The 271820-nt window shown below is 45.4% G+C and overlaps 30 protein-coding genes and 1 pseudogene across 55 annotated transcripts in view; 11 read left to right on the forward strand and 20 right to left on the reverse strand.

The window, feature by feature from the left end:
* Positions 1-1032: 1032 nt before the first annotated feature.
* LOC130518675 (coagulation factor XI-like) lies at positions 1033-3622 on the reverse strand. Its single transcript, XM_057021478.1, has 9 exons — positions 3271-3622; positions 3031-3187; positions 2856-2968; positions 2618-2771; positions 2183-2304; positions 1962-2094; positions 1736-1842; positions 1364-1523; positions 1033-1273 (listed from the first exon to the last, which is right to left on the reverse strand). Exons 1-9 carry the CDS (start codon positions 3329-3331, stop codon positions 1171-1173), a joined length of 1110 nt encoding a protein of 369 aa, XP_056877458.1. The 5' UTR covers positions 3332-3622; the 3' UTR covers positions 1033-1170.
* Positions 3623-13738: 10116 nt separating this feature from the next.
* On the reverse strand, positions 13739-17280 carry LOC130518083 (coagulation factor XI-like). The gene is made up of 9 exons (XM_057020410.1): positions 16542-17280; positions 16302-16458; positions 16127-16239; positions 15890-16043; positions 14890-15011; positions 14666-14801; positions 14440-14546; positions 14070-14229; positions 13739-13979 (listed from the first exon to the last, which is right to left on the reverse strand). Exons 1-9 carry the CDS (start codon positions 16600-16602, stop codon positions 13877-13879), a joined length of 1113 nt encoding a protein of 370 aa, XP_056876390.1. The 5' UTR covers positions 16603-17280; the 3' UTR covers positions 13739-13876.
* A 1813-nt stretch (positions 17281-19093) lies between these two features.
* Positions 19094-22984, reverse strand: LOC130518077 (coagulation factor XI-like; annotated as a pseudogene).
* Positions 22985-28141: 5157 nt separating this feature from the next.
* Positions 28142-31092, reverse strand: LOC130518078 (plasma kallikrein-like). Its single transcript, XM_057020407.1, is given in 10 exon segments — positions 28142-28382; positions 28473-28632; positions 28845-28951; positions 29070-29202; positions 29291-29412; positions 29969-29992; positions 29994-30120; positions 30205-30317; positions 30380-30536; positions 30620-31092. Coding segments are annotated over 10 exon segments (1107 nt in total). The 5' UTR covers positions 30681-31092; the 3' UTR covers positions 28142-28279.
* A 2528-nt stretch (positions 31093-33620) lies between these two features.
* On the reverse strand, positions 33621-36534 carry LOC130518084 (coagulation factor XI-like). Its single transcript, XM_057020411.1, has 9 exons — positions 36376-36534; positions 36136-36292; positions 35961-36073; positions 35736-35877; positions 34766-34899; positions 34545-34677; positions 34319-34425; positions 33951-34110; positions 33621-33861 (listed from the first exon to the last, which is right to left on the reverse strand). The coding sequence occupies exons 1-9, from the start codon at positions 36434-36436 to the stop codon at positions 33759-33761; spliced, it is 1110 nt and encodes a 369-aa protein (XP_056876391.1). The 5' UTR covers positions 36437-36534; the 3' UTR covers positions 33621-33758.
* An 832-nt stretch (positions 36535-37366) lies between these two features.
* Positions 37367-39452, reverse strand: LOC130518082 (glutathione S-transferase A-like). The gene is made up of 6 exons (XM_057020409.1): positions 39196-39452; positions 39048-39113; positions 38786-38891; positions 38030-38148; positions 37767-37852; positions 37367-37668 (listed from the first exon to the last, which is right to left on the reverse strand). Exons 1-6 carry the CDS (start codon positions 39361-39363, stop codon positions 37536-37538), a joined length of 678 nt encoding a protein of 225 aa, XP_056876389.1. The 5' UTR covers positions 39364-39452; the 3' UTR covers positions 37367-37535.
* A 1509-nt stretch (positions 39453-40961) lies between these two features.
* Positions 40962-42746, reverse strand: LOC130518079 (glutathione S-transferase A-like). The gene is made up of 6 exons (XM_057020408.1): positions 42483-42746; positions 42018-42083; positions 41830-41935; positions 41639-41757; positions 41477-41565; positions 40962-41392 (listed from the first exon to the last, which is right to left on the reverse strand). Exons 1-6 carry the CDS (start codon positions 42648-42650, stop codon positions 41260-41262), a joined length of 681 nt encoding a protein of 226 aa, XP_056876388.1. The 5' UTR covers positions 42651-42746; the 3' UTR covers positions 40962-41259.
* Positions 42747-42958: 212 nt separating this feature from the next.
* LOC130518162 (glutathione S-transferase A-like) lies at positions 42959-44305 on the reverse strand. Its single transcript, XM_057020557.1, has 6 exons — positions 44091-44305; positions 43822-43887; positions 43636-43741; positions 43448-43566; positions 43255-43340; positions 42959-43170 (listed from the first exon to the last, which is right to left on the reverse strand). Exons 1-6 carry the CDS (start codon positions 44256-44258, stop codon positions 43038-43040), a joined length of 678 nt encoding a protein of 225 aa, XP_056876537.1. The 5' UTR covers positions 44259-44305; the 3' UTR covers positions 42959-43037.
* Positions 44306-44421: 116 nt separating this feature from the next.
* Positions 44422-74986, reverse strand: fhod3a (formin homology 2 domain containing 3a). Its single transcript, XM_057020676.1, is given in 32 exon segments — positions 44422-45467; positions 45654-45818; positions 46197-46401; positions 46848-46871; positions 47007-47211; positions 47290-47480; positions 47580-47741; positions 48198-48317; positions 49001-49183; positions 49264-49422; positions 50758-50898; positions 51048-51105; positions 51107-51395; positions 51398-51733; positions 52123-52470; positions 53574-53791; positions 55271-55321; positions 55526-55660; positions 55840-55884; positions 56634-57068; positions 57538-57660; positions 58002-58028; positions 58201-58430; positions 58644-58787; positions 58864-58958; positions 59035-59146; positions 59520-59614; positions 59984-60089; positions 60305-60372; positions 69605-69672; positions 70483-70592; positions 74481-74986. Coding segments are annotated over 32 exon segments (4890 nt in total). The 5' UTR covers positions 74646-74986; the 3' UTR covers positions 44422-45390.
* Positions 74987-79057: 4071 nt separating this feature from the next.
* LOC130518129 (sodium-dependent neutral amino acid transporter B(0)AT1-like) lies at positions 79058-84546 on the forward strand. Its single transcript, XM_057020493.1, has 12 exons — positions 79058-79589; positions 80267-80407; positions 81053-81190; positions 81289-81470; positions 81549-81659; positions 81769-81881; positions 81968-82096; positions 82173-82329; positions 82404-82608; positions 82700-82859; positions 83359-83521; positions 83609-84546. Exons 1-12 carry the CDS (start codon positions 79382-79384, stop codon positions 83816-83818), a joined length of 1917 nt encoding a protein of 638 aa, XP_056876473.1. The 5' UTR covers positions 79058-79381; the 3' UTR covers positions 83819-84546.
* Positions 84547-84620: 74 nt separating this feature from the next.
* Positions 84621-89765, forward strand: LOC130518131 (sodium-dependent neutral amino acid transporter B(0)AT1-like). Its single transcript, XM_057020496.1, has 12 exons — positions 84621-85011; positions 86318-86458; positions 86767-86904; positions 86981-87162; positions 87328-87438; positions 87533-87645; positions 87759-87887; positions 88001-88157; positions 88224-88428; positions 88527-88686; positions 88792-88954; positions 89047-89765. The coding sequence occupies exons 1-12, from the start codon at positions 84813-84815 to the stop codon at positions 89209-89211; spliced, it is 1863 nt and encodes a 620-aa protein (XP_056876476.1). The 5' UTR covers positions 84621-84812; the 3' UTR covers positions 89212-89765.
* A 1017-nt stretch (positions 89766-90782) lies between these two features.
* On the forward strand, positions 90783-95770 carry LOC130518130 (sodium-dependent neutral amino acid transporter B(0)AT1-like). 2 transcript variants are annotated; one of them, XM_057020494.1, is made up of 12 exons: positions 90783-91513; positions 92512-92652; positions 92722-92859; positions 92941-93122; positions 93197-93307; positions 93386-93498; positions 93583-93711; positions 93843-93999; positions 94066-94270; positions 94350-94509; positions 94692-94854; positions 95402-95770. In XM_057020494.1, the coding sequence occupies exons 1-12, from the start codon at positions 91315-91317 to the stop codon at positions 95579-95581; spliced, it is 1878 nt and encodes a 625-aa protein (XP_056876474.1). In that variant the 5' UTR covers positions 90783-91314; the 3' UTR covers positions 95582-95770. The 2 variants fall into 2 exon arrangements, with proteins under 2 accessions (XP_056876474.1, XP_056876475.1); XM_057020495.1 differs by lacking the exon at positions 90783-91513 and adding an exon at positions 91993-92131.
* Positions 95771-96059: 289 nt separating this feature from the next.
* tert (telomerase reverse transcriptase) lies at positions 96060-109582 on the reverse strand. Of its 3 annotated transcripts, none has more exons than XM_057020491.1 (17): positions 109298-109580; positions 107855-109067; positions 107468-107657; positions 107233-107386; positions 106977-107144; positions 106701-106862; positions 106528-106629; positions 106360-106445; positions 106113-106229; positions 105928-105999; positions 105468-105656; positions 105104-105230; positions 104775-104836; positions 104502-104626; positions 104273-104410; positions 103357-103493; positions 96060-96424 (listed from the first exon to the last, which is right to left on the reverse strand). In XM_057020491.1, exons 1-16 carry the CDS (start codon positions 109511-109513, stop codon positions 103390-103392), a joined length of 3225 nt encoding a protein of 1074 aa, XP_056876471.1. In that variant the 5' UTR covers positions 109514-109580; the 3' UTR covers positions 96060-96424; positions 103357-103389. The 3 variants fall into 3 exon arrangements, 2 of the variants coding, with proteins under 2 accessions (XP_056876471.1, XP_056876470.1); XM_057020490.1 differs by lacking the exon at positions 96060-96424 and adding an exon at positions 103090-103237; XR_008947943.1 differs by lacking the exons at positions 96060-96424; positions 103357-103493 and having other exon boundaries at positions 104318-104410; positions 104502-104673; positions 109298-109582.
* Positions 98725-103630, forward strand: slc6a18 (solute carrier family 6 member 18). The gene is made up of 12 exons (XM_057020497.1): positions 98725-99042; positions 99617-99757; positions 99846-99983; positions 100218-100399; positions 100463-100573; positions 100884-100996; positions 101084-101212; positions 101299-101449; positions 101530-101734; positions 101821-101980; positions 102070-102232; positions 102467-103630. Exons 1-12 carry the CDS (start codon positions 98898-98900, stop codon positions 102683-102685), a joined length of 1857 nt encoding a protein of 618 aa, XP_056876477.1. The 5' UTR covers positions 98725-98897; the 3' UTR covers positions 102686-103630.
* Positions 109583-110256: 674 nt separating the features above from the next.
* LOC130518128 (myosin-10-like) lies at positions 110257-113951 on the reverse strand. The gene is made up of 6 exons (XM_057020492.1): positions 113797-113951; positions 111395-112866; positions 111075-111289; positions 110788-110995; positions 110588-110712; positions 110257-110517 (listed from the first exon to the last, which is right to left on the reverse strand). Exons 2-6 carry the CDS (start codon positions 112814-112816, stop codon positions 110484-110486), a joined length of 2004 nt encoding a protein of 667 aa, XP_056876472.1. The 5' UTR covers positions 112817-112866; positions 113797-113951; the 3' UTR covers positions 110257-110483.
* A 7710-nt stretch (positions 113952-121661) lies between these two features.
* Positions 121662-143767, forward strand: kiaa1522 (KIAA1522 ortholog). Of its 7 annotated transcripts, none has more exons than XM_057020080.1 (10): positions 121663-121807; positions 122179-122513; positions 137403-137561; positions 137639-137682; positions 137795-137924; positions 138322-138429; positions 138517-138665; positions 138765-138962; positions 139058-142469; positions 142843-143767. In XM_057020080.1, the coding sequence occupies exons 2-10, from the start codon at positions 122282-122284 to the stop codon at positions 142881-142883; spliced, it is 4473 nt and encodes a 1490-aa protein (XP_056876060.1). In that variant the 5' UTR covers positions 121663-121807; positions 122179-122281; the 3' UTR covers positions 142884-143767. The 7 variants fall into 7 exon arrangements, with proteins under 7 accessions (XP_056876066.1, XP_056876060.1, XP_056876061.1 ...); XM_057020081.1 differs by having other exon boundaries at positions 138768-138962; XM_057020086.1 differs by lacking the exon at positions 142843-143767 and having other exon boundaries at positions 121662-121807; positions 138765-138900; positions 139058-139398.
* A 298-nt stretch (positions 143768-144065) lies between these two features.
* LOC130517891 (coagulation factor XI-like) lies at positions 144066-147445 on the forward strand. The gene is made up of 9 exons (XM_057020088.1): positions 144066-144968; positions 145052-145208; positions 145271-145383; positions 145468-145621; positions 146175-146296; positions 146385-146517; positions 146636-146742; positions 146955-147114; positions 147205-147445. The coding sequence occupies exons 1-9, from the start codon at positions 144908-144910 to the stop codon at positions 147305-147307; spliced, it is 1110 nt and encodes a 369-aa protein (XP_056876068.1). The 5' UTR covers positions 144066-144907; the 3' UTR covers positions 147308-147445.
* A 2841-nt stretch (positions 147446-150286) lies between these two features.
* Positions 150287-154002, reverse strand: LOC130517889 (tyrosine--tRNA ligase, cytoplasmic). Its single transcript, XM_057020087.1, has 14 exons — positions 153856-154002; positions 153421-153485; positions 153200-153346; positions 152946-153121; positions 152726-152855; positions 152552-152632; positions 152292-152384; positions 152060-152195; positions 151897-151982; positions 151690-151819; positions 151509-151612; positions 151226-151419; positions 150851-150992; positions 150287-150777 (listed from the first exon to the last, which is right to left on the reverse strand). The coding sequence occupies exons 2-14, from the start codon at positions 153475-153477 to the stop codon at positions 150667-150669; spliced, it is 1587 nt and encodes a 528-aa protein (XP_056876067.1). The 5' UTR covers positions 153478-153485; positions 153856-154002; the 3' UTR covers positions 150287-150666.
* A 462-nt stretch (positions 154003-154464) lies between these two features.
* Positions 154465-157016, reverse strand: LOC130518706 (tyrosine--tRNA ligase, cytoplasmic-like). Its single transcript, XM_057021525.1, is given in 13 exon segments — positions 154465-154532; positions 154535-154591; positions 154669-154798; positions 154876-154961; positions 155039-155174; positions 155273-155365; positions 155533-155613; positions 155707-155801; positions 155804-155835; positions 155926-156101; positions 156180-156326; positions 156409-156473; positions 156844-157016. Coding segments are annotated over 12 exon segments (1158 nt in total). The 5' UTR covers positions 156466-156473; positions 156844-157016.
* A 351-nt stretch (positions 157017-157367) lies between these two features.
* On the reverse strand, positions 157368-158209 carry LOC130517893 (SOSS complex subunit C-like). The gene has a single exon (XM_057020090.1). The coding sequence runs from the start codon at positions 157974-157976 to the stop codon at positions 157665-157667; it is 312 nt and encodes a 103-aa protein (XP_056876070.1). The 5' UTR covers positions 157977-158209; the 3' UTR covers positions 157368-157664.
* A 625-nt stretch (positions 158210-158834) lies between these two features.
* On the reverse strand, positions 158835-170139 carry mfsd2ab (MFSD2 lysolipid transporter A, lysophospholipid b). Its single transcript, XM_057020089.1, has 14 exons — positions 169916-170139; positions 167845-167970; positions 166964-167088; positions 164836-164959; positions 164389-164467; positions 164122-164297; positions 163939-164029; positions 163709-163827; positions 163410-163493; positions 162080-162163; positions 161877-161989; positions 161652-161795; positions 160748-160924; positions 158835-160664 (listed from the first exon to the last, which is right to left on the reverse strand). The coding sequence occupies exons 1-14, from the start codon at positions 170003-170005 to the stop codon at positions 160613-160615; spliced, it is 1584 nt and encodes a 527-aa protein (XP_056876069.1). The 5' UTR covers positions 170006-170139; the 3' UTR covers positions 158835-160612.
* Positions 170140-183020: 12881 nt separating this feature from the next.
* Positions 183021-188760, forward strand: myclb (MYCL proto-oncogene, bHLH transcription factor b). Its single transcript, XM_057020760.1, has 3 exons — positions 183021-183312; positions 184053-184755; positions 185956-188760. The coding sequence occupies exons 2-3, from the start codon at positions 184098-184100 to the stop codon at positions 186711-186713; spliced, it is 1416 nt and encodes a 471-aa protein (XP_056876740.1). The 5' UTR covers positions 183021-183312; positions 184053-184097; the 3' UTR covers positions 186714-188760.
* A 498-nt stretch (positions 188761-189258) lies between these two features.
* trit1 (tRNA isopentenyltransferase 1) lies at positions 189259-209920 on the forward strand. Of its 5 annotated transcripts, none has more exons than XR_008947857.1 (11): positions 189259-189449; positions 196636-196776; positions 198414-198512; positions 198592-198749; positions 199368-199510; positions 199657-199768; positions 202357-202469; positions 202562-202639; positions 205301-205372; positions 208276-208385; positions 208678-208706. XR_008947857.1 is itself a non-coding variant. In XM_057020148.1 (11 exons), exons 1-11 carry the CDS (start codon positions 189291-189293, stop codon positions 209115-209117), a joined length of 1437 nt encoding a protein of 478 aa, XP_056876128.1. In that variant the 5' UTR covers positions 189261-189290; the 3' UTR covers positions 209118-209920. The 5 variants fall into 5 exon arrangements, 4 of the variants coding, with proteins under 4 accessions (XP_056876130.1, XP_056876128.1, XP_056876127.1 ...); XM_057020148.1 differs by lacking the exon at positions 205301-205372 and adding an exon at positions 208909-209920 and having other exon boundaries at positions 189261-189449; positions 198595-198749; positions 208678-208795; XM_057020147.1 differs by lacking the exon at positions 205301-205372 and adding an exon at positions 208909-209920 and having other exon boundaries at positions 189262-189449; positions 208678-208795.
* Positions 209921-214913: 4993 nt separating this feature from the next.
* On the reverse strand, positions 214914-232115 carry fam49al (family with sequence similarity 49 member A, like). 5 transcript variants are annotated; one of them, XM_057020151.1, is made up of 12 exons: positions 231789-232115; positions 226018-226106; positions 222667-222746; positions 220121-220242; positions 219454-219559; positions 217734-217870; positions 217570-217647; positions 217380-217496; positions 216866-216945; positions 216540-216666; positions 216352-216422; positions 214914-216279 (listed from the first exon to the last, which is right to left on the reverse strand). In XM_057020151.1, exons 3-12 carry the CDS (start codon positions 222737-222739, stop codon positions 216216-216218), a joined length of 975 nt encoding a protein of 324 aa, XP_056876131.1. In that variant the 5' UTR covers positions 222740-222746; positions 226018-226106; positions 231789-232115; the 3' UTR covers positions 214914-216215. The 5 variants fall into 5 exon arrangements, with proteins under 5 accessions (XP_056876131.1, XP_056876134.1, XP_056876135.1 ...); XM_057020154.1 differs by lacking the exon at positions 222667-222746 and adding an exon at positions 223247-223326; XM_057020155.1 differs by lacking the exons at positions 222667-222746; positions 226018-226106; positions 231789-232115 and adding exons at positions 223247-223326; positions 224887-225973.
* A 6698-nt stretch (positions 232116-238813) lies between these two features.
* On the reverse strand, positions 238814-240725 carry txnl4a (thioredoxin-like 4A). The gene is made up of 4 exons (XM_057020308.1): positions 240570-240725; positions 240046-240215; positions 239371-239474; positions 238814-239281 (listed from the first exon to the last, which is right to left on the reverse strand). The coding sequence occupies exons 2-4, from the start codon at positions 240196-240198 to the stop codon at positions 239110-239112; spliced, it is 429 nt and encodes a 142-aa protein (XP_056876288.1). The 5' UTR covers positions 240199-240215; positions 240570-240725; the 3' UTR covers positions 238814-239109.
* A 407-nt stretch (positions 240726-241132) lies between these two features.
* LOC130518017 (E3 ubiquitin-protein ligase ZNRF2-like) lies at positions 241133-245278 on the reverse strand. Of its 2 annotated transcripts, none has more exons than XR_008947895.1 (4): positions 244519-245278; positions 243389-243484; positions 242019-242280; positions 241133-241914 (listed from the first exon to the last, which is right to left on the reverse strand). XR_008947895.1 is itself a non-coding variant. In XM_057020307.1 (4 exons), the coding sequence occupies exons 1-4, from the start codon at positions 244838-244840 to the stop codon at positions 241857-241859; spliced, it is 582 nt and encodes a 193-aa protein (XP_056876287.1). In that variant the 5' UTR covers positions 244841-245275; the 3' UTR covers positions 241133-241856. The 2 variants fall into 2 exon arrangements, 1 of the variants encoding a protein (XP_056876287.1); XM_057020307.1 differs by having other exon boundaries at positions 242175-242280; positions 244519-245275.
* A 504-nt stretch (positions 245279-245782) lies between these two features.
* Positions 245783-250464, reverse strand: mturn (maturin, neural progenitor differentiation regulator homolog (Xenopus)). Of its 2 annotated transcripts, XM_057020310.1 has the most exons (4): positions 250194-250464; positions 249819-250045; positions 247728-247850; positions 245783-247330 (listed from the first exon to the last, which is right to left on the reverse strand). In XM_057020310.1, exons 2-4 carry the CDS (start codon positions 249975-249977, stop codon positions 247223-247225), a joined length of 390 nt encoding a protein of 129 aa, XP_056876290.1. In that variant the 5' UTR covers positions 249978-250045; positions 250194-250464; the 3' UTR covers positions 245783-247222. The 2 variants fall into 2 exon arrangements, with proteins under 2 accessions (XP_056876290.1, XP_056876289.1); XM_057020309.1 differs by lacking the exon at positions 250194-250464 and having other exon boundaries at positions 249819-250187.
* Positions 250465-251168: 704 nt separating this feature from the next.
* On the forward strand, positions 251169-258279 carry sh3bp5a (SH3-domain binding protein 5a (BTK-associated)). The gene is made up of 9 exons (XM_057020306.1): positions 251169-251529; positions 251727-251789; positions 253167-253295; positions 255506-255670; positions 255773-255903; positions 256154-256196; positions 256280-256496; positions 256620-256967; positions 257489-258279. Exons 1-9 carry the CDS (start codon positions 251458-251460, stop codon positions 257653-257655), a joined length of 1335 nt encoding a protein of 444 aa, XP_056876286.1. The 5' UTR covers positions 251169-251457; the 3' UTR covers positions 257656-258279.
* An 805-nt stretch (positions 258280-259084) lies between these two features.
* zgc:110239 (uncharacterized protein LOC550326 homolog) lies at positions 259085-262709 on the forward strand. The gene is made up of 10 exons (XM_057020957.1): positions 259085-259244; positions 259576-259635; positions 259715-259807; positions 260152-260324; positions 260467-260728; positions 260804-260999; positions 261095-261380; positions 261661-261822; positions 262020-262209; positions 262285-262709. The coding sequence occupies exons 1-10, from the start codon at positions 259205-259207 to the stop codon at positions 262470-262472; spliced, it is 1650 nt and encodes a 549-aa protein (XP_056876937.1). The 5' UTR covers positions 259085-259204; the 3' UTR covers positions 262473-262709.
* Positions 262710-263499: 790 nt separating this feature from the next.
* si:dkey-166k12.1 (organic cation transporter protein) lies at positions 263500-266981 on the reverse strand. Its single transcript, XM_057020958.1, has 10 exons — positions 266546-266981; positions 265894-265997; positions 265650-265804; positions 265376-265544; positions 265179-265293; positions 264941-265041; positions 264640-264851; positions 264257-264365; positions 263953-264165; positions 263500-263820 (listed from the first exon to the last, which is right to left on the reverse strand). The coding sequence occupies exons 1-10, from the start codon at positions 266864-266866 to the stop codon at positions 263721-263723; spliced, it is 1599 nt and encodes a 532-aa protein (XP_056876938.1). The 5' UTR covers positions 266867-266981; the 3' UTR covers positions 263500-263720.
* A 1725-nt stretch (positions 266982-268706) lies between these two features.
* The window catches only part of LOC130518313 (trafficking kinesin-binding protein 1-like), a 10471-nt gene continuing 7357 nt past the window's right edge, over positions 268707-271820 (forward strand). For 2 of the 7 annotated variants that reach the window (XM_057020799.1, XM_057020800.1), the window contains exons 1-2: positions 270242-270394; positions 270497-270691. Coding sequence is in view for 4 of the 7 variants with exons in the window: in XM_057020793.1 (XP_056876773.1) it covers positions 271513-271561 (49 nt within the window). In the remaining 3 variants the exon portion in view is untranslated. Of the gene's footprint in view, positions 268982-270168; positions 270395-270496; positions 270692-270986; positions 271562-271820 lie in introns of those variants that run through there. The other 5 variants (XM_057020795.1, XM_057020796.1, XM_057020797.1 and 2 more) reach the window with 4 other exon arrangements.

Here is a 271820-nt window from a genome sequence, read left to right on the forward strand (position 1 = left end):
CACTCACATGCACACACTCACACACAGGCTGGCTGGCACCGTTCTAGCCTGTGAGTGAAGGAGACAGTGTCACCACCGCAGCTTCCAGGAAGAACAACCAGTCACACTGTTCTGGGATTCCCACGAAGGAGGACAGAGACAGAGAAGAGAGGAAGGAGGAGAGTGTGTGTGTGTGTGTGGGGGGGGGGGGGGATAAGACCCACTCTGCGGCTCAAAAACAAAGAGGAAGTCAAAGTGAGAGAAATCAGCAGGTGGAATACGCTTCTTCTATCTTTTATCTCTTTCATTTCTTTTTTGCTTGATTTAAATTTTTGGATTTAGACAACTTTCCATCTCAGTCTGTGGCGTAATCTCGTAAATTTTACTTTGGCTTCGCCACAACAATGGGACAGATTTGTTTGTTTCCTAATGTTTGCGTGTTAATCATCAGGACCGAGGACATTTTTTTCTGGCAAATGGGAGGCAAAAAAAAATATTATGCAGCTTAAGCATGCAACAACAATGGGTCGCGCTTCCAAAACATCCACTTTTCTCTTCAGAGTAACATCTGGATCCATTCATGTTAAATCGGGATCTATCCCAAAAGCATGTGCTTGATAGTTCCATCCATACAATCCAGCGCAGGTTTGCGTTTTTCTCTCTTTGTCAGATATTTAATTCATTTTTAATATTTCTCGCAACGCATCACAACAGCCCAATTACCGGTCAATACTGGGTCACACTGGTGTCCAGGGAGCTTGAAAAGTACAACCCGAGTGATCATAAGAGGTGAAAAATGGCAACGTGAACATTTAAAATGCTCTGAAACACCACAGAATATTACCGCAACCAGAAGAGGGGGGCAAGCGCCGTGCAGCTTTTGTGGATTAAAATTAATGCTTAATACACTCAAGATGGCCTGTTAAGAGTTTCCCCGCCTACCATGCGTTAGTGGTTTAATAACAGAAAATGGTTGGAATAGGTGACATATTATCACAGTAAATCAATCCACCTTCTATTCAAATTAAATAAATAAATAAATAAAACCAGTCGTCTTTGCATAGTGTCATTTTAATTTCATTTGTAACATCATTTTCATCGTTCTCGTCAGGCAGTAGACTGATCCGCTGCTGCCCTCTGGTGGTTCAAATGTCATGTTACAGTATGGAATGAGTTCGAAACCGCCTTGCCTCATGGGACAGCCGAGAGGGAGAACCCCGACACGACATTTTGGAGTTTAACTATTTTAGGAGGAGCAGGGATGGTAATGGTGCGCTTCAGGAAGCAGCGGCGCCTGCAGCACACATTCAAAAAGAGTTTCAGAATTTTAATAGAATTTTTTGGTTTGTTTGTTGTTGACGGTGCTGCACAACGGAAGCATTACCTGTTATCGCGATTGATGAATTGTTCTGTGAGGTATGTGTAGAACTGGCATTTATCATCTTCATCACAGGCTTTCTGACACGCTTCTGCACTGTCAACCATCTTGAATTGAATGTCCTCACCCGTGAAATCCACTCCTTCCACAGGGGTCCTAACCCAGGCTGTTAGCAGAGAGAACTACATCAGTAATAATACCACTGACTTCAGTAACATGCGGTTAGGTGGTAACCACTCGTAAAACCATCAGGTAGATCATGGTGTGACGTAAAAGTGGTGAAAACCGAGAAGTGTCACCACTTGTGTTCATTTTACATGACAAAATCTCATTGATTTATGAACCCAGTTGGATTCATTTCCCTTCAGTGATACATACTGTCATCGAGCTGACAGCCGCGCGCTGGAATCCCAGATGTTACTCCATTTTGAGCCTTCAGCACCATTTCAAGTGGATTCTCCTTCAGATGACAGCGGAAGCTTTCACTATTAAAAAAAATGATATATTATAAAATTATATATATCAGGATGAATAGATAGACTAGAATTGGTGAGTGATGGTGGAAAAGAAGAGCAAATATTTGCTAGAATCTGGCTCACATTACCTGGTAAAAGAGAAGTAAGTACACCGTGGGTGAGCAGAGCAGAGCACCTGACAGTGCTTGTCAGACACGGCCGCCACCTCCTCAAAGTTTTTTCCTGCAATGTCAACTTGAGGAAACAAGCTTCTTTCGCACTCTATCCAAAACAGAGAGGACACAATGATGGAAACAAAGCCGATGCAGCAACTAGTACAGTTATTTTTTCAGATGCTGCGACTGTGCACCTTCGGCAAATTTGGGCTGAAGCATTTGAATACTCCTAGAGAATCCAGACACGACATTTGCCAGAGCTGCAATGACGGGGGGCCTTGGCACAGTCCAACTGTATTTAAGGTGGCACTTAAACCTGAGAGAGGAAATAATTTCATTAAAGGTCTCTAGCCCCTGTTGAGCCATCGCATCTGAATCCTTTCAGTCCGCTTTGGCTGCACTTCCACTGATAACCAACAGGGGCAGACTGGAAATGATCTGCTGCCCCCTACAGGGCCATCCCAGCCAAACAGCAAATCAACCAAAATATGGTCTGTAGATAAGTTCTATTTGTGAATAAATAAATAAAAATGTATATTTGTTTATAAAAGTATGGCCATTATTAGGAGAACATCTAAGCAATGGCTGGAATGTAAATTATCCAAAAGCACAAAAATCTATAGTTTTACCTGATATTTTCTTGGGTATATTCCCTATTCACAAAAGTAAAGAACTGACAGAAAGGATCGTCTGTGCAGACTCTCTGACAGTCCCCATAGTTTGCGGTGAACAGTGTTTTGTAGTCTGCTCCCAAAAAGTTCACATTCTGATAAACCAGAAATTCTGAAAAAGAAATGACAGCCAAAGTTACACTTAGGAGAGGGTGACTGCTGACACAGTTAATTTAAAAAAAGACTTTTTTCTTACCTGTCAGCTTTGGCGTGCAGGATCTGAGAGAATATCCTGAGGTTGCACCAAATATCGGAGTCTGGATTTTGGGCTCTCCGGATGCCGTAACCTTAAAGTAGCAGTAGAAATGCCTGCAGATAAAAGCCTCAAGTTTAAGAACTTCCCCCGTTTCAGTCTTTTGCTTGTTTTCTACCTATTGTCTTCGGTCCAGTCGGGCCGAACAAAGGTGAAGAACGTGCAGGAAGGATGATCAGTGCAAAGTTGCTGACAGTGTTTAGCATCTGACGCGTAGACCTGTGCTACGTCTGAGCCGGGGAAGTCCATATTGTTCTGAAGATCCATTCTACACCCTAAAAACACACATTTATATGATTAAAATGATCCACGCGTTCGTAAACGTGCTCACACAAAATATGTGTTTAGACGTCAGTACCTTGAGTGAAGCCGAAGCTGCACATTGAAAGCAACACCACCGAGATCAGAAATCCTTCCATCCTTCAGCGATGTTCAGTCTGTCGAGGCCAGGCAAAGTTCTGGGAGACGGGCTCCACTGTGGTTCCCTTTATGCACGATCCTCCCATTATTGACTTTTCTACTGATTGGTTGAGCATAAAAACCCCTACAGGATAACCCTTTCAACTACCAATGTTTTAAAAGCACAACCAACAATTAAAGTCCACATTAATCAGTCTGCAGCTAAAATGGGTTTTAATTTTTTTTTAAACAGCCATGGATTAACTCCAGATTAGCACACAAACGTGGAGGCTGCAGTCTGAATGATTTTTTAATGCTAAACTGCATTAATTTGTTTTATTCATTTGCTAGAACTGTGGACCAAAGTAAACAAGAGTGACCCTGCCGAGTTTGGAAACAGGGAATTACGTAAAGAGGTCAAAGATCCCAGTCTGAAATGGAAAATAGATCCCAGTCTAAAATATTTGGATTCAAAATGACAGCTGATCTTAGAAAGTGCAGACCAGTTTGAATTATTTACCCTGACCTGAAAAGTCTAACACTTACCCATCTGTGCTCACCACCCGTGTGTGCGTGTCTTGCTGGCTGTTTTGCTTTTGTGGCTGTTGCCGGCACACACTTGTGTGGTGTGTGTGTGCGAGTGTTCTGGGATGGCGTCAGGACCGAACCACGGTGGTGGTGAGGCTCTCGTGCAAGGCTGGCTGGTGGTTGGATGGATGTGGATGGTGGTGGGATGTTTGGATGGAGCGCACTCACACACACACACTCACACACAGGCTGGCTGGCACCGTTCTAGCCTGTGAGTGAAGGAGACAGTGTCACCACCGCAGCTTCCAGGAAGAACAACCACAGTCACACTGTTCTGGGATTCCCACGAAGGAGGACAGAGACAGAGAAGAGAGGAAGGAGGAGAGTGTGTGTGTGTGTGGGGGGGGGGGGGGATAATGTGGCCGAGAGGTGCAAAACACTTTAACAATCGGATGAAACAAATTTACGGATGAAACAAATTTACAAGTAACAAAATACTTTAACCAGCGGCTGAAACAAATTTACAAGTAACGAAACACTTTTACAAGCGGCTGAAACAAATTTACAAGTAACGAAACACTTTAACAAGCGGCAGAAACAAATTTACAAGTAACGAAACACTTTTACAAGTGGCTGAAACAAATTTACAAGTAACGAAACACTTTAACAAGCGACTGAAACAAATTTACAAGTAACGAAACACTTTTACAAGCGGCTGAAACAAATTTACAAGTAGGATTTTCTACCGGAAAGGGAATTACCGACCCTTGGTACGTTTGGGCCAATGGATGCGTTCCGTCGGTACAGTTGGTAATACCTTTTCCGTAGCCGTCAAAAGACGTCCGAAGTGAAAGACCTTTCATCACGAGTTGACGGAAGGCCGGTCTTCGTCCCTCCCAGGGCGACCATCTCCAGTGACGGGAAAAAGGCACCAAAACAACTCAGAAACAACAAGAGAAACCATAGAGACAACGGAGTGAGTATAAGACACGAAAAGTGCTACACGGAATATACCGCGGTATTACCTGCCTCCTCGGAGGTAGAAACTTGGTGTATACTCGCCTGATTAAAAAAGAGGGGTTATAAGGCCACGGCGGAGGGACTGAACTAGATATCCTGTAGGGATTGAGGGTTGTTCAGTTGGGAGATTAGGCGTCTCCACCCAAATACATAAAAACTGATAAATAAAGTGCAAACATGGGCAATCAACATTCCACAAAAGGTGCTGAATTCGAAATTCCAGCATCATGTAAACACATGGAAGACAAATGTCCAGGTTCATGCTCATATGTTCAGCTGTGGATGACTAAGTTTGATCGGGATGGTAACTTAGACAAGCCAGGCAATATTATAAAATTAAAAGAAGATTTAATAGAATATGGAAAGAAACATCCAAAAGTAAATGTGGGGTTGACACAATGTCATCTCTGGCTCACTGAATCAAAACATAGAAGAGAAAAACAAAATCAAGAAAAAGAGAAACGAAAAAGAGAGAAAGAAGAGAAAAATAAGAACTCCTTATACCCATCGCTGAGTGCGTACGTGAGGGCGGAGAACAACGAAACAGGATGCAGGAGTCAATTGATAAATGTGCCTCCTCCATATGTTCCTCCACCTCCTGTTCCACTAGCTCCTCCTCAGGCGGTCCTATTGGACCCGCCCGGAGCTATAGCCCCCCTTGCTTCAAACACTAATCCTTTTTTGGGCCCCTCTCCATCGGGAGCCCAGTACAGAAATTACCACATGCAGGACAACACTGTGCAGCTGTACCCATTGATCCAGGTTGCAAACCCACAAGCCGGTGTGCAGGGTCAAGATCCTACTATCTTGGTGTATAGAACCTGGACTCCAGAAGACTGTAAAAAAGCTTGTGATGACATAACCTCGCCCCAAATGGACGTAGAGTCGTGCATCCAAGACATAAGACAGTTACTGAGAAGTTACCATACTACTGAAACCCAGCAAGTCCTCATGTGCGTTAATGGTAAAAAATGGGGCACTGTTAGAGGAGTTTGGGTCCCAGTGGATCCAGCCACTCAACAACCATGGCAGCCTGGCAGCCAAGAACTAAATGACAGACTTGACAGACTGTACGAGCGCATGCAAACTACTTTTACCAGACGAGCTGACTACAGCGCCATTACGGCCACAAGACAAAAGACTGACGAAAGTTTTGAAGACTATAGTATGAGAATGAAAGATGTGTTCCGGAAAAATAGTGGAATTCCGTATGCGGAAGAACCAGAAGGTCCCTACCAACAGCAGTTAAAGCAAGCTATACATGGGGGATCAAAATCAGAGATAAAATCATGGGTAGAGAGACAGTTAGTTGATTTCGGAACTTGTAACCTAGGCCGCTGTGAACAACATGCTATGCATGCTGAAAGACAATGCCAAAAGAGTAAGAACCAATTAACAGGCATGTTTTTCAATGCCAATCCTTTCCCAAGCCGAGGGCGTGGGCGAGGCCGAGGCGGAAGGGGAGGAGGAGGCAACTCCCGTGAAAATGATCGGTGTCATTATTGTAAAAATTATGGACACTGGGAACGTGATTGCAGAAAGAAACGACGTGACCAGAGATATAATAGAGGACAGCAGCAAGGTTCTAATCCACCTCAACAATGACTAGAACTGGAAAAAGATGTCACAAAAATTAAAACAAATCAGGGCACAAAATTTGGTCAATTTGAAAAAGATGACTTAGAAGATGTTTTAGATTTAGAAACCATCTTAGTAGATACGGGTGCAGGTAAATCAGTAATTAGAGATTCAATAGCTCTAAAGCCAACTTCTACACAGATTTTTGTGAGATCAGCAAATGGTCTCGTAACTAAAGAAAGAATGTCAGTTCCTGTAGATGTTTGTGACCCTGTAAGTGGAATCACACTTAAAGCTCCTTTCGTGATCTCCACCACATGTCCCGTAAATCTGTTAGGAAGAGATCTTATCTCTCAGCTTCAGTTGATGATTCGTACCACAGCCGAAGGGATGTGGTCTGTAGATAGAATGGTTAATCTGTGGGTAAGAGAAGGAGAGATGTGCAGTAAATACTGGTCACTCGACATTCCTGAAAAGCAGCCCCCTCCATTCTCTGACCCAATCGCTATGATATATGGTAATGCTCTGTCATACTAACAGCCTGAAGCCCAGCTCCACAATCAAGCTGACTTGCATGTAACCATGCACGTGGAGCGCATTGGTGAGATCTGTAAATCAGACTCACACGGCACATCAAGCTATGCAGAGCAGTTTGCTAAACTTAAAGATCCACAAATGATTGTAATTATGCACCTATATGTGTGTGTGGTCAGACAGCTATCTGCACGGCAGGAAGCCTTTCCACGGAAGCAGCAGCGCTATTCAAAGTGTCAGGTTCTGTACCACATGTTTCTATTGCTAAACCGCTTAAGAAAAGATGGGAAGACTTGGGATGTGACGTAAAACACTGGAGCAGCCTGCCCTATAGGCCTCAGGGTGAGGTTGATTTTAATGATCAGTTCCAGGTGTGGCGCATTCCCCTTAAAACATGGTTGCTGACACATCCAGCAACGCACCTCACAGACCAGAGTTCATGAGAAGAAAACATCTTCCTCACGCAGGAGGAAGAGGAGAAGCTGAAAGAGCTTCCCCCTGAATTATGGTGGGAAGGACCTGCGGATGTAGGTCTTATAAAAGGAGCAGAACCTGTAAAAATAATCCCTAAATCAGATTATAGACCATTTCAGAGGCAATATCCCCTTAAGACTGGTGCACATGAGGGTATTGTTCCGATATTTAACTCACTGCTTAAAGCAGGAGTCATCAGAGAGTGTCCTGAGTCTCCTGTAAATACACCCCTATTTCCAGTAAGGAAGTCACCACCATCTAGCGGCTGGCGGATGGTGCAAGACCTGCAAGCTGTAAATGCTGCAGTGGTCCCTAGGTCTCCTTAGTCGCAGATCCATACACCCTGCTGAATGACTTAAACCCTGAACATCAGTGGTACACGGTGATAGATGTATCCAATGCATTTTTCTCTGTACCAGTACATCCAGACAGCCAGTTTTGGTTTGCGTTTACGTTTCAAGGACGGAGGTACACCTGGACAAGGTTACCTCAGGGCTACTGTGAGTCCCACAATCTTCTCTCAGGTAATGACGTCATCATTAGCTAAGTTTAAACCTCCGTGTGGAAGTCAAATCCTCATCTACGTGGATGACATCCTCATGGCGTCAAAAACAGAGGGAGATTGTTGGTCAGACACGCTAGCATTGCTACACTGGCTAGCCTCACAAGGCCATAAATTAAGCAGAAGCAAACTGCAACTGGTGAAGCAGGAAGTGGTTTATCTGGGCCATGGTCTGACACACAATGGAAGAGCTATTCCTGAGTCGAGGAAAACAGCAGTGCTTGATGCTCCGAAACCAAAAACAAAGAAGCAGATGATGTCATTCTTAGGACTAGTGAATTTTTGCAGATCATGGATCTTAGATTATGTGAAAATAACTGCCCCTTTACAAGCATTGATGTATGATAATCCCTTAGCAATGACTGATGTGTTAACATGGACCCCTGAAGCTGAAGAAGCATTTACACACACAAAGCAGGCCCTTGTAGGTGCTGGAGTGTTAAAGCTGCCAGACTATCAGAAGCCTTTTGAGCAGGTTGTTGACTGCAAGGGTGACTTTATGACTTCAGTTCTATTGCAGAAGCACGGAGATAAGAGGCAGCCAGTGGCCTACTACTCCCACAAGCTAGATCCCGTAGCTTGTGCACTCCCGCCATGCGTTAAAGCAGTGGTGGCAGCGTCTGAGGCAGTAAAAGCCTCCGCAGGAGTGGTGCTATATCATGAGCTAACTTTCCTAGTTCCACATGCAGTGTCAATACTGCTGCTACAAAGTAAGATAGCGTTCCTGTCACCCGCACGTCATCTTTCCTGCATGGCAGTGTTGCTGTCTCAGCCCAATCTGACGATTCGTCACTGCACGACCTTAAACCCAGCAACGCTGCTACCCACCGCAGAAGAGGGACACCAGCACAACTGCCTGGATGAAGTCTCCATTACGGTCCTGCCGCAACCAGATCTTAGTGATGTCGCGTTGACTACAGGACGGATACTCTTTGTGGATGGATCATCGAGAAAGGATGACTGTGGACGCACTAGAACTGCCTATGCAGTAGTCACAGCAACTGAGGTGGTGGAGGCGAAACCACTTCCCTCCTCCTATTCTGCTCAAGCAGCAGAACTCGTCGCACTCACACGTGCTTGTGAATTAAGCAAAGGACAAGATGTTACCATTTACACAGATAGTCAATATGCATTTTCCACGCTGTTTGTGTTTGCTCAACAATGGAATTTGAGAGGGATGAAAACGTCGACCGGCAAACCGGTCATGCATACAGAACTGTTAAAAAAGTTATTAGCTGCAATACAGCAGCCACGTAAAATAGCTGTATGTAAATGCACTGCACACACTAACAACACAGACGCAGTCTCACAAGGCAATGCCTTTGCTGACAGAGCCGCAAAGGCTGCAGCAAATAACAACACACTTCTTGATAATGGTGAGGAAGAATCATTTGCCTTAGAACCTGCAGATAATGATATTCTAAAAGAAATGCAACAAAGTGCTCCAGAAAAGGAAAAGGCCACGTGGAAGAAGCGAGGAGCCAAACTGGATGATAAAGGACTATTAACCATAGGAAACAAACCAATCCTTCCCCGGAATATGCATGAATGGGCAGCATTAGTGAGCCATGGGCCATGCCATGTCTCAACAGGAGGGATGGTACAGATGGTTAATGAACATTATTATACTATAGGATTTCATACATACTCAAAAAAATTTTGTTCACAATGTGCTATTTGTGTAAAACACAGCCCACAGGGAGCCCTTAAGGCCCCTGCAGGCACTACATCATTGCCAAATCATCCATTTCACACAGTTTTTCTAGATTTTATTCAGCTAACACCATGTGAAGGTAAACAATATTGTCTAGTAGTGTTAGATGGATTTACTAGGTGGTGGAAATCTTCCCCACAGCAAAAGCAGATGTACTGACAGTGGCAAAAGTCCTATGTAGAGAGATCATTCCCAGGTTTGGCATTCCGAAGGTCATCTGGAGCGACAATGGAAGCCATTTTGTAAATGAGATAGTGAAAACTGTAGGAATAACTTTGGACATTGATTTGAAGAATCACTGCGCATACCACCCTCAGAGTGCAGGATTGGTTGAAAGAGTCAACGGTACTATTAAGAACAGACTGAAGAAGTGTATGGACGAGACAGGAAAGAACTGGATGTTTTGTCTCGACCTGGTGAAATTATGGGTGCACATAACACCACACAAGAAAACAGGCATCACACCCTTTGAAGCATTATATGGGCGGCCTTATTGCCTACCATACTTTGCAACAACAAATGAGCTAAAACATGTTGAGGAAACAAGAGGAAACAATAGCAGATTATCTGAAAAAAATGTTACTCAACCGATGTGTGAATGCTGTAAATGTTCTGCCTAGTCCTGTGTCTTCCACAGATTCCACCCCCCAGGAACCCATTCAACCGGGCGACTACGTGTGGGTGAAGAAGTTTGTGCGGAAGAGGTGGAACACGCCTAGATGGGAAGGTCCTTATCAAGTACAGCTGACCACAAAGACTGCAGTTCGAGTGGACGGGAAACTGTCGTGGATACACCTTTCCCATTGTAAGAAACAGAAAATCCTTCCAGGTGAAGGCGAGGGAGCAGTGGCGGACTCTCCGTAAACGGCTGACGGCCTGTATAGGTCCAGCAACGGCTGAACCCCGTCGGAACCTGTGAAGAGGATCTAAAAGGAAATGAAGTTGTTCTTCCTAATTGTGGTGAGTGCTGTGACGGCGGGACTCGTGAGTTTCGGCCTTTGGAACTTCCGACAGGAGGGAGGTAATCGGGGACAGAAAGAGGCTAGTACCTCTTGTCCGGGGTTGCATTGGCCGGCTCGTGGGATCAGTTGTTACTAGTACTTTGCTACAGGTGGAAGAATTCTGCAGGTGGAAGAAAATCCTACTTGTAAATTTGTTTCAGCCGCTTGTTAAAGTGTTTTGTTACTTATAAATTTGTTTCAGCCGCTTGTTAAAGTGTTTCGTCATTTGTAAATTTGTTTCATCCGTAAATTTGTTTCATCCGATTGTTAAAGTGTTTTGCACCTTTGTTGGATGGAGTTTTGTAGTTGCGCAATTATGGATCGTTCTAAGAAGTTTTCCCCAGTGTGGAATCATTTTGATCTTGTGACTCCAAACAAGGGAAATCTTTTTCTCCTTTGAGCATTGTTTACTGTTGGATACAATTTTTAACGGTGGCGCATTGCACTCACTTTATCAGTTTATCAAGTGAATGACCTGTGATACATATGATAGTCAGTTAAAGAGCCTTACAGTTGCTTTATTCATTTTATAGGGTGTCTATTTTTTTAACAAGTGAATGCAATGCGCCACCTTAGTTTTTACTCTGTTCTAGTAAGAGGTTTGAATTGTTTGTAACTTTTTATGTTATTGTAGGTGAAGTGTCGGCTCTGCTCCACAGAGCTCTCTTACATCAATAAGAGCACTTCATCAATGCTGAGGCATTATAGAGCTCGGCATGGCAATGGAGAATTGGCAGATACTCGTGAGAGCACCAGAAAACATATCCACATCTGCATCAACTTGCACTTAAAACTCTCTGCTCACCATCGTCATCTGCACCGTGTGAAAGAGGATTTTCTAAGGCTGGGGAGCTGGTGTTTAAGAGGAGAAATCGCCTTGGAGCAAAGACACTCCAAAAGCTTTTGTTTCTCAATAAAAATTCATAAACGAATCACTTTTTTGTATTATTCATATGATTTAACAGTTAACAAAAAATGTGTGTACATAAGTAAAAAAAAATTGTAACTCTGAATTGTAACTCAAATTTGCTATATTTTACACACCAACTGAGTTTAGCAAACAAGGAATTCCTTTACCTGCAATCATTTTATAACTACTGCAGGGGTCACTAGTGGGTGACCAACACCGTATCAATACAGTGCCGACACAGTTTGTGTAGTGTGTCAATACACTCCTTGAGGTATCATCGTCCCATCACTAATGTTCAGTCTGTCGAGGCCAGGCAAAGTTCTGGGAGACGGGCTCCACTGTGGTTCCCTTTATGCACGATCCTCCCATTATTGACTTTTCTACTGGTTGGTTGAGCATAAAAACCCCTACAGGATAACCCTTTCAACTACCAATGTTTTAAAAGCACAACCAACAATTAAAGTCCACATTAATCAGTCTGCAGCTAAAATGGGTTTAATTTTTTTTTTAAACAGCCATGGATTAACTCCAGATTAGCACACAAACGTGGAGGCTGCAGTCTGAATGATTTCCTAATGCTAAACTGCATTAATTTGTTTTATTCATTTGCTAGAACTGTGGACCAAAGTAAACAAGAGTGACCCTGCCGAGTTTGGAAACAGGGAATTACGTAAAGAGGTCAAAGATCCCAGTCTGAAATGGAAAATAGATCCCAGTCTTAAATATTTGGATTCAAAATGACAGCTGATCTTAGAAAGTGCAGACCAGTGCAGAATTATTTACCCTGACCTGAAAAGAAAACACTTACCCATCTGTGCTCACCACCCGTGTGTGCGTGTCTTGCTGACTGTTTTGCTTTTGTGGCTGTTGCCGGCACACACTTGTGTGGGTGGGTGTGTGGTGTGTGTGTGCGAGTGTTCTGGGCTGGCGTCAGGACCGAACCACGGTGGTGGTGAGGCTCTCGTGCAAGGCTGGCTGGTGGTTGGATGGATGTGGATGGTGGTGGGATGTTTGGATGGAGCGCACTCACATACACACACTCACACACAGGCTGGCTGGCACCGTTCTAGCCTGTGAGTGAAGGAGACAGTGTCACCACCGCAGCTTCCAGGAAGAACAACCAGTCACACTGTTCTGGGATTCCCACGAAGGAGGACAGAGACAGAGAAGAGAGGAAGGAGAGAGTGTGTGTGTGTGTGGGGGGGGGGGATAAGACCCACTCTGCGGCTCAAAAACAAAGAGGAAGTCAAAGTGAGAGAAATCAGCAGGTGGAATACGCTTCTTCTATCTTTTATCTCTTTCATTTCTTTTTTGCTTGACTTAAATTTTTGGATTTAGACAACTTTCCATCTCAGTCTGTGGCGTAATCTCGTAAATTTTACTTTGGCTTCGCCACAACAATGGGACAGATTTGTTTGTTTCCTAATGTTTGCGTGTTAATCATCAGGACCGAGGACATTTTTTTCTGGCAAATGGGAGGCGAAAAAAAATATTATGCAGCTTAAGCATGCAACAACAATGGGTCGCGCTTCCAAAACATCCACTTTTCTCTTCAGAGTAACATCTGGATCCATTCATGTTAAATCGGGATCTATCCCAAAAGCATGTGCTTGATAGTTCCATCCATACAATCTAGCGCACATTTGCGTTTTTCTCTCTTTGTCATATATTTAATTCATTTTTAATATTTCTCGCAACGCATCACAACAGCCCACTTACCGGTCAATAATGGGTCACACTGGTGTCCAGGGAGCTTGAAAAGTACAACCCGAGTGATCATAAGAGGTGAAAAATGGCAACGAGAACATTTAAAATGCTCTGAAACACCACAGAATATTACCGCAACCAGCAGATGTTACTGGTGTAGTCCTGGTCTGAGTTATGGTGCTGTTTTCTCTGACTGCCAGAAGAGGGAGACAAGCGCCCTGCAGCTTTTGTGGATTAAAATTAATGCTTAATACACTCAAGATGGCCTGTTAAGAGTTTCCCCGCCTACCATGAGTTAGTGGTTTAATAACAGAAAATGGTTGGAATAGGTGGCATATTATCATAGTAAATCAATCCACCTTCTATTCAAATAAATAAATAAATAAATAAAACCAGTCGTCTTTGTATAGTGTCGTTTTAATTTCATTTGTAACATCATTTTCATCGTTCTCGTCAGGCAGTAGACTGATCCGCTGCTACCCTCTGGTGGTTCAAATGTCATGTTACAGTATGGAATGAGTTCGAAACCGCCTTGCCTCATGGGACAGCCATGAGGGAGAACCCCGACACGACATTTTGGAGTTTAACTATTTTAGGAGGAGCAGGGATGGTAATGGTGCGCTTCAGGAAGCAGCGGTGCCTGCAGCACACATTCAAAAAGAGTTTCAGAATTTTAATAGAATTTTTTGGTTTGTTTGTTGTTGACGGTGCTGCACAACGGATGCATTACCTGTAATCGCGATCGATGAATTGTTCTGTGAGGTATGTGTAGAACTGGCATTTATCATCTTCATCACAGGCTTTCTGACACGCTTCTGCACTGTCAACCATCCTGTTTTGAATGTCCTCACCCCAGAAATCCACTCCTTCCACAGGGGTCCTAACCCAGGCTGTTAGCAGAGAGAACTACATCAGTAATAATACCACTGACTTCACTAACATGGTTAGGTGGTAACCACTTGTAAAACCATCAGGTAGATCATGGTGTGACGTAAAAGTGGTGAAAACCGAGAAGTGTCACCACTTGTGTTCATTTTACATGACAAAATCTCATTGATTTATGAACCCAGTTGGATTCATTTCCCTTCAGTGATACATACTGTCATCGAGCTGACAGCCGCGCGCTGGAATCCCAGATGTTACTCCATTTTGAGTCTTCAGCACCATTTCAAGTGGATTCTCCTTCAGATGACAGCGGAAGCTTTCACTGTTAAAAAAAATTATATATTATAAAATTATATATATCAGGATGAATAGATAGACTAGAATTGGTGAGTGATGGTGGAAAAGAAGAGCAAATATTTGCTAGAATCTGGCTCACATTACCTGGTAAAAGAAGAGAAGTAAGTACACCGTGGGTGAGCAGAGCAGAGCACCTGACAGTGCTTGTCAGACACGGCCGCCACCTCCTCAAAGTTTTTTCCTGCAATGTCAACTTGAGGAAACAAGCTTCTTTCGCACTCTATCCAAAACAGAGAGGACGCAATGATGGAAACAAAGCCGATGCAGCAACTAGTACAGTTATTTTTTCAGATGCTGCGACTGTGCACCTTCGGCAAATTTGGGCTGAAGCATTTGAATACTCCTAGAGAATCCAGACACGGCATTTGCCAGAGCTGCAATGACGGGGGGCCTTGGCACAGTCCAACTGTATTTAAGGTGGCACTTAAACCTGAGAGAGGAAATAATTTCATTAAAGGTCTCTAGCCCCTGTTGAGCCATCGCATCTGAATCCTTGCAGTCCGCTTTGGCTGCACTTCCACTGTTAACCAACAGGGGCAGACTGGAAATGATCTGCTGCCCCCTACAGGGCCATCCCAGCCAAACAGCAAATCAACCAAAATATGGTCTGTAGATAAGTTCTATTTGTGAATAAAAAAAAAAAAATGTATATTTGTTTATCCACGGTAGTTTTCTATGTCAACTGGACTGGGTTTCTTCTCTTGAAGATGTTTTGCCTTCTTTCCAGAAGGCTTCTTCAGTTCTGAAATCGCTGGGGAGAGAGCTTGAAATATATAGCCCCTGTGGACCATCTGCATGCTAATGATCTGGGTGGTCACCTGAGAGTCGTTAGCAGGGTCGTTGGTCGGGTTGTTCACCTAGTTTCTGTTGAGGTGGCTCCCCTTTGTCTGCTGGATCACATGGTGGTGAGTCACTGGGTGTCCTGTAATGGTGTGAATGTGTGTGTTTTGCTGTTGGAAGGAAAACAGCAAAACGCCAAAACAAACATTCACACCTCGAATGATGTGGAAGTTTGTTTAGCATGCAGATGGTCCACAGAGGCTATATATTTCAAGCTCTCTCCCCAGCAATTTCAGAACTGAAGAAGCCTTCTGGATAGAAGGCAAAACGTCTTCAAGAGAAGGAACCCAGTCCAGTTGACAGAGAAAACTACCTTGGATACAATGACCTGGATGATTGAGAATCTACACAGACATATATTTGTTTATAAAAGTATGGCCGTTATTAGGAGAACATCTAAGCAATGGCTACTTTATTCCCAAAAGAAGAATGTAAATTATCCAAAAGCACAAAAATCTGCAGTTTTACCTGATATTTTCTTGTCTATATTCCCCATTTACAAAAGTAAAGAACTGACAGAAAGGATCGTCTGTGCAGACTCTCTGACAGTCCCCATAGTTTGCGGTGAACAGTGTTTTGTAGTCTGCTCCCAAAAAGTCCACATTCTGATAAACCGGAAATTCTGAAAAAGAAATGACGGCCAAAGTTACACTTAGGAGAGGGTGACTGCTGACACAGTTAATTTAAAATAAGACTTTTTCTTACCTGTCAGCTCTGGCGTGCAGGATCTGAGAGAATATCCTGAGGTTGCACCAAATATCAGAGTCTGGATTTTGGGCTCTCCGGATGCCGTAACCTTAAAGTAGCAGTAGAAATGCCTGCAGATAAAAGCCTCAAGTTTAAGAACTTCCCCCGTTTCAGTCTTTTGCTTGTTTTCTACCTATTGTCTCGGGTCCAGTCGGGCCGAACAAAGGTGAAGAACATGCAGGAAGGATGAGCGGTGCAAAGTTGCTGACAGTGTTTAGCATCTGACGCGTAGACCTGTGCTACGTCTGAGCCGGGGAAGTCCATATTGTTCTGAAGAGCCATTCTACACCCTAAAAACACACATTTATATGATTAAAATGATCCACGCGTGCGTAAACATGCTCACACAAAATATGTGTTTAGGCGTCAGTACTTTGAGTGAAGCCGAAGCTGCACATTGAAAGCAACACCACCGAGATCAGAAATCCTTCCATCCTTCAGCGATGTTCAGTCTGTCGAGGCCAGGCAAAGTTCTGGGAGACGGGCTCCACTGTGGTTCCCTTTATGCACGATCCTCCCATTATTGACTTTTCTACTGATTGGTTGAGCATAAAAACCCCGACAAGATAACCCTTTCAACTACCATTGTTTTAAAAGCACAACCAACAATCAAAGTCCACATTAATCAGTCTGCAGCTAAAATGGGTTTAATTTTTTTTTTAAACAGCCATGGATTAACTCCAGATTAGCACACAAACGTGGAGGCTGCAGTCTGAATGATTTCCTAATGCTAAACTGCATTAATTTGTTTTATTCATTTGCTAGAACTGTGGACCAAAGTAAACAAGAGTGACCCTGCCGAGTTTGGAAACAGGGAATTACGTAAAGAGGTCAAAGATCCCAGTCTGAAATGGAAAATAGATCCCAGTCTTAAATATTTGGATTCAAAATGACAGCTGATCTTAGAAAGTGCAGACCAGTTTGAATTATTTACCCTGACCTGAAAAGAAAACACTTACCCATCTGTGCTCACCACCCGTGTGTGCGTGTCTTGCTGACTGTTTTGCTTTTGTGGCTGTTGCCGGCACACACTTGTGTGGGTGGGTGTGTGGTGTGTGTGTGCGAGTGTTCTGGGCTGGCGTCAGGACCGAACCACGGTGGTGGTGAGGCTCTCGTGCAAGGCTGGCTGGTGGTTGGATGGATGTGGACGGTGGTGGGATGTTTGGATGGAGCGCACTCACATGCACACACTCACACACAGGCTGGCTGGCACCGTTCTAGCCTGTGAGTGAAGGAGACAGTGTCACCACCGCAGCTTCCAGGAAGAACAACCAGTCACACTGTTCTGGGATTCCCACGAAGGAGGACAGAGACAGAGAAGAGAGGAAGGAGGAGAGTGTGTGTGTGTGGGGGGGGGGGGGGGGATAAGACCCACTCTGCGGCTCAAAAACAAAGAGGAAGTCAAAGTGAGAGAAATCAGCAGGTGGAATACGCTTCTTCTATCTTTTATCTCTTTCATTTCTTTTTTGCTTGACTTAAATTTTGGATTTAGACAACTTTCCATCTCAGTCTGTGGCGTAATCTCGTAAATTTTACTTTGGCTTCGCCACAAAATGGGACAGATTTGTTTGTTTCCTAATGTTTGCGTGTTAATCATCAGGACCGAGGACATTTTTTTCTGGCAAATGGGAGGCGAAAAAAAATATTATGCAGCTTAAGCATGCAACAACAATGGGTCGCGTGTTGGGATTTCTGGTTTGTGTCTGTCTTTGGCCTGCAGGGTGCGGTGTTGAGCACAATTGGGTGCAGCTGGCACTGCAGGTGGGCGCACCTGTAGGCAATTTACATCTTGCTGCCTATTTAAGCAGGTTGTGCCTGCCTGTCAGTGCCGGGGTGTCTGGTCGTGTAGGGCGTGTGTCTGTTGGTGTAGTGTGGGTGCTTGGTTGGGTTCCTTGGTGTTGGCTCCTGTTCCTGTTGCCCTGGAGGGGCGCTCCTATTCCCGTGCTCCTGGTTTTCCTGGAGGGCCGTTCCTGTTCTGTGTCTCCTGGAGGACGCTCCTGCCCCTTGCAGTCTAGGAGGACTGCCTCTGCCCTCAGTGTCTCGGGGCACATTCGTGTTGCGCCGGACTCCCAAGTCCTCGCCGGTCCAGGAGGACTGCAGCGTGTTGAGGACTCACCGGTGTTCCGAGTTCCCGGCAGTCCAGGGGGACTGCGTCTGGTTTGGGGACTCGCACATGGACCTGGGACGGGCGGACGCTGCCTCCCGATCCCCATGTGGTCCAGGAGGACTGTTTCTGTTAATGTGTGCTCCCGTTCCCTGTAAATAAAGCCTTTGACCTCCCCACCACTGTGTCCTGGCCTGCGTTCGGGTCCGCTACCACCATGTATCGTAACATCGCGCTTCCAAAACATCCACTTTTCTCTTCAGAGTAACATCTGGATCCATTCATGTTAAATCGGGATCTATCCCAAAAGCATGTGCTTGATAGTTCCATCCATACAATCCAGCGCACATTTGCGTTTTTCTCTTTGTCATATATTTAATTCATTTTTAATATTTCTCGCAACGCATCACAACAGCCCACTTACCGGTCAATAATGGGTCACACTGGTGTCCAGGAGCTTGGGAGCTTGAAAAGTACAACCCGAGTGATCATAAGAGGTGAAAAATGGCAACGAGAACATTTAAAATGCTCTGAAACACCACAGAATATTACCGCAACCAGCAGATGTTACTGGTGTAGTCCTGGTCTGAGTTATGGTGCTGTTTTCTCTGACTGCCAGAAGAGGGAGACAAGCGCCCTGCAGCTTTTGTGGATTAAAATTAATGCTTAATACACTCAAGATGGCCTGTTAAGAGTTTCCCCGCCTACCATGCGTTAGTGGTTTAATAACAGAAAATGGTTGGAATAGGTGGCATATTATCATAGTAAATCAATCCACCTTCTATTCAAATTAAATAAATAAATAAATAAAACCAGTCGTCTTTGCATAGTGTCATTTTAATTTCATTTGTAACATCATTTTCATCGTTCTCGTCAGGCAGTAGACTGATCCGCTGCTGCCCTCTGGTGGTTCAAATGTCATGTTACAGTATGGAATGAGTTCGAAACCGCCTTGCCTCATGGGACAGCCGAGAGAGAGGGAGAACCCCGACACGACATTTTGGAGTTTAACTATTTTAGGAGGAGCAGGGATGGTAATGGTGCGCTTCAGGAAGCAGCGGTGCCTGCAGCACACATTCAAAAAGAGTTTCAGAATTTTAATAGAATTTTTTGGTTTGTTTGTTGTTGACGGTGCTGCACAACGGATGCATTACCTGTAATCGCGATTGATGAATTGTTCTGTGAGGTATGTGTAGAACTGGCATTTATCATCTTCATCACAGGCTTTCTGACACGCTTCTGCACTGTCAACCATCTTGAATTGAATGTCCTCACCCGTGAAATCCACTCCTTCCACAGGGGTCCTAACCCAGGCTGTTAGCAGAGAGAACTACATCAGTAATAATACCACTGACTTCACTAACATGCGGTTAGGTGGTAACCACTCGTAAAACCATCAGGTAGATCATGGTGTGATGTAAAAGTGTGTGAAAACCGAGAAGTGTCACCACTTGTGTTCATTTTACATGACAAAATCTCATTGATTTATGAACCCAGTTGGATTCATTCCCTTCAGTGATACATACTGTCATCGAGCTGACAGCGCGCGCTGGAATCCCAGATGTTACTCCATTTTGAGCCTTCAGCACCATTTCAAGTGGATTCTCCTTCAGATGACAGCGGAAGCTTTCACTATAAAAAAAAATTATATATTATAAAATATATATATCAGGATGAATACATAGACTAGAATTGGTGAGTGATGGTGGAAAAGAAGAGCAAAATTTGCTTGAATCTGGCTCACATTACCTGGTAAAAGAGAAGTAAGTACACCGTGGGTGAGCAGAGCAGAGCACCTGACAGTGCTTGTCAGACACGGCCGCCACCTCCTCAAAGTTTTTTCCTGCAATGTCAACTTGAGGAAACAAGCTTCTTTCGCACTCTATCCAAAACAGAGAGGACGCAATGATGGAAACAAAGCCGATGCAGCAACTAGTACAGTTATTTTTTCAGATGCTGCGACTGTGCACCTTCGGCAAATTTGGGCTGAAGCATTTGAATACTCCTAGAGAATCCAGACACGACATTTGCCAGAGCTGCAATGACGGGGGGCCTTGGCACAGTCCAACTGTATTTAAGGTGGCACTTAAACCTGAGAGAGGAAATAATTTCATTAAAGGTCTCTAGCCCCTGTTGAGCCATCGCATCTGAATCCTTTCAGTCCGCTTTGGCTGCACTTCCACTGATAACCAACAGGGGCAGACTGGAAATGATCTGCTGCCCCCTACAGGGCCATCCCAGCCAAACAGCAAATGAACCAAAATATGGTCTGTAGATAAGTTCTATTTGTGAATAAATAAATAAAAAAGTATATTTGTTTATCCAAGGTAGTTTTCTATGTCAACTGGACTGGGTTTCTTTTGAAGACGTTTTGCCTTCTATCCAGAAGGCTTCTTCAGTTCTGAAATCGCTGGGGAGAGAGCTTGAAAATATATAGCCCCTGTGGACCATCTGCATGCTAATGATCTGGGTGGTCACCTGAGAGTCGTTAGCAGGGTCGTTGGTCGGGTCGTTCACCTAGTTTCTGTTGAGGTGGCTCCCCTTTGTCTGCTGGATCACATGGTGGTGAGTCACTGGGTCTCCTGGAATGGTGTGAATGTTTGTTTTGAGACTCTCAGGTGACCACCAGATCATTAGCATGCAGATGGTCCACAGGGGCTATATATTTTCAAGCTCTCTTCCCAGCAATTTCAGAACTGAAGAAGCCTTCTGGATAGAAGGCAAAACGTCTTCAAGAGAAGGAACCCAGTCCAGTTGACAGAGAAAACTACCTTGGATACAATGACCTGGATGATTGAGAATCTACACAGACATATATTGTTTATAAAAGTATGGCCGTTATTAGGAGAACATCTAAGCAATGGCTACTTTATTCCCAAAAGAAGAATGTAAATTATCCAAAAGCACAAAAATCTGCAGTTTTACCTGATATTTTCTTGTCTATATTCCCCATTTACAAAAGTAAAGAACTGACAGAAAGGATCGTCTGTGCAGACTCTCTGACAGTCCCCATAGTTTGCGGTGAACAGTGTTTTGTAGTCTGCTCCCAAAAAGTGCACATTCTGATAAACCGGAAATTCTGAAAAAGAAATGACGGCCAAAGTTACACTTAGGAGAGGGTGACTGCTGACACAGTTAATTTAAAAAAAGACTTTTTTCTTACCTGTCAGCTTTGGCGTGCAGGATCTGAGAGAATATCCTGAGGTTGCACCAAATATCGGAGTCTGGATTTTGGGCTCTCCGGATGCCGTAACCTTAAAGTAGCAGTAGAAATGCCTGCAGATAAAAGCCTCAAGTTTAAGAACTTCCCCCGTTTCAGTCTTTTGCTTGTTTCCTACCTATTGTCTCGGGTCCAGTCGGGCCGAACAAAGGTGAAGAACATGCAGGAAGGATGAGCGGTGCAAAGTTGCTGACAGTGTTTAGCATCTGACGCGTAGACCTGTGCTACGTCTGAGCCGGGGAAGTCCATATTGTTCTGAAGAGCCATTCTACACCCTAAAAACACACATTTATATGATTAAAATGATCCACGCGTGCGTAAACGTGCTCACACAAAATATGTGTTTAGACGTCAGTACTTTGAGTGAAGCCGAAGCTGCACATTGAAAGCAACACCACCGAGATCAGAAATCCTTCCATCCTTCAGCGATGTTCAGTAGTGATGGGACGAGCGACACTGGTGCGTCAACACTGCCGAGAGCTCAGGAGTGAAACCCCGTATCGGTGCGTGTATCGCTTTAACAAAGAATCACGTGACCGATACAGGACTTGTATCGTTTGAGTGTGTCGCGTCAAAGTGTGTTTATAAGGAAACAAACTGGATCGACATGTCGCGGGTTTGTTGGATGGAGTTTTGCAGTTGCGCAATTATGGATCGTTCTAAGAAGTTTTCCCCAGTGTGGAATCATTTTGATCTTGTGACTCCAAACAAGGGAAATCTTTTTCTCCTTTGAGCATTGTTTACTGTTGGATACAATTTTTAACGGTGGCGCATTGCACTCACTTTATCAGTTTATCAAGTGAATGACCTGTGATACATATGATAGTCAGTTAAAGAGCCTTACAGTTGCTTTATTCATTTTATAGGGTGTCTATTTTTTAACAAGTGAATGCAATGCGCCACCTTAGTTTTTACTCTGTTCTAGTAAGAGGTTTGAATTGTTTGTAACTTTTTATGTTATTGTAGGTGAAGTGTCGGCTCTGCTCCACAGAGCTCTCTTACATCAATAAGAGCACTTCATCAATGCTGAGGCATTATAGAGCTCGGCATGGCAATGGAGAATTGGCAGATACTCGTGAGAGCACCAGAAAACATATCCACATCTGCATCAACTTGCACTTAAAACTCTCTGCTCACCATCGTCATCTGCACCGTGTGAAAGAGGATTTTCTAAGGCTGGGGAGCTGGTGTTTAAGAGGAGAAATCGCCTTGGAGCAAAGACACTCCAAAAACTTTTGTTTCTCAATAAAAATTCATAAACAAATCACTTTTTTGTATTATTTCATATGATTTAACAGTTAACAAAAAATGTGTGTACATAAGTAAAAAAAATTGTGACTCTGAATTGTAACTCAAATTTGCTATATTTTACACACCAACTGAGTTTAGCAAACAAGGAATTCCTTTACCTGCAATCATTTTATAACTACTGCAGGGGTCACTAGTGGGTGACCAACACCGTATCAATACAGTGCCGACACAGTTTGTGTAGTGTGTCAATACACTCCTTGAGGTATCATCGTCCCATCACGAATGTTCAGTCTGTCGAGGCCAGGCAAAGTTCTGGGAGACGGGCTCCACTGTGGTTCCCTTTATGCACGATCCTCCCATTATTGACTTTTCTACTGGTTGGTTGAGCATAAAAACCCCTACAGGATAACCCTTTCAACTACCAATGTTTTAAAAGCACAACCAACAATCAAAGTCCACATTAATCAGTCTGCAGCTAAAATGGGTTTTAATTTTTTTTAAACAGCCATGGATTAACTCCAGATTAGCACACAAACGTGGAGGCTGCAGTCTGAATGATTTCCTAATGCTAAACTGCATTAATTTGTTTTATTCATTTGCTAGAACTGTGGACCAAAGTAAACAAGAGTGACCCTGCCGAGTTTGGAAACAGGGAATTACGTAAAGAGGTCAAAGATCCCAGTCTGAAATGGAAAATAGATCCCAGTCTTAAATATTTGGATTCAAAATGACAGCTGATCTTAGAAAGTGCAGACCAGTTTGAATTATTTACCCTGACCTGAAAAGTCTAACACTTACCCATCTGTGCTCACCACCCGTGTGTGCGTGTCTTGCTGCTGTGTTTTGCTTTTGTGGCTGTTGCCGGCACACACTTGTGTGGGTGGGTGTGTGTGTGGTGTGTGTGTGCGAGTGTTCTGGGCTGGCGTCAGGACCGAATCACGGTGGTGGTGAGGCTCTCGTGCAAGGCTGGCTGGTGGTTGGATGGATGTGGATGGTGGTGGGATGTTTGGATGGAGCGCACTCACACTCACACACTCACACACAGGCTGGCTGGCACCGTTCTAGCCTGTGAGTGAAGGAGACAGTGTCACCACCGCAGCTTCCAGGAAGAACAACCAGTCACACTGTTCTGGGATTCCCACGAAGGAGGACAGAGACAGAGAAGAGAGGAAGGAGGAGAGTGTGTGTGTGTGTGTGTGGGGGGGGGGATAAGACCCACTCTGCGGCTCAAAAACAAAGAGGAAGTCAAAGTGAGAGAAATCAGCAGGTGGAATACGCTTCTTCTATCTTTTATCTCTTTCATTTATTTTTTGCTTGACTTAAATTTTTGGATTTAGACAACTTTCCATCTCAGTCTGTGGCGTAATCTCGTAAATTTTACTTTGGCTTCGCCACAACAATGGGACAGATTTGTTTGTTTCCTAATGTTTGCGTGTTAATCATCAGGACCGAGGACATTTTTTTCTGGCAAATGGGAGGCGAAAAAAAAAAATTATGCAGCTTAAGCATGCTACAACAATGGGTCGCGCTTCCAAAACATCCACTTTTCTCTTCAGAGTAACATCTGGATCCATTCATGTTAAATCGGGATCTATCCCAAAAGCATGTGCTTGATAGTTCCATCCATACAATCCAGCGCACATTTGCGTTTTTCTCTCTTTGTCATATATTTACTTCATTTTTAATATTTCTCGCAACGCATCACAACAGCCCACTTACGGTCAATACTGGGTCACACTGGTGTCCAGGGAGCTTGAAAAGTACAACCCGAGTGATCATAAGAGGTGAAAAATGGCAACGTGAACATTTAAAATGCTCTGAAACCAATCAATCAATCAATCAATCTTTATTTATATAGCGTCTTATACAATCAAAATTGTTTCAAGGCGCTTTCCAGAATCCCAGGGCCTGACCCCAGACAAGCAACAGTGGCAAGGAAAAACTCCCCTTTAACAGGAAGAAACCTTGAGCAGGACCAGGCTCATGTAGGGGGACCCTCCTGCTGATGGCCGGCTGGGTAAAGAGAGAGGAGAAGGGGGGGACAGGTAGATAGAGGATAGGATAGGGAGGAGAGGAGAGGGGTAGAGGAGAGGAGAAGTAGAGTGGAGGGGAGGTAGAGAGAGGAGAAGGAGGAGGAGGGGAAAGAGGAGAGGAAAGAAGAGGAGAGGGAGAGGAAAAGGAGAAGGAGGGGGAGAGGAAAGGAGAGGAAAGGAGAGGAAACCATGACCCAGTGGAGTGACAGAGGCCTGTCAGGTGATCATGTTCCGGACCCCGGCAGCCTTGGCCTATAACAGCATAGCTAGAATGTGACCTAATGATTAGACGACCCCCTAGGTATGATAATTTGTCTGTCTATGATAGTAACTGGAACTACTGAATTAGTAACAATAAGCTTTTTCAAAGAGGTAGGTTTTGAGTCTGATCTTAAAAGTAGCGATGGAGTCAGCCTCCCGTACCTGGACAGGGAGATGGTTCCATAGCAGGGGGGCCTGGTAGCTAAATGCTCGGCCCCCCATTCTACTCCTGGAAACTCTGGGAACCACAAGTAGACCAGCATTCTGAGAGCGGAGCGGTCTATTGGGCTGGTAAGGTATCACTAGCTCCTCCAGGTAGGATGGAGCTAGGCCTCTGAGGACCTTGTAGGTCAAAAGAAGGGTTTTAAAAATTATTCTAAATTTAACGGGCAGCCAATGAAGCGACGCCAGTACAGGAGTAATGTGATCTCTTTTGTCAATACCTGTCAGAACTCTGGCTGCAGCATTTTGGATCAACTGGAGGCTTCTTAAAGAGTTGTTTGGACACCCTGATAATAAGGAGTTACAGTAGTCCAGCCTGGAAGTAACAAATGCATGGACTAACTTTTCAGCATCATGCCGCGTCAGCAGTTTCCTGATCTTTGTGATGTTCCTCAAGTGAAAAAAGGCACTTCTAGAGACTAATTTAATGTGTGAGTTGAAGGAGAGATTTTGATCAAAAGTTACTCCTAGATTCCTCACAGAGAGACTAGATGTTAATGAGATACCATCTAGAGTGATCATGTGATCTAATCTATCCCTGAGAGGTTCAGGACCAAACACCATGACCTCAGTTTTTCCTGGGTTAAGGAGGAGGAAATTTGAAGACATCCAGGACTTTATGTCTTTAAGACAGGTCTGGAGCTTCACTAACTTCTCTGTCTCCTCGGGTTTCATGGATAAATAGAGCTGAGTGTCATCAGCATAACAATGAAAATTTATCCCATGCTGCCGAATAATGTTCCCTAAGGGAAGCATGTACAATGTGAAGAGGATTGGTCCAAGTACAGAACCTTGAGGAACTCCATGGCTAACCCTACTGTATGAGGAGGGAACACCATGGACATGGGCAAACTGGTATCTATCTGATAAGTATGATCTAAACCAGTCTAGTGCTGTCCCTTTAATCCCAATCACATGTTCCAGTCTCTGTAACAGGATGCTGTGATCAACTGTATCAAAAGCAGCGCTGAGGTCCAGCAGAACCAACATAGAGACCAGTCCATGATCGGAAGCTATGAGAAGATCATTAGTGACTTTAAGAAGTGCTGTTTCTGTGCTGTGGTGAGCTCTAAAGCCTGACTGAAACATCTCAAACAGGCTGTTCCTCTGCAGGTGCTCCAGTAACTGAGTCACCACCACCTTCTCTAGAACTTTAGAGATAAAAGGAAGGTTGGATATTGGCCTATAATTTGCTAAGACATCGGGATCCAGTGATGTTTTTTTAAGCAACGGCTTAATCACTGCTACCTTGTAGGACCGGGGTACATAACCTGACACTAAAGAACCATTGATCTGGTCCAGGATAGAACTGCCTATCAATGGTAAAACATCCTTCAACAGGTGTGTTGGGATGGGATCTAAAAGACATGTGGTGGTCTTGGATTTCTGAATTAGCGATGACGCCTCAGAAAAATATATAGGGGTGAAGGAGCTTAAGGGCTCGTTGGAGACCCTGTATGTTCCCACAGTCGGCACATCTGGTGATGGTCCAGTTGTTGGGATGGCCTGGTTAGCTTTCTCTCTGATAGCTAGAACTTTATCAGCGAAGAAGCTCATGAAGTCTTCACCACTAAGGGAAGAAGGGATACGTGGATCTAAAACACTATGACTCTTGGTTAATTTGGCCACAGTGCTGAAAAGAAACCTGGGGTTGCTCTTATTTTCCTCAATCAAAGAAGAAAAATAAGCTGTTCTAGCCTTGCGAAGGGCCTTTTTGTAACCTAATAGACAGTCTTTCCAGGCTACATGACAGCTGTCTATTTTACAAGAATGCCACTTCCTTTCCAGTCTTCGCACTTTCTGCTTGAGGGTCCTGATATGTGAATTATACCAGGGGGCACACCTCCTCTGATTTACTATTTTCTTTTTCAGGGGGGCAACAGAATCAAGCGTGATTCTCAGTGAGGTTGCTGCACCTTCAGCAATGGAGTCAACCTCAGCAGGGCTAAGATTATAATGATTGATCCCTGGGGAAACACACGGTGGTCCTGGGATCAGCACAGGGATCACTTCCTTAAACTTAGCTACAGCATTATCTGAAAGACATCTGCTATAGTAAGACTGAGCTCTGAGCATAGAAGAATCCTTAATCATAAATGTAAAAGTGATCAAAGAATGGTCTGACAGGAGTGGGTTCTGAGGGAACACTGACACATGTTCTACCTCAACACCATAAGTCAGAACTAGATCTAGGGTGTGGTTAAAGCTGTGAGTTGGTTGGTTTATCTGCTGGAGGAAACCAACTGACTCAAGTAATGAAATGAAGCCATTTCTAAAGCTGTCATTTATAACGTCCATATGGATATTAAAGTCTCCAATGATAATGACTTTTTCCGTTCTAAGGACCAAGTCAGATAAGAAATCAGAGAACTCAGACAGGAACTCTGAATGTGGCCCAGCAGGGGGCCGATATACAACTACAAACAGAAGTGGCTTTTCTGTCCTCCAGTTCAGATGAGTGATGCCAAGAGTCAGGCTTTCAAATGAACTGAAGCTATGTTTTGGTCTGGGATTAATTAATAACTTGGAGTGATAGATTGCTGCCACTCCCCCTCCTCGACCAGTAACACGTGGAACCAATACTCACGCAACAGCTCACGAAACACCACAGAATATTACCGCAACCAGCAGATGTTACTGGTGTAGTCCTGGTCTGAGTTATGGTGCTGTTTTCTCTGACTGCCAGAAGAGGGAGACAAGCGCCCTGCAGCTTTTGTGGATTAAAATTAATGCTTAATACACTCAAGATGGCCTGTTAAGAGTTTCCCCGCCTACCATGCGTTAGTGGTTTAATAACAGAAAATGGTTGGAATAGGTGGCATATTATCATAGTAAATCAATCCACCTTCTATTCAAATTAAATAAATAAATAAAACCAGTCGTCTTTGTATAGTGTCGTTTTAATTTCATTTGTAACATCATTTTCATCGTTCTCGTCAGGCAGTAGACTGATCCGCTGCTGCCCTCTGGTGGTTCAAATGTCATGTTACAGTATGGAATGAGTTCGAAACCGCCTTGCCTCATGGGACAGCCGAGAGGGAGAACCCCGACACGACATTTTGGAGTTTAACTATTTTAGGAGGAGCAGGGATGGTAATGGTGCGCTTCAGGAAGCAGCGGCGCCTGCAGCACACATTCAAAAAGAGTTTCAGAATTTTAATAGAATTTTTTGGTTTGTTTGTTGTTGACGGTGCTGCACAACGGATGCATTACCTGTAATCGCGATCGATGAATTGTTCTGTGAGGTATGTGTAGAACTGGCATTTATCATCTTCATCACAGGCTTTCTGACACGCTTCTGCACTGTCAACCATCCTGTTTTGAATGTCCTCACCCCTGAAATCCACTCCTTCCACAGGGGTCCTAACCCAGGCTGTTAGCAGAGAGAACTACATCAGTAATAATACCACTGACTTCACTAACATGCGGTTAGGTGGTAACCACTCGTAAAACCATCAGGTAGATCATGGTGTGATGTAAAAGTGGTGAAAACCGAGAAGTGTCACCACTTGTGTTCATTTTACATGACAAAATCTCATTGATTTATGAACCCAGTTGGATTCATTTCCCTTCAGTGATACATACTGTCATCGAGCTGACAGCCGCGCGCTGGAATCCCAGATGTTACTCCATTTTGAGCCTTCAGCACCATTTCAAGTGGATTCTCCTTCAGATGACAGCGGAAGCTTTCACTATAAAAAAAATTATATATTATAAAATTATATATATCAGGATGAATACATAGACTAGAATTGGTGAGTGATGGTGGAAAAGAAGAGCAAATATTTGCTTGAATCTGGCTCACATTACCTGGTAAAAGAGAAGTAAGTACACCGTGGGTGAGCAGAGCAGAGCACCTGACAGTGCTTGTCAGACACGGCCGCCACCTCCTCAAAGTTTTTTCCTGCAATGTCAACTTGAGGAAACAAGCTTCTTTCGCACTCTATCCAAAACAGAGAGGACGCAATGATGGAAACAAAGCCGATGCAGCAACTAGTACAGTTATTTTTTCAGATGCTGCGACTGTGCACCTTCGGCAAATTTGGGCTGAAGCATTTGAATACTCCTAGAGAATCCAGACACGACATTTGCCAGAGCTGCAATGACGGGGGGCCTTGGCACAGTCCAACTGTATTTAAGGTGGCACTTAAACCTGAGAGAGGAAATAATTTCATTAAAGGTCTCTAGCCCCTGTTGAGCCATTGAAAATATATAGCCCCTGTGGACCATCTGCATGCTAATGATCTGGGTGGTCACCTGAGAGTCGTTAGCAGGGTCGTTGATCAGGTTTTCACCTAGTTTCTTGTTGAGGTGGCTCCCCTTTGTCTGCTGGATCACATGGTGGTGAGTCACTGGGTCTCCTGGAATGTGTGTGTGAATGTTTGTTTTGAGACTCTCAGGTGACCACCCAGATCATTAGCATGCAGATGGTCCACAGGGGCTATATATTTTCAAGCTCTCTTCCCAGCAATTTCAGAACTGAAGAAGCCTTCTGGATAGAAGGCAAAACGTCTTCAAGAGAAGGAACCCAGTCCAGTTGACATAGAAAACTACCTTGGATACAATGACCTGGATGATTGAGAATCTACACAGACATATATTTGTTTATAAAAGTATGGCCGTTATTAGGAGAACATCTAAGCAATGGCTACTTTATTCCCAAAAGAAGAATGTAAATTATCCAAAAGCACAAAAATCTGCAGTTTTACCTGATATTTTCTTGTCTATTCCCCATTCACAAAAGTAAAGAACTGACAGAAAGGATCATCTGTGCAGACTCTCTGACAGTCCCCATAGTTTGCGGTGAACAGTGTTTTGTAGTCTGCTCCCAAAAAGTGCACATTCTGATAAACCGGAAATTCTGAAAAAGAAATGACGGCCAAAGTTACACTTAGGAGAGGGTGACTGCTGACACAGTTAATTTAAAAAAAGACTTTTTTCTTACCTGTCAGCTTTGGCGTGCAGGATCTGAGAGAATATCCTGAGGTTGCACCAAATATCGGAGTCTGGATTTTGGGCTCTCCGGATGCCGTAACCTTAAAGTAGCAGTAGAAATGCCTGCAGATAAAAGCCTCAAGTTTAAGAACTTCCCCCGTTTCAGTCTTTTGCTTGTTTCCTACCTATTGTCTCGGGTCCAGTCGGGCCGAACAAAGGTGAAGAACATGCAGGAAGGATGATCGGTGCAAAGTTGCTGACAGTGTTTAGCATCTGACGCGTAGACCTGTGCTACGTCTGAGCCGGGGAAGTCCATATTGTTCTGAAGAGCCATTCTACACCCTAAAAACACACATTTATATGATTAAAATGATCCACGCGTGCGTAAACGTGCTCACACAAAATATGTGTTTAGACGTCAGTACTTTGAGTGAAGCCGAAGCTGCACATTGAAAGCAACACCACCGAGATCAGAAATCCTTCCATTCTTCAGCGATGTTCAGTAGTGATGGGACGAGCGACACTGGTGCGTCAACACTGCCGAGAGCTCAGGAGTGAAACCCCGTATCGGTGCGTGTATCGCTTTAACAAAGAATCACGTGACCGATACAGGACTTGTATCGTTTGAGTGTGTCGCGTCAAAGTGTGTTTATAAGGAAACAAACTGGATCGACATGTCGCGGGTTTGTTGGATGGAGTTTTGCAGTTGCGCAATTATGGATCGTTCTAAGAAGTTTTCCCCAGTGTGGAATCATTTTGATCTTGTGACTCCAAACAAGGGAAATCTTTTTCTCCTTTGAGCATTGTTTACTGTTGGATACAATTTTTAACGGTGGCGCATTGCACTCACTTTATCAGTTTATCAAGTGAATGACCTGTGATACATATGATAGTCAGTTAAAGAGCCTTACAGTTGCTTTATTCATTTTATAGGGTGTCTATTTTTTAACAAGTGAATGCAATGCGCCACCTTAGTTTTTACTCTGTTCTAGTAAGAGGTTTGAATTGTTTGTAACTTTTTATGTTATTGTAGGTGAAGTGTCGGCTCTGCTCCACAGAGCTCTCTTACATCAATAAGAGCACTTCATCAATGCTGAGGCATTATAGAGCTCGGCATGGCAATGGAGAATTGGCAGATACTCGTGAGAGCACCAGAAAACATATCCACATCTGCATCAACTTGCACTTAAAACTCTCTGCTCACCATCGTCATCTGCACCGTGTGAAAGAGGATTTTCTAAGGCTGGGGAGCTGGTGTTTAAGAGGAGAAATCGCCTTGGAGCAAAGACACTCCAAAAACTTTTGTTTCTCAATAAAAATTCATAAACGAATCACTTTTTTGTATTATTTCATATGATTTAACAGTTAACAAAAAATGTGTGTACATAAGTAAAAAAAAATTGTAACTCTGAATTGTAACTCAAATTTGCTATATTTTACACACCAACTCAGTTTAGCAATCAAGGAATTCCTTTACCTGCAATCATTTTATAACTACTGCAGGGGTCACTAGTGGGTGACCAACACCGTATCAATACAGTGCCGACACAGTTTGTGTAGTGTGTCAATACACTCCTTGAGGTATCATCGTCCCATCACTAATGTTCAGTCTGTCGAGGCCAGGCAAAGTTCTGGGAGACGGGCTCCACTGTGGTTCCCTTTATGCACGATCCTCCCATTATTGACTTTTCTACTGGTTGGTTGAGCATAAAAACCCCTACAGGATAACCCTTTCAACTACCAATGTTTTAAAAGCACAACCAACAATCAAAGTCCACATTAATCAGTCTGCAGCTAAAATGGGTTTTAATTTTTTTTAAACAGCCATGGATTAACTCCAGATTAGCACACAAACGTGGAGGCTGCAGTCTGAATGATTTCCTAATGCTAAACTGCATTAATTTGTTTTATTCATTTGCTAGAACTGTGGACCAAAGTAAACAAGAGTGACCCTGCCGAGTTTGGAAACAGGGAATTACGTAAAGAGGTCAAAGATCCCAGTCTGAAATGGAAAATAGATCCCAGTCTTAAATATTTGGATTCAAAATGACAGCTGATCTTAGAAAGTGCAGACCAGTGCAGAATTATTTACCCTGACCTGAAAAGTCTAACACTTACCCATCTGTGCTCACCACCCGTGTGTGCGTGTCTTGCTGACTGTTTTGCTTTTGTGGCTGTTGCCGGCACACACTTGTGTGGGTGGGTGTGTGGTGTGTGTGTGCGAGTGTTCTGGGCTGGCGTCAGGACCGAACCACGGTGGTGGTGAGGCTCTCGTGCAAGGCTGGCTGGTGGTTGGATGGATGTGGACGGTGGTGGGATGTTTGGATGGAGCGCACTCACACACACACACTCACACACAGGCTGGCTGGCACCGTTCTAGCCTGTGAGTGAAGGAGACAGTGTCACCACCGCAGCTTCCAGGAAGAACAACCAGTCACACTGTTCTGGGATTCCCACGAAGGAGGACAGAGACAGAGAAGAGAGGAAGGAGGAGAGTGTGTGTGTGTGGGGGGGGGGGGGGGGGGGGGGGGGGATAAGACCCACTCTGCGGCTCAAAAACAAAGAGGAAGTCAAAGTGAGAGAAATCAGCAGGTGGAATACGCTTCTTCTATCTTTTATCTCTTTCATTTCTTTTTTGCTTGACTTAAATTTTTGGATTTAGACAACTTTCCATCTCAGTCTGTGGCGTAATCTCGTAAATTTTACTTTGGCTTCGCCACAACAATGGGACAGATTTGTTTGTTTCCTAATGTTTGCGTGTTAATCATCAGGACCGAGGACATTTTTTTCTGGCAAATGGGAGGCGAAAAAAAAATTATGCAGCTTAAGCATGCTACAACAATGGGTCGCGCTTCCAAAACATCCACTTTTCTCTTCAGAGTAACATCTGGATCCATTCATGTTAAATCGGGATCTATCCCAAAAGCATGTGCTTGATAGTTCCATCCATACAATCCAGCGCAGGTTTGCGTTTTTCTCTCTTTGTCATATATTTAATTCATTTTTAATATTTCTCGCAACGCATCACAACAGCCCAATTACCGGTCAATAATGGGTCACACTGGTGTCCAGGGAGCTTGAAAAGTACAACCCGAGTGATCATAAGAGGTGAAAAATGGCAACATGAACATTTAAAATGCTCTGAAACACCACAGAATATTACCGCAACCAGCAGATGTTACTGGTGTAGTCCTGGTCTGAGTTATGGTGCTGTTTTCTCTGACTGCCAGAAGAGGGAGACAAGCGCCCTGCAGCTTTTGTGGATTAAAATTAATGCTTAATACACTCAAGATGGCCTGTTAAGAGTTTCCCCGCCTACCATGAGTTAGTGGTTTAATAACAGAAAATGGTTGGAATAGGTGGCATATTATCATAGTAAATCAATCCACCTTCTATTCAAATTAAATAAATAAATAAAACCAGTCGTCTTTGTATAGTGTCATTTTAATTTCATTTGTAACATCATTTTCATCGTTCTCGTCAGGCAGTAGACTGATCCGCTGCTGCCCTCTGGTGGTTCAAATGTCATGTTACAGTATGGAATGAGTTCGAAACCGCCTTGCCTCATGGGACAGCCGAGAGGGAGAACCCCGACACGACATTTTGGAGTTTAACTATTTTAGGAGGAGCAGGGATGGTAATGGTGCGCTTCAGGTAGCAGCGGCGCCTGCAGCACACATTCAAAAAGAGTTTCAGAATTTAATAGAATTTTTTGGTTTGTTTGTTGTTGACGGTGCTGCACAACGGATGCATTACCTGTAATCGCGATCGATGAATTGTTCTGTGAGGTATGTGTAGAACTGGCATTTATCATCTTCATCACAGGCTTTCTGACACGCTTCTGCACTGTCAACCATCTTGAATTGAATGTCCTCACCCGTGAAATCCACTCCTTCCACAGGGGTCCTAACCCAGGCTGTTAGCAGAGAGAACTACATCAGTAATAATACCACTGACTTCAGTAACATGCGGTTAGGTGGTAACCACTCGTAAAACCATCAGGTAGATCATGGTGTGATGTAAAAGTGGTGAAAACCGAGAAGTGTCACCACTTGTGTTCATTTTACATGACAAAATCTCATTGATTTATGAACCCAGATTCATTTCCCTTCAGTGATACATACTGTCATCGAGCTGACAGCCGCGCGCTGGAATCCCAGATGTTACTCCATTTTGAGCCTTCAGCACCATTTCAAGTGGATTCTCCTTCAGATGACAGCGGAAGCTTTCACTATAAAAAAAAATTATATATTATAAAATTATATATATCAGGATGAATACATAGACTAGAATTGGTGAGTGATGGTGGAAAAGAAGAGCAAATATTTGCTTGAATCTGGCTCACATTACCTGGTAAAAGAGAAGTAAGTACACCGTGGGTGAGCAGAGCAGAGCACCTGACAGTGCTTGTCAGACACGGCCGCCACCTCCTCAAAGTTTTTTCCTGCAATGTCAACTTGAGGAAACAAGCTTCTTTCGCACTCTATCCAAAACAGAGAGGACGCAATGATGGAAACAAAGCCGATGCAGCAACTAGTACAGTTATTTTTTCAGATGCTGCGACTGTGCACCTTCGGCAAATTTGGGATGAAGCATTTGAATACTCCTAGAGAATCCAGACACGGCATTTGCCAGAGCTGCAATGACGGGGGGCCTTGGCACAGTCCAACTGTATTTAAGGTGGCACTTAAACCTGAGAGAGGAAATAATTTCATTAAAGGTCTCTAGCCCCTGTTGAGCCATCGCATCTGAATCCTTTCAGTCCGCTTTGGCTGCACTTCCACTGATAACCAACAGGGGCAGACTGGAAATGATCTGCTGCCCCCTACAGGGCCATCCCAGCCAAACAGCAAATCAACCAAAATATGGTCTGTAGATAAGTTCTATTTGTGAATAAATAAATAAAAAAGTATATTTGTTTATCCAAGGTAGTTTTCTATGTCAACTGGACTGGGTTTCTTTTGAAGACGTTTTGCCTTCTATCCAGAAGGCTTCTTCAGTTCTGAAATCGCTGGGGAGAGAGCTTGAAAATATATAGCCCCTGTGGACCATCTGCATGCTAATGATCTGGGTGGTCACCTGAGAGTCGTTAGCAGGGTCGTTGGTCGGGTCGTTCACCTAGTTTCTGTTGAGGTGGCTCCCCTTTGTCTGCTGGATCACATGGTGGTGAGTCACTGGGTCTCCTGGAATGGTGTGAATGTTTGTTTTGAGACTCTCAGGTGACCACCCAGATCATTAGCATGCAGATGGTCCACAGGGGCTATATATTTTCAAGCTCTCTTCCCAGCAATTTCAGAACTGAAGAAGCCTTCTGGATAGAAGGCAAAACGTCTTCAAGAGAAGGAACCCAGTCCAGTTGACATAGAAAACTACCGTGGATACAATGACCTGGATGATTGAGAATCTACACAGACATATATTTGTTTATAAAAGTATGGCCGTTATTAGGAGAACATCTAAGCAATGGCTACTTTATTCCCAAAAGAAGAATGTAAATTATCCAAAAGCACAAAAATCTGCAGTTTTACCTGATGATATTTTCTGGTATATTCCCTATTCACAAAAGTAAAGAACTGACAGAAAGGATCATCTGTGCAGACTCTCTGACAGTCCCCATAGTTTGCGGTGAACAGTGTTTTGTAGTCTGCTCCCAAAAAGTCCACATTCTGATAAACCGGAAATTCTGAAAAAGAAATGACGGCCAAAGTTACACTTAGGAGAGGGTGACTGCTGACACAGTTAATTTAAAATAAGACTTTTTTTTACCTGTCAGCTCTGGCGTGCAGGATCTGAGAGAATATCCTGAGGTTGCACCAAATATCGGAGTCTGGATTTTGGGCTCTCCGGATGCCGTAACCTTAAAGTAGCAGTAGAAATGCCTGCAGATAAAAGCCTCAAGTTTAAGAACTTCCCCCGTTTCAGTCTTTTGCTTGTTTTCTACCTATTGTCTTGGGTCCAGTCGGGCCGAACAAAGGTGAAGAACATGCAGGAAGGATGATCGGTGCAAAGTTGCTGACAGTGTTTAGCATCTGACGCGTAGACCTGTGCTACGTCTGAGCCGGGGAAGTCCATATTGTTCTGAAGATCCATTCTACACCCTAAAAACACACATTTATATGATTAAAATGATCCACGCGTACGTAAACGTGCTCACACAAAATATGTGTTTAGACGTCAGTACCTTGAGTGAAGCCGAAGCTGCACATTGAAAGCAACACCACCGAGATCAGAAATCCTTCCATTCTTCAGCGATGTTCAGTCTGTCGAGGCCAGGCAAAGTTCTGGGAGACGGGCTCCACTGTGGTTCCCTTTATGCACGATCCTCCCATTATTGACTTTTCTACTGGTTGGTTGAGCATAAAAACACCTACAAGATAACCTTTTCAACTATCAATGTTTTAAAAGCACAACCAACAATTAAAGTCCACATTAATCAGTCTGCAGCTAAAATGGGTTTTAATTTTTTTTAAACAGCCATGGATTAACTCCAGATTAGCACACAAACGTGGAGGCTGCAGTCTGAATGATTTTTTAATGCTAAACTGCATTAATTTGTTTTATTCATTTGCTAGAACTGTGGACCAAAGTAAACAAGAGTGACCCTGCCGAGTTTGGAAACGGAATTACGTAAAGAGGTCAAAGATCCCAGTCTGAAATGGAAAATAGATCCCAGTCTTAAATATTTGGATTCAAAATGACAGCTGATCTTAGAAAGTGCAGACCAGTGCAGAATTATTTACCCTGACCTGAAAAGAAAACACTTACCCATCTGTCACGTGCAACAGGCTTAAGAATGCAATTTAATTGAATTATCCGTTAATTATCCCTTTGTTTTTTAACCCTGCAATACAAATTGGATCCTCGACGGGACGTGTCGTCCCATTTAAATATATTTATTTTAAGATGTCATGGTACGATATCTCGTCTCGCCTCAAGGAAACAGCCTTTACCGCTGTGGAGACATGGCAACATGACAGCAAAGAGACTAATGGGGTGAAGGAGGTTTTAGATTTACCGGTACTTCATCAGATCATGTTTGGATGCGTTTTGTAGGATTCCTCCACTTCTTTGTCGACAAAGTGGCAAGCGAGTGAGTAAATGTTCACGTCTGGACGACCTATTCATTTCAAAATAGACTAAGTGGGACCGAACAGCCAAATAAAGACAAAATCCACATTTGAAGTGAGATTTTATTGGGTTTGTTTACAGTCAAGCAAATGACCTTCAGTTTGCATCACGATCTGTGACATACAGTTATGCCAACATAAAAAACTAGAAACTAGAGTAGTGCAATGGATGGAGGGGTTGTGGATGATCAAACAGATGTAATGTTTAAGCTGCTCAGATGTCCTTCAGCAGATCAGAACTTTGCGGGTTCTCCAGCCAGGATTGAGGCCAGGTGGCCTTGATGCTGGGTCTGCTCTTCAGACGGTTGTAGTAAGCTGCCAGTTTAGGGTAACGCTCCATGCTCAGTCTGCCAGATTCATTCAAAAAATAAATAAATAAATAAATTTAAAAGTTATAAATGGGAAAATGCAGGGAAGGCTGCACTCATTTCAAGAACCCACATACCCAAAATGGAAGAGGTAGCTGATGGAGGGGAAAATGCAGACATCAGCCATCGTGAAAGAGCTTCCTGCCAGGTAATCTCCTTTTACCTGCGAGCCAGATTCAAAACAAGACCTTCATGAGACACTGGCTGCTACAGTTAGGCTATCAGGTTCCCCTTATAGTCTGTCAGTGCATCATGACTCCTAACCCAGATCATGTGTCACTTATTGACCCATTTCTTTTGTATTGTCTGTTCAAAGGTTGAGCTTTTGTGAGGCCTTTACCTTCTCCAGATACCCCTCCCACAGCTTAACTTCAGCGCTCAGGGCCTCTCTGTTTCTCTTCACTGCCGAGTCGTGTCTCTCCCCCTCCGGGACCAGGTAGTTGTAGTAGATGACGATCCCTGAAAAAGCCCCAAAGAGACAGTTTCATGGCGAAATAAAAGCTGTACATGCTGTGCAGAATGGGCCCCAGTTGATTTCACTTCCTTTGCGGGGAGGAAGTTATGCAACACCAGAGAAAACATTGAAGGTGGCTCATTTACAGACCCCGTGGTGTTCCATCCTGACATGCTGCAGTCATAATGGAGATCTGTTTGTTTCAGACTAAACCAGGAAAAGGCAACCCAGCCCTCCAAGTGCCACAGCCAGGCCGGGTTTTCTTTCCTGCCAGGTAAACAAGGAAACTGGGATCCTGTGTGAAAAGTAAGACAGAACACCCGGCCCCGTCCGTAGCTGTCATAGGACTGGGTTGCCTTCCCCTTGGACTTAAAGGTTTTTATTCTTTCCACCCCCTCTCCAGTATCCTGCCCCGTCTTGTGACTTTCACCCCACATGAAAGCATGTGATCCTCAGCGAGAGGTGCACCACATATACTTGACACATGTTGCCATGGCTTGACTGCGCGAACCAGTGCATCCCCCAGTCTCCAGAGAGGAGGACGGGCATCCCATAGTGGTGCAGGATGTTGCCAAGAGTGAAACTCAACATGTCAACAAGTGGCTAGAGCGTTTTTTTATGACATAGGTTTGGTTGACATACCGGATTTCTGGGTGAGGGCGAAGCCCTCGAACATGCGCTGGTACATCAGTGCCAGCTCGTTGGGGCAGTCGGGGGTCAGCTTGGTTCCATTTGACTTGAACTGGCTCTGGTTTTTGGATGCACAAAGGAAAAAAAAAACCCACAGATATTATGAATGCAACTACTGTGCTCGGGTTTCTTTTCTTCTGTGAGGTCTGCGGGACCCTCCCGAATGTTAACTCTTTCATGACAACATGAATTTTTTAGCAAGGGAAGCTCTCACCTCCAGAAACAAACAGGCAGCGTAGGACTCATTCAGGACTTTGTCCCCCCATTTGAATGCAGGCAGCTTAAGACAAACGTTTCACATTACTGTAATGACTGGAATTGTGTGCACAAAATAAAGTTGACATGAGAGAGTGTGTGTGTACCTGCCCTCTGGGATTCATCTCCATGACTTCCTTTGACTTGTGCTCCATTTTCTCAAAGGAGAGCAGTTTCTGCTTGTAGCCTTTTATCTCCTTCTCCTCCAGGGCGATCATCACACGCCAGCAGGGGGGCGAGCCGGAGCCCCACAGCAGAGTCATGTTCTGGGCCATGTTTCTAGATGGGTGGTCTCTGACGGCGACTGGTGCTGCGAGTGAGGGGAGTGATCCGAAGAGTGGAGCCGGAATGTCACTACTTCCTGCTTATATAAGGAGTTCCAGCCCTTTGGCTACACGATTGGTGGAAGTTAGTCCCATCCCACTTGGGTGATGTCACCCAAGGATCTATGACCCTCAACACAGTTGAAGTAATTCACACCCAAGCCAAATATGTAAACCCTTGACTCCCATTTAGGAGTGACATCACTTTCTCTGCATTAATAATCTGCAATTACTATAAATTAAATATAGCCATAATAGGCAAAAGTATTCAAATGCCATCCGCAGTTCTGGGGTGGAACAGATGTTTGCTCATGAGTCTAACAATTTTTGCAATTTCTTTGGCCAAGTGCAACACCGACATTCCACTTTAAATGTGTGGGAACCATGATGACAACGGGGGCTGACTTGAGCTTAAATTGTCTCCCACTAATCCGGCGGTGAAAGTCAGAGTGACTCAGCAGATTTCGCCCTCACCTCTGCACACGCTCAGGTCTGCTCACCGCAAATGAAGCCAGAAGATTCAAATATCTGTTGATGGTATCAGAGATGACCTGCCCTGCATGTGGTTTGGGGGCGGGGGCGGGGGGGGGGGGGGGTGGGTCATTTCAGGTGAATTCCCAAATAGATTGAAGCAAAGTCGTAAAGGAGAGACCCCCCCCTCCCCGCAGCCTCACAAATGCTGCATTCTGAAGAGCTGCAAAACTCACAAGACTCACATGTGGTATTTTGCTGAAGTTTGATTGCCCCCTCAGGAAAACATTCATTTTGTTAAAATATAATCACCGCACAGAGGCTCGTCTCTGAGGGAGGTGATGATTTTGCTCAACAAGCATGGAATCCGCATTTTCTGTTGACAAAGCAACAGCGACTACAATCCAACAGGTTTTTCTGCTCCTTTGTCTGCTCTGCTATGCCTGCACGTCCATGTTCAGTGTGCACAGGCCATGGCAATGAACACAGCTGTCACTGGACCATTCTGGTTCTATAAAGGTTGAATGAATAGGGAGAATATTGTTGAAGATAATATGAACTGATCAGATTGGCACACCTAAAGATGTTATCAGAGGTCTTCTGTTTGGAGGTGAATCATGTCACCCAGCATGTCCACCATCTTCTGTGCAATGCCAGCCCCATTTGTGGGTTGAGAAATTTGTTGGTTTTCATGGTAGAGAGGAAGATAAGAATGCAGCTGGTAAAGCATTCACTTCCAAATTAATGATAAACTCCTGAGCCTGAGCCAATTGAACAAACAGGCAAATTCCATGTTTAATCCCAATAAGTCAATGCCAGCTCAAACATCTGCAACACTCCACAAAGACCTGACCTGGACATAATCCAAAACAAATGATTTACTTTTATAAGAGCCCAACTTTGATTAGCAGATAGAGGCTATATCAGTTAGCAGAGTAGAAAATGCCCTTGGGAAATATGTCAAATCATGCTTACTCAGGCCCTTGCACGTACCTTTGTGCTACTACACCAAACCACAAAACTATTGTGTCATGATGTTGACAACAACACCCACTCTGAAATACAGGTCTGATACAGGATCAGCAGGTACATCCGGGTTTTATTGTTTTTAGGAATTGTGTTATTATTGTGAAGCAAATGCACAAGGTAAAGATGTCAGTCTAGCGCCATCTAATATGTTGCAAAAACTAAACAGGACCATGTCCTCCACATCTCAGCCTACGCAGAGTCTGAACAAGCTGATCACGTAAGAGTGGCCATTTTGATCCAGTGTTGGAAAAATTAATACCGAGTCATATTCAGCAACAGCTGGAGTTGGAGCAAACAGAACAATCGGTGCCAAACAAACACGTGGGATTGAGGCGTCTCCACAAGCTGTCAGATGTCCTTCAGATCATCTTGTCCCTTCAGGTTCTCCAGCCAGTGAGGTGGCCAGCTGGCTTTGATGCTTGGCCGGTCTTTCAGCAGAGCGTAATACTCCCCAAGTTTCGGGTAGCGATCAGCAGACAGCCTACAGAACCAGAAGAGACGATCGACACGCGCTGACAAACCGCACGTCACATCTGAACCTAACATGGTTTCCCCCCTTGCTCACCCAAATCTGAAAAGAGTGGCGACGGTTGGAAATACGGTCACATCCGCCAGCGTGAAGGATGGTCCTGCAAGATGAGATTTGGGGCCCAGCTTAAAAGGAAAAACAATGGAACCAGTGAAGTACATCAAGATTTGACACGTATCCTTGACAAGCATGTGCTACCTTCTCAAGGTAACCCTCCCACAGGTTGAGCTCAGCAATCAGGGCTTCTTTATTTCTCTTCAGAGCAGAGTCATGGCGCTCTTCTTCAGGCACATACCAGTTATAGAAGATCACGGCAGCTAAAGGATATTCAGAGCAAACTGGCTAATTGTAGCAACATTTTTAAGGTCACGAAATTTTAGCCATCTTACTTAATTTGTCGTAGAAGGTGAGCCCTTCAAACATGCGCTGGTACATCAGCGCTTGTTCTTCCACGCCATCTGGGACCAGTTTGTTTCCTTGTGACTTGAACTGGGTCTGGTTTAAAGAAAAACAGGGGAAAATGTGCACAGTGCCATTTTGTCATGAGTGTTTTATGATCCTACTACTGCTCGCTCACCTCCAGGTAAAAACAGGCAGCGTAGGATTCATTCACTATAGTAGCTCCATGTTTGAAAGTAGGAAGCTGGAAGAAAACAGGAGTTTAACAGGTGAGAGATGTGAGCTCCAGGGACCGATGCTAAACGTAAATCAGAAACACCATAAAGCCCCTGGGAGCCAATTATGGACACCTGCTGACTTGACACACTTGAGTAACATTAACTGGCAGCTTTACAGCTAAGAATGCATGGTTTACCATTATTATCCTATAAAAACCAAAGGTATAATTAATATTCTTTCATAAAGTACCTTCATTTGGTAAATGATCCTTGAACGCAACACTTTAAACACTAACGTTCTCTTACTGCGCTTGCAGTGACTATAAAACCTTTAAAAAACAAACTGGCAGATTAAGTAGCTCATTAGAATATGTGATTAACTAGTGAGGGGATTTGTTATTCCTTTATCGGGTACATTCATCTACCTGTCCTCTGGGATTGAGGTGAAGCACTTCTTGAGATTTGTGCTCCATTTTATCAAACGACAGAAGTTTCTGGTTGTAGCCTGCGAAGCCCTTCTCCTCCAGGGCTATCATCACCCTCCAGCAGGGAGGAGAGCCAGAGCCCCACAGCAGAGTCATGTCCTGGGCCATGGTTCCAATTCGGACGGGCACAAAATGTCACACTTCGAGGCTTCTTGAAAGTGTGACAAGCGCAGATAAGAAATATATCTTGCTCTTTGAATTGTTAACAGTGAGCTCGTGCGGCAATAAAAGTATTTACTGGCACCTACCGGCCACATGAAGTATTACAAGTCTTTCTTTTATTATTACCATTCCTGTTGTTGTTGTTGTTGTTGTTGTTGTTGTTGTTGTTGTTGTTGATATTATTGCTGTTGTGATCAAATGATTGAAAACATTTGTGCAATGCAAGGTGATAAAACAATACAAGAACGCAGTTGTTTTTTTTTACAAGATATTTATTAACTAAATAATTAACCTAATTTACATACACTACAAAGTTAACGTGATGGATGTGCTTCAAAGATCCTTTAAGATGTCGTAACCCTGTGAGCTGGCCATCCACTGTGGGGGCCTGCTGGCTTTTATGCTCGGTCTGTCCTTCAACAGGCTGTAATATTTGGCCAGTTTGGGGTATCGGCCAACAGAAAGCCTGCAGACAGAAAACAGGCTTGTGATGGAAGGAGGTCATTCCTTTATTCTGGGATAAATCTTCCATCTCTTCCATTTCACTTACCCAAAGCGAAAAGCATAAGCAACATTTGGAAAGATGACCACATCAGCCATCGAGAAGCTTCCTGCCAAGTACGAGCCTGCAGCCACCTGCCAGCAGACATCCAGGAGATGACACTGTGTGTACAGTACGTGTGTGTGTGTGTGTGTGTGTGTGTGTGTGTGTGTGTGTGTGTGTAGGCGCACGCTGCTCGCACCTTCTGCAGGTAACCTTCCCAGAGTCTGAGTTCAGTGGTCAGAGCTTCTCTGTTCCTCTTCACAGCAGATTCATGTCTCTCCTCCTCAGGGACCGACCAGTCGTAGTAAATGACTGAATCTAAGATGCATCATCAGCTTTAACATTTGTGCTCAGTGCTTTTGTCCAGTTATAGTGTGTTTAACTTACTAAGTTTCTCGGTGAGGGTGAGGCCTTCCATCATGCGCTGGTAGACCAGAGCTTGCTGTGTGGGGTTGTCAGGGATCAGTTTGATACCCTGGGTTTTAAACTGGCTCTGACAGAGAATAATACCTTTTTAAGCATTTCGTAATAGAAACACGAGTCAGTAACTTATTGCACGGTTCGATACTCCACCTCCAGATATAAACACGCTGCGACGGACTCGTTCAGGATGTTGCTGCCGTGTTTGAAGGCAGGGAGCTGGAGGACAGAGATGGTAACTGAACCCAGCAAAAAGCGAAATGAAAGTGGCATTGGTCGATTTAATCAACATATGAATATTTTATATACTTTGCAGGTCACAACTATAGCAGATTTATGATTGTAATATACTAATGATTCATTTGAATAATACATACTCAAGTCTACACCCCATTCATGTGAATGTATTTTTTTTACCTTACCTGTCCCCTTGGGTTGACTTCCAACACTTCCTTTGATTTGTGCTCTCCTTTCTCGAAAGACAGCAGCTTGTGTTTGTACCCCTGCAGCTTTTTCTCCTCCAGTACAATCATGACTCTCCAGCAGGGGGGCGACCCAGCCCCCCACAGCAGAGTCATAGTCTTGGACATGGATTTAGCCCAAAATGGTACAACACAAAATAAGAAATGGTGCCAGTGGTGAGTGAACCGCAGGTCATTTTATGACACCTTTTCAATCCAAAGGTTGCGCGGTCAGGACACACCCTCCGGTTCAGGGCCTTGAAACGTAAAGCAAAGAAGAACGACACCTCCGTCTCTTTTAAATCAATGTTTGTTTATTGCAGAATATGAATACACAGCATTTCAAGTGAAAGTATATTCAACCACAGAGATATTTCTCAGGTTTTGCTGAATTGTGAAGAGAGTTCTACAAACCAGTTCAATACATCTGTCGCGTTCTTTTTGTTTTGTTTTTTTAGATTTTATTACAACTCAAACACCCTCTTTGCGCAAACTATTTTACACATTTCTACAGAAATTACAAAAATAAAACATCAGGTGAGCCGCACAACTCATGCACGCTGTAGCACAACGGTAGTTCGTACCGGACGGGTGAAAAGGGCTTCTGCACATTTGATGCAGTATTAACCTGCATGTCCTGCAAAACAATTCTCCTTTTGTTTAAAAAAAGTCATCATCCTTTTGTTCTTTTTACACTTTAAAAACAGTTCCTCTGAGTTAACAATTTTTTTTAAATTCTGACCTTGTTCGTTTCAGAAACTAGTGACATTGAGTAAGGTGCAAGATGTTCAAGCTTTGCATATAAATACTTAGGACGATTCAGGCACTGACACCTTTTCCAATTGCTAATCAACACAACCACAGTCATTGTGCCGTCAGAAGTTCCTATTTTAGCGATGGTCACTTTAAAATCCTCCAAAGACGATCAGCTGCCTACAGCTGAAATTCACAGTTTTATCGAATGACAATAACTCACCAGCAAAAAAAAATCCCTTTGGACTCAAACATATGTTAAGATAAATAAAATATGGTTTCAACTTAGTGCAGCATCAGCAAATACAGGTTACAATACATTAGTCCTTCGATGTATCGTCTTTCCTCATGTTCACTGTTGGGTTTCGTTGCCTTAAAAAACTATCAAGGTTGCAGCTTCATCACTCAGACACAGCAGGCAAAAGCAGCTAAAAAAACATGGTTGAAGGCAGACAGCTGGAAGCTGGAGCTGGGTATCCACGGCAACACGGTTTGTTCATGATCACTCTTAGGTGTCGGGACAATCGGTGAGTCCCAAAGCAAGAGCTTCCTCTGGGGTCAGGCCGCTCTTCAGGGTCCTCCTCACTGTCAAGAGAGATGGGGCAAAGAGAGGCAAACAAGCGCTCAGTCATCACATCACCTGATGTCATTCAATAATCCAAATATTTATTTCTCGTTCTACAATAAATCCAAATTAATCAGAGCTATAAAGAATCATATCAGTCTTGAGTATACGTTAAAATAGGATTTAAGTATTCATTCAAGCCGTACATGACTTGCGGTTGGCCCTTGACCTCCTTCTCTCTCGGGGCTGGGCTCTGGTTCCGGGACCCTGAGTGGCCGACCTCACTATCCGCTCCATGATCTCATCGGCAGCGTCGTCTCCACAGATCTGTGCATCCTCCACGGCCGGCGTCCGTGGCTGCAGAGTGCGCCCTGGACAACACAAAAAAGTATTGTTCAAAAAAGAAAAATAAACAAACAAACAAACACAAAATCACACAAAACTACTAATCACAGTAAAAGGCAACACCTAAAGATAAAAGCAACAATTGTTTTTATGTTAAACTAGATTTTATGGATATAATTACATTTTTAAATGCACATTTAATGCATGCATTCTCAAACAATCATCAATTTATTAATTATATTATCTCATATTTAACTATTTACATATATTTGATTAGTACCAATTACATTGTTTTGTAATATTTATCTTAAATAACAATAAAAATCATTGAAAAAAGCTATACTTTTGAAGCTGAGAGAAAAATTAAAGTAGTTTGTAATCCTTCATTATGTCATTGTTTTCACCTCCTCGTCCCGGCCGTGATCTCGTCCGTGTCCGAAGCCCCGGTACTCCGCTGACCTCCTTGTCGCTGCCGCCGAGGCTAGTCCTCAGCACGGCCTTCATGTTCTCATGTTCTGCTGCATCTTCTGAGTGACCCAGACCCTGAGGCTGTCCTACATCCTGCCCACCACCAGGGGCGCTGCTGCTCCTGCAGCCATTTCGACCGTACTGTAAAGACAAAGACAAACGAGTGAAAAAGAACAGTGTGTGCAAAAGAATTAAAAAATACCAGCTTGAAATATCAACATTTATTGTGGTACAATATCCTTAAAAGAGCGGTGACATTATTGGACAATTGGACAATGATTTTATTCAAATCCTTTGAAAGTAACATGACATTTTTGTATATTAAATGTTGAAACAACTTTCAATGATTCTCTTCATTAAGAAACGATTATTATTTATAATACAGAAATTATGTGCTTGGCTTAAAAATTGTCATCATTATCTTATAAATTAACATCTTATTTTGTCCCCACCATATTCAAATTGCACGTGCCCATAAACCACAACACATACACATGTGCACTGATGCTCAGATGTTAAAAAGAAAAATGTGTATTCCAGAAACCTAATGGGTCATGCACACACACATGCAACACACATGTTGATACCTCACTGTCCTCTTCATTATCAGACTACGAAGGAAAGAAAGTTGAAGTCAGAGACGAGCTCAGAGGAAACAGAGGTGGAAACAGCAGCAGTTGATAGAGAGAGTAGATTAAAGTGTGTGTGTGTGTGTGTCTCTGTGCTGATGAGTGTGTGAGGCTCACAGGAGCGTTGACGTCCACGATCATCTTTCCCCGGGTCTTGTTGCGTTCTCGGTGGTCGGCTCGTTTCTGTTTCTGCTGCAGCACACGGTCGCGCGTGGTCCGGTACTCCAGCGCAAACTCGCTGAGGATTTTACTGAACCTGTGGACGCTGATGTCCCTCACGCTGTAGGCCGGATGACCGAGGTACAGCAGGAACGAGTGGAACCTGGAAGAACACAGAGAACATGGAAAGTGTTGGAAAAGTGTTTAGAAGGGTGGGACAACTGTCGAATCAGCCACCCACCTGTTGATAATCCTGCGGTGAACGATTTTGAGGATGATGATCCTCTCGGCGCAGTCTTTCAGGAAGTCAGACATCTTCTGCTTCAGCTGGGGCTTCATCTCGTGCTTGGCGATGACCTTCAGGTGGTCCCATGAGGCTTTGCAGCGCCGCTCCATCTGACACAGATTCTCCTGCAGCTGGTCGAAATCCACCTGATGGCGAAGGAAGAGAGCAAAGGAAGGCATCTTACTGCTCTCTTATCTTTGTTCCACCGTTTGATAGATTTGAAGACGCGTTTCAGGATATCGCACCTTTGCGGACCGCGTAATGGCCCCAATCTCAGAGTAGAGGTCTGAGCTCTGAGGGAAGTTCTCAACCACCACAGAGCAGACGTGATGCAGCAAGGACTGCTTGTGAACCGTGTCCTTCACCTCCGGAACCTTCTCCAAATATGTCAGCTCGAAGCCTTTAGCCTAAACACACAGCAGCATAAAGTATTTACAAATGAAGTCACATTCTTCCTCTTTAATTTCCTCACCCTTAATTCACGTCAAAGTGAATCTAAAATAAAATATATGAATAGAAGGTGAGTTTAGTTTTTTTTTTTTTTAAAAAAGGTTAAAACATGAGTTCTGTCATCTATCAAATACAATTTTGAAGTGAACTCTTTTTAGGTTCGTAACATTTCAAGGCAACCCAAACATTATCTTCCTTTTTTTAAAAAAAAAAAAAAACTCAAACAACTGGTTTGTTTTTACAGTGTGTAATCAGCGTACTTCGGCTTCATCGCATTACCGAAACTGATATAAAATGTCAGCTTTTAATTGAAAAATTACAGGACACAATGGTCCGGATTTATTCGCATCATTATAATTACTCCTGAAGAAACCAGTTTGTCATTATATCCCATTATAGTTGTGCGGTCTTACGTTGCTGCTGTTGAGGAAGTTTCCAAAAGACAGCAGTGTGGAGAGGATGTGGCGCAGAGTTTTGTTCTTCTCCAGCTGCTCCATACCCTCCTTCAGATCCTGCAGAGGTTCTGCCACTTCCTGCCAACAGCAAGACGCTGATTATTATCAACCGGTGTCCATAAACACAAGTTTAGTGGGGCTGGATTATCCCAGGTGGCGGGCAGGTGCACGCCGCCTCCCAGAACACATCATCTGCACCGGTCTGAGGTCATAAGAGGATGTTTAAAGGTCGCCGCCTCGGTCATCCATCAAATGTGCTCGCAATTACACAAAGCTGTTGTTTGCGCACGGCAGGTGACTCATGTGTGCCTGTGTGTGTGTGTGTGTGTGTGCCTGTACGGTATGCTGCCCTCCATTAAGTCTCCAATAACCAGACCATCCCGCAGAGTCCAGTTGGGAACGCCATTCTGCCAAGTGGAAATGGAGAGACGAAAAGTGCTTCCTGCGGAAAGCCGTAAAATTTACGGGACGGCGACTTTGAACTCTGGGATGCATCCTTTGCCTGAGCGAGACGCAGCACTGCTAAGAGTGTGTATTTTGTCGTGATGTTATGACATAACTATGTTGATGTTCTGCAGATGTTGTTGCTACCAAAACACAGGGAACGGAAAGGCGCACAGATGCTTTGCACATTGACCCAAACCTGGAAAACACGTGTTCTTTCGGTTTTTACGCCAAAGCTGCTCTTGCTTTAACCAAAATTCAGTCCTGATCCTCACGATTTCACATCGTTCCACATGCTTAATTGAGTTTGTATAAACCTTCTCAGTCGCCTCGTAGTCCATCTTGAAGGCCCAGAGCTGGAGTCTGGCAGACAGCTCGCTGATGGAAGACAAAGTGAGGAGAAACTGCTCGGCTGAGCCCAGAGGCACGTCAGGGTTGGCCAGCTGGGCCTCTTGGATCTTCTGCTTCTCCTCCTCAGTGGGGATCATGGTCAGGATTTTCTGAGGGACAAAGCAGGTTTAGAAAGGATGCATGCACTTATTCACACCCCCGACACTTGCTTCCTCCTGATAGCTCTCACCTCGATGCCTTCCTTGTTCAGCGCGTACTCGTCGAAGTTGACGATGGCAGTCTTGATGGTGCGGGGAGGGGGGAGCACGGTCAGACCAATGTTGATGGCGTTGCTCCTCTTGGAATCCAAAACGATGATCTCTTGACGCTTCCCATCAGCTGCTGTTTTCTACAACACAAAGATACACAGTAGGGTGGGTCCTCCTTTCTGTCTGCGTCTGTTTTGTGTTTGTGGATCTGTGCGATTATGAGGGACCAACACTCCAGCTGGACTCACGGCAAATGTGAGAGCTAGGTTGTTTACAAGGCCATTAGCGTGTCTGCAGCCAAGTAGTAACTGTCATGAAACACATGACCTCATCAACACTGAAGGCCATTACAAGCTATTTCTAAAAACAGGAAGCTGTAATGGTGTGTAACCGAGTAGGTGCTATGACCTGGTTACTACCACTTGGATGTTACCTAATCACCATGTGGCGTTCGTTGCACTTGGAATTCTGATGCTCCTGTCAAGGCACAACTTGTTATAACTGTATCCATAAAAAGAAAACTGGTTTGTGTGTATATGTAGTTATACCCAGACATGCATGTCAGAGATATTCATTTTTGTTTGTGCATATATTCTGAAAACCTACAGATTAAGACCAAGAGTTGCAGTACCAAGATAAACCGTAGGGGGCAGTGTTGCACTGAGGAAAATAATGGGGGGAAAACTTTTTGTGAAATTATGAACATATTTACAATGTTACATTAGCTTTAATACTGCTACACATGGGAAGAAGTTGTTCTTTAAATAAGGAAAAATAAAGCTGCAAAATAAAGATGAGAATGTACGATTTTAAAAAACGCATACTTTTCCAATAACAACGTTATGAAAACATCAATGTGTGAAGCTTGGAACAAAAGAAGGACCTTGCAAAAGAAACAACATGGTATCAATCAAGTCTGAGGTGACTTCTGACAGCATCACTGTCCTGGTGGTCCTGTAAATTTCAGATTATCTGTCTTGGCTGTGGATTTTGACTACAGCTTTTTAAATTGGATACAGACCACCGTCACCATGCCACATTATAGCTCAGGTAAATTCCAAACTAAGGCTTAAATCTAACCAACATTGTCCTTTTGAAGCGGTGGCTCAATCTGTGTGAGGCCCCATCGTAGCTAAACATACTTTTCTCATTTAGAGGCTTTGTGGGAATTATGGGAGATTCAAATCTCCCCCGTTTGATCACAGTCTGAGCACACATGATCCTTAACTCTTAAAACACAAAAGTATAGAACACCATTACCACTGAGCAGTCATGATGCGTGTGATAATGCGCCTAAGAACACAAAAATCTGAAGAAACTGGAACTGTGATGCTCTCTGCTGCATTTATCCCCATAAACTCAGCATATTAGCCTGATTCGTTTAATCTCAACGGTGGTAACATCAATGCTAAACTAAACCAGCTGTTGCTGAAGTTCCAGGGATAACTCAGTCAAACCGGGAGCTGGTTTCATACCTTTGTAACTGGTATTTCTTTTGATTTTGACTCAAACAGATGTTCCAGTTTGGCTGTGTCCAGCTTCACTGGTTCCAGTTTGGACCAAAATAAGTCACCACTCCGCTTGTAGTCCCTGTAAAGAGACTCCGTCGGATGTACCTGATGGGAAGTAAGAGAAAATTAGGGAGCAACAAGTTAGATGTAAATAAGACGATCTGAGCACGATGAACCTTTTTTAATAATTATCGACCCACATTTTATCCCAAGAATTTTGTAACATTTTCGGTTATTTTTTTTGCCCAACTCACCTCGCTCCAAAACAGCCTGATCGTCTTCTTTTTTTTGTTAAACAGAGGCGGTTCCGGGGGGGGGCACTGGGATTGGGGCGTTGAGCATCGGCGGTGGAGGAGGCCTCATGATCCCAATCAGGGGAGGGGGTGGGGGGCAGCTGCCTAGCATCGGAGGAGGTGGCGGGAAACGAGGAATGCAGATCGGAGGCGGAGGCGGGGGCGGGAGGTCGCCGCATCCTCCCATCAACACGGCATCCAGAGTGTCCTTGTCGTCCTCGTCGGTCAGGTCGGTGAAGTTGATGTCCCCGATGCGGAGCTCTCGGGGGCTGGCCAGCAGCTGGTCCCAGATTGTGTCTGACTCTTTTTTGGCGGGGGAGGAGGGGGCTCAATGGTGGGGCATTCCAGGTGAGGGTGGGGCGAAACAAGGTCCTTAATCAAGTCTCCGAACCGCTCCGCTAACGGTCGGATGGTCCCGCGCTGCTCTGATTTGTCGGCCCTGTTGTCTCTCTCCTGGCCGTCGTCCAGCTGCTCGTCAGCCTCTTCCTGAGTGTCTTTGTCCTCTCCCTCTTCTTTCTCTTTCTCCTTCTCTGCATTCTCCTCCTCCTCCTCTTCATCCACGGGCTTCTTGTTCTGAGAGTACAGCATGTCCAGCATGAAGAGCTTACTGTTGAGGAGTTTGCTGCACGGCTCTTCTTCTTTTAAGCCTGAGAAAAGTTAAGAGAGAAGCAGATAAATAGACACATGACAAACAAAAATAATCTAAAATAATCAAAAGGATTGCTTTTGTTTGCACATACTGTACCGTGCTTAACTGTACTTTACTAGGCTCTAAATTTGTTTGAAGAAATAACATTGATGTTATCAAGGTCGCCTCAGCTTTGGCTTAAACCTGAACAAACAGCCTTCATCAAAAACTGGAGCATTGAAGTTTGAACAAAGAGCCTCTTAGTGGCTCATGAAAGATGCTCTTGACTTAATAAGAAATATGGGCTGCATTTATATAGAAGTATTTCCTGTTAAAGTGTTTGTTATCGATGTCTCCAGTGGGAAAAAAAAAAATCCAACTCTAAGAGTGGCATAGTTAATCACCCACCATTCTCGTTGCTGGCCCTCTCCTCCCTCTCCAGAGTGCTGCTGGCAGAGGAGATGCTGGAGGCCGAGCAGTTGTCCTTCTCATTCACTTCCTCATTCTGTCGTTCCTTGTCGCTCAGGATGCCACTGTCTTCCTCTGCATCTTCTTTTTCTCTCTCTGGTTCCTGCTCACGCTTCTCAGCCTCCTCCTCCTCCTCCACCTCCCTGACGTCCTCCTCCTGCTCCTCTTCCTCCTCCTTATCAGCTGCCGCGTCCTCCTGTGGAGTCTCCTCTTTTTGCTCTTCCTCCTCTCCGCCGGTTGCCTCTTTTTCCTCTGTCTCTACACTGGCGCTGGAGTCATCGGCCTCACCTGTCACCGGGGAAAAACCCTCATTTGAACGCCTCAACGACAGAAACGTACTGTAAAGGTTTGCGATTAGCTCCCGAACACGCTTGGCGAAACGTGACATCCACGTCTTCTAAACGTTAAAGACGTCTCTGTCCGCGCTGCCAGCCGGATGCTACTGTATCAACACGCAGTAAGAAAAACAAAAACACGCGCCCACGTGCTAATGTCAACAATACGGCTGGCACAGAAAGACGCGTTGTTGCAGGACCGGGATATGATCAGGAAATGAGGAATTAAGTTCCTGTTGACGTCCAAACACCCATGTACATAACTCAAGAGAGCGGTTCATACGGTGAGGCAGGCAGGGTTAAAATAACACGAGGCTGAGAGGCCTCGGGTACTAGCTGGAGGACGGGGGCTCACTGCAGCGTGTGGAGTAAACTCCAAAACAAGGCTGTTTTCTCTTATGAGATGTTTTGGCACCACACTCTCAAAAAAGCCTTTCAAAAACAAATGTGACCTTTCACCCATGTCCTCCTGTGCAGTTTTTTTTTCTTAAAGCGTTTTGCACGATCTGTCTCGCCTTTGCTTCCTCCGCACATGCTTGAATGCTAATTCAAGACAGCCTGCGAGCTGAAACAATTTAAGGTTTAACTTTGGGGAACCCAACTGGTTCCAATCAAAAGTGTCAAAGTGTGTCAGAACTTAAAGAACAGTTTCCAAATCTCCACTTTTCACGACGCCATGTAGGCGTTCCCGAAAAAGTGATTTGATGTTTTTTGCGTCGACTGGATTTTTCTCCGCTATGATTTAGTGGCGGACGAGGATCACAGGAACTGTTTAGAATTTTCACGTTTTTCAGCAACGATCTGAAACACCATCCATCAGAACATGCACCGCTCGATGCAACATGTGCTAATTTCCAGTAATTATGACTCTGACATTGATTAAACTGCAACAAAGGCCCATACATGAAAGTCTCGATGAGCTATTTTTGCCTAATAAAGTCAGCTCCCGCTGCTGGTTAAAGTAATCCCTAACATAACATAACCACAGACAAATAATTACCACTGGGTAAAAGAGGTAAATATGCATTTTTGATCCAATGTTCACATTTCTCCTACCTGTCTCAGATGGCGTGTAGGAGGCGGCAGGGGTCTCGCATTCGAGGTCAGCTTCTGTGTCGTCCTGGGATGCGAAGGATGATGGGGTGCTGCTGCGCGATGACGACGGCCAGGCCTCTGTTTGTTCAAAGTTTAGGTTGAGGTCATGGTGAGTCCTCGGCACCCGCGCGCGCTCCTTCTCGTACTCCTCCGCTGCCAGACGCTCCACATTCTTATACCTGCGACAGAGAGGCAGAGGATACGCTCAGCGTCACCGCTCCTACTGCTGCGCCTCATCATTACGCTGCTCGAAACCATCCGCACGGAACCGGAGAGGAGATGGAGGGGAAGGCTGATAAGAGCAGGACAGATGAGGGGAGCTGGATAAACAGCAGAACTGAGTCAGAGCAAACCTGTTCAAGAGGGCTCGTTCAGCACGCCTCCTTCTGTCCTTCCCTGCTCTTCTCTACCTCTCCTTTCTCTTTCCCTGCCTTACCAAACCTAAACACTCAACTGGAACCAGCCAGAACAGAGATTTGTGGCACTGAATCAACCTTCTCTCTCTTTCTCTTCCTCTGTGACCCCTCCTCTTTCCCACCGTGCCGTGAATGTGTGGCGCTTCTGTTCAGGGTTCATTAGCATCGGGCCACTTCAGAGCGCCGAGGAACGCTGCGTAATAATATGGGTGCTGTGGTGTGTGGGAGATTAAGAGTGAAAAAAAAAAATTTGCATGTTTTTTTTTGTTTGGCCTTCAGAATTTATTGCAAGCAATGCGAACCTCCATGGCAGCATTGTGTTCAGTGCAAACATTAGCGTGGAAGTATGTGAGAGATGTGAACAAGGCCCGTATTATATTAACCTGGGAAAGGATGCGCCACAAGGAGGGTCTAATTAAACAGGAACTAAATTATTATTATTATTATTATTATTGAATTATTATCCTAATTCAGGAAAAAGGGTATCAACACTTGATGGAAGTGTTATATTTTAAGATTGTTATATAGTCGATATCACAGGCAAGAAAAAGATGGGTTTTTAAATGGACATTCAATAGACAAATAATCCTCATTCTGCCAGGATGGGTGGGCACTCGAAAGCACCATGGGAAATGTTACAAGAAAACTTTGGCTCCACATTAAGGCAAGATAGAGGATTGAACCTGAACTCAAGCATGGAACTTTCCTTGGATTAAGTGTCAAGAATCGAGGAAACGTCCAAAAATAATGCTATTGCTAACTCCCCTGTGGCCGAATTTGTCACAGCATCTCTCCTTCGTATGCGCTTATTGTGGTATTTCTTTATGTATATACAGATGTCAAAGGGGGAAAAAAAGCAGGCAGATCCATTAACTGCCAAAAAATAGCATGAGGAAGGAGTTTCTACACTGGCTTTTGCTTTCACACACCAGTGCTACCATAGCTGGCTGGAGCATGTCCTCAGCACGTCCAGACATACATTTTTTACCCCCATGTGGTTATTTAAACACAGATGAATAGTAATTCCATGTGTGCACATCGGTTTTGAAATCACTGAGTCTGAATCTCTCAAACCGCAGCCAAAACAGCCTTTGGAAGGTTATGGCAGCAGAATGATCTCCTTGAGAGAGAAGGAGAAAATAGGCATCCCGCTGCTTTTGGCACCTCTTTGAACCTGATAACAACGACCTTGCAACCAATTTTCCCCAAGGACTCAGCTTAAGGGTGAGCGTGCACACTTACCTCTCCTCCCGCGCGAGTCTGACCTCCTCCATTTTGTCCGCAAAGTCCCGACTGCGGGTGACACACAAATAGAGACTTAAAAACACAATCATGTGGACATGAAGCTACTTTTTCCTTCTTTATATAGTTTTCCTCTCCTGTTTCAATTTGTGGAAATTCTATTTTTCTACCACAACAAACTGCTGAAATGGCATTTTTTTCATTTCATGCAGCTCTTCCACCTCAAACGGCCTCCCCAAAAAACTAAGTCCACACCTGTGCTTGTTCCTCTCCTCTCTCTCTATCCTCTGCAGCCGCTCCTCTCTTTCCACACGGCGGCGCTGTCGCTCGGCCGCCAGGGATTCCTGATGTTGGCGGTACGAGGACGACAGGAGGCCTCCCAGAGCGGGCCTGAAAGGACAGGACCGAGATGTCGGTTTGATCGAGACGCGATCGGCATCCTTCAGAATCAGGACCGAGAACTGTGTTGGCGCCGAATGCTGCTCACGCGTCACATCCGTGCGCGTGTTTATTGATGCGGCTGCACAGAACAGGTGCTCGCCGTGCAGTGCAAACAGGTGTTGGCTCACCTGGAGCTGGTGGAGGGACTGGTGGAGGAGATGGCGCTTCCATTCCTGGGTGAGAGAGAGGGTGAAAAAAGAAAACAGGTGAGAGAGTGACACGACGCCTACGGCGCACGGCTGCCATGACACCGGGGGCCAAAATGAAAGTGACACCTGGTTGCATAAGAGGAAGACCTGCTGGTGCAACACCGGACCCTGGTTAGCAACTGCCAGAGTTCTCTTATTCCATAAAACATTAATGTTATTCTGAAAGTGAAAATAACATTATAACTTCAGTAACATCCAGAAAAAAAGAGAAGATGAGAAATCAGGATGGAGGCAATCTCACAAGAACTGACCAGAGGTGGAATGACACACAAAAAAACACTTTATATTTCACAATCCACAGCTGAAAGAAGATATCTTTCATGATATAACGTGATGAGGGTTTGCTTTTGATGTGCAAATAATTCATGCAATGGATGTGGAATAAGTAGCTGCCTGTGTAATTTATTAACACATTAACAATATTTAATAATATAACATTGCTGCAGTTTTAATTCGATGCGTTTAGTTTGAAGGGTGTGACATCACAAACATCTGTGTTGTTACACCTCTGGAGCAGGAAAAGAGTGAAGAAGACATCCGTGACGACGGCCACCGTACAGGCAGGAGGAAAGAAAGTGAGTGAGTAAGAGATGTGAAGGAACAAGGGATTGTAGGCGGATTCAAAGGATGTGGAGGGGGTGCAGAAGGAGATCCAAGTCGGAAGAGTGGAAAGCGAAAAGGTCGGAAGCGTCTTGAACGGTGTCCTGTCTGACCTGGGAGATGTCGTTCTTGGAGACTCCTCTGTGGGTCGAGCTGAAGCTGGGGGTGATGGTTCATCATCAAGATCATAGGAGAAGAGGTGGAACGGAGAGTGGGGCAGGTAGGGCAGGCGGTCGGGGGAGGGAAGGGTGCTGCCCCGCGTCGGCGGGCTGGTCTCTTTGGAAGCCGGGACGGTGACGACAGACCGCTTCCTGGCAAGCAAAGAGGCCAGGAGGGAAGGCTGGGAGGGGGGACTGAGCGGGGACAGGGCGGGTTCAGAGGAGGTAGGTGGAGAGGGAGGGGAGGGAGGGGGAGCGGGAGCGGGAGCGGGCGCTGGCGCGGGGTCGGTCCAGCTCCTCCGTTCCTCTACTGTGTTCTCTTTTCTGGAGGTGATGGTGATGGACGGGAAGGTTGTTTGGTGAACTACGGATGGAGGATGTCTGGCTGGGCTGGAAACACAGGAATGAGTCCAGAATGAATGAAGCAATGTTGGGGGGGGGGGGGCAACATCAGTGGACCCACAGAACCCCCGCAGTAATGTTTTTAAGGGGCTGGAGCTCCCTCTAAATAAAAGAACTCTCACTGGTTTTCCAACCAGAGTTTGGAGTTCACCTAAGAGATGACTTCTAACTTCAGATTTCCTCATGGCAACTCTGAGAACCTAAAATTCCAACTTTATATTGCTGACAGAAAAGTCACATATATTGTTTATAAGCGGCTTTTTGTTAATCAGTTCTCGGCGGGTGTTCCTAATTGTCTGATCAATTTTTTTTATTCCCAGAAAATTAAAAAAAAACACTTTAAATGTAGCTTTTTAAACATAACAGTACAGCTGGTGTGCAGACATAAAAGGTATAAAACGTCTTACACTACAGGATAGCATTTGATATGTCACCTGACCAACATGTCCTAAAATACCTGGGGGTGGTTCTCTGAGACACTGCCCCCTCCTGCTCGTCCGAGTCAGACTCTGTCACTGGAGTCTCCTCGTCCTTCGCCTCCTTCTCCTCCTCCTTTAACCCACTCTCACACTCCTCTTCTCTGTAGAGGTGGTGGGTGGAGGGGGGGGATGGATGGATGTGTGGAAGAATTAATGACAGAGCGATAAATGACGCAACATCCACAGAAGACAACAAGAACGGCGTGAAAATCGAGGGGAAAAAAAGAACAGGTTGTTTTTTTTAGTCGTGCTAGACGCAGACGGGATCAAGCCACGAAGGATTGACGCGCGTGAAGGGAGCGAGCACAGACGTAAGCCCCTTGCATTTGTATTAGCCTGGTTTTGGGAGCCTGCCAAGGTTGTTTTTATTTATTTTAGTGACGGTCACAGGTGAGGAGCGGTGCGGGCAGGTGACCTTTTGCTCAGAGACCATTGGACTTACATGGGTGGGAGGAGACCTGACAGAGCTCTGCAGCAGAAAGTGGTGGGACAAGACAGTCAGAAGGTCGATTACTGAGCTCACTTCCCAAAATTGATGAAGGTTTCACGGCACTTTCAGTTTTTACACCTGTAGAAACACCCCCAGCCCACCCCTCGATCGGAAATGGCACGTTTTCCCGACGCCCTCCTCTTCCTCTCACCTCTCACTCGCATCCTCGGCTTTTCCGCTGAAAGGCCTGAAGCCAGCTCTGGGCGATGCCGGGCTGCAGGGAGAGGCGTGACCCGATCGCCCCAGGGAGGCCCGGCGGCTCCGCCTCCTCTCTAAACCCCGCTTTTTGTTGCCGCCCTCCAGACTGACCCTCCGGCGATCCCTGCGTCCGGTCGGTGGAGGCTGGGTGTCGTCATCTCCGTCTTCATGCTGGAGCGTCAACTGGGGAAGAGGGCGATTGTTCACAACTCTGAATTTCCCACAACTTCCAGAAATGGCTCGATTATGCCAGCATTCAGAAGCTGACATGCTAATGCAAGAAGCTAATGAATGCAGTTTTTTATGGGCCAAAATAGGTTGTCATTTTTTAAATTTGTTGCATATTTCTGCCCTTGCACCCCAAATGACAGCACAAATCTTCATTCACGATCACACCTCATAAATGTTGAGCTGCTCGACCAAATCCAGATCAGTGCCCTTTCGCCCCAGATGCCTCTGGGACACCGTCTCCATGCCCTGTTCCTCCAGGCCGTCCACCATATCATAGAAAGAATCCTGGTCCGGCAGTGCTGCAAGAGTCTGAAAAAGAGAAAAAGGGAAATTAAACAGATAAAATAAAACCTGGATCAATGTCTAGCACAGGTGATTAGCATACCTTATTAATAAGGGTCATGGCGTAGACCAGCAGCTCTGTGTCCACACCATCCTTCTCATGCAGGATCTCCATGGCGTTGGACCACGACTTACAGCCTGGACAATACACAAACAAAGCAATCATTCAGTCTGTCTGTGCATAAAATACCATAGCTGCTGTGTGTTTAAGTACCTCTTTTGGTGTCCACGGAGGTGATGGCCTCGATCAGCAGCGGGGCGTTAGACTCGGAGTACTCCACAAACACCAGCAGGAGCTTCAGAGCTGTTTTCACCACCAGGCGAAACTGACAGGAGGGGAAATCTGTTACAAAACTCCAACAATAATAACAAAGAATACGCATACACACACATGCTGTCACATTCCTGCACAGCAGTCGGAGTTAGGTAACCCTTCGTTATATGAGGAGCGTATTTAAAGCGGGGACATATTAAAACTGGGAAACAAGAAATAGAATTTAAGAAAACAAACAAACGCAGGGAGCCTTAAAAAGAAACCACAAAACCATTGAAAGTCACCACTCGCTGGTCAGCACACAGACGACAGTCACCAGCACAAGTGTTTGTTTATGTTTCTGGGCATAAAATCTAAAAATAAGGCTTACTAAACAATGGCTGGCGAGCTTTGGCCAGAGCTTTTTTTAAAATTTTGAACCCTACCTTCGATCCGACAAGCGTGTATAGCCACTGTATTGTCTCATCGTGCCTGATGACGCCGTTCATGCCATCGACGTACAGCATGATCTGCCCCAGCGCTGAGGGACAGGGATGGAAAACAACAAAAAAATACAGTCAGACAGCTGAAATAAATAAAACGGTCGTACAACATTCGCAGCTGCTGCTGCATAATATTGGCCTTATGCTTCGGGTCGGTGCGACAGAACACTGATAAATGACCCAAAATGTGTGTTTCCTTCTCAGCAGGATCTGTCACAGAGCTCATTATTTACACCATCACCTTTTTGAGTTATTTAAAGCAAAGTCACATCAGCAACAACGTGAGTCCGGCTGTCGCCTGTTGCTACATGTCAGAGTTTTCACTGCGAAACCAGCTCATATTTCACCATTTTCTGTGCACAATGCACCATGGGCAACGGGGGAAACCAGTGTCTGCGAGACTGTACCTCTCAAGATGTAGTTCTGGTAGTTCTGGTCGGCTTCTGCCCCCACCTTGATGAGGCACGTCAAACCCTCGGCGATCACAAACTCGTGAACCAGGTCTTTGTCGTCCTGAGGCGAAAGCAGGGATCTGATTAACCCAACGCCCGCTGGAGAGGACGTCAGAAAACTACAGAAACTGCATTTTCTTTTCACATCACATGGTGTCAGTAATGTGCAGGATTAACGGAGAGCCGACGCACACGCCACGATAATGGACAAAAATAATAGAAATAACATTTTTTAAAAAGGTTTAGAACTGGCACTCGTGTGGTGACGTATGCTACCTGAAAGATTTGCTTCAGAGAGAACAGCGCCCTCCTCAAATCCCGTCCGTTGCAGTTATACAGCCTCTCTGGAGGGAAAGAATATTTCATTTTGTCAGCTTTCATTCACAGAAAACTTTTCCAACTAAACGGCTTTAACCGTTTATCCTCCCAATAATCACCTGATCCATGGCAGAACCACCAAAAACACCAATCACCCCTGTCCTCCAGTCACCTGGGGCGCTTCGCCGCGCCGCAACACGTGCGTCGTCAACGCAGCGCAGCGGCACACGTTGTAGCAGTGATTAGAGCTGTTTTGGAATGTTAATGAGCCGCTGGCACGGACGCCAGTGGTGAGGTATTCAGGTCACGACACCGAAAGTACCCACGAGTTCCTGTGCCACCACTATGATATTCAACATCATCATTTCTGTCCACAGGCAGAGGGAGTTCATCACCACGCTGGTATGATATTACACGGTTTAAACATAGAGTGCTCACCGTCGCCAGGCAAACTAATCCCAGAACCTTGATATCTAAGAGTAATAATGTGCTAAATGTCATAGCATTTGATTTCTGCATAATATTCACAGCAATGGTTGCACCAGACAACTGTATTAACGACATCCTGGATTCTGTAACTTTCCATAAGACCTTTATTGGGCTCCTCTTTGAGATTATGAAGCACTTTTAGGCTCTCGGTGGCCACGATGGGAGCAGTTGCGTATCAGCAGGGGGTTTGGGAAACCAGCGTGTGTAAATCCAGATTTTGGGTTATAATCCCGGGGGGGGGTTATGCGCTAGGAGGTCGAAGGCTTGCTGTCTGGAGCACCACTAACCTAGACAAGGCTAACCCAAGGGTCAAAGTCATTATCGTTCCACACACAGGTGAAAAAAATCACAGACCTGCTGTGATGGAAAGACGTATGTCAGTCATGAGAAGAATGGAAACTGAGCAGAAAAGCCCTGGTGATTCATGGATATACTGACAGATTAGTAAAACAGTAATTCTGCATCGGCATACATGGAATAATGACTTAAAGAGGTAATTTCAAGGTTTCCCTGGAAGTCAAGTGGCTACTGAGAGCAGAACGCTACGCCTTCCTCGGTCATGTGTTCGTATCCGTGTCCTTCATCAGCTCGTGAGTGAAGCTGTCAGAGTAACCTTTAGCAAAGCGTCTGCTCTCCATCAGAATCATGTCAGCGGTGGTGATAAGCCTGAAATATGAATTACTTCATTCTGGTGTGAAGTGTGAAAAAAGTAGGGCTTAGACCTAATTTCAACTGGTTCCAACAAGTTAACAGCGTGATATTTCAGTCTTGGATTCATTTTGCTTTGGTTTTCTTTTTTAATCTTCTGCTTTATTGTTTAAAATCTACTTGAAAAGCTTTAGAACCACAATAATGACCTGACAAATAAAAGGAAACAAGATTCAGTGCTCAGAAAACACTGATTCTTTTATAACATGAGGAAGGAAATGCTAGAAACATTCATTTATGTTTTCATGCTTGAAATATTCACTTGTAGATGTAATTGATGATGCCACTAAACCAACATTTGGATATAGTTCGGGCTGGCGGTGTGCTGTGATCGCCCAGTTGGCCCTGTCAACATCATTAGCCGTTCTCTGCAGAGTAAACCCAGTTTGACATGCTAATAATCAAATGGGTCATTTTCCCATTGGCGCCGGGGCTCCGGGTTCATGTCCGGAGTGACTCTGAAACCAGGCTGGAAACCATTCGGACAAATATCCTTCACCCTTTGACCTCGGGGAAAACCGCTGTTTCTGTGCAGCGTTTAAAACTGACAAAAATAAGGCGCGGAGATGCGTCACCGCGGCACGCGCGTGCTCTCAGGCCCCCGTTACAGGGATGAGACGGCGTCATTTATAGGTTTGCCCGGAGTTTTACTGGTTTCTTTTGACGAACGGGGCAGTTCTCGTCCACACTGCTTCACCGTGACCTCGTGTGCACTCTGCTCTGCTCTGACCCTCAGCCCTCTGGGCTCCGATTTACTGAAGGTGGAGGAAATCGTGCCTGCGTACATTAGCGCACGTGTGGACCAAAGCGTGGGAGTGGAACAGGGATTCCCTTAGTGCCGCGGCTGTCTGCTGAGTCGCTCGGGAGTGGTCAGATACCGGCTTCCCCCTCCCGCCATAATGAGATTAGTGCTGTGACCCTTCAGCTTTTACTAATCCCCCAACATTTACTGCACCATCTACATCTACACCTCCCAACAGAAAAGCACGCAGGCCAGCTCGGGCTTAATCCACAGCAGTTACACTCAAAATCACATTTTTGCACTCCTGCACCGCATCAAACCCAAAATGACCGAGGCTGGGGTCTAATTTGGCTTTGTTGGCCTTGGCAAAGACACAGTGACAATATATTCCTTCTATACTTGATCCTGAGGCTTTACAGTCGGCGGCCAGCTCAGCAGATGTTTCTCAGAGGAGAGCCGCTTAGAGGAACTGCGGTGTGATGTTCTGCAGGCGAGGGAGAAAAAATTAAATAAAAAAAAGAATCAAAAGAATCATAAAAATCTGTGAGGCAATAAAACTGTTCTGCCCTTGTGGAGATTTACTGCTAAATAAATTGCAATATAGTTTGCTCTACCCATCGGGGAAATAAAAAAAAGAGGCATTTTTATTTCAGGCATCTTCAACCACGGCTGTTAGGAATTAATCTAAATAAACAGAGAAAAGGCCGCTGCTTTAACTGGCAGGAATCATTTCGGTGTGACGCATCCATGGCGGGCCAGGAAATATTTACAGAAAATCCTGCCCCAAGGTCAGCGCGGGGTAATATTTTTCAGGATGCTACGGCTGCGCGTGGATCAGGACAACCGGAGAGGGGCGGGTCGCAGCTGGTGGTCCCGCATTTAAGCCCGGTTAAAACCGCTGACTCGTGTTTCGGGAGGATTTCATTGCGCCCACTCTAAAAAAGCCTCCCCGCGGCTGTCCCGACCAATCAGTCAGTTGGCTTTCAAACTAGGTCTTCAGCGGGATCTAAAATAAAGAAATGAGAGACGCATGAGGTTTGATGTCACGCTGGAGAGCTTGATTTAATCCCAGGAAGTCTTTCTGTATGTGTGCTGGTAGCGTGCTAAATATAGCAGAGCTGGTATCTGCACACTGATGCGAGCTGGGATACTGGTTTAAAGCTTTGTGCAGGCCTCTGCAGCGCACCAGCGTTTCCACTGCAATTGAACACGTATTTGTTTTTGCTTCTCCATCATGCAGACATTCACATCCCGTCCTGACCACCCTCATCCTGTATTTTGGATTGGACGGATCTCCGTAAGCCCTTCGACTAGGAATCATGTAAACACCGAGCGCGCACCGATGGGACCGCAGAGGAGCGCCGTCGCAGCCGATGACGCAAAAGAAGCAACGCAGCAACAAAACAGGGTTGGGGTTGATTTAGAGACGCTCAAAACAACAAGTTTGGAGGGGAAAATGTGCCGCCGCTCTTTTTCCACCCCCGAACCAAAAGCTGAGCTATAAGAGGGGAAAAACTTAGCTGTGTTTGCTTAAAAAAGCTGCGCAGAAGTAGGTTTTAGGAAAGTAAAGGCTTCCTTGTAAAGCGCACCGGAAAAATCAAGCGGGACACTCGTGAGGTCTGACTGGGTCAAAACTAAAAATCACATTTATACCTATTGCTCAGTTTGCGTGGAAATCAAGGTGTTTTATCCCTGCGGTGGTGTGACTGGTGGGATGGATCCAACCGTTAAGTTGGTTGCCATGACAGATGTGAAGCTGATTTATTTTCCTTCCAGATCCGATTCTCATGTCAAGCGAAGGAAAAAAAGGGAAAAATCAGACAGCGGAGGACAAGTCTTTTTTTCTGTAACAGTCTATTTTTCGCCTGTTAGTCTTGGCCTTCAGCGCGCCTGAAGATGAGGACGGCGGCGGCGGCCCAGCAGGCCAAGTCTGCGCCTGACAGCCGGAGGGAGTCGGGCGGACGGAGGTCCAACATATGGTCCCACAGGCAGACGCAATTATGACACAAATATCCTCACACACGTGTCACACGGAGACTGACAACAGAGGTCTGAGTGCACGGCTAATGTGGATGGAAACACTCGTGGGGGGGCAACAAATGAAAACAAACTTTTTATGTGCGCCATAAATCCACAGTTAAACCTCCGCGCTGTAACCTTGAAAGAGGCTGGCTGTGAAACAAGCTCAGAAACAGATGTCCTCTAAAAGGAAAGTTGCAGTCACTCGCACATAAAACACACACACACACACAGACAGGAGTGTGATTTCTCCACAGGCCCATGCGTTTGTGCGACCCGCTTTCACGCGCGGGCGCAGCCAGAAGAGGAGGGCGCTTGTGGAGACCCTTTCTCAGTTATTACCTAATGTTGCTCCGCTTCTCATCAAACGTGCGCCAGGTGGGCCGAAAGGGAAACATAAATGCTCACAAACGTGGCCCGAGTAAAAAAGGCCGAGTGTGCAGGACAGTGGAGGACGTGCGCAGCTCTCTGAGTGGATTATCGGAGAGAAACCTCGCTGTGACTCATACCACGCTTGCCTGTTATTACACTCCTCCCTCGCCTTCGTGTGTGCGGGAGCTTGTTTCCGTGGGTGACCCTGATACAGCGGACAGGATGACACATGAAGGCGGCTGGATGGGACGGCAGGGTCGATTCCACGTCCCCGAGACCACGCAGCGCTCCTTTAAAGTGTTTATAACGTAACACCGGCATCCTGCATGGATGGAATTCTAGAGAAAATAATATATTCCTGCTGTTGCTCCTTATTCAAGGTCTGACCCCCCCCCAACCCATCACTGTATTCCTGAAAATCCCACCTCGAGCACAAATCTGCAGAAATCAACGCTTTACGCTGGACCTATAGATTACTGGACACGTAGAAGAGGATGGGATGAAAAACAAAATCCAGGCGTGAGAGTCAGAGACAGTTTTTGAAGTGGAGCATTTCAAAATAAAAGCTGGTTGTGGTAAAAATAGCCGGTGTGTGTAAAACCTGACCACAACGCTGTGATTCAGCCTGACAAGCTGCTCGCCAGTCGCCTGACAGGTGCCTTTTCATCCTCCTATTGTTCTTCTCCTCCTATTGTTCTTCCTGAAGTCATTTCCAATTTTCCGCGCAAACACCCTTCGCCTCGTCCTTCAACACACATCCCCTTAAAAAAAGCGCTAAGGCAGCAGATTCCACCATCAAGTGTGTGTTCGTGTTCTATTGCGTTACGTAATAGGTTTAAAAAAAATGATTAAAACAGGCCCTTCGGAGGTCTGAGGAGACACTTACTGAAGGGGCTCAGACGCAGGCATCGATAATGGTGGATTCTTTTTTTCGACTTTAGTTCCACAAGCGCTTGCAGAAAAACCCCAAACAGCAGCTGCTTCACCGCAGCGCAGTAGTTGGGCTACTCATTCGTCGGTGTAAACAGAGCCCAGGGAAAACCCTGCCACATCCACGGAAAACACAAACCCCTCACACACCGAGAGGGCCGATCCGGGCCGAGGAGAAGCTGCACGGCAGCGACCAAGAGCCTGACCCGGACCTTCCCCCACACAGGGAAGTAGAAAAGACCTTAAAACCGTTGCATAATGTGACATAAAACAGAGGCGATGCTTAGGAAGCGCGGTTATTTCGGCTTGATTGGGCTTCCCTTCATCAACACGTGTATCATGAAATCTAGAAGGAGGCAGCAGCTGCAGAACAGATGTTCCGCCCACAGCACCGTTCTGCACCTTCATCCCCGGCGCTTCATCAATCCACAGCAGCAACTGAGCCGTGACTCATGAGGGTGCGATGCTCCCGATGCAGGAGGGGTTGGGGGTCGGGGGGGTGTTTGGGCGACTCTTTAATCGTTCCTCCGTTGAGTGAAAGGATCCTGAAAGCGTGACAGCTGATTTTAGGTAAACACGGGCGCGTGTGCGCACATGTGAGCTGTGTGAAGGCAGAGGAGGTTCGGTGCCAACGATCCTCTGCAAATATTCAGGAGGGTGTGTGTGTGTGTGTGTGTGTGTGCATGAAAATATTCGTGTGGACTCATGCACGTGTAAACGTACGGGACAACTTATTGAGTAAAAGCCACAGGTGTGTGTGAGAACACTGAGTCACTGCGTATATTTAGGTTTAAAGGGCGAGGCCGGCGGGTCAGGGAGAGGAGTACGTGCAGGGGCTAAAAGAGACGTGGATGGGCGCTCCACTGCGGCGTGGAAAAGAAAAACGGGGACAGCGCGGAGCGAAGTCGACAGATGGGGAACGAAGGGGAAACTACGCCAGATTGGAAAGCAGTTAGAGCGCGCTGGCCTCAGCTAGCGCGGCTTTTAGAGGGCAGCATGTCAGCAGAAAACCGTAAAATAAGTCTGCATTTTTACAACTGCAGCCACAGATGTCCTTGTACTACCACAACCCCCCCACACACACACACACACACACACACACACACACACACACACTCACACACTCCCGATGATGACCATTATCTCCCTGTCACACCAAGCGCCACTACCAGACTTGATCTCCCACAGTGAGGGGACGCCGCTGCTGTTAAAACCAGCTGTAGTCGCCCCTTCCTGCGACGTCTCAGGGCCGGATTGCTCTCACCGTCACACACACTCACACACACACACACACATTACCAAAGTGGGGCTCATTTATGGCTGGGACCACCTATTCTGACCCCCGCTGACTGCATTAATCCTCCAGAACGAGCTCTTGGTACTGTTACTGTGAAACCTCATTTGTGTTTTCTGGACTGTTGTGGGTTTATTTGACTCAATCAGAGCCTGTAATTTGTTGCATTGTTCCATATTATGTAACAGCACAAGTCCACAGTACCGTGGGGGGGGGGGGCTTAGAGGCCGATAATTGGGGTGCAGAAGCCTCGAAACAGAAAAGTCCAGAGCTAAATTCCAAAGTTACAGCATGCTTTTGTTCTCTTTCACCTGCTGCACCGCTCATTCCAGGCAGCTTCACCTGTCAGCTAGCATACCCCGTCCCACATTTGATCACTGCCACTGCCCCTAATCGCTCCAACATCCTGTCACATCAGGAGGGTTCGATGTGAGAGCTCATGGGAAGCAAAAGTTTGGGGATTCTGAAAACGCTGAAGCAAACGCTCAGATGAGAAAACTAAGCAGGAGTAGCATGCACCGCTATACGTAGCAGGGTTCATTTGGTGTAATGGGCCTCAAAACGGGAATCAGTTCATATATTTTGTACTAAACTGAATATTTTCATTCGTAACACCACTTGCATTGAATTAAACATTTTCACAAGCACACGGCGAGCTAGCAGGTAGCAAGCTAACAACTTCTATGACCATGGGGAGGGACAAAAATAGTTAATTATGATGTGCCTGATGCACAGCTTTAATCAGCGAACCTCTTGAATTTTAACTGAACAAGCTTTAAGGTTTTTTTGGCACACAATCGGCCACTAGGTGGCGTTTTTACGACTGAAATTGGCCTTTTCCCACCTGTAACAGCTTCCTGTAAGGCCAGTTTTGTCAATAAGAGTGTTTCTGTGCTGACAACACCACTGCCCCCCCCCCCCCCACACACACACACACACATCGCCCGCATCTCTGACGTTAACACACAAATGTGGGACTCCGCTCGGCATTGCTGACACAACCGTGCGGCTCTGCTGCCTTTCCCAACCAGGAGAAAACCTCATTAGCTTGCTTATTATTGCACCCTCACTCACACACTGATGCAACACTCAGCCTCTAATCCCACGTTGGCAAGTTTGGATAAAATCTGATCTTTCCGCTCTGCATGAGGGCCAAGAAAGGCACGAGGGAGCTCTTTTTTTTTTGTCTGACTTGTGTTTCTGATATTCAGCTACTGAAATAAGAAGCTCTGGTACCTTAAGATCAAATCCTGATCCGTGTCATTAGAAACCGGGAGCTGATGATCTCTCGCGAAGAATTCCGTTCCCTCTGTTTCATCAACAGCAATCAAGCAATTACTTTGATTCCCTTGGATGCAACTTGTTTTGGCTTTCGCAACACTTTGCTTCGTTTCTGACCGAATTTTCATTTAACATCCTGATCAGCACTCAGGCGATTTGTAGGTCGCGACCCCTGAGGGATTACGCAGCGTTAAACGGGCAGATGAGCGGAAATCTGAAGAGAACCACTGAAGCCGCCCCTAGAGGGGGGGGGAATGGTCAGTAGATGTCTAAAGTGAGCGGATCGCTCTACTTAGTCACGCTATCTGATTATACGGCGGTTTAATGCAGCAGAATTGCAACGCGCCACTCCGGTCGGGGGTCCGCTCGCTGCCCAGCATCTGTGCAGAATAAAATCCGCATCTGCAGTCAAAACTGTCAGCGAGGCCGTGTTTTTTTCCCCCCGCGCCATCGCTGCTGCGGGGACTCAATCCTTCCAGAGCTGTTTAAGCACCAGAGGCGGGTGGAAGGAAAATTGTCGTGTTTCGATAAGCTGGTTTTACCAAAGCGCTTATTAAGACTTCAGCAGTAACTCAGAATAGCCCAGTTCGATCAGATGTATCTGCAGAAGTATTTAGCTTGTAAGGCGACGCTAACATTACGGGGATTTCCGTGAACAGGTTGACGGATATGGCGCGGCGACAGAGACCATCCGAGCTGATGTGCTCAACACAGATGACATGTTTGATCAATCTTGGAGTGGATTTTTCTTTTTTTTTAACGCTCTGTAAAAGAGTCAACCGCTCAAAGCACCCTTAGCTAGATTAGCAGCTAAATGTAGCGCCTTCCGTTGAAGCGCTGATAATTCCCAACACTTTAAGTATCTGTTGCCACCTGCGATATGTATGTACAAAGCATGGGCACGTTTTCCCTCCTAAACAACATTCCCCCTGCTTCCTGGTGACCTTTCACCTCATCAACTCCACGGCCAATCCGAGGCCCCGGTCCTTGGGTCCAGAATTAGCAATGCTATCACAGACATGGACAGAGGTGACCATGCAGGCACGCTCTGTGGGGGAGGGGGGCTAAATATATCTAAAACATAACTTTTAATTGATATGAATCATCTGTATCCATTCCAGATTAGTTTCAGCGGTTTAAAAACTGGGACCTTCGTGGAACCTTGAGCCCTGTCAAAGAGGGGGATCACTTGCGTTCATTGTAATTCCTTCCACAAGAAATATAACGATGGATATTTGAAACAGATACAAGGGGATAATGGACCTCAGATGTCTGGTGTCTCAACTAAACCTGCCTTCAGGATGAGACACACCTTCCCCAGGTTTTCATAAACAAACAAACATCCAAACCCACCCCAGAAAAACACAACCGGAATGAAAGCCCATCGGCACACCAGTTCAGATCCAGCTTCTGCAACACTCACCGATGCAGGCGTGCACGCGAACAGTCAGCTGCGTGCGTAGAATAACGCTGTGCCTCTTCCCCCGGGACCTGCGAGGAGAAAGGGAGCCAAGATGAAGTTACAGTTGGACGAAACGGCGGTCAGCGTCACAAAGGTAATCAGGGGAACAAAGCGTGACCTGCACGGGACCCTTCCTACCGATACCCATCAGAGAGCAGACAAAACACGCACGCATGGCGCTAACCATTATGCTATCTCGCGCATATTTGCAGTAGCGAGCTGATGTAAACACGGGGGGTATGATGGTATTTTGAGAGCAGCCCAAAAGTCGTTATCTCGGCTCTGACGACTAAATGCATGCGTGTTATAACTAAAAGGTTCAATATGTTCTAACCACAACCTGTAGATTAAAAGCGTCCAACAGACAAATGTGCAGGGATCGCCGCGGTTTTGACACCTCGGAGTAAAATCCTGAGCTGCAGTAGCTATTTTCCATTTTCCATTTCTCCCTCTGACCCTGAAGCAACAGCAGCACGACTGCTGAGCGCTTCAGGGGGCTGAAAACACAGGATGACAAACCAATCGCGCCATTTCTTTCACAGATGGCAGGTTTGGAAGGGAACGTCAGAATATCAATTATTGCTGCAGAGCCCGGTCAGAGCGGCTGCAGAGCAAACGGAGGGCGCATCTGTCCTGCTTTTTCAGGCTGTTTCATACTTTCCGTGAACTTGCCGCTTCCAAGAAATCCACATCCAGCAGCTTGAGACAACGTGAATGGAGACACCGTGCGTGCAAGTCGTTTTTTTTGTTTTTTTCCTGAAATGATTGGCGATGCTTTGGCAGAGAACAGTGGGGGTGTTTAGTCTGCACCGAAGCATCTAAATCCGAATCAGCCTCACCCCGTTTCGTCCTGCTGAAAACCCTCCAGCTCATCCCTCTGCTCGGCCAGGGACGACTCCAAGTCCAGATAGGTGCCGTTGTGAGAGAGCTGCAGCGCGCAGTCATCGAGCTGTGGGAAAGAATCCAAAGAAACAAAAGACTTAATGGGTGAAGTCAACAAAAAGTGACACCGAAGCAAAGTTAGAACTTCAAATTCAAATCACTTATCCCCCAGTGGGTGGAAAAAGTGATGAGCAACACGAACTGTCTGTAGCTCACTAGACACCGGTGTCTGGTCTAATAAAGTCATTACGCCTCTGCATCTGTTTCACGTCCTTTTGGAGAAACCAGTCCCTAAATTAAAACCAGTTTACAGTGAAAGTTAAAGGTTTGCACGGGAATTTGCAGCTTTGCTTTCAGCGCCATAAAGGGAAGAATTGTGCAGAATTAAAAACGGCCCGTTGACTACAGGATACGAGTGCTGCAAAGCTGTAGAGGGAGCATCGTTTGAAGCTAATGTTAGCACAGGAGCTACCAGGAAGTAGCCAATTTCACCTTTTGGAGACCCTCTAAACTCATCTGTCTTCACATATGTACGGCTAATTCATGTAAAATCACAGAGAAATCATCATCAAACAGTTTTTTTAATCCATAAAACAAACCAAGCCTGACCCCGAGGGTGCGCCCACATTGGCCTGTCTCATATTAACCAGCGACGTGGTGAAATGAGAAACCCTGCTGAGACCAGGTGCACAACTCTGACCACTCCTGCTAGCATTGATGTTTATGAACATTGCAGTCACGGGCCAACAGCAGGTGTGAGTAACAGCTCCAAAAAATGGGGAGAGTCATGATCCGAATTAACATTTAGCACCTCAGATGCATTGTAAGGTCTAATCTGGTTCTGTTGCCTGGTGTGGCAAGAACACGGATCACAAGACCCTCCACCGCCCTCTGCCTGTCCCTCCTCCTCGCTCAGAAAGAGAGACAGACCGTCGGATGGACTCACAGCATAAATATAACTTGTGGTTATATTTACTCAAAGGCAGCCTGCACACAGCTTCTCAGACGTGGGTTCAAGGGGTTGGGAGTTAAAAAGGAGCTGGGGGGGTGGAAAATAAACTAACGTTGCCATGACCTTCAGCATGCTAAGCTAATTTCTGACACATTTTTGAAATTTATTATGCAATCCTTAATTCTGAGCAGGGATTAATGCGGCCTATGAAAATGGGATAATGTCTGGTGTCTGCGCTACTTCCCCCACCCTCACATTAATAATCCCTGCCAAATAAATAATCTTACTGAAAAAAATACCCCATTGGACATCGTGTTGAGATTTGGGTTAATTAAAATGCCATTTCTAATGCTCTTAACACAGTGTTTTCATGCCTGACTAGCATGATACAGTAGACTGAAAGAGAAGAGAATGGAGCTAAATGCTAACTATAATGGTCCAAATATTACAATTTATACATATGCTGCTAACTTAAAAACACCAAATCTAAAAAAAGACATCTCTCTGATGTCAATTTCGATTGTTTTGACTGAATGAATGGAGGAGCAAAAAGATGCTAATTTGAGCAGCAAACTGTCACTATAAAGCATGAGAAAGCGCCTACAAACTGGACTAACACGCAGCGGCCATGGTTTCAATGACGTGAGTCTTCGTGGAAATGAGAGACGGGTGTTTGAGTTTCCTCTTCGGACTGTTAGCAGCCATATTCTGCATGCTCGGGAGAGTGCAGTGCTCATTACACGAGAGCTAATTCGGACCCCTCGCTCAGAAATCACCTCGGTTCAAGGATTCAGGATTTCATCCATGGCAAACAAACCAAAAGGTTCAATGATACAGCTGCTGTGGATACAGCTGCTGTGGCTACAGCCCAACAGCTAGCACAGCAGGAGTTGCTGTAGTTGTCCTACGCCACCGACGACAGCACGGGAGATTTGGTAAATCGCACTGGGGGTCGAGATGGCGGTAATCACCCCTCGTCCCACTGCACTAGAGCATTTCAATGAGGCAGGTGTCTTTGTGTTTAGCATGACTCAGCAGTTGTCTTCACAGCTAGCATGTGTCGTCCTTACAGTGCTCACTAACACCTTCTTTTGTCGAGTCGCTCCATCTACATACAATCGCACTAATGCCGGTTGAAACAGGAAGTGGCATTTTGCGAGACAGTAAAGGGGTCGCGTGAAGAGAAAAGGGGAAAGGAAGGAGGGCGGCGTGCTTGTTTGATCAAATTCTCCCAGAAAAGTGAAGAAGTGGGGGAGAAGGCCAGGAGCGAAGGAGTAATTACTTCCACGTTAAAACAACAGCGAGCCTGCTGGCCGACTGTTAACAAAGCCCTTATGTAAGTCAATAAATGGCTTTTTAAGATCCTTTTCTGCGTGTGTCCAAATCTGAGCCGCAGACCTCGGCGGCTCTTTGAAGAGCGCGGAGGTGGGCGTGGCCTACACGGCCATTAAAGCTCCCAGGGCCGCCTGATTGGAGCCCTTTGATGGTGAAATAAAATCTAAGCTGTGAAGTCTTTGTTGCTTTGATTTAGGGGGTCCAACGTCTTCTCTGCTCACTTTCAGCCAGCAGCGGGTTTTTGACTCAATCTCCTGGTTCTTTTACGGCGTTTTCATTGGCGCTTTTATGCGCCGCCTGTTCTCGACTGCGTGGTCAGAAAGGTGGAAGAGGAGGTAAAGGAAAAGGTCAGGAAAGCCACAGGCAGCCAACATGAGGTAAATAAAGTGTCGCAGAGATCCAGGGCCGTGCCGCAGGAATTCTGGGACAAGCGACCTATACTTTACGTGCAGTCGGGCCAGAACTACACAGAGTTCTGGCCTCCCGGCATAATAACACGGTAGGCTTTTCTTAGAGGGGAACAGAAGGTTACACAAACGAGGGGCTGCAGCTCAGCAAAGTGTCAAACTCTGTCCTGTTTGGACCATCCGGGTGGTTTCAAACGCTGCCGTTTCAGCTCCGAGTCCGACGGTACGGTCCCTATAATCTCCAGCAGTCGCCCTCTTCCCCCCCCAAGTGATGCGAGGACGCGAGCTGCGCCATCTGTCTGCGTGGAGGTTGTAATCACGAGCTCCTCGGCGCTGCGGGCCATTTTTCATTTGTTTTGTGGCTTTTAAAGACGGGGCGGCAAAAGATCCACTCGGTCTGGAAAACCGCTCCGCTGTTAAGCACCGCGGTTCCGTGCCAGCAGTGGAACTCTCTTTCTTTTTGTGTCTAGCCTCCGTCTCTCTTTATTTTCCTCTTTAAAGTTTGACCTACCTTCAAATTTGAAAGACACAGCCTGAGAGACCTACGGTCGCTCGACCTTTGTGACCTCTGTGGGGGGAGGGCTTGTCGGCGCGGGATTAGTTTTACTTTATTTTGGTTTGTTTTCGGCACCGACGGTTACTGAGAATGGGCAGTTTTGTTCACACGCCCACGGTAATCCGATCCTTGACATCTGATCGGCTGTGATTCGGGCCCTTCGCCGGGCGCCAGAGCTTCCTGACTGTCACTTGCAGACGAACGATTCAACCCTCTCGTATCCCGTTGCGCCAACGCCTTTGCACACCTGTCACCGGGGCCTGCTCGCCACTGTAAAACTGTTATTCTTCCCGACATCGGTTCTCTTTAACGGCTTTTACGACAACACAGATTTGAAAATGCGCCTGGGGGGGTTTTCCTGGCGAAACAGCAACTTTGGCACTTTAATCTCCAGCCAACATGAGATTAAATTAGGATACAGCCAGAAGAAACAAGTCCATATTTAATGTGGCTGTGGCCTCTGAGGCAAACATTTGCAACCTTGTGTCTGTCCTCGTCTGCAGAGCCAATCACTTATGTCCTCCATGCCTGCTCAAAATAGCCTGTGAATGGTGGGTATGTTGTGTTTATCTCAGCGGGCTTAAAAGTGGGGGGGAGAAACGTCAGATTGGATGTTGGCACGCAGCAAAAACAGTCTGGGAAATATCAGTAACACGTGGAGTTTCTAATTAATTCACAATAGTAGTTAACAAGAGGTCGTCCTACCTTGTGGGGGGCCTTTAGGAGCCTGTGGACCCCTGCTATCTGGTTGATAAGCGGGATGTCCTCCCTGAAGGTGTACACCGGCGGCCGGGTCGGTTCCGGGAAATTGGTGCTGTTAAATGGATCGGTGTCGTCTAAAAACTGAACCCTGCAGACAAACGTGGCCATAGTGCATCCATGCAAGTGGCTCCTCCGAGGGGGGGGCAGCCCGGCGGAGCGTCAACTTGCTGGCTGAGCGCTCCGAGCGCTGGTAACGACAACAAACGCCGCGTCGCCAAGTGCGCGCAAGCCGGTGCTCCCTCGGGACGAGGGGGGCTCGCTGGGAGTCCTATAGGTGACAAACAAGAAAGTTCCCTCAGCTCAGCTCACCTTCACCTTCCCTGAAGCTGGATTATTCTCGGAGAAGCAGGTGGCCGGTGAGAGAGTGAGGAGGAGAGGAGGCGGCGGCGGGCGGGCTCCAGCTCGGTGCTGGAGAGTGAAGGATCAGCGCAGCTTTGGGCAGCCTGTCTGCTGTCTGTCTGTCTGAGTCCCTGTAAATCCACCCCCTCCCACATCACCCCCCCCCCCCCCCCCCCCCCCCTTTTCCCCCCGCCTCATCTCTCCCTCCTTCCTGATCACATCCCCGGCTTAGCTCTCATCTAAGATGGGAAAAAAAGCGTTAATCCTCCTATTGTGGATCGCTATTTAAGTTCGAAATGATATATAAAAAAAGTCAGAGTTGTGTCTTTTCATTTGTGACTAATGGCTCCTTTTTAAAAAAAAAATCCAGTTGGGACGTTTTGATCTAAAAGCTAAAAGTTTTGCCTTAAACACAGTGAAGTTTAAAAACCGAACCGATAAATAAATGGAATTGCTGGACACTCTTGAGTAATGACGACATCTAGTGGCTAAGTGTGGTTTTACGCCCGTCAAAAGGACGAGCAACACAAATATTTACTGCCATGCATTATTTATTTATTTTTTGCAGGAAACATAATTTTGACCTTTCTAAAATCCATTTTTTCTTACAAGTTTTTGAAGGATATTCGGCAGAAAGCCTGTTATTCAGGGTGAAGGGGCCATTATTCAAACACTCCACACCGACCAAAGCTGCTCAGGATTGTGGGTAAATGAGAGGGATGCGTGCGTTTCGTATATTCACCACTAGAGGGGAGGAATGACCATTTATTGATGTGAAAAATTAAAGAGAGAAATTTGAATATTTGCACAAATGTGCCAATCAGGAAGAAGGTTCTTCAGATAGTGCACTATAAACATTGCTATATGATCATTAATGTCCCTATCTGAGCAAAAGGACTGTTTCTTGTTCTATAACATGATTTGACCTATTAATAATATTTAATTTGTATTATTTCCTGTATAGTTCAGCTCTCTCTTCTCTCTGTGAGTGTGAACACCTGTTGGAGGGTTGGAAGTTCTCAAATGTGTTGAGACTGAGAGCGCAGGTCAAAGCTTTGGGCTCTTTGTTCCTCCAGCCATTCTTGAAAGGATTTTATAGTCTGGCAGGACACATTATCCGGCTGCGGGGGGCTGGGAACAGCGTTGCCATGGCAGGATATAATTGTTCTGCAATAATGTTTAGATACATGTCATGAATAGTAAAACCATGAAGTTTCCCAGTGAATGTTGTGCTTGTTAACGGTGCTTTTCCTCAGTCGACCAAGGCCCGAATCATGACGATCCTTCTCAATGTCTTGAATTGCAACAAATTGTAACAATTTTCAGTGCACGTTCAGTTCAGTAAAATATGGACCAAAGAGTTAAGCAAAAAAAAAAAAAAAAAGTTGAACTATCAAATCGTGACTTTGTATTTGATGCATTTGGTGGCACAGAAAATGTTTTTGAAGGCGTTTCAAGTGTTGTGTTGCATTCTGGTTGATCTTCTATGGCCTCTTATGTGTGAATAGTCCAATCTGGAGAGTTCCGTCTGTGCGATCACCTCAGCACGAGTGGTAATCTTTTCCCCTGAACCTTGCAGACTCAGGCTTTTATCGCATATGTAAACTTTCGAATCATCAACACATATATAATGATAAAATCTTTGGATATCTCATCTTTCCCGTCAGGCAGGTTCACTTCCAGTCTTCTGCTGAATGAAGGAAGTCAGGTTGCACCTTGGACAGGTTGCTTGTTTATGACAACGCTGTCATAAGAGGTAAGCGTGCATGTTCCCACCAAACATGCACCTCCTGCATGCTAAAAGGACTTTGCCCAGACTTTACCTCACAACGTTGCTGCTGTCCGGTTTTGCTTATAAAATTAGCTTTTATAAGCTTAAAATACTGTTTTTATTGAGAGGCGGCGAGCTGCTGCACTGGGCTCAGCGCAGGAAGTGACTATTGTTACCTTGAACTTTGCCGTCAAGCTGCAGGATATTATTAAGATAAGATGAAAATGTGCCAGAGTTGGGTGGAAATATCAATCCTGACAGTAATATTAATGACTTTATTTTGTTGACGGGTGGAGCTCACGCAAACACAAGCCCCCAGTGTGCTTCGTCCTGGACACAGCAAAGGTGCACATCTCTGACAATAGCTTAAGCAATACACATATATTTAGCTCAAGATGAGTCATTTCTTTTTCATATCAGCTTTCAATCTTTACTATTACAAAAAAACTTCTGATAACGGCGTGAACTTTACGCCCTGACTCGACACTTCGGTATCTTCTTTCCATCTGCGTCAAGGCTTTGGCAAAACATAGGATATAAATTGTGATAGATTAGGTATATAAAATGCAAAGTGAGAGTTGCCCCCACTGCACAGATAAAAGCATTCAGAATGTTGTTTTTCTTTTAGTTTCAACAGTCTTTTTATTTAATTACTGGGCCCTTATCGCGTCCACGTTGACGCCGTTCCCACACTGCTGTACCTGGAGGGCAGTGGGAGCTGGAGCCTGTGGAATTTGTCAACATAGAGCGAACTAGAGTGTATGTTCAGGGCTTCTCACCTCGAAAGAGATGTTTGGTTCATATGGATCGTGTGTCGAAGGCCTCAATTTGCTCACAATTTGCTCAGAAGAAGGTTCTGGGTTTGATGTTCAGGCCCTTCCACGTCCGGCTGCACGTTGTCCTGAGAAAAGCTGAATGCATCTCATCAAAAGCTTGGATTACATGCGTAAACATTTGTGGAATGACGAATTATAACGCAGTTCATATGCTGCAGATGATCGAGTTGATGCATTAATACTGCAAAACATGGCTCAATCCCATTAACTTCCACCTACAAAGTTTGACATTTGAGGTATAAATTCCTTCTGAATGGGTGGGTTTGGCCTGCGGGCATAAATTAAAACATAGGCCCCATTATAATGGGTGCCAAAATATTATGAGCAACCTTATCAACTGAGATAAACAGAACACCAGCAAAACAGAGCATATATATATTATTACTAATGACTGTAGTGACAGATATACAACTCTTATCTATTCTTTAATAGGCTTCCGTGCAACGATATACATCATATACAAAGTATATAACATCCGAACTGACTTGTGAGGTGAAAGAATTTCAATAAATTAATTACTGGTAATTCCTTTGAGAGGAAATAATCCTGTTGAGAAATGCCTCTTCACCTCCCGTCCATGTTGGCTGTGGTGAGGTGGTGAGACGTCCCAGTGGACAGGAACGTCCCATCCTCAGAGACAATTATTGGCCCAAGCAGGTTTGTATTCTCTCAATTTGTGCAATCGATTGATCCCTTTTTGAAAATGCTCAATAATTGTGTTTCCAACCTTTCAGAAGAGGTCATTTAATTTATTGTATCTGTCAGATAAAACGAATGCACTGCATAATAAAACCCATCATAACCCTTTATGGCTGAACCCATAAACAGGGATTACACCTCTGATACATTATCATACGTAAATGCTCGTTTAATTGTCGTATTTGATCATCATAGAACAGTGTGCCCTTAAAAACGGCGCATAAAACACTTCTTGAATTTGGCTATTTTTCAATTGTTCTTCCTCTTGTACCACCATGTTTTTAGACGGTGGAGCATAAAAATACTGTATTAACTATAGATGTGTAAATAAATTCAGGACAAAAACACTATAAAACAGCTTGGAAACTCTGGGTTTCATATTTTTTCATGCCATTTGCATAAAACACCGCTTGATAACTTCAACATTCTCCTCACAACTGAGAAAACACCTTAAAATTGAATATTATTAGAAACTTTTTCAATAAATCTCATGTATTAAAAAAGTTTTTTCAGACTTGAACCTCCCGTTTAAGCATTTTGGACACAAAAGCCAACGACCCTAAATTAAGTTACTGCTATGCAGCATATTTACAGCTACCTCTCCAGGGATGAAATGTTCTCAGGATGGAGCTGATCATCGTCGCGCAGTAAAACAAAGAGCTCTCAAGGCCTGGAAAAGGTGTGGCCTGACAGCTGAGATAAGCAATGATTAACCCTCATTAGGGAGCATCTGTAATTTCTTCGTTAGAAGAGGAGCAATGCTGGCTTATAACAGCTGATACCAATTTGGGATTTTTGTCTTTGTTTATTGTTTTTCACTGTAAATATGATCCATTTCTTATACCTGAATATCAGCAACCGGGGCAAAATTGTTGTAAACAAGATGTGAAAGTGGGGGGGGCAAATGATGGCAACATATGTAACGTATTAACCGTTTCCGAATGGACACACCTCCCTAAAATAGCTGACATTACATAATAAACAACAGACTGTAATGAGCAGCTGATAACTGCGGTGCCATAGGTCAGCGTAAATATCTCAGCCCCTCTCCAAGGTCGTATAGCTGGGGTAAAACTCACAGCGAGAGGAGGCTGCCAGAGAGACGACCCATCTTCTTTGCGTGCGCACAGCAAACCCAGCCAACCCAAACCAGCTCAGCGGCCACGCATTCCAGTTTCTGAAGCCCACCAGACGCCAGCATGGGGAGATTTTCATTCAAGATCCCAAACCCGGGTCTGGATGAGCGGATCCCCTCTCACTCCGACCTGGAGAGGATGGAGAAGGAGGAGGCGGGCGACAGGCCCAAATGGGACAACAAAGCCCAGTATATGCTCACCTGCGTGGGCTTCTGCGTGGGACTAGGCAATGTGTGGAGGTTCCCGTACCTGTGTCAAAGCCATGGAGGAGGTAGGATGGCTACGTTTGTTCACACAGAGGAGGACGCATGAGAATTTATCTTTTATCATGATTGAAAAACAAAAGGATGCACTGCTGACTTAAAATGATACATTTTAAATACCATTTCATCTAATTGTGTGTTTCTTTTTGTCAATATAAACTCCATAAGAATAACTTAACAGTGCCTTTCCCTAATAGAAAGATTCAAATCGTAACTTTTTAAATGAATTTCAAATTCCTTTATTTAATGTCTAAGACATATTTGTGGTTGGATGTTTTTGCCAGGACAAATAATGTAAATTCTTCTCAAATACGTCTCATGTGTACAGTTTAATGTATAACAACATAATCAATATGTCAAATATAATATGTTGGTTTGTGATAAATCATTGTTATTTAGGTTAATTATTTAAGGGATCTGTGTTTGGCGATGGAAAAATAGCCTTCAGCATCTCAGTGACCCTGTCATTTTTAATATTTGCTGCATAAATGGCATTAATGTAGGTCGTAAAACACATTTTACAATCTTTTTACAGTTTATGATCACTTTGTTGCCTTTCAGCATTGTAACCATTTCATGAATAAAGTCCATCGTTGAACATTTGCTCCACGTCAAAGTGGTGATTAAAGTGAATCATTCGCCACACAGTTGACACATTACCATAATGTCTCTGTCGCCTCTGTAGGTGCGTTTATGATCCCTTTCCTAATCCTGCTGGTCTTGGAGGGAATCCCGCTGCTGCACCTGGAGTTCGCCATCGGTCAGCGTCTGAGGAAAGGCAGCACGGGCGTGTGGAGGTCCATCAGTCCATACCTGACAGGAATTGGTGGGTGGATTTAACAGAAAATAAAATAAAACACAGTCCATCCAAATCGTTCATTTTGCTCCAGCATTCGAATACGTCTTGAAATGTCCTCACGTTCATCCCAATTTTTGCATATCTGACCTGCTGTTTTGCACTTAGCCTGAATCTATAACCAAAGAAAAGCTGTTAGCTACGATGGAGCCATTCCACATAATAGTGCATAACTGAGCTAAAAATACATTATACATTTATGTTATAGAGAAGAAATTAATCATATGAAAAGTTACCAAATCAGCTCAATCCTGCCCCCTGGTGTCTGGCTGTATCATAGACGTGTCCCTTTATACCTTTGAATGGGACAGTAAGTAATTAAAGAGCACATCTACTTAACGCCGCTCATTTCAATCCAGTGTTCAGTTAGTGATTGGTTAGATGTGAATCAGGTAATTTAATCGGGTGTTTGACGTTACAAAAATCTACTAAAACACATTATGTCACCTATCCCAGGTCATTAATGTATCCAAATTGATAACAAACCCTAATGGGCATCATCCGTGCTGTATTGGGGTCGTTTTTGGGGGGAGGTTTGTAAGGTCCAGGTGTGGAGATGGAGACAGATTAATCAGTTCTACTTGGGAATGACCCTTTTGTGTGATTTTGTTGCAGGCATTGCATCCCTGTTCGTCTCATTTCTGGTGGGCATGTACTACAACACCATCATGGCCTGGATCATGTGGTATCTCTTCAATTCCTTCCAAGACCCCCTACCTTGGAGCCAGTGTCCCCTCAATCAGAACAGGACAGGTACCCCCAGTAGCTCTATATCAGCGGCACGTGAACGATAGCGTTCTCCGGGTGGCGTTTTCTTATCGAGTGGTCCCGGTCATCCGTGTCCTTGACAGGCCTGGTGGAAGAATGTGCTCGGAGCAGCACTGTCGACTACTTCTGGTACAGAGAGACCCTCAACACGTCCACTGCCATCGACGAGTCGGGGGGTCTACAGTGGTGGATCGTGCTGGCGCTCGTGGCTGCGTGGACTCTGCTTTATGTTTGCTGCATCCGCGGGATCGAGACATCTGGAAAGGTGTGAACCTTAAATTCAACGTGTGTGTGTGTTTGTGTGTGCTGTACACACAGGGCTCATGCTGCCTTTCTCATGCAGGCTGTGTACATTACCTCCACCCTGCCCTACCTGGTCCTCACCATTTTCCTTGTCAGAGGACTGACTCTGAAAGGATCACTTGAAGGCCTTAAGTTCCTCTTCACGCCAAAAGTAAGCACTTGCGTAACACATTAACCGATAAATGTGGCCGATGCTTTTTCCACCAAGTTACTTGGTGTGAATTTAACAGAGCCATTTTCTTCCTTCCCTACTCTTTTAGGTAGAAGAGTTAATAAATCCCTCAACCTGGTTGGATGCAGGAGCGCAGGTGTTCTATTCCTTCTCTTTGGCTTTCGGAGGCCTGATCTCGTTCTCCAGTTACAACTCTATCCAGTGAGTCCCTGCTGGAGCCAAGCAGCAGAACAACAGTTCCTTCCTTTTGTTAGCTTGTTCTCATTCAATCCAAACTCCCCCTGCAGCAACAACTGCGAGCAGGATGCCGTCCTCATATCCATCATCAACGGCTGCACCTCAGTGTACTCGGCGACAGTTATCTACTCTATCATCGGCTTCAGGGCCACGCAGAACTTTGACGACTGCATGGCAGAGTGGGTCCTAAAGTGCAAAGAGTCGTGTCAGAGGCAGGAGTCCATTCACTCATCTGGCTGTGCTTCTTTTCTACAGCAACATCCTAAAGGTGATAAATACCTTCAACTATCCAGAAGGCAGCATCACAGAAAGCAACTACGATGAGGTTCTCGGCAAACTGAACGCAACAAACCCAGTTGCTTTTCAACAGCTGGGCCTAGGTGAATGCGACATGGAGAAATTCCTCAGCGAAGTAAGTATCGAACATGTTGCAGATCCTGTTGTTTCTGAAGAAAAGCACAACATTTGCAATTTGTCCTTCTTCAGGGTGTGGAGGGGACGGGCCTGGCCTTCATCGTGTTCACAGAAGCCATCATCAAGATGCCCGTCTCTCCTCTCTGGGCCGTCCTGTTCTTCGTCATGCTCTTCTGCCTCGGACTCTCCACTATGTTCGGCAACATTGAGGGAGTAGTGGTTCCCTTACAGGACCTCAATTTGTTGCCCCGATCATGGCCCAAAGAAGTTTTCTGTGGTAATTTCCTGAAAATGACGAGTCATCCAGTCAGTTCGCCTGAAACTTTGATTGAGGGGGAAGAATTAATCTCTTTTTGTTTCATCTCTAGGTATCACCTGTTTGGTGTCCTTTTTATTTGGGCTCATATTCGCCATGCGCTCAGGAAACTACTGGCTAGCGCTTTTTGACAACTTTGCCGGTTCTATTCCTCTTCTGATTATCGGCTTCTCTGAAATGGTTTCTGTCGTTTACATCTACGGTATAGACAGGTGAGTGCCTGTGATCATCTTTCAGGACAGTTTGTCCCTTTGAATCATGGTAATCACGCCTGCTAGCTGTACGCACGTGTCGATATCAGCATATGAAAGCTCAGCACCGGACCAGGAGCTTTTACTCCACCTATATAAACGTAAAACTTTTAATCAATGACGATAAAAACATGCCTTTTCATTTTGAAAAGCATTGCTCTTCAGAACGTGTGTATTTTCATCACATGCACAAGCAATCAATGGTTTCTGCTGACAAGTAATCTTTAGCGCACAGATCAAAGGCACCGCTTCACAGCCCAACTTCGTCATAATCTAATCTTGTTGAAGTTGTTTTGCTGCTGTTCATAAATGAGGCAGGAGAAAAACCTTGACGCAAACAACCTTGGTAGTCAGATAATGTCAGCTGAGGTGTTAAACACATGCCTGAAAGTTCCCAAAAAGGTGATACTGACATTCACATTGAGCTTCCGTTGGTTTCTCTTTTGTTGCATCTCTGCAGGTTTAACGAAGATATTGAGTTTATGATTGGCCACAAGCCCAATATTTTCTGGCAGGTGACTTGGAGGGTGATTAGTCCACTTATCATGATCTTCATCCTGGTTTTCTACTTTGTAACCCAAGTCACCAAGAGTCTGACTTATTTGGTGTGGGACCAAGAGGCGGTAAGTCTTTTGTGACATCTCAGAAAGCCACAGCAGAATAGTTCCTAGCCAATTTTGATTAACTCCCACGATGATTCTTCCAAATAGGAGAATTTCCCTGCCCTCGATACACGTCCGTATCCCACCTGGATTAATGCCATCATCTTCATTCTGGCTGGGATCCCCAGTTTAGCCATCCCAGGATTTGCACTCTACAAATTTATTCAGAGGAGATGCTGCAAACGGAACAGCACCAAAAAGAATAAACTGGATACTGTCTCTGCCAAAGTACAAATGGATGAAAAAATTAAGTTTTAGTGGCATTCATTCAGGAGCTAAGATGGTAAAAGGAAGTTGGCATGGATGCTAATTCACTACCCTTAAAATAGAGTATTTGTATATTTTGTATTGTGTTTTGTTTTACATGTAATATTGTACATAAAAAAAAGATTACTTTTGGGAAATTGTTTAATGCCAAGCTAAACTAAAAACTTTATTTAAAAGACATAAGGCACTATGTAATTGAACTTTCTTTAATATTGTAAGTTTGCCAGTATTGTCAAGTATGAACTGATACCATTTGTTCCATATATGAATATATCTATAATTATTTAAAGAAAAAACAGTGTTCACATCTATTGTACATATTGCTCTCAAGTTTGTAACGACTACGTTTAAGCCCCGCCCCCAGGTCTGGCTTTCCAGATGCCGTCATTTTGGTTTTGTGGAGTTTTTTGTACTAATAAGTGAAGCTGAGGTGGGAAGCACTTTGTTCGAGAAACTGTGATCAAGTAAAACAAACGCAAATCCCTTTTTTTAACTAAAGACTCGACAACTGCGTCATTTTAAAATCGGAGAAGTCGCCCCCTGTTGGCCACTACACGGATTGCAGGTGTAAGGATACAAGTCATTAAAGTAATGACGAACTGAATTGACTTGAGGATCAGATTTATGAATTTAAAGTCATGTGGAACGTCATTAGCTGTTTGCAAATCTCTTTATCCTTGAAAGAAAGCATCTTTAATAAAAAAAAAGGTATCCCTTCAGTGTGTATGATTGATTGTCTCCTGTGTGACAAATGAGACATTTCAATAACTATTCCTGTTATCAATGCCAATTTTATAGAAATTGTTACATAAGAGAACTTGTTCTACATGCAAATGCAAAAGTACAGAGTTTGCCGTGGTTAATCTATGGACTGCAACCTATTAGCCAATAGGTCATAAAATATGTTTCAACCTCCAGTGGGCACTAAATGCAGACCTAAGCTACAGAACAGCCCACTTGTGTGCTTCAGTGCACATCAGCCACCATGAGACTGGTACTTCCTAACCCAGGGCTGGACCTGCGAATCCCAAATCACGATGATTTGGACAGGATGGAGAAAGAAGATGCGGGCAACAGACCGAAGTGGGACAACAAAATTCAGTACATCTTAACCTGCATTGGCTTCTGCATCGGGCTCGGAAACGTGTGGCGATTCCCATACTTGTGCCAAACTCATGGCGGAGGTAAGGTCGGTTGACTTTTAAAGGCATCCCTGTAGCAACTTTTAACATTCATTTTGGTAACAATTTCATTTTCATTACGATAGGTTCTGAATGGGTATAACGTCCAGCAAAAACCGTTATCTAATCCTTCATCTGTACATTACAACTCTGGGATAATCTATCACTCATTTACAAACCACAAAGTGAGAAGAACTAGTAAAGTTGCCTGAATGATTCTCAAGACTATGTAGTCTTTTCAGATAATAGCTAACCTTTGGAAAATAACTGTAACTGACAGAAACCCTGGAATCCGCTGAGTTAGATGCAGTTTATATTATATTTTGTAGGTAGCCATTTCTGCTTGGCTGATCTTGCTGTTGTTGTAACTCTACCGTCTTTATTTGTTTATTTGTGATCTGAGATTGACATGCCTTTAGCAACGATGGAAGACCTCTTGCTCTCATTCGAAATAATGCTGCTAAATTTAAAACAGCAATTTATAGATAAGGAAATCAGCATAAGAGACACTATAATGTGAGAGAACATAAAAAGGTTCCAAGAACTGGTTCACACAACAGAAAACACTGACTGTCTGCTCCAGTCTTCTGTACAATTTACCAGACTGGTTTGATCACTGGTTTTCAATTAAGTCTTCCACTAGGAAATCCATTTGGGTCAGGAGACGAAACGCCAGTATGAGGGCTCCAATCCAAGAGTTTTTTTCACCTGGGAGCCCAGGAACCTGGGATATTTGCACTAACTAATCATCCTACCTCTGGAATGTCTTATTTGCACATCTTATTTGCACCTTCATTTTTCTTCACACTGTCCGACACTCCTTCTGTACATAATTTTAATTTCTGTATATACTGTACAATGTACATAGCAATGCACATAATATATAAGTGTCTTTTTATTTTTATTTTTTTCTTCTAGTACTTTTCTGTGTTGTACACCACGGGCTACCGCTGTAACGTGCCATTTCCCCGATGTGGGATCAATAAAGTTTTTTATCCTTATCCTTAACCCTTCTAGGTAGGAGATGCTTAACTGACCTAGGTCTACATCCTCCTTCCGTCCATAGTTTGTAAGGGGCAGGAATCACCAGTAAGGATATGGTACAGTGATTTGTCATTGATGGATCTCCACCTAATGAACCCATGAAGTCCAGTTGAGGGTGGAGCATGTGTGGAGTTGAATGACAGAGCGCAGTTGGACCTTTGGTTTCTGATCTAAAGGCAGTATGGCGATATGCCATGTCATTAAACCATTAGTCCAGTGTGTCCCTACATAAATGGGAAATTGTTTTATCTAATCATTTTCCCAGGTGCCTTCTTGATTCCCTACCTGATCCTGCTGGTGCTGGAAGGAATGCCTCTCCTGCTGCTGGAGTTTGCCATTGGCCAACGTCTCAGGAAAGGCAGCGTGGGGGTGTGGAGGACCATCAGCCCTTACCTGACCGGCATCGGTATGTAAATATGTCAGGAAATATTCTCACATATCCTGCAGGTTTTGCAGAATGGAATTTTTTTTAAAGCAAACATGGCTTTTTACAAAATAATAATATAAAGCCCTGAAGGAAATGATCAGTCTCTTTTAGAATGTTGGTGCTTTTGAAGTTGAAAAGCAAAGGAGTCTTTAGTCACCATACCGCCGCCTATTGGCCAAGCTTGTGTACGGCAACAATTCAAAAATATTGCCACGTAAATTCAATCAGAAAAAACTAGAGCAATGAATTGGATTTAAAAATGATCAGTTTGTTTCTCTCTGACTCAGGTATCGCCTCCATGTTGGTGTCACTTTTGGTCGGACTGTACTACAACACATTAATAGCCTGGATCCTGTGGTATCTCTTTAATTCCTTTCAAGACCCACTACCATGGAATCACTGTCCTCTAAATGACAATAGGACAGGTATTTATTTTCCCAAAAGTCACACAATTCTCTTAAACCAATGCACTGAAACTGTCATATTTTACTGTCTCATCAGGGTTTGTGTCAGAGTGTCAACAGAGCACCACGGTGGATTACTTCTTTTATAGAGTGACACTAAAGAGTACGACCTCCATAGAGGACTCTGGAGGGATCAACTGGCCGATAGTTGCCTGCTTGTTTGCCGCCTGGTCACTCGTTGCTATCTGCTGCATGAGAGGCATCAGCACCTCAGGCAAGGTTAGCTGAACCGCCGTTTGTTAGTTCCTCAAGTCAACTTTGCTGTCTCGGAGGTTTATGCCTGTACTATAGGCTACCACCAGGGGGCAGCTGAGGTACCATCAGTGTTACTTTTGGCTGCTGATTTCATTGATGGATAAATTCTCCAATCTGACCCCCTCTCAGGCTGTGTACGTCACCGCTATCCTGCCTTACATAGTGCTCGGCATCTTTCTGATCCGTGGGCTGACACTGAAAGGTGCAATGAGTGGGATCGAATTCCTCTTCGTGCCAGATGTATGTTGTTGTTTTGTTTTTTTTAAAAACAACCACATAAAACAGGGTAGGGTGTACAAATAGACATGGTGACATTTTGCTCTGCCTGTAACAGGTGACTGAGTTAAGCAACCCAACTACATGGCTGGATGCCGGCGCTCAGGTGTTCTATGCTTTTGGGTTGGCGTGGGGAGGCCTGATCTCCTTCTCAAGCTACAATTCTGTTCAGTAAGAGGCACTCAGCCAATCTGTGACATAATGATTGGAATTACCGGTACTGTTTTATGCACTATTATTTTAAATCAGGAGCTATTTGTTAAATTTTTGATTATTTCTTGTAGCAACAACTGTGTCAAAGATGCAATAATCCTGTCTGTGGTCACCGGCTTCACCTCAGTCTACGCTGCCATGGTCACGTACTCCATCATTGGTTTCAGAGCCACTGAGAAATATGACAACTGCATCGACAAGTGAGTCAAGTGTAGCTGATTTAAAGAATCAATTTGATGCAGATATTTATAAGTATTAATAACAAAAGTCTCATAAACTTGCATAAGTTGCAACGCTCATGTTTTCCCTCCAGTAACATCGTGAGATTATTAAACGCCTTCAGCCTCCCTGAAGGCAGCATCACTGCAGACAACTATGAAACAGCCTTCAAGCATCTGAACAGCTCCTCTCATGACATCGTGCTTGGACTGGACATAGAAAAGTGCAACATGCAGAGGCTTCTCAGTGAGGTGATGCTGTGAGCCTCCTCTGGATCCACCCACATCTGCAGCCTCACTCATATTCCGTTTGTGCAGGGAGTGGAGGGAACGGGTCTGGCCTTCATCGTCTTTACAGAAGCCATTACCAAGATGCCCGGATCCCCGATCTGGTCTGTCCTCTTCTTCGTTATGCTGCTCTGTTTAGGACTCTCAACCCTGTTCGGCAACATTGAAGGAGTGGTGGTCCCGCTCAAAGACCTGAACGTCTTTCCTAAAAAATGGCCACACGAAGTGCTGACTGGTAAGTAGACTACTGTGGATCCTTACCTCTCCTAGTTGTTATCATTTAAAAAATTAAAAAAATAAAAAAAAACCTCATGTTGCCTTTGTGTGTTTCAGGAATAACATGTTTGGCTGCTTTCATCATCACCCTCCTGTTTGCACAGAACTCAGGTCTTTATTGGGTGACTCTGTTCGACACCTTTGCTGGATCCATCCCCCTTCTGACCATTGGGCTGTTTGAGATGATAGCTGTTGTTTACATCTATGGCATAGATAGGTGACTGCTTATTCAAACTCTTATACAAACACTGATTTGCAATATAGCTCCATATTTGGTGGGGAAAAAACCTAAAAAAAATCCTAAATCTTTCTCGTCTGACAGGTTCAATGAGGACATAAAGTTCATGGTCGGAAAGAAACCCTCCATTTTCTGGCAGATTACATGGAGATTTATCAGTCCTCTAATTGTTTTGGTTATTTTAGTTTTCTACCTGGTGACACAAGCTCAGAAAAAACTCACGTATTTGGTCTGGGACCCCGAGTCTGTAAGGAACAAATCCCCCAATTCTCACATGATGCTGAGCAGATTTGGTGTGCCCTAGCAAATGAAATTAAATGGCTGTTTTCTGTTTTACAGGAGAATTTCCCATCTCTGGCATCAGTGCCCTACCCCACATGGACATATATCATCGTCTTTATTTTAGCAGGGGTCCCCAGTTTGATGACGCCTCTGTATGCATCATGTCGGCTGATATTGGTTCGATGCCGGAGGAAATCTAGTCAGCATCCAGCAAAGAATTGAGCCAAGTACCTTAAAAACTTACATTTCAGATTGAAACAAACAATTTACAGAGTGTGCACATTAAAAGGAGCAATAACAATGTTGTGCTCATGTTTTGTATAAATTCATTGATACTGTGATGCTTCTGTCAATGTTCCTGAACACTCTGCATAGCAGTAACACAGTGGTAAATGTACATGACTGGATTTATAATGACACTTTATATTATCATAACGGAGCATGAAAATGTAACTATAGGGATCAGCTGAGATGTTTATTTGTAGCTATCTACACTTAAAATAGGTCAGACTGATATGTTTTCGGTGCGACTTTTACAAAAATATTCACATGACCACATATAAAAATTTCAATGTGCTAAACTTGCAAATAAGAAGCTAAAATGTCTCCAAAACTGTGACAAGACCAAAGGTCTGAGTTTGAGAATGCTGGTTTACTACTGAGAAATCACATTTTCTCTATTATGTCATGTGAATGAAGGCAACAAATGAGTTTATTCTGTAATGCAAAGAGTTTTATATTGTATCTTACAACAAATTATTAAAACTTGAAAAGTGTTGCCATAGCAGACTCGATTGTACAACACTGACACCCCGTGGTCAACGGGAGTATTGCAGGTCACGCCAATGGCGCGCAGTTACAGCATCAGCGACATCATTCACAGAAAAAAATATCTTGAATTAACACCTTTAAGTAGTACTGCTACTAATATACCAGCAATATCAGACAATGACAGACAGACGTCATGTTGATGTCTGAATGGCATTACTTATGATGCTCCGCGTTTAGTTTCTGATGAACCCACCTATGAAAAGTCTCAGCAGGATCATAAGAGGCCACTGACTGATACAGTATCTGAGAGTCACGTGAACGTTTCTGATGCAGAAATGATGTGTAAGTTCTTGTGAAGCAGAGAGAAACACCTTTCTACAAGCTGCCAGACACAACTTCATCATAGAAAGACAATTTGCCTCTGAAGTCCAGATCCAACATGCATTAATGTTCACCAAAGGCTCTGAAATCAAAATCAATCAAATACACACAGAAGGTAAACTTTAACTGTAAGTTAAGGCAGGGGCTAAAGATTAGATAGCAAAGTAAGGTCCTACTCAAGGCCCTTATCAGCTGAGTTAATATTGGGTTTTAGTGCTGAAGACTAAATAAAGTACAGTTATCACACAGTAAGTCTGGGACCACTGGGGTCCTGTGTGATCGTGTGGACTCGGTGTCAAAGTATAATCTGTACCAAGATTCTTGTAGAAAACTTTAACAAATGTACTAATGGCAAAAAAAAAGGAATTGGGAAATCTTAACATCTTTTATTTTATACTTCTGGTTTTGAGAAGGATAAAAGCAGGGGAAAAGGGGCTTTTGCTTGAGAATGATCACTATCAGTCTACCATAAGAGAATGGTTAATATATGTGGGAGAGAGCCAGAGCTGAGTGAGAGGAGGGGTAGTGTCTGGAGTAGGCAACGAAGAGAGCAGCATTGTTGTGAGGGATTACTCGGTGATATTATGCAACTGCTAAGTTTCTTTGCACTATAATTCGGGCTGAAATGTAAGAATTCAGACTTTTTCCACATTGGAGGCCAACGTGTGAGCACGAAGATGAAGGCTGACTCATAAAAGGAACCTGCAGGTGATCTTGTAAAGTTTTCCCTTGCTTTTTCTTTCCTGGGAACCTGTATCTGGCTTGAATTTATGTAGGTAAATTACTGCACAGTCACACTCTGGCTGTGTGCGGGAAGATCCTTGAATGGAAGGTTTGTCTCTATCCAGAGGTGAGAAGAAGGATTTGACAAAGTATCACATCTGAGATTTTAAGTATAGTCGCAGAAAAAACAAATCAAGGAGGCTGAAATGACTTGGGAAGCGTTGAGATGCTCTTTCTAGGTTTAGGAGAGTTGCCAGGAGTTTGGATTTTGAATAAATTACAGAATAATTGTATAGACATGCACAGTAAGTCCAAAGTTTATTCCTGCTAATCTGGATTGCACCAATAAAGATCATAAACGCCTGTCAAGATACCCGAGAGCTCACTCTTGTCCCACCTGCTGGCATCTGAGAACAATCCCCGTAACATCTCTGCTTCATCGGCGTCACCATGAAGTTGGTTCTCCCTAATCCAGGACTGGAGGAACGGATTCCTTCCTATGAGGATCTGGAGAGGATGGAGAAGGAGGAGGCCGAGGACAGGCCCAAGTGGGACAACAAAGCCCAGTACATCCTCACCTGTGTGGGCTTCTGCATTGGCATTGGAAACGTGTGGCGCTTCCCATACTTGTGCCAGAGTCACGGAGGAGGTGAGTCCAGAAGAAAAGTGAAGATGATTTTTGATTTGGTCCCCATGTCTTTGTTTCCTCTCTGTTGCCTCTCTCACGACAGAACTGAGGAGCTGATTCTGAATCATCTACGAGCCTGTGGAAATTTCCAGTGGGGTGTTTTTTACTGTCACTTAAGACAATTGTAAAATGAAAAAAAAAAACGACTTTATGGCTGCAGAGTCTTCCATTATATGTGTGGATGAAAAGCCTAAGTGGACGTGTCAGGCTGTCTGAATTGCATCGTAATGAAACCTTACAGGAATTATCTGGGATCAGATGTTTCCCACCAGCACGCTGGAGAATTCAACCAAAACTAAAAGTCTCATTCTTGTGCTGAGTTCATGCTGGACCTCGAACACAGATAAGAAGCAATGGCCATTTAAGGACCACCTGTGTCTTCTTTTCTCTTTTCTCGAGGAACTTATCACCAAATATCTGATAAGGAGTAGCATTAATGCTGTAAATGGACTTCTTTGGTTTATGTTCCCTACAGTAGCAGATAAATGCAGCCACGTAGACAAACGCAGTCGCAGCTGCTGCGGCGCTTCGACATGAAGTCGCACTTTTGAAGGGACGCGTGTGGCATGTTTCCAGCAGGTTAGAGGCTCTTTTGCTGGTCTTCTTCTTGTGTCCTCTTTAGGAACGAATCCTCAACTGTGGCAGGAATGTGTTGTGCTGTTGCCTCGCTGCTGCTGATTGCTAGCAGTGTACAGTACCTGTCCTACAGGTGCAGGTCTCCTCTTTGTTTTCCCTTCAATGCATATTTGACAGATTTGCACGTTTCCTCGTGGAAATCACTGTGGCTTCATTAATTAATCCTTTCCAATAAACATTGCCTTTAATCGCGCTTCTCTGATCTGCAGGTTCACCAATCACGCCGGTAAATTTGACGCGCTGGAGCTGTAACGGCAAGATTTCGTTGGATGGTTCTGTAGCTCAGATTTCACCTCATAATTGGGTTATTATCCATTTCCCAGGTGCCTTCTTGATCCCCTACCTGATCCTGCTGGTGCTGGAAGGAATGCCTCTCCTGCTGCTGGAGTTTGCCATTGGCCAGCGTCTCAGGAAAGGCAGCGTGGGGGTGTGGAGGACCATCAACCCTTACCTGACCGGCATCGGTATACAAGTCAACCCTGCCCAGATACTGAACAAACTCTGCGAGCTGAAGCTCTTTTTGCTCCACTCAGGTATCGCGTCCATGCTGGTTTCCTTGTTGGTTGGACTGTACTACAACACCCTGATGGCCTGGATCCTGTGGTATCTGTTCAACTCCTTTCAAGACCCCCTGCCATGGACCCACTGTCCTCTGAATGGAAACAGGACCGGTATCTTAAAGCACACAAGCTCTTATTCCCTCCAGCTCAGGTCGTTGTTTCAGCTCTCGCCTGTTGTCCGTTGTGTTGCAGAGTTTGTGTCAGAGTGTCAAAGAAGCTCCACGGTGGATTACTTCTTTTATAGAGTGACTCTGAACAGCACCAGGTCCATAGATGACTCAGGAGGGATGCATTGGCCCATCGTTGTCTGCCTGTTAGCCGCCTGGACAATCATCTGGATCTGTTACATCCGGGGAATCAGCACTTCGGGCAAGGTTTGTCCAAAATAGACTCATGGTTACATCAAGGTCATTCACCTGCTGAATCCTGACATTTCTTGTGTGTTCAGGCCGTGTATGTCACAGCCATCCTACCTTACATAGTTCTCGGCATCTTCCTGATCCGAGGTCTGACCCTGAAAGGTGCTCTGAGTGGAATAAAGTTTCTCTTCACACCGGATGTATGTCTGAAATTGCTAGGCTAAGAGGAAAAAGTGTCTTTAGGATCAAAGCCACGCCACTCTGCTCTCCTTCCGCAGGTGAACGAGCTGAAGAATCCAAAGACTTGGTTGGACGCAGGTGCCCAGGTCTTTTATGCATTTAGCATAGCCTGGGGGGGTCTCATCTCCTTCTCCAGTTACAACCCCATCCAGTGAGTACCTCTGGATAATTCAATGAGCTTCTATCCATGGCAGGTTGCTCTTGGACCCTCTGTAAATATTCTCCCAATTTACAGCAACAACTGTGTACAAGATGCTGTGTTGCTGACCATCATCACTGGTTTGACCTCAATCTACGCTGCCACAGTCACCTACACCATCATTGGCTTCAGGGCCACAGAGAAGTACGACAAATGTATCAGCAAGTGAGTAGAACAAGTGAATAAGGGTTAAATGTCACGGGCCTGTCAACATATATTGTTGGGACGTTGCAGAGCACACCTGTTTAGTCCAGAGACCAGTAAAGGAACTAATAGTTGACATATTTCATCCATAGTAACATCGTGAGATTATTAAACGCCTTCAGCCTCCCTGAAGGCAGCATCACTGCGGACAACTATGAAACAGCCTTCAAGCATCTGAACAGCTCCTCTCATGACATCGTGCTTGGACTGGACATAGAAAAGTGCAACATGCAGAGGCTTCTCAGTGAGGTGATGCTGTGAGCCTCCTCTGGATCCACCCACATCTGCAGCCTCACTCATATTCCGTTTGTGCAGGGAGTGGAGGGAACGGGTCTGGCCTTCATCGTCTTTACAGAAGCCATTACCAAGATGCCCGGATCCCCGATCTGGTCTGTCCTCTTCTTCGTTATGCTGCTCTGTTTAGGAATCTCAACCCTGTTCGGCAACATTGAAGGAGTGGTGGTCCCGCTCAAAGACCTGAAGATACTCTCTCAAAAGTGGCCCCAAGAAGCAGTGACTGGTATTCGGCATTCAGCGTTGTCTTGGTTACACTTCATTTCCAAACAGACTGTTTGAATTTGCCCGTGTGTGTGTTTTAGGAGTCACGTGCATCATCGCTTTCATCATCACCCTCCTGTTTGCACAGAACTCAGGTCTTTATTGGGTGACTCTGTTCGACACCTTTGCTGGATCTTTCCCCCTTCTGACCATTGGGCTGTTTGAGATGATAGCTGTTGTTTACATCTATGGCATAGACAGGTCAGTGTGGAAACTTAATATCGACCATATTTCTCCATGAGATCGCCCATGTTGTGACGTAAGGTCATTACCAGCGCCACCCCACGATCAGGGTGTGCGCACAGACATTCCTAAAATTAAATTGCCGGTAGGTGCAGATTTGAACATGTTTAAGATTTAAGATGCTTCCATTGTGCTTGTAGGTTCAACGAGGACATAAAGTTCATGGTTGGGAGGAAGCCCTCCATTTTCTGGCAGGTTACCTGGAGATTCATCAGTCCTCTGATCGTCCTTGTTATTTTAGTTTTTTACCTGGTGACGCAAGCTCAACAAAAACTCACCTATTTGGTCTGGGACCCCGACTCGGTAGGTCATGTGATTAACTAAAGGCTGTTACATTCCCCGCAAGAACAAAGAACCTTGCATTGTGTTGTTCTGGCCAGGATATTTTGTACTTCATGACAAAGTCAAGCACTGAATTCCTGCATGAGGCTCCCTCCACTGCAGCTGTACACATCTGGACAAACCTCACAAATTATTCATCTTTCAAACTATTCAATTTGTTTGATCCCCACAGACATTCATTAACATCAACCTTACCAAAGCTGTTGAAGTTTAATCAACAGCTTTCTAGGGAAAAAAAAAAACAGAATCCAATCGCACAGTTCTTGGAGACCAGGTGAGAATGAGCAGATTAGGTGTCGAGAACAAGAAATCCTGAATCAAGGCTGCAAGAACAACAAAAAAAAAGTCATTTTGTACAAATTTCTCATATTTTGCAGGGTATGTAATAGCCTTAAAATGTTATTATAGTTCTCCTCCTGTTGCTCGGTATCATGGGTTAAATACTATTCAGCAGTAGCCCTCTGATCTTAGAGGCTCTGGTCATTGATGTGTGTTTTCTGGTTTGCAGGAGAACTTCCCATCCCTGGCCTCGGTACCGTATCCTTCGTGGATAAATGTCATTATCTTTATCTTGGCAGGAATCCCAAGTATGATCACACCGTTATATGCGATATGTCGGCTGATATTTGTCCGCTACAGGAATAAAACCCAGCCAGCTTCCAGCCAAGCGATCAGCCAACTGCCTTAAAACATTTATTATATTTCAGATGAAAATATGTTGTTTTTTCTATGTTGGATTTCATAGAAATACAAATTATTTCACAATTTTAATTGTTTTTTCTATGTGTAGCCATGCAAACGTTAAATTTGCAAATGCCGTGATAAATATGAAATAAAATGCATCTGAAAACTGTCAATAAAATGAGATATCCCTTCCCTTTCCCTATCTATTATTACACCCCTTCTTTATGAAGGCTACTATACATGAAATGTTATTTGTCGTGTCGCTGAAGTTCAGATGTAGAGCAACAAATTGGCCACAAGGGGGAGACAATCCACCAACCAAACTCATTAGTATCCAGACATGCATGTATTGAAGCAACACTCCTAATTTAAAACACATATGTGGGTGAATTATTGATGAATCTCACAAAGACAGTGAACCTTTAAGTCCCTTCTCACAGCCAGCCCGTTTCAGGGCAAAGCTCAAAAATACCCTCAAGGACTGCCTGAACAGATAGATTTAATGTTCCCAGAGTGGCGACCAAAAGTGACAATGCACAATTAAAGTAAAATAACATTAAAACAACTGGCAGAGAATCACAGATCTGCTACAGCTCCAGCCTAATGACTTGGCCAATACAAAGGAGAGTGCAATCAAATGAAAATAAAAAAGGGTAATAAAATATCAGTATGAATTAAACATTGCAGACAGATGTGCTCAATCGTTTCACACAAAAGTTTAATATAAACAGAAGCAACTAACCATTTATTCAGGTGGCTTCTTGATTCTCTACCTGATACTGATACTGCCGGAATTCGCCTTTGGCCAGCGTCTGAAGAATAGGTGAACTTTGGGTGTGGAAAATGCCTGTAGATAAGCAAAAAAATTACTTTGAGTCCCTCTCTGGATGCACGAGCCCATTGCGAGTCAAAGAATAGTAGAGGATCGATGGAAACAATCAGCAGGGACTCAATAGGTTACTTATCTGATAGCCACCTGAGCATTTCTGATGCAGAAATGATGTAAATGATGTTTCTCAGAGTTGATCGTCAGAAACAGAGGACTGTGTCATACAAAGCAAATCTGCATGATTCTGAAGACCAAACTCAAATATTTAAATGAATGTTCACCCTCAGACCAAAACCTGACGCTGAACCTTATCAGCTGAGTTAAGAAACCGAGTTTTTGTGCTGAAGATCAAATAAAGCACAGTTATCATGCATAACGTCTGGGCTACTGTGGAAATCAATGTTTAATGTACAAAGATTTGTGTACAAAATAATAAAGCAAGGAAATTTTGAAAAAATATGAGGGGGACCAAAAAAGACAGAAACCCACCAGCTTAGAATGTACTTGTTGACGAGTCAGCCAGAGTCAACATACAGTTTATTTACTTTCAAACTTGAATCACGTGTAGGCTTGAGGAGCTGCGAGTCAAAGTGGCAAACAAAGACGGCGACCTTGCACATTTTAAACAACCACATTAGACCGACTCTTTTTCAGGTTTTAAGAAGTTTCTGTTGCTTTTGCAGATTAAATGGGGAATGTGGCAGGTTAAGCAGAGGCTCATCTGCCCTCTTATTCAGTTTGTTCTGGACATTTGTTATTTCAAGATGAAGTCGAGCACTTGATTTCCTGCACTAGGCCCCCACACCTAGACACGCCTTATTTGTATTAACCACACCCACTCCGACTTTCTGACCAATCACACAATAGTTCACACCATTCATTTCACACAGTTAAGTACCGACCAGCCTTAAAATGCTATCGTACACATACAGAAATGATTTTATTTGGCTCTTATAGTAGGTTAAGTTATACTCAGAAATATCCACCTGATTTTAGCAGTTCTGGTCATTTATACAATCTGAACAAGTGCTTTCTGGTTTCAAGGAGCATTTCCTATTCTAGACTGAAAGAGGTGTTAATTACTTCATGTTTTCATTTGTTTATCACTTGCCACACTAACTTCATTTGCAAGCTTTAATACCACAGCTGAATAAAACACATTTAAAAATTCTTAATAAAAGAATAGTTTTGTTCCAGTAAGGCAACTACATTCTTATTTTTTAATTTAATTTTTTTATTTAATACTGAAGTTTGGATATAGAGCAACTTAATTGCCATAGGAGGGAGACCACATCCATCAGATTGAACCAGATCAGTGACCAGACCTCCTGTTTGTAGTCAATAAATTCGTAATTGACAAATTATGCGCTTGTTGCGTGTTTCTCTGGGTGGTATCAGATAGCCTAACCGCTGCATCTCCATGCACGATGCCCAGCCTTCACCCATCTACCTCTGAATGTTGAATTACTGCTGAATCTCACAAAGATAGTGAACCAGGTAGCTCCAAGTCTTGTCTCACAGCAACCCCGTTTCATGACAAAGCACAAAAAACCTCCCAGGAAGCCCGGAACAGATAAGTTTAATCTTCTCAGAGTGGCAATTAAAAGTGACAACGCAGCATTATGCTCCACAAACCTTAAACTGCTAAGATCTGCAACAGCTACAGCCTCGATCGTTGGCCAATACCAAGATCAGCACAATAAAAACAAAATCATCTTGTGTAATAAAATATGCATGTTTTGAATCGTGCCTAATCACTGGCTGTCTGTATTACAGAGAAAGATAGCACAGACATTTTAATGTTTAACTTCATTCTTGATTCCAGTAACGCGTGCAAATAGCAGGAACTGAGATGTGCGTAATCACCATTTATCGCAGGTCGGTTGGTTTATAGAAAAACACAGTAATTCGGAGTTCGGGATCGCATGCGTGCATTTTTCTCACCAGGCTTTAAAGCAGCAGATAAGAAAGATTGAACAAAAGGTCTGTTCTTTCACAAAACTACACAGTCAGACACTATCTTTCCTCCCATTTTGCATCAAAATGAGCAAGCATAAGGGAAAAAAAAGTGGACTAAAATGGGAACATTCTGACCTGAAAACTGTTTCATAAAACCACAACCTGTCTGTGCTGAACTGATAACTAATGAGATCTTTTTGGAAACAAAAATGCTTCGCCGCAGCAAAGCTGAGTCATTGTATTTAATTTTCTGTCTGAGGCTTAAATCACTAGAAGGTGATCCAGGATTCATGGAATACTGTAAACATTCACTCATCATCCCTGATGTTTTCACCCCCTTCCTGTCCTCGGCCATATAAGCCAATAGAAACCTGCCGCACCTGACAGGCCAATAAAGGACGGCCGAGGATGAGGGGAGAGCAGTGGGCGTAACCTGGAATAAACCTCTGGAGACGAGAGAATTCTTGACCAGATGCAATTGTGTACCGCCTGTGCTTGTCAGAAGTAAGACTGGGGTCTTTGCCAGCTGAAGATGGGAAAAGAAGAAGCCTCTAGTGGGGCGGACGCGAGACCCAAATGGGACAACAGGGCCCAGTACCTGCTGTCATGCATTGGCTTTGCAGTGGGGCTTGGAAACATCTGGAGGTTTCCTTACTTATGCCAAATCTATGGAGGAGGTGAGAAGATTCTGTTTTATATTCGACCTGCATAATCTCTAATATCCCAGTTTAGTTGGGCTCCCAGGTGTTCCATAAATCATGGAATACATGAGAAATATATCGTCTGTAAATAATTCCCATTAACAAATAGGTGAGTAGGCCAACAATGTTGTATTCCAGAAAACAGCTCCGGTAATCTAATCTCTTACATTGATTAACTGGACGGTTCCCACTCAACCTGCCTAAAATCCTGTATTTACTAGCTCTTATTTCCTGGTGAGATAAAGCAGATAATCCAAATGACTGAATTCTGGGATAATGTGAGCACTCATCTCATTTCTGACAATAAGGTCTACCAAACCTCACATACCGAGTAGAGCTTTACATTCCCACAGGCTGTTACAGGCCCTAGAACCTCTCAATTAGACACTTGACAGGCTTTCGTTTTGCAGCCTTTCGTTTTGGAGGCTCCTTATTGAGCATGACCAGAAAACGTTGTTTTGAAAGGGCTTAAGATAACAACTGTTTAATCAAATTCTCTCCTCAGTCTAATCTGTCTGAAAGGTAAATGTTTGCCCTTCCACGTCTTCAGGTGCATTCCTCATCCCCTACCTGATTGCCCTGGTGTTTGAGGGACTCCCTCTACTTTACCTGGAGTTGGCAATAGGACAGAGGCTGAGGAAGGGAAGCATTGGAGTCTGGACAAGCATTTCACCACTACTGGGCGGAGTAGGTAGGAGGTCTACAACTACTGATAAGACTCCTCTCACTTCATTCCTAAGAGGAAAACTCTTCAGTTGAAAGTTTTTTTTCCTCTGCAGGAATGGCATCCATGATTGTGTCGTTCTGCGTGTCCCTGTTCTACAACACCATCATAGCCTGGGTGCTCTGGTACTTCTTCCACTCGTTCCAAGACCCGCTTCCGTGGAGCCAGTGTCCGCTCAATGAAAACAGCACAGGTAACGAGGGAAGTCGAGCTGTGAACGCGGGGCGAGGGGAGGCTTTCGATTTAGTGTTTTATATGAAAACTGCTCGATTGTTTTATGATTCGAAGTGATACCGCATCGCGATAAAAAAACAAAAACAATTTACTTGGTTTACAGTTTAACTCGGGCAGTAAAGAGCAGTGTCATTGGATTTTGATCAAAACATAAAAGCGATAACGAGTTATCGTCTCCCTTCCCCCCCGACAGGCTACAATGAGGAGTGCGAAAAGAGCACGCCTGTGAATTACTTTTGGTACCGCAACACCCTGAACATCACCCCTGACATCGAGACCAGCGGCTCGCTGCAGTGGTGGCTGGTGGTGTGTCTGGCCACCGCCTGGTCTGTGGTCTACATCTGCTTCATCAGAGGCATCGACTCCATGGGGAAGGTGAGTTGACCTGATGGAAAGTTGCCTGAGGAGTGTCAGGAAACTAATGTTTAAGAATTTTAGGCAGTGTACGTGACGGCCACATTTCCCTACCTGGTTCTGACCATCTTCCTGATCCGTGGCCTAACCTTGGAAGGAGCGACCGACGGACTGCTGTACCTCTTCACTCCAGATGTGAGTTTGGCCACCTGTTGGCCCTCTATGACATTTCAGATAACCGCTCTGTAGAGCAGGCATGACTAAGACACCACAGACACAGTTGCCTTCACTTGAGAGCATTTGCTGTAATATGGATGCAACCACAGAGGCAGCAGTGCTCCAGCAGCATCTCAGAGTTTTGAAGGCACCGTGTGCACAGTCACGTACCCAATTGGTCACTACAACCTACAGACACTCGGACAGATGGACAGCAAAAACAGTCAAACTATTCAATGTTTTCTATCCCAAACGCAGGGATTTGACGTGTTTCATGTGCTTGCTTTAGTGGAACACGCTCATGAACCCTCAGGTGTGGCTGGACGCTGCCACCCAGATCTTCTTCTCCCTGTCTGTGGCCTTCGGGGGTCTCATATCATTCGCAAGCTACAATGAAGAAAAGTAAGACCAAAAAAACAACTCTCATTCGTTTCAGATTCAAGAGAAATGACTTGCCTAACGTTTGTTTTTTCAAACTCCATCTGTCAGAAACAACTGCGAACGGGACGCTCTAATTGTAGGTATAATAAATAGTGCAACCTCACTCTACGCCTCCATTTCTGTCTTCGCCATCCTGGGATTTAAAGCGACCAATGCCTACAAATCCTGTCTAAATCAGTATGTATGAAGAAGTCTTTTATAATTAGTATGTCTTCTTGTTTTTAACATAGTCAAAACCAAATATTTCTGTATCCCATCTGCAGGAACATCCTGACCTTGACAAACGACTTTGAAATTCCAGACAAGGATATTACACTTGAAAACTACGATGAATGGATTACAAAACTCAACAGTACATATCCAGACGCGATTGCTAGTTTAAGGGAGTGTGAGCTTCAGACGTTCCTCGATCAGGTACTTCTCGTACGCTCGATGAGTTCCCTTCCCCCGCTTCACTTTCACAACATCGCGCCGTCTCATTCTTTATCCCGCAGACTGCGTCAGGGACAGGCCTGGCTTTTATCGCATTCACTGAAGCGGTCATAGAGATGCCAGGCTCGCAGGTGTGGTCCATATTGTTCTTCGTCATGCTCTTCACTTTGGGCCTGTCCTCCATGTTTGGCAACATGGAAGGAGTCATAACCCCCCTTAAAGACCTCAATGTGGTGCCTAAGTGGATACCCCAAGAGGTCACATCAGGTAAATCCAAATAAATTTTATGACTTAGTCTTTCTTGTAATGACCCACTGACTGAAAAAAAATGTTTTATTTGTCAACTTTCTCAGGCATCCTGTGCTTAGTGTCCTTCCTAGTGGCTCTCATCTTCACGCAAGGTTCAGGGAACTACTGGGTGGAGGTCTTTAACGGCTATGTGGGCTCAGTGCCTCTGCTCATAATTGCTTTTTTTGAGATCATTTCAGTCAGTTACATCTATGGCATAAGAAAGTAAGGATGCTCTCCACCTTAAATGCGATTTTAAAAGAAGACTCGCGTCATTTGTGTGAGTTTGAATGATTTCTCTGGTCTGCTCACAGCTTCAGTGATGACCTTGATTACATGAACGGTTCCAGGCCCAACATCTTCTGGAAGGCCTGCTGGTTGGTGATCAGTCCTGTGATGCTCCTGATGGTGTTTGTTGCATATGTGATCCTCCAAGCACAGAAACATCCCACCTATCCCACATGGAACCCCGAATACGTAAGCAATTCTCCAGTGCTTTTATACTTCATGCGATTGTGACCCAGATTTGGGTCCATTTCAGCCCAAGCAGACAGCTCTGCTACAATAAACATAACAAATCATCAACCGCCATGAAGGTCGCTTACATCAGTAATAAACCGTTAGGTCTGCTGCCATTTGGTTTCCCTTTTTCCACATGTGCGTCGATTGTCTAAGGCTAATCAGCTTAAATATTTTTGCCCACTTTCTCAGGAATTCTTCCCCCAAACCGAATCGAAGCCCTACCCTGACTGGGTGTTCGCCATCATCATCCTCCTCTGTGTCATACCTTTACTTCCCATCCCCGTTGTGGCCCTCTACCACCTGATGTGCCGCTTGTCCAGAAGGCGTTCCAACCAGTCCTACCCCAATGCCTACAGCAACGACGGCTTCCAGATCGAAACACAGAACACTTCGACACAGAGCGCTTGAGAAGACTGCCGACGTGCGTTTTTTGTGACTTTAAAGTGTTTAACCATAAAATAATCATCTTCCTCAACACTCTTGTATCATGTAGACATCATAGTGACACACAGGTTCTATGTTTATAAAACTATTGTATGTGCTCGTGAACTCGGGCCCTTTTCTCTTTAAAACTTTGTAAAGAATTTCCCACACCTCGAGCTCGTTCTGTATTTGCATTTGCACTTTGCGTTGAAATGAGAAATAAATGTGAAATCTTTCAGTTCTTTATCAAAGGCTTAATGTCATTGTGAGTACACCCAACCATCCCCAGAGTGCATCTGATGCATCGAGTGTAGCTGGTGTGGAAAACTACCACAGATGTAATTCAAAGTCCAGCTGGTAAATCAACGATGGGATGAAATGACGCCTGGAACAGTAGCAGGATCTTTATTGATCTGGTGGGGTTTTTTTCTTGTTTTTCTATTTTTATGGGCTATCTTTATGGCTTTTAGGTTTTTCATTTGAAAAGTGAGGAGTGTTTCCATGTCTCTTTATCTGTGCAGCACCTTTGTTTGGTATCTATAACCAGAAAATCAGATTAGATTAAGGAAAAATTGATAAGTGGGGGGCTTATTATTTTTGTAAAGGATGATAAAGCTGTAAGAGTTCTGTACGTCAGTGCTGACGTTTTTCTGTACCTCTTTGAGCAGAGATAATCCCTCTGGGCTTTCTTATGTCTTAATGGCCAAGAAGTCCAATGGGTTCCTGGGGTTAGCAGCCTGTCGGACTCTGGCCAACCTCAGGTCCCCCAGGCACTGCTCCAACCTGCGCTTCCCTGTGAAGAAGAGCACAAGATGATGCTTTTTTTTTTTTCATTTACATGCTGAACAATAAATTCATCCACACTGTGGATGACTGTGGATTTTTTTCCTGCATGTGCAATATCAAAATAAAAGAAAGCTGTAAATTGGAGCTTGTACAAAGTACAAATAGACAGGGTTTGGCTTCCAGGACAAGTTGCAACAAGGTTGTTTTTACATTTGACTCACCTATCATGAACCAAGCACGCCATTTACCTGTAGTCATAAAGGTCACGGCACCACCAGCGCAGTGTGCATTTCAAATCTGTGCCGTCAGATTTTCGTGCTTATTCAGGCGTGAAATGGCCTGGTCACTACATATTACATGTTAATGATTACAAGGTTGTCTGTTTGCAGACAAAATAAATTGATAGAAATTATCAAAATCCCTGTCGTTGTTTGTAAAATCAATAAAACACACACACACACACACACACACACACACACACACACACACACACACACACACCACACACACACACACACACACACACACACACACACCTTATGCTTCACAACCAGAGCCTAACAATGTTTAATCAACATCGCCAAGTTATTTATATTTATACAAACTCATTACAGTCATTTCATTGTCACATTTTTATTGAAATTACAGAGTAATAAAAAAAATATTTTATTCTGTTTTGAAAACTGACCTGTTTTACTGCATAGGTTCCTGTTTCTAGTGAAAAGTATCTGGATGGTTCTCCCATTAAACTATTGCAGACTAACTTAAGAGTTTTAGAGTACATACGTTTGTGCAGGTGTAGGAGCAGATCCTTATAGAGACGTCGATGTTTGGACAGCACCAGCAGGAAGGACAGACAGAAAAGTAGCTCCACTGCTTCATACTGCACAGAGCCGGTCTGAGATGTACTGCCAGAAATCAGTCCTAAATGGATGAATTAAAGATAATTAGATGCCACTTGGAATCTGATATAGCTTCCATCCTCCATTTTGGGAACATGAAGGGAAATGGTTACCATTGTTGCTGAGTCTGATGAGATAATTGGTGTACTCAACCATGTCCCATATCATCAGCAGGAAGTATGCTGGGTTCTTAGCAACACTCTGACCAAAGGGCAGACTCTGAGCACACACATGGAACCTAAAGAATAAACAATTTAAGAAAAACAGAATCTGGAAATTTCCATTCTGAAATTAAAAAAGAAAAAAAACATGATTATTTATCATATTTTAATACTTCTTGAGTAAAAAAGAAATAAAAATGTGGGAACGTCACCAGAAACATCTACCTGAGTGCGTGAAGCAGCAGCAGTTTGTAGATGTTCTTGTAGATGGCTTCAAGTGAGTTTGTCTGAGAGTGAAAGAACACCAATGGATTCTTTATAGCTTTACATGTACAGCAGCTTCACAAAAGCTAAAGTGCTCACACTGACTGAAAGAGAAGAAGTAAAACCAACACGACCTAACAGAAGGAGAGAGTCTTTGCATCCATTTGAAAATCTGCTTTATGATTTCTTGTTACTGGAAGGTTCTTGATAGTGTGTTTGTCTATAAATCATGTAGCATTGACCTTTTCTTAGATAATTTGTTTTTAACTTTGAAACATGATTTCCCTGACCTTTAGGTCTAAGAACAAGGCATGGCACTTCAGTCTGAGGATACCCATGAGTTTTCTCTTCATTTGATGTCCAGCAGAGTGGCAAGAGCCTAAAGTAAGGCTGTAGCGCAAGGACAGGTCTGCATAACTGTAACACATAAAAAGAGTGAATAAAACTGTAAGGTGTGCTATAAATAATGCAGAGAACATTTTTATAACGCTGGCAATTTAAGGCGACTGTGTTCGACAGGGAGTGGTCTATAATGGTCATGGGACTGTACAAAGTTCAAAAATGTTGGAGTGGGGGTCAGTTAGTCTCCAAGAGATCATAAAAAAGCAAAAGATGAATATAAACATTCAAGCATCATTTAATGGGATGTGTCACCTAGAATAGTCTTTATAGATGTCGAGAGTATGTGTATCCAGCAGCAGGCCGCACCAGGGGAAGAGGCAGCGGAGGGGCAGGACACGAACGCCAGGACAAGAGTCAGTGCTTCCATAATCTTCAAAATTGACCACAACCTTCTGAGGATTGACCACCAAACCATACTGAGGGACCCCAGCAAGAAGAATCCTCCAAAATAAATAAAAATACAAGAAATACAATGGTAAATTCAGGTGGTATGGCTGAGCCCTAGTTGTCTCTATACTGTCCTTTTTCACCAATGCCAAGCGGTTCTTAACACTGTACATCAGCCTAAAGTATCACCCACATCTGGTCAAGTTTTAATAGTCATCTGCATTATCTGCCTGCATGTACCGAAACCTTTTGTTTAATGGCAACATTTTCAATTACAGTTATACAATAATAATGTCACAAACATGCAAATTACAGTGCATCATACTTCAGGAAGGTCTGTGCGTCATGTAGGTTAGGGGTTATCAGAAGGAAGTCATCCACCAGTCTCATCAAGCAGCTACAAGTGGGGAAAAACAAAATGGACAACAGTGCCCTCAGCTGGTGGAATGATGTTACTGCAATTACAGAGCTCGGGGGTGGGGGGGGGTGGGGGACCTGTGTTCTCTGTACCTTTTCTTGTTAATGATGTCTTTGAACAGGACGTTCTCCATATGTCCATAGCAGAGACAGCAGAGCACACTGGACACAGCAGACCCCTGCGGAACCCCTTGGCACTGTCTGTATGTTCTAAAAAACACAAAACTGACTACAAATATATTCTGCTGCAATTATCTAGTCCACTGAACTAAAATGAAGTGGTCTCTCTTTTTATAAAATCCATGACTCAGAGGTCCACTTTAATATCTGTGATACCTACTTCTTTCCAAACTGAATCACGCTGCCCTTTAGTATTTGGGTGAAAAATTGCAGCGCATCTTTTCCTTCAAGATCGGAGGAGAAATGCTGTAATAAAGTTAAAGGAAAGAGAAATCAAGTAACAGTTTCAAAAACCAAAATACACAGAATTAGAACACACTAGCCTCACCTGCTCCACCAGGACTGAGTGGTGAAGCTTCCCTTTTTTCTGCAGTGATGTCAGAAACTGTTTCATGTTGATGGATCCCATGTTAGCTTCAAGGAAATCTGCCTGTGATGCAAAATAAGAGCTTTTTTAAATAGTGTCTGTACAGAAGAATGTTCATTTCGCATCTCCTTTACCTGCCGGATAAAAGCCTTTTTGAGGCCCTCGTGGGAATCAGCCCAGATCTTGGCGAAGCGGCGAATAGTAAAGACCTCGTTCAAGACGGGCGTCAGAACCTGGTTGATCACTTCAATAAGTTTGTTATGTGGGAGACTCTCATAGGCTCCACTCACATCCATCTTTGATGCAACATTGACAAGGAAACAGAGATAAACTGCCTTTAGGTTAGGTTCTTGTATAGAACCAGTTCAAATAAAATGGAGAAAACTCTCCAAATAAGAAGAAATACACACTTTCACAAAGTAGAGAGGCTGTGGCTTCTCCTTCTGGGCTGGAGCTATGGAGCTCAAGACCTTGTGGATATCTGTCATCCCCCACACTGTTGAACCCAGGAGGGATGGCGTGGAGCACACACAGGCCCGCAGCATGTCCAGCAAGTCTCGGACGTGGCTTTGATAAAGCTGCAAGGAAAAGCAAGGCATGAATATGATTGTACTACAACTTGGGGATATGAAGATAAGATGTTTAATGACACAAATCCAGATGTACCCTGGTTTTGGCATCTGCACCTATGACTCGTGTGATGGGCCTCATGCCATCTGTTTTGGGAATGAAGCGAAGGCGGGATATGATAGTGGACTTGGGGAGGGCAGCCACTTGATCTGGTGTCAACTCCACCATCTGACCTTTGGAAATGTGGCTTCTGAATCAAAATAATAGCAAGGTTATGACTAATGTGATTGTGAGACTTTGAGCTGGGGCTGCTGTGTGCACACGCGCGTACCTGAAGGCCAAGTCCTGCAGTTTTGCCCAGACTTCCTGTCTGTAAAACCTGATGGCGTTTTTTTGGCCCATGCTCTCAGTGGCATAGAAACAGGCTCGAACCAAACCCACAACAAAGCCATCCAGGAGCCAAGCCAGGAACTGCCCAAGGATCTGCGTTCGATATGAGAGCTCACTGGGGGGCACCCTGCCTGCAAAAGAGAAAAAGAAAAATCTACTTTCTGCTACCTTTAATCAAAAATAGCAGTTTATTTGGGGGGTTTTTTCTAAATTAGTCCTAAATGACAATAGAACATTAGCAGAACATTTAAAATCAGATACTTTGACTTAAGTAGATCCTTATAGGTAAACATTTACTAGTTTCCCAACATGGAGGTATGGGCCATACCTGTCTTACTGATCTTTAACCAGTCACAGTTGTTCACTTTTATCTTCCACATCAGTTCAGCCACCGACAGTCTTTCAAACTTGCCGCTGCGCAAGAAGAACCTGACCCGGGCAAAGTACAGCAGCCGATTGTGTTCAGACCCCCACAGCTCCTGAGGGATCACAGCCAAGAGGCATTCTCTGACAAACAGGTACACTCGATGAGATCCGCAGTGCTGAGGCAAAAAGGAGCTCAGCTCTGCTTGTCCCGCATCTTTGATCCCTACAAGTGGGCACGTCTTCTGCAGTAATCTGCTGTACGGGCACCTCCTGTGCTGTCGCAGCAACTGACTGAACAGTGGGACCATGTTAAAAAAGCGCCGGGGGAGTTTCTTAGGCTTCCTCTCAAGTCCGTTCAGGTACAACACTCCCTCGAAGAAGACAATTCGTATCAAATCTCGCCCTTGGATTTTTCTAAACCCCTCAGCAGTTTTTTTCTTCCTATTCAAAAGGAAGCTACGCATGCCTCGGCCCCCGTACAGAAATCCAAGAGTGCGGATAAATGACTGCGAGGGGGGCAAAGGTGGGAAAGTCCCCGATCTCCAACTGGGTCCTCCTTCCAATGGGAGTAGAGTTGCCTCCATTTCACTTCGCTTTTTAGAACCAGGCTGTTTTTGAACCAAGGTTGTTTTACCAGACTCTCCGTCCTGCATTGTTTCACAGGAAACTTTGTCCTCCTCCATGACTCGCCTTCGTTTTCCTGAGCAAACTCTTGCCTCATCCTTTTGATCAGTCTCTGTCTTTTGTTTCCTCAAATACCGTTTCACATTAAATGCCCTCCTCTTCATACTATTGACACCAAGACATCTCTCTCTACAGCCTCGAGACTGGAGAGAAAACCCTAACGAGGCAGTGGCCAGGGAGAAGCAGTCATAGATGGGAATGCCACACACCTGGAATAAACAAGAAGGTGGAACAGCCACAAAGACAGAACAGCTCTCAAAAAGATATCGTGTAATATCAGTTCCAAGACGCATTGAGACTTTTCTCCACAGGTCACTGCCGTGGACGTAAGCAGCACTCTGAGTGACATCTCCTTGGAGTTTGAATTGGTCTGCATCCCGCTCCTCCTGGGCGAGGGATTGAAAATTGTAGCCATGCGCCAGTACATTTCTTTTTCTTTTTCTCTTTACACTGTTAAGAACAAAGGCCAGGAGTTCAGGCAGGGTGCAGATCTGTGGGAAAGATACAAAGCACCTTTACTTTGCCGACTTCCTCACATGACAAAGTCATATATTAGGATAATATCTAGAATACATAAAAGCCAAAAAATTCAAATTTACTACACACTTAAATGCCCATTAGAGGGTGAAGTATTCCAAACTTTCCAGCATGTGATAATTCACATGTTCTTATGATTGATATTCAAATGATTGACGGTTATTAATGAATGCTGAAAATTCACCTGGTTGCAGCTAGGTACTTGTTGTAGTTCCTTGTGGAAGCATACAAAAATACCCCGGACGAAGGACTTAAAATGGCATGTGTCGGACTCTTCGATTAAAGTAGCTTTGTGTCCTTCTCTAAATACAATATCATCTGCGAAATCCACCAATACTTGCACATGCGGGTAGAGGGAGCGGAGAATACCGAGAGTGGGGGACAAATCAGTGATGGACATCCTAACAGCTGATGTAGGACAAGATAAGCGCTCTTTAGCATGCTCGCTGTTAGCCTAATGTCTTTTATAGGGACCCGCGCCGTCATCAGCCAATGAGAGAGCCGTTTATTCAAGTGACCAATCACATGGCTTTTTACTAGAAGCAAAGTTAAAATTGACGAATAGCTGATAAGAAAAGGTCTGTTGTCACTTTTATTACAAATATGTACGAAAAAACGTGATCTGCCAGATTTTCTTATTATTGAAAGAATAATGTTAGAGTTAAAACAATGTTAGAACAATTGTGTGTCTATCCCTGTTATACTTTTGTGATGATAACTATTTTAAATATCAAAATGTGTCCTATATGTGTCCTATATTTTTATACAAATATAAAAATATGTCCTATACGTCAGAATCATTGTTTTAGCACAAATTTTGGCATATTTAAATTAAAGTGTTCTATCAGCTGGTCAGATCACTTAAGTATTTGTCAACTGCTTTTTGTACAAGTGTGTTACAAAAATAGTTTTGAATGATCAATGTCTTTCTACCTTCTGAACTATTTTTAAATAAGCCTAATCCTCTTAGTGAGAGAGTTGGCTTATGCTAAACATTTTAATGTTACTGCTGTGAAGTCCAGGTACTTTTCTATCAGCCAAATGCACTCCATCTCACTACTAGTTCCTACAACATCTTGCCCTTATAAGTACACAAACCCCTCTCGGTGCCTCTGGGACATTAACTCGTCAGTCACACTCAGATTACCACAAACACAGTGTCTTTATTTATTCAAGACAAAAACCTTTTCTACAAGCCATAGTCTTGTTCAACATTTACAGAAAGGTCAGGGAGGGGGGGCTTTTTTTTTGTTTAATAATGGCATGTCATAGTACATTTAAAGTGCATCCATTGAATCTTGGCATTCGTCCTATTGCACATTATAAAAATAATCAGTTTGAAATCAGATCACAGAAGCGATAATATACAGTCATGTCTTCTCGGCATGGTCCTCATTGGCAGCTCTGTAAGAAAACATGCCAATTTCAGCATTCATCATCAAGTCTTTGTAAATATTTGATGACTGAACCTTACCTGTACAGAAGCAGTTGTTTAGACAGAGAGTCTCTCATCTCCTCCATGTCTTTGTTTTTTCTCTTCTGAAGCTTTAACTCGGTTTTAAACTCTCTGGTGCTCTCCTCAAGACAGCAAACTGTGTGCTGTGAAAGTGAAAAATGTAACATATTGTGTATGGCCTGTTGTGGTTTAACACATCCACCCTTCCTGCCGCTTACCTTGTAGTGCTCCACGTCTTCTGTCCTCTGTATGTGAATGAGTTTGAGTTTTTCCTCAAGACGAGCCCTCTGGAGCTTCAGTTTTTGGATCTCATCCTTCAGTGGACTCAGCTGGGTCTTCAACTCCTGGAGCTGTTCTTTGGCTTTCACCAGGGCTTCGGCTGTGACCTCTCTCCTCTTCAGCAGTGCCAACAAAATGGGTTCAAACCTGGAATATTTTATTATTATTATTATAGTTAAAATTCAGTAATATATGTGGGAAAACTTGGCATAGGTAGGAACAGCACCTGTCCTCCAGTGCCCTCAGCCCACCCTGCAGAAACTGCTGGATGTCTCCACAGGAGTGCCTCCTGCACTCAGTCAGCTCATCTTGTGCGCTGGACGTTTGACTGGATGCCCAGGCTTGAAGCGCGGCTTGCAGATTGGAGATCTGTTGTTTATGGGCTGCACTGAGTTGTGAGACCTGTTCTGTTAATTGGAGCACTATTGACTCCAGCTCTTCCTATAAGACAGGAATAAATAGGTTTAATATGGGTTGTTGGGCTTTTTTAATGCTTTGTTGAAAAATGTAATGAACGTATGTTTCTTTTCTAATGGGATTTGTTACCTCTTCTCTCTTCAGAACATCCACCTGATGGTGCTGGTTATTCAGGAGAAACTGGTTGTGGGCACAGTCCCGGGCTACGGCAAACAGTCTTCGTCTCAGCTTCCTAAGCTCCTCCTGCAGCCCCTGGGTCTCCAGGTTAACCTTCCACATCCTCCTTTCCTCCTCTGCTCTCTCCTCCCTAAGGACCTGCATCTCCTTCTTCCTCCCCTCTCGTCTCTCCTCTTCCTCCTTCTTCAGTGCATCCAGCAGCTCTGTCACCTGCCTTTCAGTCACCTCCTCTGTGACCTCTTCATGACGTCCCTCCGTCTTGTCTCTGTCTTTCTGGCTCCTCAGCTCCAGAACCTCTTGCAGCAGTTCTTTCCTCTTCTCCTCTAATTGCTGCACCTCCTGAATGCACTCCTCCATCTTAGACCCCACTGCACATAGATCAGACTGACCAGATCCCAAATAATCAGCTTCAATCCCAGTGACATCTCCTGACTCTGACACCTCACACTCCATCGAGACATTGTTGAATGTGTCAGAGGACAGGGACGGTGGATGAATGTAACTCTCATCTGTTTCCCCCTTTTCAAGTTCTTCCTTTGAAAAACCCACCACATTACCTCCGATAATATCTGGATTCTGCCCCATTCCATTTACTGCTACACCAGTAATCTCATGTCTAATTCCCCTAAAGACGTGAGCTCTGCCTGGGTTTTGACCAGCCTCAGACTCAGATTTCATCATTTTGCTCTCCAACGTCTCTGGCCTCTCTTGCTGAATGGTCACCTGTGTCCCACAAAGCTGGTGGTTCTTATTAATGTGAACATATTCTTGGCTTGTGTCTGTCACCCATTCTCGGGGCTCAAAGTCCATCCCGGCCTCTTCCATGCAGCTCTCCAGCATGGAGAGCATACCCGACAGCTGTCCCTCATACTCCGCCATGGTGTCACTGAGTTTGTGACCTGCTGAAGTGAGAGGCATTTCTCTCTGGCAAGAAATGTCTGAACTCGCTCCGCACCTGCTGCTGGCCGAGGCCAGGGCTTGTGAGTGTGCCTGTGCTGTCTTGTCATGCGTTCCAGCGGCATCCATGTTTGCGTCGATATAGCTTGTGAAGAGATACCCTTGTTGAGAAACGCTTTTTTCTTCGTAGCTCTCTCGTCCATCTTCCCTTTTTCTGTCTGTATTTGTTGATTCCATTAGGCTCATTTCATTGTAGCTTCCTGAGAGGTGAGAGCTAAAGGGGAGAGAAGTAAGCTCCTCACAGCTTTTCAGCAAATCATCCATCTCCTTTAAGTATGGTTTAATCAAACCGATGTTATTCATCAACGGTGTCACGTTGCGCTCTCCTTGTTCCATCGGAGTTCTCTCTCGATCCTCGTCTTCGTTGATGAAGAGAGGCTCGAATCTGGATGAAACAGCTTCATCCATATCCTCCATTGATCAAGCCTCTTTTGTTGCAGCCAAGTCTTCTATGGAACAGTCTCACTCTAACCACAGAAGCACACATGCGTTAGATTTTAGACCAAATCGATGCGTGGCATTCAGGATAGCTGTGGTGACAGTGAAACCTGTTGCATGCGTCAAATAGTTGGTGAGGTGCTTTTGGCCTGGTGTGTCTGTTAGCTATTCCGATGTCATTAGCACATGCAGGCATGTACAGCTGGGCAAGAAGGCAGCTCAGCAGAGGGCTTGCTACCACCACCTGTTCGGTCTGCATGCCCATGGCACCAGCTTTCTTGGCATGGTCAGGTACACAGTCATGTGAACCACCTCCATCCGAATCTCAAGTGACTCAACGCAGACTACTGTAGATTATGGTGGAATGTCATTATAATGGTGGATTATGGATGACCATTCATACATAATGCAGCTTTAATTTCACTCTTTTAGGCATTAACAAGGCCAGAGATTCCCAGCGAGTGAATTGATCAAACTGACCCAATAATGTCACAGCAGGAGGGGCACAAGGGTTTAGCATTTGTTTCAGAGGGCCTAATACAAGACACTCAAACGTCTGTGTCTGCGCCAAAAGATGTGCCGCTCCAACTCCCTTCTGTGTCCAGGGACTCGGTGATACTAAACATGGTTGAGCAAAGCCCTGAGGTGCACCCCAGCTGTCTTGTTGCAACAGACACAGACAGAGACTTGAGCACAAATCACATTCCTTAGAGGTCCCAGAAACCCAGAGACAGCGCTGACCTATATTTGCAGAGCTCTCTAAACACTTACGTCCCTCTGCAGTGAAAATGCTCTTTTATGTTTCATGCAACAGTGCAAAACATTTAATAGTTTAAACTTCTAACAGCCTCTTGGCATCTTAAAGTTTGGGTTTTTTTTTAAAAAAAAGGTTCCTCCTTTAAAATTGAATCAGCATTATTAATACAAACCAACATTTCCAATAAAATAAATGAACTTACGCCTGTTTCGCCTCCTTTCTTGTTGTCTTCAGGGGGAATCCGTCATAAATGAGCTTCGGTTGAGGCAACAAAGCAACTGTGAGCTACAAAGCTGAAACAGTGTGTGCAAATGAATAGTTGAGCGAGGAGGGGGCAGAAACGGTTGACCCAGCCTCTCGCTGAGCCACCGTGCTGCTATGTGTGACCATGGCTACCTCCAATATGTTTAGGTTTATTAATAAACACTGGGCTGGGAGAATAAGGCGCCACGGCATGTTGTCTCAGGCAGCAAGAAAATTGACAAATGGACGTCTAAATATTGCATATTGTCCAATGCAGCTGTTGGGGGTTTTGGGGAGGTTGCCATATTTTATATATATTATAGGATTCCGTTTTATTTATTTTATTTGTGTATTTGAGGCATCAAGTTAATTAAAAAACCCCAAGTAGGGTCTGACGTAGTTTTATTAAATCTAAATTTGGTTCAAGAACAGGCCAGTGGGGGCACAACTCAATCAAGTCAAGGACCCATTGACCAGATTTTTTGCCCTGCTGTTGCTTTAACAATAATTGACCATGTAGGTTCTCATTCATCAAAGCTTTATCTAAGAGCAACTGGACATTTACCATGAAACATACCAATGTAATTTAGACATGGACGCAAAGAAAAATGACGCAAAACTAGTTTTAGTCACGTTGGAATTTTTGCCGAATTACTCATAAATGAAAGATTCATCACTTCGTGCACCTCTGCAACTTGTGTAAACTAATCCATGACTCCTGGCTGAGTGTTTAGCTACAGAGGGGTGTATTTATTGTGGCTGTTGAGCCGTGGATACTGTATGTTTTGGCAGGGTTGTGGTAATGCATGTGTTTACAATGAGAGAGAACGCCGGCTCAAGGATTCCACCCGCGCCTTTGCATTATCAACAAGCCTTTAAATAGCCCAGCAAACTTTTTTCACCTCTTCCCTGGGGAGGATTGGTTTTCCCCTTAACTTCTGACCCCAACAACGGCGCGACCGTAAGTAGACGCAACAATATGTGGCAGGTGCAGCTAGGAAACAATGTACATAGAATAACTTTTTTAAGGCGTATTATTTACTGGTATTTCATAGTTTTCGTCAGTGTTGCAGCAGTTTTTTAATGTTTTAGAGAAGCCTAAATAACAGTTTACCCACCGCTGGTACCACTAGATGTCCTCGCTGGATAAATTTAATTCTCTCTGATGCCAGAAACAGTTAAATCAACAGTCATGCTGAGGTTCACCTCGGTGGTGTGTTTAACTTTTTCTCATAATCTGTTTTTTTATTTGTTTTTTAACAAATTCCTCCTTAAAGTACGTTTAAAAATAGATGAATTTGTCCCTGTTTATGTGGTATAAAATAAACAGAATTAAATCGCTTAAGTAACCTTTTGCAGTTTACTCTATAAATAGTGACCACCATCACCTTTGAACATGGTGATTCAGAGTTTCCATGACATGATGATCCCACTGTGTTCAAGGGAAGATGTAATGTTAATCTAAATCTCCCTTGTTGACTGCAGTGAAACAATGTTTTGGCAAGTCTAGGCTCTAAATGTTCCTAGGATTATCTGATTGGAGATTTTTGCACTGATGAAACCCGAAACATCTGCTCGGGTCAGCACAGCGAGGCCACAAGTTTGTCATAAAAATCAAATGGCAGGGAGGCTGAATACCCAACTGAGATGAGACATTTAGTCAGTGTCCAAACATCAGCTCAACGCGTCATCATTTTCCGTTTTTCTCCCTTCCCTCCCCTCCCATTTTTTCCTTGCGTAATTTAGAAATAAAGGCAGAAGACTGGATGACCTCCAGGAACGGACAAAACTTTTCAACCATCTCCCGTCTTTCAAAAATTCTGGAGAATCTACATTGATTATCGGTGAGCAAAACGGACGTTTTCCACATCTGTTTTTGCACTCGCAATGATTCCAGTTCTGTTTTTGTCGATACGGATATGGGTTGCTCCATATCTTTACAGTAATAAACACTCATTCAAGTTCCCATCTCCAACCATTCTGGCCAACCTCAGAACTCAGGAGTAAACTTTTGTTTTCGCATGAAAAATGTGCTTCTTACAGGATATTTTCTCCTTTTCGGACCATTTCAACTTATAAGTCTTTGCAGTTGCTAAAATCCGCAGACCAGTCTGTCCAGCAACAACAGCCCCACCAGGTGTTACGGTTTGGGGGGGGTTTAACAGAACCCGAGAGCAGGCCAGGACACGGTGGTAAGGGTTTTATTTACGGGGGGGACAACACAAGACAGAGGCAGTCCTCCCAGGCCACAGAGAGAACTCGGGAACAGAAGCAGTCCTCCAGGACTGCAGAGAGAACTCGGGAACAGAAGCAGTTCTGCAGGACTGCAGAGAGAACTCAGAACCAGAGGCAAACCCACCACACTCTGGCAACAGAAACCAAACCAAAACACAACAAGGGAAAACCAACCAAACCAACACATGAACAGGGGAAACCGAACCAACACTCTGGCACTGATAGGCAGATGCACCCACCTTAAGTAGGCGGCAGGATGTAAATTGCCTACAGGTGTGCCTGCCTGCAGTGCCAGCTGCCGCCTATTGAGCTCAACACCGCCCCTGCAGGACAAAGCAGGCACAACCCTGGACCCCAACACCAGGTTCCCAAATTCTGGGTTCTAAGATGGTTCTAAGTTTTCATCAGCACTCAAGTAGCCAATAAAGAGACATGAGAACACTGAAACTAAAACAACAAAGAGGAACTATGAAGTTTTGTTGTGCAGGAATTTAGCTAACAAACCCTAGATGCCATGTTGTCATCAAGCAGGTCTTGCTTGTGTCACCTGGCAGACATTCACAAATGATATTTTTAAATTTTACAGCTCAACTGGAACGTCTGTCGTCACTCTGGCTAAGTGTTTTAATGATGGCAACATTTTCAGGGGTTTATTTCATCGAAAGCTCTCTCTGTGTAATCGGCCGTCCCGAGTTGTTCCTGTCACGGTCCGCCCAGTGTTTGCACTAGATGGCTTCCAGAGGGAACACTTAATGAACCTGCGTGTGTTGTGCTCTGTACTTCCTTTGGCGTGTTCCTCCACCGTTCTGGCGCCAGCGGCGCGGCTACACGTCGCTCGCCCGGGGGCTCGATCAGCTCGCACCAGAAACAAGGTGTTTGGAAGCTGTTGTGATTGTTCTGAAAATATGCCTCAGTTAGCAGCGGGACTCTTTTCAGACATCTTTGTACTGTTGCATATATGCAGCTATTTCCCACGAAAAGACAACTGATAAAAACAACTGATAAGTAGAGATTAAACAGGCTGACAGAGATGATTCATAGTATGGGTTCAGGCGTGACTGCATCGACAATGACTCCGCCAAAACCTAGATCCAACGCTGGTAGACCTAACAACAGCTCTCCTTTTTATGAGGTATTCTACATAGATAAACAGATAAAAAATAGTTCCACTGAAGCTTAAACAAAATAGACGGCAACATGTTTGGCTTTCCTGAGGCCTAGATGTTTGACAGCATGAATGTTGCTCCAGAACGCTGTGTTTCGTCACCTCCTGTGTGTTTATTAATGCATCATTCCATAAGAAGGTGCCACCACACTTAGCGACACTTTGTTGCTAAGCTAATAAAAACAGTTTGGTTTTATAACATCACATCAATTTTATTGGCACATCACTTCAATTACGACTTAGCCACAGATTTATGTGCACATTATGTAGATCATTCATGTCAGCATAATCCCAAACTACGGGAGACCCGGATGTTAATTTTAACATCTGGAGTTGATTTTCAGCATGATGTCATTACAGGCTACCACGGTGTCAAACCTTGGAGCAGTACTGGTGTCTTCATCAATATCTCCGCTACATTCCGCCATAGATGAGCTGCAAATTGACCAGACAGCTCGATGGTGCGGCCCTGATTTTTACGGATATGCCCTGAAAGTCTCGCCTTGGCTAACCAAATCATTATCCCAAAATCAGCTTCTTTCAGTCCATGTTAAGGTATTAAAAAAGGTCCAAAATATGTTCCTAATTGCATTTTTTTTTTAGAAATAGCTGCACTAGAAATTGCCGGCCCAATTTTCACCACGCGTTATTTGATGTTGGCGGTGTTATTTCAACAGAGATTCAACAGAGGTCACCACAGGTTTCCCGGCTGTGACGCCTGTGCTGCATTTAAACAGGCCCCCGCCGAGAGGGAAAACAGGCGCACGGCATTTCTGTAAATGGAGGGACTGCGAGACAAAGAAGGGGAGAAAAAGAAGTGGAGAGATACGGTCGGATGGCCCGAATGGAAACTTGTGGCGTGTTTTTGTCTGGTTCCAAACAACCCGGCAACAACCACACCCTCTCAGGAATTCCTGATGTGAAAATATTTCATGTCACGGATTTAAATGAGCGGTTCACTCTCAACAAAACAGGATGTGTGAATATTTTCAATCTGTTTATGGAATTAGTTTAAACACAGCTGCCTATGGCCAGTTTAGAACTCTTGCTCCAGGAACTGGCCACCTACGGAAGTCTCCTGTAAGCCAAACTAAATTGCACGGGTATAAAAAATGATAGTGTGAGGTAAGCCCTGACCTTATCCATGGCCATGGGCAGCAAACTGGAGCTCAGCAGGCTGGAGGCAGGTTAGTCAACCTGGTGTCTGCGAGCGGGTGTAAAACTATGAGTCCTTGGAGATTTAAGAACCGCAACTGTTCTTCCAGATGACATTTACCCAGCCGGTGCACACGTACAGCACATCACTGTTATTTCTCGCACCGTGTGCACACAAAGAAGCCGGTGCTTCTGGCAAAACAGAGGTGCAGCTTCTACAGTGCAAAAAAACAGCCCTTGTGCACACCGAGGGAGAGCCATGTCAACTTGCAACCGCGCCAGCTTCAACGTGTCCAGACTCTGCAAACACTGGTAATAAAATTTGACGGATGACTTTCGGGTCACAGAGCTGATCGGTGGCAGGGTTACGCACACACTGAGATCCCACATGGCTCCTCTCCTCTAGATCCTATCAGGCAGATAGAAAAAACGACCAGCTCAACATAACAACCCTGGTTTCTGGCTTCTCTTGGGCTTTTGCCTCCATTAAGTGTGTTTTGAGTGAAATTGAGGCATATTTCTTCACTTAAAATTAGCACTAAGTAGTAGAAAGTAAATCCCCCCTATTTATCAACAGTGCCTGTTGTCTGGGTTTTGGAGCAATTGTTCCCTGGAGGCGTCATAAAATCCTCCAACTCATTCTGAGCAGGTCCAACTCACATGTGCTCTTCCTGTGCATTTCATCCTCTTTGGCAGGAACTCCATAGAGGTGACCTCACGATATTCCCGTTACTTTCTCCTTTTTTCATAAAATAGACACCTCTAATGAGTCGTAAGTGGCTTTTGATAACAGCCATAGGCAACAACAGGTATGGACTCTAAGAAAACCGACGGGGATGTTTTTTTCTTCCCACTTTTTCCTTGACTGTTTTTGTCCGTGTCCATCTTCACATACCCCGTTCCAGCCAGAGTTCACTGCCAACAGACACTGTAGCATTTATTCAAGGCCTGGGGAGACAGACCTTGACCGAAGAGGGTCGCCTCTGTGTTTTTCACACCGGAATATCAACTTGGAAACTTTCCTTGATCTCTTTCAAAACCGTGCCACAATTTTCCCCCTGTGCTGATTTCTGTCGACCTCGCCTCCTTTCCCACCCTCCCTATCCTCACAGCTGGTTGAGGGTTATAAATAGTTGGTTTTGGAATGTAATTTTGAAGAGATTTGTTCTTTTTTGGGATATTTTTGTGGTATTTCTACTTGGCTGCACGCCGCAGCTTGCGTGCTATTGTGTGCTTTTGTTTGAGGAACGGACTGAGAGAAACAGTCCACGCAGTGAAAAGCATCTATCACAGGACAAAAGCAGGTCAGGAATAGTAATGCTGGTCTGAGAGAGCGGAGCTTATCCCAACCGGCAGTCTGGATTTCCTGCCCGCAGCCCTCTTTAGTCACACACATACGCAGGTTTGTGCTAATGCAGTGCCGGCGTGTGTGTGTTAGCATGGCCAGAGTGGTGTTTGAGGCCCTCAGTGCCTCAGTTGTTGTTATATTCAAGAAGTTTTTTTCACTTTTTAATATCCCCTTCTCTTTAATACTTGCACCTTTTAGTGAAAACAGATACTTGAGTTATTTCCTGTGTGTTCTTTTAATTCAGACACATTCTTATAGCACATATTTAGCACCTAATTAAGTTATCTGCTGTGTATTAAAAACTGGAAGGAAATTGAGGTTGACAGAACCGCAAGTTTACCCATAACCACGAAAAGCCTCCCCACCACAGGCCCCCAAGACCCACCCCCTACAGCCTGGTCTACAGCCTGCAGGCACGCCAACATGTGTGGATACATACAGATAGACATGCCCACATATCTACAGAGAAGAACCTTGGAGGTGTGCAAAGATCCAGTTGAAGTGGTTAAAAAGCCAGTGTGGGTGCCTCCCTTTGGAGATCTTCCAGGGACATCCAATTCGGGGGAGGCCCCAGAGTAGATCCAGATTTCTAGAGGGATGATATGATCCCCTCTGGTCTGGGAACGCCTGATCCCCTCAGAAGAACACTGGTTTTCCTGTTACCAACATGGTCTGACCCTGGATAAGAGGAAGATGGTGGAAGAGTGCAGGCACACGTGCGCACCGTCCAGTAGACTATAACGCTAGCTAATGTCAAACGGATGGCTGTTTTCTTCTGCGTCACCATGGAAACGCTAAAACACTTCAATATGTAAGGCATGAGCGCACTCAGTGATGACTCACTTCGCCCCGCCCAGCGTGCACGGCCGGCATGGATTCCCCCACCACACACATGTGAAAACATCCCTCAAAAATGAGAAACAGGTAATTTTCACTGAGACCCAACAGGCATCTGCCGCTGCAGTTCATCGTGATCGTGAATCCACGATCTGGAGATGATCCTCATTTGTAATTGCTCGGGAGAAGTAACGAGAGGCAGCTGGCTGGACGTTCTCAACGCACGGAGCCCGCAGACATGGAAGCGAGCGCGCTCCGTCGGGCCATGCCCTCCTCAAGTAGCAGAATTAGCCAGGTGACTCCCGGCGGATGGGTAATTTTGCTGCGTCCTCAGAGGATCTAATTGAGGACGTTGACCCACAGAGCACCTAGGAGCAACAAGGGGAGTAGGACTCTGGGGAAGTCCTCCTAACGTCCTTCCTCTTTGTCCTTCTGCGTCCTCCCCATGTTCGACCCAAATGATCCAGTCCCACAACACACACGCTCTTGCTCTCATCCCACTTCTGAAGAGCGTCTTCTCGCCTGCTGGATGGTGACATAAGCATGTCTGTTCGCCACTCGGGCTTATGTAACACACTTTAGTGGCACAGCGTGTTACGGTTGAGTTTGTCTTAAAATCAAACGGACATCAGTGACTTCCTGACCCTCGAGAAGGAATATCAGGTGTCTGGGTCACCAGAGCCACTCCCTCTTTTTTGCTCCTGGCCATCTCCACCTCTTTAAACACTGAATTGCTCAGCAGAGCTCAACCAAAAACCTCCCCTGTGCCTTCAGAGAACAAGGAGAACGCTTGCTTTGATTATGGACATGCTGGACCAAGGTGTGAATGGTCTATTTCAAGTCCTGGTCATGCTGGGAGGCCAAAAGGTTGCTCTGCTGCGGGAGGTTGGACTGACTGCACCTGATCCCCGTAAAGGACGGTAGGAACAATGGAGACCGGGGTAGGGAACTTCCGAGGACTCAAGCAGTGAAGGTAAATTCTAGATCCCAGCCGTCTGGAGTGCTGGGAGAAACAACCAGGGAAGCTGAAACTGGTGTGGCTAATTTCTAACAGAGGTGGGAGGAGAGGCTCGCTCTCATAGAGGGGGAGGGACTCCAGCGAGCATGGAGCTTCATTCACTGCATTAAACACACACACACACACACACACACACACGCACACACACACTGCAAAGCTGTTCTCAGCCAGAGAGAGAAGAGGGGAGCGGAGGAGAGGACAGCGCGCTCTGAGTAAGTTTCCAGCTTTGTCCTGTTGCACCATTTTACGGGGATTTTTACACATTTTGCGAAGCTAAACTGACATGAATTCATCCACCTCTGTTCTCACATCTGTCTGGATCAAACAGAAAGCGTACTTTTGTACTTCTAATACCTGACCCGAGCTTCTTTCTCTTCTCTCGTGCACTCGGACACATTTTTGCTGATGTGAACCACATGTCAGACACATGTACATGTATATGCAAAGACAGGGTGGAGGTCCAGGGAGATTTTAGATGGTAGCGTTTCCCTCGCTTCTATTTCCAGTATCAAATGCCTCACTTTTCTATCTTTCTATCTCACCCTTTCCCTCACTCATCCTGCTGGTCTCACTGTTGTCCCAGGTGGAGACAGACAGGAAGAATAGACACTCTGACCGAGGTCAGCATCGTTCCAGACAGAGGACACGCTCGTCCAGGTTGAGGCGTCGCACCCAGATCCTCCAGGATGTCCCGGAGGAGGTCTACAGGCGACCTGGTGCCCAGGGACATCTCTGAGGTCTTAGCCAGGGAGGCGAGGGCTCAGCGCGGGCAGAAGAAGTCAGGAGGCTCCCTGGGGCAGGCGTTCAGCTGGCTAAAGGGGAACCGAAAAAAGAAGAGCATCAGTAACGGGTTGAGGCACGTGGTTGTTGGTGGGATGGATGCTAAAGTGGGACTTCAGAACCGAGAACATGCAAAAGGTGGGTGAGTCAATATATATATAATTTAAATCTGGGGCGTTTTCTAGCCAATAGTCTTGTTGGTGGTGGCGGTGCTGACTCAGGGTTGTGCTAAATAAAGCATTTTTCGTTGCAATTTCAGGTTTTTCTGACCGCTAATTAAGTGCAACGTGCAACATTCATTGAAATGTTTTGGCATTTGTGTCCAATTTCAGATTATTTATGTTCAGGAATAGCTGAGCTGATTGTGAAACCCACAGACTGTCATAACTGCCCATGTTGACCTTTGGCATAGTTAAGCTAATTGTTTTGTGGTTTCTAATTCAGCTACTGTGTTTTGCTTCTGTTGAGCATTTCAAAACAACCAAAATGAAAGTCAGGTGATTTTTAAGAACGATCTTATATGACCCAAATCATGGATACCTTTAGCAACTGCTAATTGACTGGTTTGCATATAGAAGCTAACTCAGGATATGCTGAGCTTTCTGTTGAGGGAAAACAGCTGTACAGATGTAAATATTAGCGGTGCAGGTCCAAACAGAAGGGAATTTTCAGTAATATGTTTAATGTAACAAACTGACAGTCGAATATTTTTTACATTCATACCCGACTTGTCAAGAATTGAAGCTTGGCCGCCGTCTTGGATTTCACAGTGCGATGTGATACGCACTCCTCTGGTGCTGCTGTCTGTGATGTAGAAGTCGTTCATCGCAATCACAACACGTCAAATAAGGTGCTCATACTCCGAACTGCTTAGGTATCGACCTGTTGAAGCCACATTTTTGGCACCTTTGCATTTTCTGACAACTCTGGACGAGTTTCACGCACACGCGTGCATGAAGCGGCGCAGGTCTGATCCCTCCGTGTGTTTACTGATGCGTTTTCTTGGTTGGCAGCACAGAGATTACCCAAAGTCCCTGTTTCCTGGGGTTGTTCCACCCCTAAAGCCATCCCTTTTCCCCTCCATCTTTGCATGTGTTACTGTAGTAACTGTCCAACAGCTCTGAGAAATGCAGATTTATTGTCCTTCAGAACTTCAGAACAGGGTTTTTATGCCTAACCACAGCCTTTGATGATGTCTTCTGCGAACTATTAACACTGGATCGCCAACAGTGACTCCGTGTTGAACCCAAAGACTAACTAGGGCTAATAATTCCCAACAAAGGATGTGGATAAGGACTGTACAAAAAAAATGTGTGGGAACATTCCGTCGCCCTTATGACCATATTCTGCTTTTGATATTATTTGTCTCTCCTTTTGTTCGCTGTTTTGTTCTCTGATTTAGTCAAGATTTGGTGTGTTGTTTTTTTTAAATCTTGTAATCTGTTTTTATCGGTAGAGGTCGCCAGTCGTTACAAACATTGGGTTTAATGTCAATGTGATGAGCAGCAGGAAATGTGAACGCAAACAAATGTATAAATAATCATTGCTGAATGCGGGACAGGTAAATAAATTACTCCATTGTACCATTCTAAGGTCTCTAATTATCTTTCGCCCCATCATTTTTTTGTAAATTCTGTATAAAACACTAAATGGGACCAACCAGTTCACTCACGAATCGCCATCATCAGACATTAAATTTAGTTTTCTGCAGCGACCTGATAGCATGTTGACAGTATTCAAAGTAAATCTGCTCTTGTCGCCCCCTGCTGGCAGTTTAAAGTCACCAAGTAATCTAAGTGTCCTTGAAAGGAACACACAAGATAACAACACACCAAAGTGCAAGAGTATCTGTTTGTGTGTGTGTGTGTGTGTGTGTGTGTGTGTGTGTGTGTGTGTGTGTGTGTGTGTGTGTGTGTGTGTGTGTGTGTGTGGCAGCGTTGATGCCAGCTAGCTCCCAGAGTTATGCGATGAAGAGGAGAGATTACAGCGAATCACAAAGGCCCTTTCAACATTCAGAGGACTCTGAGGGTGCACACACTTTTTCTTTAATTAGAGCAACTTAATGACACACATACATGCGCACACGCACACACGCCAGTCGCTCTCTTTGCCCACTCATGACTGCATATTGCTGTTTTTCATTTACTTCTCAAATTACTTAATAGCCTCTTTTCAGCAGTCCTCTGGGCGTGTTTGTCTTCACCCCTTATTATTGTGCAATCAGTGTGTTTAAACCCAGTTGTGTGCGAACATCCTCAGGGCTGTGCACGACCCGACGCAACCCCGTATCACAGCGTGATTCCGCGTTGGTGGGTCGGCCGCATATTGCCCGGCTTAGGGCGGCGCCGGCCCAGCGGAGGCGCTCATTACATCACCTCCACAAACACACACACGGGCACAGCGTGAACCCCCCTTTCCAACGTAGCTGCTTTGTTCAGCACAGCTCTTCTTTGGCCGCAGCCTGTTTGAGCTGTGAGGTCATTTCGCGCCGTTCCCTGTGCGCATCCATGTGTGCAGTCGTTCTTTCCAGCATCCGTGACATCACCCCTATGAGTGTATTTTGTTATTGGGCCGCAACTATAACCCGTGTTAGGATTTCCTGCCTGCACAGCCACATCAGGGGGTGTGCGCTTCATAAAGTGTGGTGCAGATTACAGACCTGGCAGGCTGATGGAACAGCAAAGAGGCTGTTTAACTGATAGAAGAGTCTTATTTCTATTACGAGCCAGGGCCCCTTTAATTTGGTCTGAAGGTCGTGAGCGGGAGGTAAAGAAATGTATGCAGCGCATAGGGAGGGGTGTGAAAGTTTAATGCCACTGTGCAGCGTTTTCTGTCAACATCATTCAACCCCCCCCCCCCCCACACACACACACACACACACACACACATCAATGTGAGGTAATTTTACCTGCCTGTAAGCAGATACTTCCAACCCTCACCTGTCACCGTAGAGCTAAAGCCGCAGAGGGGAGGTAAACGTCTCCCAGGCAACGCCGTTGAGACGCTGTGGCAGTGAGACAATGGAGTCTGATTGTGATGGAGTGAAGCCTAAACAGTGTTTGCGGTCATGTTCAGTGTGAGGATGTACGCATTGTGGCCGAGTACTCATTGGAAACTCTAGATGCTAGCATGATGACATGGAAAATCAAGGACTTTTCTGCAGCTAATGCCAGTCAATTTGCATCATTGCGACATATTTCAAAAAGCCAGGTTAATAACACGCACAATCATAAGTTGCATGATCGTAGGACGGGTTTACATCTGAAGCTTCCCCCCAGAGATAATGTTTATGGATGTAGAAGTACCACATTTCTTTACAGACTATGGTGTGTTTTGATGTGGCTGGTGGGGGGTGGGGGGGTGGGAGACAGCTGGAAGACATTAATGTGGGACTGAAGCAGTGGGAGTCTGTATATAAATGGATATACAACCAATTTCCCCTTAACTGTGTGTTTCCAGTTACATAAGTTGTTGTAATCCACCTGTTGAGTTTTGTTTACCTGTTCCAGCTGCCTCCTCGCTCAAATGACAAAGTCAACAAGGTGTAAAATGACTCTGGCCCATATATGTCCAAATGACCCGTCGACCTTGGTCTCCCGCGTTCACGGCTGTTCAATTTGATTGACCTTTTCTGGCTTTGTGTCTCATGATGATTGCACCACCAACAAAAAATAAGAACTATGACTCCCAGGCTGCCACCAAATGTGATGAATAATTACTATACAGTCAAGTACCAAGGGAAAACCTTGTCACATGGTGCACACCTGAAGCTTGTGAAGAGGTTGTGCTGATTTTATTGCAAAACTGTAACTTCTAAAACTTCTCACACTGGGGTCAACCTGGTGTCAGAGAAAATAAATTCCTTCAAAAGTGTTATTACACTTCCTGCCACTAGGTGGGAGTAATGCGCTGTTTCGAACGTGCAGGCTAAATGTAAAAATGCAAACATGTTTTATGGATTGCATCCATTAACATCCTTTCTGCAGTCTCACTCTGCCCTCGGATCCTCTCTAATCTAGATTACACACAGACTGAACCTGCAGGTTGTCTCTCCTGATCAATATTCAGCAGCCACTGAAATTCCCCTCATCAACAGCACACCACTCTGTTTACGCCCCATTTTAATGTATCTGGGGCATTTTTGACATGCTGTGTTGCAGCCAGAAGGTGAGCACAGAGCATCACACACATGCACAGCTGTACTCTACCAGCACGAACATACAGGGTGTGGTGCTGGTGCCGCTGCATGAAGAGGCAGCATCTCTCCTCGAGATCCGTTTACACTCTGCAGGAGTGATTTCACCCTCTCACATCTGTCAGATCTCTTCCTGTCATGGAAATGCAGCCATATACACGTTAGGAAATCCCCATCACACTCCTATTTCCATCCAGAAACCTTCTTCTATAAAAATTGTAAAATCTTCCATCTGACACAGTTAATAAATCTGCTTTTTATCATCTTTACAGATGAGAGGTTGGGGTGGAGGATGGGAGGGAATGTGTTCGCAATGACCATGAGCATGAGCATCCTTCTCTCCTCCCTCACCTCCTCTGTTCTCTGTAATAAATCAGTGTTCTTGTGCCTTCTGACCCAGTTCTGTGCGACTGATATTGATCCACCGGCTCTGGGAGCATCGTCAGAATCCATCACCATTGTGGGGCATCCGCTGAGCATGAACTGATAATTACAGAGTCTTCTTCTTTGGTTTTCTTTTCCTTCTTCTTTTTTTGTGAAAGTCGCTCAACACCTGTAAATACTATCTGAATTGTGGAGCATTGTGGTGGTAATTCCTTCTCTCCTTGTGGTTTATCCATCTGCTGTTGGACAGGAATCTGTTTCTCCTTCGCAGCCGGGCCGTGACGGCATCTGTCAGCTTGGCTTACAAATGTTTGCAATAAAAAAGACAACTGATTAAAAATTAGCAGCAACTCAAGATTGTCAGCCAAGCGTGAAAAGTGTGCACATCATGTGGACCATTTGTATGTGTGTGTGTGTGTGTGTGTGTGTGTGTGTGTGTCTGTTTGTGTGGGTGTGTTTTTATTTCCCTCCTTTTGAACATTGTAAATTCTCAGCTGAGCAGCGTGAAGGCTTGGCTCTTGAGCTCAGTGATCTGGGAGGGGTGGGAGGGGCATTTTCACACACACAAGCACTCGAGCACACACACACGTACACACGCACGCACACACACCCGTATGCTTGGCAGTGAGCTTGTCAGCGTTGGATGCTGATGTTGCTCCAGCAGCTGTTGCGGGACTGGAAGTGTGTCAGGACCGATCTGAGCGCCTCTCCGGCTCAGATCTGCACGTGTGTGTCGTGATTTCAGCTGCGAGGGTTTAACTCAGGAGCTGGCCGGAGGGATTCAGGAGAAGCCGAGCTGCCACTGACTCAGGGTGCGTTTCCACGCCGCAGAAGGGACGCTGATGTAATGTTGCAGGGCGAAGAGATGTCAGACCCCCTTTAGGGGCTCCCAGGATCGCCCCAAGATGGGGAACAGCATACAGGCTAAAAAGAAAGTCCAGACTGAGGAAAACTCACCTGTGCGCTCCTCCACCAGCTCACAGAGGGTCAAATCTAAAGGCTCCTGGCTGTTTGGACGTCGAGACAAAGTGAAGACAGGTAAGAGAAACCCTTAAGGACAACGCTGGATAATTTTAGTGCTGAAGGAAACAGGAATTTGTGTTGATGAATCCTACTTATTCAGCTATTATATGCAAGCCTGCACGTTGGGACAGGACTCCCTAGAAATGTCCTTTTAAGACAGTTTTACCCACATGTGTCCTTTTGAACTGCTTTGTAATTGCATGTGTTGTGACCTGCGGTGTGGTCTGTCTCACGGTGATCATCGTCTCTGTTAAAAGTCCCCGGAGCGACAAAAAGCACCAGGCAAACAGGTTTAACGCAGACACAGAGAGATTCCCCGATAATCTCTCTGTGAGTGTTGATGGTTTCTCTTTCTCAGGCGGCGCCTCGTGCACAAATGACCTCTTCCTCCGTGCATCGCTTCTATTTTCATGTTGACAGAAAGCTAACTGGAACCAGCTCGAGCCCTTAAACTATGTTTGCTCGTGATTATGATGGTTTTTAACAGCACTTAATAAACAACTTTTGACATCCACTCACATCTTCTCCATTTTGACCTGTTTGAAAATTTAAAACAGAGCTCTAAACAAAGGTTCTTAGATTCAACATGTGTTTTACATCTTTCTTCCTCCTTTTTTCCTTCAAAGAACTGATGCAGATGCATTTGTCGTCCACCACAAACCTTGGTTGCCATGGTTTCCAACCAAATTGCCGGAGTTGCACTTGAATGCTGCTCATCAACAGCCTTCTGTTGTATTGTTTATGTGTGCGTTCAACATAATGAAGCTGGTTCTGCGAACGATGTTTCAGTCGAATCTTCTCTAAGGGTGGTCGATGGGTCGGCGCGCCGTTTTCTGTTCCTCTGCCACGTTCACGGGGAGTTTATTCAGCCACTCGGGGTGTGAATGCATTCCTGCATTCCAGACAATCTCCTTACGCATGGGCAGCCGTCCAGCACGCAAACCAACAACTTCTCTTTCTTCCAAATTCCTTTATTTTTAGTCACTTTTATTTGGCTACTTTGGTGCCACAAAAATGCCAGAATTGAGCCCGACCGAGGAGCTGTTAGGGTGGAAGCTTTGCCTCCGGACGCAGCGGCCCTCAAAGTTGCGTCCACGTTGTCGATTCGCGAGCAACATGCACAGAAAATGTGTCTGTGTAGCTACAGGAGCGCACAAACTCGGTGAACTGGACCCCTGTCTGTGCTCGTCCAATAAGCGTTATGGCAAGGTTCCAAAACCAGAAAACCTCACCAGTGTCCTTGGCTCGTCGCTGAAAATGTAGTTATGAATCAACTGGATGTCACACAAGGAGGTTAATTACCTGCAGTTTTCTTGTTCAAGGTCATTGAGGGACCCTTGAATATTTGCATAAAACTTGTTAGCGATGATGCTAACCGGAGATGTGGAGGTTCCAGCGGCTGATCTTAGCTCCGCGTGATCTCAGATTTTACTGCATCTGCAGGGAGTCACGCACACACATTGATGTCACCCTCCTCGTTTTAAACCACAGCATCAAAATCACCCACCGAGTAAAACTAACAACTGCAACTGGTGAGAGAATTAAGGAATCGGATGAGACATTTTTAAAACTCACGCTAAAGGTGGGAAGGAAAAAAGACAGCACGTTGTTCAGGGTCATGCATAATTCAGGGACGAGGCCGACAGCAGATCTTTCCTGCAGTATTGGTAACGGCTTGTCTTGTGCAGGGTGTGATTTTCCATATTCCATTATCTCGCTGGCTAAGGCTCGTCTAAGCCTTTTGATTTCTGTAAGCTGGGCTAAGATGCTCTCGCCTTGGTTCTCCTTTGAAGATCTTCATTTACTGCGCGCCTCTGATTCCCCGCAGAGAGACCAGGCAACACAGTAGGATAAAAAGATGATTTTCCAACCGCGCTCTCTACCCCTCCTACTCCCATCTCGCTCTTTTATGTCCTGTTGCTCTTCCTGGCTGCTCTACGTATGCTGATATCTGTAGAAACACACAGAAATCCTCATTCCCTTCAGTGAATCAGCATCTCTGTTCCTTTCCTTCACTCTCTGTCAGTTATCTAATGTATCTGTTCACAGCAGTTGTCTTAAAGGTGCCCTGTTCCTCTTGGCTTTAATTGTGGCCATCATTTTTTCACCTGTGACCTCTTGTCCTGTTGTGCCGGAGGGTTTCTCCTCTTCCATCCTCTCCCTGTATAGCAGCGTGTAATTATGGTCAGTCTTCATTCCCTGCTGCTAAATGTGGCTCAGAATTTCAGGATTTCAGCTCCAGACTCTCAACAATTGTCTCAGGATCTATCCCAAAACCACAGCATCTCGTGTCCGAACTCCGGGCCTTAACTACGAGGTCAAGGCATCTTGCTTGCTGAATGGAACGCTGCACCGTCACTGTATCGTCATGGAGACAGGGTGTTCAGATGATTCTGTATTGGGTCAAGCATGTTTCCTGCATCATCGCTGGCGCAGGCTGGACTGTCGACACATGCACAGCATCCATTTTGCAGCTTTCCGTCTGAAAGGTCATTATTCAGGGGTCATTATTCAGCCCCAGATCTAGTTTTGTCTGATGTTCTTCTCTCTGGCGTGGGTGCATCAAACTGTTCGCACGAGACTTTTTCAGGTCCATTACGAGCATCTCAGAATGCGGCTTCCCTGCACGTTTTCTGTGCTTTTTCACAACAAATGTGTCAAAATGGTCTGGACTTGTTTACCAGAGTGGGGATTAGTTTGTTGGCCGTGTATAATGGGATGAGGGGTGGGAGTTTCTGCTCCCCAGATTAGCAGAATGAGATGCTTCCTTTGAACAGGAGGCCAAAATAAAGGCGTCTGCATATTTCTCCGTGCACAGTGTAGCTGTTTTTAATTTATTTAAGTATGTTTGTCTGTTTGTTACACGTGCGATGAAAACAGGGTTCATCAGTTCAGGGCTAATGTGTTCCGTGTGACTCAGATGACACATCATCAAATTCACTTAAGGCTGTCGATCTGCCTGCTTGCCCCTCACCTCAGGAGGAGCCTGGCTGTTTCCTCAGCGGCAGAAAGGCCCAGTGTTGTATTTCAGGTCGTTACAAGGCTTCGATATCCATTTCCCGTGAGTCAGCATTTCATCGCACAAAGTTTAAATCCATTATAGTGGACAGAGAGGCCATGTACAGCAAAGAACAAGGGGCGATTGTCTCCGGGAAGGAATGTCTGGACGTCTTTACAAACTCCACGAATTAGAAGGAGAGCACGAAATGATGTAAATGACATTTTAGGGGGGTCGAAAAAGTCAAATGCTGCTGTGTGTGTTTTGATTCATGAGACTAAAACCAGAATGGGTCATTTGATGCCATTATAGCAGCTGTAAAATGGTCACGCTGGGTTTAAACGTGGAATAATATAAAAGATTTCCAATAAATTAGGATTATCAGTGTGATACTTGAGTGGTCAGAGCCAGCAAAGGCTGCTTAAAGCTTATTCTAACTGAGTAACACCGAACCTCCCCTGGTAAATAACAACCTGCTGTATTTAAAACCAGCTAGTTAAGAAATGACAGTCTTGAAGGCCTTGCTCCTGTCCTGTCCTGTTCGTCTGTGAGGTCAACCTGTGGGCCTCTCATCAACCCATCAATCATACTAAACAAGACCATTTGGCACGTCTGGAACATACCCTCAAATAACCTGCAGCACAGCACTTTTCCCTCATTCCAGCTGTTACCCAATAACCCACCTTCATGGAACTGCTTTGTCTGAAGTGCAGGCTGATGTTCCCTTACTGGGGTTTATTTCAGGTTCCTGGCGCCCGTCCTCGAAACGTGCACGAAATAATTTGAGGCCCTTTTTGCGGCAGCGTTACACTGGTACCCGGCTCTCATGGCGGTTTGTCTGGAGGCCTTTGGTTCTCTTCGTACCCTCTAATTTTCCAGGGTGACCCGGGGGACTCCTAAACTCACTCCCACGGCAATTTGGCAACAAATAGATTTATTATCTTGCTTCTGAGCTGTGGAAGATCGCAGCAAACAGAGGGCCCACTGTGTCCCCGCTCTAAGCCATTCACATCTTTATCTATGTTTACAGAGTGCTCAGTTTGGCTCACCAAAAGCTTTTAATTTGAAGTGACAAGGAGGGAAAATAAACTCTCGCCCACCTTGAGGGAAATTACCCAAAATCCCCTTATCAGGAAGGGAAAGCTTGAAGAAGAAGGATCGAGGCACAGGAGGATAACGCGTAAAGGAGTGACAGGTGCTGCTATTCACCCCCGCTGGGTGTTGCAGCGGCGAAGTCTCTGCAGACGTGTCCGCAAGTGCGATCGGCGTCAGAATGCAGAAGTTACCGCGGCGTGGCAGCACGTGGCTCAGGAGAACCGATACAGTGGAGCTTTCCAACATGGCGGCAGTAATCTGGTCATTGAAGTGCACCTCTGTGACATCCAGGTAAATGTGGTTTACCTCTGATTGGCTCCATATCGGGATTATGTGGCAGTTAACGGACGCCAGGTGGATGAATATTGAGTAAAACTCACTTTACGATGCAAAAATTTGCATTTTCTTTTAGTTACCAATGTCTAACTGGTGCTTCTCTAAAGTAGCAACACAGCAGAGGTCTCTTGAGAACTCCTGTGGGTGTGTGTGACAGACACCAGCCTGACAGGAGCGTCTCATCTAAGGAGACGTCCGAATTAATGCACGGGACATTAACCAAGAAGCCCCAACCTTCATCTCTGAGTGCGCCTGTTGTAGCCCATAAATGCTGTTCATAGAATTAAAATGGTTGCCTGTTTCCCCCACGAGTGAGCACAGCTTTGGGTTCTGGTGACTGTTGGCTCCACTGACCTCCAGCAGTTCTGTCCAGACGTCCACCCCAACATTTAATGGATCATCACTAGCACCTTCACCTTCTGTATAAACCCAAAACTCTGCGCACAAACCAACCACCATCTTTCCTCCCTGTCTCGTCCTACTTTTCCCCTCTTTGTCCTCCGTTTGATGTCTGTTCTAACTGCTACCTCTCTTCCCTTTTTATCCTACTTGCTCTCTAAGCCCCCCACAGGAAATCAGAAATTCAGTCCAATCATGAGATGTGATGAAAGAGCGTCCGGTGATTTATGTCCTCCCCTTTGTCACACTCGTCATCCCACCATGCCTTGAGGGAGCCCGTTGGCCTTCTCTCCATTTGGTTGGGAAACAAAAGCAAATTATTCTAATCTAACAGTTCGTGTTTCGCTCACCGGGTGCGGTGCCAGATATTATCATAACACAGTGCATGAAATATTGCCCTGGATGCATGTTAGCAACACTCTTCCTTAATACAACAAGGGGGGTTCCATAAATCAGGCCCACCAGAGAGGCCCTGGAATACAAATCAGGGGAACAGCAAAAGTCTCGGTGACTCTGTGTGTGTGTGTGTGTGTGTGTGTGTGTGTGTGTGTGTGTGTGTTCATGGGTGTGTCGAGTAAGATGAAGGTTTCATCACATGTCGACCTTTTTTCTTTCCAGTACTCTGGCATCTTTACTACCTGCTCCTCCTGGGATGGAAAAGAGCCCAGAATATCGCCATGGTCACGCAGGCTGTTGTGTTTAAATGCATCTTAATGTACTTTTGCATGACCAGGCATTGATATCAAACTGTCTCAGGGAACTAGATTCTGGGTTTCGAACAAATAATTGCTTCGTTTTTAACATTCCAATTGTTTTTCCTGTCTTCTGGCCAGAGGTTGAGCTGAGGACAACAGATGAGCTAATGGATATAACAGCTAATTTACAATAAGTTTGTATATGAACGGAATAGCAGCAGAGTCTGGGTTTGGTCATTCCTCTAAGTTATATATCACATTTAGCTGCTTGTCCCTCTGGCATCAGTATAATTAAGCCTGTTTGTATGTTGATCGGTGGGCCCACCCTCACGTACTGATCTCTGCAGCGCTCTCTAGGGGAGTTTTGGGACTATAACATAGAGATGTCAAATAAACAGGACTCCAGATTTTGAGATTAGTACCAGACACCTGTCAAAATCAGCAAACAAGTCCATAACAGAAAGAAACCGACATTCAAACCCAATAACTGTTCCAAAAAGCTGTGTGGCATCAGAGGGTAGAAGAGGGAGGGTTTAAATACACTGGAATAAGTGGGGACAGGTGAGACACATGAGGTTTAATTACAGAGGCAGGAACTGGGAGGACAGGACAAGAAGCCCATCAACTGAGAACCAATAAAGACAGAGAAGACAGATCCTAATGAGAGAGATTAATTGATGCTCCTATATTAACCTAATAGGAAACCACGTTAAAATGTGCTCTGTCTGATTCCACCTAAAGAAAGTAATAAATCAGTTTTGTGAAGTTCTTCATTGGCGCGTGTGCTCTTTGTCCTTTGACACTCCAACGGGCCTCTTTTTGTTAACTGTGGGTCCTGGTCCACCGAAATAACTCAGCCATTTGGTACAGTTGCTTTATGATGTTATCTCAGCACAATGAATTCTATATTTAAGCAAGGCCACAGGCCCAATTAGCAGCCAGGAATTGCTTATTTTAATCTTTTGGAAATGCACATTAGCACAAAGTTACCATTTTGGGGGGCGGGGGGGGGGGGGGGGGGGGGTATTTTGCTTCTCTGGTGGAATGGTGTGGTTGTGTGATCAAAAGCTTTTCAAGCGCGTCGCTCCCCTCTGCCCTCTCCCCCAAGACCAGATGGTGTCTCTTTAGGCCCTCTAATGAATATTGATATGAGGGGTCCTGGTTAACAACAGGGGGGTTGTATAGGCTGGGCCACAGATCCCCAAACTTGGCTCTTTTATTATCGGTTTTCCATGAGGGGACTGGGATGTTGAGTGGATTTATTTTAGAGAAAGGCTATTTGGAACCTGTAGAGCCACATTTTAATGATTCATATAAACGGGATTAGTTTCATCAGATGTTTTGGGTGAAATGGAAAATAAGTGAAAGAGAAAAACCAAAGATGATTGTTGACAGATGGAAAGGAACTTTGTGGAGCGAGGTACCATTAAGTGAAGAGCTGGGCAGGTTGGGCCACATGCAGGATTAATCCTTTGGCTGGACTCCCATGTTTAAAACTGCTCTCCTTCACCTCTAAAACAAATGTCATATACACTGATTTGACTGTAAATTGTTGAGGGGGATTCCATTCATTTCTGTAATTCAAGGATGAGGGTATTTGAGGGTATTTGCCCTGTGGCCCAGGAGGAGTCAGCACCAGATTAAAACTCATGAGAACCAGTGGTGCTTCTTTAGCAGGGAAATAATCCTGGCTCCCTGCAGGAGAAGCATCATATTGTATTTATTTAGGGAATTTATTAAACAAGTTGGTGTTGTATTTCATCCCCTCTGCAGCTTGTCAGGAAACATTAGCATGCAATCAGAGACTCGTCACCGCCTCACACACACTGAAGCTGCAATGTTGGGCCTGTACAGCTATTTATAACTCAAACCTTTGTGAATCTGTGTGTGTGTGTGTGTGTGTGTGTGTGTGTGTGTGTGTGTGTGTGTGTGTGTGTGTGTGTGTGTGTGTTGGGGGGCAGACAGGATGAGGAAAACAGAGGAATAGAAAGATGTAAAGGGCATGGAGCAGGAGAGATGACACCAGAGCTAGAAAGGCCGTGAAGTGGCATTTTTGTTTTTTCACTGCGAGGACCCAACCTCTGCTGTCAAACTATCACCCAAGACGTCCTGAAATGAGGACACAAGAGTGTCAGATGGCTGCTGAGGGCTTTCATTAAGGAAATGACAGCATCAGAAATAGAGTTGAGGGCTACATTCAACAAACTGCCCTCAGTTCTGAAGCCAACACTTATCTTCTGTATAAGCCCTCACCAGTTTTCATGTTTCGCTTCTTTTGGATCTCAACTGTCCTCAAGGAAGACTTAGAAAGAGTTAAGCAGGACACACTTAAGTGCATTATGTGTGCACACAGCCGCACGTGTTGGTCTGCACTCACAAAATGGGGGTGTGGGTGAATCCCTGATTGCCAAATTTTGACAGCCGGTTTGCTGGTGGTGATGAGGAGGTCTTCATTTGACAATAGAGCATGAATTAAGCAATAGAGAGAGGAAGCGAGCGGGGGGGGGGGGGAGTGAGGGTATCAGACTCAGGGATAAGGCAGCTGGTGCAGGCTGCCTGGCTGGAAGCAGAGCTTATTGTGCACTTGTCCCTGCAGAGGCATCCAGCCTGCTTTTGCTCTCCTTGTTGTGCATTTCTCAAAGAGAAGTACCACCATACAGTTATTTTTACTCTCGAAAGTTGGATTTTTATCATCGTGGACTGTTGCTTTATTTGTAGTTTGATTTTGGATGTATGTGCCATGGCATTGCTGTAGGGATGGTGGTCTACTTGAAGAGCTTCCACTCTCTGCTGTCCGTCTTCAAAAAGAAGGGTGAGTTCTGACTCGCATCGAGGAGCGTATCGGGCTGCAGCCTTGACTTTAGGCTGCAGACGGTGCTAAATGCACCAAAAATACCTGTAAAAGTTTACATTTATGGTTGACCAGCCCGTAAAATATATTTGCCTTGGTGCAAAAATGGATCCTAAATCGCTGATTTTGTGTGGGTCACTGTGGCATGCAGTAATTAGCGGTCAAAGCAATTTACGGGGGTCTTCTCTAATGAGATGAAAAGCTTATCTGGCTTCCTTGACAATCGTCTAAATCGACCAAAAGCCCCAAACCTCCCACGGGGTCTGTCGGAATCTCATCCGTGGCTGCTTTACCAGTTAATTAAGACTACACCTTAAATCTGAGCATTTTGCTCAGTGCTGCGTAAAGATATTTGTGTCAGCTTCCTGGATTGCATCAGGCAGGCCCGACCAAGCTCAAGTTGACCCGCGATTTTCCCACAGTTCCACACAGGTGAGGCCATTGTACCTGTGCTAGCTCAGATGTGCCAATGTGGCAAGAGAGAGGCGGGTAGCTTACACTCAGGCCTGTACAGTATGTCTACAGTGGCACAGTGTTAACGAACCAGATAATGTGATGAGAAACATCTATCCACTCTGTAAAACATAATCTGCTACATTACAACTTCTTCTTCTTCTTCATGTCCTTCTGCACTGGTTTCGTTTACACTCACCACAGTTCTCACACTGGAAGGGGGGGTGGCAGCGGCATCTTTAAATACAGACAATCCAGCTTATCCAATCCACTGTAGAGTCAGAGAGAGAGAGAGATTCTGCAGATTAGTGCTTAGTGCGGCGAGTCTGCTGAGCCTGGGATATCTGCCCACCAAATGGCTCATCTCAGGAGATTTTGCTGGTCACAGGTGCACAGAGCAAATCACGGGCATGCTGGGTGAAGGTGTGGAGGATGGACGTAAAGCTGATAAATGGCAAAGGAACATCTGTTGAGTGGTGATGTCACCTTGGCGGGGTTAAGCATAAGTAAAGACTGGCAATGAAAGAATGGAACTAATTAAGAGAAAATGGACATTTGAGTTGGCCTCTCATTTTCCCCAATGCTTTTCCCATTACAGCTGGGCTGAAGGGGGCTGAGAACCAGAAGAGGTTGGCCGTGCACTACACAGCATCGCAGCACTACCAGGAGAATGTTTTTATTGAAGGTAGCAGGCCTCAATACCTGGAGGACCTGCACTCTGAGGCCCAGGAGGGACTCAAGATACAACAGCAAGAAGGTCAGACATCAAACTACAGAAGACGCAGTAATAGATGAGCTATATTTAACTTGTGATGTGTTCTTTGTGGTTGATAGAAAACAAGAATGGACTGAATTTCCCCGATGATGACAGTGTTGTTGTAAGTTATATGGGAATGACCTATTTTTTTGAAGCATTACCTTCCTATGTAGCCAAGTATTCTATGGCATTAAAACCCCCTGTGTGTGTTTGTATGTGTGTGTCCCTTATAGTCTGGAGATACTCCACGTCCGGAGCAAGATATCAGCTCAAATGACGGAGTTTGCTCTCCGGAGTCAAGGTCCATCACTGGGAATACTGATACCGCCATAGTCTCCACCAGGCCTGTGCTCACCCGCCAAGGTAAACGAGTAGACTGGAGGAAAGACATGGAAAGGAAGCATCCGTATCTCATCAGTCTTCTGAAAATAGGAGCTCATCATAGTTACAATCTGTCCGTGAATGCATTTTGAGCTTTTGTCCTTTGGCATTTGCAGTTTTATGAGTGGTCAAGAGTGACTCATTTTGCACACTCGTCCCATATTCAGCTGCTTGGTGGTTTCGCAGATTTGGTGTGCAATAAAAGAAAAAGGAACACAGGCACGCACTTTTTTTATGGCTCATGCATTCTTAAGCATCACAAGACGGCAGCAGAGGCAACCACACCGGAATGTTTGCTGGGCTTCAGAATCTGTGTTTTAGATTTCCTCCCTGCTCCGAGTAGTTTGCATTGCAAAAATGTGATTTCTTCTTCCCTCAGGGTCGACCTTCAAGCCGCTGAATTCAGTTAAAAGGTTAGACAAGAGCAAGAAGAGGAACAGGAGGACCACCATCATGGGCATTCCCAACCAAGTTCAGAAAGAACTTGGTATATCCAAACGTCATCCTAAAGCCATAGATACAGTATCATGTGTCCTTCATGGTAAATATATAAAGACATTTTTCCTGTTTCCAGCACTGCACAGAAGCTTTCAAAAAGCTCAGCACCACAATCAAGATGAACCACTCACAAACAGCCACTCAGGTGTTGTTATTACTGAGATTGATGGCGAGAATCCAGTAGCAAAGAAAGGGGGAGCCAGGGTCCACCTCTCATCACTGGAGGTAAGGAGCTCTGCAGAAACGATTCATATATCCATAATTCTAAATATCCATAAACAGTTTGAGAATCTTTCATGCTCGATATCCTCATTTGTACCAAAGCAGGCAACCAAAGATGAACAGCTGCTGAGAAAACACATGGGAGAAATGTACCACGAAGATCACTCTTCGGACCAGTCTGGTTTCGGGTCCCATTTCAACCACCTAAACCTGAGACCCAAATCTCTTGCTGTACCTGGCATGTCTTCGTCTTCCTCCTTATCTACTTCAATGTTGTTTAGCTTCCTTCAGGAACCTCAAGTAAATCAGTTCCTTGTTTTTGGACATTATGAATCTCGTTGCTTACCATCTTTTTGGCTTTGCCTTTGAAACCCTTGTTTTTCTGTTTGACCTAGGGTCCAGTGATGTCCATATCTCCTCAGGCTGCCTACCTGTCAACAATCATTCCTAATGCTGTCTTGCCAGCCTCAATCGAAGTAATAGAAATTGATCGGAGCAGCAGCCGACCATTTGGAAATGGTATAAAACATAGCAGCAGTGTCCGTACTGTAAGCAAAACCAGCCTGACATCCAGAGACTCATCAATCAGCCCTTTGTTGTCTAGAAGGTCAGAGGCTGAAGGGTCCCAAACTGACAATTCCCAGGATTCAACAACGTCCATTTCAGAGTCAAACTGGAGCAAGTCAGAGTCTTCAAAGACCCTTTTTTCAAACTCCTCCCCATTATCCCCAGGTGTGACACCTGGTGCCACACCTGGGGATAACTCATTGAAAAAGCACCAAAATGGGCAGGAAGGCCATAGGGGGCAAAGTACTGGAAACCAAGACCCTGTTACTCTCCATAGCTCTTTAAGCATGGTAAGCAGCCATAGCTCTTGTAGTAAAAGTGTTACAGATCAAGGATCTGAGTCTGGTCTTTCTGGGTCCATGGCTACTGCAGAAGATGAAAAGTCCAAACTGAATTTTGCAAGGAGTCTGTCAGTTATGAAGAATAAGCAGCCACCAGCACCTCCCCGGAGAACAAATTCTCTGCACAATAACAAGATCAGGAGTAATGGACGAATTCTGGTGGAAAGAACAGTGGTGAGTGGTACTGGGTCTGGAGAGGTAGCCAATGGAATACACAGTATTGAAACAAACAATAAAATTGAAAGGGTCTCTCGAGGCAGCGGTACAATCCAAACAAACTCCAATGGGTCCAGCCATGTAGATGCTTCTTCCAGTCCTGTGAGCCCCACCCCATCCTCTTGTAATGAGGGAGGAAGAGCAACCCAATCTAACAACTCTTCGCCACAGAAAATGCTCCCAGAAGAGGGTAAATTTGAACGCACCATTTCTCCTTCCAGTGGATATTCCAGTCAGAGTGGCACACCAACGCTTTCTCCAAAAGGGATCTCCCCGGCTTCCCCTGACAAACAGAATAAGAAACCAGCCAAACCAGAGAGATCAGTCTCTCGAGCCTCATCCTCAGCGGATTCTCCTTCCTCCTCGCTGACATCTTTATCGTCTAGTATCTCAGAACCATTAAATCAAGATGTTGCCAGATGTAGTCCCAGCTTGCCTCCAAAAGGATTACAACCAACTACTGCTGCCACAGAGATCTCTGCAAATACCATTTCTTCATCTTTGATTGACGTCAAAGAACTACTGGACATCCCATCCCCTCCAAAAGTAAAAGCACCATGTCCTCCTCCACCAGAGGTTTGGACTCACAGCAGGCGTTGTTTTGACCTCCTCTGTGGACCCGGCCCAAATCTCAGCAGAGCACCGCAGAAACCAGCAAAGACACTGGATATTGCGGTAAAACCGGCTGGAACCCAGACCAAAAACAAAGAACAGATGCAGGTTTCGGTCAATAAACCAATATCCGCTGACTCATGTGTCTCAACGCAGCTGACAGAACTTAACGTGACACGAACAACAACCGATCCTGAAGGTTATCACAAGGAGCTAGAAAAGACAGAATTTCCAACAACTGAAGAGAAGGTGGAAGCAAGTGTTCAGACACAGGGACAGGGAAGTAGCAATATAATTAAAGAACCGGTGAGTCCAGAGATCGGTCCGAAAAAAGGTCCCCCACCTGTAATGAAAAAACCCAATATTGCATGGAGGAGAGAAGATGTGATGTCAACAGAGCCCCCAGCAGATGGAACAAAGCAAGAAATGAGCAGCGGTGTTGCAGTAGATGTCATTACCCCAGCTGAGGCCCAGACAACCTCCTCACAGGATGGGATGACAGTCAGGGGGGCATACAGCCAAAATGGGATGGACAAGAGTGAGGCTGCATCGAGCAAAATGCCTCCTACCCTGGTCACACCATCGCCTGCTCCTCCCCCAGTGAATCCACCTCCACCTCCTCCATCAAGACAGACACCACCTCCATCAGCATCACCACCACAAGGCAAACCGTCAGATGTACAAGAGGATGTCCATGTTGCAGATTCCTCCTGGCCACCTCCTCCACCTCCTTTGGAAGGGGAGTCGGTTTTTGATGGGGGAGATGAGGTGGATTTTCCTCCACCTCCTCCTCCACCCTTCATGACTGACAGGGTGACGGATATGATGGATTATTCTATCTCAGGCTCAACAGAACCAACAGATTCTGGGCAGACACTTCAGGGCTCAAATGAGGCTGAGAGATCCATCCATGACAACATTCCAGATCTCCCCGCTGTGGTTCCAGAAAGCATAGCTGATGTCAGACCAGGGGATGCCCTGACATGTTTGGAAGGTGATGTTGGGAATGACATTTCTTCAACATGTCTCCAAAACATGTCTGTTTCTGACAGAGCTCCACCTCCATCTGTGGATTTTACACCTGTTATAAAACCAGAGAACCTAGGATCTGCTTCAGTTCCACCCAGTTCTGTGCCCGACTGTCAGCAATATGAAAATCAGGCTCCTTCTCCTTTGAGTTCCCAAATTTCAGGTAATGCCCCACTAGCACCCCCGCTGCCAGCAGAGAATTTAACCCATGGGGTTAACTTCCGAAGGCAGCCCGGTGTATCAAATTGGGATACTAGGAGTAAGGACCTTCTTTGCCGCCACAAGAGTGCACCTATTCCCAAAGAAGATGCTAATATCCCTCTTGTCACCCCCTCCCTGCTTCAGATGGTTCGTCTCAGGACAGTTAGCATGACTGAAGAGCAGATAATTGCCCCTTCAGAGGACAAGTCAACAGCCCAGGGAGATGCAGTTACAGAAAATTACCAAGTTGCCATCCCTGGACCACAGAGCACCCCACAAAAGCCCATCCGCAAGTCTCTCTCTGTAAAATCTCCACCACTATCAGGAAAAACATCTACTGTGCAGCTTAGCGCTCCTTCCATGCGATTACAAGAAGCCATACGTATGAAAACAGCCGCAATGTCTCTAAGAGATGGTCTTCCATCCCTGCTGGGTGTGAGACCATCCGCTCAGGGCTGTGCTGGTGAACAGAGTTTTCTGTCCCTGAAATTGCCTGAAGGCTATGACTTGCATAAGTCCCCCGCCTCTACTGCCAGCTTTATCTTCTCCAGGAGCACAAAAAAGGTTGTCATAGAGACTTCCGCTTCCTCCTCTCCAGAGGCTCAGGCAAGCCTGAAGCAAAGTTTAGCGGCTGAGCTGATGCAGTTGTCTGATCAGTCAAAGGTCATCTCCAATGGCGGGTTGAAGTCTGAAAAAGTCCCACCACCAGTAGCCAGAAAACCAAGTCAAGGGTGTATCGGTTCTTCACCAACACGCCTGATCTACTCGGCAAAGGGCTGTGAGACTGATGAAAATGCAGGGAGGCAACGTGCGAGAGCGATGACGTCTCCAGAAACAACAAGTAAGCACCAGTTTTCAATCGTTATCCAAGCAGAAATCATTTTCTGCATCAGTGTGTTTCAGCCCGCTGAGTGTTAAAGCCATGATCCAGTGACGAGGCAAATCAATAACAAGCTTCAGCTGACTGGAAGAAATGAGAAAGCAAAATGCTAACTTCTGCACAATCTTGTACAGGGTCCAACGTTGCCTTTCAAGGCCTGTTTCTTTGTACAACATAAGAGCACAAGCATGTGCTTCAGCTGGCCATAACCAGAATCTTGTGATCTCGTCCCAGTAACTCGATTATTTAGGCCTGAAAACTCATTACGTGTCTTCCTGTAACTGCGCTCTGTTGATGTCATCGTGTCTAACATCCTCTCATCTTCCCATTTTAGCAACAAGAGTGACGGCGGATACGATCGAAACACTGTTTTGAAAGTACTGCATCATGGTGATGGGGGATGATATTGACCACAGCCAGGACTGACGTTACTGAGGGACTCTTGTCTTTTCTCCAAAAGCCTTAGCCAGTGATGGCCTTCTTTCACATTTATGCAAAAAAAAAAAAAAGACACAAAAATCACTTCAAATCTCTTATGTTAGCTTTATTCCAGAGTATTTTTCTAAGATGTATTAAGCTCCCCAGGATGACACAATCTAGTGTAATTCAGCTGCATTTGTAAATAGTTGGCTTGAGTGACAGCGCCTCTCAGAGGTAGAATTAAGCACTGCAGTCCAGAGAAAGGGTTTTTTTCTGATTCTTGTTCCTGTTGTGATGTAAAAGCTCTTCAGAAAAATAAAATCAATGTGTAGATGCTAACTCTGTTCTTAACAACCGATTTACACCATGTTGGTAGATAATCTGTAGCTATATTTGGGAAAGACATGGTTTTTAAGGCACTTTTGCAAAGCTGTGTTTGAAAAAGATACAGAAAAAGGTTCTTGTGTCATTTACGTGCAACTATCTACCAACTAGTACAGATCAGCGACGCATTTTTTTTTCTATTTATTTGTGTGGTTGTTGCTACTAGTGCCGTCACCTGTCAAATCTTCACTATTTAATAATCTGCAAACCACTTTTAGGGCTGTGGATGATACACTGGAGTAGATTTTGTGCGATGTCAGCATCTTTAAAATTGCTTTCATTCATTTAAACTTTGGCCCATGCCTTTTTAGTGGAAAGCCCATCTTTATTTGCACAAAAAGCTTTGCAGCATCATTGATGAGTGGAGTGAATTATACTGACTCTTTGTAATGGGTCAAAAATAAAGCATTCTGTACAGTTATTACTTCTATAAATAAAATCTACACCTCTTGAAATCTGCCTGCGTGGTCTTTAATGGGACACTAGTGATGGGACGATGATACCTCAAGGAGTGTATTGACACACTACACAAACTGTGTCGGCACTGTATTGATACGGTGTTGGTCACCCACTAGTGACCCCTGCAGTAGTTATAAAATGATTGCAGGTAAAGGAATTCCTTGTTTGCTAAACTCAGTTGGTGTGTAAAATATAGCAAATTTGAGTTACAATTCAGTTACAATTTTTTTACTTATGTACACACATTTTTTGTTAACTGTTAAATCATATGAAATAATACAAAAAAGTGATTCGTTTATGAATTTTTATTGAGAAACAAAAGCTTTTGGAGTGTCTTTGCTCCAAGGCGATTTCTCCTCTTAAACACCAGCTCCCCAGCCTTAGAAAATCCTCTTTCACACGGTGCAGATGACGATGGTGAGCAGAGAGTTTTAAGTGCAAGTTGATGCAGATGTGGATATGTTTTCTGGTGCTCTCACGAGTATCTGCCAATTCTCCATTGCCATGCCGAGCTCTATAATGCCTCAGCATTGATGAAGTGCTCTTATTGATGTAAGAGAGCTCTGTGGAGCAGAGCCGACACTTCACCTACAATAACATAAAAAGTTACAAACAATTCAAACCTCTTACTAGAACAGAGTAAAAACTAAGGTGGCGCATTGCATTCACTTGTTAAAAAAATAGACACCCTATAAAATGAATAAAGCAACTGTAAGGCTCTTTAACTGACTATCATATGTATCACAGGTCATTCACTTGATAAACTGATAAAGTGAGTGCAATGCGCCACCGTTAAAAATTGTATCCAACAGTAAACAATGCTCAAAGGAGAAAAAGATTTCCCTTGTTTGGAGTCACAAGATCAAAATGATTCCACACTGGGGAAAACTTCTTAGAACGATCCATAATTGCGCAACTGCAAAACTCCATCCAACAAACCCGCGACATGTCGATCCAGTTTGTTTCCTTATAAACACACTTTGACGCGACACACTCAAACGATACAAGTCCTGTATCGGTCACGTGATTCTTTGTTAAAGCGATACACGCACCGATACGGGGTTTCACTCCTGAGCTCTCGGCAGTGTTGACGCACCAGTGTCGCTCGTCCCATCACTACTGAACATCGCTGAAGGATGGAAGGATTTCTGATCTCGGTGGTGTTGCTTTCAATGTGCAGCTTCGGCTTCACTCAAAGTACTGACGTCTAAACACATATTTTGTGTGAGCACGTTTACGCACGCGTGGATCATTTTAATCATATAAATGTGTGTTTTTAGGGTGTAGAATGGATCTTCAGAACAATATGGACTTCCCCGGCTCAGACGTAGCACAGGTCTACGCGTCAGATGCTAAACACTGTCAGCAACTTTGCACCGATCATCCTTCCTGCATGTTCTTCACCTTTGTTCGGCCCGACTGGACCCAAGACAATAGGTAGGAAACAAGCAAAAGACTGAAACGGGGGAAGTTCTTAAACTTGAGGCTTTTATCTGCAGGCATTTCTACTGCTACTTTAAGGTTACGGCATCCGGAGAGCCCAAAATCCAGACTCCGATATTTGGTGCAACCTCAGGATATTCTCTCAGATCCTGCACGCCAAAGCTGACAGGTAAGAAAAAAGTCTTATTTTAAATTAACTGTGTCAGCAGTCACCCTCTCCTAAGTGTAACTTTGGCCGTCATTTCTTTTTCAGAATTTCCGGTTTATCAGAATGTGCACTTTTTGGGAGCAGACTACAAAACACTGTTCACCGCAAACTATGGGGACTGTCAGAGTGTCTGCACAGATGATCCTTTCTGTCAGTTCTTTACTTTTGTGAATGGGGAATATAGACAAGAAAATATCAGGTAAAACTGCAGATTTTTGTGCTTTTGGATAATTTACATTCTTCTTTTGGGAATAAAGTAGCCATTGCTTAGATGTTCTCCTAATAACGGCCATACTTTTATAAACAAATATATGTCTGTGTAGATTCTCAATCATCCAGGTCATTGTATCCAAGGTAGTTTTCTATGTCAACTGGACTGGGTTCCTTCTCTTGAAGACGTTTTGCCTTCTATCCAGAAGGCTTCTTCAGTTCTGAAATTGCTGGGAAGAGAGCTTGAAAATATATAGCCCCTGTGGACCATCTGCATGCTAATGATCTGGGTGGTCACCTGAGAGTCTCAAAACAAACATTCACACCATTCCAGGAGACCCAGTGACTCACCACCATGTGATCCAGCAGACAAAGGGGAGCCACCTCAACAGAAACTAGGTGAACAACCCGACCAACGACCCTGCTAACGACTCTCAGGTGACCACCCAGATCATTAGCATGCAGATGGTCCACAGGGGCTATATATTTTCAATGGCTCAACAGGGGCTAGAGACCTTTAATGAAATTATTTCCTCTCTCAGGTTTAAGTGCCACCTTAAATACAGTTGGACTGTGCCAAGGCCCCCCGTCATTGCAGCTCTGGCAAATGTCGTGTCTGGATTCTCTAGGAGTATTCAAATGCTTCAGCCCAAATTTGCCGAAGGTGCACAGTCGCAGCATCTGAAAAAATAACTGTACTAGTTGCTGCATCGGCTTTGTTTCCATCATTGCGTCCTCTCTGTTTTGGATAGAGTGCGAAAGAAGCTTGTTTCCTCAAGTTGACATTGCAGGAAAAAACTTTGAGGAGGTGGCGGCCGTGTCTGACAAGCACTGTCAGGTGCTCTGCTCTGCTCACCCACGGTGTACTTACTTCTCTTTTACCAGGTAATGTGAGCCAGATTCTAGCAAATATTTGCTCTTCTTTTCCACCATCACTCACCAATTCTAGTCTATGTATTCATCCTGATATATATAATTTTATAATATATAATTTTTTTAACAGTGAAAGCTTCCGCTGTCATCTGAAGGAGAATCCACTTGAAATGGTGCTGAAGGCTCAAAATGGAGTAACATCTGGGATTCCAGCGCGCGGCTGTCAGCTCGATGACAGTATGTATCACTGAAGGGAAATGAATCCAACTGGGTTCATAAATCAATGAGATTTTGTCATGTAAAATGAACACAAGTGGTGACACTTCTCGGTTTTCACCACTTTTACATCACACCATGATCTACCTGATGGTTTTACGAGTGGTTACCACCTAACCGCATGTTACTGAAGTCAGTGGTATTATTACTGATGTAGTTCTCTCTGCTAACAGCCTGGGTTAGGACCCCTGTGGAAGGAGTGGATTTCACGGGTGAGGACATTCAATTCAAGATGGTTGACAGTGCAGAAGCGTGTCAGAAAGCCTGTGATGAAGATGATAAATGCCAGTTCTACACATACCTCACAGAACAATTCATCAATCGCGATTACAGGTAATGCATCCGTTGTGCAGCACCGTCAACAACAAACAAACCAAAAAATTCTATTAAAATTCTGAAACTCTTTTTGAATGTGTGCTGCAGGCGCCGCTGCTACCTGAAGCGCACCATTACCATCCCTGCTCCTCCTAAAATAGTTAAACTCCAAAATGTCGTGTCGGGGTTCTCCCTCTCGGCTGTCCCATGAGGCAAGGCGGTTTCGAACTCATTCCATACTGTAACATGACATTTGAACCACCAGAGGGCAGCAGCGGATCAGTCTACTGCCTGACGAGAACGATGAAAATGATGTTACAAATGAAATTAAAATGACACTATACAAAGACGACTGGTTTTATTTATTTATTTAATTTGAATAGAAGGTGGATTGATTTACTATGATAATATGCCACCTATTCCAACCATTTTCTGTTATTAAACCACTAACGCATGGTAGGCGGGGAAACTCTTAACAGGCCATCTTGAGTGTATTAAGCATTAATTTTAATCCACAAAAGCTGCAGGGCGCTTGTCTCCCTCTTCTGGCAGTCAGAGAAAACAGCACCATAACTCAGACCAGGACTACACCAGTAACATCTGCTGGTTGCGGTAATATTCTGTGGTGTTTCAGAGCATTTTAAATGTTCACGTTGCCATTTTTCACCTCTTATGATCACTCGGGTTGTACTTTTCAAGCTCCCTGGACACCAGTGTGACCCAGTATTGACCGGTAATTGGGCTGTTGTGATGCGTTGCGAGAAATATTAAAAATGAATTAAATATCTGACAAAGAGAGAAAAACGCAAACCTGCGCTGGATTGTATGGATGGAACTATCAAGCACATGCTTTTGGGATAGATCCCGATTTAACATGAATGGATCCAGATGTTACTCTGAAGAGAAAAGTGGATGTTTTGGAAGCGCGACCCATTGTTGTTGCATGCTTAAGCTGCATAATTTTTTTTTGCCTCCCATTTGCCAGAAAAAAATGTCCTCGGTCCTGATGATTAACACGCAAACATTAGGAAACAAACAAATCTGTCCCATTGTTGTGGCGAAGCCAAAGTAAAATTTACGAGATTACGCCACAGACTGAGATGGAAAGTTGTCTAAATCCAAAAATTTAAGTCAAGCAAAAAAGAAATGAAAGAGATAAAAGATAGAAGAAGCGTATTCCACCTGCTGATTTCTCTCACTTTGACTTCCTCTTTGTTTTTGAGCCGCAGAGTGGGTCTTATCCCCCCCCCCCCCCACACACACACACACACACACTCTCCTCCTTCCTCTCTTCTCTGTCTCTGTCCTCCTTCGTGGGAATCCCAGAACAGTGTGACTGGTTGTTCTTCCTGGAAGCTGCGGTGGTGACACTGTCTCCTTCACTCACAGGCTAGAACGGTGCCAGCCAGCCTGTGTGTGAGTGTGTGTGTGTGAGTGCGCTCCATCCAAACATCCCACCACCATCCACATCCATCCAACCACCAGCCAGCCTTGCACGAGAGCCTCACCACCACCGTGATTCGGTCCTGACGCCAGCCCAGAACACTCGCACACACACACCACACACCCACCCACACAAGTGTGTGCCGGCAACAGCCACAAAAGCAAAACAGTCAGCAAGACACGCACACACGGGTGGTGAGCACAGATGGGTAAGTGTTAGACTTTTCAGGTCAGGGTAAATAATTCTGCACTGGTCTGCACTTTCTAAGATCAGCTGTCATTTTGAATCCAAATATTTAAGACTGGGATCTATTTTCCATTTCAGACTGGGATCTTTGACCTCTTTACGTAATTCCGTTTCTCGGCAGGGTCACTCTTGTTTACTTTGGTCCACAGTTCTAGCAAATGAATAAAACAAATTAATGCAGTTTAGCATTAGGAAATCATTCAGACTGCAGCCTCCACGTTTGTGTGCTAATCTGGAGTTAATCCATGGCTGTTTAAAAAAAATTAAAACCCATTTTAGCTGCAGACTGATTAATGTGGACTTTGATTGTTGGTTGTGCTTTTAAAACATTGGTAGTTGAAAGGGTTATCCTGTAGGGGTTTTTATGCTCAACCAACCAGTAGAAAAGTCAATAATGGGAGGATCGTGCATAAAGGGAACCACAGTGGAGCCCGTCTCCCAGAACTTTGCCTGGCCTCGACAGACTGAACATTCGTGATGGGACGATGATACCTCAAGGAGTGTATTGACACACTGAGTTGGTATGTAAAATATAGCAAATTTGAGTTACAATTCAGAGTTACAATTTTTTTTACTTATGTACACACATTTTTTGTTAACTGTTAAATCATATGAAATAATACAAAAAAGTGATTCGTTTATGAATTTTTATTGAGAAACAAAAGCTTTTGGAGTGTCTTTGCTCCAAGGCGATTTCTCCTCTTAAACACCAGCTCCCCAGCCTTAGAAAATCCTCTTTCACACGGTGCAGATGACGATGGTGAGCAGAGAGTTTTAAGTGCAAGTTGATGCAGATGTGGATGTGTTTTCTGGTGCTCTCACGAGTATCTGCCAATTCTCCATTGCCATGCCGAGCTCTATAATGCCTCAGCATTGATGAAGTGCTCTTATTGATGTAAGAGAGCTCTGTGGAGCAGAGCCGACACTTCACCTACAATAACATAAAAAGTTACAAACAATTCAAACCTCTTACTAGAACAGAGTAAAAACTAAGGTGGCGCATTGCATTCACTTGTTAAAAAAATAGACACCCTATAAAATGAATAAAGCAACTGTAAGGCTCTTTAACTGACTATCATATGTATCACAGGCCATTCACTTGATAAACTGATAAAGTGAGTGCAATGCGCCACCGTTAAAAATTGTATACAACAGTAAACAATGCTCAAAGGAGAAAAAGATTTCCCTTGTTTGGAGTCACAAGATCAAAATGATTCCACACTGGGGAAAACTTCTTAGAACGATCCATAATTGCGCAACTGCAAAACTCCATCCAACAAACCCGCGACATGTCGATCCAGTTTGTTTCCTTATAAACACACTTTGACGCGACACACTCAAACGATACAAGTCCTGTATCGGTCACGTGATTCTTTGTTAAAGCGATACACGCACCGATACGGGGTTTCACTCCTGAGCTCTCGGCAGTGTTGACGCACCAGTGTCGCTCGTCCCATCACTATGGGATACAGACGTGTGCATGATGTATTGGAGACAACAGCAATGCCAGCTTTTTATTTAATACCCAAGAGGATGCGTGACAGTAATATATCTGTGCAACCGTTGAAGAAATTTCAGAACAATATTAATCTGCAATATCCAGTTAAGTTGGCATCTTCTCAATGAAGACGACCACATGAAGTGTTAACATGAAGTCCCTTCTTAGATGTGAGCTCCATTTACATACTACAGTTATTCATCTGTATATTTATGAGCATTTAGAACAAGCAAGTGTAATGAGCATGATTTTGTCCTACATGGAACTTGTCAAAGCAGGATACATTTGTAAAGATAGACAGATGGCACAAAAGCATTCAGAGGTTTCAGGGTTCTGCAGATGAAAAAGGTTCCTGTTGTAACGCAGCCTCGTGAAGGTGTATCTAACAGATGTTGCCTCCTTTCAGTGTCTTGCTTTTGATCTGTCCCAGTTTGGTCATTAGATTTTTATCTTTCCACTGAGCTGTAAACTCCTCTGATACCTTCAGGTCAACCTAAAACGATAAGATTTAACCGTTATTCCACTTGGGATTAAATACAGCACGACCGCGTTGTGATGATACACACCTGCAGTTTCTCCCAAACCTTCTTCTTTGGGTTGAGTTTGTCATCTGGTTTGCCTGCCTCATAGCCTTCCACAAAGACCCGTTCACCAGGTGCGGAACCCACTGGAGGGTCCAGAGGTTCCACTTGCCTGGGTTCCCCTTCACTAAAAAGAAGGCAAATGTCTGATTTTGGCAAAGTGGACATTTTTACAATCTTCCTGAGCGTCAGTTTTTCCCATTTTAACAATAAACTGTAATGGTTTTAGTTATAACAGCATTCCTCCAATTATAAATGGTAATAACTCATTAGTAAAACAAATTAATTGCAGGAGTTTTTGGATCATATCCATGTTGGCCTAAACTGAATCTTGTGTGCAAAGCAGGAATAAACACTCACATGGAGGCACAGAGCAGCATGGCTTGAGACTCTATCCCTCGCATCTTCTGTGGCTTCAGATTACACAGCACCAACACCAACCGGTCCTGCAAGTCCTCCTGGGAAACGTAGGCCACCAGCCCGCTGACTACCGTCCTCGGTTCTGGCTCGCCCACGTCTATCTTCTCCAGGTACAGCGAATCAGCATCTGGATGCTGGACCGATGGACAAATGACAGAAAACATCATCAGCTTCACATGATAGACCTATATCAGTTAACTTACATCCAATAATAATATCCCACCTTCTCCACGCTGATGATCTTTCCCACCCTGATGTCCAGTCTGGAGGGAACCAGCTCATCATCCTCTGCTCCTCCGCCTCCCTTGGCCCCCTTTACTGCTGCTTCTGATCAGATAAACACAACAGCACGCATCATCCCCTCTGTGTCTGAGACCACAACGGTGGAAGACGCGTGAACTCACTCGTTTTTGAAGGGTAGGCAGAGTTTGTGAGTTCACGGAGCTCAGGAGACTCAAACTTCTTCCTGATTGGGTCCAGCAGCAGGTTTAATGCTGTCTCCACTGAGGCCTTCAGGTCTCCTGGGTGGACGGTCTGATAAAGCCGAACGTTAGTGACAGTCAGGCATTCATTTGGGAGTGTCCCAGCAAGCGAGCGTAGCGCTCCTCTACCTCATCGGCAAAGTCCTTCTCCACTTCTTCAAACTCAGTGTAAGTTTTGTCGCCGCCCCATTTGGGATCTCTTTTAATGCGAAACTCTAAAGACGCAAACGTGCCCAATTAATGGACGGGTAAATTCTGCTTTAAAAAGTCTAGAGTGAGTGAAGCTACCAACCTCCACAAAGAGGGAAGAGGACGTATTTGACAAAAGAGAGGACGCCATTGTTCTGGATGTTGCCTGGCTCGCAGAAAGCCTTCTTCAGCTTCTTCTTCACATCTTCTTTGGAGTCCAGCAAATCAATCTTTGACTCCTGAAGCCAAAGAAAGAGAGAAAACACTGTAACTAAACAGAATTATTCGGAGAAGCTGATTATGAAATGCGAGGCGTGACTCGTCCTGTGACGTACTTCCTCTGAGGAGCTCATTTTGGCCCCCGTCAACCCGGGAACCATCGGGTTCATCAAGTGGGCCCGTTTGTCGTAGCCAAGAGATGGAAGGTACTGTTGAGAAATAGAGACCGTTGGCGTTTAACGTTCACACCCTTAACAGAATAATGCTAAATATATATACATAGCAATGAGACCTTGATAATAAGAATTCTATTTTAATGTCAATTATTGATCAAAATACCGTCTGACAGAAATCAAAGATTAAAAAAGGATTTTACTTTTTCTGCCAGAGTGAAAATCTTTCTCTGGTCAACTCCTCCAAACTGGGCGTCCACCTTGAGGTATTCCTCATCCAGAGCCTGGTAACAAAGCAAATACAATAAAAAGGTAATAAAACAATAAATTTAAAAAGGGTGCAGGTGCCACTGAGGCGAGCTAGAACGAGCTTCTACCTGCAGGCCAGGGTAGAGCAGACCACTCAACAGAGGATGCTCCACTTGCTTGACAACCTCAGCCCCAGCCTTCTTGGCATCGTGTTCTGTCACGACGGAGGACAGTCGGTACACATCTAAAGTGTACTGTCTGGAGAAGTCCAACACAAACATTACGTATTAATGCAAACATGAGAAGGATTAATAACAGTGTGAATGCTGAAGGGTCAGTGAAACAAACCTGCTGAGCTGGAAATCTGTTCCTTTGACAAACTTCAGCTTCTCCAGTGGCACACCGATGCTCTCCAACATCGCTTTGATGATTTGCTCATAGTACTTCACCCTGAGCTCCAACAGCTCCCAGGGGGCCTTCATGTTGTCTAGGTAAGCATGCAGGTCTGCAAACAAAATAGTGACCTAAAAGAGAAAAAAAGAAATACATACGAGCAGGGAAAGACGGAGAACAAAGGGTGATGCTCCCGAGGATCTACCCACTTCACATCCAGCCTTGAGGAAGTCTGCTATCTTGGACATTGGGACAAAGTACGCTACGTGAGGTTTGCCGGTGGTCGCTGTGCCCCAGTACAGCCTCAGCTCTCTCTCCTGCAGGATCTGCTTCAGCTTCTCCTCTCCAAGGACCTCCTTTAAGAGTCATCATGTGAATGAATGCTGGTAAATAGTTGTATGGATAACTACTGTCTGTCTGTCTGACCGACCTGGAGGTTCCTGGTAATGAGGTGGAACTTCTGATCCGGGGTTAGTTGTCCTTCCATGATAGACACTAAAAACAACAATTGGAGTCAGCGTTAGGGTCAACCTATATTGCCACCAGTAGCCTCGTCATGTACCACTAAAGTTGCACTTGTTGGCTGTCTTCGCCATTGAGTTGGGTATTTTTTTTAATTCTATTTGAAAAATGTGATTCGGCAGATTTTAAGATAAAGCACTAACAGAAAGCGAAAGGGAACCGAGCGGATCTTGAACAGAACGGTTACGTGTATTTAGCAAGCTAGCGACAAAACCATGTGCAGCGAATTTTACCTCTCTCGCGTGACGTTTATCATTTCAAATAATGCGTTTAAACTGCTAAAAATACAGCAGCAGCAAACGCAGTTTGTTCTAAATCCACACAGTACAATCCCCTGACTTACCCCAAACTCTGTCGATTTTGAATGAAGAGGAAACCCGATTAGATGGATCTGTCACCGGGTTGCATCAGAGACAGCATCACACGATTGAGCGGCGTGTCCAGGCAAAAGCAATCGAGTTCCAAATCCTTTTGCAGGTCGATGCAGTGGTATAATACTGCTACCTTGTGGCCAGATGAATCCGATTCATATTCAATTCTTTGGATTCACTTTTTGCACGACACAAGACAAAGTCATACGTCTTCTCAAAGGAATTAAATGGCATGCTATGGCAGGAGGAGCCAGAATCATCAAAAATTCTGGATCATCTCTAAAGTAAAAACACCACCCAGGTTTAACACGCCCGTGGCCTGCTAAGTAATCGGTGACCACTGTTGGAGAGAAGGTGCACATTCTTAATTATGAAGGCATCATTTTTGTCTGTGGATATCGGGGGTTGGCATATTTAATAGTTTTCTTCCCATTTATATATTATTGATAATCCTGTTTTTCGTGATGATAGAAATCAAACTGCTGCCCACAGTGGTATCGAAATCAGTTCAAAATATAATTTGACTACAGGAAACATATTCATTTCATTCTCCACACAAGCTTTAAAGCTGTGTCGTTAACTTACATCCAATAATAATATCCCACCTTCTCCACGCTGATGATCTTTCCCACCCTGATGTCCAGTCTGGGGGAACCAGCTCATCATCCTCTGCTCCTCCGCCTCCCTTGGCCCCCTTTACTGCTGCTTCTGATCAGATAAACACAACAGCACGCATCATCCCCTCTGTGTCTGAGACCACAACGGTGGAAGACGCGTGAACTCACTCGTTTTTGAAGGGTAGGCAGAGTTTGTGAGTTTACGGAGCTCAGGAGACTCAAACTTCTTCCTGATTGGGTCCAGCAGCAGGTTTAATGCTGTCTCCACTGAGGCCTTCAGGTCTCCTGGGTGGACGGTCTGATAAAGCCGAACGTTAGTGACAGTCAGGCATTCATTTGGGAGTGTCCCAGCAAGCGAGCGTAGCGCTCCTCTACCTCATCGGCAAAGTCCTTCTCCACTTCTTCAAACTCAGTGTAAGTTTTGTCGCCGCCCCATTTGGGATCTCTTTTAATGCGAAACTCTAAAGACGCAAACGTGCCCAATTAATGGACGGGTAAATTCTGCTTTAAAAAGTCTAGAGTGAGTGAAGCTACCAACCTCCACAAAGAGGGAAGAGGACGTATTTGACAAAAGAGAGGACGCCATTGTTCTGGATGTTGCCTGGCTCGCAGAAAGCCTTCTTCAGCTTCTTCTTCACATCTTCTTTGGAGTCCAGCAAATCAATCTTTGACTCCTGAAGCCAAAGAAAGAGAGAAAACACTGTAACTAAACAGAATTATTCGGAGAGAAGCTGATTATGAAATGCGAGGCGTGACTCGTCCTGTGACGTACTTCCTCTGAGGAGCTCATTTTGGCCCCCGTCAACCCGGGAACCATCGGGTTCATCAAGTGGGCCCGTTTGTCGTAGCCAAGAGATGGAAGGTACTGTTGAGAAATAGAGACCGTTGGCGTTTAACGTTCACACCCTTAACAGAATAATGCTAAATATATATACATAGCAATGAGACCTTGATAATAAGAATTCTATTTTAATGTCAATTATTGATCAAAATACCGTCTGACAGAAATCAAAGATTAAAAAAGGATTTTACTTTTTCTGCCAGAGTGAAAATCTTTCTCTGGTCAACTCCTCCAAACTGGGCGTCCACCTTGAGGTATTCCTCATCCAGAGCCTGGTAACAAAGCAAATACAATAAAAAGGTAATAAAACAATAAATTTAAAAAGGGTGCAGGTGCCACTGAGGCGAGCTGGAACGAGCTTCTACCTGCAGGCCAGGGTAGAGCAGACCACTCAACAGAGGATGCTCCACTTGCTTGACAACCTCAGCCCCAGCCTTCTTGGCATCGTGTTCTGTCACACGGAGGACAGTCGGTACACATCTAAAGTGTACTGTCTGGAGAAGTCCAACACAAACATTACGTATTAATGCAAACATGAGAAGGATTAATAACAGTGTGAATGCTGAAGGGTCAGTGAAACAAACCTGCTGAGCTGGAAATCTGTTCCTTTGACAAACTTCAGCTTCTCCAGTGGCACACCGATGCTCTCCAACATCGCTTTGATGATTTGCTCATAGTACTTCACCCTGAGCTCCAACAGCTCCCAGGGGGCCTTCATGTTGTCTAGGTAAGCATGCAGGTCTGCAAACAAAATAGTGACCTAAAAGAGAAAAAAAGAAATACATACGAGCAGGGAAAGACGGAGAACAAAGGGTGATGCTCCCGAGGATCTACCCACTTCACATCCAGCCTTGAGGAAGTCTGCTATCTTGGACATTGGGACAAAGTACGCTACGTGAGGTTTGCCGGTGGTCGCTGTGCCCCAGTACAGCCTCAGCTCTCTCTCCTGCAGGATCTGCTTCAGCTTCTCCTCTCCAAGGACCTCCTTTAAGAGTCATCATGTGAATGAATGCTGGTAAATAGTTGTATGGATAACTACTGTCTGTCTGTCTGTCTGTCTGACCGACCTGAAGGTTCCTGGTAATGAGGTGGAACTTCTGATCCGGACTTAGTTGTCCTTCCATGATAGACACTAAAAACAACAATTGGAGTCAGCGTTAGGGTCAACCTATATTGCCACCAGTAGCCTCGTCATGTACCACTAAAGTTGCACTTGTTGGCTGTCTTCGCCATTGAGTTGGGTATTTTTTTTAATTCTATTTGAAAAATGTGATTCGGTAGATTTTAAGATAAAGCACTAACAGAAAGCGAAAGGGAACCGAGCGGATCTTGAACAGAACGGTTACGTGTATTTAGCAAGCTAGCGACAAAACCATGTGCAGCGAATTTTACCTCTCTCGCGTGACGTTTATCATTTCAAATAATGCGTTTAAACTGCTAAAAATACAGCAGCAGCAAACGCAGTTTGTTCTAAATCCACACAGTACAATCCCCTGACTTACCCCAAACTCTGTCGATTTTGAATGAAGAGGAAACCCGATTAGATGGATCTGTCACCGGGTTGCATCAGAGACAGCATCACACGATTGAGCGGCGTGTCCAGGCAAAAGCAATCGAGTTCCAAATCCTTTTGCAGGTCGATGCAGTGGTATAATACTGCTACCTTGTGGCCAGATGAATCCGATTCATATTCGATTCTTTGGATTCACTTTTTGCACGACACAAGACAAAGTCTTCTCAAAGGAATTAAATGGCATGCTATGGCAGGAGGAGCCGGAATCATCAAAAATTCTGGATCATCTCTAAAGTAAAAACACCACCCAGGTTTAACACGTAATCGGTGACCACTGTTGATTTGAGTAGACACTGTTGGAGGAGAGAAGGTGCACATTCTTAATTATGAAGGCATCATTTTTGTCTGTGGATATCGGGGGTTGGCATATTTAATAGTTTTCTTCCCATTTATATATTATTGATAATCCTGTTTTTCGTGATGATAGAAATCAAACTGCTGCCCACAGTGGTATCGAAATCAGTTCAAAATATAATTTGACTACAGGAAACACATTCATTTCATTCTCCACACAAGCTTTAAAGCTGTGTCGTGACCTTCATATACAAACATGTACGTAATATGCATCGAGGAAGATAGCACAGAAAAATCATCTGAAAACATTTAGCGAGTCTCAAGTTCCATTCAAAACACACAGAATTCAGACAAATGTACATTGGCTTTTTTTTTTTTTGCTGCTTTTATCTGTAGAACCAGTTTAAAGTCTTTAATTGGAAATGTGCAAGGTCCATCCAGAAGTAAGTGATGGTGTTAAAAGTCAGGGTCTAGCCGTGGGAGCACCGGGAGGATGAGGTTCCCAAACGAGGAGTCCTGAGTGATGAAGAAGCCGGAGGAGTGGACGTGGGCGTGCTGCAGAGCGGCCTTCTGCTGGGCGGCGATGTGCTGCTGCTCCGCGCTGTCCCTCACCTCCTTCAAACTGGGTCTGGAGGACAGAGGGATGTTTGCTCCGGGGCTATTCATGGACTGGTTCTGCATTAATCGCCTTTTCTCTTTGTCTAGCTCCGCCAGAATGGCTACCCGGGTCTTGTTTTGAACGCCAGTACCTGGAGGGTTGGCAGCCATGTTGTGCTAACGGAATTAGCACGGACAATTAAACATCTCAGAAGTCCATTGAATATATGGCTAAGAATTCATTACGAGGTCCGGCTGCAGTTTCTTCTTATGGTTATGTACATAAAACGGGTTGAGGGTGGAAAAAATGGAAATTAAAGGTAGTCTCTTCGTTCTGAGGGTGGCTTACAAAATTCAGTAAGAAAACCACAAACACATCCGGATTCTGTATCCTTAAAAAATAAAAGGCCCGACTTCCGCAATTAATTCCCTGACAATTCCACCACCAAAATAAATGTTCAAGAGACTTGACATCAATAGAATTGTAAATAATTAATAGCCGATATAATTCCATGTGTGATTATTTATTTTTTTAGATTGGATTAAATGTATCAATGACATGTACTCCGGCGTACTCCTTTAAAACCAAAGTCCATAAACGCAAACATTTGCTTGTGACTTTCACAAATAAAGACATGAAGAATTCTATGCCTCGACTAATAGCTTTATTAATTAACCCAAGAGCGTGTTTTTAAATGCATTTGAAAAAGTTGGGACGTGTTATAGTAGTTTGTCTCACAATTTCCAGATATTTGTGACCAAAGTCTGACACTAGATGGAAGCATTACACAACAACATGGGTGGACATGAACCAAGTGTGCGTGAGCGGTAACGCTGCAAAAGCTACTGCAGCCATTCTTCCATAAAGGTAGTCCGGGGCATTATAAATATAACTTCTAAATGTGGCTCTACCAGATAATTTGGTATGAGAAGAAAGCTTCTCTTCAGATAGTTGACACATTAAAAAATGTTTTTAAAATGTGATTATAGATCAGTTTGTATTTTCTTTTATTAAGAAACACTGACAGGTTGTTCACAGTTCACTTATCAATTAGTATTTATTAACGGTTTTTTTTTTTAAATCCCCAACATTTGTCTTAAATAACTAAAGTACAGAGTAGACCAAGATATTTACAGGATTACATACAATATATACATAGGAGGCATGTACAGAAGGCTTCTGTGTGTCCCTGTGGGATCATTAAAGCTCCAACATTTGGCTACAGCCTCAAGAGTCTTGGGCAAAATTCACAGAACAATACGAGACAAGGCATTCATGAAATAACAGATTTACAGGATGTACTCTTATGTACACAACAATGCATTCAAACAGATAAACAGTCAGGTGAAATGGACATTTTTACAATGGCAACCCAGTTGTCAGAAAGCGCACAACACGTATACCGGTATGTATAACATATGACATTATGTACACATTTCCATATCAATGGATATGAAATATGTCAACCAATGGTTACACAGCATACTGGTTCTTTAAATAAAGACACAAAAAAATCCCAACAATCAAAAAGAAACAGATGAGAATATCTATAAATACTTCGATATCTTTCCCCCTCGCACTAGTGCGCTTCCCTTTTTGAATGCAAAGAAGCAACGACGGCAGCGATTTAACATGCATTAAAAAAGGTGTGAAAACATCTCACCTACGTTCAAGCATCTTATTTCAGTTGCAACCTTCAGGTCTTAATCAGAGTTGAATAATGCATGACTGTTCACTAATACATGGACTTGGAAAAGGTAAAATTAAAAAAAAAAACTAATAAATATTTAAAGAATTAGTTAGGAAAATGAAAGAGGGCAAATCAGCATTTCCTGTTTTCAGCAGCTCTTCTACAAATGAAATCAGTGTAAATACTGGACTAAACATTGTAGCCATTAACGCCAGTCAAGTGCTTATAGTGGTTTCAGTACCAATGGTGGACTTCCAGGAGCAGGGGGTCATCAACCTAGTACTCTGAGGCCCATAATCCAGCCAGGTTAGGATCCCAGTTGAATGGCAATGTCTAGTTGGTAGGACAGAAAACCTGGCTGGATTGTTGTAGTGTGGTTACTGTGCCATAACTTCTAACATCACGTCAGCTTCCACAAAAGGCCCCCAAAAAAACCCAAAAATAAAATAAACAAAAAAGCTGGCGATGTGATAATGAGTCAGAAGATGCACTGAACTGGCTGACGTAAACAACAAAGACAGAGTGCGAGGTCAAAAACACACATTAGATGTGTTTCTAAAACACCAAGAGTGAAAATTAAGTGTTTTCATCCAGCAGGTTTGACAGCCCCCCCCAATAAAAAGGGGGTTGAAATTAAGGCAATCTCGCCGCTTGTGCGGGTGTTCACATCTCAGGAGTCATTTGTAGTGCTCAAATATTGTAATGGCATGAAACGGTTCAGCTCCAGCGAGTAGCACCGGTGACGGCAGCAGTGAAGGCCCCCGTCATGTTCCACATTGCACAATTTCATCACAACTGGATGTCACTCAACTAGTTGACGGATGGAGAAAAAAAAAAAAAGGACTCAAAAGTTGTATCGCTGAAAATTGTAAGGCTTTTGAGCTCGGGCCGAACAAAAAAAGTGAATCTCATGTAGGAAATGCTGAAAGTTTTTTTTGTTGTTTGTTTGGTTTTTGTTTGTTTTTTTGTTTTGTTTTGTTTTGTTACATGGAAAAGCAGCAGCGGTTGATTGGACAAGACAGTGTCTGTATGGTCTGACAGGCCCGTATCCGTTGGTCCCGCCCTGTGCAAAATACCATTGGGTTGCCCCAGTAGTGCGCGGCTCTTTAAATCGTGCTAGATCATGGCAGCAAGTTCTGCCGAGTCCGTTTCTGAATCCTCCATTTCCCTAAGGAAGAGAAAGAGAGAGCTTCAGTAGGAGCGCTGGCGAGGCGCAGGAAGCAGAGCCGGCGAGCTGATGTGCAGCCTTACCACTGTTCCCTCAGACGCTCGCGGTTGCGCTGCCGCCTCTTCTCGTCGATCGGGTAGAAGTATAATACGACCAAACCGATGATCATGAGAGAGATGGGAGCGAAGGAAACCAGGACTCTCAGGGTTATATTGACCGCCTCTGGCTGAGAGCAGCCTCTGGTGATATAACCTGTGAAACTGAAGTGCAAGAAACAAGCCAAAAAAAAAAATCATTAATTAATGATGGACACCAACAGCACAGTGGCATCGTCTCTGATCCGTCCAAAACTCATGATGCATTCAGTCCTTAATCTAGTGAAAGAAAAGGAATTCCTTTGATGTGGGATTTCAGAGATTTAGCTTAGCCCGATTTACACTGTACTTTAAATAATTTCCCCGTCTGAAGGATGAACATAACTGGAATTATTGTCCGGATTCCCAAAGCCAATCGATACCCCGGTGCACATCTGCTGCATCCTGACCTCTGCATTTGCTGTGCGTGTGTTTCGGGATAAGGTCTAAACCTACGGCAGCAAACAGCATAATCATCCTGATGGTGAAGCAGCATCGAAGAGGAGCCATCTATTCCCATGTCTTTTAGCAATTATTTGCAAAAGTTAAATAATGTTAACCGGTTATGTGTGCAGTAAACCCTTGAAAGATAACAGATTGTGCACTTTAATGTTTACACCTTGATTACTCAGTGCATCTCATCTGTAAACCAACTAGGGCTAATGATAAAATTAAAAAAATTAAATATTTAACATCAGGAGGACAGAAGGACATCACGGTATTTGATGTGCGGCGGCTAATTTGTAAATGTGGTGTTTTCAGACCACAGCAGCTCTGCCACAGCTTCATTTTTGGCCTCATTCAGTTTGTGAAAACTGGTAAATTCCGTACATGATGAATCAAAAATACTTACTGTAAACTGAGAGTGGAAATGCCCAGAGAGATGCCAGAGGAGAACTTGGAGAAGAAGACGTAGAAAGAGTAGAAGATGGCTTCGTGGCCGATAGATTTGGGGTTCTCCAGTTTGAAATCGTCAACCACATCTGGCAGCATAGACCTGAAAGTCAGAGCAGGAGCAAGAGTCAGTGTTGGTGACAGATGCCATGACAGGCGAGTGAGGAGTCAGCGGGGGTCTTACCATGACATCAGGTAGGCTGAAGCCACCCCCATGCCAGCAAAGAAGGAAACAAAATAGGTAAGGATCAGATTGCTCTTAAACACCACCACCACGATCATGGAGGGAACCGCCGCCTGGAAACACAGAAGCAGGTCAGTTAGTTAAAACATTCACTTAAGAGTGCAGAATATCATTGTTATCTAGTTTTGGGTGGGGGGGCTTACCAAGGTGCCACAGTAAACTGCAGTCTTTTTTCCAAAACGTGTCAAAAACCACTGCCAGAAGGGGATGGTGAGAGTAGCAGAGAACTGAGGAGAGGAAAAAAGTTTGCTTTTTAAAAATCAAGCCGTGTCTTGTGTCCTTTTCCCTGATTAAATACCTTCTTCTATTAATGTTCAATTAACACCCCCTGCTGATGGGCTGCAGTATAGCAGACAAACCATCCTAAAACCTTTTTTTTTTTAAAACAGCATTTGAATTTAATGTGTGGATTAAGTCAAAATCTTTCAGTTTAAGTGAAAGCACTTTCAATCGAGAAGTAGCTGTTAGATATAGCTGATTACTTCTATGATATTATCTAATGTTAATCACACGTGACGCATTCCCGGAATACTTCCGGGCCGTCATACTTGTGTGGTGATGCAGAAGATTGTGTATTTGACCCTTCGATTCATCCAAACAAAATAGTGCAGGAGGAGAAAGACAATATGCTTGTCTCACTTCTTCCCAAAACAAATTTAAGCTCTGTGTGATGCAAACATCTGCAGGGGTCCCCTCCAAACATGTTTTCCTAAGAGAAAGATAACACGGAGCTGTGGCCAGCATGGTTTTTCACACGAGAGCGTTGAAAGCCGGGCTAAGAGGTAAAACTAATAAAAAGGTTGTTACCGACAAACCCTCACATTCATTAAAATAATGTCCTGCTATATGTTGTCCCACCTGTTTAACTTATCTATTTTGTGATTGTTTTGACAGTTTATCAAATCAATGATAATGATTAACAGCGTTCAAGGCTGCTGCTTGGGCGCTTGAAGCCGTTTCTGAGAAAGCTTTACTGAAGTCCTGAAAAAAGTAATTTCGCTGAATTAAAGTACTTTGACAAAAGGGTCACTGCCTTGACTTTATAATCCTTCCCATAAAGCAAAGGATCTAAGCGTGTAATCTTTTTAAACTCTCCAACCTGTACTTTCTCACCATTTACAGTTGTTCGGTGCGTGTGACAGAGAGCCCATTTATGGATTAATTTGCCTTAATGCTCCTCAGGATGTAAGGCTGCTTCTTTGATACAAGGGGCTTGTTAATTCCAAAGAGAAATCGCATCATAAATGATGTCTTTTACTGTCTGTGGGAAGGGGATGGCATTCAGGCGGAGCAGCGCCGCATCAGGAGATGCCAGCAGAACACACAGCAGCTTTGTATGTCAAGACAATTCACGGCTTTTGTCTCCGGCTGAACGCTTAATTTATTCCAACTAAACTGGGCACTCAGGTTTTTGGAAAGTCAGTCAAAATGTGGCCGTTGCTAAGGAAACTGCCATCCAGCATCTGTACTCACCATGATGACCAGCAGGATGTTTTGGAAGTCATTCCTGAAGCCCAGAGTGTAGGTACAGAACAGGGCGAAGTTTCCCTCCAGGAGCTACGGATAAAGCAAAGACACTCAAGTCAAAGTTGGTTTTCTTAATGACTTAGCAAACACAACGGTGCACCCCGAGCCAGGCTCACAGGCGTCAAGTATGACTATGAAGGAGCACAAAATCAACAAGGCACATCATACAACTGACCGAAATGAAGAAATGTTAGCTTCTGACACTACAAACAATAATCAGCACATAAATCGGTGTCTATACGTACCATGAACCCTAAAGAGGTAAAGAGAAAGCCTATGACCAGTTTCACATACGGTCCATGCCCCATCACAAGCTTAATGCCCTGGAAGAAAGATATGGGCTCGGATCCGACACGGCAGAACTCTGGACGGAGAAAGAATGCAAAGGTAAACAAAGATGTGGAGAAAAACATCGCTTGGATATCTTTTTTATTTTATTTTATTTTTTGTAAACCAACAATTCTTGTGCCTTTACCTTTTTGCTCCCTCACTCCGAAGAAGAGGACAATAGCACAGAGGATATAGATTAAGCAGATGACACCTGAAGCGATCATGTAAGCTGTTTTCTGTAAGGAAACAACAAACCTGCATGTTAAACACACAGTAAACTTGATATTTGCATAGACTGTCAAACACTGACTGAGGAGCATCTGTTTACCGTGTTATGGATGGGGAGCGCTAACAGGGAGTCATTGTGGCCATCAACCACGGACAAGTTGGTCGCGTTTAGGACAGGGTCACCGGGCCCTGGTATGCAGGGAGCGTTGGCCATGCCGACGATCTGCCCCTGGATGGCTGTACCGAGCACAGCGCCCAGAACCTCAACCGTCATCCCTGAAGAGAAGGAAGCGCGGAAGGAAGTTTAGCCATATGGGACAAGACCGGACAGGATATTCACGTTTGACACGCGAGCAGCGATACTCACTGTACGCTGTGGCCGAGTCTCTCTCCGCCTGCTCCGAGCTGATGAACATTGTCAGGGCAGAGTACGGCACGTGGAAGCACTGAAAGGTCGAAATTCAGGAAAATGTCAGAGACGAGACACTGTCAACACTCAGAGGCTCAAAAGACAAATTCAGGTTCTCTTTCATTTTAAGGTGTAAATGCCAGAAATGGGTGCACGTAATGATTCCAAAGTGCACCGGTGGGTGCGGGTGGGTGGATTTTACAATATATATAGTTTACTGACATTACTAATGATTCTGTTGGGAAATTCATCCAGCCAATGTGCAGTAAACCCCCTGACAGTAGCTTCTTAGCCAATCAAGTCATAGTAGTATTAAGATATAACATCAGGGTGTGGAGATCCGAATATTTAGAATGACAATGAAAGAAAAAAGTCAGTTCCTGGATCAAGAGGATGGACACTTACCGTCTGAAGGGTCTGGAAGGCACAGTAGAAGAAGAGGTACCAAGCCACTTTCCCATCTTCAAACGGGGGAACGTAGAATATGAGGAAATAGCAAATCACTGCCAGAGGGGTTGAGAGCACGATCCTTCACGTGGACAGGAGAGAGGAACAAACATCATGAGTGCCTGAAAGCGAGACTAACGGTTGTGATATGGCGAGGAGCCATATGTGCTATCTTGTGTGTCTGTATTCTTAAAGATAACAGCGTAGGTGTGCTGCAGCGCAAGCGTAATGATACCTCCGAAACAGCTCAGTTTACTTTCACTTAATGAAGGCGTGCAATTAGAATGGTTATGTCAAGAAGAAAATCCCATTTCAGATTTGTAAATGATAGACATGTGTATTTTGTGGCCAACAATCATATGCCTTTGGAAGAACAAAACACACATTGTAATGAGGTGACTCATGTATGAACAGGATATGATGCGAATGCATCACCAGAATGGTGCGATGCTAAATGGAAATACTTTATCTACTGACACCCAGTCACATACCAGGGTCAGAGATAAAACTTTTCCACACTTGGTGGAATTTCTGGTCAATCATGCTTTGAGTTTTTTGGCAATGACAGTCAGGAATTTTATGAGCAGATGTGTTCACACTAAACTATAGCATCTTTAGAAAGGCTTTGCTCTATTTTTCCTCCTCCTCGGTTAAGAATTCTCAGTTGTTGTTCTGCTGCGACATCGTCGGCCATGTGAGCAGCTGACCAGCTGACCCTCATGACTTTAACACAGTCTTTCTACGTGTTCAGAAATAGCAGCGCTGACGAAGGAGTGCTGATTTTATCTCACTTACTGAACGTGGAATATGACAAGCGAGTCTTTCATCTGGGAAAAGCTCTTTATGAAAGGGGAAGCCCCTGCAGAAACCATTATTTCAAAGACTTCCCCGCAAAATATAGGTGAACTACAACCTAGAAATTGTGGATCTAGTAACCCTATTTATCCAAGAGCTGACAAAGAACTTCGTGTTACATGTTTGAAGCACATTATAAACCTGCTTTCAGGCACTTGTGACTCCTGCTCCTAAAGCAGCGGCTCAAAACTCTCTCCACAAGTTGACCTGAAGTAACCTCCTTTAAAGTAGAAGTAACCTCCATCCGCGACGTGATTGGCTAGAGTATGTGGTGTGTTGTGCACGGACCAATGAGAGGTGTGAGTGACTCTTCCTCCCCTCCCCCCTCCGTGCTGCACAGGGAGGAGTGGCGGTTATACACTGCCGCTAATACCGTGGCCTGAGGAAACCATGCTTGTTTCCTTACATATATTACAACAGACCAAACCTTAATTCAGCAAAAATGCCAATCATTCCTCTGCCTTTTCTTCTCCCACACCCCTACCGGTCCACACCCCTCTTCAGCTGCTGTGACCTCCTTTATATTAGCATCCCGATAAAGGAGAATCTACGCGCTAAGGAAATTACACTGGATTAGAAGATGTAGCGGTATATCAAAGTTGCGTTGGACTAGTATTAAAACGTGCATCTGGCTGCTATTTAACACAGAGTTTAACGTACAATAAGGGTCATATGATAAAGCCTGTGGAGCATGACGCTCACACAAAATGGAGGAGGGGATAAGACCATAACACGGGCTGTCATGCATGGGCAATCATGTAAACATCGGAGATTTCAGTAAGATTTTGCCTTTCATAATAAAACCTCTTCAAAACTGTTCTTTGGAACTTGTAAAAACCTGCTACTAAAAGTGCATCTCATCAGCTTCATGGCTGTAGTGGACTGTATCAAAGCTTTGTTGATTATTTTATAGAGCAGTGTCATGCACATATGGAGTTGCTTCATATTTACCCCTCTGAAAAGGAGGTATTAAACAAGAGAGCCCCTCCACAAGCCCCACCCACTAACAGCAACACATGTATAGTGCATGGTTGGAAAACTTCCATCTCTTGCAGCTGTGCTTCACTGTGGGTTAACGTAAACCACAATACAATTCCATACGGTGACGTGAGGAGAGCTTCCGTAATGAAGTGAAACTGGAATTTTTACAGCTGAAGCATGAGGCTAGAAATACAAATGTAGACAGATCTAAAAAGACAGAACACAGCTGTATTAGATTTATGAAACCTACCAGGGCAGCATGCGCCCGAAACGTGTCCAAGGGCTCCGGGAGACCAAAAAGCCCACCGTGGGGTCTGTGATGCCATCCCAAGCTCGGCCTACGAAAAGGATGATGGACGCGTAGAAGGCATCGATCTGGTAAAGACAGAGCAAAGAACGGTGCCATTAGTCAGGCGGCATGAGGAAGCAGAGAAACTGTACATTATCCATAGCAATAGTTTTTAAATGATGAGAGTCTTGCATTATGTCATATGCTTGTTTTAAAGTCATTAGGTAAAAGGCCAATACAAATCCAATCAAATACTTGGCAGGTCAGTGTAAATGCTAACCAGCCAACGCTGTGCACTTGAAACCAGCCTGACAGCCGCTCTCCTGACTGACTGTACAATTCACGCCCTCCTGTCAGCCAACAAGCCTAACTCGCTGTTCTTGGTAGCCGGACAAAGCTAAAACCCTGGGAAGCCGGTGACTTACACACTATCCTGGCCTTGACTGTGGAATTAGTGTCAGAGCCAATTAAAGTGAGCCCCCCGCCTTACTGTGCCGACACTAAACCCCCTCCCCAATATTTTTTCCTCCAAGACAGTGAAAGGCTTCTAATACAATACAATCCCAGCAGGGCGCCAATAATGGAAATAACACAAAGTTTTTGCAACTCATTGCCCCCTTTGTCACAAGTGATTATGGTGGCAAAACTTTCCCGTGTGCCTCAGCTTGGCAGCAGTGATTTAAGGATGAAGCAGGGATCGTTTACAAGTTGGAAAATTCTCAGCTCCCAGTTATGGTGTTCTTTTAAGGTGCCAGGGTGACTATATATAGGTCTGATGAGTAAATATAGGTCTGATAGGTCTGATCATCTGGGGAGGTGTGAAATGATGGCCAACAACTCACCTGAGCTATGTCCAGCAGGTAAATCTGCAGAAAAAACCCCAAAGCACTTCCCGTAATCTGATAGGGCGCCCCGCCGACGGCGTAGCACAGCTTGCTGCAGATCGACAACCTGTTCCTCCGTTCATGCTGTGGAAAATGGAAACAAAAACAATTTGTAAAGTTAAGCAGATGCAGCTGTATTGAAGCAGGGATAATTATGCAAAGACTATTGCCTGCGTCGTGTTTGATGCATAAACCGGATGTTTTCTGCTGCAACTTGTCGAATTTTCATCATCTTAACGTCTTCATTTTACTGCATCGCGAGGAATGTGGCTCAAATTCTTCGGGAGTTTTGGGTCCCTGAGACTGAATTTGGCAGCCGTAAGGAAGGGAGGGGATGAAGAAGCCATTCGTTTTTAACAAGTCCTCATTTCTTCTCCTTAAAAAGATGCAATTATTTGCTGTGTCACACACACAGGGCGACAGAACCTTGGCAACAAGGTAAAATCCACATCAATGCTGCCAGTTTAACCCATCCGCTGATGCGCAATATTTTCCAACTTTCAATCAACAGATCAGCAAACAAAAGGTGACCAAAATAGCATGAGTGGCTTGATGATAATGACCCGAATTTCAGGGGCACTGTGGTGATGAAAGACCAATAAGATCCTCATCTCGGATCGGCAGAGCAAACCTGCTCCCAGTCTGTTGATACACCAACTTCATCTTTGTTTAGGTGACAAAAGGCTCATGTGCTGAAACCCAACATCATCGGGACGCACAAAGGCCAGCCGGTCCTACACATCTTTGACAACACCTCATCATGGGACACATGAACTAAAACAATGGAGCAGGCACTCAGGTTTTCCCAAGATCTGGAGTAAAAAAACACACAAAGGTATTCTCTGACACCTGGATCACCTTTCCACGTGATTCCAAGCATATTTCCTCATCACACACAGCAAGCTCCTTTAATAACTACTGTACTCATCGTAAGTCCATCTGTACCCGAGGTGTTGAGTTGTGGCCGTTAATTCCCTTTCGAGGTGTTTAACTGTATTCACCAGTCTAACATTAGGTGCTGTTACTTTACTATCTAAAGAGCTACTTCCTTAGTGCGGGTATTGATAAGATACCACCAAACACATATTACAAACATTTTTATTCCAGTGGCGTAGAAAGTGAACGGGACAAATGTTAAAATAGTGGCGATTGATTAGATTGTCGGAAATTACGTTCCTTCCTTCCTCTGTAGGACACGTCAGTCATCGGAAATACGACATCTACGGAAATACCGCAACAGTTACGAGAGACCTACGTGGACTTACTCCAAAAGATATATACTTATAAATGCACAAAACAATCACATTATAATTCTGACAGTAAGACAAGACATTTCAATGATCTCTCATTTAACTGTGGAGTATTACCAGGGTGTGGAAGCCTCGAGTAGCTCGTGCATGCAGCACTGCAAGACTCAATAATTAGATTTAAGTGATAAAACTTCATTTTGAATAACCCGATATCAAATGAATCGGAGGCCCTTTTACGTGAATGATAGCCCCAGGTGTACAAGTGGAAACAGAGGAGCGAGCCAAACCGAACATCATCATATTTTATAAATGGATGCGTCTAAAACGACCAGTTAGCTTTTTAAGGGTGTAATTTTAGCTCAACGGGGCTGAGGGGAAGACCACAAAAAAGTCAGGTCAGCATCACATTGAGCAGATAGGCGATTTAAAGAACACATATATGGACATGCCGGTTAGATCCTTAATTAAATTCTTGATTTCAAATGAGCCGCATGTGGGGGGAAGGAAGTGGGGCAGGAACCAGCGTTTCCCGGCGAAACTAACGCTATATGTTCGAGATTATCAAATTCGACCGGCAGTTTCATTCATTTCACACCTGCCCGGCTCACAAGGGAGTCGTATTTTCACTGGTTTGGATGGGAAACGCGCCCAGTGTTACCGGGCGGTGCGCTCCATTCATTCACGCCTCTCCCGCCCGACAAACCCTCCGTTCCCCCCTTAATCGTACAACCATCACCTTAATCACACAATATCGTCCGTAAACGGATAAATAAACCCACCTTGTTGGCGAGCTTGAGGTCGTCCGAGCTGTGCTCCTTGTTTAACAAGCTGGCGTTGGAATATTGTTCGCCTCCTTCTCCTTTCGCCATCGTTCCAGAAATGTACCAAAAAATATATATAAATATGGAAAGGAATAAATCTCGTAGGTTCTTAGTGTTCTACAATCTGAGAAATGACAGAATGTTCAGAATGGATGTAGTATTTCGGGTCCCAGCCTCTCCCATCGAACCATTCAACCCCGCCCATTAAAAAGGCGGGTCACGTCATGGCGGGGGTGGGGAGGGGGGTTCTGAAGGGCTCCTACAGAACTTCTTCAGAACCATATCATCCAGCTGCAGCCCTCTCGGGTCCCGCTTGGCTTTTAAAAACGCTCCACCTTGCAAATCTATAAACGGACAACCCAGCGGGCTGCTCCAGGTCCCACGACTGTCAGGCAATCGGGAGAAAAATGGGGAGAAACATTTCAAGATGGCTGCCTTGAGTCATTGTGAGCCCCTAGACTTCATTTATCCGGTCAATTAAGATGCTTAATAAGAGGAAAACATGCGCATATACAAAGAAAACCTCCAGGTGTAGCAATATTAAATAAACATGCACACTTAGATTGTGATTGGCCCCTTAATTTTAACCACCATAAGAATTCTAGAAAATAGATTTAAATTTCCATATTAAGTCTGTTCAAGCCCGAAGCAGTTGTTATTTATAAGTGCAGCCATCAAACACAGTTCTCAGAAAACGCACACATTTTTGAATCACTCAAGTGTGTCAAGTGTGTGCGTTTTCTGATGCCTTCTCGTGCACAGAAAAAAAGAACCAATCTAGAGTTTCCGAAACAGGTTTCTGTTTCCCGTGAACACGGTAAACTTTGTTGTGTGTCCTGTTTTTGCATATTGTTTGTTCTTTTCTTTACTTTGGCAGGATCCGGCTCTGCCCATGTGTCTTGCATAATTTTAAATATAGCCACTGTCCAGAATGACCCTTGCTAACGTGCACTAGCAAGCGCCTGAGAGCTTGTGGGAGCTCGTAGGAGGCCCCCACGTGGGGTAGATGAAAGGATTTTTTATCAGAACCCCAGCAGAGGGTGTTTGTTTGCAAAGTGTGGTCTGAGTTGGTCAAATGCAACTGTATGTGTTCCTCTTTTAGCCGCGCACACATGATGTTTGCATATCCAGCGGAGGGTGTGAACGCTCATCTGTGTGGTCCCGGTGGAAACTGGCACCTCAAGGGTCCCTCGCGCACCCTTGCGCCCTGACACACACGTTAGCGTAGCTACAAGTGCACAAAGCTGCGCCTCCCCTAGTGCAAACAAGCAGCGACAATGCAGGTTTGTGTGTACGCCGTCCACCCGCCCGTGCACACAAGCCCCTCAAATATCTGAGAGGAATTTAAGCATGTTCCATTAATAAACAAACCGTGACCTCGTCAACTGCGCAGTCAAGTCCACGGAGAACGCACACGTGGTGCGAGGGCAAATCAATGCGCCTCGACATCGGGCAGATTAGATAAGGCCTCGCTGCTTGTCTGACGTTGTGTTGGTAAATTTGGATGACGCAAAATGACAGCGAGGGATAACAAACCCGCCCCACACCACCTGTTTTTGCCGCCTTTCACTGATTTCTCTAGAAACAGGAAGTAATTGCCTAAACACCTCTGACCAAACGTTGCCAAATCCTTGAGCAGGTTCGGAAATTTTATGTTTGAGAAACAAGAGACGCAACCTAATTTGCGATAAAACACTGACTTTTCTGACTTTGTCTCAGGTTTTTGTGTCATTTTAAGTTGTGTCTTTTCTTTCCACTCTGTCCTCCCCTCCCACCGTGAGCTTCACCTCCTTTCACGAGGTCCAACTGCTCAGCACATTCTGACCTTCAGACAAAGCAAAAGTCCCTCTTTCAAAAACGCTATTTCTTACTGCAACTCACCGCGAAGTAACATAAATAGTCCTTTCAAAATCGTCTGTCATTTTAGGTATTTTCAGGTTGTTAGTTTGTGTTGGGGTTTTTTTCTTACACAGTGAATTCACTCTTTCTCCACTGGAACATCCAGATGAATGTGGGAGTTATCTGAGGCCGCTTTACTGGGGCAAGATAAAGACTCTACAGAGCACGTTGCATCCTTGGAGACCTCACCCGATGGAACGAGGCACTTTCCCATGGCTCACCTTACTTGTCTCGTTTTGTTTCTCCCAGTTACAAAAGAGTGGGAACGGAGCAGCACGCAACCCAGCCGCTGCCAGACTGCAGGGGAACCGTGATTGGGCGTGTGTGCCTTGCTGGAATAATTGTTTTAAATTGACTTGGAATGCAAAGGCAGGTCTGCACAGCCCCAGGCTGGACAGTTAGACGGCTCCGTGTGCTCGCATGTGGAGGATTTGAGCGCACAAGCACGCCCTGAGTGATGCCCATGAGGCGACAATGCAGCGCTGTTGTTGAAGTCACGCTTGGTGGTGGACACTAACGCTTGTGACGACTGCACCACGTGCGACTGGAATATTTATAGTGTGTTCGGGCGAATGTCCTGGCGCCTGTTTTGTTTCCAAACACCACGTGTGTGGTGTGTGTAAGGCTGTGAGTGCCCAAAGCCGCCCAATAGGGTGACCTCCGTGTGTCGCCCGAGCAGGGGAGTTAGTAAAGGTGATGGCAGGTGGGGCGGAAACCTGGGGGGGGCAGTGAGAGGAGGTCTGAGGGCTGTTTGCTGGGGTTTATGACTGTCATGCGCTTGGTGTCATCTGTTGTGTTTTTTTTAACTGGGAGCTTGTGGAAGGATTTTCTTTTCCCCTTCTCGGTACCTCCGTCTCCACCCCTGAGAATCATCTTTGTGAGGAAGGAACGCTGCGCTAAAACCAAAGGTCTACTGCGGGGGAAGTCCAAAAAACACTGTCTTGTTGCTACGTGTGCAGAAAAAACCCAAAATCCAGAGATTTGTTGGACAAATGAGCGCAGAGGCTAACAGCCATTCCGCCCTCAGCCACTCGAGGGAGCTCAAGCTAATGCTCAAGCAATCTCTATCTCTTGTGACGTTACCAAAACATCAGTGCCACTGCGTCTCACCCTTGACCTCATGCCACCTGTAGACGACCCGTACAGAGTCCCGCCATGCTGAATAAACTGAGGCGATTGTTTCAAAGTTCAGATCATTTGACAGTGTGGCCGTGACAGACTGAACGTTGAGCTCGGGCGCTATCAGGGTGGACTGACATCGCCGACACCATGACATTTAACCCAGATCGATGAAGTCATCGTGTTTACATTAGATATTTCTGCTTTTATCTACAGGTTGTAAAGGTGATAAGAGTATAGATAAAGGTGTGAAGAACACAAGCGGAGGATTTATTAAACAAGCAGGCTACTTATGACCTTTATACACACTACACAGCACAGTAATATTAAAGCCCCATTATTCCGGAATTGTCCCAACATCCTGCTTTACAGTTGGGTTTAATTTCAGGCGAGAGATTGTTTAAATCTCACCACAGCAGGAGGGCAGCCATGCAAGAATAATGTTTCACACCTTCGCTGCGCAGCACGCCAGGTATTCGATGTTAAAGCAGATGAGCTGTGTGAGATGAGGGCGGCATGTCCACAGGTGCTGCCGCAATTCCAGAGAAGCTCAGGCGCCTCTGATGGGCGGAGAAGAGGAGAATTGTGGGAAAGAGGACACAGGCACAGATGATGACAGGTTGGTCGAGCCATCTGAACCCAGATGAATCAGTTTCTGAGCCGGACGTGAAGCAAAGAAGGCCAAAAGTGCTTCGACTTCAGCTCCAGATGCTGGAGGAGACACTTTTCTGTTGCCTTCTGCCAATAGTTTAATTATTTAATGATTGGATTGTGACCTTTTACACAACCGCTGACTATAAAATCAATAGATTATATTTATTGGTCTGATATTACAGGTACCGGTAATCCTTGTGTCTTCAAGTATAGTAAAGGGAGATCGCTTTATATTTTGGCTATCATTCCAAATTCCATGATTTTTTTCGTGTCTGAACTGAATTGACACTGCATCCAGACGTTGCCGCAAAGACAAAAGGCAAACACCGTCATTCTAATCTGGATGAGATTAACAATGACTGTGAGGGCAGGCGTGAGTTTACACATGCTCTTAAATTCCACTTTGTCTCCTTTTTTTCAGCGCATATTCTGCTTCAGTTTAAAAAAGAAGAGGAAATCTGGCTGTGTTCGGTGTTAAATAAGCCCTCGGCTGCAGGAAACAGCGCTCAGTTTATGAGACAGAGGCTGTAATTTGCTCTGAAGGTATCTGTTAAACCAGGATGTTGACATTTACTAATCTCTGGTCTTTTTATTTTTAAAGTCTTTTTAAATTACCCCCATCTGACTCAAATGTGAAATCCCCAACCCCTAAATTGGAGCAATATTAATAAATAATATTTATTTCATCTCATGATCAGCACACTCTATTAAATGCTAGATTAATTAGCTATAGCTCCAAACTTTGCACATCTAGTCTTATTGGAGTCGGTTTGATCTCATCCAATATTTGGGAAGAAACAAATTACACAAATATACCCCAGTACACTGACAGTGGGTTTCGCACAGCTATGGTTCAGAGGCTGGATCACTTTCCAAAAACATGAACCCGAACGACCAGAAACATGTGAGGACCTGTTAGAACTGTTAGCGTCTAAACATGGATACCAGCAGCTTTGTTTAGGCTGATCTGAGAGGACAATGCAATAATCGTGTGTGTGTGTGCAAGCGTGTTTTTAACACACATGCACATACAATTTTGAAGCCAGAAAACCTAGTATTTGATGCAGAATTCCACTTTTTTCGCAGGAAAATCTAGGTTAACAGTCAAGACTGTTATCAGTTTGCAGTTTAGGGCTTTATTAGGTGTGGTTTAAACTCGCCCAAACAGCTTAATTACGCTGGAGAATGAACCTTGCTGATTTGGCAGTCCTGTCTTGCTGTTTGTGCCATGTTGGAGGTTCGCTGCATGGTTTGATCATTTATTCGGCCTTTTCCTCAGGTCACATGTCTTAAGGTGCTGTTTTATAGATGACATGCTTGGATTGTTGGTGGTGACGCAGCGAACATGTGCTGGTATGAGCTCCAGGAGGAAATCTTTAGGCTCGCACACCTCATGTGACCCTGTGCAGTATGGAAAAAGAGCAGGTGCAGCGTCGTGACTGACCCCCATACAGCTGACGTCGAATCACCACAGAGTTTGTTTACAGTGGAAACAGTGACGTGTGTGTGCATGTGTGTGCACGGAGAAGAGTTTGGTAACAACAAAATGGACAAAAGTTCATTATAAACAAATCCTCCAAACTTGGGAGGATATTGAAAAAATAAACTATGATGGCTCCTTATCTTCATTACAGCCATCACAATAAAAAGCCATTTATCTTTATTGGAATGTCTTTAAGATAAATTAACTTCCTGTCTCATGTGACCTCCCGTAAGTGACTGAGATAGGTTTCCCTCAAATCCAACACATGTACACAGAAATTAAATGCACTAGAAGACCAAAACAAAACAAACAAAAACTTTTAAAACATTTATTTTCCTGGAGAAAACGCAAGTAAATACAAAAGAGTCACTTCTGTCTGTAAAAATTGTCATTCTCTTAACGTTGAATAAATATGATGTTGCTAAGAAAAACCTGCAAATAATGAAGTTCTGCCTAATAAACTTACAAATGCTATTAATTTGTGAGTTTACGTGTTTAACTCGTGTGCCACCTCGCGGACAATTACTGTAATTACAATGTCGACGTTTCTTGGTGTAATTTAGTTTGTTTTGGTTTTTCCCCACGATTTTTTTAGTTAACGTGGTTGTTCTGTTCAATTTAGGTTTCATAAAATCTCGACAAGAAAGATTTGTTTTTTTTAGATGCCTCTGGAAAACCTCAAAATAAAACAAACGTGGTGTTAATAATATTCCATATTGTCTTAACTCTTTCTAGCCTAAACATCATTATTATTATCGTTATCATCATCTATTACTTTTGTAATATTTATTTCTTTTTAATATAGGGTTAAATAGTGTATATCGACCAACAGAGGGCAGTAAAGCGCAACATACTAACTTGGTCACGTGACCAGGTGACTCGCCCAACGGGTTCTGGGTCCAAGGAAACTTATCAATGACTTTGAATAAAGATGCTAATATGTCAATAATATGAAGAGGAGGACAGGAGAGGAGAGGAGAGGAGAGGAGAGGAGAGGAGAGGAGAGGAGAGGAGAGAGAGGAGAGGAGAGGAGATAAAACAAGAGTAACTTTTAAAATCTATTTAATTTTACAGTTAATTGTATGAACATTATTTTAATCAAGATCTCCACGTATTAATCCTTTGCTCCATTATTAGTATTTTGGTGTTTAATTCTTCAGGTTTTGTGAGGCACAAACGTCATTTCCTTCATTTAAACATGCATTACCATCAGGACCCCCCCCCCCCCCCCCATGTGTGTTTCTTGAGCAGATGGAACTGGGTGATGTGACTGGTTACTGCCTGATTGATGGAGTGATTGATCACCAGGACGGAGGGGGGGGACAATGGGGAGTAATGATTGTAATAAAGAGGGGAGGGGAGGAAGACTGATCAATCACAGTGATTGTGAGGCTCAGGGATCCCTGGAGGATCTCTCTGTCAAACACACACACACACACACACACACACACACACACACACACAAGTAGGAGCTTCTATTAGTGCTTCATTATTGCTGCGTCACACAGACGGACATCTCTCACTGCTCAGGTCCAACCTGCAGGCCCCAGATGTGCCCACGGCAGCAGCATCTCCCTGGGGTCCTCTCACTGCCCCCCCCCCCCCCCCCCCCCCCCCCACACACACACACACACACACACACAGCCCTCCTAAATATTTGACACAGCTCTTTGGCATCTCTCCACTTCAGCATGTCTTTTGTTCCTCTGACACCTTCCACAACACCTTTGATTACTCCTCACCCCTGCCCCCATGGCCTCCCCCCATTAAGGAAGCTGTAACAGGATGCTCATTATTGATTGGCTGGACATGTCAGTGATCGTGGTGATGTGCAGAAGACAACCCCCTAAACGGAAAAATAAACACTTAGATTGAAAATTCCTCCCAAAAGCGACATAAATTCCTCCGCTCTGGCCTCCTGGTCTCATGTCACAAGGCCATATGTTCCACAGAGAACAAGGAGAAGATACACACATTAGTGAACACATTGAGTGGTTGTGTGTGAGAGGACACATTGTTGAGAGTTACCCATTGTGCCCCGCTGGGCAGGGACGCTCAGAGACAATTGTTGGGTGTTCCTGGGATCCAGGGAGTGGGAGGAGACGTGTCGAAGAGGGGTGAAAGGAGAGCCAATGAATATATAGGCTAAAGTGGCAGAGTGAGTGTGCGCTCACAGTGTATCGGCCCTGTAGCATCATGGGAAATCTACTCAGCGTACCTCCTGCAGCTCAGACCTGAGGTCGTCTCCGTAGCTTTTGGCTACAGAGGGTGAGATGGGTTAAAATCAACCAAAAGTGTTTCAAAGTCCAGGACACCCCCCCAGAGTCCACAAACCAGACTCTTCTTGATTGACAGTTGAAGGATCAGGAGAACAGCACATAATTGTGGCCAAATGAAGTTTTACTCTTGATTAATTCTTGATGCCAAATATGATGATTTTTGAGAAGAAAACCACTTAAAATGACTGAAATTATGCACCCGTCCTGCCAACTCATCCTGAATTAGGATTTTTTTTAGATCATACTGCGTCACCGGGGAGTCAAAAATGCTCTAACCTGTCTGGAAATAAGGTTTTAATGTAAATAAGTGACCTGTTAATCATGAATGTGCAAAAAATCTTCACGATATGAGATTTTTTACAGGACACGTTAACTATCACCTGTGTGGTTTCCTAGAAATCACTGGTTTCAGGGATTAATCCGCCCGTATACAGACACAAATTAGGCCCTACAGCATGAGGTAAAGTGTTTCCAGTCTTGTTTCGAGTCATCTTTGCATTGGGAAATCCCTAGTGGGCCCCCACCCTGGGCCAATCGGGATTACCAATCGGGATTACCCTGGGCTCTTCAGAAGGCGAATCATCTTAATTAGGAATAATTATGTAAGCGAGGGCGGCCCTTTTCATCTCTGCTCGGTCTCCTCCGCCATGTGGGCAACCGTGTTTATAGCAGGTGGAGAAAGACAACAGACGCGGTCACCCCCCCCACACACACACACACACACGCCCCCACCTTCTGCAGTTAACAGCGTTCATTCATTTGAATTACAAATAGGTAAAAGTTGCTGCGGCATCAATGGAAATGAGTCCGGCCGTCAGTTACTCTCCCTGGCAAACATGAGCTCCTTCTGATCACTCCCCCTTTGCTGCCTTTAGACAGGCAAGATCACGCATGGCCTCGTCCTCTCTCTTCCGGACGTTTTTGTGTGATTCCGAGCGTGTGTGTGTGTGCCCATCTGAGACGCCCATCTGTAGGACACCACACACCCCAGCCTCTCCCGGCCCTCAGGCTAAGGGAACCGGCTGAGCTCCAACCAACACTTTCTTTACAAGAGGAAGGACTCTGGTACAAAATTACATCAAAAGGAGGGAAACCTGCCACAGCTGAATGGTGTAATTGTATGTTTTGTTGGAGGAAAAATGCTGGAACTCAGAATATATGTTGTTTTTTTGTTTTTTTAGCCAGCAAAGGCTGAGCCTGTTTACCATCTGTGCACCGCAGCAGCTGCAGTGGAGGATCAAATGTGGCGTTTTTCTCTTATTTAAGGAGGAACTAGAGCAGCCACAGCGTGCGCGCCGGTCCCGCTGTTACAGTTCACATCACACAAAGGTCCAGAAAATATCGTTCTTTATGTGGTTTTGTCGTTTCTGGGAAGTTATTTTTGCAGTTGTTGACCTGCCCCCGCCCCATTCCCCTCCAGCCCTCCACCAAATATTACACCTCAGACCTTTAACCCATGTCATTCTAAACCCTTAAGCTCCGCCCCCAACTCTTGTAGTTTGATGCTTTTTGATGCCTGTTGGAACTTGTTGGTTTTACTGAAGGAAAAAAAATCTGTTTTCAAGCATTTCTAACACCCAGCAGTTGGTTCTGACCCGCTGCAGCGGTTCACAGTTGTCAGTACGGTAACTTTGTCACATTGCTGTGTCTGAATCTTTATTTTAACAATTAAAATGCACAGATGCACGAAAGGAACTCTGTTTTTTTTATTTATTGATTGATTGTTTTCTGCCCTGAAACTGGATCTAAATATTCATATATTCATAAGCAGAAGTTGTCCTTTTTTGATCATTACTGTTTAAATCACTGATTTATTTTTAAGAAGAGGTATTAAATTAAGCTTCACATGTGACTGTCACTCGATATATTCCGACAACTAAAGCAAAACAGAGATGGCCTCAGTGCAGCAGTGCACTATAACACACACGCACACACACACGGAAACACACACATGCACACGCACACACTAACATATCATGTGACATAAATGCAAAACAACCAGCATGTTTATCCATGGAAACAAGAATAGAACACACTGGTTGTATTTATTCACAGTGGTTTGTGTTCTTATACGAAGGATTATCTGTGCCGTGTGTTGCCAGACGCTACATCGCAGTGTGTGTGTGTGTGTGTGTGTGAGTGAGAGAGAGAGTGTGTGATAGTGTGTGTGTGTGTGTGTGTGTGTGTGTGTGTGTGCAATCCTTTGAGAATGCTCAATAACGCGGCTCTGCCAAATATCACTTATGTAATCGCCTCATTTTGTTCAAGTCTGTTCCTGTGAAGTGTGATTTCTTCACCTCCCGATAAATCGCCATCGTGTTCCCCATGACATCGTCCCCTCATCCTCACGTCCTCCTCCACTTTATTCCCTCTTTACCTCTTCATTATTTTGCACATTTATCTATCAATTCCTTTGAGCTCATTTGTTACCCTGTTCCTTCACACACACACACACACACACACACACACACACACACACACACACACACACACACACACACACACCTGCATCTGTCTCTTAAGGGTACAGTCTGTACTTTGAGAATTGACTTTTTACCCAGAATGCAATGGTTAAAGATGAGTGTCTGAGGGACCCGTCAATGTGAGTGCGTATGTGTGAGGTTTTGTGCGTGTGTTAAATGGATTTCCGACCATCTTGAAACTTTTTCTTGATGTGTGATTCATTAGCTGTGCTGCTGATTGATTGAAATCAATTCCTCCTTTGATTGGACGTAGATTTCCACCCCAGCAAACGTGACTTTCCTCAAAATTCCCCCACACAGCGCACATCATCAGCAGGTTTAGAACGTCCTCAAATATATAGGCATCAAAAGGAATAAAGAGGGAAGTTGAAAACTTTTTTTGCTTTATGTGGAAAGGCTTCCCTTTGATATTTTAAATGATTTGATCAAAGGCAATGCTAATGCTGTTCGCTCTGCCACCAGGTCAGTGTGTGATCTCCATCTCTAAAGGGAAACATGGCTCCCATGATAGGATGACGACAAATAAACAATAGCTTTAAAGTAAAATTAAAACCTGTCACTCATTAATACAACCTGTGAAAAAAAGAATGTGTGTGTGTGTGTGTGTGCGCGCGCGTGCGTGTGTGTGTGTATGTGTGTGTGTGTGTGCGTGTGTGTGTGTGTGTGTGTGTGTGTGTGTGTGTGTGTGTGTGTGTGTGTGTGTGCGTGTGTGTGTGTGTGTGTGGGCAGGGTTCCATAAAGTCATTTACCTCCAACTGTGTTGCAGATGTGTCTCACCTCCATGATTCTTTTTCCTTCTGGATTATCCTCTGAATATTAAACCCCCAGGATGAATTGATTCACTTTACTAAGCAATAAAAGCTTCTGCGTGTTTGCTCGCTACTAAATTGCACTGAGGCAGCTTTACTTTACTTTTGTTTATACATTTGTTGTCTGTAAATCAGCGCACATGGTCAACACACACATTTCTTGGCTCTTTTTATGATCTTTGCAGGCTAAACATTTATCATTCTAGTTAGCGGCAGAAGCCTTCTCTTTTAGAAGACCGGTCAAAGTCCGCTCAGGTGGACGGTGACGGCCCTGCTCCGAAGCCTTCACGCTAAGGAGGGGGTGGCACGGGCATCTGATCCCATTAAGTCACACCCTAGACTTTGCTGCTAACGCTAATGGGGTCGTTGGAGTCAGTGGTGACCTTGAAGGCTGGAGGCTGAGGTGGCGCGTCTGTGCATAAACGATAATGTTTAATAGGGGACCTCCCAAAAAAAAGAGAGACGTCTCCTCGACGCGACAAAGCAGCAAAAAACCTGCTAACAACCAACACTGAACAAGAAGAAACATTTGCTTTTTTGTTCTTTTCCTGCAAAACAACTAAAACTTTCTTAAACTGACCTCATTTCTGCCTTAAATACAATGTACAAATGCTCAAAAGCAAAGAACAAAGGGGGAGGAAGTGAGTAAAATCCCTGAGTAAACAGTAAAATTCCAATATTTCAGACAGCAAACGCCTCATTAGAGATGTTTGGCAGCAGCAGGGGTTCAGTGTCAAAATGCAAAGTGAAGATCTGCCTCTAACAGGGTTCCTGGTGCGGCAACAGTTGCGCTTAATTGGTACTTTACCAGTGATAATGTTTCACTAATCCCAAGACAGACTGTTTGTTTGTGTCTGAAGTGGATGTACAGGAAAATAAACCGAGGGGAGGGATCAGGGGTGCCCCCCCTTCCTTCCCTGGTGCATACAAGACTCATTAATCCACAGAGGAACGGCGGCAAATGAGTTATTTCGCTCCCAGGCGCCTCAGCAACACATCCACATGCGCATCTGCATGAAAGAATGTCTGGAATCATATTTATATCTGCATATCAATGCCTTTCAAGAGGAAACGGGATCAATTATTTACAGGGGGGAGCAGTAAAACTCCCTTACTGGCTTTGTCTAATCTAAAAAGATACCTCTCTCTCTCTCGCTTTCTCTCTCCCTTTTTGTGATTTTTGAGGGGCGGGTCCATTGCTCCCGTTCACGTCTAATGATTAATTCAAAACAGGGGAGGCAGATTAAGCATCTCAAAGTGTATGAAACGAGTGGGAAGACAGGGAATGATGGGATGAAAGCACCGCGAGAGAAAAGAGGGATCAGAAGCAGAGAGGGAGAGAGAAAGTGATCCTGGAGGAGCATTTTGAAAGATTCTGCATCTGCTGTCTTTTAGGTCTGAGCCTTTGTAGGCTCCCTCCTGGGAAGAGGAGGGTTTCACCCCCCCACCCCCACCCCTACCCTCCAAAGTCTCCCCAATTCATGCAGGGTCAAGATCTTTTTGATCAGGAAGGGACTGAGGATAAAAGCGCTAGGAGGGGGCAGAAAAGTGGGCAGGAAAGACACTGAGGACTAGTAGATGAGTGACAGAGGACAGGAGGAGTGAGTGTGTGCGTGTGTGTGGTGTGTGTGTGTGGACAGAGAAGGGGCTGACACTGTTTTGAGGAGGCTGGAGGAGGGACAGCAGACTTGTAGTTATAGATAGGAAGGATGTTTCTCAATCTCCAAATGGAGACAGGCCCTTGTCGGGAACATGCGTGTCAGCAGTTGGGCTCTGTGTGTGTGTGTGTGTGGTGTGTGTGTGTGTGTGTGTGTGTGTGTGTGTGTGTGTGTGGAGGGGGGGGGCTCAATGATATAAGCCAGATATTGATTACGGAGACCATCAGATACTGCAGCTTCTATTTCTCTATCTTTGACAGGACACCACCAACTGCATGATGGCGTCTCTACTGGCCTCTGCTGGAAGGCTGCGGTGTGATTATCAACTGATCCTCATCTTAATTTGACATTTTAACCCCTCACAGCCTATTCGCTTTGTGAGAAGTGTCCCAAATGTCCCTGTTTTATAGCCAACACTCCTCCTGCCTACAGTGGTTGTCCTATATGCACAAACCAAGAGCAATTTTCAGAATTATACAATAATTATGTGTGAAGAGCAGCTTGCAGCATAATTATATGTAAAAATGGAACAGCGACATCTTATGAAATCAGTGTCATGTAACCCTGCCTCTCATAACAACCTCTGCGGTGCAGCGTGCGTGTTTTAAGCGTGCTGCGCCTTTAAACGGTGGGCGTGGCTCGCCTACTACGACACGCCTTTTATGCATAATAGCCGTCTGTCCTTCCCCCTGATCAAATAGGCTGGAGCTGTAGTCACTACAGACAGAAAAGTGTCTCGGGCCGAACCCCATCCAGCTCGGCGAGTGTCTGGACTTGTGATGTGGCGGACTGTTTACAACCTGACAGCCAAGCCGAAGCTCTGACCTCCTGCGTAAAGGACACGTTGCGGCCGCTCCTGCTGTTCTATTGGGGGGGGGGGGGGGTGTTGTTTTTGCTTCGTGTGTCGGAGTCTTTAATTGCGCACAGTGGATCGATGAGGACGCGGGCTGGTTTTGCACTCTCAGCACCAGGTAAAACTCCTTCCATTTGATTACAAGTATCTCGCAGCAAGTCAGGGAGTCACTGATTGGACAAATTACGCACTGGAAGTTGAGCGTTTTCTCAGGTTTCCAGCGCGTCTGTGGCTTAATTGGCGCTGCTTTTTAAGCGGCCGCAGCTGAAATCTTTGAGCTTGATAAGAACCGAGGAGGAGTCGGATAAAACTACTTTACATACGATTCCTCTGGAGGCTGCTGGGCACCTGCCTATCCAATTAGTCTATTTATTTCTCTCTGACTCTTGTGCCGAGTAGTCAGCAGAAAGTAGAAACCCCTGCCCTCCCCTCTCTTGCTCCCTGTCACAGTATACTACTAAAACACTGTTATGTAATGAAACTCTTGCGAAACTAGAGCTACTCTTCACTCGCACACGCTAAATGCGCCTTAACTTAGTGTGATTGTAACATGCGTGTTCAGTTTGTGGCGGACTGACCGCAGTTGCTGCTGATTTCAGCTCCGGCTCTGTCTGTACATCATGTTCCAAAGCAGGTAGACCATTTAATGAATGTCGCACCTTCGTGGAGGAGTTTTCCCCCACTATCCCATTTAATCGAATTAGTCGTTAATCGATTGGGATGAATTCATTTGAAATAACCGCAATTTACATCAACATTTTCCCCAGACGGAAAGATTCGGGCAGGGTTGCGATTATTTTAACATATTTTTTCTGCTCGGATTAAAACTCGGTCCTCAACTGCCTGTCTTGCCTGCAGACAGAGGGACCGCGGAGTGATTCGCCCCCCTGCCTGCCAGCCCCCATGCCGGGCATCAGCTCCACCGCGCCTCGTTATGAAAACTGGGACATGGACCACCTCGACCACTACCATCATTATTTCTACGATGATCACCACGACCCGGACGAGGATTTCTTCAAGTCCACGGCCCCCAGCGAGGACATATGGAAGAAATTCGAGCTTGTGCCGACCCCGCCCATGTCCCCTATCCGGGCTTTGGAAGGACCGGGCAAGGTCGGGCTGCTGTACCCGACTTTGGGAGACAAACTGGAGTGGGTCTCTCAGTTCTTGGGGCAGGACGACGAGCAGCAACAGCAGCACGAAGTGCCCTGCAAGCTTGCACCAGCCGGGGACACCTTTGGGAATCTGAGCTCCATAATTATTCAGGACTGCATGTGGAGCGGCTTCTCTGCCGGACAGCAGCTGGAGAGAGTTGTCGGGGAGCGCTGTGCCCCTCGTCCCGGGACGGGGGCTGCTGCTGCCGTTGCCGCCGCTGCCAAAGTCGCCGGTGGTTCTGCCGTTCCGTCTCCGTGGAGAGCGCAGAGTGGCCCCGCCGACGCGTCAGCCCTCGGCGCGCTGGCGGCGGAATGCGTGGACCCGGCGGCGGTGCTCACTTTTCCATCAGCGACCGGGTGCAAGAAGCAGGTTTACTCTGGCTCGGAGTCCCACAGCGACTCATCAGGTCAGTAGAATCTGAAGAATAGGGAACGCATCACACTTTTGAAAGAATTGAGAGTAACTCAATATTTTCAAAGCATGAGATTTCATCTGCAGTTTTTTATTTTATTTTAAATCTTTCATCATTATCAAAGTCGACTCTTTAACTGGGGCCATGTCTTCCTGTGGCGGGTGGCATGGCACACGACTGCATTGCGTTACCTTGGTGCATGCAACACATGCTTCCAGCTCCAGTGTGACACGCCCATTAAAACATCTGCTGACTGGCGGCCCTCCAGCAGACCAGCTGCTGCTTCTCCCTGTTCCTCCACTTACACTGGTGATAGCATCAAACCCTGCTCCCCGGTTCTCACGAGACAACCGTTTCCAGTCCAGGCTGAAAAGTTAACTGCGTTTTTTTGAGTTTGCCGGCATGTGATGCGGAGCTCAGACCATACATAATGGTGTGTGGAATGTCACAAAGGGAACTTGTTGCTGCATTCCTCCCCTCAACAGGCTGCAGCGCCAATTGTGTCAGTGGGTGGATTTGGTCCGAGCCAGCCCGGAGCTGTGAATAGAACAGGATTAGCCATTCAGGAGGTCGATGAGGCCTGCAGGGTTCTTTGACGTTGGTTTCAGGCGGTATTTCACAGCAATTTCAGGGGCTGATTTGAGCCCAAATGGATCAAAATGAGCCTTAAAAGTATCCCTAAGTTTCCATAAAGATTCATTTTAGAGCCACTTGAGGGAGTTGACTCTGCATTCCCAGCAACAGTGTGTCATCTTTTTGCCAACAGCTTTATCAAACACTCCCTCCCCAGCCTTATTCAAATAGAGATTCTTCTTTTCTCCGCTGCCAAACACGCAGAGGCACAATTACAGTACAAGTGTTTCAATTTACAAGAGCGCTGAAAATTCCCCCAAGGGTCTCGTCAGCTGGTCGATAAAGCCTTCGCTCAAGTTCAACTTCCCGCTCCAGGAAACGGCAGCAAATGGTTTTAAACGTAACCGTTCTGAAGACTATTCAGCCTGCCTGAACGGCCCAACTTTTTTTTTTTTTTAGGTTCTGTGAGCAATAAATTGGTGGCAGAAAGACCGTCAACGGGCGGGGAAACGTTACCTCCAGGAACAGCTCAGGCTTCCTGAGGATTTTGGGTTGAGGGACCTAAACAAATGGGTTTTAAAGGGCATATTAAGTGACCATTTGCTTTCTTTCTTTTCCCAGATGATGACAAAGATGAGGAGGAAGAGGAGATAGACGTGGTGACAGTAGAGCACAAGCAGCAACGCAAGCCTCGTCGTTTGGTCAACTCCCGTAAACCGGTGACTATAACTGTGCGGGCTGACCCTCTGGACCCCGGAATGAAGCATTTCCACATCTCGATCCACCAACAGCAGCACAACTACGCCGCTCCCTCGCCGGACACGCTCCCTTTGCCATGCGAGCCCCCGCGGAAGAGGGTCCGACACGAGCCCCCCTCCCAGGCGTCGCAACCTCACCACAATTCGCATTACCATCAGCCCCGGCCGGGCCACGCCCCTCTGAACTTGGACAGCAGGAAGGGTCATGTGACCGTGGCCGGCGTGCGGTCGGAATCCCCGAACCCCAGTGCGTCTTCTCCCACTTCCTCGACGTCTCCTTCATCTCCTTCCTCCACAAGCTCTCCCACGAAGGCCCACCCCCTGTCCCACCTCTCCAGCCCACAGTCGTCGGACTGCGAGGACACAGACAAACGCAAGGCGCACAACTTCCTCGAACGCAAGCGCAGGAACGACCTGCGCTCTCGCTTCCTGTCTTTACGGGACGAGATCCCGGGCTTGGCGGACTGCCCCAAGACACCGAAGGTGGCGATCCTGACCAGAGCCACGGAGTACCTGCAGCAGCTGCACGCCAGCGAGCGGCAGAAGGCTCAGGAGAGGAAGCAGCTGAAGGCCAAGCAGCTGCACTTGCTGCAGAGGCTGGCGCAACTGAAGCGATCTTGAGCGATACGGGTGGCTGCTCGCAGACGCACACTCGCAGAACTGAGCGGGACGACATGAAGGAGAAAAGACACTAGCGTTCACTTTGATTTGGTCACATTGGCTTCGTGCGGGTGGATTATTTCCTTTTTCATTTTGTTTTTTGTGTGTTTTGCACATTAGCTTCTGGGTGAATGATGAGACTGTAAGCTGGTCAGGACAGCGAGCTAGGGACTGATCTCGCAGGGCATCTTAGAGGCAGGTAGTTAGTCCGTGGTTACTCCATATCAGATATTTATTTCCCCTTGCTAAAAAAAAATATTCGCTTGCTACAGAACAACTTGCGGTTAGCAGCTGCATGCTTTGGTCTGATGTGCTCTTTGCTACGATATGCTAGCACAGCGGTTTCATCTCTTAAAGTTCTCAACCTCTCTGTAGTATTGGTTTCGTTTATTTTTTATTGGTGTTTGCTGGTTGCGCTCTCAAAGCAGCTAATTTTTACACACTTTCTCAGATTAAACGTTTTCCTATTGCATCGCACATGTCCCAAAGGCAGCGCCACGCTAATGGCTGCAGCCTGTAGAAATATTGGAAGTAAAGGCGAGGAGTGATTTCCCCCCCCACCCCTTCCCCCACACACACACTAAGACGGGTTTTTCCTTAACATTATTGACGTGCCATGGAGAGCAGCCTTAAAGGCAGATGTCAGCTTCAGATGATCAACCAAAAAAAAACTCATACAAAATTCAATGTCAAAGGTTTTTTTTTTTGTTTGTTTTTTTAAGATGCCAATATTTGCTTGGTTTTGATGAAGCTTGCGGAGTTCCAACTATATCTTGCTGTTTAAGATATTTATAACATTTGTTTTGCATTCAATGTAAAGCCTTTAGAAGCCTTTCGGTGTATGTAGATTGTTCTATTGGATGTCGTGTATATACCCTTACTGTACAGTCCCTTCCAAAGTCTACTATACTCATCCTGGTTTTTTCATTTGGCCCTGGATCACACACCAGGGCCAAGCTTACTGGCTTTTCAAAGACAACTCAAAGCTTCTATTTTTGTTAATAAAATGATTATAAAAAAAAAAAAAAAAAAGTCCAAATAAAACACTTACTGAACATTGATCACACTAGCCACTTTGTCACCACTTTTTTTTTGCCTACTTGACTTTGTCTCTGTGGTTTTCTTTTTATTTGTACAAGTCAGTTGACAAAAATTTTATACTATATTTTCATACGGAGTTGTTTCAGCGCGCGTTGACTGTTTTGTTACTGTAGCCCACAGGGCTTTACCGGTGGTTACGTCGGGGTGCCTGCATGTTCTGATCGTGCCGTGTAGTGCAAAACACCCGAATGTTCTTGTATTCAAATCCAGCCACGCTAGCTGTAGCACTTTCTTAAATCTGCAGCAGGAGGAGGTGGGGGTGGTCTTAAGAGGATCTTAAAAGATTAAACTTCTTTCTGGGTGTCGCCTTCAGTGACCTTATTGTTCCCTGCTTTCGCTCTGTCTTTTTATCAACCCGGCGCTTCACATTGTCCCGTTAAGCCATGCCACAGAACGCTGTAGCTCTGGAAACAGTACTGTAAATTTAATGTTGAGTATCATACTCTGCTAATACCAGCACTCAGGAAACTCCCAGGTGTATCTGTGTAGCTCCTGTAATGGCCACCATTGTGCGTTAACGACACCTCTCCGTGTGACAAACGGATTTATCGTTTGACCAAATGCTTCAGGACATCTTTGTTCCCCATCTCCTTCCCCTGAGTTCTCTTCCCTCTGCAGATTAATTCAGCAAAAACCAACACAAAACACCATTGCTGGCCTGGTTTTGGTTAATAGGGTGCGACGCCGCAGTGGTTTGCCATTTTCTTTTTGCATTGGTTTGACTTGTATCTGTCACTGGCCTCTGCTGTGAGCACAGTTGCTGCAGCAGCAGATGTTTCTGCTTTCTTTGGGAGTTCAGCTTATGGTGATTTTTGACGCCTTGTCTCAGCACTTTGTTTATTGTTTTATGTACCTCATCAGTCTATGTAAGTCAGAATAATAATAAAATTTGGTTTGATGTCATAAATGTCTTGTTTTTCTTATCTGGCGAGCACATAGCTTGATATCATATCTGGTCTGAACTGATAACTGTGAGAAAGAGCCACTGAACCACCTGTGTGAGTGATCGTCTTCCCATCCGCTGTCACATGTGCAGTGTAGTCTCCATGGCAACAAGCATCTTTTCTCACTGCTGCAGAGACCCAACAGTTTCCATAGAAACTATGCAAGTGTCCTCCATGTAGAGGCATCCATCAACAGTCTGCCATCAATAATTTGGTCAGTCACACCATCAGCAGATAAAATAATTACCAGTAGATGTTTTATTGATCTTTTCATATAATCAATGATTGAATTACTTAATTTGCGTCAGTCAGAGTAAAAACATGTAACAAATATATTTATTTAGTGTCAGAAGATGAGGAACCCTCCACATGGTCCCCTATTGCGTCTCCCAAGTAACGGTTGCCTGTTGCCCGGTGACAGACTCCGCCCATCGACCTCTGCGCTCACTGCGCATGCGCAACGCCGTCGGTAGGACGTAGCGAAAGCGTCATCATGGCGGCGTCCGCTGGCAGCGTGAAGTGTGTCTTGCGGAGGGCGATGGTGCCGTCGGTGCTGGTCATTCTGGGAGCCACCGGTACCGGCAAGTCCAAACTGGCCATCGAGATCGGGAAACGGTTTCAGGGGGAAATTATCAGCGCCGATTCCATGCAGGTAAGACGGCTGTTAACGCGAGGGAACGTGCCTGGACATGGGAGCCATCACACAGGAGTAGAGATTAAATAAATCTTGGCTGTTTAAAGCGAAGTTTAGTGAGTTTAGATTGTGAGAAGACCCTTCTGTCACCCCGTGCATCAAAGCTGCATTAATGTGTCAACCAAGCGTTAGCTAGTCCTTAATGCGCAAGCTCCCTTTTGGAATTAAATATTATGTAAATATAAAACCTGCACATTAACCATGAACACATAATTTCTTGCATGTCTTCTCCAGTGTTTTAAACTCATTCTCACCTTTGGAGAGCAGAAATGTGCTTATAACACAATCTGCACCGTCAATAAGACCCTGCAGCTGCAGTGAACAAGATAAACATGCACTTTTATCCCACGCTTAGCTTTATTTCTGCTTAATTGTTCCTTAGATGAAACCTATTTAAAGGAACTTCACCAATTCTTTAGTATTTTGGCCATTTCTGTGTGGAGAAATTATCCATTTGCTCCATTATTTTATCCTTAACAGCAAACATGGTGTTTTTGGAATATTGTTCTGGGTAATGCAACAATTTCGCAAGATTTACAGGGAAATAAAACCAAATAATTAATCTAGTTTTCATTAAAAACTGAGTGACGTGTTGAAGCAAGCAACAGTACTTTACATGGGCCATGCAAACATGAGAGTTGACATTTGAACACGAGTGGGTCACATGGCCACCATTATATACGCTGTATATAATTAGAATATAGCGTCACTGTCAGCAATTGTGTATAATGTGATATTGTTGTCCAACTAATCTTATGCACAGACTTCTGTATTGGCAGGCAGAAGATAGATCAGGTCCTTGTTGTGATCAAGTTCCGTTTACCTGTTCTGGTGCCGGGAATTCTGAAACAGTTGTGTTTAAAATGATTAAAACAGGAGTTCCCCCTCAGGGAATTACTTAAAAAGTAGTTCATCTTGGCAGGTTTGCTCATTTGCTGATGACATTTTTATGATTTGCCACAGCAGATAATGTCACTGGGATTTTGTGAGTGTTCTTGGAATCTATCCCAGCACACATACACACACACACACACACACACACACACACACACACACACACACACACACAATCCAGTCACACACTCTTAGCTACAGGCAATTTAGAGACTGTCAACTATAATGTGCTTTTTTGCACTGTGGGAGGAAACTGGCAGCTATAAGCAGACTGTGCTAACTGCTGCACCACTGTGGTGCCCATATCATGAAGTATTTATGTAGAATCTTTGCACCGCCTGTATTAATTGGACCGTTCATGCGACAGGGCAATAATAAACTCTGTTATATTATAATAGACATTATAGTGGAGATTAGTCATAGTTTCAGCAACAGTTAAATTTAGTCTAAAAGTTGACCAGCATCCTTTTATTGTGTCTATTTTGAGTTGTTTTCCGATATATAAAGATAGAGTCTTCGGTCTATCTTTAGCGCTATCTGACAGCAGAGGAGGTGGTTGAAATTCTATGGTGTCTTTTTAAAAAAAAGAAACTCTCAGCTTTGTGTGTCTCTCTTTATTATGTCAGATTCTCAGATCCACGCACACACACTCAGCATTATCTGAAGCGTCCCTGTATCCAGCGGTGATCCCTCTGACGGCACAATTAAAGTATCTTCTCGCATTGTGTCCAGCTTCTCATCAGCTTTTTCCCTCCTCCCTCAGCCACCACTCTCCTCTCTGCCTTCCCACCTCCTTGTCCTTGATAGCGTGGGTCCCTGCGGGGGAGCGCCTCATCCAGTAATCACCTGGTACTGGGTAAACTGGGTTACGCTAATAACATCGCAGCCCAGAATATCTCGGCGACCGGCAGCACCGGTGGAGAGAAAAGTGTGGCCTAGTTTGATCACAGCAGCCCCAGCCACCATCTCCGGCCTTGTTGCTACGCTCCCATTGGTGTGTGTGACAGTGAAGAGAGAGGGCGACATGCAAACTTGGAGCAGGGCGAGGGAGAGGGACCGCTTATGTGAGAATGAGGCTGTGTATGGGCTGGAGCCGGCCTGTGTTGTCTTTGGGATAGGAAACAGTCTGGTCTTGTTTGGGAGAAAGCAGCATTGTGCTGAGCTGGTGCATACTCAGCGCCGCGCTACGCCGGCCCGGCAGCTAATAGTGAATGGGCACGCTGTGGCCACTGGGAAGTGTTCATTGTCCCGGGGAGAATTGGTTCCCACACTCCCTAACACTCCTATTGTGTTACACTTGCCCCCCCTCCTCCTGCTCACAGCCCATGCCCCCAACCCACAGTTCATTGGACATGCAGGGGGATATTATTCACTCATTAAATGAACATGCTATCTATGGCACACACACAAGCTGTCAGTGAATGAGGCATTACCACATAGTTTCAAACCGCGGTTCCCAACATGGGGGTCCAGCGGGCATCCCTCCACGGAAACCTGCCTCACTCCCTGGAGCTGGAATTATGGGAAAGTATGTGAGTGTGATATCAAGCTTGAAGTGGTTACAGCAAAATGTGGCTGCTGAGGTCTCTAAGATCCAGTAGACGTGCTAGCGTCAGATAAGCGCAGCCTGTTATTTACTAGCATTTCAGATGGTGACTGCTGGTTAAGTTGAACCAAAGTTTGGAGCCAGTTGGGTAAAAAAAAAAGTGTAATATGAGCTAGGATCGAACTCAGCGTAAACTAGCATTAGCAGGTTGCTAAGTTCATGAACATTTTGCTCATCTTCTTTAAGATTTATAATCTGCAGAAATTTGAAGATAACTAAATATGATAAACTTGGACCGGAAATTCATTTAGAAGAAAAATATTATTTACATGGGTCCCCCTCCATTGATTAATGTTATTCTGCCATGTTTATACTGGAGCCTATGAAGGACAAAAACTGCATAATTCAGCCATAATCCCTTGCGGTTTTGTATATTTCTTTTACAGTCCTTTAGAATTCTATTTAATTCTTACATTTTGTATGCTCAGCAGGACCTCGTGCATGCTCGATATTACAACCCATTAAAATATACTTATGTTCACCTTCACATTATTCAGACCAAATCAGTGTTTTTTATGCTTCATTTGAATGTGTGGAAACTGTTTTATTGTCTCCTTTTTTCTCCTTTTTGCATAACCTGTAGAAAGGAGATGTGCGATTTTAGTTGAAAGCAGCAGGAAGCAAGAAACCTCTGCCAACTTAACATCCAGTCAGAGGTGATTTAGTCTTCTCCTCCATCAAATTCCTGATTGCAGTAACATGATGTGTTAAAGTGGGCATAATTTATGTGGAATAATTGAATGAATAGCTGCATTTATTCATTTATCCATTCATTTGATGTGAAAGGTGGAGGAGGAAGATTTATGGTGCCATTTGTTTAAATGATGCAGAACAGTTTTCACCGCAGGGGTGAGTGAGGGGTATCATGCTGAAGGGCCACCAAAGGTCATGAGGGGCAATTTAACAGGTCATGCACACGCATGCACCATTACCTCAGTATGTGGGACTGTAGGGAGCACTGGTGGTCGGTGACCCCGTGCTTTATGCCAGTGTGAAAGAAAGAGTTGCTGTTTTCTTTCAATTAGACAATGACAAGTTTAAAAAAATGCAACAAAGGGAAATGATTTGTTGGGCTGGTGTTTTGTTTTTAAGTCTAATGTGAGAAACTGGCCAAAAAGCGTGCGAGTGTGACCCTTTTAGAGTGGTGTTATGGAGTAACAGTTAAAACAGGCAAGTGGAATAAGATGTAAATTCTCCAGTACAAGTGCTCTGGAGTTGCAGACTCGCACAGTTTCTACCACGTGTGTGTGTGGGGGGGGCTTTCTCTTCATTCTCGTTTAGTAAGCGGCATTTTTTTTATGTGGCTGCACAGACGTAAACTCACACCAGCTGCTTATTTACGCATGAAACACATCCCACGACGGGAAATTGTGTAGCTATGTGTTACATCCTTCTGATTCGCTTGTAGTCATCCCTCCTCCTCTTTCTGCCTCTGTGCATCTCTCCCTCCCTCCCTCTCTCTCTCCATCCATCCCTCCTCCTCCTCCCGCCGCCGCTGTCTGGTGCAGCTACGACCTGTCTGGGCTTTGACGTATCTGTTTGTATTGTTACCGAGGCGATGCCGCCGCCCACGTCCGACTTGCGATGCATCTTTTGAAGTGCTCTAATCCTGTGTAGGACTCAACCCAAAAGGAAAAGAGTCGATTAACTCTTGTTTTTGATGTGTGCAAATCACGGTCTGCGGGTGTGGTGATGTGGTCACTGGATGGAGCAGGGAGGGGCTTTGATGGCAGGATGGAGGAAGAGCAGGAGGAAGGGAGAAGACAGCGCCATCCATGATTTATTGGTCTGGCTTACTGAGCTATTCCCCACAGAGAGGAGAGCAAGATGGAGAGATAAATTGTCAAGGGATGGCATCTTGAGGGGGAAGGGGTAAAAAGAAATTAGTTTGATTGCACTTTTCTTTTCAGGTAAGTCATCGATACAACTTAAAGTAAGTGACTTTTGAATATGCTGGCTAGTCCAAGCCATGTCATATAGTCCAGGAAGTGCAACAGTTCAGCAGATTATGCTCCCATTTGGAATACCGACCCATCAAGTGGAGCCCTTTTAATCAATCATCCATACTTGCAAACACAAACACTGACCCGAGTTCACGCTGCCAGCTCGGCTTTATCCCGCTCTCGCCTCTTTTAAATCAATCACCATTTGTTTTATTTGTCTTTTTTTTGCTCTCTTGCCCTTTTCTGCATCTCTCGCCCTCTTTCTTCCATTCGGCCTTTATTTTATGTGGCAGAGGAACAGCTGTCTCGTGCAGGGCACGAGGTTAGCCAGGCAGGCTGGCTGCAGGCGCTGCAGAGCCCGAACACTGAGTTCATTGTCTCACTCGCTCACACACGCACGCACCCACGCACCCACGCACAAACGCGGTCACGTCCATTCATGCCCATCTAAAAGCGAGACAGGAAGGAGTAGGCAGCTGAACTCATTGGGTTTTTATTGATGTGTCCCCTGTGAATTCTGACCTTCCATATCAGAGAAGCTTAATGTAACTGTGACCCCGTCTTTTCTGGATCCCAGCACGGGTGGTTATCGGCACAAATCACCTGGGTGCGGTTTTGCATGCGTCATTTGTCATTCTATCGCCCGATAGTTGGAAATATAAGCACATCACAGCATCAAAAAACAAATGATTGATCATATAATTACCGGTCAACCTGGAGAAGTCAGACAATGCTCAGATATCTCTCTGCACAGGTGTTTTACTTTAACGTTTGGTCCGTACTATATGGGTGCGATTAGCATCGAGTAGTTTGGAAGATAGAGAGTGACAAGGCAGGTAATCTCCAGCTGCAGAGGATGGGCAGAGTCCTGAGGAACAAAACAGGAGGATTCTGCTTGAAACGGGTCCCTGATCGCTTAATCAATGGATGGCCAAAACACGTTGATGGTTATTTTGTAATGAGTCACTTTGAACGTTGCTGTAATTTGTCGCTCATTTCCGTCGCCTGGGCTCCAAAGTGTTTAATTTTGCTCTCATTCTCCCTCTCCTGCTCAAAGCCCCCCCCCCATATCTTCCACTCGAGCGGCTATTTCCAGTCATCTTCTGCTGCCTGTCTTTTACTCTCGGGTCTCCTTGTTCCTTGTTAAAAGGCAAAAATTAAAATAAAATGCAGCCTGTGTTTTGTAGTTACATAATGGCCGTGGTCGCTTTTGCTAGCTGGAAAGAGTGGATGAATCGAGAGGCTTCTGAGGATGAGGAGGAGGAAGTTTGAGTCGAGAGCTGTTGGAGAGAACTAAAATCATTTTGCCAAAATGACTGGAACATGGGCTGGAGTTTGCTTGGTAACTCCTACAGGAGAAATAAAACAAAATAGAGTGAACAATAAAGCGATCTTTAAACAGTAACCATCTATTATCTGCTCCGTAGAGAGTATTGGGATCATCTGATCTTCCTCATTGGCTCCCTGGTTAAGTATGAAGGGTTAGTGGTGAATGTGTGCAGGCGTGTTAGCAGGCTTAATGTTCACTGCGACAAGTGCTCCGCTCATCCCTTTTCTCTTCATTCTCCCCTTCAACCCTCTTCACTTGCTCTTCATCTGTTCGTCCTTCCATCCGCTGCATCCTCCATCCCTCCCTCAGCTCGCAGTAGTGTCGTGCAGAGAAGCCATGAATAATTCATCACACTGGGTTGTTCTCCCCACTTTTGGCTTGCCATGGCGCTGAGGAACATTTGGCAGTGCACACGCGGCTCCACCAAAGGATGCAATCGATAATCTGCGCGGCTTTTATCGATTGCTCGGCACATGTATGTTTGTAGAACAGACTGTAATTCTGTTGAAGTGAAATATAAGATCCAGGCTGCTGGAAGGTGGTCACAAAGTTACAAATGGTCATTAACGCGCCTTATGGCTTTACTTAGACATTACGCTCCTTTTAGACGTCCTGTTTAGTGCCTGATTGCAGCAGCTGCGGCGTCATTTGACTCTTGTAAATGAAAACACTGATCTTTAGTGCTGAAAATGAAATTGCGACGGCAAAGGAAGGCCTGAGCTGAGCGATCGCTGACACAGTCGTACTTTGAATGGATGATTGTAGACTACACACAGATGCTGTGCAGCAGACAGGGTGGCAGTATTCCTGCGAAAACGGGGTAAAGCTGCTGTGTGCACCATTATAAACTGTGCAGTGTTCAGCTTCACAGGCCGCTCTTGTTCAGGTTAATGTTTTCACCATCTGAATGCAAAACTGTTAGATTTTATCTGTCCAGCATGTGTAAGCCATATTAATTGAGTTGGGAAAACCTAAGAGTGTAAATGTGGATGGGATTCAATGCCGCCTTTATTAAGACGTCCTCCAAAACCGTCCGCTCTTGACACAGCATGTGTCCGAAAATGAAAATAGTGACAAACTATCGAGGGACACCCAAGTGTCAAATTCCACAAGAGATTCTCACATCTGTGCAGCGTATAATTGACGTTGAAGAATGTGTGTGAAGTTCACACATACACACACACACACACACACACACACACACACACATATCAGGCTGAATAAAATTAAAGGTGAGAAATTTGTAGTGAAATTAGTTGGACCCTGAGAGAGGAGGTCAAGCTCCAGATGCAGCTAAAGGGCACTGAAGCTGGTAAATATTGTTATCGACGTATCTTTCTCTCATTTTTCCTTTTCTGTACTCCACCCCAGGTGTACCGAGGCCTCGACATCATCACCAATAAAGTGACGGATGAGGAGCGTGCACAGTGCCCACATCATATGATGAGTTTTGTGGACCCGTTGGTTACGAGCTACACGGTGGTTGACTTCAGAGACAAAGCCTTGTCTCTAATATCCTTTCACCTGTTTGCACAGACGCCTCCTTTTGGGAAGCCACTAAATAATTTAGTCTGGCTATTATTAAAGGGCAGAGAGGTGTGTGTGAGCAGCAGTTTTGCTCTTGTTTTGTCTGTCTGGCGATGTTTCCTAGAGAAGGAGAAGAGAGAACAAACACTAGAGATGATATATATAGAGTCTGTAATGCACCGCGCTGCACACTCTGGGCAGTCACACCCTCCTGCAGACAGCGGCCGTCGCACAGATGTGGAGAGAGGAGGCGATAACTAGAGATGGTATTAATAGATCAGGAAGGCGCGCATCCAGACTCTCACCAGCACGGCCAGGGACATGCGGTAGTTCCAAGAATAGGTTCGGTGCAGCGGTGCAATTGGGAAGAGAGAGGAAGGGAAGACAGGAATGCAGATCAGTGGGATCCAAGCAGGCTGGAGGGTTTCGGGAGTGGCGACAGACGGGAGAAAAGTGTCTCTGGTTGCTGGAGAGGAGCGAAGAGCTTGAAAACACCCACCCTGGACTTAATGATGCGTCATCAACTATAAATTCCCCGCTTGCCACGCTGTTCACACCCCCCCTCCAAATCCAATAATTGCTTTAAATCTTTCTGTTTTCCTTCTCATCATTGCCCACTGATTGCCAGCAGTCACCCTCACTCTCCCATCTTTTTTCTGCAAACATGGATGGAGTGATCGGGGGGGCGAGTGTCGATGGCTGGTGGGCTTTTATCCAGTTTTAGTGGTCATTTGATTATGGCTGAGTGTAGGGGATGGAGAAGGAGGATAGAAGGAAGGAAAGGAGCAGGGTGAGACACACAGGACACAGGAGTGTGTGTGTGGGCGTGTGTGTGTGAGGTGTGGCTCCGTCTGCACGACCAGCCATCATTTCAATAACATTTATGTGTTGTTTTTGGACGTGAACCAAATTGAATTTGAGCTGAAGTTGACTTTGTGATTAAATGTTAATATTGGCCCTTTTCCTGCGATTAATGATTCTTTCAATTGTTAATCATTTGTTCTGCAAACAATAAGAACAAAGCCAAGTGTCTCATTGTGGGACAATCCCAGATAAAATGTGTGAAACGCACTTGGTGTTCCGAAATTTTCTGTTTTTATTAGTTTACATTTAAAACAAGCACTTTTACTTGTGAAAAAGCCTCGAGGGTCCAGACGGTCTTAAATCAGGTGTTGCACAACAACTCGGGCTACGACCTTGTGTCTGGTGAGAGTTAAAGCGCTTAGTCGCTAATTTAATGAACAGCAACATCTGAAAACACAGACTGCAGAGACGACATTCAAACAGAGGACGAGGTCATCGGAGAAATAAAAACTGTGCATTACAGCCTCAAAGTCTTCTCCGTTTCTAGATGCACCTCTTTAATTGCTCTCTCAGTTGCTTTATAGCAAAGAATTTTAACAATCTTCTCATAAATTGCTTAATAATTGGCTTATTAACTCTTGTGTTTATTTTAAATAAGAGCTGACAGTCTTGTTAGCCACGCCCCCTGTCTGCCTGTTCCTGTAGTTGAGCCAATAGTCGGCTCAGCTTTTCAAAGTTGTCATGCAAAAACAATCAAACGCAGCCACAGATGAACTCGCGCTGGAAAACTTTGATTATTTTCCTTAAAACATTCTGACATAGATGACATGCAGAGCAGAAACAAGCTGCCAATCATTGTCGGAGGAACGAACTATTACATCGAGTCGCTGCTGTGGAAAGTCCTGCTGGACACGGGGGTGAGCTCACGCGTGTGGCACTCGACGGAAATGGGATTTGACTGTTGTGGTCAACCCGGTGTTGGAATGCGTCCCGCAGCAGGAGGCCGCTGACTCGGCGGATGGTGCAGAGGGAGCTCCCGACAGGAAATCGGAGCTGGAGAAACTCGCCGGAGCCCAGCTGCACAAGAGACTGGCCGAGGTGGACCCCGAAATGGCCGCCATGTTGCACCCCAACGACAGACGCAAGATGGCCAGGTAGCGCAGCACAGTGGACCGCCAACACTGCCAGAACCATCGGCGACCGTCGATGTTGAACTGCAGAGACTGTTTAAATGACATCACCACAAACCTCTTTAACAGGAAACGACTAACCATACGCTCTTAAAAATACATCCAGTATAACATGACATCACTTTTTGTGCGACCGCGGGTCTGAATAGCTCCAACGCCTGACGGTCACAGTGTTGTTCTCCAACCTGGTCCGTGCGTCTACACACGCACGCGTGTTTGATGAGTAACAGTCAGCCTACTTCAGCAGGTTAGGTTACCCTATTTAATTTCCACATCCAAGAAGTCAGTTTAACCTTTTGGGAGAGTGATTTCGCATCATCGTTGTGATTAATACGTCTGGATTTCTCCTCTCCTTATCTCTGGGATTCTTTTTTACTCCCATCGTGTCTCCTGAATTTATCATCGCTGCTCTTAGCTGCATGTGCACCTAATAAGGGCCGATGGATTTCCATTCACACTTGATTTAGTGGATGCCTGATTCGCCTGATCTTGGTTCACCTTTCGCAGCACGTGTGGACGTTAGCGCGTGACGAGACAGTTGGAGTTGGATATTTGAAGGTACATCTGCCTGTATGTTTATAGGAGTCTTCAAATCCAGCAAGAGACGGGCATCCCGCACAGTCGCTGGCTGGAGGAGCAGAGGGGGCAGGAGGGGGGTGACGGGCTGGGAGGGCCTCTGAGGTTCCCAGACCCCTGCATCTTCTGGCTGCACGCTGATATGGACGGTAAGATGAATCTTCTTCGCTGGAATTATCAAGGCCGCGTCTTTAACCGTCCCCAAAGTGATTTCCTCCTTCTTTTGCTAATTGTCAGTGTTTCTCTTGCCCTTTAATTGCACAGCAACAAGCACTGCTTCCCTTTCCATCCACAGTTCTAGAAAAACGATTGGACGCCCGTGTGGATGAGATGCTGTCTGCTGGACTCCTCGACGAGCTCAGAGACTTCCACGCCCGCTTCAATCAGCAGAAAGTCCAGAAGGACGGGTAGCTAAACACAAGCAGAAGGAATTGTTCATCTTACCATGCAGGAAATAGATTTTTAATGCAACATAATAGATTTTATGATTTGCTTTTATTACATCATCAGCGTCATGGTTGATAAAAGGATGAAAATTGATGCTGCAGAATGAGACATTTCCCTGTGCTTTCTCCTCCTTCTGCCACTTCCTGCTGCTATATTACCTCAATAAAACAAGATTGCCCAGAGTTCCTTCAGCTAATGGCAGCAGCAGCAAATGTAGCATGCAGCTGCTAGCCTGAAGCCATTCTTCCGTCCGACTCCATATCCTCGGATTTGCTTTATTTTCAGACTCGTAGTCTCTTAGACCCGGTAGATAGAGACTGAAGTGACACTTGTACGGTTATATCGGGTTCTCACTTGTGTCGCAGCCTCGGGGGTGTTATCAAGGTTTTTATTAAAAACTATCAAGAGCTTTATAAGGAGTTTGATGTTTAAAATCAGCGCGACGGCACTTTAATGGCCCACGGGAAATGTAACGTCCCCTCCCTTCACATGCCGGCTGCACGTCTTGCGTTACATTAACCCTTTTCTTTGCCAAATCGAGTTGATTCCAGCTTCACACGACAGAGAAAGGATGTCGTACTTTTCTCTTTTTCCCATTTGATCGTTTGAGTGTCGGTGCAACAAAGTCAACAACACGTTCTCATCCTGTTATCTAAATTAACGATCCAGACTGGAGGAGTGAGGACCCAGACTTGACTCGTCTCTTCCGTGGAAACAGGGCAACAGGAGTGACGTGAACTCGGTCAAGCAGCTATCCCCATGGTTGGTTTCTCCCCCCAGAGCCGACGGGTCGCTCTGCTCTGTCCCCTGAGGCCCAGAGGCCGGGTTGAGATGCCGCCCACTCTGTCCAGCAGCAATCATTAATAATTGCAGAAATTAGCTCCCCTCCAGGGGATGCTGCCACCAACGGGGGAGTCAGAAAACCTATCTCTCATCAGATAACGTGAATTACTCCCCAGCAACTGTTAAACTCCTGGTGCACCGATTCACTTTGTCTCCCTGTACCTGCTGATGATGGAAAATGGAAGCGGTTAGCATGGAAAGAAGTCATGTAAATGTTTAATCTCTCTCCTATTGACAGACGTGTGTTCGGTGGCCCCCGTTCCCTCGTGAAAAACTGCGTGATACGCTGATACCGTATGCAAATGCGGTGCTGTAGTGTGTTAATGTGCCGTAAACTCGCTCCTATTTGACTAAAATCTTGATCGGTATTTGCGTCGGTTCTCAGAGTGTGTGACTGCGGCTGTGTCTGTGTCTGTGCGACGGGGCGTGGCTGCAGGAAGCTGATGCATCGCTGCTGCACTGGAGGCCACTGCTGCCCTTCTTTCCTTCCCTCCTTTCTTTCATCACCCCATCCTACCTCATCAGCCAGCAGCTTCCTCCTCTCTCCCTCCCTCCGTTTCTGCCACCGTTGCCCTCTCAGCAATCTGATCACCCAAGCACTTTAGCCCCCCCCTCCCCGTCTGTCGTTCTCTTTTGCCCTCATGTCTCTATCCCTGGCCCTGGTTGGCTGCTGGAGCCAGACATCAAGGTCAAATCTCTCCATCCTTCTTACCCTTCCTCCCTCTGCCTTTCCTTTTCTCTCCATTGACTCTACATTTCCGGCGCCCTGCCGCTGCTCTCAGATTTCTGTCTGCGCGTCTAGCCCAAATTATTTTTTCCCCTCATTTCCTGTTCTTGTTTGGGTCAAGTGTGTGTCGGGGATGTAAATGACCATTATTGTTTTCTGCTATATTGTTCTGGAGATTTTTTTTCATTGTGTAAATTCCAGTTGGGAGGTTCTGCAAAGAGCAGCAACCAATCAAGCCCCAAAGATTCGTTTATCAGTTTATCACTTTAATGGTCAGATCGACGTCAGTTTCTGCTTTTTCTTCCCAATCATTGTTTTGTGAGGTCTTTGTGGCCTTTGACCAACAATTTCTGTCCATTTCTTCTGAGCTAACATCAGCTAAATCCCCTCAGGTCATTAATAATATATCATATGGCTGTCAATAAGATTACTGGAATGAACGGCGCCTTTACTGTCGTTCGTAAATCTGAACGGCTTCGGACGTTCTTCTGCATCAGCGCCTTAGTTTGAACCATGAATCAGAACCTTTCTTATCCAGAACAGGGATGTGCACGCGTCCTGCACATCCCAAATGGAATAAAAACAGACTTTATGTTTAGCCTCATCTTTTTCCACGTGGCTCATTGGTATTGCAGGTAGCTGATGCGACTCTGTTACAGTCGCAGCCCTGGTTGAAAATAAAATGTAGAATTTCACGGGAAAAACCCTGTTGGGTCAAATCAGGGTGCGACCGTGTCTATTGTGACCTGATGTCGCTCCAGAATGGCGGTCTTGGCACCCATGGGTTCCTTTTTTCATGCCATTGTCGCTCTGTACCCTGAAGGTTCTCCCATCTGTTCGGACTTTTTTTTACAGACGGGTAGAGAGGACTGAGAAGGTGAAATGAGTCACTGGGCGTCTGGAAATGCTGGAAACTGAAACTTTATATTTCTTTTTCTGCTGGTGGATAATGTTCCTCTACTTTCTTCGCCTCTCCAGCCAGAACTATCAGCATGGGATTTTCCAGTCGATAGGTTTTAAGGAGTTTCATGATTACTTGACTGTCCCTGAATGCACCACCGAGCAGGAGAAAGACTCGCTGCGAGACAAAGGTCGGGTGGTAAAACTTCCCCAAGCTGATTGGAATCTTATTGAAATGCCCCCCCTTCATCTGCTTTAATGTCCTTCTTTTAACTCTGTGCAGGTATAGAAGCTTTGAAGATCGCTACGAAGCGTTACGCCCGCAAACAGAATAAATGGGTCCGGAATCGCTTTCTAAAGCGTGAGTACTCTTCGCCCACCTCGTGTGTTTGTTTATATAGACTCTCTTTAATAAGATGAGATTTATGTAGCCTATTGATGCACAATAAGCCTCTCAACCTTGGTTTGGTGTGTGTGCATTTGTGTTTTCATTAGTCTGTGTACACAGCAGATTAGGTGTGATGTCATGTTCATAACAATAATTATAGGCTGTTTTCTTTCTAACAAATAGGAACATCAGCATTTATGTTTCAGAATAGGTTTTTTCCCTTATAACCACAGTTTAGTGATTGTTTTCTCTTCATTTTTGGATTTTCCATGATTAAAACTTATGATTCCATTCATTTTAGCCCCAAATTGGCCAATTATTTTCCACCCACATAAAAATTAGGATGATACAACATCTACTACACATAAATTTGCCCTTTTTATCCTGTAAACTTTATTTAAATTTCAAATATGATAGTCTTATATCTGACAGTTGCTTTATTTTCAGAAGTGTTATTGTTTTTCTAGTAGTTGAGCTGTTAATCTACTATTGTTATAATCTCCAGATACAGATATTATTTCCATTGATTGTGGATTAATTGTTTAATCCAAAGCAACACCACAAAAAATAGAAATGTTACGAATGGCTGCAGCAAATTGTCTTTTCTTTTTTATTGACTAAAGTTGCTTCTTTCTTGGCTGTTACAAATTGGAACAAAAAGTGCCGAGGTCGCTGAAATCAGCATATGTTTGTGATGCCCGACTCTATTGATTAAAAAACATCCGCCTATTCATTTTTTTTCTGACGGGCTAATCAATTAATGGACTTACAATTTCGGCTTTGCTTCCACGGGGCCAAAATTGCCGTTTTGATGCTGAATCATCTCATTTGGTTTGTCGCTGAATGAATCCTCAGGATCTGATCTACTCATTCCATTGATTAGTTGTGTTTCAAGAGCTGCTGCGATGGTCTAAAACCACAAAAACACTTTTGTTCGCTGCAGAATGGACGAATCAAACCACTACAGTTGAAATCAGGTGCTGAAATCTCACTTGGAGCACATTAATACAGGCTGAGTTCTCTGTCCCCAAATGAATCCTGGCCTTTATGACCCCCCACCCCCTACACACACACACAACATGCACTTTAGTTACCCAGCTACTTAATCCTGTTAGGCCCAAATGGCTTAGGCCTTCCCAGCACCTAAACCTTACTGCTGCTCATTCTGACCGCTTATGTCTCTGCTGCACCCACCATATGGTTGTGGTGTCTTTGTCCCTGCGCACTCACATGCGCGGTAATCTGTCTGAAGTTGTGGGCGCGTACGGCCGTGAGCGACGAGGTGCCCCACGTAAATTGAACCATTCAAGAAGTACCTGCAGATGGGCCGATATTCATTCTCGTTAGTATTTTTACAGCTTTTCTTGCTTGTAAAGTTCACAGATGCCGCGCAGTTAAAGGGCTCCTTTAAACGTTCTTGTCGCCACTCTTGTGATGGCTGTGGCAGGAGGTGTTGTGTTTCATGCGCTCTGTCCATCTGTCCCATTCCTGTGAACATGATATCTCAGAAGCCATTAAGGGAAATTCTTTGCATCTTGCACCAGTGTTCACTCGGTCTCACAGTGATTACAGTTTGATATTCTTGACCTCGGTTCACTGCGACGGCTTTTTGACACATGTATTTGTGCCATAATTGTGACAGAAATGCCAGTAAATGCCTTATGGGATGGCTGAAATGAGAGGGGCTTGTTTCATTTTTGACCCCATTATTTAATTCATGAGCAGAAGGCGAGATTGTGATCGTGTAGAGGAGGATCCACTTGTCTGTTAGCAGAGTTCTAACCACAACCCCCCCCCCCCAACGATGCCGTCCTCTTCGGAATTTGCAACCTTTGATTGTTTTTGGCAGCTATGATCTTTGTCGGATCACAGTTTGCAGCCTCTTGCTGAGATTGCATCATTCTTAAATATTTTTTCAGTTGAGCTGACGATCGCAGTATCGCATGACCACCGACTGCAAGTGTCGCCACTCTGCCCCTCCCACCTTTCTGTCTGCACCGTTTTGGCGCCCCGCGACCACTGACCTCTTTTTTTGGGGGGGGGGGGCCGGTCTGAGCCCCACACGCGCAGTCTCACACATCTCAGCTGAAGAGGCTAATCTCTCGAAGCATTACAGAGCTGCCGGGAATTCGCCCCGACCACACAAATGCGGGCAAACAGGGCCAGTGGGGCTACGCAGACCTACCCATGCATACTGAATGGGGAGGGGGCATGACATGGAGGCTGCGTCAGACAGTAAGCAAAATAAAATAGACATCCTGAATGTTGACTACAAATATCAGTAAATGATAAAATCATATGGTTTGATGGCACAAAGTTCACAGTTTAGGGGGCTGGTGGCCCCCATGCAGGAAAACGACTTTACAGCTGGAAAGAGCACTCGATGCACTTGGGATTAAGGCAGCAGGTCAGTCAGCTCAAATTAAATCAAGCTTAATTTGCTGGACTTTAAGCGGGTCTGTACGTGGGTGTCTGCTTATGGAGTGCGTGCTTGTGTGGTTGTAGGGGAATGTTTAATTAGTGCACTTAATTACCTGTAAAGTTAGTGGTAATTTGAGGTTATATTAGTCTTAATACGTGGCACTTTTTTACGCCGACACATGTGCAACTCTGAGTTTCTTTTATTCTCCACAGACTCCACACTCTGGCTGTGAGGTTTAGGCTTTTCAACAGGATGGGGTCGGTTCGGTTTGATGGCGAGTGAAGGTAATTGGATGCGGCTGCGACGACAGGTGTTACCCAAGTTTACAGCCGAGCCTTCAGCCAAGTGCGGCGCTTTTATGTGCGCAGGCACACAAACGTAACTTCACCCTGTGAAGTCCGTCCAGGGTTAACGTTGCGGTTACAACGCACAGCCCTCGGCTTACATAAGCGAGAGGGGGTGGGGAGGCGTGAGAGGTCTGGACTCACTGAAGACAAAATGTAGTAGGAGGCGCCGCGCACACACACCTGAGAGCAGCTGCAGCGTTACAACAAAGACAAAGATCTTGTTTTGACCTGAGATGGAAGGAGAAAGACACACATTTCACTCTGATCAGTCATATGGGTGTAGTTGCAGAGTCTGGCCACCAGGGGAACTCCCCTGAGAACCTAAGGCCCATTTTTCTGGTTTGTGATGGAGAGAGAAAGTGGAAGGGGAATGTCAAAAAAAAAGGAGGGCCGTTAAGTGAATAGAAGCAACCGTTTGTGTTCTGGCCATATGAGCACAGCTGGTGTCGGGTGACGCCATGAAGCCACAGTTGTTGTTTTTTTTATGGCAGAGCGCACAAAGGCGCACGTCCTCACTCGGCAAACATGCGGGTAGCGTAGTAAATGACTCCTCTGCACAACAGGTGGACTACTGTTTCAACACTTACACACACGGGCAAGCAGCTGCCGGGCGACAGGGGATGCTCTTTCTTGTTGGCAAAGCTCCCCAGAGTGTTTGAAAGGCGATGCTCGCAGTGTGCAGTGTTGGCTGTGTGTGTGCGTGTGTGGGTGTGGGTGTGGGTGTGGGTGTGGGTGTGTGTGTGTGGACCACCGTGCTCTTTGTCTCTTTGGTGTTTCTTATCAACCCTCCTTCACCACAGCAGAGAGTCAAATTTCCCCAGGTCCTCAACTGGAATCCCAAAGGAGTCTGTTTTCGTCAGGCATCTGGCAACCCACCACACAGCAGCCTGCCTCCCTTTCATTTACCATCTCTTCTTGGTGGGAGGTTGGAACTTGCAGAAGGGAGCTGATGGAGATCAAAGAACAATTAAGAGAGAGAAGAGAGGCATCGGGGGTGGCGGGATGCAGAGAGTGTTTGATAGACCACAGGCATAAAGCGACGGCTCCGGGTCTGGTATAGGTATGCCAGGTGACGCCCGCCGCCAGCACCTGCCGGCTATTGTGCGACAAACACAAAAGACCGGCCAACACACAAACACACACACACACTCGCCGCACAGCAACTGCTGTTGTGAAACCTGAAGCTTTGATTAACAGTCACAGTTGTTTCTGTAAAGCCACACTGACCCTCTGTCTCACTATGCAAACACACTTGGCCGACGGGGCGCGATCAGTGGCGGGCAGTGATAAAACCAAACAATGCAGGTGCCTGTCGTCCGTTGCCGGACGGGTTTAGTTGCGTTTGCTTTTACCCTCTTTGTCAGCCGTTCAGTCAGGTGATTAAACAAGAAGCATCCCAGCCTGAAAGTTTACAGCTCGGTGCACACACGCACGCTCTGACAGTCGGCATGGGTTCTTCTGCAGATGACCGGTTATATGGTTGCGACTCTGTTTCCGTCTGTAATAATGATGATGTCGTCCCAGACTTCTCCCAGAAGAGTCACTGAAGTCAATCCATAGGATGTCTGCTGCCCTCAACCCCACAGTTCTGTCTGTGTGGGGAGAGGATTAGCCATAATTGAGTTGGCTAACTGTGCCTTCCAGGTTAATGGGATTCATTTACCCTGTGGGTGTGTGTCTCTGTGTGTGAGAGTGTGTTACAAATTGATATTTAAATAAGGAAATTCTTCCAATGGCATCTCTTTGTTCCTAATCTTTACATCAATTTATCGCTAAACGGCAAACACCGAAGTGCTAAGTGAATAAGAGAAACCTTTTTTAATGAAATTTACATAAATAATCATTTCTGTTAAGGAAATCTAAGTATCTAATAATGCAAATGAAGTGTCTAGTAATGCACTTACGTATGAGGGTAGTTTAATATCCAGATATATTATCCACGTGTACTCTCCACTATAACAGTATTAATAACCATTATTTAATCTATTGACCATCATCCTTGCAAACATAATAGATATTCATTCACAAGGGACATTGAATCACCATTTTACATCATTATTAGATGTATAAATTAATTTATAAGCAGTAAATGCTCAAAGTTCTAGATATTTCTGTTTTGTTGTGCAAGTTCTTTTCACGTTTACTCAGTTATGTCATTTAAAATACCTGTATAAACCTGAATAATGTCCCGGCAAATGAGCCAACAAAAACGTGCTGCTTTCCTGAGAAGTTTATTTTTACTACATCGATGGTTGGTCCATTATCATTTACATCATACATCCATTTGACTTCGCATGAACGCCCCACACATCAGAGCAAGGAAAGACAGTCCTGGGCTTTAGCACAAGCGGGTCCACACGGACGGACAGATGAGCCGTGCTGGGTTGATGTTGTTTAGTGCTGAGGCCCGGCCCCCAGACTGCTGACTGATGCAAAACAGAAACACGGGGGTGGAGCGGATGGAGGGAGGGTAAAGAGAGGGAGCGAGTCGAAGCCGAAGCCAGAGTGACGGTGAGAGACGGGAGAGAAGGGTGGGGGGGTGGAAGGAGACATTATTGAGCCGGTGTGAGTCAGCAGGTTGACGGAGCTTCAGGGTGTGGTTCTGGCACATCGCTGCTGCCGCGTGGCTCCCCTGAAGTCTTCTTTATCTCCCGGCTCATTTGATGGATGTTCCCGACATTTAAGGGTCAAAGTGAATTCAGAGATATTAAACAGAGTAAAAATTTGCCAATAGAGACATTTAGGACTGATTTTTAAATGAAATGGAATATTGTAATGTCGGGATTAATGGTAATTAAACTGATCCCTTTGTGTGCGTGGTTGTGTGTTTTGTTGTATAGGACCTGGAGAAAACGTGCCGTCCGTGTACGGACTGGATGTAACAGACGTGTCGAGGTGGGCGGAGACGGTGCTGAATCCTGCACTGCAGATTTTGGACCGTCTTAGCAAGGTGAGGCTTCCCTGACCTCCTTTGTTGTTCTGCCATAAAAAAACTGTTGATTTAAAAACATAAGTGTAAAATCTAAATACTGGCGAGCCAACTGTTTATTTTTTGTAATAAAATGCTATAAAAGGACCGCTCGGTCAGTGACATTGACTTTTCAATTAAGAAAAATGTCGGTGCTAAATTTTGATACATGGCGGTTTAATCTGTGAGCGAGCCAATCGGCATGCAGCGTGTCTGGGATCGCTCTTGTGATGGAGCTACTTTGGTCACGTTCGTTTCCTGCGGCATCGATCAGGGCGAGGAGCCGGCGATCGCGCCAATCAGAGTGCAGGGGGCAGAGCAGAGAAACAAACGGAGCCGTCATACCTGTGACCTGTGTGACAAATTGATCATCGGAGACCTCGAGTGGACAGGTGGGGGTATTGACCGAGTGTACGGACATAAAAACCTCTGATTACTTGGATTCAGTGGGGAGAAATCATCCAAAAAAGCCTCAAGTGTCCACAATTTTCACTATTTTCCACAGCTCACCTCAAGTCTAAGAAGCATCGCTATCATGTGAAGAAAAGAAAGAGGTCTGACCCAGCCGGTGACCAGTCCCAGGTTAGTTCTGCCCCCCCCGTCTGTGCAGGCCTCTCAGAGGACGCCTCTGCCACCGTTGCCTGCAGTGAAACCTCTCAGGAATCTTCCCAAGACGACAGAACAATACACAAAGGAGTCCCCGTGACGTTTTAAGAGCAGTGTAGCCTCTGGACTACGTATTTCTCCTTCACCCTGCAGGACTCTCATTTGGCTTCATATTTGATGGCGTCTCATTCTCGCACTTTATTTGGCAACTGGCCACCAGTTGTGTTTGTCAAGTGCCTTTTCCTGCTTCACGGTTTGCTAATGACCAACAATTAGCTCTGCACACGGCTCAGCTGTCAAACCTACCGGCCCAGCTGCGGGGGTGGCGGTGTGTGTTCCTTAAGCAGCTTTCTAAAAACAATGCTTGGAGCCACTCTTAAACTAAGGTGCTCCCGTCCTTTCGCAGTAATATGACTTAATACCTGGAACCGATCCAAAAGGTTCTTTCATTGCTCCCTACCCCGCCCCCCCCACCACCACCATGCCTCACCACCACCATTCACCTGCCACTTTATCCGATCACCATGTGACGTAGGGCGCCGTTTCCACATTCTCCACCAACCTTGCATCAGCAAGAAGACACATTTTTTAAGCAGTAGCTCCCGGACCCCATCCCCAAGACTAAAAATATTTCCAGCCATATAATAGCTGGAAATGTGTGTATAAGCGCCCCACATTCTCTCTCTCTCTCTCCAAACTGGGTCAGGCCTGGAGCTCACTGGGGGATTAAAGTGCGCGGCGCGAGTCGCACTGGAAGTAAAGGTCACCATGCAACTGGTGTCTGATACTGACAGCCTTTTCTTGTGTTTGGAAATGTTCTTTGTCTTTTCTTTTATCTCTGCAGATTTTTGTCCCCCCCCCACTCGCTCCGTCACTTCCGTTTAAAAATAAAATTGATCTCTGAATAAGAATATCGTCAGTCATATGATGCACTTCTTTCCCCGCTTAGGCAACTCTATGTGTGGTATGTTCTTATCTGGAGCACCTCAGTGTGTTTAGGCTGGCACCTCCAGGCACTGACCTCACTGCAATCATTCCACTTTTTAAGAAAGGAACCTTGTGCAATTCACTAACCTTGTGAACTACACACAATTGGAGAACTGGGACAGCATCCATGGTCACAAGGCTAATTAGTGATTTGTGCATGGAGATCTAGTGGATCATCATGAGTTCGAGCTTGCTGTCGTGTGCGTGTGCTCGCGCACGCTGGACAACGGAAGTCAGTAACTGACCGACGGTGAGACACAAAGCGTCAACACAACGCGAAGGCTTTGAAATGGGAGACCAGCATCTGGAGCCACACACAGAACTGCTTCTCTAGATACAAGTGCTTGGCTTGCTTCAGAGTGTGTGTGTGTGTGGTGTGTGTGTGTGTGAGAGAGAGAGGTAAATAAAACACACTCAGGGGTGATTGAATGTGTTTAAGTGTTTGCAGGTCCCCTCTTGATGGTCCTCTGTGAGGAAGTCTCAGTTGATAGTCCCCTGTTTGTAATATAGACGAGAGCGTGTGTGTGAGCCTCTTTCAACTCTCCTTCTGTACACACAGCACACTCTGTCCCTCATGTGAGGCCCTCTATAGGGGGAACTTCCCTTTAAAATGTACATTTCTGCTCGCTTTGCTCTGCTCTCTGGCACCTTTGGACTTTGGGGTTAAACAGACACATTTTGAAAACATGTCGTGATTAGTTCATCCTCCCTTTAGAGGACCGACTGGCCCACTTTGTCGCGACTGAGGGGTCTCGTTGATTTCGGAAAGATGCTCTCAAAGAAGAATAGTGGTCAGCTTGATCGTCACGAGGGGCCATCTTTGATCGCCATCTGGGATGCGGTCGTTTACGTCACACTTTCAACAAAATGGTTCAAATAATCTGAGATTTTCCGTCTACTCTTGCTACAGACGCTCAATAGGGGGCAGTAGAGCTGCTCCGGCATCCCTTCGTTGCAGCTCCCGCCTTGTCCGTGTTTGGTGCCGCCGTTGCCGCTGAACCCCACCGCCTCGGGCGCTCTGTCGGAGTAATGTGTCATCCAGTGACTGTGCATAGAGGTAATTTGAAGTCCACTTAATCCAAATCTCTAATCCCATTTGACTAAACATTCCCTGCCATCTGGCCTCGGCGAGACAGAAGAAACCCGCTCGCACGCACCTGCGAGCACCCAATCAGATAGCCCGGCAGCTGTGGCCAGAAACGCCGCCGACATCCAAGGCGGCTCTTCCATTCGCGATTAAACGCAAGGCCAGATCCTTGGCAGACACCACACCGTCCCCTAATCTCGCGCTAGAAGCTTTTGCAGACGCGGAGGACTTTGCAAAGAATGTGAGAAATGTTATTTGCTGCCGCGGAAAAGACGGCGAGGCGTGGGTAAAGGTCAGCCTGCAGGCTGCCGCTTTCCTTAAGTTTAATCTGCAGCGTTAAATGTGAGAAGTGTGTGTGTGGCTGCGTGTTTCATTATCCCTTAAACACACATCAGCTCTAGTGTTTCTTATAAACTGTGTGGATTACACACAGGAGTGTGTTGCAGCCTGATCCAGGCCAGAGATGTTTTCTCAGTGAGTTTGTGTTTCCATCCAGGGTGTATAGGGTGTAGACGATAATTTATTGATGTGTGTGTGTGTGTGTGGGGGGGGAGGGGGGGAATTGGGTTCACTGAGTTTAAGGCAGCTCTCTCTCTGTCTCTGTCCAGCCTTCGCAGAAGCACGACAGAATTGTGAAGAGCTGAGATGTTAAAAGCCTCTGAGGAAGGTGTCATAAGTCTGAAGGATGCACGTCCTCCTATACTCTCTCTCTCTCTCTCTCTCCCTCTCTCTCTCTCTCTCTCCTCTCCCTCTCTCTCTCCTCTCCCTCTCGCTCTCTCTCTCTCTCTCCTTGTCTCTCTCCCTCTCTGCTGCATATTTCCTGCCTGGTTATGTAATGCGGGGGCCGCTCGGTACTTTTTCCCCTTTTCTTCTTCTGCCCTCCCAATCCAAAGCATGTCATGCCTCATGCCTTCCTGTTTTTCCAGCAACCCAGTGAACTCTTTTCCCAGGGCAACACTTAGTGCACACACACACACACACACACACACATTGTTGGCACATATCTGTGTACCGTGCTTATTTTAGACAAAGCTGACTCCCCTTCATGCTCCTTCTGGCATGCCACATAAATACCATTGTCCCCTCACACTTTGGATGTGTGTTATCGCTCATCTTTATTTTACACACACACACACACACACACCCCTCTCCCATCAGCCTGTTCTTCCATTGCTCATCTGTTTGTCTCACTTATTTTCACCTTTAAGGTCAGACAGGAAATGGGTGTGCCAGCCTGCCATGGACCCACAGTGTGGCCTGAATGCCTGGTGCGTGTGTGTATGTGTGTGCTCTGCAGTGCCCCGCATGGGAGACAAAGAGGGTGGGTGAGTATCCGTGTGTGTGTGTGTGTGTGCATGTGTCTGGGTTTCTCCATTGTTGGTGGCTTAGGCGCTGGAGCCAGCATTTTCCCGCGGTACGCCGTTTTTGTGGGAGTGGCTTTGGCTGGACTCAAGGCAACAAAGAGACGGCGCTTCCCGCCCGATATGCAAATGAGCCCAGAGTGGGCGTGGCCAGGAGCCTCCCACACTGCAGCGTTTAACACTTTCAGCACCAGGCTGGAGGTCACAGACGTTCCCTCTGTGTTCCCCTTCTGTCCACAGAACATCCAAAGGAAGAACGTCTTTAGCGTTTTACAGTTGATCCGAGCGGCTTCAGTCTGTAATTAGTGAGTTTAGAGGACATTTTAACACCAAAAAGCCTGAGAATATCTCCAAAATTGACTGCTTTTGACCTCTGTGACCTTAGCATCAGGGCACTGCAGATGTTTTTATAACTTTGCTGCACAAAGATGCTTCTGAAACCACATGAACTCCTCCTGAGTAGCTAAAATATCGAGGTTCCCGGCCATGTTTTAGGTTCCCCGACATGTCTCACATGTTTTAAGCATGTTATGCAAGTCAGCGTAACATAAGACGGGCATGTAGACCAAAAGCAGCTGCTGCACGCACACACATGTGCTCACACACCCTGCCTGAAACAAAGGGCCCTATTCTGCGGAGAAGTTGCGTGCTTCGAAGCACTAAGCAGCAATGCAGGATGGGGACTCTTTTGTGTTTACGATTTTTGCACTCAGCTTTCACATTCCTTCATTAGAGGCTTTAGCATTCCTCATATTTCTGATTCTCTCTGTCTAATCTTCACATTGCAGTAGGTGTGAGAATATATCATGCCGTCCAGAACAGTACATGCCTCTTATGTAATGATCTCTGGGAAAAAGATCTCTGGTACGTCTCAAAGTTGGCTAAAATATTCTCCATAATTGTGTTGTTGGTCAAGTGTCCACAATTCTTTCATTTGATGTTGGTAAATGTCTAAACAGAAAGAAGCCAACATTAGTGTTCCTGGACGTCCAGGTCGATACACACAAGTCCGGCGGTCTCAGCGGTCTGTCTGCTGACGTGGCGCCGGCCTTGAGAGGCTACGCGTTCGTTAATTGGGTGCGAGCGAGGGAGTAAAATGGGGGAAAGAGGTGTGTGGTAATTCATACTTCTGTGAAAGGCAAGGGGAAGCACCAGAGTGAAACCTCTGACACACACACACACTCGTGTTTTGCTGATAAAGGTGTTCCCTCCCCTGAGCGGTTAACGGTCAATAGTGGAAGCGTTTGGTCAACTTGAGGGGCGTGTTTACGCGCTCATTTTGCGCCACAATTTACAAATAAAATAACCACCTATCTCATATCTCTGGATCCGACAGCTTGTATTTGCATATTTAACCGTCTTATTTTATTATGAAATTTATTGTAAATGACTTTCCTCTTTGAAAGACCTGTTTGCGCTTTTATTTCTGGTTTCATGCGTAAGGCAGCAATCTGTTGATTGTGAGTAATAATGAATGTCTGCTGTTTCTCTGCTTTCCATTGAGGAAGTAAATAAGGCGTTGGTTCCTTTTTTTTAATGACACGACAGTTAGGGCCGAGAGCCAAAACTCAGCCGCACACTCGGCAAACAAACTTCTAGATATCATGTTATGTAAAAGATATACATGTTATCTTTTACAAATGTTCCTTTTGGTTCACGCGTGGTTGCATGGGGCTGGTGAGATGGTTCAGCATCGACCTGCTGACCCGTCATGTGTCGCCCCTGTCCTGTTTCACTCTGCATCCTCAGCATCAGTCTACATCTTGATGTTTTAACCCCACTAATGAACATTAAACTAAGACTGGCACTCCGAGGGACTCTGACAGTCTACGGTGAGCTGGATCTGTCCTCCTCGCCTGGTGGAAACAGGTGATCCAGTGTTTATTCATCCGAAACAACGCGCTTATGTTGGACTGTTGGTCCTTGAGTGCCCCCTACTGGTGAAGTGGACACACGACAAATGAGGAAGAGAATAATTTGTACCAGGAACTTCTGGCAGGAGGAAGTTTTATTAACTCTTTCCATGGTTGTTTTCAAGTTGCTCTCCCTATTATTTTTCATATAACTACAGTTATTATAACATAACCTTCTTGCTTTTGGAATGCTCCAGCAAAGTGTCATTCAGGATCCAATTAATGTTGCATGCCTGAGTTTGATTTTGGTCCAAATTTTACTCAATTCCAACCAAAATGGTTAAAATGACTGTAAAGGTGACTAAAAGTTTGAATGCTGAATTTATTTTTCACATACAGATTTAAATCATAACTTTAAGTGTGGAGCGTGTGTGGAGTTCCAATAAATATGGAGATATTAACAAGTTATTAAAGAGTAAAATTGCAAAATTAACCTTAACAGTGCCGTTTAAGTATTATACCTTCAAATCAGACAGCAGTTGAGTAAATGTTACTTCCTTTCATTGCTGTCTACCACTAACATCAAAGCAGCTGTCGTGCCATCAAAGAAGCGGAGTTTGAATGTCAGAAATGAAATTTATTGTTGCACAAAATGTACAAAATAACAAGCAAATGGACCACCCCTCTCCCCCCGCACCCACCCCTCATATGTTAGGGTTCTCTCTCTCGCTCTCTCTCTCTGCCACAATGAAGCTGAAGTTCTGAAAACCTACAGTGTGACTACGGCAAGTCCAATGGTCCAAGCCAAACGCATGGTAATTCTGAGACGACACGTACCCAATTTCAGCATCACTGAACAATTAAAAATGAATAAAAACACCTTATTTACACATTTCCGTCAGAACTTTTACAACATGCCATCTATATATTTATACAGAATATGTTTGTGCACATACCCCTGTATAGAAAATATATTATAAGATCAAATTAAATTAGGGCTATAGACATCCAAAGTACAGCACGCTTTTTAAAATCCCCCTGTAATTTGGATTTTAGGAGCTCTTGTTTGTGCCTTTCGTGGTCACGCTCTCGTCTCGGTGATTCCGAGAGGCCCTCACCTCCGCTTCTCCAAGCTGGCGTGACGATGTCATGAAACCTACCGCGTCTCACGTGTGATCGCCACGGGAGGGGGAAAAAGAATAATTCCAAGGCGTGATAAACCTACCATGTTAGCACCGAAAGAAAAGGATGGATGGGTGTTCAAGTAAAGCCAGAAATTCGGGGAAACACGCAGGGATGGTCGGACGGGTGGAGGTGAGGGCCGAGGCTCCCGGCGACCTCCCCGCCGTCCTTCAGCTGCGCCGACAGCGGCCGTGGGCGTGGGGGCGAGGAGCAAACCTCCGGAGTGGCTCCATCATGTTGCTCCGAGCGTCGCCCTGTTTCTGCCGGACATCGGCGCAGCTGAAGGAGGTCGGCTGGAGAGAGGTGACGGTTTAGGGTCGGATCTGGGCGGGGGGAGATGTTTGTGTGCAAAATACCCGTCTGCCTACTGCTGCAACAGAAACCCCCTTTAGGTTAAAACTCTACATTTTTCTGTTTAAATTTTGCAATATAGCTTCCTCTTTAATCCTACTTTCTTTTCATCTGCTTGTTTTATTTTTTCCGCTTGTTCTTAATATATATCTATATTTTCTTGGCTTTTTTTTCTCTTTTCTTACTTTACAAAATGAGAGACAGAATGATGGACGGCTGACAATATATAATAATTTTCTTCTTCCTAATATCAACAGGTTTTCTATTGACCCGCGGGTGATTTTTCATCGTTTGTTGTAAACAATCAGGTTGATCAGCCTCAGGCGTTCCTCTCCTCCTCCTCTTCCTCTTCCTCCTCCGCTCTCTCGCCTCCTCGCCTCCTCCTTCATTGCAGGAGGGCCCTGATTTGTTTGGAGGTGCTGTCATCATTTAGATGTCGTGTCGTGTACCTTGAGGGAGGGGAGATACGGTGAGACATGTGGGCGTTTCCGTGCCGCCGGTACGCAGGCGCTCACACCCACCTCAGTGCGTTGAGGAGACCCTCCACGCTGTTGGACGGCTGCTCCTTCAGCACCTTGATGCAGCCCTTCATCTGCAGGTATCAGACGACCGATTAGCACAGAAATAACCAGACACGGGTGAGCGGACCACCCAAACAGGTGCATTTATACACTTCTGGGGAGCAGAAATCAAAACCAAGAACGCTCACGTCGATTTTGGAGGTCTTGGCGAAGGCGCCGACCGGGTGGACGTGGTCGTAGAGGATGATGACTCCGACCATCACCCTCATGCAGAACAGCATGGTGTCTGTGTTGGTGAACCGGCAGCGGTACTCCCTGTGAGGAGACAGTTCTGGGGTCAGCGGGAGGTCCAGTCGCTGGCCATCGCCTTTGATAGTTACCGATGAGGAATTCACTCAACAAATTAGCGTTTTCGCATCTATTGGACTGGACACTGAAAGTCTGAAAGGCCCCATACTCATCCGCAATTCTTATCTTATCAAAATGAGAAGAACGACAGAATGGGAGCACTCACGGGGTCTCCAGCATGACACGGCACACGCACGCCATGGTGCTGAGGCAGTCCGTGGTGTCCTCGATGGGCAAGGTCTTATTCTGTGAGAAGGAGAGAGACATAAGCGCAAGTAAAAACAGAGACAAATGCCTTTATTGAGCAGAGGCAACACCACAAGGGGGCGCTAGACTACATCTGCAGAGTTTGCTGAGAGGCGAGCGTGACCTCTACTTCCTGTCAAATCTGCAGAAACCCGATGTGACGAGGTGACTTGTGCTCCGCGAAAGTGACTTCTGACAGTTACACCAAGCATTAGCTTAGCTCGAACTGAGCAGTGAGTCATATAACGAGTAAAAATAAACAAATATAATAAGAAAGCCCATAGCTGGAGGAATCCTTCCTTTGAGATAAAGCAACAGGAACGATGATAATATTTCACAAGCGCCAGAAAAAGGTTGGTGTTATTAGCTTGGACACATTTTGACCATAAGCAACGTGTAGAAGCTCGTCTAATTAGAGGCTGAAAGATTTCTACCTCTGAAACAAACTTGGTGGTGGCGTTGCTCAGTGTCTTCAGCATTGGCGTCGCCTCGGCGTAGAACAGGGACATCCGATTGGCCATCTCATTGTTGACCTCGTTCTCTGCTTCCAGCTGCGCGACGACACACAGGCGATATCAATAACAGACTCGGGCGAGGTGAGCGACTGCCTCACCGAGGCCTCACCTGCTGGTTGTTCAGCCTGTTCCTGCTTATGGTCCTCCTGTAGTAGCTGAAGTCATTCTGAATGGCTGGATTTGTCATCTGTACGTCGGAGGAAGAGCTTTATTCAGCCTTTCAACCCAAAAGAAACACTGGATTTTTCCAGCTTCACCGGCGGATCCTCTCACCTTTAGCTCGTCGAAGCTGAGCGTGAAATGAAGGATCTCAGCAAACTGTTTAGCCAGCGCTTGCTCTCTCTCCAGGTGCTGCATGGGAGCGTACGGCGGGCTGGTCAGTGCCTCCAGCAGGCTGCGCAGGGCGTTCTCTGCAGGGACGTGTCTGACATGTTAATGCTGCAGCTGGAATCTGTATGCTGCTGTTGCACGGAGGCTCAGTCCAAAAGCTTCAGTCTCGGCCTGGCAGCCTCTTTGTTTTTAGTCACTTTTGCCAGTTTACCCTAAATAACTCATTTACTTTCAACAAAAAACAGAAGTGGCACGCTTCGTCAGTATGAAACACGCTTCCTGTATGAAACAGGAAGTCAGTGTAGCGGCTCATCGCCACTGAAAGCAACACATCAGGTGACCTTGTGACCTCTTAATATTAGATAAAATGTATTAGAATCCAAAATTTACCGCTTGTGGTTTCTTAAAGCCTATTTGTACATGTTTTTTCACCATTAATAACAGCTGTATGAATTTCAAAATAAAAGCATGTCTCTAAAGGATAATATCCACTTTCATTGACTTCATTGGGTTGTTGCGTTGGAACGATCCAGATCTTCTACAACCCCTTGGAGACGTTCCGGATCTAAAAGCACACTTAACCTCACAAGTTCTTTTAGAATCCCTAACCCACTGACCAACTTAGGTCGTAACCTTTATCCGTCACGGTGAAAGGCGGTCGACTTTCTGTGACCTTTTCTCCACTCTCAGCAGCCACACAGCAGACATCATCACGGCCGCTACAACTACAAGAGATCGAGAGATCCACTGATCCCGGCTGCGACACTGCTGCTGGACCTCGATGCGATGGCTCTGCCTCAGAAGCCAAGTCCCCAGAGTCTCTTCCTCTGCATTAAAAATGTAGACTCTTCTATAAATACACCGCTGAAGTGTTTCATCTAAAGGACCTGAGCAAAAGCCCCACACCCCCCCGCCTGATGTTAGCTCATGTTCCCTGTCCGGCGCTCTGATTCATGAGTCTGATGGCTCGCTGCACATTTTAAACCACTCCGGGTGAAACCGAAATGAAGGTCGAGTTTGTGTTGAGCTAATGGGCGAGGTTTGAATTCTGTCCCTCGATAAAGAGGGCGTCTGCTGCGTTATATAGGCGCATTAGTGCTGTTGCATTAGCATTAATAATTAGTTAGCCCCCCGCCTCGTTGGTAAGCTGAGAACATGATGTCCATGAGATCGAAGTGTTATTGGAAAGCAGAGCAGAGGCGGGAGAGCTCATACTTTGCTCTCTCTGTTCTCTCCATCTCTCACTCTCGCTGCTGGACGATCATGTACCGCAGTTTCCCTAGCAACGGCTGCCTGGCTGCTGGGTCAGGATGCTGCGTAGATGGTGGGGAGGCCATTATAATATCTCCACATAGTGAAGAACAGCCCGCGATGTGTTCACTGACTGCTGGTACATTAAGGCATTGACCGTTCAGGAGCGACATGTCTCCGTTCTGTAATCACTCGGCATCCCTGACGTATAACCGGCTCGGGCCGACCCGAACGACATCGGCAAACCTTCACGCTTTGGTGCAGGTTTGTCAGAATGCAGCATTTGAGCCTGTAGATGTTCCTCCTCCACCTAACCCCGACCCTCTGCGGCCTTCATCTCTTCCCTCCAGCACCTCAGAGTGTGCTGCATCGCCTGATGTCACCATGCCGACTGTGTAAGAGCCGTCCTCACCCAGTCGGAGGGAGAACTCATAAAAGCGCTTCAGCTTGGCCACCAGGGGGCAGACTGCATTCCAGGCCTTCTCCTGGAGAGCCAGGTCACCTGGGTTCTGGATCGCCTGCAGACGAGGGAGGAACCGCAGATGTTACTCGGCAGAAACGATCTAAAATTCAACACTTGACTTGAGTTACGATTGACACAGCACTCAAATCATCCAAGATTTGTACAGGGTGAGGTTGTTTTGTTCAATTTGAAAGTGCAGTTGGACAACAAACCGAGTGAGATTGAATTTCTTAGCACACTCAAAACAGCAATTTTTAAAAAAAACAGCCTTAAAGGCACACAAAAAAGGATTACTGGGATAAACTTTACTAATCTGCCTAAGTAGCTCTTCTTTAAAGGGTTTAAATGTGCTTGCAGTCTGATTGTAGAGTTGGCGGCATCAATATGGGCATCATCTGAAGAAGATTTGCTGTTAAAGGTTAAGCAGAACCAATTTCCATGCCTTTCTGTCGGTACCGGGCTCTAAAACAACTTAGAGTCCAAATTCTAGGTTTCCCCTCAGGTTTCCAACCCTCTTTCCAGCGACACTGATCCTCTTCCACTGAATTCCCCACCGTGAATTAATTATGTGAGTTTCTGACTGCTTATCGCGTCCGAGGGGGGTGGCGGCGCTCACTTCTCGTATCTCCTGGCCCGCCCCGTTATAGGACTGCAGCTCGGCCAGAATCCCATGAGCCTCCTCCAGCACGGCGCTGACCTGGTTCCACACGGCCGTCTCTGCCTCGGTGGGCTGGGCATCTGAGAGGGAAGGACCGGACAGGAAGGAGCAAGGAAGAGAGAGCAGTGATGTTAGGTCATGTTTTGGAGATGGGGAGGGTTGAAAAGAGGAAGAATACGGGAGGAAAAAGGTTAGCGGTAAAGATAAAGAAGGTGTCATCGTGTTTTCGTGGCTTGATTATCTAATTGGGAATTAGGAGAGGAGACCAGCGAGTCAGGCTCTGTCACACAGCGAGATTGGATTAGAGGGGACGGTGACCCCCAATAAAGAAAACTACAAGTTGATTCCCCTCAGAGAGCTCTTTGGATCGGAAAGTTACGGCCGACGCTTCAACATTTGGACGGTGCGGATTGAAATTCTTGGATTAAAGTCTCAGATTCTTGAAATACAACCGCCTCAGATGTTCACACCGTGGGAATTTATTGTCGCATCGAGCTGATGGTGGAGCCCGATCCATCTGTTTCCCACTCCCTACCCCTCCCCTCAGCACTGGTAAACGTTGTTTTTGCCCCCCTTTGGGGTTCAATTTGGAGAAATGTTAAAACAAACCAGCAGCGGGGGGGTTTACCTCTGGGCGTCCTTCTCTGCCTGCATTCCCATTAAGGTGCTGTGTTATTCTGCTGCAGGGCACCTCCCAGTGTTCTGCCTTGTTTGCCCATGTGGCGCGGCAGCACGCATGCAGGAGGGATTTGAACGCATCCCCTCGAGTCGCCAACGTGTTTTTCTGCACTCGCGACTTCAGTCTGCACGTGAGACTCAGGTACAGGGTGAGAGTGGCAGCGCCCACTCGGCTCTGATTGCTTCAGATTGTTTCTGCGTCCCTGCGGAGGGAGTAATCGCAGAATGTTTGTTTTAAATGCGTTTTGAGTTTTTAAGGTTGTGCTGATCTTGCAAACCTCTGATTGAGGAAAAATCTGCCTGCTTTAGAATCAGAGTCCCTGCTGTTTTCTTATTTTCATTATAATTAATTTCACCCTCAGAATTGAAGCCTTGCTTTCCCAATCGGAGGAAGCGCAGCACGGTGATTAGCATTTAGCATGATGCCGCTAGTTCGGCTTTCAAACCGGAGCTGTGTGACCAAGGTGACTGCGTCTCTGGATTTGAGGAGAGCTCGCAGATGGCATAAGATCAGTGGAGGGGTCGGACAGCCTGACACGAGTCTGACTCATTCCAGTCAATTTGAAGTTAAGTGAATGAGAAGCGGAATCAATAAGGCCAGGAATTAGCTCTCGCTCTTTAACACTCAGGAAGAGGAAGCGTGGCGTCGTGTGGGAAAGGCAGCTCAAAAAGGGCAGAATATGTTAAATATGTTAATTACAATGATTCATTTATTCAGCAGCAAAACCTTCTGTCACTTCCCAAAAAAACTGCAGCGTCAGTCAGCTACAACACATGTTGCTGCTAGTTAGCACAAACCACCAAACCATAGCATTAACTGATAAGTCAAGTCTGACTGACATCATTCATATAGAATAAATATGGACACTGTGTCGCCACTTCCTCCATGGCGTAGGAAAATGGAACTAAAATATTTGACCTACAGGACTGCAAAATCAGGTGACTTAGCAACCGGGAAGTGAAATCACAGCACTGACCACTGGGATCATCAGGCTGTTTTAGCATTTTTAAATACACATTTCTACATAAACTTATTATGATTTCCTGCAGGCGCAGCTAGAAGAAGGTAGAAAGACTCTCATGATCCGTCAAGAGGAATTAGAGAGGAGCTAAAATGAGCTTAGCTGACACAATTACTTGAGGAATTATAGCATGGTGCTTAAATGATGTCCATCTTTGTTTTTGTATTTGTTAGCATGTGTATGTTAGCATTTAGCTCGAGGAGCCAGCCTTGTGTCTACCTCTGGTGGCGTTTTTTGCTCTTAAAAGTAGGTGACAGAAGATTTCGAGAGCTAAAATGGAAATTTAAAATTCACCAACTGGGGAAAAGAGAAAGGAAAGATGGAGGTGGTGTCATTTACCAGCCCCCTTTTCGCTTGCACGCACATTTGCACTCGCACGCAGAGCTCAGATGTACAGAAGTGGACGTGAAGGGATGACGGTCGGCCTTTTCTGAGGCGCCGTCATCCCCGAGCAACAGAAACTGGCATTCTCTTCACTTCCTGTCCTCAGAAGACCAGATCAAAGCAATATTCCATCGTTTTGGAGGAAAGTCGCCATGACATTGTGCAGCTGTCTGCACCTACCGAGATGTGACGTCTGAGAATACGTTCCTTTAGAATGAAGCCAAATGCCAGTGCCTGGAGCCCAAATCAAAAGGAGGAGGAGAAGAGCCGAGGGGAGAGAGGGGTAAATAAAGATGTAAAGATGACACAATGGGTAGCTAAGACTGATGGAATGGGGGTGAAAACAAAGCAAAGGCAACGCGGAGAAAAGGGGTAACTGAAAAATAAATTGGAAAAAAAAGAAGCAGCGGATGGTCTCACGTTCAAAGTCAAGGAAAACTATTGGGCCATGCTCAAGTTCGGTGCAAGCCAGCACTTTCAGGAGGTTTCCCATGAGCCCCCTGGAACAGAGAGAGGGGAGAAGTTTGTGGGTGATGAGGGGACGGGTGTCGGGGTGGTGCGCCTGTGTTTGCTTGTGTGCGTGGGGCCGGTGAGATGAGGAGGTGTCGTGGCGTGGGGGCCTCGGGGAGGGGCCTGGGTGAGGCTGTGATGGAAGTATGTCCTGGGTGAAATGTGGCAACACGGACACAGAGCTTCTGTAATCCCACTCCTGAGTTATTAAAGGTGTTTTGGGGGGTAAACCCAGACCCACGAGAGCAGATTCTTGTTTAATTAAGATGAGCGTGAACAGTGTGAACTCTTGTCGCCGCTAAGCTAAAAGCTAACGGTTACGAGTGGGACTAGAGAACATCTGATAATGACGAACCGCACCCACATTTCCATCCAGATTTACCCCCCCCAACCCCCAACCCCTCCCAGCACCGCACACCTCTGCCGCACGCACGTGCTCTTTTGCATCCCAAGCACACAGACACGTGCACACACCCCGCCGCTCACTTACTTTCAAAGTCCAGGAAAAAATGGGGACAGTTCTCTAAATCCTTGCCAAGGACCTTAATGAGGTTCCCCATGGCTGGCGACCTGGACGGGAGGAAACAACAGAACGCATACAGTACCAGAACCGGGCAAACGGGCTTGAAATCACACAGCCTGCACACGGAGAACAGAAAGGGTTTATTTTTACTATTTTACCCATCTGCACCGATAATGAGTCCCTCTTGGCTCCTCCTCCTCCACCCTTCTGTCCTAACAATATGTCTGAGTCAGATATCCTGGTTGTAAATGACACTGATGAAGGTTCGCGCACAACAAATGCTCGATCGATCGGTGGGGGGGCGGACGGAATCCAGAACTGAATCATTAAGCTCTCTCACTAGAGCTCAGCAATGCCTTTAATCCAATTATTTTACTATCGTAACCTAATAAAAACCTGAAATGTAATTGTCTCCTCGTGCCTTTCATGTTCCACAGGCTATAGATCCAGGACAACCTCTTTATGCCCGTCAGTGGGATGCCAGCGCCTCCATGAAATGCAGCGTTGGGAGCTGTATGGGATTAAACAGCGGGTCAGCGTTGCAGCCTTCGTGTATGATGAAGACAACACGTGCTATATGTTGTATGAGATAAAATGCCGGCATTCCTGCCGCTTCAGTCGCTCCGTAGGTTCCATTCCGGCTCCGGTTTGCACCTCCTTGATGCTCCTCGGCTGGTTTTCTCCAGTTTTCCTCCCGCAGCTCAAAAACATGCACATTAGGTTGATTGGAGGCTCTAAATTGCCCTGTGTGTTGTCCTTTTTTTTGCTGCTTAGCAACCTGGTGCTGTTCTCTGCCCACACAGAATCTTCTCTACCTCAGGCTTTTCCATAAAGACACATGGAAAGACGCTCTCTTTATTAGGCTTCTCACACTGATGTTCATGTGGAGACTCCGGTCGGGCAGGTAGGTTACGTCTCCATGAGACCTTCCATGAAGGCGCCAGGAAGGGCGGAATATAACAGGACAGAAGCAGGAACGTAGCTTAATCTGTTTCTATTAGCAATCTATTCGTGTTTTTGATCAGTCACTTGTGATCAATCTACCCCAGCCGACTCTTCCAATTCCAAGAAGGCACATCGGAGAAATGACTGAGCACCGGCCCCTCAGCACTGCATGGATTTCCGCGGCAAAATCTACACAGCTGTCAGCTTTCACTTCCTCTGCAGCGCCCTGGCTGTCGGTGTGCGACGTTAGCAGACAGCGGTTTGGGCTGCAGCGCGTGCATGTTGGTGAGGCGCTGCCATCTTGCACGGAAGGGAAAATGCTGTCCTTCCTCAGGTCGCGGTGCTGAGGACACACCAGCGTCGTCCTACTGTAATGTATGTTTAATGCACACAGACTCAGGCCTCCTGCTCCAGGACCACAGGACGCCGTGAATACATGAATATCAGATTCACATTGAGGAGGCCGCGGAGGCTGAATCCAGCCGGCGTGCGGTCTAGATCTCAGCCGGCGGTTGCCAGGTTACCGTTGGCCTGGTAATACGGTCTCAGCGGAAGATGAGAAGCGTAAAACACACACACACACTCGGGCATCGAGGCTCAAACCTGGCTCGACCATCTGAAGCGTCGGGACTGAAGAAATCAAGCATTTTGGTGCCTCTTACCCTGGTGGTCAGGAGGTGGTTCTCCGTCTCTGGGGCCGAGGTTCCGTCTCTTTGGGAGTGAATCCAGGGATGCAGCGAAGACCGCTCTCCCCGCCGACTGGTGTAAACTTCTCTCTCTCTGAGTATTTTTGTCCGCTTCACACTTCTCGTTTTCTGTCATTTCAAACATTGCGGTTTCCCCCACTCGCTCTACACATGCTGCCCTTTGCATGTTGTTTTTCCGAGACAGGATGCATCCTCCTGTGGTTGTTGGCTGAGAAAACAACGGGTTGACTTCAACTGTTTGCCTTTTCCTCCCCTGGTTTAAGTTGGGGTTTTTTTTTAAATATAATTTTTTACTCCCTTTCTCCCTTTTTTTCTGACATCAGACTGGGTTCCTTAAAAAAAAGTCCCCTCTTGTTTGTTTTCTGCCTCACTTCTCCATTTGGGCACTCAGCAGCACTCTCGCCGCTGCTCTGGCCTCGTCTTGTCACGGCACATCTCCGTCACGCCAGTCTCGCCGGTGGCCCTTAGGTGCAAATGAGTAAGTGGCACAATGCGTGCACGTACGCACGTTTCCTTGGATGAAAGCAAAAGCCCGGGCCAGCGTGGTGCAGATCGGAGCGTGAAGACGTGGAATTCTATGAATCGGGGAGTTCGTACAGTAGCTGCCGGCTGCAGCTCCTCCTACAGACGATCTTTGGCAGCCGGCCGGTGCGAAAGCGGCGCAGAGTTCTTCACTTACGCAACTGGGCTGCTCTCATCTGTAGTCTGGCAGCAGGAAATGAACCAAGGGGCTCTTTGAGTCCTAATAAAGACACGATTGGGCTCCCACGTGGTGTCTGAAAAGCAACCCTGGTGCAGGCTGGCAGCAGAGTGAGGCCTCTCAGCTTCCTTTTATCCCTCCCTGAAAAATTCCTCCTGTTGTGGACCAGGAGCTCCATCAGTGTGGATTCACTCAGAGGAAGAGCTGCGCTCATCTTTGCCAAGTCCAGCCTCTGTTAACTCACCAATAATAGCATCACAACTCCCTCTTCTCCATCTGCTCCTCTATCTGTCCCACAGCGATCCGTCTATCTTCCTGCAGACCCGGATACACTGACTGACTTTTCCCGTCCCCACCTGTAGCCACTCCCCGTTGCTCATTCCTACCTTCGTTGTGTTTATCCCTCCGGAACACTTCACTGCATCAACCAGGGCTTCTCGGCTCCGCGCAGTGGCTACAGCATCAGCACCCACAACTTGACAAGGAGGCGGACAGAAAGACACAAGGAGAAAAGAGGAATTAGCATAAAATTCGGTGGAGTGCGCGAACGCAGAAACGCTGAAATTGTCAGTTTACGTTTTAACAGGCAATGCTAGGATAAAGACGGGGCATAACAAAAGAGGAGAAAACACAATAAAATGCACAAAGACCATCAGAGACGGCCAAAACTCTTCACGTGTCTCTCGTTTGACACACTTCCTGTGCAGTTTTGTCACCTTTTTTTGCAAAATATTGTTGTTTTTGGACTAATGTTAATGCACCATCAGTGAGAGGCCATTTGGGGAGCAGGAGCAAGTAGTGCTCTTCAAGTTTTATGCCTTGAGTCCCATTTCTTTTTAGTTCTTACATATGAAATATCCAGTTGTTTCAACTTTTAACCCGTGCAGCCTTACAGCGCTGCACTTTGTGGCATCGTCGGGCTTTTTCAGTCTTTAAACGGCTGCGTGTTGTGGTTGGAAACTTTGCTGAATGTGAGCACCCACCAAAAACAGCATTTATGACATTTACTGGCAGGAACCCGTCAACAGCCGTGGTTTCACTTTTTCCCCAAGATCAGAACCCCCAAAGGTGCCCTGTGTGCTGCCGCTTCCTCGATCTAATCAGAAAGAGTGCAGACGTGGGCGCCGCCGTTGATGGACGGTTGCCAGGAAATGGACTGAATGTGGACAGGTGGGTGGATGGATGGATGGATGGATGGATGGATGGATGGATGGATGGGTGGATGGATGGATGGATGGATGGATGGATGGATGGATGGATGGATGGATGGATGGATGGATGGAGGCTCCTTCAGGATTTCCATTCCTTAGATTTGATGGAAGTAAATCACCTATTGCCTATTGATCTCCTGTGAGTAAAAGGGCAAAGGTCGACCAACGGATAGGGTGCAGAGGTCAGCAGAGGTTAATACTTGGGCTAAGACAATGAGGTGAAGTTAGGCTCCATTTTTGTTTAATCAGCATTAACTCCAAGAGCTCCCTCCTTTAGCGTAGCTGGGGGGCGATCGCCTGTCCGCCCAGCATTAAAGCAGCATCAGTCTAAACCAATCAATGTATTAACGGTGACGCCGATATTAGCACTGACATTTATGAATCGGTGTCGTCTCCAAAGATCAGGCCCCGGAGCGGAGGGCCGCCGCTTCCAAGGCTGCTCTTTAAATACACTTGCTTCATCAGCATCTTCCGAGTCTGTCATAAAGAGATGGCGAGGGCGGGAGGCGGTCCACGCCACTGAGCCCGTTGGCGATCTTGTCTGATATAAAAGCTCAAATTCACAAGAAAGTATAATAATACGCACGCCGGACAGCGGAGAAGAAGGGGAGGGGAGAGGAAGACGAGGCTAATGAGAGGAAGGAGACAGAGCAGGAGAAAGGTGAAGGAGTAATGAGGAGACAAGACAAAGAGCCAGCTGTGGGAGAGTAATGGGAGGTGGCGGCGTCAGACCCAGCCAGACCATCGCTAAAGAGTGACTGAAGATGGAATGTTACAGCCAGTTTGCCTCAGGGCACACACACACACACACACACACACACACAATCACAATCATAGGTACTGTTGTCTCTCACAGAAGTGAATTGTTTGTTCGTAAAAACTGTGAATAAGGTTTTACCGTCTGCAGACACCGTTGAACTTGTGTCGTCATTAATATTTAAGGACCATCTCAGGGACATTTTGGGAAAGCAGACTTTGAATTTAATTTTCTCAGCTGGAAGCTCGCACGGCTCCTGTTAGGTCTCCGACGGTAATTAGCATTAGCATTGTAGACTTTTACGGCTCCACTCATGTGCGATTGTGCGTGATCTGATGCTGTATACGACCCCCGCCCCCCTTTAATCCGTGTCCGCTGCTCTCTGTAAACAAAGAGGAGCCGTAAACATCTGCGCAGACGCTCATTGTCCACGGCCAACCGCCTACACGCTGGTTCGGATCCGTCCCAGCAGCGAGCATCTGAAATTCACTGGGAAGAGAATAAAATTTAATTGGGGGGAAGCGACATGAATGCGGTAGTATTTTATCATGCGCGTGCACGCGTGTGCGTGTGTGTGTGACAAAGGGGCACCATAAAGCTGCACATAAAGGCGGTTTGAACTTGAGCCTCGTGACGGTCGTTCTCTCCTTCAACTCTCCTTCGCTCTCAGCACAGTCAGTGTTCCGTCTCGCTCTCCGTCCACCTCAGCCACACTTATGCACATCTGAAATCTTTACTGGCGTTTGATTTGTAATATCACCTCCCTCGTGCAGGTCCAGTCCTTATTATGATGTTACAGATAATAGCCCCCCCTCACTGAAAGAAGTTCCACGCTGCACAATTCCATTAATTCCCTCTCATGGTGAACAATATGACGTCACTGGCTGAACACTCGGGAATCCCTGGACCTCAAGCATCAGGCCTCCATACTTAGCATTGCTAGCATGTGTTAGCAGACATCCAGACTGCTGGGTTTTTGTCCTGAAGGTAGCATGAAGTGATGACATCATCCCCCCTGAGATGTGATTGCACATAAAAATGGCCGCAGAATGGTTGGAATTGACTTTCTGCCGCTGGCAATGTCAGAGCTTCCATGGCGACGCCAGACATCAGGGCAGCTCTCCGAACAGAGACATCAGCGCGCACGACTCGACAATAACGACGCCGATTGGCCGTCAACAGACGATTGTCGTTGAAAAATAGTGTGTATTGCAGTAATGAGCGCTGCAGCTAAACTTTAAAAGCTCAAATTAACCTTTTCTTTTTAATTCATTCATTCAAATCAATTCTGCTACTTTTCCATTTTTAAATAATTAATCGGTTCTAAATTCTATGACGGATAAACAGAAATATGCCAGTTGTGGTCCTAACAACTATAGTTATTGGACATATTTAGCGCGGCTCTGCACGTGTGGAAGAGGGACACTGAACGCAGCATAATTAAAATGAATAGGATGACCTTTGACCTCAGCCTGATCCAGAATCTATATCTATCAGCTGAGTGTGACGAAGCAACCCTGGCTTTGTTCGCTGGCCGGAGCCAACCTGTCCTTGACGGTGGCGTGGGGTTACGGCGAGTCTCGCGTGGCGGAAGGTGCGGCGTTGCGTTACCCCGCGTCCCACTGGGAGGGGCCTGATCGCAGCACCTAGAGGAAACAGAGCCGGGCTGGCACGGGATGAGAGCGCGCTGCAGTCATCGGATCCCTGGTGCGAATCTTTGGATCGTGGATGTTTGCGTGTGATTCATTATACATGTTGTTTTCGATGCAAAGGGGACGAGATGTGCGGCAGCGTCCTCGCCGACTCAATCTGCACTAATTAGCCCGCATGCGGTCGAGAGCGGGGAGAAACCCGGAGATCTGTGTCTCCCAAGGCTGATCAAACGCCAGAGGCGAGCGTGGCTGCCAGCATCCCCGAGCGGCCGTGGTGGATCTGGCGTTCACCACGACGAACAAAGACGCTAAAGTTAAAAAGACGACCCAACTTCCTCTTCCTCTTCTCATGGCCGAGCAGGCGCGGTATTTACAGCAGCGGTGGAACCAACCGATGATCACCAATTCTGGACACACTTTGAGGTGGCCGACGAGGCCCAAGCCCACCGTTTATAACATTTATGGTCGTTGTTCGGCTCGGCGCCGGCGTTTTCAGCGCGCTGGCTCATCGATTTCCTCTCTGATTTCCAGCGGTGCTATCGATGCTAACATTGGACCCCTGTTGATTTAAGGTTTTGTGGGACCTGTTTGACTCTCGGCTTTTGGTTTGGAAGCTCCTCGCCAACAAAGATGTGAAAACAACAAGTCCTGCTGGGTTGCCAAGCAACCAGCTGGAGCTTCGGGAGGTTGGCTTTTTTTTTTGGACGCAGATATTTTATATTCTGCCCCTGAATTTACATCTGATTCGTTTATGTGTATCAGTGATAAAAAAAAAAATCCGAAACATGTTGGAGCTCCTCGACCCTCCTTCCACACGGGCCTCCTCTAACAGGATTATGTCAAATCCGTGGAATAATCTGTAATTCCTGACAATACTGTTTTAAAAATTACGAGATTACCAGCCAGAGATGAGATTATGTCAGGCCAGCGTGCCGACCGGTCTGATCCCACCACTGAAGCTGGGAACAGCTGTGCGACAGACAGATGTTCCTGTCGGACAGACGGGAACATCTGTCAAGCCCATCAGGAGCGTTTAGAAGAATACGTGAAGTTTCTCCTCGCTGGAGATCTCCCGTCGTATCACTGCTGCTCTTGTAACGAGGGCACAGGGAGGCGGCGCACGTGACGGGAAACGGCTCCCATTCCGAATGCTTTTGACAGCCTGTTTCCGGGCTCGAACCGAGACACTACGGAGCATCTCTGTCGCTCCTGTCAGTCATCCTCCTCATCCTGACGCTCTCAGCTGGGGCCACGCTGCAAACTGTGGGGGAAGGAGGCTGTTAAACGCCATTACAGCTGAGGGCTCGGGTGCTAGCGGTGGCAATTAACTTCCGAAGCTGCGAATAAGACCGGCACGGCCCATCCTGTTTCCACCTCACACACTCCAATCACCCCTACCCACACCTTCAACACACCAGGTGTTGGATGTAGAGGAAGTTGTGTGTCTTTGCCATGAGGAGATGAAGGAGATGCTAATGCTAAGATGCAGCCCCTCCAGGTGTTCTACCTTCAAGCGGCGCGGCGTGCCAAAAAGGCAAAAGAAATACACGGAAACAAAAAAAAGAAGGGCGACAGAGAGACAAAAGGGTGGGAGGATGCGAGAGGAAGTGCAGATTGGCATGTTTCTATGGGTGCTCGGGAAAGATTTGGGGTGAGGGAATCTTGCATCATCGCGGCGAGCCAATGAAAAGGCTGGGATGAAATGTTCAAAGGGAGTGTCCTAGCAACAGCGGAGTAAATACCATAGCAGCCACGGTAACATCCGACATGGAAGGGGGAAAAAACATCTACACACAGAGAGAGTGTAACGTTGTGTGTATTCACACATGCAAATGGGTTTAAATCTGCATATTTAGAGTCAAGTGGCTCAATCAGTAACCTTACAGGAGCATGCTGACATGATGAAATGTGCTTTCTCTCCATTTATACATAATTTTGTCAATGATCGGGGTTGGAACCGTGTGAATTACCCAGATAATTCCTCCCACCAGGTCCCAGAGGGGCCGACGGGTCCCCGGATCTTTCAGCCACACACCCCTCCGTCCACCCCTCGCCTTCTCCACGCTTCCCCTGTCATCAATCCGCCTCTCCCGCTACAGCACCGCTGCTCTTGTTTCCGTCTGACCTGCACACACAAAGAAGAGCTGCAGAGCGCTGCTCTTCCTGTCTGCTCATCTGTCCCCGCACACCCACCAGAACCTTCATTCATTCATTCCTCCATTCAGGTTTTCCATCCTGCCTCCCTCTTTGTGCTGATGCGGACCTGAAATATTCACGCGTCCGCCACCGTCCGTCAATGGAAATGATGGAGGTGTAACAGCAGAAGGTTTGACACATCCGCCTCTACCCTGGGATCCTGTCCCACACCGGTCCAGCCCCTCTAACCCACAGCATCCCCGCTCGGCCGTCCATCCTCCAGCCTCCAGCCTCCACCTCCAGGAGATCCTGCCTCCCTTGCAACAGCGCGAAGCTATTAGTGCCGAATGATGGAGGGATGGTGAGAGGTGGAAATGAGAGGGAGTGCTGGTTCTGCTTACCGGCTGGGTGTGCAGGAGGGGAAGATGATGCCTCTGCTCTTCCTTCCTCCTTTCCGGACCGAGGTGAGACGCGGACGGTTGCGGCGGAACAAAAGCGGAGCAAAAAGAGGCGCAAAGATGCCGACGTCGACGGCAGGCTCGGCTGGCGGGGGCAGAAGAATGAAGCAGGGGTAGAAAAGCTCCTGGTGCTGCGCTCCTCCGTGGTCTTCGGAGGGACTCCTTTATCCTTGTGAGCCAGAGGGCTGTAGATTCACCTAAACACTGAGCACACGCACCGCCTCACGCCGTGCAGCCCTCCCTCTTCCTTTTCTCTCTCCGCACTGAAGGCAGCAGCTGTTGGTCTATGAGAAATAGAACACTGTGCAACACCCCCCCCCCCCCCCCCCCCCCTCACGCACACTCCCCCCTTCCCCTCCTTCCTCTTCGCTCTTTCACAAAGACCCCCACCTCACATGCATTCAGCATGTCCTCACAACACCCCCTCCCCCTTTGTCTCCCACTAGCCTGCTGGCAATAAGAGGAGGGGGCGCCGCTCTGTGTGTGTGTGTGCACGCGCGCGTGCATGTGTGTGTGTGTGTGTGTGTGCATTCTTGTATTGTTTTGACATCGTTACAACTGTGCGGTGACTTTTTCTGTCCACGCGGCGTGAAAGTGAATCATGGTTGCGCGCGGATGTGCAGCAGGATATTTTTGCAATTTGTGTGGGTGACTGGCGAGCATCGCTTGCCTCTGTGCTGCAGTGTGTGTGTGTGTGTGTGTGCGTGTGTGTGCGTGTGTGTGTGTGTTGGGGGTCCATTATTTGTAGTTTCGGGCGGTGCGTGCGCCAGGCCGATGATACGAGCTGACACCATTACCAGTGTTGTGCATAGCCGGTGTCCATGCGGGTCTCATTCATTAAAAATGGTGGGGGGGCAATTAGCGGCTGCGTGCGCGTTTGTGTGTTTTGTTTGAACAGGTGGGGTCACAAGACAAGATAACTGTGAAGGTGCCCTCAGACTGTAGCCTAGAAACCGGACTTTTACATCAAGTGAGCTGAAATCCCGATTTCTAATTAAGAGGGGCGACAAAACTGGGGTTGTTGTCTCAGGTTTGTGACGGCTGCGAGAAAAAACGGTGGTCCACTTCATCGGGTCGCGCTGCGGCTTCCACGCCGGCTGTTGGGGCCACATGAGCACCAGAGGAGGAGTTTAAAATGGGTCTTCCTGTTTTCGCAGTGGTGTCTGAGAAGTGGATCTTGTGACTCGCGCTTTCACATCACTTTTGCACGCGTCGCCTGCACGCTACCTCCGTTTCCCCATCGAAATGTGCCGAGAGCAGGCAGGAAGAGTCTGCAAACTCTTTAGGATCCTCAGCAGACTACAAACACCACGATGCACCTGTGTCGCTCCGTCAGACAGGAGGCGAACCCGAGCTTGGAAGCGTCGCCGCAGGGTTGAAACCCCCCCTTATCAGGTGACGGAGATGAAAGGCAAAGTTTCATTCGTGCTGGGGGATCGGTTTGCACGTTCGAGGAGGGGAGCTGGTCTCCACGGCGACGTCAGATGAGTCTGAGGGATGGGGGAGACATGAGTCACTGGAGGCCATCGAGTGGGAGGTTAATAAAGATGCTGACGCGCACGTGTCCATGAGGGGTCCCGATAATAATTCTATATTTTTGGTTCGTCTACGTTGAACCTCTTGGGATTGGGATTAGTTCTGAGTTTCCCTCCTCTGATTCCTGAGTTTAAATCCCGCAATTCAGTCGGTTTCTGTGTTTTTGATCAGACATCCTCTAAATTCCTCATCGAAAATTCAAAATTAGGGTCGTGCATGTTCAAAATTAGGCCGACAACGTCAGAACATTCCCTGAATTATGTGAATAATGGGCCCACCTTTGATGCTTGCCTCTTAATTGTAAAATGACTGGAGCAGCGAACGGAGGGGCGGCTCGGCCTGCACCCATTTGTAAAGTGAACAGCTGCTGCAGGTCCCGCGGACAGATCGTGAAATTCGACTCTTTGGTGGCCAACAAATGGTGACAGATGCCGCTGCTGGGGAGCAGCAGTTTAAACGCCAGAGTCTGACGTTTCTGTGGGACCAACCCTGTGAAAATGACCCCCATTATGTATTTACCCGGCCCATCAGAGACAGGACGGCGAGCTCAGCCTGGCCACTGTTGAATAAACAGCATGTTTGATCTCAGAGCTGCTGCTGCTGAACCCTCCTGACCAGCTCTCCAGGTCATTTGTTCTCACCGCACTGTTAAACTCGCGTTGCTGTGTTGGCCAGATTGCTGCAAATTGCCACACAAAAAAAGACAGAATATCAGCAGTCAGGGGGGAAAAACACCAGCACATGACTTGTATCCAAGGATACGGATGGATGATTTGCATAAGCTAAAGTTTGCCTCCAGTGAGATGGATTAGTATGACTTAATGGATGCTAACCCCTTTGCTAACTTTAACTGCACCCAGATCTCTGTTTTATCTCATTGACTGACTAAATCCTGCTGCAAAGGTCAAACTTCTGAGTTTCCGTCTGTATCGATTAATCAGCACAGCTTGTGTATTTAATACCTGTAACGTGAAAGCACACAAAAAATACTAAAATATTAATATTTTCAGGCAGACCTGGATTATTTATGGCATCTTTTTTTTTTAGGTCAGTTATTCCATCCTGCTTGCTGTCGATGAATGGAAAGATGCCTGTCAAGCATTAGCCTGCTGCGTTAGCATCTTTTCTGCTTCCTAAAGGGTGCTGTCATTTCTCCTGCTCCCTAATTAATCATTATATGTTTTGACATGCTCTAACTCAGGCCAAAGCAGCATAAGAGCAAATTGGTGCAGCTAAAGTTAGTATTTAACTATTTCCTGTTTAGCATTTGTGTTACAACGGTGAATGCTAATGTGTAAAGCTTCACATATTAACTGAATGTAGCATCATCAGGCTAGCAATTTACCTTTATCTTTGGCTAAAATTTAGCTGGAGCTTGGCTTTGAAGCAGAGGGTGTTTGCATCTAATGCATGCTATTATTTTCCATTTCAAGGATCTGAGGCGTAAATTAATTGTTTAAGTATTAAAACAGGTCCCACTTCACAGATGCTAGATGCTGAATTCATTAATATTACAAACAAGCAAAACCATTAACCCGCTTGTTAGCCTGGTTAGCATATATCTGTAATTACCAGGGCACTCAGATTCCTCTCATTACAATGTAAAGAATTTGATCAAGAATTTGAATTTAGATCTTGGCTGACATAAATCAAAATATATTATTGGTGGCACCAGCGTTGAAAAACAACATAAAAAGGGGGGCAAAATGTGATTCATTCCCATGACACCTCACCAAATGAGCGGTGATGATTTTAAACCAGGCATTATTTTTGGAGGCCCAGGTTCTGGTCTTACACTGGCGTGGTTCCTCCCATCACAGGACAGAACATCTGAGGCCTGGACCAGTCACGTTGTAGCACAGACGCTGGTACTGAAGCCCACACGCTCTCACCGACTGAATGTTCCGACTCCTCTAACGATGAGTGTGTGGGCAGCCGATGAGCTGGCAACGTGCACGGCAAAATTCAACATCTTCTCACACACACACACACACACACAGGAGTGCATTAATGTGGAAAAATAACAATATGCAGGAAATTCTCCCCAAAAAAGACGTGATGGACACTAATGAACACTGAAATAGCTATTGTGATGTGTGTGTAACCTGAGGTTCTATAGTCTGGTGACATTAGTGACACACAGCCCCCCCCCCCCCCCCCCCCCCTCACCTTCCACCACCCCCTCCCAACTTCAGCCACTCCTCTTCCGCTTCAGTGTCTATTTCTGTCGCCTTATTGAGAGTCACCGATAGATCTGAGGTAGCTCGCCACCCTGCACCCCTCCTGCCTCATCCTGCTCGTCCTCCACCCCATCGCACCGTCCGCCGCGGTCGGCGTACACCCCTGCCGAGCTCACATAGTACAGTCTGCCCGTGCTCTCTCCTTATAAGGGCAAAATGCATTGACAGAAGGGGCCGTACCAGCTCACGCAGGCAGGTAGGGGTACGACAGGAGGAGAGAGATGATGTCGAGGCAGCGACAGGGAGGGGGGCAAACAGTGACAAATGGATTTTACTGTAATGCCTATATTTGTTCTACATATTATGGGGACTAATTGCTGTGGTGTTTTCATCTAACCTCTGCTTTCTTTATATCAACCTCCCTTTTCCTTGCCCACAGACTGATGCAGCCGCCTGTAACGACCTAAACAGCTGTTCAGCGAAGGGCTTTAATCCCATTGAAGATGCTCAGTAATTCACATGATGCTGCTGTCGTCAAACTGAGTCAAACAAGGTTAAAGCCTGACAGTACTCAAGACGAAACAGTTGACAAACAGCCAGTAAATAGCCGGGGGGGGGGGGGGGGGGGGGGGGGGGGTGATGGGTCTGTGGAACAAAGTGTTGCTTACCTGAAACCTACTGATAACATTTTTAGAGAGCAAGGCATGCTGGGTGACAGAAAAGAGGTGTGAGTGTGTGTGTGTGTGCGTGTGTGCGTGCGTGCGTGCGTGCGTGCGTGTGTTAGTTCAGCTGGAGCTTTTATCAACACAGTCGGAGGAGGCCTGATTTTCCTGTGAGGTTTGGGCAGGTGCTAATTAGGCATCTTGAATGGAAACACCAGTCGTGAATGGACATGAAAGTGGTGAATGAAGCAACCTGTGTGTGTGTGTGTGTGTGTGTGTGTGTGTGTGTGTGTGTGTGTGGTGTGTGTGTGTGTGTGTGTGAGCAGCATCAGCAGAAAAGACACACTCCTTACCAGTGGTGCGGCATCTCTTACGTCCATACACAGATCAGCTTTGGGGAGGATGCTAACGCCAGTTTGTGATATTTGGGCCCGAAGGTCCTTGAATAATTGACCCCAACCCCCCCATCCCCCCACCCCCCATCCCCCAATGACCCAATTCGAAATGGGGAGAATTCTGCTACAAAACAGAGGCTTCACTTCGTCTGTTAGCGGATGATGCAAGTGGGAGCGGTATCACGTTGCTTCTCCATGACTCTGGGATCGTCTTAACGCATCCTCTGGGGATCTGGTTTGGGGTGCAGGCAGGTCCGAGCAGTGAAGCCCCTCCAGGAAGCGATGCAGGGGAAGAGATGCAAATCGGTTTAGTAGCATGTCTCTGTGTGAATCGAGGATGGGGGCGACTCAACAGGAGTCGTTATGGAGTAGGTTCCCACGTTTGTGAACGTTATCGGTATCAAACATCTGCTGCTGTTAATCTTTACCGACCTGTGAGCGGCGCTCGGGTCTACGAGCTGTCTCTGGCGGCCGTTTCCCTTGTGAAGAAGTCGTGAATGAAAAGTGACCAGACGTGACGTTTTCTCGCGTGTAACGAAGCCGTACACTGGAGGAACGAGGTCAGACAGGCATTTCTGACACGAGAGCAGCTGATGTTTGTCCTCGACGGGTGTCAGATGTGAAACAAGTTACTTAAAACGTCGCCGGTGGCACCTTGAGGTAGGAGGGGCTGCTCCCATCAGCGGCAATGGGCAGAGTGGGCGGGATTAAAACAGATGACCACATACCGTTGAAATAAACAGCAACCCGGGTCAGATTAGAGTGTATTTCTGGTTATTTCGGCAACTGTGAGCCCCCCCCACCCCACCCACCCCCGTCCCTAAAAGCTGCGGGACTTATTGGCTGTGGCTTGAGCTGCGGCCGCAGTTGCCGGGCAAAGAGCGAGAGGTTCAACACAATATTTGTGTAAATGTGCCAAGCCGGTCCGGGTGGTGCGTCCCAGAAATTGGCAGTTGCCCGTCAGGCTACCACATGGCAACTGGCGGACTGGAAGAGGGAGGAGAGACGGGGAAAGACGCCCCCCCCCCCCCCCAACCCCCCCCACCCCCACCACCACCACCCCCACCCCTCCGGCTACCGGATGATCCTCGCCGTCCGTTTAAACGCTATCAGTTGAAAACAGATCCTGGTTTAGGAGCACGCATACGTATTCCCAACAATTCTCCCACACTTAACTGTACGCTCCCCCACCCCCAAATCCCCCCCCCCCCCCCGTCTGGGTCTAGACTGGAACTTCCCCATTCAGACCTCTCACTTCCCCCCCACGAGGCCCAGATTAACAGTTATAATGAGCAACAGGACATGATAATGTGAGTTAAATGGACCCTGGTCCCCCCCCCCCCCCATGCTCTAGTGAAGACACGGCCCCCGCAGGGACAGGTCTGGCACCCAAAAGCGTGCCAGACTTTAAGTTAATGCAAGTGGAAAGAACATGAAAGGCCCGGGGGGGCACAAATAGAAGAATTACCCCCCTCTGGATCTATATGTAGCTGTTTATCCTTTTTTTATGTTTACATTAAGCCAGTGTGTCTGTTGGCAGTCGATGTCATGTGACCCAGGTTGGGGGGTGTTTGTTGAGAATCGGAACAAATTTCCTGTTCAGATCAATACAGCGTCGATGTGAATAGACCGCTGTCAGGAGGGGTTTATTTTAGCAGGAAAACTTTGCCCCTTTTTACCCCCTCAGGCAGCTGAAGGGGCACCGCAGTGCACAGCCTCATCACCTTCCAGGCCTCACACTCACTATCTTTAAGCAATTCAAGGTTTATTCAGATTAGCTGTAAAATGCAAGGAGACTGAGTGGTCCTGGATATCTATGTAGCGTTGGGTTCAAGGTCATGATCTGTGTGTTTCATGACTGTTTCATGACTGTGTTTATTGTTTGGATAAAGCGTTACATACAGCCTTTTTTGTGTGCTGAATAAAGGATTGGTGAATCAATTTGAATGTTTCTCTCTGTGCAGTCTCCAGTTGTTGAAGTTCTTGACCAAAACTTAACTTGTGTGACAAAATTTGGTGCATTTCTAAGACACAGAATGTCTCTCAAATACACCTGTCTCCCCCTGGTGGACACTTTAGGCTCTCACCCAATATGTTGTAAACTAACTAAATTTTCTATTTTGATGGAATTTAAATACTTAATCCTCAATTTTCAGTCTGTAAAAAATATTTCAGTACTAAATCAAAGTGTACGATTTTCTTCAACATCACAGCTTTAATAAATCTTCTCCTCCAGTAACAATGAATAAATCAAAAACTTACAATGTGTATTGTTCCATATTTATTTGAACTTTTAAATATGATTTTTTTTTCATTATGTCCAAAATAGTTGTAAAAAAAAAAACAACCTCCCCCCGCCCCCAAAAACAAACACCACAATGTAACAAAATCATTTGGTAAACCAAATAATGTCCTTTTGTCACAAAAAAAAGAAGCTTTTAATCCTCGACTCGTGCTGCACATAGTCAGTGTTCCGTGTCACAGAGAAAAATCAATATCTGTATTTTGTAGAATAATCCTTTGGCGACACCACCAGACCTCGTCCTTTTCTCGCCCCTCTGTACACCGTTTCAACAATGTCTATCATCTCCTGCTTGTCCTCCATCGTCCAGTTGATCTTATTGTTGTTACCGGTGCCCAAATCAATCATGATATGTTTGTTCCTGAAAACAGAGGCATGGAAAACATGAGGTTCTGACACCTAAACGGCACACTGGCAACAGCGGGGGGGGGGGGGGGGGGTTCGTTCTACCTGAAAAAGAACATGACGGTGCAGGGGTCGTACAGCTCATACATCTTGTTGAAGTCTGGCACTTCTGTGATGTCCACCAGGTAAATGACAGCGAAATTTTTTACCTGTGAAGTACAGACTAGATCAGGCATGGGCAAACTAAGGCCCGGGGGCCACACGCGGCCCGTTAAACGTTTTAATCCGGCCCGCCAAACTTGAAAAATTAAATGAATAAACCTTGTTAATGTTAAATTTTCACTGCAATTCTGGTGTTTTCCCACTAGAAAAAAGACAGTCAGGAGGAGAGTGATGGTGATATCCTGAAGGATAACAGAACTTTCAGTGCTTTAAAATAGAAATGGTTATTAATTTTTTTTAAAAAGGCACATTTTATTCATTTGATTTTAAGTGTTTTAAGACTCATTCCAAAGTCAGATATTTTGTTGTAATGCTTCATTTTCATTTGAAATTAAAGCACATATTTTCTCCATATCCCAAGATGTGTATTTTTTCTCCAATGAGGTGAGGTTACCAAAGCACTCCATCCATCCATCTGCTCCTGGTCCGGCCCCTTTGTCAAATGTTAGAACCCATTGTGGCCCACGAATCAAAATGTTTGCCCACCCCTGGACTAGATGGTAACGTTTGAGAGGAATTTTGCAGTGCTAATGCTGTTAAAGAGCGAGCAGATCGCACCTTCTCAGCAATGCTGTACAGGACTTCATCCATTTTCATGCATGTCGGATCCCAGTCGTGGCCAAAGCGGATCACAATGACTCGGTCCTCCTCAGACAGAATGGCCTGGTCGACCTGCCAGCCATTGTGGAGATGCGGTAGCATGTACGACATGACGACAAACTACAAAGCTAAAACACAAAACCTTTAATGTCAACTTCATATATAGTGAGGTTAGAAATTGAACATAACGCATCATGTCGTGGAAGTCGAACGGTCCAACGTTTCGTTTCCTTTGGCATAATCTAAACGTTAGTTTAAATCCACACAGGACCTGTTTAATCACAAACATGCTGCTGATAATACCATTTCTTTGTTTATGCTGTATTTTCCATCACAATCAGAAAGTAAACAACTCTTGAAAATAGGTTTACAGTGCTAAGTAGTTAGCTTATATCCACATTATCTATTTTTAGTTCATTATGCAAGTCTAGAAACTGAAACTGGAAACATTTTGAACAGGCATTCGATAATATTGCGCTCACCATAAAATTAAAAGAAGAAATGTATTGCCAAAAGTGTTTTGCAGCGGAATAAAAGCACGCTTTCTCCGGTAGCTTCTGTTACTGTCGTTTCTTCTTCTTTATTTCCTTTTCTTCTGCTTTACGGCAGTTGGTCTTTTTCCTTTAGCGCTCTACCGCCACCACCTGTCTGGGAGGACGAACGAAACCTTGCATAGAACACGAGTTTTACCATAACTTTTGTCTTTGTTACAAAACTACTGTATCAGTTTTATATTTATACAACCCCATCTAGGTATGTACAAGATGACATTAATGTCAAAGCTGCAGCAACTGGTATCAACTTTTATGAATAATTTTACACATATAAATTATAAACCGATGTGCGAGTAGAAACTTGCACTTTACCCCCAAGGTTGATCCTGTTGCATATGCTGGTTGTATGCCATTTATATTTTACTCTATACATTGCAGGTGTGCATTAACATTTTTGACCAAGGAACTGTCATCTGCTTTCGCTCAATGGTTTGACCTCTTTTTGAAGATGTTCCTTTTTGATCTTGTCGATTTGCTGTCTGCAAAAGGGATAGGAGACAAAACATTTATTGTTGTGCAATTCATTACAGTACAAAGAGAAATTTCAATAACCAAAGGTAAAAGAAATGTTTCCAGTCTATGACTCAGCAGCATATTATGGCACTCCCTATAGAGGGCTCAAATTATGATCAGATATGTCTTAACCCTATTTTTAATTCTGCCACCTACACTATCACATTACTCTGGCTCTTGACAGACTGTTTCACAGACAGATTGGCTGAGAGTGATTGTTTAACCACAGTCGATTTTTCAATAACACGAAGCTCTGCTTGCTAACTAGCAACAACACTGTAATCATCCCTTAAAGCTGAAATCATTTTTATGGCTGTTTTTACATTGCACCACACAAAGCTTCCGTTTATTTAAGCTAAATCATGGCTGAAATGACACAAATGTCCCCAGTGAGATCAGTCCCCACACACCGCTCAGAAAAACAGTTCAGTTTGGATCCAGGGTGCAAAACCCACCCCAACAGGCCAGCAGGTGGCACAAGGAACATTCATGTATGTGTTTCTGGAGATGCCACAACTCCACCAGTGGTGCTTTGAACGTCTCGTGATGCTCAGGAAATCGTGTCCACAGTTCATTGGTATTCCACAAGGCAACATAATTAAGTTTTTTCACAATATTGTCTTATAATCCCTGAGGAGCGTTCAAGCTTGGCGTGAACAGACACTGTTGGGATGTGGTGCAGGTAGGCCAGGCTGCAAGTGTCTAGTCTGCTGGGTGTTCTGGACAGGAGCGATTAACCATAAACCACTCGTCTATGCACCTGGATGGAGGAGAGGAGGGAAACAGTGAGGCATATATTGTTTAACACTTTAGTAATAAGAAGATGTGCAAGAAAGGCAAGCTTAACATGAAGAATTTTCATACCAAACCATCATACTCATCATGTGTGCTAAGCTAGGCTAGCCAGCATGTGAGATGAGCTGCCATGAAGTGCAGCTCCTCTCGCCATCAGACATCTGACAGCTCGTGTTTGTCGTACTTCAGGATGCTCCAGAGAGGCGTTGCGTGTGCGTTTCTCACCCTTTGTGGTAGATGCAGAGGCAGGGCAGCCTCGCGATGGTGTCTCCCTGCTCCAGCTCCTCTAAACAGATGGAACATTCCCCAGAGTCTCTGGACAGGATGTCCTCTGAGAGATACAGCAGACATAAAGGGAGTCTAATCATTTATCAGAGGTTCAGTTCAGGCAGCGAAGTGTGCTAACCATCTGTTTAACCTTTGGTACCTGAAAAGCTGCTGCTGCCTGTTAACCTGGAGCCTGCAGAGAGGCCGTTCTCTCATCTGATCTAACTGCAGCTAATGATGTTTACCCACATTTTTAGCCATGACGAGTCCTACTGTCAATACCTGAGGCGGATGACTAACTGAACTGTTACCCGCTTCATAACACAAGTGAACGGATTGTAGAACACTTCCTGTCAGGTGTGTGCTACATTTACACTTTAAGTTAAAACCCAGCAGCAGATCTTGCACGTCTTTCCACAGGAAGTCTGCAGCAACACACGTAAACACGCGCTCCCCTTTGGTGTACGCTACATGTTCTTTGCATGTTCTCATGCAGATGCTTCACTACTGGTGATCCGACACAACAAGCATGGTTTTTGGAACATTTTCACCAAAGATTTAACCAATCATACTGGTGAATGTGAAATATTGGTCCATCAAGCACTGCGTATATGGAATAAAATATTTATAGTATTTATTGTGTGGATACAGCTTTTTTGTTAAAGATTAAAAAGGCAATCTCAGTAAAAAACAAAAGCCGGACATTTAAATTACATTTAAATTGCAAATTTTGTGTAAAATGACAATAATCATAATAGAAATAAGTCAATTGTATTTAAAATACTATAATTACAATGTTAAAGACCCAGAAATCGATCACACCTTAGGGTGTAATGGACTTTAAAACAGAGTGGGATGAACGGAACCAAAAACTAAACTTGCTCTAATGTCAGCAGGTTGGTGTGCATCCTGTTTCACAATTAACAAAATGTTCACAAAAATAACCACGTTATCTACATTTCAAGTTCAGTGACCTTTTAAATTTAGCCTTAAGACTCTTTAAAATGCAAATCAACTTGTTCATTTTACAGAGTGAACCAGCTTGTGTTATTTGATTTGTTACATCTCACGCTTCAGCACCCAAATGAGAAAATCGCTTTGATGTTGCACGACTGAGCGCCTTTGCTTTGATGTTTTGTCACAACTGCTGTGGAAAATGGAGGAGAACGTACTGTTGTATGTGAGGCGCATCTTGCTGAAACACTTGAGCAGGTGCTTCTCGATCTCATCCGACGCCATGAACTTGGAGCAGAGGGGACAGTGGAAACCTGAGGGGGACGACACAAAGACCAGAGCGTGAGCATCCAGACCCGCTATCGCTCAGCGGTTGTAATCGACGCGGGCGTGGCCGACCTCGGACGTGATCAGGCACCTGTGTGAGCTGGAGAGTTGTAAACAGTCCGTTCCAATCTGATTAGCAGCGTGTAATCTCCAGCTGGCAAAGGCTGCGATTCATTAATATTTAAAGGACTGAATTAGCAAACCACATATTCATTAATCATTTGACCCCGATAGTTGAGACCCTGCACATCTCCGCCGCCTCCGGATTAAGGGGCCAGGTGATGCTGGGCCAGGTGATGCTGGACCCAAAAAGCCCCACCCGTGCATCAAGAACTTGTCTGAGGTGATGATCGCTGAAGGAAGTCGGACTAAGCAGCGAGAACCGTCACCGTTACAGTTGTGCTAAGCAAAGGCCCCTAATGAGGTCGTCAATGATTAAACATCATGGGGGAACGTGGAGCTCCAGAGACAAGCAAATAAAATTTGATGAGGGCATCACCAAAGAGTTGGCCATCTGGAGAACAGGCTCCTCTTTACAGTCATTAGAATCCAGTTCTTCCTGATTTTGGCCAGGGAATGAGCCGCGGGTCAGAAGGTGTTGGCGGTTTCAGGAAGTGTGAGCGGGCGCGTCTACGTCCTGCAATGTGTAACCAGCGGGAAGCTCTTATCTGCTGACCTACATAATACAGTCTTCCCTCTCAGCTTGCCCGGAAAAACAAGGCCGTTTTGCAAGACGGCGAAGGGGCAAAACAAGGCAGATGGCAGCGCGGGCCCGGAGGCGCTGGTGGCCACGGCGGGATGGCGTGAATGTGGCCGAAATCACAAGTCAGCTGTGTTAACTGTGGTGAAGCACAAGTGGTGTCGCTGCTCACGGGATTAGCATGTTCACCTACACCTGAAAAGCAGGCTCCGGTGATGGCATGACTTATTCATGTTAAATTATTCATGTTAATTCAAAGTTATTTGAACGTTTAATTGTTCAACAGGTGTGTCCCCCTCCCCCTCCATCACCCTGTCTTACCTCCAAGCAGGTGAGGGGACAGGTGAGCAGGAAGGGATCCTATCAGCAGCCTGTGGCCCTCAGGGGGCAGCTGCTCCTCCTCGTCGCCGTCCGTGCCATCCAGGCTCTGGTTGAGCACCCGTGACCCCGACCTCCCGCTGGCCGGTATACTGCGACCGGAGCTGGTTGGTCCAGCCCCTGTGTACCGGATCCTGGGACCATCCGGGCCGTTGGTGTACCTGAACCCCGCGATCCTTTCCCCACCGCTTCCAGATGGGAGATCGGAGCTGGAATAAGCCCGAGTTCTGCCGTCGAACACTGGGCTGCTCTGCTTGCCTCCCATGATCAAGTTCAAAACCTCAGGTCTTTGTTTTAGTCGCGCTCGGAAGTTGTTTCTTAGCCAAGACTCATGGTCACAGAGAGTTCTGGAGATCTAACAACAAAGGAGAGGCCTAACACGCGATCGACAACAAAGGCGAACATCTTAAAGTTTCGCTGCGCGCTCCGCTCGTGCGTAAATTGCGCACTCAAACTGAGGCATAACTTAATTTCCAAATGGTAGATTTTTTTCCCCTTCTTGACCAAACACTTCCTTGTTTTTTTACCCAAGGCAATAGGGAAAAAAATTGCGAAAGCTCTTCAGCTGCACGTTTTCTGCTTCTTTCCGCCAGGAGAGGATTGCGGGCCCAAGTGCGGCCGATCCGGTTCAAGTTTGTTTTTGTGCTCAACTGCGGCTGTGAGGAAAAATAAAGGCAGGGATTGCCTTCCACCCCCCACCCGTGCGACAGTTCCGTCAGCTGCTTAAATTCACCGGGATTCAAAGTAAAAGCACTGTTAATTTAATAACGGATATTTTGTCTACATTATATCATTCTGGGTTCTTTGTTTTTATTCATTTAGTTGTTGCAAATCCAAAAACGAAATTTTCATCTAATCTACTCATTCAAAGACAAATACTAGGGTAGAACTGGGTAATTTGCATCCACAAATGACTTCAAACTCGTAATATATGAAGCTCGGCGGTTGTGTCTGAACACCTGTCACATTAAGCGACTTTTAATTTCAAGCCTTTTTTCAAATGTACGAGATTTGGTCTCTTTTCCCCCCAACGCACGTTGCCGTACAGGTGGTTTTATTTTGAAGGCGTGGCCGCAGCTTCCTGTCTGCCGCTCGATCGCTGTGACGCAAGTCAGCAGGTCGGCAGTGCGCCGTCTGATAAGCGGAGCCACCATGTTTGCTGCTTTGTGGACCTCCAGGTCAATGAGAAGAAAAGAAAAACAGAGCCAACAGTTTATTTAGTTTATTGAATAATTTCACACACAGCAGAAACTGAAACACACTGCATTAGAAACATTCAAATGGGGGGTGGGGAGGGAATTAAAAGACAGATTATTACAAGCCAAAGTAAAAGGGTTTAAGAAACAGTCTTGTATGTGGGTTGTGGAAGGGGCGGGGGGGTCAAAGCGCTGCTGGAGGTGGGATTTTAATTTTACAACAACAGGCTGGAAGAGGCCAGGCCGAACATGACGCCAACAATCGTCCTCTCTGCCTGGGTTGTGCATTTATTACATTTCTAGTTATGAGCAATAAACTCAAACTCAACTCACGCGCGGAGAGAGAAAAAAGATAAAACTGGGAACCACTGACAACCAGGAAGGAAGACTACAGCACAGAAATAGGCCGTCATGTGATGATGAGACGCCCAGAACCGGGGAAGGGCTTAAGCTTTTAAGCTTTAATGTGGGTCCTTATGACTGTAACGTGGTTGAGATTCCTCATAAAGTGACTTTATCTGAGGTATGTGTTTTTGGAGGCGCCGCAGCCGCACCCCAGCACGTGGTCCATGCTGCTGTGAAGCTGCGCACACGAGGTGGCGATGAGGACGAGGATGGGCGGCGGTGAGAGTTCTCTCCCGTATTAAGTCGTGCACCTAATCAGATGAAATGCGACGCTGTAATTGGGAATGACCCACTAACGCGATCCGCCACGTTCTCGGCTTCCGAAGTGGTTGTCCCTCTGTTGTTACCAAGGCAACCATTCGACGTGGATGGCTACGTCTGGAGCGGCAAATTTGATTTGATTACATGTGGACAATCTGCGTGGAAAGGATCCGATTTCAGCCACAGATGTTCTCTTTTTTCTCGATCAGGCTGAAGCTGATCCATCCTCCGTGGCTTTAATTTAATCCGGAATTGCATCCAAATTCTGCGTTCGGCGCTGTTTTCCCACCCTCCTCACTCCAAACTCTTGATCTGCAACGCTCCAATTGCCGCTCTACCCTCTCATTTTGGACTCCTGCGCCATTTGTGCCAACAGATGCGCATGAGAGAGAGAAAAAAAACACATTAACCGGCACGTTTGTAACCAAAGCGACGGGGGAAGATGTGCGCCGTGGTAACGTCTGGCTGCATCTCTGCGTAACGAAAGCTGGCTGGAGCTGATGTAATATTGCTATGGAACCTTAACTAACCAGGCGGTGAATGATTGTGGGAGTTGCATCGTACGTGGCCACACCTCACGTAGCCCCTCATGTTTATGTGTGTGTGGGTGGATGGGAAGGGGGGGACAACACGGTGCACCCTTTGGAAGCAAAGCCACTGAGACATTCAAGAACATGGTGGTGCATTTTGTTGTGTGTGTCTGTGTGTGTCTGTGTGTTTGCATGTGTGTAAGAGTGAGATGCGCTGAGCTCCAGAGGCAGACTGCACCCCGGCTGCAGGGCTCATCACTGCTGGCTGACCCCCATCTGCTGGTGGTCAGGTCCCGGCTCTCCCTCCATGTCAGCGTGATAATGCCCGAAACTGTCGTCCTCCAACTCTGGAAGGCCGAGCAGCTGCGAGGGAAGAAGCTGAAGGTCACAAAAAACTCACGAGGCCTTTGGTTTCAAATTGTTCACAGAAGTGCTGATGTAATGGAGCCTTCTTTGAATATGGCTTTGATGCAGGGGTGGGCATCCCAGTGGTACGAGTGCCACCGTCGGACCGAGTTTTCCGTCTTACCAGATATGCATTTCCACCAGGATCCCAGTTTCCTACCTGGTAGGACAGAAAACCAGGTCTGGTTGTAGCACTGGGATTCCTACCCCTGTTAAATCTGTAAATCAGTCATAGATCATGTTGAATTCTGGGAGGAGTTTGGTTTGATTTATCACCAGCAGGGACAACAAGTGGTACTGGCATTTGGACACTGCAGACAAAGGTTATCATTTAAAAGAGTGTGTGGTTCCTCACAGGCCTGAAGGACGTGAAGACCTTCTCCAGGACCTCTAGCAGGGTCTTCTTCCCACAGGAGGAGATGTAGTCCTGGGCCAGCTGGAGGAATGGAAGGCAGTCTTCACTCTCGCTCCACACATGCTGCAAACACAGATGTATACAGTCAGAATATTTAAGTGTAAAACTAATTCCTGACAAGTGGCGCTTCTTTAATCAGTATTTGGACATTTAAGGGTGAAATATGATGTAAATGAAGCCAGACAGAACCACATAGTCTGCATTTTTCCATTACTGCTTTTACTGAATTGCCTCTGTCCACATGACTGTAAACAGAGCCAAGTGTGCTCCAGCACTCAGGGATGGTCGTCCCAGTTTGGCGATTATAGACTCTTCTTATCCAACAGCTCCTCTACCTCGGTTGCTTAATAAACAAGGCGTCACATGACGCTGAAAATGACCCACATGCTCCCTGAATGGAACTGCAGCGCTAGAAACAATGACCAGCAGCCTGGGTGAGAATGGCCGTACCGCAGCGCCCTCTAGTGGAGAGGCGAGTCATTGACTTCTGAGTGGGGAAAACATGCTGAAAAACATGCTTGACCTCGCTGTTTTGACTGTGTTTACGTGTGTGTCGGGGTTACATGTACAGAAATACATGTCTGGAATATTAGGTACGGTATGTCTACCGTTTTGAGACCGTTTGGTCATGTTTACAACAAACGTTTGCCTTTTTTTCCTTCCACAGCAGATGGAAAGTCCCCGTTTAAGCTGTCTGCAGGACAGATCAGCCTGCAGTCACATAACACACTCGGAGTGACATAATATGTTACTAAGCAGACACCATGGATAAATGATCGTGGATGATCTGCGTTCCTGAAGCCTTAGTTGTTGAGGGATTTCAGGGGAATAGGTCAGTTCATAATTGATAATTATCTTTGTGGAGGGCCAAATGGCTCCTTTTTTATATACATCTGTGAAAAACTCAGAGGTTATTTTAAAAAGGTATAGTATCTGCATGTCTGTTTCATGTAATACCAGTTTAATGGTTTACATGGGTTTCGACATAACTGAGGATCCGTTTTACTTTTTCAGGAAAATTCATTTATGTGTTTTAAAATGTAATATCCCATCTGACTGGAACAACTTGTTAAGGTAATTAGAGCTCTTTTTATTGCTTTAAAGATCTAGAGTGTGTATTTTTCAGTAACACATAAACCTGCACCTGGGTTTTAAATAAAAGTTTAGATAGATCGATTTAACGTGTGTGTGGATTTTTAACATATATATATACAGTATATCATTTACAATATCTTGTAAACCATTGAGGTTGTTTAAAAGTTTTTTTTCAATTCCAGTCCTAAATTATTATAAATATTCTCGAGGCAGTTATTTAAATAAATAAATAAATAAATAAATAAATATACCGTTCCCTGGCAGCCACCTTTGGGTTTACTCCTATGGGATGGACTGGTGACAGGTGATTATTCTGTGTAATATATATTTTATCCACTAGATGTCGCCAAATCCTACATTGTTTATTCCAGAACTATTGTGTTACGGTAATGTTTTAAAATACCCCTATTTTATTTTGTTTATTTTGGGGCCATGGTGCACATCAGGACAGACTGTGTGTCATTGTATTTATTGCTTTTTCTTCTTTTTTGGAATAGTGTAAAATATTTAGTATTGTTCATAATGTTGTTGTTTATAATGTTACTCATTGACGGCATGATTACTTAAATAAATGGAAAAATGTGACAAAAATAATATTTTATGAGAAAATTTGATTCGTTTTATTCATTATTATTTTAACGCTACAGCACATTACATATATACGGTCTGCAGCGCTTTTATTTTGAAAATTATAGGCCTGTTTCTGACTTGATGGTGTTGTGGTCCAAAGGGTTATCGCAGTGAATGATGGAGGGGGGAAACACCTTCAGCAGGCCGGATGGGTGGGATGGCTCCAAGTGTGTGCGCCGAAACTGGAATTACATCATCCCTAATCCTCACCCAAAGCCTTCCCATCTCCATGTCCAACCAGGAGAACCAGCACAGCGCGCACACACACACACGCACACACACAGGCACTGCAGAAGGCTCACTTACGAAATTGTCGGTGCCGCCGGGACACAGCACATAGAAGGAAACGCCGGGCTCTGCGTAAAAGTCCATTCGCCTCTCGTCGTCCTCCTCGGCGAAGATGAGGTCGAATGGGTTCCCGGAGCACCACTCCTCCGCCGCTTCCACAAGGTTCTTAAACTCCATCCTCCAGTCTGTGGCGTCCCTGGCTCCGGAGCTTGGTCTCGGTCGTTCTGGCCGTCGCGGCGATGATGCTGAAGACAGAAAAAAACAGCTGATCGGACAGCAGCATCTGCAGCCTCCACTACCACATCACCTCTAGTGCATGGCCCGGGAACGCGGATATAAGAGAGGCTGCCGGGTGCACAGGCGCTCTCAAAGCCCCATTCCCCTCTTCCTCACCACGTTATGAAATCAGCCCGTCGTTCGCATACATGCATACGCAGGAGGACGCTGGAAAAAACGCGATGACGAACAGTGAAGCCGGGCAGGCGTCCATATCTGACTGCGAGTCAGCGTGCGGGCCCAGTGCGAGACACAATTACCGCATCATTTGAACCGGCTGACACCGCGCAGGGTGCCAATGAAGTGAAAAGAATGAATGTCACGCAATAGCGACTGCAGCAATTGTCGCGATATCTGCAAAAAAAATGAAAAGACGAGCAAAACTATTTTTATAAACTTATTATTTTTAATATTCGTATTAGTTTAGAACCAGTTACGCTGCCCAGTGCCACTGAATGTCATGACTCCAGTTTAACCATGTCCTCACGCAGGGGTCCTCACAAAGCCACCAGGGGGCGTTTCAAACCATTTTACGACCTATTCCAGACATCTGTCAAGTTACCAGGGATTAGCATTATTCCGGTGCCGTTACCGTGACAACAAAACCTTTCAAAATAAAAGCACTGCTTCTTTTTTCAAACGACTTCAAGAAAACAAAAAAGCTACAATTATGGGAACATCCCAATGTATTTTATTCAATAGAATATTATGATGCAACACTCTCAATCACATTTCTTTCATGTTATTTCATATTAATAATTCAATATATGAATAGTTAAAATAGAGTTTAAAAATAAAAGTCAACGACTGATTATACTAGATCAAATAAAATGTTTTTTTTTATTATTGCTATTTCTTCTACCTTATTTGTCGACAAGCCCAAAACAGATTTAAATACGTGAAAAAAGAGAAAGTTTTTTTTAATTTTTTTGCTGAAATCTGAATTTAAAAATACAATGTGTTAAATATTCAGCATCTATCAACCAGATCTCCTCCTTGATTGTAATATGACTATTACGCGTCCGGTGAGTCATTAAACCGTCATTTATATTGAAAGGCCGAACCAGAAGTCGTGTTGGTGATGACGGGTGTTTTAGATTTCCTCTCCCCGCACAGCCAGGTCAGTCTGTTGTCGATCCCAGAGGGTGAGATCCACCTCGTGATCCCCCTGCGGGTGGACACTTTTGCACACTGTGGATAGTTTGGACTTTTCGAAGCTGCCCGAACCTTTCAAAACAAAGGGCCATGCATCGCAGAGGCTGGTGAGGGAGGACCGCTGCAGGACGAGCCTGTGTGTCCAGCGCCCAGGGGTGTCGCTTTGTCTGCGGTTTGTCTGCAGCCGCCCTCCACCACCCCAAAAACATCCCAGGAACCCCTGAAAATGGACCCTTTACTCAACGAGGAGGACTCGCAGTGTGCCGAGGAAGAAGAAGAGGTTGATCCAAGAATCCAGGTGGGATTCTCCTTCGGGAATAAAAAAAAGAAGTGGCAGTGACTCTGATTTAAGAAGAAAACTGTCAGAAATATTAAAAAAAGAGAAAGTTACGGGAGAAATGGGATGTATTATTGTAAACCTTCAGATAAACTTTTGGTTTTTCTTTCTGCCTGTTTTTATGCGATTCTTCTGTGTGATGTGTTTACTGTAAACAGGGAGAGCTGGAGAAGTTGAACCAGTCCACCGATGACATTAACAGATGGGAGAGTGAGTTGGAGGTAAGACACTATCACCAACAGGCAGCAGTGCTTTTTAATCCAAAAGAGGACCTTTTGATTCCCACAGGTCTGTAATCCGGTTAAACGGTGTGACAGTTCCACCATAGAGCCATATAACCAAAGAAGGAGATCAGTTTGACTTTGGTTTAAAACCTGTGGTGTTTTTTTCTCTTTCTGTTAAGCAAAATGCATTCCGAGGGCCAAAATGGGTCTCTCCTGTTACTCATTAGATCTTCGCCACTAGCTGGCGCCGAATTTGGCAGCACAGAAAATCTGCTGCATTTGAAGAAGACAGCATTTGTTAAACCCTTATGAGCTTAATTCTAAGTTTACAGGCTGGGGGGTTTTATTAAGTCATCTGACGTGGTGGAATAAATGGCCGTTGTGTCGTGTAGATGCACTGAAGGCCGTTCGTCCTGGAATTAGGGAGCTGGGCTGAGGTGAAATGTGCTGCTGGGGGGCCGCCGGCTGCTTTCCTGAAGAGTCTGGAGATGATTAAAGTCGTAGCTGAGACACTTGGGTGGCGTTGAGTGGCCATTGAGAATGTTAGGCAGTGAACAATAAAGCTGTCAGATGGCGAGCTGGCTCAGGAACACAAATGCAGGAACTGCAATGATGTCACAGAAATTGTGCTTCCTGTGACAGCCTTGTCCTTCAGCTTTATGAACAGGAAGCAGATGCTGCCCTTTTTAAAATGCTCCGTCAAAAGGATGCAGACGCCTGTAGAGCTGGTTGAAAAACCTGGTTTATTTATATCAGCACATGGCTGCTGTCAACTATCCCTGCTCGGCGTGTTTTAAATTTGAAATAAACAGTCCAGGTCATGTTGTGTGTGTCCTGTGATAGACTGGTGACCTTTCCAGGATGTATTCCTGCCTCTCGCCCAATGCCTGCTGGGATAGGCTGCTGCTGTCACATGACCTTGAGCAGGAAGTCGATAGGAATAATATTTGGGTTTTAATTATTATACTGGGATGGGAATGATTCACAGACTTCTACTCATTGCTGCAGCACCAGAACCCAACCTTCCACTGCTGACACACATTAATCGGCGCCATCTGCAGGATAATCGTGATTGGGTCTCAGACGTAGAAATAAACAGACCAGATTTAGCCCTGAACTGGTTTTGGCTTTCAATGGCTTTTGCAGCTTTGACTGGGATGAGGAGGTGCTTGATTGGGGCTGTACTGGCCCCGCTGTGGTGTGAGCTGAATTTGTAAGTCATTACGAGGTTGGGAAAAAAAAGAAGCTATTTCTTCCCTGATGATGCCATTAGTGGACATGTTACGGGATTAGGAAAGTCATTAGGAATAAACCTCCGTTTTCCCTGCCCGTGACATATTTCTGAATAAAAGCTGGCATCATTTTTGTGTGCAGGACTGCCGCCAGCGGTTTCGTGCCATGTTGAGGGAAGCCGCGTTCAAGCTGGACGAGTTGGTGAAGAGGCTCGGCCGAGCGGTGGACGACTCCAAGCCGTACTGGGAAGCACGCAAAGTGGCGAGACAGGTACGCTGGACGGGCCCGAGGGGAGGGGAAGTCACCAGAGAAGAGAGTTTGTCTGGGAATTTAGTGAGGAGAACGCTACAGGGCTCAGTTTATATCTGCTTAAAGGGAGCCGGGTCATGTGACGTCTATTTATAAACCCTGCGGCGCGCTGCGATAGTGCCACAATTCAGCCGAAGAAGAGGAGCTGTCAGCCTCAAACTCCTCCGACTTATCCTAATCTGATTGGATCCCCTTGTAGTGCGGTGGAAGTTTTACTGTGGCTTCATGCAGATGGATGCAAACTAGGGCAACGTTCCACAGCGGTCGGAGCCGTAAACGCCCTCCGCCGCCCTCCGATCCTGGAGGTCACGCTCTTCAGCGCCGATGTGTGCGATCCAGCCCTGGTGGTTGTGTGCCATTCATCATGTGGTTGGCATTTGGCTGTCAGAGGTGTGCACGTGTGGGTGCTGCTGTGGTGCTGGAAATGATTTATGGATGAATATTTAATATTTATTGCATGACCTATTTTAAAGGGATTGAAATGCTAAACACTCACTGACCCCACACACACACACACACACACACACACACACTGAGACAGGCAGACAGACACACACGTGTTTTCCCACCACTCATTCCTGTAGTCTGGGGAGGTTGTGTAGGAATTGCTTTTACTATCCTCTCTTTGTCCCTTTTACCCAGCATTCCCTTCTGCTCCACTGCCTGTCTGTCTGGCTCCCCTCCCTCTCCTCCTCCCCCCCCCGAGTGCCACTCATCCCTCTCCTCCTCTGCAACCTCCAAAAAACCCCTGAAGCGAGTTCATGACAGAGAAGTGTAAGAAATGTAGGGAGTGTCTGGTGCAGGAAGTCGCCGTGAGTCAGCGTCCAGCGTTGCGCACCTGAAGACAAACACGACACAAACAATCACTGAGCGTTGTGTTATATAAACATGTACGTGCACGCTGAGTGTGTGTCGTGTCATTTTAGACTCAAATCATGACCGCGTCATCACACCTCTGCCTCACTGAGTCAGCTGATGGAATATGAGGCTCGATCTGTAGGCTGCGGTTCGTCATTTGTCTGATTTCTTGGTTTTCATGACGACAGAATTGTGCGCTGGGGTCGTGGAACAATTGGGAATAATCACAAACTCAGCGGTGGAATGGAAAACTGAGGTTCTTTGCAGGGCCGTGACCTAGTATCGCTGGAAAAACAGCTTTCTTCTCTGCTCTGCTCATCAAATATCCATCATCGTCCTTCTGCTATCGCCGTCACTGGGAAATGGGTCACGGCGGGACAGAATCGGCAGATAACACCCAAGCAGTCATGTTATTGTCCCACTCTCCTCCTCCTCTTCTTGACTTTCCAGCCCAGGCTCGTTCAACTGCAGATAAGATGCCGTTACCCCGCCCCCAAAAAGACCCATTTTGGTTGGATATGATACAGACCTGTTGGAGATTCTATCTTAGCAGGAGTGACAGTGATGAGGGGCAGGGGTGGTGCGTGTGTGTGTGTGTGTGTGTGTGTGTGTGTGTGTGTGTGTGTGTGGAGGGCGGGGTCATGTCAAATGGGTCCCTGTCTCAGAGAACAAATAAGATGCCAACACTGAACTTACCGAGTTTCCAGGAAGTAGATCTTTTTTTAAAAGAATGAATAAACACTGTTGCCTAGATGCTGACAGTGACCTTCCCAGTTGAAAATATCTGAAATATACTCACGCAGCAGCCTCGTCGCTGTTGTTTTTCTTCTCAAAGCGCTTCTAGACAAACTAAATCTGTCCTTCTAAATTTAGAATCGCGTTCGCACCTCGGGTTGTCTCCAGGGTGACTTTAAATAAATGGCTCCGTCCAAAAAAAAGAAAAAAAGCCTTGTTCCTGCTGTGAAGTCTGCGACATTGGTGGTAACGATGACGTCTGATTGAGTCAAGCCTCTCAGAGAGGACAGAGTGGGTCCCAACAATGTCCAGCATGATGGAAATTTCAGGACTCTGACAGTGGGCTCAACTCAAACCTACATACTGACAAAGCTTTGTTGTTCTTCAGGCCAAACCACATTTGTTAGAAATACGCAGAAGATGATTAAACATGCAAACACCGAGGCTGTGGAGAAGAATTGTAAAACCCTAAATCACCGATGACCCCTACAAGGACGCTTATTTTACTAGCATTGTTTATTTTCAGTCATTGACCTTTGTGACCCTGTTTTAGCCTTAACTGTGCTTCTAATTGTTAGGCTCAGATTGAGGCCCAAAAGGCCACTCAGGAATTCCAGCGGGCTGTGGAGATCCTGCGGGCCGCCAAGGAGACCATCGCTCTGGCCGAGGAGAGGCTGCTAGAGGAGGACAGCCGTCAGTTCGACTCCGCTTGGCAGGAAATGCTTAACCACGCTACTCAGAGGGTAAACATGTGGCGCCGGGCCGCTAGAAAATAACGGGTTCGGTTCTCCAGGCGGAGATGTAGGAAATGGAGAAAGTGGAAAAACATTCCCTCATTGTTCTAGGTGATGGAGGCGGAGCAGTCGAGAACGCGCAGCGAAGCTGAGCACAAGAAGACGGCAGCCAATTACAACTCCTGCATCAGTCACATGAGGCAGTTGGAGAAGAAACTCAAACGCTCCATCAACAAATCCAGGTCTGCCTCTGCTTTCTCGCCCCTCTCTCCTTTCCACGCTTACGTTGCGCAAGTGTGGTTGTGTGTGCGAAGTAAGGCCCACTTATGTCATCTGATGCAACCCAGATGTTTCATGGCACGGTTGCGTAGTACTTGGGTGTATTCCCTGTGTAAGGCTGAAGGAATGTAGCTGCTCAAGGGCGACTGTTATTCCTGTTTCTGGTTTTTCCTCCACCCGTCTCAGATTTTCTTCTACTTTCTCTCCCTGTAGGCCATATTTTGAACTGAAAGCCAAGTATTATCTGCAGCTTGAGGTGTGTACTGTAGAACAGTTAAAGCTAACAGTTAAAGCGACGCCTTAAGACACCCACACAACATTTCTGTTGATTTCTCATAGCAACTGAAGGCACTCGTGGAAGAGCGTCAGGCAAAACTCGTGTCTGCGAAGGCGGAGTACCGTGCAGCGCTGCGCAATTTGGAGAGTATCTCCGAGGAGATCCACGCCCAGCGACGGTCCCTCGCCATGGGAACCAGGGAGCAGGGTGTAGGCGCAGAGGGGGACGCAGGCGACGATGACATCGCCAACTTCAAAATGGAGTCCGACGGGCTGTCAAGTAAGTATCTCAGGAACCGTCTGCTCGTTGGCCCCGTGTCAACATTGTTTGATGTTTGTGCTTTTGGTTTTTTGGTTTTTCATCCGTGTGTCTGCATGTTTAATGTGTTTATCTGTGTTTCAGTGATGTCCGTGTCAATCGATGAAGGGGGCAGTCACAGTAACAGCTCAGAAGATGAGGCTGATAATCTCACCACCTCCTCACCCCGAGCCTCATCTTCCTCGTCTACTACCCCGTCCTCTCCCCTCGACATGCCCTCCCCGTTCCCCTCCTTGTCCCCCTCGCTCTGCAGCCCCTGCTCCTACCTTCCCTCCACCCCCCCCTCCACTGGTCTCGGTGCACTGGACTTAGAAAGTCCCTGTAGCTCTCATGATGTAGATTCAGTCTGTGGCTCAGGCCACGTCTCCCCTCTCCTGGGCCCCCGCAGCCAGTGCAGTGGGGCGTCTTCTCCAGACTGTGAACAGGAGAGAGGTGTGTGTGTTCATCACATCTGTGTGAGTGTGTGTGTGTGTGTGTGTGTGTGTGTGTGTGTGTGTGTGTGTGTGTGTGTGTGTGTTGTCACAATTCAATCAAAACTGTTAGCACATATTTGCACATATTTACCACACATAACAGTAATGGTAGTCAGGTGTACCACAAGGCGACCAGGGGTCGTGAACCTGTTGCAGACAAATGTTATTGCCATACATAATCCAACAATCCAACTTAATCCGTCTGGGGTCCATCCAAAGGAACAAAATGAGATATGAGTCCATCTGTGGTCTGATCCTAGAAAACAGCATTTGGTAACATCCTCTCCAGCGTTTCCTTGCAGTATCAAAATATAATGAAATTCCATCAAAGTGCAAAAACAGTGCCCTTCAGTGTGCCATTATCTTAACCCTCCCATCCTCACTTAAAGGTCCCCCAGTTTTCTAGTTTAAAATTAAGGCTGACTCTGTTTCTAAAATGGAAATTCAAGCCATGTCATCACATTTTATTCCTGTCTGCAGGTGACCGAGCAGAGGGAGCAGAGGCCACGTTAGAATCCAGTCTGAACAAGCTCACCTTGACTGTAGCACAAGAGGAAGAAGGGGACTCAGGGGATGACCCCCCTTACATGAACCCTGAACTTTCCTCTCCTGCCACCAACTCTCTTCTGCTGCTCAACGGCGTCTAGGTGCCATCGTTTGACAACCTGGACAACTTGGGAGCGGTGTTCCAGGAGACAAAGTGGGAAAAGGACCTTAGCTCCAACTGACAGTCCATTGCTTTCCTTTATCATCTGAGCGTCAGATGGCGTCATTTTAAAGGTGCAACATTTCGTGTATTTAAATGTCAATACATACAGTAACAGTAAGCACATTGTCAAAGCCCCATCGAACTGATGAAGGCAGAAACAGGGCAGCCTCTTCATACTATTGGTTGACTGTTGCAAGAGGACGTTCCCTGTTGCTGAACCGAACAGTTTCACTACTTCTGTTTTTGCCAAAACAGCGTATCCGTAGTGTGCCATTAAGAAATCAGACAGTGTTTGTTTTATTCCTCCAATAGTGTTAACATGTCCATGTGTTTGTTGTGTTGTAAATGTAAAGTAATCTACGGTCAGTAGCTCCATCGAATGATTGAAGGCGTGATTGAATGAACATGGTGTGAGTGCTCGAGTGATTGTTTTTGTGCTCCAATATTGCCCTATAAGACAAATATTCTATATTTATACTGCCTTGTCCTTGTATATGAATAACACTCTGTGGTTACTGTTGATATTAACAGAATAGTCAGAAATAAACACATCCTACATTTATGTCATGTTTTATTATTTTGAAGTAATAAAATCTGTCTGTGACATGAGTTACTCAAGGTCGTTCTGATTGCATCAAAACCAGAGGTTTAGAGGTCAGACATTTAGCAACGTATAAGGTCTTTACTCAGGTTACATTAAAGGTATAAAATTTAGTACTGTTATCCAAAAAGTGAGTTAAGATTTTGTGTCCTTCGAGCTCCAGTTCTTCAGAGTAAACCTGTGCGTTATCCTGACGTCCTGCATTATACTGACATCTAGCGTCTATTCTGGGATCTGCATCTGAAGTCAGTGCGGCCTTGCAAAATAAACTTGTTTTTAATTATTAGTGAAATTGTTAGAACTTCTGCCACGATTATACCTGCGATTGATTTGAAAAACCATATGCAGTGAAACTGTATTTTACAGGTCATTTATCATTCCGGGGTTACAAGTTCTATGGTTCTTCTTTTTGCCGAAAAGGAGAATTTCGGATACAGAAAAGAATTTTGGAGGATTCTAATACTTTAGCGTCAGAATCACAAAACATGCCATGGCCATATTACAGTCTGCTGAGACCGAACGAGGGCTCACCAAACGTTTTGGGGATGGAATTTCGGAAATATATAAAGTTTATATAATTCGAAACACAGGATTTTTAATTCCCCAAAGAAACCAGCCTCTCTTCCTGATTTTATCAATTGATTTAATCTAAACACAATGTTAGTGTGACGCCTGTCACATGACATCCAATAAATAATCCCCGCCCCCTCATTCTATTGGACGAGACATCTGCATGCTGCGATGTGATTGGTCCAGTAAACCTACATTTCCGGTGATTTTAATTACGTTATTGTGCAAAAATCACTTGTAGTCATGCGGTTCGCTTGATAGTTTTTGTCAGTCGCGTCTGTTTTATTATTATCCTTCTAAAACCACGGTATAAGCCATGCTTTTATACATTGCAGCTGTTATTCTGTGGGTTTCAGGTAATTCGGAACGTTTATAAGTTGTTTACCTTTTAGCTAACAGAATTAGCACGCTTCCTCTTTCCTCTGTATGATTATTGTGTGGTTTACATTATGATTACTTTATGATGACAACTAACTGTTCTTAGAATATATGTAACATGCATGTCTTTGAGTAATCTGGTGTACATTGTTTATTATACAAACGTATATTCAATTTGAGACACGCGAGTAAGGACACGAAAGGACAATATTCATTCCTAAAGAGGAAAATGGAACCAACATAATGTCATTGTAATTATTGCCATAACACTGATTATGAATATTATTTTTCTTCCACTCGTTCCTTCAGCCGCAGAGGGAAAATCTATCCCCTCTCTTCCAAATTTTGGGACTACCTACCATGTTAAAGGTAAGACGTGCATAAGATTAAAAATTAAACCCCTCTCTTCATCACGTTTTGCTCAGATGTGTCGCATTTGCCATTACAGGACTGATTTCGCTGCCTTATGCTGAAATAAAAGAGCCATTTGAGGCTTGGTTTGACCTAACGGCAAACTCCAGCCGAATAGATTACTACCACGGTAAGGGAAAAAAAGAACTGACTCTGCATCTTGTCTGCTTAGGAGGACTTGTGATGTGAAACTAACAGCCTGTTGTATCAAATAAAATGGCCAGAGAGAACCACGAGTTGCACAATGAAGTGAAAAAGAAAGCTTGCTTGCAAAACTTTTGATTCGTCTTACACGATCACTTTCTCGTTGCTTTCCCCCCCCATAATGGGAGCCAGGCTTAGGTTTACAACTTATCATAAGGAAAATTGATGAATGACAGTTTCCTGTTTCATACTGAGAAGAATTTGCCATTGCCAAGACAGAAATTTATCAACTTTAGGAACTTCAATGATCTGACGATATCTCATGATCAGGCCAGGTGTCCACGTACCAGCTGGGCGGCGAGAAGCAGTGGGGCACTTCGTACAAGATCTCGCCGGAGACCAACGAGGTCGAGCAGAATGTGATGAAGTGTTTTCAGGTCAACGGAACAAAGGAAGAGGCCGTGGCACCACAGGCGGCTTTGCCGCAGCTGCAGGGCTTCCAGGTGTGTTTGTTAGACTTGAAATGCATCGTTAGCCTGTCGTCACGACCAGATATGACGGCTGTACCATCTATTTAGCAGAAACTATCAGCAGAAAGGTGGCGAGATTTAACCCTCTTGTGATGTTCCAACCCTTTTCTCCTAGTTCCTGAGGGTAGAATACTACAGCGGTTCCCTGTGTGAAGTCTGGCAGAACGTGACCAACGTGGGTTACAAGAAGAACACGTACACCCTGTGGGTGACCCGTGCAGAGAGGGCCGCCAACGGCACGGAGAGTCCCGTCCTGCCCGTCCACTACGAGATGATGGGTTACAACACCCTCCTGGGGTCCCATTATGATAAATACTTGGTCGACTACAAAGACTTCAGCACTCACGTGGACCCTAAAATCTTCACACTGCCCGAAGGTTTGTGCTTCACTGCCAAGCAACAAAGACCTAAAGAAGGTGTGGTGGGTTTTCCTCATTCATATCTCCTGACAGGTATGACCTGTGAGGGGTTTCCTGGCCCAGGAGTTGAGCACCACATGTTGGCCAATCCGATGAAAGACCTCATCCACACGTCGGCATCGGGCCACTCTCAGCGCATCTTCGGTCATTTCAAAGAAAAGTTCCAGCGTCGGTATGAAGACGACAAAGAACACGACATCAGGCAGCAAGCTTTCATTCACAATCTAAGGTGAGACGACTGAAGGAGTCGTATCGCTGCGACCTGGAATAGATGCTGTTTTCTTTATATTTATATATATATCTTTCTTTTTTTTTCTCCTCCAGGTACGTTCACTCTAAGAACAGAGCAGGACTGTCCTACACTCTGGCTTTGAACTCCCTCTCTGATCGCACCATGTCTGAGTTGGGCGCCATGAGGGGAAAGAAGCAAAGAAAGACCCCTAACAGAGGGCTCCCCTTCCCCTTAAAACTATATGAAAATGTGCAAGTGCCAGATTCCCTCGACTGGAGGCTTTATGGTGCTGTGACCCCAGTCAAAGACCAGGCTATATGTGGCTCATGCTGGAGCTTTGCCACCACCGGGACGATAGAGGGCGCCCTTTTCCTAAAGGTAAAAGTTATGTCACGTTTGCAGGCTTCATTTCAAATGTCACCATTGACGACATTTGCAACTTCTTTTTGGACTAGATTCACATCTGTGTTAATCTATTTTAATTTCTGTAAATGTGTTAAATTAAGGGGAGTGACAAAATTGATTTATAGATGCAAGATTTTCCAAAAAAGCAGTAAAAAGACACAAAGTTGGATGTAATTACACAAATACACAAGTTGAATTGCATAAACCTGACTCCAGCAAGCACGTGATGCAGCGCCTCATCCTTGTCTTTCAGACGGGCTTTCTGCAGGTTCTGTCCCAGCAGATTCTGATGGACTGTTCCTGGGGGTTCGGCAACAACGCCTGCGACGGCGGAGAGGAGTGGAGGTCGTACGAGTGGATCATGAAACACGGCGGCATTGCCCTGGCAGAAACTTACGGCCCCTATATGGGCATGGTGAGGTCACGTCTCCTCCCTGTCAAATTATGCAATGTTTTGTTCCCACGAACACATTTGAAGACATTCCTTATCAAGTTGTTCGCTTCTCCATCAGCCTGTTTGTACTTCTGCCAACTACTTTTTTTTTTTTTTTTACATTTTCAGCAGGAGCTTCCTCCTCTTCACATCCTTGACTAGTTTTTCTCTTTTACCAGAATGGCTTTTGCCACGTTAACTCATCGGAGCTTGTCGCACAGATCCAGAGTTACACCAACGTAACTTCTGGAGATGCAATGGCGCTGAAGCTGGCGCTCTTTAAACACGGGCCGGTGGCCGTGAGCATCGACGCTTCGCACCGCTCGTTTGTTTTCTACAGCCACGGCGTCTACTACGAACCTGCTTGTGGTGAGTTTCACTTTAATTTTGTATTTTTTTACAGTCGTCCTCCTCCTTACGATATGCCGTCTTCTCCCTCCCCAGGCAGCACCATTAACGACCTGGACCATGCTGTCCTCGCTGTAGGGTACGGGAACCTCAATGGTGAACCATACTGGCTGATTAAGAACTCGTGGTCCACCTACTGGGGCAACGATGGCTATATCCTCATGTCAATGAAGGACAATAACTGTGGTGTCGCCACCGACGCTACATTTGTTACTCTGGCATGAACCTGATTATTTCTGTTGATCAACGCGACAGCGCATGCAAAATGTGATGACATCATTTAGCGATACACTTAAATGGAAGTGAAATTGCACAGTTCGCACAGATGTTTCCTATTTTTAATCAAGAGAGTTCTAGCCTGTGCCTTTTTTGTGTCTTCTGTTTTGTTTGTTCAATTGAGCCCTTCAGATGTACCAAGCTGGAATTAAAGTAATAAAGCTTTGCTATTTTATCTCTTGAAATCAAGTTGTTGTTGTTGTTGTTGTTTTTGGGGGGTGGAATGAAAGGAATTTTATAAACAATTCAAAATCAAATCATCTCCATTTATTTTAAGTCTGTTACAATTTTTATTGTACCAGTAAGGGGAAAACTCCCCTTTAATGGAGGGGGGGCACTGGCAAAGGAGCTGTATGTTGCTTTACGTTGCTGTTCTGAGAACATTGAACCCACAATGCTCTGTTTCTGAACTTATAACTGTTCAGATCCTGGCAGCAGGACAGGTCCAGGACAGTCACATGAGATCCTGTGATTTCTTCGTAAATGTATAATCAAGTCTGAAATGTCCCGTAGCGTTGGGGGAATATTCAACTCGTATCAGCATACAATTGGCTTTTGAACTCCTGAAATGGAATTGTAAAATTAGGTTTTCGCTTTGCGGTTAGACCTGAAAACAAACTGTCTCCTTTGTCCCATGATTTTTAGCTTTAGCCCAACATGGTTCAACTTGCACATCAATCTTTTAGTGCTTTACAGTATTGTTGGAGCTGGAATTTATTCCAGCTGTCTTTGGGCAAGAGGCTGGCTTCACCCTGGACAGGTTACAAAGTAATAGTAGGGCTAACATTTAGCAATGAAGGACCACTGACTCTTATTAACAGTTGGTTTAGTGTCCCATCCCCCAAATGTATGTCTTTAGTTTGTGACAGGAAGCCTGAGAACCCACAGAAAAACCATGCAGAAATTGTAATACTGAAGTAATGCCCTGATTCAAGTTTGACCAAGTCACATTTCCTCAAGAAAGAAGACACTGAATTTGGGTTTATTTTATCTTTAATTTTCAAAATTAGAGTCCTGCATAAAATGTCAAGATTGGTCCCTTTGACGCATCCACTTTTGTCCCGGATGTGTGCTTGAAATCCTTGTTTCTTTAACTGCTTTACATGATATGTCGACACCAGTATAACTCGCAGGAGACGGAAATTAGCAATATAGCTAAACTTGGATGATTCGAATAATGGGGAACATAAATCCTGTCACACACTCTTGTCAGCCTGGGTTGCCAGGTGCTGGAGCTCCCGTTCCTTTGAGCCGCTGCGTGACTGATGGATGTCTTCAGATGTCTGAGGGCTGCTTCTATTGGAAGACAGCCAAAAAAGGTGTTACACAACAACAGAACAAGGTCACCAGGGGCAAGCAGATTAACAGCAAAACCAAAATGAAGAGGTTTAGGAAGGCACAGGGGCCGTTTAACAGCGATTTTCGTACCTCAGATCCCAGTTCTCAGCATCCTCCACTCTGTCTGGAAGAGGTCTGTTGGCGGTTTCGGGCAGGGCCAGGGCCAGGCCAGCAGCCAGCAGTGCGGAGGCGCCAAAGATGACTTGTGGTATAGCAGAGCTTTGGTTGTGTAGCAGGTTTATTAAGGGTGCCAAGATTCCACCGATCCTTGCAAACATACTTGATGCTCCAATCCCTGTTTGCCTGTAGATCACGGATGAAACGAGAGTCACCGACTCCAAACTGTAAAACTCTTTGGATTAGGTGTGATTGAGGTAGACGTGCGTGGACTTACCGGAGCACGGTGGGAAATATCTCGGCAGTGTATACGTAGATCACAGCAAAGGAAGCCGATATCCCAAACTTCCCCAACATGGCGAGGGCCGTCCGGACCTTGGATGCATCTGCAGAGAGATGGGTGTAGATTGTGTGACGAACCTTTGACGCTCACTTTAACCTTCCTCTCATAACACAACACATAAGATCTGCCATAACGCAGCGGCTCGTGGCCCCTCCCTCTGGAACAACCCTCCTGACTCCACCGAAATCACAGGCCCCGCCTCCAAATTTACAAAACTTCAGGGATCTGCCGCTAACATCCTGGTGCCAGATACCACAGCACACCTTCAGCTTGTCTGAACCTCTTGTACAGCTCTATAATAAAACTGACTTGACTACCCGCAGGGATGGCGAGCATGAGGAGACAGCTGAGCCCGCCAGTAGCCAGAAATCCGCTCTGACAGAGTCGCCGACTGTAGGGCAGCACGAACAGGACGAGCGTGCGAGCAGGAATTTCAATCAACCCAAATATAAACTGGGTGAGATATAGGTCCGTCCCGAGCCTGGACACCCCCAGCGAGAGGCCGTAGTACACCAGCACGTTGACAAACCTGTGTGGGAACAAAGAGAATTTAAGGAAAATCACAACGGTGCACAAATTAAAATGCGTTTTTAATTTTAATTAACACGTCCAATTTACCAGGCGAAGAACAGGATGAGAGACCGCTTCCTCATCTGAGGCGTCCGTACAAGATCCAAGGCCGAAAGGCTCTGCTTCCTGCCAATAACAAGCTTCTCCACCTGGACAAGTCATTTTAGTCAGGCTACACCATTCAGTTTACTTAAGATATGCAATTTTTTCAGACTTTTGTCATTTATGTGTCAACATATGAACCCTTGGACTTTAATGCGTAATCCACTTCAATCCCAGGAGGCACCTGTAGATTTGGAGGCAAGACCCGGCCGTTGACACGTGCAGCCTTCTGCAGGAGCGCTATAGCTTCCTCCTTCCTGTCCTTGGTCAGCAACCATCTTGCAGACTGAGGAACCACCCTTAGCATACAGAAGAGTGGGGTAAATAGCCAGGATCATCACCATGGATCAAAGACATGAGTAGAAGGTAACATGTTCCCACCATATATAGAAGAAAAGCAGAAATCCCGGGGCTGATATGGCCAGTTGAAGCTTTCTCCAGTCACGTATCAAGTACGCTACACCCGCTAGTAGCATGTAGCCGATATTGAAGGCATAGTCGGTGATGATGCCAGCTAGCATCCGGTTCTTGGGACAGGTCCACTCCGTGCCTTTGAGGTTGAAGTTTGGATTTGGGAAACAGAGGAGAGGAAAACAAAGATGCAAGGCATTCACATTCATTTTGGTCTTTTTTTAAAATTCAAGTCTGTCTGTACCCAGCACAAAGGCGTTCATGATGACCCCGGATATGGTTGAGCCGACAACAAAGCGAAGGACCACATAAACAGGAAAGTTAGGGGCGAAAGCTGCAGCGACCCCAAACACAGCCTGGATGGCGATGGACAACAGCATCACAAAGCGGCGGCCATACCTTCGACAGTTGGGGGGGGGGGGGGAGAGGGAGAGAGGCAGGAGTGGGCAAAAGTTAACATCCTGCTGGGAGAGAAGAGCGACACCAACCTGTCCGCCATGGAGCCGAACACCACAGCCCCCACCAGCAGACCGAACATGTAGACGGACGAACCCAGGCTGTCGAGCCCGGCTTTGTCGCACACCAAGTCCCACTGAAAGAGAGGAGACAAGTCTCACTGTGACAGAAAAAGCGTGTTGAAGAGACGCTGTGATTTAGAATGATCACTCCCATGCTCAGCTGCTACAGCGGGAGTTACAGAATCATTTTATTGACCTCCACCAGGTGGTTATGTGACAGCTGGGTTGTTGTATTGTTTGACTGCGACCAAAAACTAACTTTAAAAAAGTTATAAACGGATTTTAATGTGTTTTTAATGTTCGTGGGCTGAGGCAGACCTCATTCGATTTTTTTGTGATGTTCCAGATTCTGGAGCCAAGTGGCTTTGATCCTGAAAGAAACCTAGTATGTTATGTAATATTGCTCAGATGTATTTAATAATGTATGGAGTAATTTCCTCTTAACCTCCCGTAACGTCGTGCAGGAGACAAATCTTTTTGATAAAATATGCGCGGTGAGATCGCTTCTATACTTTTGGCTCAATTATTCCTCGAATCATTGATCTGGAGCACCGAGATCTGGGTTTTTAAAGACAACACATGAGCCGTTGCACCGTTTTTAAGAACACATTATCCAGCTTACCTCTGTCACGGTCGTGCTTTGGAACGTGTCCCGGCTGTAGACCCATCCGTGCCCACATGGGACGCGCTCTGTCCGGTTCCTCAATGGTGACAGAGGCGCACAGGACAATTCCAGGAGGCTAAAGTTCACCTTTTCCGTGGCCATGAAAAGAGAGTGATTCCCGGAGTCCCCCCGGCACTGATGGGGCGGTGTGGCTTCGGTGAAGATGCTCACCATCATGTGAAGTGAGAGGAGAACCTGAGGTAAACAAATCCAGATGTACAATAGCTTCTGATATTTGCCAAAGCCTCCGATGGTGGAGATGAGCTCGTCGAAATTCATTGTGAGGGTGGGGAGGGACCCGAAGAGAGACTATCCCCACTTTCTTCACACACAACCGCGACTGAGTGAGCTGCCTCGCCTGCTTGGCTCCTCAAATATGCCGCTTTGGGATTTTGAATGCGCGGTTTGTCGCGGCCTTACGGTGTCGGCGCTGCAGGGTTCCTGGAATGTGAGCACTGTCTTCACATTCCTTTATAATAAATATCTGGATGTGCTGGAGATGTATGATATTACTTGTACACATAGCACTTTATTCTGATTACATGCGGGAGGGAAAACCCCCAAGTACGCATCGCACGGTGTCCATTGCGCGAAATCCATCCATGTACAAGCACTATCACTCTGATTAGGAGCCGCAGAACAGCAAGAAAATTGCTTTTTATGATAAAGGAATACCTAAAGCAGAGAATGCTTTTTTCCCTTTCCTGGGTCACAGGGCTACGCACATAGGTGAAGGCAGGGTGCATCCCTGGATTAGTCGCCAGTTCATCACAGGGCATTTGTGGGTTCATTGCCTTGCTCAAGGGTGCCCCGGCAGTGAGCTGAAGGTATCCTAGCACCTTCCCTTAGTACCAGAACACATTCCGTGCTTTGGCCGCATCGGGGCTCTAACCAGAAACCCTAAATTTCTCAGCCCAGTGCCCCAACAAATGGAACTACTTTTCAAAGAGGGTGAAAGTTGTAGTGGCAATTATGTTAATATGGCTCATCCCGGTGCCGCTGATGACCAGAGAAAAATGCTGGCGTTATAAACGAAATCACATGCGTTAAGTAAATGCAGCTGTTTCCATGAAGATTTTACGGAGGAAAAATGCCAGTACCGTAAATGCGCGACAAATGGCGCACAGCCATGCAGCCCGCCGAGTTACAAAAGTCTGTTGCTTAACAGTTTTAGCGGTGGGGGGCATAAATCACGAAAAAAGCAATGAAAAACCCTCTGCGGCCATCCTTCGTTTGAGACACGTAATTAGACCATCCTTCACAGGGGGGTTTAAACCCTAACCTTCACCTTCTGAGCCCAAACCCTTGTTCTTCTTATTGGCAACACACACGGGACAGTTCATTTTTCTAGTTGCAAAAGAAAAAGCAGTGTAAAACACATGGCATCTCTCTCAATCCATTTGCCTCAACGAAACACGAAGTATCAATCAATCAATCAATCAATCAATCAATCAATCAATCAATCAATCAATCAATCAATCAATCAATCAATCTTTATCACTGTGTAATTGATTTAGGATTTCCTTTTTAATTAACGTCAGACTTTCATTCGTTGAATCAAGCATCCCCTCTATTTATGGGGGGACAGTCTGTGATTATAAAAACACAAATCAACTGAAATACAACTTTAGACATCTTCTAGCTGGTTGTAAATGGAACCCTTATTTCCTGTGCGGTTCCTGTGGTGGGTGCTTGTGACGTCACCGACGCTGGAACTGGTTCGTGAGCGTCCGTCAAGTCAGATCATATCCTCCCGGAAACGGACATAAGTAAAAGCAAACAGTTTACATGTACGGCGTGAGTAACACGATACACCCCTGAAACAAAATATTCCGTATACAGGTAATAGCCTTGTGCCGTCAATTGAAACGTAGGAAGGTTTTCGTGCATGTGGTCACGTGATGAGAGTAAACGACACTATTGTTGTGGCATAAAGTTCACTTCTGAAGAAAGATTACTTGCTCTCCAGAACATTTCTCAATATTGTTACCATTTCTTTGGGTTTATGCTTTTTATTTTTTATTTTCTAAACGCATCCATCCCAGTTGGCCTTGCTGGCTCTAACAGGGAGTTTATTCTGAAGGCGCTGGCCGGAAGTACGATTCTCCCTTCTGTCTTCTCGATGGTAAGGGAGGCTGAAGTGAGAGGCTGAGGGAGATGGCTGAAAGAGGACGGACCGGGTCAGGAACGACCGTGGAACCCAAACAGGGGTGACCGTCATCATCTGGATCCGCTGTGGAGACGATCCGCCCGGGGGATCCTGCTGTCGCCGCATTTACCTCCTCATCCGTGACACGTTCATCCATCAGCAGATTACCCTCCCGCAGGATTATTGCCAGATTTTAGGATACACACATCTTTTGGACTGAAGGGAATCACCCGTCACCCGAACCTGTGAGTAGATCGCAGCTCCGGTGCTGATTTCCCACCTCAGACGGATGCTTTTCTCAGTTTTAATGCCAATGTCATGCATCGTAAGGTCAGCTGATTGAGCTGCTGCGGGGACGCGTAAACGCACGGATCCGCTGATGTTGATGAAGCCCCACCCTCAGACATCATCCACGCAGCAGTTTTATTCCACATGCATGAATGAACCCTGACCTATTTACGCAGGATACAGAAGCAGCGTCCATAACATGCAGGCACTGATGCTAATTTCTGGGTTATCACCGGCTTTGTTATCTAAATCGTCCTAAAGGTGCGCTCAGATCTATCTTTAATAACCGTGGTGTGGTCCTATCGAGTAAATTGGTTGACTTGTTGTTGTTTTTTTAGGTTCGTAGCTTAAATTGTGCATAAATTTAGCTTTTGGAGTCTTTCCATGATTCCAACTCTAAATTTGGGGGTGTCTCTCTTCCGGATTAGCTGTAAAAAGAAAAGAAAAAGGAGAGGCTGACACAAATATAGCATTGTGCTCTAGTGGGGAAGACATTCCAAGGATGAAGGGTCTCTTTTCACAGGACGGAGCATGTGCACAAGTGTCAGCGTCACGCGTGTGTTTCATGTGTGAAACAATTGCTGTGAAGAAGAGAGACGTCTGCTCCCTTTCTATTTATACACCTCCGCCCGTTGCTAGCTCTCTGATGTGTCACGCAGATGAATTGCGCAGGTCTGTAGCTCGGATGCAGACAGCAGCTGCCAACCCTGGCCCCCGCAAGGTCAGCATGCACGTGCACTGCCGTGTTCAGGGCCAGAGAATGGTGTGGCCAGGGTCGGACCTGAGACCACTTCAATAGTCTAACATAACACAGACCCTCCTCCTCTTCTCCTCCTCCTCCTTCTTCTTCTTCACTACTTGCAGCAGGTACTTTTGCTGCTGTCTCAGCTCCAGCGGGTGAAGTGTTTCCCGTAGGCGGACGCTTTCGCCGCACGGTGCTGTTCTCAAAAGTTGCTCTCAGCTCCCGTCTGGCTTGTAATAAAGTGGTTTGTCCTCCGTTTATTCAGCACGCTGGCAGGCAGCGTGGAGGAGACGCTGGCAGCACTTGATGCTAAAGACTCTGCGGGGAAAGAGGCGCATCGATTTCTCCGGATGCTACATCAAACATCACTAGCGCATGTCTCCGTGTCTGTCTCTCCTCCAGGTTGCTGCCAGGTTCATCCCGCAGTGCTCCTGAGGCCCATGGCCCATTTATCACTTAACTAGTAAGTGGTGAGCCAAGCTGGCCTCCTCGACCTTTGACCTGGACCCGGACCCGGACCCCGAGTCCGACCAGCGGCACGTCCGCGAAGAGCAGTATGTGGGCGAGGGCGAGTTCGGCCAGCTGGACACGGCGCCGCCTGACTGCAGGGATGCTGAAACCATCACAGGTGCATGTGGCTTTGGTTTCCATGGCGATGGCCACTGCTGGACAGCGTTGCGACGGTCCCCTCTCGGCTGCGCTGTGAACGCTCTCCTCTCTCCCCCGCCAGATGTGTGCAACAGCACCGACCTCCCGGAGTTCGAGATCATCAGTCTTCTGGAGGAGCAGCTGCCAGTGTACCGTTTGCGGGCTGACACGGTCTACGGCTACGACCACGATGACTGGCTCCACACTCCCCTGGTGGCGCCAGACGCCAGGTTCGACCTGACCGCCGAGCAGATCGAAGAGACCCTCAAGTACTTCTGTAAGTTTGCCGGGAGATTCTGCATCCCAGTGCTGCCACTTTTGGCCTTCAGGACACCCATCAGGGTCTTCGCCGTTCCAGTTCTGACTCACGGGTGTGATGTTAATGGCGTTCAGCTGCGGTGGGGTGATTCTCCGTATCCCGAGCCTCAAAAAAGGGTTCCTTTTTTATGTAAAAGATTAGATTTAGACGTAGAGTTCATCTAAAACTAAAATAAATATTTGTTGTCCTCATACTTTACCACTTAGGTAGATGGATGGATGGATGGATGGATGGATGGATGGATGGATGGATGGATGATGGATGGATGGATGGATGGATGGATGGATGGATGGATGGATGGATGGATGGATGGATGGATGGATGGATAGATAGATAGATAGATAGATAGATAGATAGATAGATAGATAGATAGATAGATAGATAGATAGATTTACATAGTATATTTTTGGATTAATGGAGGGTCACCATGGAAACGGTGTCTGGAGGCAGATTCAAAGGAGAACAGGAGTGAGAGGATGGAAGGAAGGTAGGGAAGAGACATGTGGGAGTTTCAACAAATTGATTGCCAATTATTTAGCCGTTGACGAAGGGAGTCTCTGATTGGCTGATTGGCTTTCTGTGTCATCAAACCGAAAGACGCCGCCTTCCAAATCCACTGCGCTGCTCCGGCTCCGCGCTCTGCCTCCCTCACAGTCTCTCGCAGGGGGCATCCACGTGGGCGTCGGGGTGGGTGATTCAGAGAGAGAGAGAGAGAGAATGGATGTGTGTTTGGAGCTGCTCATTCCTCTCATTTAGCCGTTCGGGGGAGCAGAACTGGGATGGACAAATTAACGAGGGACGACTGGATTTATGAGAAGGACAACGGAGGTAGAGTCTTTTCATCTTAGGCATTCGTTCCTGTCTTTCCCTGGTTCTTCACGACTGGGCCGACTCCCAGTCCAGCTCAGAACGTGATGTTCACAGCGTGTCCCTGTTTATTGATTAACTGTCAAGTTTTGTCTGGCCGGTGTCCCTACGCTCGGTTTATGCTGTTACACTAGTTTCCTCTTTGACCCCTGAGCTTTAATCTGCCGCTTCGGTTGCGCAACTGCGGTCAAAGGAGACGTTTATATCTATCGTGATGTTT

The sequence above is a fragment of the Takifugu flavidus genome, chromosome 21, assembly GCF_003711565.1.
Source record: "Takifugu flavidus isolate HTHZ2018 chromosome 21, ASM371156v2, whole genome shotgun sequence".
Lineage (NCBI taxonomy): Eukaryota > Metazoa > Chordata > Actinopteri > Tetraodontiformes > Tetraodontidae > Takifugu > Takifugu flavidus.

Excerpts from the sequence above, each read along its gene's own strand:
- LOC130518675 (XM_057021478.1), bottom strand. The coding sequence starts at position 3,331 with ATGGAAGGATTTCTGATCTCGGTGGTGTTGCTTTCAATGTGCAGCTTC. Across the intron at positions 3,188-3,270 it reads CAGCTTCGGCTTCACTCAAG|GGTGTAGAATGGATCTTCAG; the intron begins GTACTGACGTCT and ends GTGTGTTTTTAG. Across the intron at positions 2,095-2,182 it reads TCAGCCCAAATTTGCCGAAG|AGTGCGAAAGAAGCTTGTTT; the intron begins GTGCACAGTCGC and ends TGTTTTGGATAG.
- LOC130518083 (XM_057020410.1), bottom strand. The coding sequence starts at position 16,602 with ATGGAAGGATTTCTGATCTCGGTGGTGTTGCTTTCAATGTGCAGCTTC. Across the intron at positions 16,459-16,541 it reads CAGCTTCGGCTTCACTCAAA|GGTGTAGAATGGCTCTTCAG; the intron begins GTACTGACGCCT and ends GTGTGTTTTTAG. Across the intron at positions 16,240-16,301 it reads GACTGGACCCGAGACAATAG|GCATTTCTACTGCTACTTTA; the intron begins GTAGAAAACAAG and ends TTTTATCTGCAG.
- LOC130518084 (XM_057020411.1), bottom strand. The coding sequence starts at position 36,436 with ATGGAAGGATTTCTGATCTCGGTGGTGTTGCTTTCAATGTGCAGCTTC. Across the intron at positions 34,426-34,544 it reads ACTTACTTCTCTTTTACCAG|TGAAAGCTTCCGCTGTCATC; the intron begins GTAATGTGAGCC and ends TTTTTTTTATAG. Across the intron at positions 33,862-33,950 it reads TTCATCGATCGCGATTACAG|GCGCCGCTGCTACCTGAAGC; the intron begins GTAATGCATCCG and ends TGTGTGCTGCAG.
- LOC130518082 (XM_057020409.1), bottom strand. The coding sequence starts at position 39,363 with ATGGCCCAGAACATGACTCTGCTGTGGGGCTCCGGCTCGCCCCCCTGC. Across the intron at positions 38,149-38,785 it reads CGCCCTCACCCAGAAATCCG|GGATCGTCATCTACTACAAC; the intron begins GTATGTCAACCA and ends GGGCTTTTTCAG. Across the intron at positions 37,669-37,766 it reads AGCTACCTCTTCCATTTTGG|ACTGAGCATGGAGCGTTACC; the intron begins GTATGTGGGTTC and ends TGAATCTGGCAG.
- LOC130518079 (XM_057020408.1), bottom strand. The coding sequence starts at position 42,650 with ATGGCCCAGGACATGACTCTGCTGTGGGGCTCTGGCTCTCCTCCCTGC. Across the intron at positions 41,566-41,638 it reads GGGAGGGTTACCTTGAGAAG|CTGGGCCCCAAATCTCATCT; the intron begins GTAGCACATGCT and ends TTTCCTTTTAAG. Across the intron at positions 41,393-41,476 it reads GCCACTCTTTTCAGATTTGG|GCTGTCTGCTGATCGCTACC; the intron begins GTGAGCAAGGGG and ends CTGGTTCTGTAG.
- LOC130518162 (XM_057020557.1), bottom strand. The coding sequence starts at position 44,258 with ATGTCCAAGACTATGACTCTGCTGTGGGGGGCTGGGTCGCCCCCCTGC. Across the intron at positions 43,341-43,447 it reads GGGAAGGTTACCTGCAGAAG|GTGGCTGCAGGCTCGTACTT; the intron begins GTGCGAGCAGCG and ends GTCTGCTGGCAG. Across the intron at positions 43,171-43,254 it reads GCTTATGCTTTTCGCTTTGG|GCTTTCTGTTGGCCGATACC; the intron begins GTAAGTGAAATG and ends TTCTGTCTGCAG.
- LOC130518129 (XM_057020493.1), top strand. The coding sequence starts at position 79,382 with ATGGGGAGATTTTCATTCAAGATCCCAAACCCGGGTCTGGATGAGCGG. Across the intron at positions 81,471-81,548 it reads GGATCGAGACATCTGGAAAG|GCTGTGTACATTACCTCCAC; the intron begins GTGTGAACCTTA and ends TTTCTCATGCAG. Across the intron at positions 82,097-82,172 it reads TTTGACGACTGCATGGCAGA|CAACATCCTAAAGGTGATAA; the intron begins GTGGGTCCTAAA and ends TCTTTTCTACAG.
- LOC130518131 (XM_057020496.1), top strand. The coding sequence starts at position 84,813 with ATGAGACTGGTACTTCCTAACCCAGGGCTGGACCTGCGAATCCCAAAT. Across the intron at positions 87,163-87,327 it reads GCATCAGCACCTCAGGCAAG|GCTGTGTACGTCACCGCTAT; the intron begins GTTAGCTGAACC and ends ACCCCCTCTCAG. Across the intron at positions 88,429-88,526 it reads GCCACACGAAGTGCTGACTG|GAATAACATGTTTGGCTGCT; the intron begins GTAAGTAGACTA and ends TGTGTGTTTCAG.
- LOC130518130 (XM_057020494.1), top strand. The coding sequence starts at position 91,315 with ATGAAGTTGGTTCTCCCTAATCCAGGACTGGAGGAACGGATTCCTTCC. Across the intron at positions 93,712-93,842 it reads TACGACAAATGTATCAGCAA|TAACATCGTGAGATTATTAA; the intron begins GTGAGTAGAACA and ends TTTCATCCATAG. Across the intron at positions 94,000-94,065 it reads TGCAGAGGCTTCTCAGTGAG|GGAGTGGAGGGAACGGGTCT; the intron begins GTGATGCTGTGA and ends CCGTTTGTGCAG.
- slc6a18 (XM_057020497.1), top strand. The coding sequence starts at position 98,898 with ATGGGAAAAGAAGAAGCCTCTAGTGGGGCGGACGCGAGACCCAAATGG. Across the intron at positions 99,984-100,217 it reads GCTCAATGAAAACAGCACAG|GCTACAATGAGGAGTGCGAA; the intron begins GTAACGAGGGAA and ends CCCCCCCGACAG. Across the intron at positions 102,233-102,466 it reads CCACATGGAACCCCGAATAC|GAATTCTTCCCCCAAACCGA; the intron begins GTAAGCAATTCT and ends CCACTTTCTCAG.
- tert (XM_057020491.1), bottom strand. The coding sequence starts at position 109,513 with ATGTCCATCACTGATTTGTCCCCCACTCTCGGTATTCTCCGCTCCCTC. Across the intron at positions 106,863-106,976 it reads AGCCTCTCTACTTTGTGAAA|ATGGATGTGAGTGGAGCCTA; the intron begins GTGTGTATTTCT and ends GTTGCATCAAAG. Across the intron at positions 106,230-106,359 it reads GTGATTCAGTTTGGAAAGAA|AACATACAGACAGTGCCAAG; the intron begins GTAGGTATCACA and ends TGTGTTTTTTAG.
- LOC130518128 (XM_057020492.1), bottom strand. The coding sequence starts at position 112,816 with ATGGAGGATATGGATGAAGCTGTTTCATCCAGATTCGAGCCTCTCTTC. Across the intron at positions 111,290-111,394 it reads ATGTTCTGAAGAGAGAAGAG|GAAGAGCTGGAGTCAATAGT; the intron begins GTAACAAATCCC and ends CCTGTCTTATAG. Across the intron at positions 110,518-110,587 it reads AAACAACTGCTTCTGTACAG|AGCTGCCAATGAGGACCATG; the intron begins GTAAGGTTCAGT and ends GTTTTCTTACAG.
- kiaa1522 (XM_057020080.1), top strand. The coding sequence starts at position 122,282 with ATGTCCCGGAGGAGGTCTACAGGCGACCTGGTGCCCAGGGACATCTCT. Across the intron at positions 137,562-137,638 it reads CAAGATACAACAGCAAGAAG|AAAACAAGAATGGACTGAAT; the intron begins GTCAGACATCAA and ends TGTGGTTGATAG. Across the intron at positions 138,666-138,764 it reads TCCACCTCTCATCACTGGAG|CAGGCAACCAAAGATGAACA; the intron begins GTAAGGAGCTCT and ends TTTGTACCAAAG.
- LOC130517891 (XM_057020088.1), top strand. The coding sequence starts at position 144,908 with ATGGAAGGATTTCTGATCTCGGTGGTGTTGCTTTCAATGTGCAGCTTC. Across the intron at positions 145,209-145,270 it reads GACTGGACCCAAGACAATAG|GCATTTCTACTGCTACTTTA; the intron begins GTAGGAAACAAG and ends TTTTATCTGCAG. Across the intron at positions 145,622-146,174 it reads TATAGACAAGAAAATATCAG|GTTTAAGTGCCACCTTAAAT; the intron begins GTAAAACTGCAG and ends TTCCTCTCTCAG.
- LOC130517889 (XM_057020087.1), bottom strand. The coding sequence starts at position 153,477 with ATGGAAGGACAACTAACCCCGGATCAGAAGTTCCACCTCATTACCAGG. Across the intron at positions 152,856-152,945 it reads ACAGATTTCCAGCTCAGCAG|ACAGTACACTTTAGATGTGT; the intron begins GTTTGTTTCACT and ends GGACTTCTCCAG. Across the intron at positions 151,613-151,689 it reads TGCCTACCCTTCAAAAACGA|AAGCAGCAGTAAAGGGGGCC; the intron begins GTGAGTTCACGC and ends TTATCTGATCAG.
- LOC130517893 (XM_057020090.1), bottom strand. The coding sequence starts at position 157,976 with ATGGCTGCCAACCCTCCAGGTACTGGCGTTCAAAACAAGACCCGGGTA.
- mfsd2ab (XM_057020089.1), bottom strand. The coding sequence starts at position 170,005 with ATGGCGAAAGGAGAAGGAGGCGAACAATATTCCAACGCCAGCTTGTTA. Across the intron at positions 164,960-166,963 it reads TTCGGGCGCATGCTGCCCTG|GATCGTGCTCTCAACCCCTC; the intron begins GTAGGTTTCATA and ends GTCCACGTGAAG. Across the intron at positions 164,030-164,121 it reads CGCTCCCCATCCATAACACG|AAAACAGCTTACATGATCGC; the intron begins GTAAACAGATGC and ends GTTTCCTTACAG.
- myclb (XM_057020760.1), top strand. The coding sequence starts at position 184,098 with ATGCCGGGCATCAGCTCCACCGCGCCTCGTTATGAAAACTGGGACATG. Across the intron at positions 184,756-185,955 it reads GTCCCACAGCGACTCATCAG|ATGATGACAAAGATGAGGAG; the intron begins GTCAGTAGAATC and ends TTCTTTTCCCAG.
- trit1 (XM_057020147.1), top strand. The coding sequence starts at position 189,291 with ATGGCGGCGTCCGCTGGCAGCGTGAAGTGTGTCTTGCGGAGGGCGATG. Across the intron at positions 189,450-196,635 it reads TCAGCGCCGATTCCATGCAG|GTGTACCGAGGCCTCGACAT; the intron begins GTAAGACGGCTG and ends ACTCCACCCCAG. Across the intron at positions 208,386-208,677 it reads TTTTGGACCGTCTTAGCAAG|GGCGAGGAGCCGGCGATCGC; the intron begins GTGAGGCTTCCC and ends GGCATCGATCAG.
- fam49al (XM_057020151.1), bottom strand. The coding sequence starts at position 222,739 with ATGGGAAACCTCCTGAAAGTGCTGGCTTGCACCGAACTTGAGCATGGC. Across the intron at positions 219,560-220,120 it reads CGGGCCAGGAGATACGAGAA|GCGATCCAGAACCCAGGTGA; the intron begins GTGAGCGCCGCC and ends CCTCGTCTGCAG. Across the intron at positions 216,423-216,539 it reads CCAAGACCTCCAAAATCGAC|ATGAAGGGCTGCATCAAGGT; the intron begins GTGAGCGTTCTT and ends TGATACCTGCAG.
- txnl4a (XM_057020308.1), bottom strand. The coding sequence starts at position 240,198 with ATGTCGTACATGCTACCGCATCTCCACAATGGCTGGCAGGTCGACCAG. Across the intron at positions 239,475-240,045 it reads TGTACAGCATTGCTGAGAAG|GTAAAAAATTTCGCTGTCAT; the intron begins GTGCGATCTGCT and ends TGTACTTCACAG. Across the intron at positions 239,282-239,370 it reads ACCGTCATGTTCTTTTTCAG|GAACAAACATATCATGATTG; the intron begins GTAGAACGAACC and ends CTCTGTTTTCAG.
- LOC130518017 (XM_057020307.1), bottom strand. The coding sequence starts at position 244,840 with ATGGGAGGCAAGCAGAGCAGCCCAGTGTTCGACGGCAGAACTCGGGCT. Across the intron at positions 242,281-243,388 it reads GATGCGCCTCACATACAACA|AGGACATCCTGTCCAGAGAC; the intron begins GTACGTTCTCCT and ends TGTATCTCTCAG. Across the intron at positions 241,915-242,174 it reads CTCTGCATCTACCACAAAGG|GTGCATAGACGAGTGGTTTA; the intron begins GTGAGAAACGCA and ends TCCTCCATCCAG.
- mturn (XM_057020310.1), bottom strand. The coding sequence starts at position 249,977 with ATGGAGTTTAAGAACCTTGTGGAAGCGGCGGAGGAGTGGTGCTCCGGG. Across the intron at positions 247,851-249,818 it reads CCGGCGGCACCGACAATTTC|CATGTGTGGAGCGAGAGTGA; the intron begins GTAAGTGAGCCT and ends CTGTGTTTGCAG. Across the intron at positions 247,331-247,727 it reads TCTTCACGTCCTTCAGGCCT|CTGCTCGGCCTTCCAGAGTT; the intron begins GTGAGGAACCAC and ends CTTCCCTCGCAG.
- sh3bp5a (XM_057020306.1), top strand. The coding sequence starts at position 251,458 with ATGGACCCTTTACTCAACGAGGAGGACTCGCAGTGTGCCGAGGAAGAA. Across the intron at positions 255,904-256,153 it reads CGCTCCATCAACAAATCCAG|GCCATATTTTGAACTGAAAG; the intron begins GTCTGCCTCTGC and ends CTCTCCCTGTAG. Across the intron at positions 256,197-256,279 it reads AGTATTATCTGCAGCTTGAG|CAACTGAAGGCACTCGTGGA; the intron begins GTGTGTACTGTA and ends GATTTCTCATAG.
- zgc:110239 (XM_057020957.1), top strand. The coding sequence starts at position 259,205 with ATGCTTTTATACATTGCAGCTGTTATTCTGTGGGTTTCAG. Across the intron at positions 261,000-261,094 it reads GCTTTCATTCACAATCTAAG|GTACGTTCACTCTAAGAACA; the intron begins GTGAGACGACTG and ends TTTCTCCTCCAG. Across the intron at positions 261,823-262,019 it reads ACGGCCCCTATATGGGCATG|AATGGCTTTTGCCACGTTAA; the intron begins GTGAGGTCACGT and ends CTCTTTTACCAG.
- si:dkey-166k12.1 (XM_057020958.1), bottom strand. The coding sequence starts at position 266,866 with ATGAATTTCGACGAGCTCATCTCCACCATCGGAGGCTTTGGCAAATAT. Across the intron at positions 265,998-266,545 it reads AAAGCACGACCGTGACAGAG|TGGGACTTGGTGTGCGACAA; the intron begins GTAAGCTGGATA and ends CCTCTCTTTCAG. Across the intron at positions 265,805-265,893 it reads TTCGGCTCCATGGCGGACAG|GTATGGCCGCCGCTTTGTGA; the intron begins GTTGGTGTCGCT and ends CAACTGTCGAAG.